This window comes from Nipponia nippon, unplaced genomic scaffold (genome assembly GCF_047370975.1).
Source record: "Nipponia nippon isolate SJK-2023a ecotype South Korea unplaced genomic scaffold, ASM4737097v1 scaffold_9, whole genome shotgun sequence".
NCBI classification, from domain to species: domain Eukaryota; kingdom Metazoa; phylum Chordata; class Aves; order Pelecaniformes; family Threskiornithidae; genus Nipponia; species Nipponia nippon.
In genome coordinates this window covers 12,732,886-13,021,243 of record NW_028262413.1, presented here as the reverse complement: position 1 = coordinate 13,021,243, position 288,358 = coordinate 12,732,886, and the positions used below count along the sequence as shown (strand labels likewise).

The following is a 288,358-nucleotide window of genomic DNA, read 5'->3' as shown; positions in this document are numbered from 1 at the left end:
AGAGGGAAGCAATGAATCCAGGAGCATATTAGGAATCAAAAGTCCTGAGATGTGGTGTGAACAAAATAAGCAGGAATATTAATTGAAAATATTTTTATATCAACATCTTTTAAGGCAGGTATCAAGAAATCACCCTTTTTTCCTGCTGAAGAGTAAGAAATGAGCAGTCAGGTTTATCCCAAAGCGTCAGCGTTTAGTGCAACATTTTTTCAGCTTTACCTCTGGACTAAACAGATGACTAGCACCAAAATACCTGTGCTCCCTTTCTGAGGTAAACACTCCATGTAGCTTTTTATTTTAGTCTTTATCACAGGGATGCATTTCTTCCCGTCAAAGTCATGCGGAAACCTCAGCAGGAGTCCTTATTGGCATCAGTGCTATATAGACTAATACTATATTTCATAACTACTCTTAAGAAGAAATGTATTTTCCCTGGAAAAAGTAGAATATTTGGAAATACCTGGGAAACTTCTAAAACTCAGCTACCATGAGGATAGAATTGGTTACAGACAAGTAAATTGTGCATTTAAAATTTACACACAAGTAAAGTGTGCATCTGTAAATGGCCATTTCCTACAGCACATGGAGGCAGGAACTCACTTCAAAGTCTCAATTTCGCAACACGAAGGCAACCCAAAAATCAGGAGCCTGCAGGGTAATTAGCGCATCAGTGTGATGGGGTTTGTTTGCACTCTTATAATTGTTTTATGAAGCCTGTATGGTAATTTGGAAAGCAGTTTTTAAATGGATGGTTTTAAGAAAATAGCTAAGATATTACAGGATGGGAAAGACTAATTTGCTTCAATTCCTGTAACCCAACATTGCGAAACTTCTTCAACAGGAAAGAACCCTGTTTCTTTACTGACCTCCACTTCATCTAATCAGGACCTGGCATAAAGCAATCTGATGTGAAGGTGTTTATGCTCTGATGTTAATGTCTGGTAAGTCAGACCAGACCTGATTTTCCTTTATTAGTGCTACTTCCGCGTCTGTTACTGATGCTGCGTGTTCAGACCCCCTTTTGCCAGGGGAGGCTTTAGGAGGGCTCTCCGAGGCAGGGCTGTCGATACAGATGTGGTGTGGGCTTTTACTGTTTCACAGCATTTCTGTGGTTAGAAAGTACTTGCACCAAAAAATGCAAAAGCCACAGCAACTGCATGCTCATTATTCAAGTGCTCCTGTGCCTGGGATGACACTGGCTTTCTCTGGAAGTTGTCTGCCATCCTCATTCTCACAGCCTGCTGCAGCTTCTTCAGCAGTCCTCCACCACCGGCACCTTTCCATGCTGTCTGCAGTTTTCCTTTGCTTTAATTTCCTCCTCCACCATCTCCTTTGGCTAGAAACTTGCTCTTTCTAATCTGCTGCTTCTCAGATTGAAGCCTAAGTTCTTTATTTTAGAAGAAAATACGGCCATTGTAAAGAAACTCAGTGACAACAGCTGGCTGATCAAATATACATAAGGAAGAATCTGCTGCCTTGTCTTTTATGGCTCTCTTTTTCCTGTAGTCATCATCCAACTCTCTTTTTCCCTGGTACAACATTATAGCATATTACATGACTTGTCTGTCAAAGGCCTCGCCTGGAACACACTCTCAGCATTAAACTGCTCCTGACTTCCAGATTGCCATTGCTCAGGATCAGGCATTAGCTTAGATGTTTGTTAATCAATAGGTTTCAGATCTGTGACACAAAATAAAAACATAACAAGAGAAATAATAACAAGAACTAAAATTGAGTTTTGCTGCAAGCCAAGGAGCAGCACTCGACTGTCTTGTCCTCAGAGTGAAGCAAGGACTGCATTTTTAGAGACTCTGCTCTGCTGTTTTTCACAAACTTAAGTCTGATTATTTCTTCTAAGAAAAAGCTCTATGGGGCAGGTGAGGAATGAGGCAAAACTTGGCTTACTGCTAGGCTCTTTATCATATCTCTGTGGATGGTTGAGCTGTTATTTGTGATGTAAGTAAATGGTTTAGGACAAAAGTGGATACTCCACATCTTTATCCAGAAGACAATCAAGACAATGTTGAAATACTGCAAACATTCCATAAGTCCACATACAACACTGAAATATTGCATAAAAATTACTATAATGTACTACAACACAATAAAAATAATCTTGCAGAATATTTCTGTGCTAACAAAGATAAACGAGAGACTCAAAGACATCGCTCATTTCAGGTTGACTGAGTTTTGCACCACTTGAATCAATTTACATTATCCCAAATTTAATGTACTGCATTGCATTAATTTAGAAAACTGAACACATCAGTATGATCAGCGATATAGTAACTGACTCTTTATATGGTAACCAAGTTACCTGAAAGCTAGAATTATTTCATATTTCCAAGTAAAAATAATCTGCACATTTATGGCTCTTAATGACTAGATCAAGTGGAAAAAACGAATGCATATCCATCAGGGATTGTATGCATAGTTAATTAAGTATGAAATAATAAATGCCTGATTTCTACAGGATAGGGTAAACATCCAATTAAAATAAGATGCAGTGTACGCTTTTCCTTCTCATTAGTCAAAGCATAAAGCATTTTAACGTTTCCTAAATAATTTACTTGTATTAAAATAAAGTGAAATGCTTAAAACATTAATAGGGTACTTTACAATGCTGTAGTCAATAAGTTGCTATATGAAGGTAATGTAAATAATTTATGGCTCTATTCAGCAGAAACAGTCTGCAGTTCTCAGCAGAGCAGGGTCCCACCAACGCGAGGGAACAGGCACCTGGCCAAGTTACACTAAAATCACAATTAAACCCTATAAACAGTGACAAAACCCATTGGTGACATAAAACTCAGTGACCTGAGCCTGTGGGTGTCGGAAGTACCTGGTGGAGCTTCCAGTGCCCTGGGCTCCCTCCGAAGGAGACAGTGCCCAGGACCAGCTTGGTGGGAGTGGGTTACACCACGCCATGCCCTCAGCTCAGGGTAACATAAAAAATGGAACCAGTGCTTTTTGGCCATGGAGGAAGAAACGGTCTCTTAACCCAAAGATAGTCTAAAATGAAAGAGTCACATGGACTGGGGTGTGGGCTGCTGAGCCACCTTCATAACACCAACGAACGTCTCTCCATAGCACATCTGTAGGTAGCCTGGGCATTGCAGGCAATCCCCAACACTGCCAGCAGCAACACCATCCCTGTACCATGCAGCCCAATTAACTGCATAAATATTTTGTTTCCAAACCCATGGATTTATAATGCATTTGGTCAACTTCTGTAAGCACATGCAGTGTGACATAGCTCACGTGTGATGGACCGTAACCCTTCCTTGGACTGAGGGCAAGGGCAGAATTCTCAATTTTCAAAAGCCAGATGGGCACAAGTGGTTTTAGAGCTGTGAATTTGAATAATCTGGGTTACTGATATGCAAAACACAGCAGGCATTTCAGCTTCAATTTTCTGCTAAGAGTCAAGGTATGGATGTTAAAGCTGGGCTCTCTGATGAGAAAACACATGTACTGACTATCCAAGCAGATTGCTGGATCCAGTGAACTAGGACTGCAGTACATTACCAGTGAGTACGTAATAGGTTTGTGCAGCAAAACTGAATTAACATATTTTTCCCATGGATCATTTTGCAATGTAGAGGAAATCTCCTTGAAATGTTTCATTTTATAGATATGGCAATAATAAATAAGAATTCATTTCATAATAAGAAATTATTAAATACTGTCTTTTATCAAGCAATGTAGGTAATATCCTACTAAAACTTAGATTTACAGCTCAGATAATATATAGAAACATGGCATTTGGCTGGGACAGCTTTTAAGATTTTTCAAATGCTAGAATCACTTTTCATTAAAACTGTGACAGAAACTGAGAAACTGGCACAGTGCCTTTTCTTATATGTACATTAAATCATGCATTTCATGGCAAGATTTTTACATTTTTTCTGTTTATAGAAGTCATGTACGATATCTTCCTTGAGTCACACCAAGATCCATCTGTATAAAGAAAGATATATTTCCCTTGTAAAGAAGAGAGTGTTAAGAATGCACTGCCCCCCAAACCCTTTGTGGTGGCATGCTCCTGCAGGTACGACTCCCCAGTGCTGGCCGCTTTGCGTAATTGATAAATGAAATTATTGATAGGCGATTGTGGACACGGCTATGCCAACTTTAGCTCTGCTGGTGAGCACACGTGAAAATGTCTCTCTTGGTATACAGGTGCGAGAAAGCACTTGGCATTGAGGAGAAGCCTATTTTTTGTAGGTCCCCTGTGCTATTAAAGATTCAATGCTGTACAAAATGGCAGTGACTCTCTTCTTTTTTCTCGGGACTTGCTATGCTGCAGCACCTTTTCTTTACTAGTTACATTTTTATAAGAAGCTGTTCTTATAAAATGCATTTTAAGGACCTTTTGTGGTATCCTTTTGTAAGCTGGGTATCATAAGCCCGGGAAAGAAATTAAAACCAGCTTTAGTCCTGAGAAGACCTTTGCCTCAGGGAATGACTCATTATTTGAAAAGAGAAAAGATGATTAGCACAAAACAAAGCAATTCAAGCTGACAAATTCTGCCTATGGTCTCCAGGGCCTCTGTAAGGTGAGGGAAGAGGCAACGTGAACCTTTCCTACGGCTGCCCCTGCAAGGCTTGCTCTCCTTGGGCCACGCTGCAGGCACGGTCACGTTGTCTCTCAGCCTTCGGTTTATGAGCATCACTGAAACCTCCTGGAAGTGAACAGGCTTTTTTTCTTGTGATCCTTGTAGAAAAGAAATGCAGACACCATCATCTTCAACTTCTCAAACTATTCTGTAGCTACGTATAAGGAAAGGACCCTCTCTCACTGTCTACAACTCACTTCTTTCTACAGGAGCCTCATTCCTATGACAAGGTTGGTGGAAGCCTAAATTAAATTTGGGACCTAATTTTAAACAGAATCTCAACCTCCTGAGTAAACAATAGATGGAACCTGCCTATTAAATCATCATGTTTTAATTAAATTCTTTGCAGCTTGTGAGTTCTTTGAACTGAGCTAGGTGATAAACGCATTGTAATTTTAATAGGGTTATATTTTGTGCTAAACTCACATAGAGCGGTGACACAAGATATATACCGTGTTACCACAAAATACTGCATGGTATTTTGCTGATAATTGCACAGTTGGTATATGACAGGGTAGCTTCATGGAAGAAACAAAGGCAATGTAAAGTGGGTTATTTTCAATTATAGACTTAAAGATTCAGAAGCGCATGAGTATTTCTGGCACTTGCAAAAAAAAAAAAGAAAAAGAAAGCATATATTCTTCATATTAATGATTCAGGCTCCACTGAAACCAGAGGGAAATCCACCTCTTGCTTTGAAAGGCTTTTGGATCAGGTCCTTAGTGTGTTATTGAAATAATAAAGTAGAATAAATAAGAAATCCACAAAAACAAAAGAACCAAGTGTGGCTTCTTTCAGCAGTACATGAAATAGTATTAGATCTGAATGAAAGCGGCCCAAAGAAAAACACCGACAATTCTTTTTTACTTAAACAACACAGTGGGGCTTAGGAAGTTGATGAAAAAACAGAAAAAGTTGTAACTTTAAAATGACCTCCAGCACCACCACTGAATATCTCTGCTTTATCACAGCCTTCGTGAAGCTATCTTCCCACAATGCTACTGGCGTCATAAAGTTTCCCAGTAGGAAATATGACACACTCTTAAAACATATGTCAGAGATTTCCAGAATTGCAAACATGGTATTTTAGATAGCGAGATTCCTTTCCTCATAAAAGCATCTTTAAATTGTCTGACAGAGAAAATTCATATCAGGAATAAAATCCTGGCCCCAACGGAGTCAATGAGAGTTTTATGCCTGATGCAAGTGGAACCAAGATTTCATCTCCGCTTTTTACAGTTATTCCTGTATGTAAGTACATGCTGATCGTGTCAGCATCTGCCTTGTCACCAAGGGAGGACAAATCAAAGGGGCCATGCTCTGCCTTCGAGCTGGAGCCCACCGCGCTTCCCCTGCGGCACACCTCTGCCCACGCCAAGGCTGTGCTTGGCTCCTGGGCTTGCTGATGGGTGCAGCTTTAGCAACCTGAAAATAAATAAATAAGGCACGAACCCCGTACACTGACATGTGTGACTGATGCTTAGAAACCATAATATATAACACTATAGTTGATAGGTTTCTGCTTGTAGAGACCTGATTATTCCACCTGGATAGTGGCTTAAACAAAAGAACAACCAGACAAAAGAAATATATGTGCAAAGTCCAAGAAGCAGGCTATTATTTTCAATAGAGGTGTTGTGTTTTTTTTTTTTTTTTTTCCTCTGGCATTAGCTGCAGTAAAATGAATCATGCAGAGCAACATTTTTCACAAACACCAAACATCCTACATTCACATAAAACTGATGTACACCAGGAATGTTCACTGGGCTGTAGAATAGGAACAAAGAGGGCTGCAGACATGCAATTTGTCATCCTGATTTTATATAATAACAGGATATAAGCATATAAATAGATAGGTTTGGCAGGTGAAAAGGAAAATTATAGGGAGAGAGGAATATTGTAGCTAACTCAACAGTAGCCATATTGCCAATAGATCCTTTTGCCATTTGACAGCTGTCTTATGAAAGGGCTAAAAAATCATGTTTGCTCAGATCAGCCTGATCTCTCTTTCAGTTATTTAGGACTCTGCATATTCCATGAAAAAAACACATTTTCACCTTCTAACTTCAATTGAATTACCATGAAATGCACATATTTGAGTATGTGCTTTCTGAATCTTCAGCAATAGGTCTGAGCGATAAGGTGCTCAGGTTAGCCCATTATCTTGCACATTTGAGTTTGCAATGCCATGTGAGAAAAGTACCTTTTGTTACACAGAAAGAGGAATAAGCAAAATTTAATTGTTGCAGCCTGATATCAGCATTTTTTTGAGAGATCAGTGGGTGGTCAGTATGCAAAGAAAGCCAGTGAGCTTGAGAAAATCTCTTCTTTCTGTAGGACAAATAAGCTCTCATGGGCTGCCCTCTTCATAGGTGTATAATAGAGCCCAAGTCTATGCCTCTGTGGACAGGTGCTGGGGACAGCAATGCGAGAGTGAGTTAAGGAAAGGCTCAGTAAATATCTGACAGATTGCTGCTGCCGCTTCTTTTCTGGAGGGCTTGTTTTGTACTGTACTGAGAAACTTGTAATACTGGACTGAGCTGAAGTGGTGACATTAAACTAGGTCCTTGTGCTTCAGGCTAGGTCTAGTGTTTCATCCAAAATCAGATCATGAATAGTGCTAACTTTGTTGTTGACAAACCTTTCATTCATTGTGAGCAGGTGCTTGGGGCAGTTTTCTTATGTTGACCTGATCATTGGCATTTGGGGTAAGAAACTTGGAGAAGAGAGCATTATTTACTTTCACTCCAATGAGATGGCATTTCTGTGAGCTATCTTCTCCCAGTGAGATAAGATTTGGGGGAATAAAGGATATTATGTGGTGCGATAGTATCTCGTTCTTTGAAATTATTATTTTTTTTTACCTATATTTTCCCAAGTTTTGTTGAACAGTCCTGTGTCAGGGGAATTTTTTTAAAGGGTGTTGGCCAAACTACCAATTTTGCAGTCTTGAGAGTTTGTACATATATGCTATGGATTTTCGACATTCACCTATCTGACAAGCAGATGCAGTCAGGTAGATTTGATGTTTATTTGAATTGAGCCAGCTTTAAATGGAAGAACAAAACTAGTGGCTTAAAAACCTTTCTTCTATATATGATTTATCCATTAGGCTAGCTGAAAGCAGAGATAGCAAGCCAGCCAAATACATACATATATACATATAGACATAAGGTCAGAGAAAGAAAAAATGTGAGGTAGCTATTACAGAGGGAACAACTCATGTTTGTAAAGCACTGAGGATAAGAATAATGGATGAACTCAACAAAAGCCATTAAAGCATCAACAGTAACCTCGTCAATAGTTTAGCTGGCTTATACTAATGAACTCAGAGTGGTTCACCTCGTAATAAATGGATAATGAGCATATAAAAAATTGCACACATTAATATCATTGCAGGTTAAAAAAAAAGGGTAAATGGTTCCTACATGTCTCTCTACTCAGAAGCGGTGGGACAGGGTACATAGATGAGAAAGCATACACTATACCCTTATTGATCCCTGTGGAAGTACAGAAGGAGCCTTCTTGAATTTTTGGGGTGGGTAAATTTACAGAGTAAATTAGTAAATATATTTGCTTGATCCAGGCCCTCTGCAACTCTGAGTGGTGATGCTACTCTATCTTGATGCGGATTTAAGTGTATTTTTGTAGGTTTGTGTGTAGCTTATTCCAGGTCTCTCTCTATCCTCCTGCACACACTTCTCATAACTGCTGGCAGCAGTAGGTCAATGCAACTTCACCTCAGTTCACATCCAGCAAATCCCACATCTAACACGAGAGTAAGGAAAAGTAAGGTCTGCCACGGGAAAACGTGTGACTGAAGAATTGTTTCTTGCATGTGAAATGTAATGCACTGATCAGCCGCGAGTGAAGTGAATCACAGCGTGGTGCAGTGGACTGGGAAGTTCCACAAACAGGGACCACAGGGGCTGGACTTCTCCTTCTCCCTCTTTCAGACAACAGTTAACACCTAAAAAATCTTATTAAAAGGGGACATTTTCCACATTTCCATCTGTTGCAATTCTGGAAGCATATAATGCTCCTGAAATGTTCATTGTGGCCAGTGAAAACTTTCATGCTATGCACTCATTTAAAGAACATTGGAAACTGGAGCCCTCAGTTATCCCTCCCAATCTCATGACAATGAATTACATGAAATTAGTATGTCCCAGTCTAGCAAGGAAAAATAAGGTTCAATACATTTGTAAAGCGTAGGGAAATATGCAAGGCTACAGAGAAACTCTTTGGACCTCTTTGCAAATCCCAGTGCAAGGTGAAATTACCTCTTAATTCTTACAAAAAGACTGTTTTGCCCATTTAGACATATCGGTGTCAGGCACAGAAAGAAAAGAAACCAGTTTTGTGAAAGACGTGTGACTGATAGGAAGTTGTATGAAGGCTTTTGTGAGGTTTTTCTTGAACAGGTATGGGGTGTCATGGAGGCAGTGGAGAATCCAGTGGTAGCTGGATCCTTCTCCAAAGGTGGAACATGAGAAGCCTCAGCTTCAGACTGTGCAAAGCAGATTCCCCTATAATTTAATGCAGCTGCCAGAGAGGGCTGGTGCTAGCATACAAACCTGAGGAGTACCCATGAGCTTTCAGTAGATTTCTGTAATATCTCTGTTTTCAGTCAGACTTTTTTTCTGTGCAAAACTGCCAAAATATGGGTGAGATTTTAAAACACAGAATAAGAAATCTCCCAGGGAGTTATCTGAAATAAATATTACAGAAGAGTTCATTTTAACAGAGTTAATCCACCCAGAAATGGATAGCAGCAAGATATTTAATCATGGCATATCCAGTTTAATCACATTTAGAATCCTCTGGAAATTAAGCTTATACAACTTCCTTAATTTAGAGGACAGTATAATGCTTAAGTATTTAATCTCCTTAGGATTGATATTGGACTCGAGTCTTTTGCAGAGTTTCATGAATAGATGCAACACTCTTCATGTTAGAAAACTTCAGAAGGAGCTCAAATTAATAAATCATCCATTTCTGGTCCAAACAAGATAACATTTTTTTTTGTATTTTTTACCCTCAAATTTATAACGATTTGGTTTTGGCCTTGAATATTGACAATTCTGGCAGTAAGACCACTGTACTTTTGTTGGGTCTTTTTAGGGAATGGATACTCCAACACGGTGGTTCTCTTCATTAATATATGGCTAAATTGATGGTTTTAGACCCTCCCAATGCCCTCTGAAGAACCTTTATATTTTGTAATTTTTAGTCTGTGCCTAGAATTCAGCTGCATTTTAAGCTGTAGGTTTATCTTAGTGAGATATAGGATGGATATGACAGGCCATGAGTTATAAATCATCCACTGCTTTGATTTTGTTTAGCCTACTCTGGATTTCCATCCTGCTGTTCATTTTATCATATAGAGCTTACAAAATTTTATGTAAAATGCCTCGATTCTGGTAATTTATTTCAGAGCAGCTTCAGAACAATATTTACCCCTGTTCTGTCCTTGTTTCCAGGGAAGGCTCTTAAGTCAGCATGATTGTTGTTGATGGTGCGAGTGATGGAGGAATATGGTAGTCATAAATATAGTATGATTTTTCATCCTTTCCATTTTCCTAATGAGAAATCTCACCAGCTCGCAGTGGACTAAGTATGCTTTGTATAATGGGGAACCTGTAGACAGCACACACCCTCAGCCTTCCCCTCCTTGCCAGGAAGGGTAATTCCTGTAACAGCACTGGTCAGTGCTTATTTGCAAAAATATCTTCCTGAAAACAGAGAGGCTGCATAAGGCAGTTACTACTCGTCAGTATGAGTAATCCGTTCAAATCTGGATCCTAATTAAAAATAGCCAGTGCAAAGAGAACAAAAAAATGGAAGCACTGAAAATAATACAAACAGAAGCAAATTAATAGTATTAAAAATATTCACTAGTAATTACTTATTTCCCATACTAGTCTTTCAACCAAAAAAACCCCCACTCCAAGTGTCTTGTATACAAGGCTCTAACACCACTGTAGCATTGAACTACATCTCATAAAACAAGATGATGCCTCATCTCAAAATGTACTTTAATAATATAGTATTTGGGGTTTTATGCCTAACAATAATTTGATTTTTCTGAATTTATTGATGAAGAAAGGGCTGTAAATTCAGTATGAGTTCTTTCACTAAAGAATACAAAATATTTCCTACAAAAAGTGTAGGGATAAAATTGAAATAATAAATTCCAAACTCATCCAGGCAGGCAAGTTCAATGCTAAAGTAAATTCATTGGCAGATTTACAATTAAGTTCCATATGGAATGGAAATAATAATAATTATAAACTCCTAGAAATGCTATAGCAGCTTGTATCTTGGATTCAGCAGGGAGAAGCAACTCATATTTAGTTTCAATAAAGGCATAATTCCTGATACCTTCAAATACCTTCTAAAGGTGGCTTAATTTAGCTTATTCTTTGAGAAATGGAGATCTGTTTAAAATCAAATACTCCTGTAGGCAAAAAGGAAGTATAAACCATTTCATCGCACATGAGGTAAAACTGCAAGCCTCACCTATAAGAGGGGAGCTGTCCTGTGGCATGATGCTGGGACCACAGCCCACACTGGCCATGCTCATGGAGCACTATTTTTGCCATGTATCAGGAAAAACAGTCCCAGGAGGGCAGGTCTGATGATGACGGCTACACGAATTAACCTGTTATTGCTCCTCCCAGCAGGGGTGCAGATTAGTAAAGAACCACCTGCACCACAGCAGTTGCTATTTTACAAGGGGAGAGTCTGTTCTCTGTGTTTTACTGCACTTTGATTCCTCTGAACATGTTTTGAAATGTAAATAATCTGCAAAGGTTATATTTGTTTCCTAATTCTTAGCACGTGAAAGCCCTTTCATGCCATAAACTTCACCTGGATGTTCCCTAGCCTGCAGGGTTTGCTGCTAGCTGAAGTGGTTTATCAGTGCACTGATGAACCACCAATGGAAATTATCCAATTACAGTGTTGGCCTTGGCTCTAATCATTTGGTTCACATTTAGTTTCCTTCTCTATCACAGCATTTTATCAGGATGTTTGCAATGAGTCATTAACTGAGCTGTGTAAATCTATGCCCATATGCTTGGGTTTACAGGAGGTGCAAGACACCGAAATGCATCCTGCAAGGCACCAAAATACAAAACTGCCCATTGATTGTAATGGGAGCTGGAGGTATTTGTGACCTCTTCTACAGCCCAGTAAAAAACAGAGCAGCTGCATTAATTCACAGAATTTTACATGGTCAGGCTGACAGCTTCATCACTCTTCGTTTGCTTTCAGTAAGAACCCAGTACTTCAACTCACACCCATCCGATGACCCATCCAGACACCTAGCACTCTCACAGCAGATTAAAATTTCCAAATTCTGGTATAACCCCCCCACTCCACAACCGTTCTTCAGAGATTTTTATTGTTATGATTTGTTTATAGCTAAGATATTCTTAGCAAGTTGGCTGGATATGGGCCTAAAGGAATGTTTCTTCTAATGTTTTTTTGCTGTATTTTTACTTGGCCTGAAGAATTTGAAGAGAGACTTAAAATCTGCTTTGAAAATACAAGTTCTACTATGAAAACTGAGTGTTGTAAGCATGTATATGCTTTTATTTTTATCAATGAAGGGATAAATTGCTCATAAAGATATTGAATGCAGTTTAAACTCAGATTCAGGAAAATCCTAAGAGGTAAAGAATTTGCCCTTTTTGTGTCAATGAAATTTTTGCCACAGAATAAGAAGGATATGAATTTCACCTTGCATCTCTCTGAATGTCAGATTAGCCTTAAAAGATTTCTTTTTACACATGCATTTTAATGAAGATCTCATTAATAATATAGATTGATCACAAAGTATATTCCTATTTTTTTCAGAATTTTGGGTGAAACATATTCTCATCCAACACTATAGTTTCATGAAAGCTAAAAATTATGTATCATAGAATACCAGGTTGGAAGGGTCCTCAGGGATCATCTGGTCCAACCTTTCTAGCACAATCTAGACAAGATGGCCCAGCACCATGTCCAGCTGAGTCTTAAACATGTTCAGCATAGCGGAGTCAACCACTTCCCTGGGGAGATTATTCCAATGATGGACTGTTCTCATTGTGAAAAATTTACCTCTCGTGTCCAATCGGAATCTCCCTGGGAGTAACTTGTACCCGTTACCCCTTGTCCTCACCATGTGACTCCTTGTAAAAAGAGAGTCTCCATCTTCTTTATAGCTCCCCTTTAAGTACTGGTACATGGTGATGAGATCACCTCTAAGCCTCCTTTTCTCAAGGCTGAACAAACCCAGCTCGCTCAGCCTATTGTCATATGGCAGGCTTCCCAGACCCTTGATCATGCTGGTGGCCCTTCTCTGGATCCCTGCCAGCCTGTCCACATCTTGTTTGTATAATGGGGACCAGAACTGTACACAGTATTCCAGGTGTGGCCTGACAAGCGCCAAGTAGAGAGGGATAATGACTTCTTTATCTCTGCTGGTGATGCCCTTTTTGATGCAACCCAGCATCCTATTGGCCTTCTTGGCCGCAGCAGCACACTGTTCACTCATGTTGAGCTTCCTGTCCACTGGGACCCCCAGGTCCCTCTCCACAGAGCTGCTCTCTAGCCAGGTGGATCCGAGTCTGAGCTGCATTCCTGGATTATGTTTTCCCAGGTGCAAGACCTTACACTTGTCCTTGTTAAACTTCATAAGGTTCTTGTTAGCCCACTCTTCCAGCCTATCCAGATCTTCCTGCAGGGTGGCTCTCCCTTCCGGAGTGTCTACTTCCCCACTCAATTTGGCATCATCAGAAAACTTCATCAGGCTACACTTGATCCCGTTATCCAGATCACTTATGAAGATATTGTATAGCATTGGGCCCAGTATCAATCCCTGGGGGACACCACTTGTGATGGGTTGCCGGTTTGAGAAAGAGCTATTTACTACCACCCTTTGGGTATGGCCCGTCAACCAATTCCTCACCCACTGCACGGACCACTTGTCCAGGCCATAACGCATGAGTTTCTCCAGGAGGAGTCCATGGGGAACCATATCAAAGGCCTTGGAGAAGTCCAAGTAGACAACGCCAACTGCTCGCCCCACATCAACCGAGCAGGTCACTTTATCATAGAAGGCCACCAGATTTTTCAGGCATGATCTGCCCTTGGTGAAGCCGTGTTGGCTTTTCCCAATCACATGCTTCATTTGATGGCCCCCAGGAGGATCCATTCCATTATGTTCCCGGGGATTGAAGTAAGACTGATGGGCCTATAATTACCCAGATCCTCCCTTGAACCCTTCTTGTGGATAGGGGTAACATTTGCCTTCCTCCAGTCCTCTGGGACATCTCCCGATCTTCTCGAAGATTATAGAGAGTGGCCCCGCAATGACATCAGCCAGCTCTCTCAACACCCTCGGGTGGATGGCGTCAGGGGTCAGGCTCCTGTAATAATTCACATACTAACTCACTCCTTCATCACTGATGGTGGGTTTATGTTTAGATCCTCCTGGATTTTTGTTCCCAACACCTGGGATCCAACAGTGTTGGTAAAGACAGAGGTGAAGGTGTTGAGAATCTCTGCCTTTTCAGCATTGTTGGTGACTGATTCACCTCTACTGTTTAACAGTGGGCCTATGTTTTCCTTCTGTTTCTGCTTGCAATTTACATACCAGAAGAACCCTTTCTTGTTATGTTTGATGTCTCTGGCCAGTTCCAATTCAAGTCGAGCTTTTGCCTTTCTAACTGCATCTCTGCACACTCTTGCAATGCCCTTGTAGTTCTCAGTGGACAATCTTCCACTTCATCTCTGGTACACATCTCTTTTGGTTTTAAGCAGACCCAGGAGCTTGTGGTTGAGCCAAGGGGGCCTCTTGCTCCACTTACTTCCCTTTCTTTTATAGGGGATAAACTGGTTTTGTGCTTCCAAGAGAGCATTCTTGAAGAACTCCCAGCACTCACTGGCTCCTTTATCCTCCATGGAAGCTTTCTACAGAATCCATCCCAACTGAGCTCTGAGTGAACTGAAGTTTGCTCTTCTAAAATCTAGAGCCTTTGTCTTGGTGCTAACCTTCAGCATGCTCAGCCGGATCCCGAACTCCACAATATTGTGATCACTGCAGCCAAGGTTGTTATTGTCTGAGATATTACAAAGCAGGTTTTCTTGGTTTGTGAATAGCAGGTCCAGTAGAGCCTCCTTCCTGGTTGGCACATCTAACATTTGTAAGAGGAAACAGTCCTCTACGCATTCCAGGAACTTGATGGATGACATGCAAGCTGCTGTATTGTTTTTCCAGCAAATATCTGGGTAGTTGAAGTCACTCATGAGAGCCAGGTTCTGTTGACCAGAAGCTTGCCTTAGTGTCCCAAATATTGCTTCATCGGCTTTATCATCGTGGTTTGGAGGTCGGTAGCAGATGCCCATTGTAAGGTCCTGCTTGGAGACAACCCCTCTGATTTTAACCCAGAGGCATTCAATAGAGCACTCACAATCACCGTAGTTGACTTCGATATATTCGAGGGTTTCTTTAATATAGAGTGCGACTCCTCCACCTCTGTTTTCCTTGCCTGTCTTTGTGAAACAGCCTATAACCGTCCATCATGATTCTCCAGTCATGTGAGTTGTCCCACCATGTCTCAGTTACCTTCTATAAACCTTCTGATTGGGCACGGAGCTCCAGTTCCTCCTACTTGTTTCCCAGACGGTGTGCATTTGTAAACGTACACTTGTAGAACCATTAATTCTAACAGTTGTTTTACTTGGAAAAATCTCTTAAAACTAAGGTTTCCTCATTTCCTCTGACTGGAAGACATGAATTGGGAACCAGGTCACTTTGACCCAAAGTGGAAGTTTAATTCAACATCACCTTGCAAAAACATTAAAAAGACTATCTTTTCTTTCAAAAGTATAGTAAAAAAAAAGTACTGCTTCTCCAAAGAAGTGGTCATCCTCTATCCAGCTATTTTCATTAAACTGAACCAATCTTTTCCAAATGAAAATAAAGCCTGTAATTAAACTTAATGTTGAATCACTTTGAATAGCTGATAGCTTAGCCTAAAAAAGCGTCAAAGCCATGAACAAACTGACTTTTTCTTCAACAGACTTTTTTTTTTAATGATTTTGGTAAATATCTTTTAATCTTTTTCCAATGCAATGCTGGTGCTTAAAAATTGCAACAGATCTGTACCAGGAATTCATTAATAGCTACTCATCTCTCTTCTATTGGTGAAGATGAATAGCTTCACTGAATTGACATTGTAAAAAGCATATGAATTGCTTGTCTATTGAAAAAAAAAAACCTGTGTTCTCTGTTTCCAATTATTCTGAGTTCATGGAGATACTCTTCATTTGCAGTAGTATCACTAGTGGTCTATTCATTCTTCTCTTTAGCATAGAGATTGTAGGTGTTACACGCACAATCTAAAGTAGCTTTTTTCCAAATGTACTGGAGAGTTACTCCCCGAATATTTAATTTCATTTGAATCATTCATTAGTTGAGTGCTACTCTGTTCTTAACCAGCTGAAGCCAATGGGAACCTTTGATTTCAAAGGGCCAAAATTTCACTTGGTGTTTGTAAAGGCACATGAATGAAGCTGTTGCATGGTTCTGGATCTGCAGTGAAAAAAGACTTGGTTGGGTAGGTCACATTCTAGTACCTGCCCGTAAACCTGATGAAGTAATCAACTGAAAAGGAATCCCTTTGGGTGTGGGACTCCCCACTGAACTCAAATTCTAATTTACTGTGTAAAATACTATTTAAACAGACTGAGGAATCAAAATTTGGTCTAATGGCATGGGAGAGAACTGAAACTTTTTTTTTTTATGTTTAATGACCATTTAAATGCACACAAAAACTTGAACAAACTAATAACAATATTTTGTATCAAGGATAACAAAGCTTTAAGCTAGTTGCAGAGCTATGCTAATTTTTCCTTGTTACAACCCTTAATATAGTATGCATACTCTGTTTTAAAACCTGTCTTTGTTATTCAGGTGTGATAATGAGCTTTACTTTAAAGGTTTTACAACAAAACAAAGACTCTAATGCTGAAAAGACAATTGCAATGTGCAGCAGTAATCAGTAATGATGGGGAATTTTCTTAAGAACAAGGTTGGACTGTATTTGAAATCATATACCCTGAGTTGGACAGCAGACTTGAACACAAAAAACTGCTACAGAGAACAACACAAGATAACTGTAATTTGCAAATAAAGAATGTCTAATTTTGATGCCCATTTTTTCCCTGTTCTAATAAGGAAATTAATTGACTCTAGATGAGTCTTTTAGCACCTTAGTGGGAACAAATCTGCTTTCATTTACATTGGTCCAAATTCACAGGAATTTCTAAGTGGCAGTTCCTTACTTGTGTGAGAAAGGATGAGAGTGGTCTACAAATACAGAACTATACTAAAAGCTGAATAGTCTTTTCTATGTAAAGCTGAATCTTCTCTACATGAGATAGAGATTGCATAGCTATGGAGATCATGGCAGAGGCATTGCATTATAGCTCATGTACTTTCCCTTCTCATCGGTCAGAGGCTGTAGAGGAAGTTGGGCAGATCAGTGCAATTCCATGGACTGCTATTCATGGGTTTTCTTTAGCCAATTTTAATTTGTTTACTTGAAGTAGGGTATTCTGCTGTGCTATCATCTGCAGAATGTTTGTCTGATCTGTGTGCAGATACAGTTGTATATCACATTCCCTAGGAAACCACTAGTAAAATTGTTCCAGGTATTACTTTCTTCAACATGATAGATTATTTGCTGACACTTTATATAAAATACACTTAAATACTGGTGGTTTTTATGCTACTAAATCCTGCACAGAGATTCAAACCCAGTCTTTCTATAAAGAAGTTTTGTTCACTGAAGCTGGTCCCCAAGTTTGGCAGGCCTTCCCTTTCCTTACTTGCAATTAAATAGTCTCTCTACTCCATCATTAGGCTATAGAAGAGTAAGTCTTCTTTCAATTGACATTTCAGTGGCTGTATTAATATTTTCTGTCTTAGCAGCAGTGTCCTAACTTCTGAAAATGTTTCTCTTGCATAGGAACACAACTGGGAAGACCTATGTGCCGTGATGTTTCTGGCTATCTGCTTCCTTACAGCAAAAGCTGCTGATGTTTGCACAGGTGAGGTAACGACACAGCAGTTGGTTAAATATATGGGCAGAACATGAACCATGAGATTTCCAACTTTATGTTAAGTAATTATTACATTTGTTTGCAACATGGATGTCTGTGGGCCTGCCACACAGAGGAGCTATATATTTGGTCAAATCAGTCATCTCATGTTCTTTTGGAGAAAAGGGAAATCCCTAATAGAAAAAGCTTTTTCAATTGCCTTTTAGAAGCTCCCTTTTTCTCTGGCAGATGTATTAGTGGTGGAAAGAGGTTAAGCTATTGTGAAATTTGAGGATGTGAAATTTTAGATGTCATTTTGAACTGCGCCATGACTGCATAAATCGTATTGCAATTGCATAGATCCAGGACTACATAGCCTGCAGACTATGGCTGGAGTAATCCTTTTTAGGGGAAAGCCTGACACTTGTTTTTTTCCTCAAGTCTAATAAGAACTATAAAGTATATTCACCAGGGGAAATTCAAATCAAAGTGAAATACAGAAAAACAAAAGGTACAAGTAACTTGGTTGCCTTGACAGTCTATCAAAATTGCTCTGCTTTGTCTGCCAAAATATGATCGGTTCTTATTGCAGATCCTGTATAATCCCTGATCAGTGTTATCACTTCATCTCTTATTTTGCCCAGTCTTCTGGCAAATTCTACATTCTAGTATTTTAAATCCTTAGTTCTTTTTTCTGGGTCAGCCATGTGTCTGTTATTCTAATAATATTGTATTTGTCCTTGAAAATGTATAGCTCCAATTCAGCACTCTTACTGTGTTCCTAGTGTTTGTTTAAAGAAGATGGAGAGAGCACGTGAGAGACAACACACACAGGCCAAGGACAGATTTTCTCTCCCAGTCATCTTTTGCTATATATCTTATGGTACTTTTCATTGTTAAACAATTGATGAATTACCTTGGGAAGTGTCAAGTTACCTTGGACACTCAGTACTCTTGCTATCAACACAAAACAAAAGCAAAAATGAGATTGGCCTGATAATTTTCCCTGTTCGTAGCATGTCTCTTTCTTTTCCTACACATGAAACATGGAAAGTTCAAGGACAGGGCAAATGACTGCAGAAATCCTATGAGTCATTCAAAGTACAAACTTGTAAAACACAAGAGACAAAATGGGTCATCCCTTTGAGGCAATCCTGATACTTCTATTGATGTTTAATGAAGTCCTATCATCTGTCAACTTCAGTGGATATGAATTCTTATATTCAGTGTAAGAAATAGCCATAATCCTCTACAATTAGGACTTTAAAAGGAAAAGGGCCCTTCAGGAGAGATTTCACTTTACTACAAAGCCCTGGTGCTCTTTGCTCTACTCAGTAGTAATGTTACAGCCAGACCTTGACTGGCATACTGAGCACTGATTGGGGTTTCTGGTAAAGACAGGAGGAATTATTTTCACTTACTGGTTGAATAATGCTATTGTACATGCTTTGGATGGTGGATGGAATTGAACTGTTTCAGGTTAAGCACTTAAATGTTGGATCACATTTTATACATACTACTCAAATCTCACTAGTATAGCAAATCTTCACTCAGAAAATGGTATTATTTTCTTTTTCCAGCAATTTCAGGTCATAGCCTGAAACAAAATAAGGGGTTTTTTGGGGTTTTTTTTGTTTGTTTGTTTTTTTAAAGACTTTTCAGTTCTTGTTTGGCCTAACACGAACAATGAAATGTATTTTAAAGATGTAGAAGAAAAAATAATGAATCCATGGGATTACAAGCAACTGCAAGAGGAAAAAAAAAAATCAGCTTTCTCCTGGAAATTCATATCCTATGCTACAATATTACTGGAGGGGACAAAGATCTTGAGGAAAATCACAGTAGAACAAATCCACATTGAAGGATAAAGATTAATTTCTCAAGAAAAAGAAAAAGCCGCAACAGAACTTAGGACATAATTAGTATTCATATCATAAAAGCAAACAAAACCATTTTTGCTAATGGCTTCAGGCATCCCCTGCGGGCTGAATGCCCAAAAAAGTAAGACTTATACCCCTTTCTACCTCAGAAGTAGTAGGAGAGAACACTACTGTTTAGGGTAGACAGAAAATAAGATGAGCTAAATATTAACATTTAAAGAAAACAAAAACCACAGGAGACCACTGATGGTCTCTTTAGCCTACTGCGTATTTTAATGGAGAGGTTTACATACTCTGAATGAATCACTGTTATTTATTGCCTCAGAGCACGATAATATAATATGATAGGGAAGGGCTGAAGACTTAGTATTTCCATTCTAACATATCTCTTCCTTAACAGCTGTAAAAATTAATACATACTGCATCTTGGCATCAAAGACTCATCAGCAAGCTGGAGCATCTAGAAAAAGGAAAGAAAAATATCACATGCATTTAAAGGTGAAGAATAGTCCATTCGTGCCACTTATAAATGTAAATGTAAATGTCAAAAAAGTCAATGGCAGTTGCTTGTAAAGAATCAGCTTTTCTTAAGAGCTCATTTTTTCCTCAGCACCACAATGCATTAGCCAGACATTCAAAAGTATTAATCTAGCCATTACTTATGAAAATCTGTCAATTTGCACTGAGGCATAAAGGGGGAATTGTTGAATAAGAGGGTGATTTTTTTGTTTAATCACCCTCTTTTTGACCTTGATGGCACCTCCATTTGCTTCAAAATACTTATTACGTATGCTAGTACTATATGTTTGTGTTTAAAATCTATTTTGATCTTTGAACACAGGTATTTTGAAGGTTCCTTTTCTTAAACTGCAGGCATATTGATAGGTATAGGCAGCACAAGACCTGTTCTTTTTAGAAGAGTTTGGTAGCAAGGAGTCCATCCTCTCCAAAAGTGAAGAGTGGCAGTAGCTGGTGTTGCAAGCTCCTGTGGAGAACAACAATACCCTTGGGCAGTGTCTTTACCAATAGCGTTGGCTTTAGCATCCTACTTCTCTTACTGCTTCCACGACCACGCAATGGAAAGTTTGCCTAGGCTTGTTGGTGTAGGCAGAGCAGTGCTGGCTGATCCCCTTGGGTTTACACCTGTGAGATGGCTTCAAGGAGGGTTTGTGGTACCAGAACTAGAGCAAGAGGATGTGGGAGGATGAATAGGAGGCCTTGCTGAGTCCTCCAGGTGTTTGGAGCAGGGTCACCCTTTGTATTACCCCCAATCAGCATTGGGTGATGTGAGCCCCCACTGTGAGTATTGGCAGGACAGTCCAGCAGAGACTCTTTCTCCAGGGCAGTTTCTTGGGACACTCAGCTCAGCAGTACCCTTGGTCCTGTTTAGCAGCATAGCTCATTACAGAGAGCACAGCACTAAGATGATGCTTGTCCCTTTAAATATTTTGATTGCCTATAGCTGCACAGTTAAGATATCAGTCAAGTACACTTTAATTAGCCCAGAGGAAATCACAGTAGGGATGAAATGAGTTGGGTTGTTATTCTTCTGTTTTTACTAACAGCAAATAAAAGCATGTAATTAGCTTTTTTAAGGCATTTTCAGGATCTTAAGGTTATCATAACTGTAAACAATAGTATATTTATCTAATCTGAGAGTGGCACTTGAAGTATATTTTAGTTCTGAATAGGAAACAGTAAAATTACAATTGGTCTACAGGTTTTTGAAGAATTCTGTTTGGGTTGAAATGTGCACCTTCGCAGCAGTTGCAGAGGAGAGTTTTAAAGACTGTTTTCAAGCAAGAAATGCATTATTTCCTGATTTGGTTTAGCAATGTCAAAATATATCTTTAATATAAAATAAAAATCTTTTGTTTTGATTTATTCCAATTCATTTATATTAAAATAGTGGTTTGAATAATGTATTAGTATGTACAATATTACATAATTCATAAACTGTGAAAGACTAAGACTTCTCAAAATAATACTCAAAATAAAATTTTAATCACTTCGAAGTGATGCAATTTTGGTATAATTGAAAATAATTTGCTGAATTCATTTTTTGACAATTTTTCCCACATCATAATCTTCTATGCAAGTTTCCAATCGGGTTATTCCACTTTACTCCTGCTGTCTGCATTTCAGATGAACCTTTCCAGCTTGGTTTTCCTTTCAGTGATAGTGATGTAAGTCAGGAATTGTTTGATGAAGTTACATCAGCATGGTCAAAAGAAGAATTGGATCAAGTGTACTTTACTGAAATATCATTTATTAGTTGTAATAACTTCCTCTTACAAGCTTTATCTGAAAGGAAAATCCCAAAGATGTCATCTTCTGGAGAGAGTCTTGTGGGTAGACTTGAAATTAAGAATTGGGGAAGTGGTTTAAAACAAGAATTAAAGAAATAAAGTCAACAGCTATAGGAAACCACTGCAAATTGTCTTTATAAAAAAAGAATACTGTATGGGAGATATTTGTACCATTATCATTTCATCAACAACTGACTCCAGCCTGCGGCCAGCCAAGGCTGTGGCCAAGGCAGAGGTGCTGGAGAAAGATGCGTCTTCGGGAGCATTAAATAAAACTTCACAAGAAAGTTGGTTTGCTATTTTCTAGAGAAAGCGTGGTGCAAATTAAGTCTCTGAAGGAAAATTATCACCAACAGGTTCCTTAAAAAGGAATATTGTTCCTTTAATGGAAAAACCCTCAGTGCTTAAAGTATCCATATTACAAACCTAATGGGACATGTAGAATGAAGCACTAGTCTCCCGCCGGGTCCGCTATTGGTCTTTGTCTTTGCATTTCTAAATCTAAATCCTACACTGAATTTCACCTGATGCCAGCTTTCTATCTGAGGCACGGCAGGAACCAGAAGCTGTATGTACTGGCACCTTGCTTTTGAAAAAACCCAAATTTTTTATAACATTTAAAGTCTTACTATTAATCACGTGCTGTAAAATAAAAAGTATCCAAAAACCATTCCCTCCTTGGTAAAAGGTTTATATATAAACTATTACTAACTATCTTTCACAACTTACATTAGGAATCACTTTCCTGCTTGCATAGGGATACCCAGACATAAAGGTTGCATGTCTCACCTCAGACAGAAAATTCCTTTTCATTTATTCATGTATTTTGCAAAGTAGAATAGATAGACAGAATTAACTGACAGACAAATGCATTCACTATCAGTACTATAGATACCAGGCCAGGGGGAATTTAGTGCTCGTTCCTGATCAGAGGGATTAACACCGAGTACTCTGGACAGGAATATTGCAATTCATATACAGTACATGTCTAGCTTGTACGCATCAGCATCGTACATATATACTCTTCCTTAGTGACAGTGCAATGATTTTTAATGATTTCACCCCACAGACCAACACATCCATAGGGGAATGAAGTGTTCTTCCTTATTTTGCTGACTATAGGTGAAAAATTTTAATATGGTTTTGGTTACCCAAGATTTTAGGTGCTGAATTCTTACTGAGGCACTATCAAAATTGGTGGGAGTTAGATATCTAAAAAAGGCTTTGGGGATCTAGGATCATTACTGCAGCCTAGCCCAAAATAAGTGGGTGAAAAAAGAATTACCAACACTCCAATCTGTACTGTAGAAAATCCCCCAGCATGAATTATTTTGGTCACCATTAGGATGTGGAAGGATTTAATGAATAGGGGAAACAATCTCTTCAATAACTAAAAGCTGACTTTGCAGATTGAAAGCACTACAAGGCGGTTGCTTCCAGTGGGGCTTGGCTGGGTGACCATTGGTACAGAACCCCACAAAGCCTCCTCTACTGAGACAGGTTTCCCAGTAAGGGATGACTCCTGCCACCAGTGCATCACTCAGGCAAGAGCCCCTTCATTTCTTACATAAGTCCCCAGCAGTAAATTGTACACACTTACTGACTGTTGAGCATCAAATTCTGGATAGAATAACCTAATGAACTTTTCCACATATCACTCTGACCTTTTCTAAATAAATGCAGTAAAGACTGTATTACTTTTTTCCTTCAGATTAAAAATACTTATTCATCTTGCAGTAATTCCATGATAGATGACAGCATAAAAGCTCACAAGATTGAGATATCTGCAATCATTTTCTTGCAAAACATCACTAGATTCCTGACCCATCAGCATATATTGATAACACCATGTCTGATAACATCTGCAACCCTGAAGAGCATATGCTGCTGTACTGCACTCAAATTTCCTTTCTTTGCTATGTAAAAGGCTGCAAATATCAGGTTTTATTTTTTGGTTTAGTATAGAAAGAAGGGAGAGAACAGAGTACCGCTATTATCCAAAATCATGAATGCTCCTCAGAGCTTCTGGAAACTCTCACCCCACCAGAGAGGATGAGATAAAGGCATCAGCGCTGAAGGGTATTTCCAAGTTCAGCAGCTGAGAGGCCAAGTGCTACACAAAGCCAAATTAGATGCTAGCTCCAGTGAGCTTCTGTGTATAGCAGAGATACTGTACAATGCAAACTGATACCAATAGGAAATCTATAGGTTTTGATTTTATCCCTGATGCAGCTTTCCAATGAAACATTTTGGTTTGTGGCATTTGCCTTAGATGCCTGTTCACAGCAGATCCAGACAAAAAACTAAACGGACATCAAATATCAAACTCTCATTGCCAGGAATGTATTGCTAGCCTGAATGTCTGTTTTAAGTCAGAATAACGAGAACATTTAGCCCTTTTAAGTTCTGGTTTTACTTCAACTAAAGCAACTACACATCAACTTAATGTCTTTCTTTATTCAGTGACACAGAGGTCACTGCTGTGAGATTTATTTGATTTCACAGTTTGGCTAATTAATTTGCTCATTCTGAGCATACACCATCAGCATTGCTTTTGGAGTAGTACTACCAAAGCAACAGATTAGTTTACATGGTACAGTGCATCTGGAATAATTATTACCCCACAGAATTGTTATTGCTCAAAATCTGAGGGGAGAGGGAAGTTTCCTACTGTGATAAAAAGGCTCTGTTGTGGTTTTATCAGCTGAAAACAACTACATGGACTAAATTACAAGAGAAGCTTCTTGCAAGTGTTAAGCAGCTCATATTCCAAAAGTCCATAAAGCTGTTACAGTATCAAATTTATTTCTCTGATTTAATTTTTATCAAATTATGTTGACAGGCTAAAAATTCTCAAACCGCTCCCATTCCTCCAGCAATATTAACAGCCACTTCACCTATCAAGACCAATTAATACAGCAACATCTTTCTCATTGCTGAAGTGTTGCTGACCCCCTGGTTTGGAAAAAAAGCCTTTTTATAAAAATGTGCTTGAGAACTGGTGGGAGCACAGGTACAGAAAGCAGATTTTAGGGAGACAGTAAAGTGTGATTTAAAGCATTTTGCATCAAGATAGCTAAATAGTTTGAGTTCTAGACAATTGATTGACCAAGGCAGCAGCAGTTGTTTTTTTTTTTTTTCTGGCCATTAAGGGCTGATCTAAATTCTCTGGTTCCAGTTCTTAGGTCTTTGATTTGCTGGAAGCCCTTTGCTTTGACTGACTTGTTAGTTCTTTTCACTACACTGTGTGAAAAAATTATTCTTGACTTCTCTTTGGACATCTAATTCCTACACATCTTTCTTATTTCTGTAACGTGCTGCTTGTTCAGTGAAAAATCAGAAAGACTGGATGGATCATATGGAATATTTATTTTCCAGTATTCCTCGAAACTTATAATCTGTGTTGTATTGCAGTGATATTAGCTGTGGGTGTTTACTCTTCTACCAGCTGAGAATAACTTTTGGGATTTCTAAGTTAAAGGTCAGAAGAGCATAGCACTACTAATCACCAGCATTTTCGTATTACAGTAGTGATATCTATGGCATACATGGAAACTGTGCAAAGCAAAGTTCAGAGACTGTGGAGGTAGATCCCAAAGGAAAAGAGTTTACAGGTGGGAGATCAGGTGTTAGGCAGATGTCACTAACACAAGAAAAAGTGAGCAAGTTTTGAAAGTCTCAAGTCACCTGATGAAGATGTGAGCAGTTGACAATTGAGATGAAGTAAAAGGTAAGAAGTCAATGATTACACTTTCCTAATTAGCCTTGGAAAGAATTTGAATAGCTGTCATGTAGTCAAGTGAGCTAAGAACAGGTTAAAACCATTAAGTTTTAACAGGTAATTGGCAGACCAGGTAGCATGTAATTTGCAACCAATTTGAAACTGCTCAGATGAGTACAATGCTCCACACTACTTCTGATTTCCCTGGGCAACACAGTAACATCGTATTGACCCAAGCATACCCTATATTTACCCTTTCATCCCATTCCTAGCTTCATGGAAGTGACAATAGGTATATTTATAGTAGAAAATATTAAGTTGATGGACATTTCCAGTCCCACAGGCCTGTAAATGCAGGCAATTTACTAAAATTAGTGTTTCAAGTGCAAGATGTTCAAACCACTAACAACAGGGGAGCTTTCTTTGTGATGTTATTCCAGGATGTTCTTATGACAAAAGACTCCTTCTAGTGTGCTATGGGAGCCCACGATTGCTCCGTCTCACAGAAGGGATATGTCCTGGGCTGTGAAAGCCTGCAACAAGCAAGAAGGAGTAACCAGACAAGCATTTCTGTGTCAATGCTCCTTATCTGCAAGGATTTAAATAAAAGTATTGGATGGCTTTTAGGGATTACAGTAAGTATTGATGTTTTCCTGCAACTTCCATAAAAAAAGTCACTGCTGTGTTGACCATATGTAGTTCAGAGATATGACATGGGTGACAAGAGCCTTTGATAAAACAGGCTGAGAAAGATTTAGTCTCCCTCTCTTCCTCATTTTGGCAAAGTCATTGAATAGCAGTGTAAAATGAACACATAACATCCTGAAAAAAGTATATTTGATATCAGGCTCTTTATTAAATACATTGACCTTCTAGTAATAGCAGTAGAAACAGTCATTTCCTGATCTTAAGAGTTTATGCCTCTGTACCTCAGGCTCAAGGAAGAGGTTATTTGCAAGTGTAATTTGTCCTATTTTGACCCCATTCTTAGGGTCAAAAATAACACTATGCATTTACTTCAGGGGATTTTGAACTCCATTTTACTATGACAACTTGATACTGCCACAGGGAAATCAACCAATCACTACACATTAGAAAAAATGCAGCATTGACCACATTTAAAATTAACTGGTCAATTGAATTGAAGTATTTGAAAATTAAGAATACAGAAATTTATTAACACCACTTAGATGCCATAATGCTGTCTGCATATAATGCAGACCCTGCAAACAGAAAAAAGCATTTACTCTGCATAAAATATGTACTGATTCTTTCAATCAAGTCTTCTCTATAGTTTCCAGGAAACTTGAAAGCTTAGACACAACTGGAAAATCTCTGTTCTTGGTTGCAAACACACAAGAACTTGCAGGATGTCAATAGCATGAAACTGCAGCCCACAGTGAAAGGTAAAATACATGGATTAATCAAGTTTGTGTCTTGGTGGGTTTGCTTTCAGACAGAAAAAAGGAAGAAGGCAGAGCTCTCTTGTGCAGCCTCTTTACCCAAGCTGTTCCATCAGGTTTTCATAACAGCAGCAGAAAATAAGCAAAACACATCATCACCTCTACTACTCCCTCCTCCATATTATACCTGGACCTTAAACATTTTCCTCAACTCTTCAGCAAACCTATATCTGGCACAGACTCCAGTAACTGTGGTACATGAAACAGTCACAAAGCTCTCTACCTACCATGTGTTCCAAACACATCCCAGGTCAGACACTGCCTGCTCCTGCTTCTTTTACACAAGCAGCCAAGAGAGTAAATACACTTGCCTTAAATAGATACCAATGGCTTCAGCCCACAGTTTCAGTGAGATTTGACAAAATTGAGAGGAATCAAAATCACCTGTGTAACTCTGGATTTCTACTAGTGAGATGAAAGTAAAATGTATAATGTGGTAATTGAGAGTATAGATAATTATAGCCACATGAAGGCCAATGGCAGGCCATTGCCTGAAGGACGGAAAATGTTTGAGATACATACATATATACACACAGGTATCTATACACATATATATCTATACTGTATTATATATCTATGCATATAAACATATATATGTATACATGTTTACATAATATGATCTTATATATGTATACATGTTTACATAATATCATCTTTTTCCAGCAGCCTAGCTTTACAGTGGAAGTCAAATGAGCAGTTGTTGCTCCTCCTGATCATTTGATTAACACATTGCTTACAAATACCTCCTATCCACTTTGCTAAGGGCCATCCATTAGAATTAATACTGATTCTAAGGCTTGTCATGTTCTTCATGGTTCTTTGCTTTCAAGTAATGTGTTAACGATAGATATTTAAAATCCCCAACTGTTAGATATAAATACCATATTGTAGCTGCATGAACCTGATTGAAAATGCATTATCTGGTAATGGTACATGGAGCTCATTTCGCATCTCTCACATTCTCAGTCTTTCATTAGAGACCAGATCAGACCAAAAGCTGTGACCGTTGAATGTAGAACTAATAAACTGTGTAGAATGAGCTGTGATATTGATCCACTGCCTGGAGGATAGGTCCCACTACCACAAATGGCATATATAGCACTGTTGCATACAATACCTTGAGAATATAAGCTAGGACCCAGGCTGCACTTACGGTTGGGTTGAATTACTGGGGCAGAATTGCTTAAAGCATGATACGCTGTTTTGCAAAAGTAAGTTTTGTACACAAAGCTGTTGCTTCTGTTTACCTCCTATGTAATCGCCTCCAAGAATTTTTCTTTTGGCCCCCCAAAAAAGCTGTCTTTGGCTGCAGGTGAGGTAATGAAGATTATAATGCCATCACCTAAGCACCTCCATGGGTGTGAGATATGGTGTTGGTGCCACAGAAGCACTGGTCAGTTTGAAGTAGCAGACATCTGGAAAAGCAACTTTTCCACTTTTTTTTCACTTTTAAAAAGAGTCTGCACATGATACTGACCTTTGAACTACGAAGGAGTGGAAAGGCTGTCACTGTTAATGTTCATGATCTGCAGATCGTGACAACATCAAACAAGACTGTCTACTAACAATTCATGGTGTGTAGAGTGTACATGATGTTATGGAAGATCTATCTCTTGCTCTCTCTTGTACAAGTTCCCTGGTTCAGTTATCTACTTAATTCTGACAGATATTTCTATTGAGCAACAAAATTTAAATTTTCTCTTCCAAGTGACAATCATCAATATAAATATACTATGGTTATCAGACTGCTTATATACTTATAATAAAAATACATGGGAATTGAACTGTATACTGAGCCCTGCATGATCTGTATACAAAGCACTATGCCATGTTTTTATTTGCTTGGTCTGTTCAAAGTGTGGAAGAATATGAACTGAGTGCCTAATTAAAATGAAATGTAACTCATAACAGTTTATTTGCACTGCAGTGCATTTGCCATATTATTCATTACATTGCATTCAGTACCTTACCATTTAGTTATAGTACACTAGAACTGCCACTTAAAAAGGAGTGTAACATGTTTCTTTTATTTGTGTCCAGAGTCTTAACCATCTGCTTTATAGGTCTTCATCAGTTTACACATCATGCTACTAACTGCAATGAAGCTCTAATTGAACATGTGATTTAACTAATAAAAAGGATCCATGTTTTTTAGCAGTGGGCAAAACTTAAGTGATTTACTTCTAATAACCTTTCTGTATGTAAAGTTGTGCTAGTCTTACTTTTTAATGAGTCCAAAATCAGGAAATAAAATGGTAGTGTAAACTTTGTTCAGCCTGAAATTGGTCTTGCAGAGCTTTAGACTGCAGTGATTTCAACTGGAGATGGAATTGCAGACTCACGGGATGTTTAAGTGTATACATACCACATTTGCAGTATTCAAACCATCTCCTCACTGTAGAGTATTTGGGTTTAGCTAAGAAAATTCCCATTCATCAAGTTATACACCAATCCAGTAGCACAGAAATGGCGAGAAGGGATATCTAAGTACAGACAAATGATTCTGCTCTCTAGGAGGGCATATTTCCTCTGGTTCCTTTTTGGAGGTGCAGAGTTTGTACCCACAAGATGACCCAAGAAAACAAAGCTAATATACAGTACTTATAAGGCACTTAATTTTTGTCATTATTTGAAGACAGAAGCTAATGCCTCATATCTGAACTCAAATGCTCAGAGAAGTCAGGGAGCAAATGTGCATCAATAAAAGCAAAGTTATCATAAAAAGTAATGTTACCATTGCAAACATTCACATATAATTATATTTATATGTGAATTACTGATTTGATGAAAATCAGTGGGCAACATGGTACAATCTAAACAGATAAAACTTTGCTATGTGCATTCTTAATGTTGCAGGAGGATATAAGACTGGGATAAACTTAATTTTCAGTTGTATTTCAAGGATTATGCACTTATTTATATTATGCACTTGCATAATATAAATAAGCAGTCTATTTAGTGAAATATGGGTGATGTGCTGCTATGTAAATGAAAACTTCCACCCAGGCAGAACTACAGAACATTTTAATTGGCAATGCAGTGTGTACCTACATTTCACGGAGAATGAGCAAACAGATAGAGTACAGGATAACATATGTCTGCTGTTTACAACACTAGCACAAGTCCGGGTTGGTTACACAGCAGTTCAGAGGTTAGCTTAGTCCACCACACTGCCACTAGCACCAATTAAGTGGCAAAGTTTTCACATTATCTATTCCATACTGCAGTAGAGTATAGTTCTGTTTAAAGGTGACCTAATTACATGTTACATGTGTGTGGCAGGTACCATCTTTGTGCCCAGGACATGGAACAACTATTTAACATTGCTCTGTGATTTTAGGTGATGATACTGCTTTCCAGTGCTGCACAACATGGGCAACTGATGTGAAAGGACCAGAAATGCAGAGAGTCCCATAGTTTGCAGGAGCACCCTGTGACCATGTACGGAGAAGGGCTAGAAAGGAGTGACAGGGCAAATGTGTAGGAAAATTCTCCTGAATGGTGTTTGCACATGGGTCAAAGCAAAACTTCTCACCATGACTGCATTCAGCTAAGGGTATGTGTCTTGCGATTTCCTCATCCCTTTGTATTGAGGGATAGCTTCAAGTTATTCCTGGATCTGATAGACGAACTTCCAGAGTTCGTGTGGAAGGAAGATCTTTAAATTGATCCATAGGTTTAAAAACAAAAGAACACCCTCTGCTCCAACAGCTTCTCATGAAATATGAAGCTGGCTAAAATAAAATGACAACTTTCTGGACTTCAATATGCTGCTGCTGCCCCTGTGGCATATTTTAGCCATATAAGTAATACTCTATTTTTCCTTATGGAAGGAGCGGACTGCTTACTTCTTTTAATAAAATTCTGAAATCCCTGCTATGACAAAATATTTTGGAAATCAACGGATGTTTTGCAAGAATAAAACTGGGAGACTCGAACATTTGGATTTCTAATTACAGAAAAATACCAACTATTGTACTTTTTTGTACTTTTTTGTAGATAGATTTGTGAGAAAGAAGATTATCCATTCCACATTCAGTTTGTACTGAGGTTGTCTCTCCATGTGCATATGCAAAACCTTTGGTCTTCGTTCACAACTTCTCTTAGGAACATTTCAAACACAGACAGGCCTTCCCTAGTTGCCAAAGCCCCTTCTATCTATCTTAAAATTAATTATATTTCTAGTCCTTCTTCAATTTGTAGTACAAACCAAAGGCAAATGACACCTCTCCTCTGCAATCCGCTACTTAAAGCCATCATCTTCACCACTGGATAGGCACACAGACAGCTAGCCTTTGTTCAGCCTGAAGGATTTATTTTGCTTCTGATTGCATCTGGTTATGACAAACTACTGAATCCAAAATTTAAAGCAGAAACCAGCACACTCCTAAACTAACGTGAAAAGACGGCAAATCTGCATAGTCTTTGAAGAACTGTCTCAGAGAGAAAAAATGTAATAAGTGCATGTGCAGAGTGTGAAAAGTGCCCATACTGGCATGGTGAAGGTGTTCTAGCAAGGTTGGGGTTTATAGGGGCTGTAATCAGACATTGATTTTTAAAAGTACATTGATTACTAACATAAATACAAGGTGGTATTCAGAATGTCTCTGGCAAGCAATTATATATTGAATTTTTACAGCAGCATAGAAAATAAGAGAATTTTTCTCAAGTTAAATACATCTTGTAAAGGAAATGATGTGCTACCTCATTCACTAAACATCAAACACAAGTAGTTTAGTTCAACATCAGAGGTTGCATAAGCAGTATGCAAAAACTGGGTCAAAATATTTGCTTAAAAATGTTGCATATCTAAATAGGAAGTGGAATTGTTAATCCATGAACAGGGTAGATCATTCTGTTGCAGCCGATTACTTTTTCCTAATTGTTTTCTAATTGTTTCCATTGGTACTAAGCATAAATTTGGGGTTTAAATAATTCTACTTTAACAGATCAGGTTAGTAAACTCAGGATATCTATCTATTTTTTGAAGGGCCTTTTCAAACCATTTGAAAATTAGAATATTTGAAGAAGTGCAGTCGAATTTTGGATATATGTGATTGGGCGCACATGCTTCTCTATTTCTTTAACCAAGCTCAGCCCATGCACTTTGCACCTACTGCAGAAACGTGCTAGGGAATTCTATACTTCTCGGGTTTTTGTATCCTAATCCAGTTTTTCACACACACACACACACACACACACACACACACACACACACAAAATCCTAAAACTCTTAAGTTTACAGAGGGAAAATACCGTTGTAAACATGACCCAGATATCCACTTCAAGTCTGGTAGTGATAAAAATTATCATACAGTTTTTGCAATCTGGTTTCCAAAGTTCTGCTTGTGATAGCTTCCTTTGTATTTGTTTCCTTTAAATATATCTTTTTAGAATATTTATGGATACTGTTCTCTTTTTGCAGAGTCCTTGCCCTTGTAAAGTAAGCAGCTAGTGTAGCTTAGGATATACCTTGGTATAAATTATTTATTGAAAGCATAAAGTATTGAAGAATATTGTCTTAAACTTTATTCTCTGACAATATAAAAGGAAAAAGAAAACATCATCTAATTAAAATGTAGGCTTTATATGAAATGGAAAGAATTTGGTTTCTCTCACTTATGGTATTGCAACCTTTGACAGGATTTTTTTTTTTTTTAATAAGAGAAGTAGTATGTTTTCTATAAAAAAACCCAAGGATGACTTATCCATGAAGTAAATATCCAGCCTGTGAAACATAAATAACAAGACTAATGGACGAGGAATACAGATAAACCAGATTAACAGAAAAGATGAAAGCATAAAAAGCATGAGTGTGCTGTGAAAACTCTCCTGGGCTAACTAGAAAAACTTCTCAGAGTGCGCTCAGGGAGAAAAGAAATAAAACACTAAAGATCAAACAAAAAGATTCTGAAAATTGGGTAATAATTTCAGGTATGTATGTGTACTAACTAGGTAACTACATATGTAAGAAGGACTAGCAGTAAAGGAAAATGCTAAGGATGAGTAAGGCAGAATGATCAAAACCTAGAAATAAAATGCCATTTTGCATGAAAATTTTGGTACCAGGTGCTCCTACAAAATTCAAATACCCTTAGCCAAGTTTTACATTATGTCTTGCTCTACTAATATTTCTATAATCTTGGGCATTGGTTTGATTTCATGTCTGTTGGGTGCCACCAGAGGAACCCTCCCTGCAACTGGGGGGACTTAACTGAGACAGGATTGCTGGGTGGTGTGTACCAGTGGGGATGCTCATGTGCTTCAGCGGAGGTGCATTGCAGGAAAAGATTGTTTCAGTTCTCATTTGTGGGGCCAGTGGGATCTTTGTGCTTGTTTGCGGGGCAATATTACAGCAGCAGCCTCTTAGTGTTTAAAGGTGCTGGGTAGAGTAGCTATATTCTTTCCCTGGTTGGTTGCAAATCCGGTGTATGAACACCTGGATTTGCTCCGGATCAGTTTCCAGCAGGAGATGCACAGGGTGAGCACTGCACTTGGAGAGGCAGATATTTGGACCTGACAGCCACTGGCTGGTACTTTTACTCAATGTGGAGGAAGAGGACTAGGAGGGAAGCCAACAAAAAATTGTTAACTTTGGAAAGCCAAAATGAAGGAAAAACCCCCTGAATTGTGAAAAATTTAGGTCTTAAAAAATCCTCTAAAGCTGTGGAACCAGGTTCTTTCTCTGCAGAGAAGGACATGTTGTATGTACATTTATGGGCAAAACTAAACTTTCTCTTTCTGGTTTCAAACTAGTCCAGTATTCAATGAATAAGTATAAAAACCCAAGAAAGGTTTCTTTTAGCCTGGTCACAGACCAAAGTACCCTTTCCTATCAGCACACAGCTGAATCAATACCAAAGGACACCTTCCTCAGGCTCTTTGGAGCCCTGCCTGCAGCCAACATGACCTGAATCTCTGAAATCCCTGAGCGAACCACCACGCTGCATCCCCGGCTGCCCCAACCAGCGGAAGAGGGAAACTTCACCCACTGCTCAAGCCTGGGAGGTCTCAGCCCACCATTGTGGCCCTGCAGAGATCATAGAATCACAGAACCATAGAATGCTTAGGGATGGAAGGGACATTTAAAGGTCATCTAGTCCATCCCCCCTGCAATTGGCAGGGACATCTACAACTAGATCAGGTTGCTCAGAGCCCCATCCAGCCTGGCCTTGAATGTTTCCAAAGGTGGGGAATCTACCACCTCTCTGGGCAACCTGTTCTAGTGTTTCACTACCCTCATTGTAAAAAAATTCTTCCTTATATCCAGTCTGAATCTACCCTCTTTTAGTTTAAAACCATTACCCCTTGTCTTATCACTACTGGCCCTGCTAAAAAGTCTGTCCCCATCTTTCTTATAAACCCCTTTTAAGTACTGAAAGGATGCAATAAGGTCACCCTGCAGCCTTCTCTTCTCCAGGCTGAACAATCCCAGCTCTTTCAGCCTTTCCTCATAAGAGAGGTGCTCCATTCCTCTGATCATTTTTGTAGCCCTCCTCTGGACCCTCTCCAACAGGTCTATGTCCTTCTTGCACTGAGGACCCCAGAGCTGGACGCAGTACTCCATGTGGGGTCTCACCAGAGCCGAGTAGAGGGGCAGAATCACGTCCCTCGACCTGCTGGCCACGCTTCTTTTGACGCAGCCCAGGATACAGTTGGCCTTCTGGGCTGCGAGAGCACATTGCCGGCTCATGTCCAGCTTTTCATCTATCAGTACCCCTAAGTCCTTCTCAGCAGGGCTGCACACAATCCCTTCATCCCCCAGCCTGTACTGATACTGGGGATTGCCCCAACCCAAGTGCAGGACCCTGCACTTGTCTTTGTTGAACCTCATGAGGTTCACAAAGACCCACCTCCCCAGCCTGTCCAGATCCCTCTGGATGGCATCCCGTCCCTCAGGCGTGTCAACTGCACTGCTCAGCTTGGTGTCATCTGCAAACTTGCTGAGAGTGCACTCAATCCCGCTGTCTATGTCATTGATGAAGATATTGAACAGCACTGGCCCCAGAATGGACCCCTGAGGGACACCACTTGTCACTGTTCTCCATCTGGACATCGAGCCATTGACCATTACCCTCTGGATGCTACCATCCAGCCAATTCCTTATCCACTGAACAGTCCACGCATCAAATCCATATCCTTCCAATTTAGAGAGGAGGATATTGTGGGGGGACCGTGTCAAAGGCCTTACAGAAGTCCAGATAGATGACATCCGTGATGGTGGTGTCCTCCTCACAGCAAGCTGAGATCCTTATCAGCAGCTCCAAAGCAGGTGTCCAGGCTTGACTTTTAAGTTAATTTGATTATAGCATATTTAACTATAGTGTATATTAATAGTATTGATTTCCTTAGACAAAATATACCCACTAGGGCACTTGGGAGCACCAGTAGCACCAACTGCCTCTGACATCTTCCAAAGGCTGCTTGATCTTCCAGCCCGGCTCCCATGAGGTTGCATCAGCTGGAGGCAGGAAAACTTCCACATCTACAGCTCCATCCAGCCCTCTGGTAATAGTAAATGAAGGGCAGAGGTCAGTGGGGCAGCTCCATACCAGATAATTTGTTAAACCAAATACCACCTGGATGCAATTGTAAACCTTTTCAACTTTTGGTAGAGCAAAACAAAGCAGAACTACTTCATATGCAAATATATTTGAAATTATCTCCATTTGTGATTTCTCAGTTTCTGTGCCCGGGATGTGGCTCTGCTTTCTGTGCTGGGCTCTGCAGATAGGACTTGAACTCAGGTGGACTCTGGGCTCACAGAAGCACATTCCTATTTTGCTGATAAAAAAACCTTAGTAAATGTCAATTCAGAATTAAACTGCACTCCAAATCTTTTGTAAAGCTACATTTAAAATTACTTTGTTGTAAGATAAGTATCTGAGATATACCAGACTTTTCTTCAATTATTGGAGTTCAGTAAGTCTGAAAAACCTCAGAATGAGCTGTTTCTGCCTTCTTGGCCAGGTGGCTGAGATCCTTCGATTCCATTATGTTTTGACTTTTTTTCTGTAGTTATGTTTTACTTTCTGTAAAACACTCTTTATTACAGCCCCAGTCATCCTTCTACACAGAACAGAGCTTAAGTGCCTGCTCCTCTTAAATAAATGAAAGTATATCCACTGTGTTTTGATCCAGCCCTTAAAAGAAAAATAGAAAAGGATGACTGGGTCATATTGATTTTGTTTCAGCCTCACCTAGAAAGTCCAAACTCATTAGAACAACTAAAATTGCAAAAAGGGAAATAACTTTCGGTATGGAAATGCTAGGCCATTCACCTGTAGTATGACTTCTAACACCATACACAGCAGGGTTTCCACATGTAATGAACAGTCTCAAAAGTGGTGCTTGAAAGTGTTCATTTTGGTAACCTTGAGACAGATTGGATGAGCCATCTTTGAAATAGGTCAGATTTGAGAGAGCAGAATGGCTGTCACCATCAGTGCAACAAGACGTGGTATACAGAATATACCAGCTTTGGTACGAGGCAGCTATCACCCATATGCAGCTTTTAAAAACTTGCAAATCAAAGATGAGTACTTTGAATGCTCCATAATGGTCTATAGTTTTAAGACAATCCAGCGATTACTACTTGATCTGAAGCTATTAAGAAGTGTTGGGATTTTGAGGTTTCCTTTTTGGCTGTTGTTGTTTGCTTAATTAGCTTATCTGTTACACTTGCATCTGCTGCCTATGAGGGAGTGAGGTGGGCTGTGGGCTTTTACTATTATTAATTATTTTAAGTTCTGCCAAAAAGTGTTTAAAAAAAAAAAAAACAACAAGCAATTCCAGCACTTTGAAGGATGTTAGTCATGACTTACACAGATTTTCTCATGGACAGCTTCTATTGTAGTTTCTGGCTAGTACATATAGCACTGAGCCGCAGCTGGAGAGACCTGCCCTCTGTTTGCAGCTTCACCCCGATGCAGCGGGTAATGTGGAGCAGCTCTGTTTCCCACTAGGGATCTGCATCTGTGATTCTCTTTGAGATCTACTAGTGTGGATCCATTGTTAATAACATGTAACAGCAATAATAATCGTATATTTGTCATTCTTAACATGAAAGGAGCCAAACCTGCCAGCTTACTCATGCTGAAGATGCTTGGTTTTCATTGGGCTAGTGACCAAGACAGGTTCTACTCAGTGTGGATAAAGATGGGCAGAACTGCTGCTTGGCCATTGTTCCTGCACTGTTGCTGTTTTGGCAATTACATTGATCTTTTTATATAATCTCACTTGTCAAAACGATGCTCAAGCTTCTGTGCTCCACCTCTGGTTGTTTTGATACACTGCTGCTTAAGCTCACAAAACTTACTCCATCAGCCTGCCCATCTGAATAAAGACTTTCCACAATGACCTTTAACAAACAGCTTTTCCACAAAAGCCATTAAGATTTATTTAAATGTCTCTTGCTTATTTTGTGGGGAAAAAAAAAGAAAAGTAAAAAAATAAAAAGTCTTAACGCTGTGTCAAACTTCAAATCCAGAAGCATTCCTATTGCCGCAGCACTTTTAGACAGCATTTTGCTTAGCCCACAGATTTCATAGGCTAAAACACTGTTGGAAGCACCACCTCTAAATAGAAAAGCTTTCAGAGCTGGCATTTCTGTGCTGTCTGTCCTTGTTTCCAGAACGATTTTGTCATTCCTTGCTGGCACTGTGTGTTGCCTAGTACAGAGGGGTCCTTTTGTGCTGCCACCCTCCCTGGAAAGGGTCTGCAGAGTGGTCTACTGGCAGGCACGGGCCCTTTCCAAGGGGCTGCTGGCTGGCTCTGACCATCCTCCGTGCTGACCAGGAGCCATATGGCCATGTGGAGTGGTACCCGAGTGAATACACGGTGGCTCTCCACAGGGCTTGCTGCTACGCTAACTGCAGCTACATGGCTTTTGGCTGGCTCCAAGCTCCGGCACAACAGGCTTGCATCTGTCTGCAAACAGCCACCAAGACATACCTTTGGTCTCGTGGGTCCCCTGCAGGTTAGGCAGCTGCCCCTACAACTGGCACCGAATTCTTGTGTACTCTCTAGAGCTATGCTGTTAGAAAGGACAGAGATAAGCCTGCATTATATATGGGGTTTAAAGTATTGCTACTATGGAAAGAAAAAAGGTAGCATCCAGCAAGTACTAATCCAGACCCTATGGTGAAAGAAAATATTTTGGCATTTAATAGTTACAATAAAATGTTATCATAATAATGATAAATAATACAATAAGTAATATGCTGAATAGTTTTTACTTTTTAATTATCCAACTGTATACACATAAATACGTAAAGTAGAAGATGATCATATCCTCTTGTCTTGTGGGTGAGAACATGCAAAAATTCTAAATAAATGAATATGAACATCCAAACCTGGCTGCAAGAATGAAAAGAAATATAGGTTTTATGCATTGGAGTGTTCAACAGAGTTATTTAAAATTCATGCTTAGGTAATAATAAATACATTTCACAATTAATATTGGAGACCAGTTGAAAAACTAAATCTGAGGACAAAACATACTGTGTGAACTCAAATCATCACAAAGGCATGTATCAGATGATGAAGGGAGAACCTGGCAGAAGTCAAAGCCATTGAGCTGCCATGGGATGCTTTGTGCAAAGGAGTAGTAAATGAAACATAGTGAGAGATACCTTTCCTTTAAAGGCTGCTAAAATCCTGATTGCCCTTGAAGGCAATGGAAAAACAATATGCCTCTGGTTTGCTCAGATTTCACCAGATAAGAATAAAAAGGGTCTGATTCTGCTCTCCCTTTGGTCTTCCTGTGGGTTTATTCCTGGTGACATCAGGAGGGCTTTCTCAGATTTATATCAGTACGAAATCAAACTCCATCCTGGGCTAATCAGGGCATTCAATTAGACATTTCAGTATCTTGACTTTTAAATTGTTCAAATGGGAGTGGTGTAAAAATATCCTCCACAATCTAAGAGCACTAAAAATCTCTTCAGTGTCCATAATCCCCACACCAGAGTGTACCACTGTTGCATGAAAATGTCAGCATAAATTATCAAACACAGTAATATTACCCAATTATATCAGAAAACTCTTTTTCTAATATCCGATATTTAACAAAATATTATTATTTTCTCAACACCTTGAAAGATCTGGGTATTAACATGTGAATATAATCATTAAAACAGCTTGTCGAAAACTTAGAATAGATCGTCGGTTATAATTATTACCTCTATTGACCCTAACTGAGAAAGGGGATTTAAACCTTTCTTTTAGAAGGATCTCAGAAAAACAGAAAAAAAAAAAAAAACAAAACAAAACAAAAAAAAGAAAAAGATGGGAAGAAAGCAACTATTCCCTACAACTTTTAGCTTGGAATCAAAAGACAGAGTTTAAGGCCTGGTTCACAAGATAATTAAAAGTACATGTAATCTAAATGTGGAGTAATCCCATCTAGTTTATTTAACCAGGTTTAGCCATTCACCAAACTACAGCTAGACAAAGCTGGAGCTGCATCCAGGTATGCTGGTCTCCACTTTGTGATCCCAGGGACACCAATCCTCTCAGAAGCATTTTGGACCATCTCCGAGCTTGTTCCATGTCAGGAACTCCTGTGTATTGTAATCATCATTGGTAGAGCAATACAGAATAAGTATGAAGCCTAAAGAAATGTTTCTCCTCTCAGATACTCCACCTTTGTCCTTTCTCTCTGAGATTATGTGGAAAAAGAAGTCTTTATGGCTTTGATAGTGCTACTGTTGCTTTAGTAATTGGAACCCAAGGCCATCGGGAAATGATACAGCTAATATAGAATAGGGTTAATGAACCAATCTGTTCTCTGTACTGGGTTTTTGGTTCACAGAGCAGGAGGACTATGAATGTTTATAGTGCATTACTCTCATCTGGTTATCAGTGATAGGTACCAGTCTGCTATCTACTGGCCTTCCTTTCCCTCTATAGGAGAAAATTATCCTCGCTCCAATATTCAAAGGAGGACACTACAGCGCCATGTAAACTGCAACATATGTTTTTATTCGTTTTCAACTCGGTCTCCCAAGAGTAATAAGATAAAAATGAGTCTAGCAAGGGTCAAATACATATGTCAGAATGCAATTCACCTGATTTCCTGCTTTGGCTGTGTTGAGTTTGGAAACGTAATGCTTTTTATTGTGTGACCTTTGGTGCTAGCATATGCAGGGAAAGGAACTGAGAGTGCTTGGGTATACTCTAGGTTGTACTGGGAAAGAAGCTGGTTTTTTGCTTCTTTCAATTTTGTGATTGAAAAATACCCTGTTACGTCTCAGACTGAAATGTTTTTCTATTGCCACAACTGCCCAGACTCTTTATTGGAAATTATATATGGTTCTTTGTATGGAGGGCAGGGAGAGGAAAACTTCATGATGACAGCGATGGCAAGACCCTGCTACCACCCCCTCCTGCCCTTTGGGGACCTGCAGCATTAGCTTCAGATCTTTGGGGTTGGCTGCACAGTGGTAGGAAAGGACCGTGCACATCTCAAAGCTTTTCAGGGGTGACTTCTTGAATTATTTTTTCCCTGTTTGGCTATGCTGTGTGAAAGTACCATTTTTTTTCACTTAGGTAAAGTAGGATGCAACAGCTCTTACCAACACAGTATGTAGCTGGCTGGGTCCCTCGTCTTTGATCCTTGGCTTGCTGTCACCAGTGTTTACACAGGGATGTATATCCATGGCCTTTCCTGATAATGTGGCATATATATTCATGTGCCACTCCGGACTATGTAACACAGCTGATTTTGATGCGTAATTGCTTTGTCTTCAGTGAGTGTGCATGGAGGTATATTGCAAACTGTTCTTGCAAAAAAAGGAAAGTAAAAGGAAAAGGCACCTTGAAATGCTGTGAAAAGAGACCATTTAAGGACCTGAAATTGTGCGAAGTGAATTAGTAAGAGCCTTGGTGAGAAAGCTCATGACAAACTGTTCCCTCAGTTTCAGCTGTACTTCCTCACAGTGCAGTGTGAACCTAGGCAGGAGTGCCAACGATTAGAGCTCACTCTCCTTTTACCTGCTGAAAATCACTGTACCTAACACTCAATTTCTGTGCCAAACTGCCTTGGAAAAAAATTGTCTCAAATACAAAACCACCACAAGGAAATGCTTTTATGTTCTGTACTTCTGCAATTGCTTTTAATCTTCCTTGGTCTGCTCCTGAGTAGAGAGGAGATGTGGATTTCTCCCCTGTTGTTTAGATGCAGAGGAGAGTCTTTCTGAAGTGAACTGCCCACTTTAACTTTCTCTTCTTTAGAGGAAATCCTCTGTGGGTTAGAGACATAAGAAGAAGTGGACATGATGCCAGCAGCCCCAGCAAGGTCAGTCCCGTCCTGTCCCCCAGCTCGCTCCCACAGCAGGAAGGAGGTGCCATTGCTCCTCAGAGGTCTCCAGCAGCACTGGCTGAGCATTTCCTTATAGTCTTATCAAGTATTTTCTTTACTGAAGTCAGTTAGAAATACCTTTTATCTTTCCTTTCACAGATCTCAAGGGTGAGCGATCAGAGGAGCTGCTGATAGAAGTGGAGAAGGAGCAGAGGAGGTTTTGGAGTGATGCTTCCCCCGAGCCCCATGGACCAACTGGAGCAATCTACCTGCCCAGTGCATCCGCCCTGTCTCAGGGGACATTAGTCCTCGCAGCACTGATTGCTTTCAGCCAATTAGAGCCGAAACGACCAGCTCAAAATCTTTAATTTTTACACACAAGTAGATGAGCTAAATTCTACTCCAAGAAATCCCACTTATGATTCTATACTTTTTATCTTAAGCACTGTAGCAAGTGCATTGTTGTCCAGACATGAGGTAAATTTTAATGCCAGAATTAACACCAAATCACTCAATACCTCTTTAAAATTAACTCATTATCATAACGCTGGAAAATAGAACATTGATCCACTCACACAGCAATCCAAAGTGTCCAACTTTATGGTCTTCTTCAGACAATTTGCTGAAAGTTGTCACGATAAATTTATACAAGCACCCCAGAATGCTTGAATGTTCAGAACAGAGGGGATAAAATGAATTACAATAAAAACACACACAGTTTGGGTGTGCAAAATATTATGAAAGGCTTCTTTTCTCAAATATAGAGTTCTACATCTTCCTTCATATTGTATTTGCACATTTTGCATTCTGTAGAGAGAAATGGTTTTGACTGTAAATATGCACCCATTAAAAATCCATATTTAATCTTCTCCCTAGTTTTTGTGGAAGCAGGTTGTGCACTGCAGTATACATATGCACAGTACAGATCGTGAAGCAAATATTATTTTCTCCACCTTTTTGATCATCTTGAAGTGAGTATTATTTTCTCCATTTATTTCATCTCAAGGAGGCTGCACTATTTACACTTGCAGTTTACTAAAAATATCCATCCAGCAACACAATATCAGGTATTCATAAATCATCATATTTCAGATTACTAATTGACAGAAATCAGCCCCCAGAGGAGTCTTCTTGTAGATTCAACAGCTCTTTACACTGAAGGACTCTCTAACTCGAAGCTAAAATCCCCTTGAGCTTTGAACCAAGACCTGAAGGTCAACAAATGTAAGCTTAATCAGACCAACATGGAAACAGATTCCATTGTAAAAGCTTCTTTATTGAATAACGTGCGTCTCAGCTTTGCTTGGCAGGAAAGGCATTACACACGATGAGTGAGGGACCTAAATTACCCAAACCCAAGCAACATCCACTACATCATTCAAACACAGCCAAACTCTGGAAGGAAGAGAGGGTTTGTGTGGTTCAAATGAGAGCCGTAAGTCAATGAGAGCTGAAAGGTACTCCCTCCACTGTCAATAAGCAGCCACAGGCTGCGCTGGCCATAGCTCCCTGTGCTCTCAGCAGAGGTAAAGCCCTGGAGAACACTCCACTGGAAATGCCAGAAAGAGCTGTTTGAGCTAGATGTCTGCTGAAAGAGACACCTGCAGTGCAGATGGTAGGAAAACTGTAAAATATGTTCACTGTTATATTAATTGTTTTTTGCATCCCAAGGTGAGGGTAAAAAAAATTACATTGTTCTGTAATTACATCTAACAGATTCCAATCCACTAATTTGCATTGATAATTCTGACACAGCAGATTTTAAAATTTATTTTCTTTGTTTCCTTCTATACACATCATATTTCAAAATAAAGTAAGACTTTTAGAACGAAGAAGTATTTGTTTATCAAAGGTATTATTGAGATCTGAAATGTCTAAATTTCTAGGGATGGAGAGCCTACCAGAGTCCCTTGAAAACTGTCATACAGATTAACTGCAAATCTTAAAATGTATAGCTTGAACGTCCAGCTATTTTACCTAGTTACACATTGGCTAGGCTGACAGTCCATTATTTAGAAATGCCCTTCTCCAGATAGATGCTTGCAGACTCTTGATCTTTGCTTTACTAAGGAAAAAAACAACAGCTCAATTAGCTCTCTGTCTCTGCACTTGAGGGCATGCTTCCAATCCTTTCATCGTTCAGTGGTACATATCTGATCCCATTCCAATTTGTCAGCATCCTTCTTGGACAGTAGCCAATAGAAGGGACACAGCACTGAAATAGTAGAATAATCTGCTAGTAATTAAAATGCCTCTTTTTGCTTTATCTGAAGAACCCAGTATCTGTTTTGGCTGTAGTATCTTCAAGAGATGTGTTCAGCCATTATCTGTTGTGGTTGCAACATATTTTTGGTGACTGCTCCCAAGACAGACTCTCCAGGTGACTTATACTGAAGTTAAGTAAACTTCAACATTAATTTATGTCCTACTTAATGAGTTAATGAGTTAATATTAATTGGAGGGAGAGGGAGAATGAGCCAGTGAGGAAGGAGCCCAGCACAGCTGTGAGGGTGTAAGCCTCAAACCTGAAAGATATGGATTCAGCTTCCTACTTCCCACATATTCATTTTATGACCTTGAACAAGTCAGATTAGCTTCTTGTTTCTTACTTCTCTATCCGTGTAATGCAGATGATAATATTCCTCGTAGCACTGGGGGAGCTGGGAGGATAAATAGATTAGAAAGATGAGCCAGATCATAGCTTTATTTCCATTTACAATGTATAAATGTATATGAACACACTTTCACTCTTCTGGCCAAGCATAAAATGAAACATTTAGAAGGTAAGATCCAAAGAATTTCATTAAGAATCCATCGCAAATTGCAAATGACACCTCATGTATTGGAATGTGAATTGTGAGCTGGGTGTTGCAGAAGTGTAAAATTATTCCATAAATTATCTATGACAAAGTCAAAAAATGTATCAGTCAAAAAATGTATCAGTAAAGCTATAGTTTATTTTTAGTTCCTCAAACTGTGCACAGCAACATGCATAATACAGAAATAATTATTCCACTGCAACATGGTGAAATAAAACCAGAAAGACAACATTAAAAGTAAAAAATAATATTAATTTCATTTGTGAAATTGTGAAATTTCTGCCTGATGACGTCTTGGAAAGCATATTACTTAGTGTTATATTAATCAGCCTTCTCTATCATGCAAAGAGTTTATGTGATTCTACCTCATATATTTTTACATTTTAACATTCATCTGAAGATTTCCCTCATATTTCAAGGGATAAGACAGATAAATGTATGGTACCTCATATATCCCTCATAAAATTTGGGACAGAGTTGACTCTGCTGAATTTTATGCTCAGCTAAAGTTCCTGGGCTTAAGAGCCCAGGAAGTAGGTTAGAGAGAAAGGTAGATGATTAGAAGGTAGAGTTGTTCTTTCCCTTTTCTCCAGTCCTTTGCTAGCTGTAGGATGAACTTCCCACAGAGGCAACTTGGGCTTCCAGTGCTGATTTGTGTTCATTCAAAGGGTTGCTCTGCTGCATCCCTGTGCACATTCCCTTGCTGGCCCAGGTACACCACCACCAGCTGTCAACAGGCATCTTTGGGTGTCATGATGCATCCACCTTATATGTTGTTGGAAATGGGGCTTGCAACAGGCAAAGGCAACAGCAGAACAAGCAGGAGAAAACTGAGTCCTGAGGAGATGGCACTGGGTGCCTCTATGCCTGTAGACATGTTTCCGTTGTCTTAAATTGTAACAATCCTCTTGTTAAGTAATTAGCCAGCTGAGCATGAAATCCACGGTTTGAAGTCCTTTGAAGGTACATTTGAACAGGAGTATAGTACTATGCCATTATTAGACAAATTAAATGAGACAATTAATGGGTTTAAAATACTAAGTGATTCAATGTATTAATTAATGTGGACCCACTTGCATAGGCTCCCTTGGGATATGAATAAGGAGTGTGATCTTCCAAGAACTATTGTAGTCGAATGGGTCACTCTTATTTATTCAAAATAACCCAAGGTGCCATGACTTCATAACAGATCACAAAGGGTTTGATGAAATTAATATCACATATCACCTAAATACATACATACTTGGAAATCTCCACCAATACATGGGAACATTAACTGAATTAACAGCACAAGGAATAGGCTGAATGTCATCCTACATTTAAAAATTCATGTTCTACTGGTTCTGAATCACTACACTAATGTTAGTCAAAAGTATTTGTGTGTTTGCAGTTATTCATCTTCAATTTTCTTCAATCCTAAGGAATAAGAGTATGACATTTTTCCACATTAAGATAAACTGAGTATGTTAGTCAAGTACTACAATTTTTGCACTTCACTGTTTATAATATTAATAGCTGTGCTTTAAGAAGTGTACTATTGAACTGTCAAGAATGATTTGTTACCAGGTGTTAGCATAATTTGCCAGCTGTCATATTTTAATCATTTTTATTTGCCTAAAATCTGACACTTAACTTTAGTGGTAAATCAAGACATATAGCAGAACTTATTTGATGCTACAGTAGCTAAGGGGAAAAAAGTCTATGCATCCTACAACTGATATTTTTATTTTCAGATAGAGAAGAGATTCTGAAGTCCACTTTCATTTACAATTCACATTGAATTACTACTGTTCTCCACAAAAGCTTTTTTCATTTACGTAGTTCAAGCAGATGCTGCAGGCTCTGATTCAAGTGTATGTTTACACACGTGAGTAGCTCCAGCAAAACTCTTCAGCTGGCTTTGGTGAGTAAAAGGTACTCCTTATATGAATAAGAGCACAGAGAAGACATATAAACTAAGATCTTGTGCACAGTTAACTTTGTTCTTAAATGCAGTGAATTCAAGGCTACTCTACTGTTTTAAGCTCATATCTGAGGGACTAGTATGCTTCAGAGCCTGCAAGATTATAGGATGAAACGGTAACTAACTTATTAGCCATATCTGAACTATGAGTACTAAACAGATGAGCATACGGAAGCTTGTTCGATGAGCTTCATTTTTTTTCATTAGTATTTAGGTTTACTTGCACTTCAGATGAAAGATTAGTGTATGAAAGAGTGCAACAGACATATTTTGATATTAGCAAAACACTTGATTTTTTCCATGAAAAATCATATTTTGAGCATTCACCCTAGTTGTTTTGGATAGAAATATTATCTTCTGTAGTGTGGATTCAAAGGTGACTGATTACATGCAATGATAAAAAACTATTTATTAAGTTGCAAAGAGTTTTATGAGCTTTACCATAAACTCATTGAATCTGATTTTATTACCTAATGTTTTCAACCTAACAAACCTGAGAATCAATAATATGGAAATGCAGATGTGTTTCTGTAGCAAAAAAAGGCTGTAAAATTTAGGGCTGCAAATGCAGAAACATTACAAAAGTGGTAAGAAGAATTTCTTTCTGGCATGATTTCATTTAGAATATAGTAAAAATAAAATCTAGACTCATTAAGATACACTGATTCATGAAAAAATATGAAATTACATGCAGATAAAGACAGGAAAGCATGTGGATAGCTACAGAATAGGGAACAGAAAGGAGACATCATCATTTGAGAGTCATAAATTCAATCAAAAGGGGAAAATTAGAAAGGCACATGATAATATGGGAAAACTTCCTCAGAGTGAGACAGTGGTTGGTAGGACTGCATCTTCTGGGACTTTCAAACCCAGTCACATTGAGTTTGGATCATGGTCTCAGTTTTTCATATTTGTTTGCACATGGGTCAACACAACGAGCCTTTAAATATGACTGGAATCCTTATGGATAACTGTATTAAAGTGATACTACAACTGGAGTAATTAATGTTCATTCATAAAGATTTAGTTCAGAAGGCTTTGGCATCTCTTTTAAACACTATTATTGCACCCAACTTTCCCCTAAAATAATCCCTGTAGTTCATATTGCTGGTCAAAGAGTAATTTCAAAAAGACATCTGAAAGCATCAGCAGATGGTGAAGGACAATCCTCCCAGTTTGTCCCAAAAAAGAAAGAGCTTTCATTCTTAAAAAATATTTGTCTTATTTCTTGTTTGAATATATCTGGCTTCAGCTTCCACTTCTTGGTTATTCTGATGTCATTTCCATTAAGGAACTTTTCAGTATCCAGTACAATTGTCCCTTGTGAGGGCTGCCTGGCAGATGGGGGCTGCTCAGACATCATTTCTGGGAGACGGGATGTCCTCTGCAACGGGGAACAGGTCCTAGTGGGTTCTGCCTGAGCTCCCAGTGAAGGTGCTTCAATGAGATCCCCTTTTAATGGAGTCCCCTTTTAACAGGAAACAAAACAAATCAAACCCTTGATTTCCCATGGGGAGACATTTTCCTCCCCCGAGGAATTTGTGGGGTTTTTCCAAATTCTTTTCACCAGCTCCAGTATATCTCATGAGAGCCTGGCATGGATTTACATCCCCTGTGTAGTCCTATTAGTGTCTGCCAGGAACATGCAACCCTTTTTGCTGGTACGTCCTCTCAGAGCTGTTGTTCCTTTGCTGTGTGGAAAGCTAAATAATTTTTATTGGGATAACTTCCAAGATACCAACCTAAATTTAGCATATATGGCCTCATTCTTGATTTCTAAACATATCTTTGAATCTGACCATATTAAATTTTCTTGTTTTGAAGCAAGAAGGTTACTGAGGGATCCAGAATGCTCTTTATTATTTCCCTGCCTTCATAATTATTTACCTTCACATCCATCTTCATGTCATCTGGAACTTTTACAAGCCAATCATTACTGAAAATGATTAATAGCAGTAAGCAGATACCAGCAGAATACCAGCACTGCACTTAATTATGATTTCCCTCTGATGACTATGTTTCAGATCCATTAGCTTGCCCACTTTTAATAGATTTAACCTATGTTTTATTGCTATTGAATAATTCTCATTTTTAATCAAAATATTCCCAGGGCTGAGTCAAATACCATACAAAAGTCAGAGTATGTAAGAGCTGCACAGCAGTCACGCTTGTAATGTTATCAGTGAAACAAAATCAGGTTTGTTTGCTTGACATGACCTGTTTCATAAAATCTTGTGGAATGACAATCATATTCCCATCTTCAATTCTTCATCACTTGAAGCATTTATCAGCTTTCATTCCATGATTTACCCAGGACTGAGGTCAGGTTAAGTGACTTAGGGGTACCAAAGTCATGTGGATTGCGTATCTGGAGTACTGACATAACATAAATACACTTCTAATCTATTAGAATTTCTGTAGTATTCTATGACGTATTGAAAATAAATGCTCTGCTAAGATAACTTCAACTGGCTACAGAGGTCGCCCTCTGTAGAAGATATCAGGGCTGTCAATTTTAGAATATTTGTATTTATATGTGTTGTTTAACACCCTCATTAGTTACTAGATGACTCCTAAATACTTCATCCTCATATTTCTTTTGAAAGTAGGAGACATGAATGTTTATGGAGCAGTTCTCCTTTCTCTGCATCATTATTAACAACCTTATCACCACTATTGTGAAGTAATAAAACCAGAACACTGCCAGGATTTCTTTTGTACAAAAAAAAATTAAAATTGCATTATATTTTCCTCAACTGTTATGAGTGGACTTACCCTGAGAATTCTAGCTTTTCTTTTCAGCTTCCTATACTTCTAAAGTCCTTCAATTTTCTGATGCTTATATTCTCTATTTTCACATTTAATATCTGATTTCATAGAATCATAGAATCATTTAGGTTGGAAAAGATCTTTAAGATCATCACATCCAACCATTAACCTAGCACTGCCAAGTCCGCCACTAAACCATGTCCCTAAGCACCATGTCTACACATCTTTTAAATACCTCCATGGATGGGGATTCAACCACTTCCCTGGGCAGCCTGTTCCAATGCTTATTATAAAATTTTGTTTTATAACTTCCACAGAGGGTACTTTTTTGCCCCGATTAACAAATCAGCTTACCGACTTCTTAAAAAATGCTACTTCTCACTTGAATTTTTCATCTAGACATTCCAAAATTTTTTTCTTCCCACATCCCTATGCTAGTTTTCCTGGCTCTCTGGGACCTATGACCATCATCTGTTGGCTCACTCAAAAACCAGGTTTGGACCACTTGATATGATCATCATGCACTGTGAAACATCAGGTTTATCGTACAGTAATGGCATTAACCCTATATGGCAGAAAAATAAAATATCAAAGAATATGTCCAAAAGAGGAATTTTGTATTTGTTATAATAAAATATTGCTTTAAGAACGCAGATTTTTGGATTTACACTCATCAGTTAAATATTCTTTAAAAGCAGCAAGCCCTGACTGCAGCTGTGGTCTCTCATCTTCTCAGGGCTGTATGGCTTTTCATGGGCAGCAGCGGCGCTTGCATCCTCAGCAAACTTATTTGTAGGATCCAGCTTTCTTTGACTTAGACATACAATTTGCCTGTTGGAAACCTGAATAATGAGGGCTTGGGAAAAGTGCCTGTAAGTGAGTTAGAAGCCAGGAACTATTAACTGGAAGTTTTCAGTAGATAATGCTAAGTAGAAAATACTGCCAAGAAAACTGTCAGGTTTTTGGGCAGTTCATGTGAAGAATGAAAGATAAGATTTCAACAGCCAAATTGTCTGTTGTGACTGCTTTTCCAGTTCTACATGTAACCGGCAACAGAAAAAATCGATTCCTTTAACATTTTCTCAGGTTGTGACAATGGTTCAGTTAGATATGTTGAAATAATTTCATGGCTTATTATTTCTACTAGCGTAATGATCTTCCATCCTAATGATCTTTCCATTTGAGAATGATTGCATTTTGAAGAAGTTGCAAAATTGGGCATATCTCACCTTGAGAGAGAGAGCTGAAAAACAAAGCAGTCTGTGGAGGCTGGAGAAGACTAAAGGGAGACACGGAAACAGGCTTTGTATTAGGGGAAGGATTGATGTCTTCTTCATGTCTACCACCAATAGCACGTGGAATAATTAGCTTAAACTGAAAGGAAGATTTGGGTAAGACCCAAGGAAAATTTTTTTCAGTGTAAGACTAGTTAACCATGGGAGGAGCGTATGGAGCTTTTGAAACCTTGATAACTGGAGGCTCTTAGAACCGATTCTACAACAAAAGCTATCAGCAGTGGTGAGGCGGGGTAAAGCAGATAGGTGACCTCTGAAGATGAACCCAAAGTCCCTTTCAAACCAATTTGCTGTGATTTCATCTTGCACTTTGAAAAGGTTCTTTTTCTAGATCGAAAGCTCTGGGAAACCAAACAGGGAAAATTATTTGAAGGCTCAGGGACATTTATTGCCAGCTACAAAAAAATGACATGTCATAAAAAGTTAGTGAATATATTAAATATGTCATTATATTTATTATAACAATTAAAATAGCAAAAGCTTAATAACTAATGAACCTGGAGAGAACTTTGCTTTCAAATAAATTTGGCGGTAAAGAATTATTTTTGACAACAGCATTTATCATGGGCTACCTAGTACTGTTGTAGCTATTTGTTGTACTTAATAAACAATGATAAATATAGCTTCTTGCAGGAGAGTAGCGTAAATGTGTGTTGTGCAATCTTCTTGAGAAATTGTAGTCAAGACTAATTAAATGATTCTAATTAAAATTGTGTAGATAGGAAGGAAATTAATGGCTTCATTTGTACTATTTGTTTATTTCATTGTCAAGTGTACTGGATATAATTGCAGTGCAAAGAAGAAATCATCAAAATTATTTTTTACTCTGTTGATTCCCTGTTCCATCAATTTATTGCAGAGGCTTCATTTTCTCTATCTTTAGAGAGAAACAATGCTGGCAAAATGTAAAACCTCAACAAAGTTATTTTCTTGTTTGGAGCTCTTAGATGGAGAATACATTTATTGAACAAAATAAAGGTTAAGCTTCAATTAAGCATTCTAAATATATTTAGTGAGCTATTGAAAAGCCATAATGTCTCAGCCCACATGGTTCACCGAAAGCTATGAACAAAATAAATTATAATAGAAGCAGAAGGAGTACTCAGATGGTATGCCTCTAACATGTGACTTACAAAGGAATGTGGTATTACTCCTACTGTCTATTATGTACAGTTTGTATCATATAATATATCTTTATTAATATATTTTTTTAAACTATGAGCAGACTCTCATATACAAAAACAGAAGAACACTTGATTTTTTTTTACATCTCACTTGTTCCGTTGCAACTCCTCAGATCCAGGGGACAATGAATCAGACTACACATAGTCTCCAGCTCACACTAACTGCTTCACATGTTTTGTGTGCCTGGAAAAATTTTGGCTGAAAGGTGTGCAGGTAACCTGTGGTTCTCCAAGAAGCTTGGAGCTGTTTCGCTTCTCCTTACTCCTTCCCTCCCCACTGCAGTTAACACAGTGAGAGCTGTGGCCAGCCAGGAGCCCCGTGAGAACCCACTGGTGGCTCACCATCAGCATCCTGCACTCCTCTGCATCTGGGAGTGATGGTCTCCACAGGTTTCCTCTCAGGAGATCCAGCACTGCTCAGGAAATTGCGAATTCATTTTAATGAATTCAAAGAGAGGCAGAAATGTTTGAGAATTTCATTTCAACTAAAAGACATGGAAAGGAAAGATCCTGAAATTCATGAGCTTAAAATATGTTTGTGTTTGGCTGGAATGTGCTCATGAAATTTGTTTCTTTGACATGTCAACATTTTCTACAGAAAGCAGATGTTCTTTGTGGAAATTTCTGATTAATCAAAAATACAGTTTCCTTTTTTAAATTAGTTTCAGTTGAACAATTTTGACAACTGAACCATAGCTAAATCCTTTATGCTGAAAATAAAATCTGTCTTTATGTTTTTGTCTAAATGTGCTTCCGCAATACCACACACAAACTAACTTTTATAGCCTTGATAAGTGGAAATACGTGGGAAATGAGAGCATATTTGAAAATTCTTCCATTAGAGACATTTGTTAGAGCTAGCTAGACTAATGGCTTATTTTCTGCCTAAATCAGAGAGATTAATCTATAGCTTTAAAATCAGAACAAAAAGAGCTCTACTGAAATGTAAGGTCTTGAGTAAAACAATTTTCTTCAAGGGTAGGAGACTAATCATCCTTCTCAGTGAGTGCTTTTTCTTTCCCTCTACTTTTCTGCAACTCATAAATGCCAGCGAGCTCAATGAAAACCCCATCGTTCCCTCAGTCCTGATGGTGTGGTGATGTGGTTATCTTCACGAGGTTTCAATCTGTTCCTGGAGGCTGGGATAGCCACCTCAGGCTTGAGAGCTGTTCAGAGACAAGCAAAATGAAAGACTGAAATACCTACTATGGTGATGGCTGCACCCCTCACTCAGGTGTTGTGGGCTTGCTACGCTGAGGTACATGGTCATTTAATACATATAACAGTGGCCCTTGACCATGCCCTGCATGTACTAATCATCTGGTAGTGCTGTTATAGTGGTTTATACTGGACATCCCAGAGCCTCTCCCTGCTACGTGCAGTAGGTTGGGTCCTATGTGGGGCCCACAAGGCTGCAACTATAGAGCAAATTGTCTGGGCGTGAGAACCTGATGTCTGCCCTGCACATGCTTTAGAGGTTTGTCTTCGTACCTACTCTGGTTTGGCCCCAGGGACCGAATGCTCCTTTGTAGCTGGAGTGGGCTGTCATGAGCTGTGCTCCTGGTGTGCATCGTCCCATTTGGCACTGCCCAGAGGGATCCTTCTTGCATGCACAGCAATGCCCAGTGTGAACTCTGTGATAAGCAGGAATGATCATGGGATTTGCCTTGGACACACACTCCTGACCCCAACTGAAATGGTAATGTAGACACATACGAAGCCCTGCATAGTCTCCACTTGCCTCCAGCTGCAGCGTTGGTAAGCTGACTATTTAATCATTAGTGTCATGTTGTATTGGTGCAATCACTGTGCCATCGGTAGCTGTAATGCTCTAAGGATATAAGTAGAGCAAGTTCAGCAAAAACAATATTTTTTATTAGATCAGCTGATATAGCTGAAAGAAAAAGAGACAAGATTTTTATTCCTCATGGGAGACTCTTTTTGGATGTGAAATAGAGGTCTTCTGTTTCCCATCAGGATATTCAATATGCTTCCATAAGTTAGAGGTCCTAGATCTGGGTGGGTTGGCAAAAATATCTAAAAATTAGATAAAATGTGTAACAGATGACTGCAGAGGTGTGGAATAGCTCCTTCATAAAGTCAGAATTACCTTCTCTTTCCCTATGATGTGATGCTCATGTACTAGTACCTCCTACGTGCTGTGCAGGAAACCACCAGGTGCAAAGTGAGCCACACATTTTGTGTTGAGTAATTTGTCAAGGTGTCAATAAAAAAAAATCCTCTGAAAGTCTCAAAAGAAAGGCTGTGGTTTTGTGTTACTAACTCCTGATCACATGGGAAGAAAGGTGAATCTGAGTTATCAAACCTGGTTATGTTCTCCTATTAATTAAAATTACTGTGCTCAATAGCTTTCTACTTGCAAAAGAATGTAAGTCTACACTGTACACAGCCAAGAGCTGCTTTCTACAAGCTGTAAGGAATTATTGCTCACCAACAACGAGAAGATCTTACTCTTTGCTTGTTGGGAGTAGCTGTGATGAGCTGCAGTACTAGAAGCATACAAGTGTTGTAAAGGGTCTTGAGAAGCAGTACAAAGACATTACTACAGGCATTTCCGAGTTCGGCTGAAGAATCTGCAACAACCAATTTGCTTTATGAAATTTTGCCCTCTTAATTGTTTGAAAACCATTCAAAAATAAAACAGAATTTTCTTTTTTTTTGGCTTGGTTTATTAATCCACTTGCTACTCACCATTCTTCAATGAATATTTCATATAAGCCTGCTTCAGCTTGGGTATTGTTTGTAACTATCTGCTGTGAGTATTCCTTTAAGCATTCATTATTCATCATTCAATATTGAAAGTGGTTGATTTGACACCTGAGTCAAATGGAGGCCTTAAAGAAGCCACAGACCACTCTTTTCTTGATGCCAGTCATGAAAAACATCCCCAGTTCTGAGTTGCGTCTACAGGGGTCCAGCAGACACTGTTAGGCTAGTACAGCTAAGAATCCTCTGCGCTTAATATGAACCCAAAGAGCTATTCTGGAGCAAAGAAAGGACCCCATTTGCTATAGATAGATCTGCATGAGAGCATCCTATAAAAGAAGAAATCCCTGGTGCTTAGGAAACAAGTTGTGATGACACAGAATTGAAGGGCCAATACACCTCGCTGTGGGATCACCTCCCTTTGACCTGACTGGGAGCTTCTGCGCTATTCATTGTTGTGTCGGCTTATTTTGAGAAGGGAACAAAGATGATTCAAAAGTAAAACTGGATTTCCTTAAGAGCCAATGTTACTTTTCCTGGCTTCTTTAAAAGCATCAGAGGCAACATTACTGGCTGCATGGCTGTAAAAAGAACAGCAGGGATCAGATAAAATGAGGACACTTGCTTTGAATTGTCTCTTCCCCCGCACCCCCCCCCCCTTATTTCATAGCAATATTGCCCAGCAGAGTGTTTTTTCTTTATATAACTTTTTTCTCTGACACTGGATGACAGAAAATAGTATATTATAAATGCAGTAATCTTTCCATTTTCCTATTGAGCAAGAAAAAATGGAAGGAAGGCAAAATTTGCAGAATTAGTGAGCTTGCTGTTATGACTCAAGTGCAGGTTTGTGTGCCGTTTACCGCATCTCTGCTTATGTGCCTCTGTGGGGAAGGGACAGTGGAATAACTAGGGGATACTGCTGTGTAGAAAAGTAGGAAGCTGCCTGAGTATTAAATAAGAGGAAAATCAATGCAGTCCAAAGGTTGCCTCCAAGGAAACAAAACAACATATATAAATACAGCTGTCTTGCTTCTTTTTGCCTGCAAACACTGCTAGTTTTGCTAAATCATCTACTACAAGACAGCGGATTTAGCCCCTGCAGGCTGCTGTCCTCAGAACCCCTTACTGCTCATCACCACCTTGGCCAGAGGTCATTGCCTCTTCACGTCCCAGCTGAAATACTTGTATGAGCTTTCCAAAATCTATTTTGATCAAGCTGAGCCAACTTGGCTGAAACAGGAGGTAGGAAATGGGTTATTGGACACCAACACTGGTGGATCAGAGGGAGAAGGTGGGGTGGTGGGTCAGGGAAGGGGCTGGGTGGCAGCGCAGGGGTGAGTGGCTGTGGAGAAGAACCCGCAGCCCCATGGACAGTATGTCTTCAGCCATCTCACCCAACACAGGGCTTAATGACAGGATGAATGGGCTCCAGTTTATCAGGGGTAGAGGGGTACCCACATGCCACTCAGTGACTGTACTTATCATCCCTTTTCCCTTTAGATACCTAATCTCCAACACTGGGGCTAACTGGGTGTTGTGAATTTATTTTAGGCTTCCAGGTTGCGAAGTCTGGGCCACAGGGATGGGTGCAAGGACCATCCATCTGCTAAAGTATGCAGTCATGGGTTTGCGTGAGTGCTTTTCTACAGATTTGCCAGGTGGGAATGAAATGTGATGGAAAGAAAGCAACCCAGAATCAATTTCTTTTTATCATTTTATTTTATTTGACTAGAGAACTGTCTAAATACAGATTCAAGGACTCTGAAATCTTTCTTCATGGCTTGGCCTCAGAGCAAATTTACATTTTATTACATAGATCATATTTTTTTCCTTCGTGTTGACGACCATGGACAGTGAAAGTGAGAGAATAAAGAAATACTGACAAAACAAATACATAGATCATTAAAGCAGCCTCAATCCTACAGTTCAAAATGGGCCTCTGTTCATATGCAGCTCACAGGTTACATAAATTTTCATATGCATTTTTAATACAGATGACATATCACCTAATTACATAATTACATGATGCTTTGTAATGGCTCAGTGATTTGGGGGAGATAAAAACTTCTCTGGCAAGCTCTGTGTAATCATAAGATCTAAAACCCTAGAGGGGATTACCAGGTTCTATATATGTTTTTGTCAGTTTTTTAATTTGATGTTTCCCTGAAATCATTAGAGTGTAATGGGCTATAAAGTAGGAAATACACTTTTTTTTTTTTTTTTTTTCAAATGCAGCCATCTAAAATAGGCTGCCAAAATAAAAGTTAGTTAAATTTCATATAAAAGGCCAAATTAATCTTTTTCTCTGGATAAATAGTTCTGGATAGTAAAAGTGTTAGGCCAGAATAAAGAAAATATACTAAATGGAACAAAGTCCATCAGAAGCAGAAATTACAGGATAATGTTACAATAAAATTTGGCATTTAATCATTTCAGCTAAGGATAAATGCAACCTAGAATGAATTAGTTTTGTAAAGATCATGTCGTACCTTGTGGCCTTCTTGCTAAACTATTAACTTGTGTGAATAACTGCTACAGGGACAGGGACATTGGTTGTGTAAGCCCACGAGTGCTAGCAGAAGCAAAATCTGTATAATTCAAGTGTGGCCAAGTCTCTTCTGTAACTTTTAACGGTGTAATAATGTTGCTTTTTCTATGCCACACTGCCATGTAGTATACCTCTGCAAACAGCTGCTGTTTTATAGCCCTAAAGATGCCTTAAGATGAGCTTCCTATACCCTATGAGTCTCCTGAGTAATTAACTGTTAAATGGCACAATGCCTTGAAACCAATACATTTGAACAAATACATATTTGTGTTGCATGAGCCTACAAACACGAATTAGTTTTCTTATTAAAATGAGAGTGCACAGCAACAGGGTGATGAACATCTCAGAAAATGAAGCTCCTTGTTCCTCGTAACAAAGTTCACTGGAGCTCCCTGTCACCCTGGGGTAGGCAGCAGCCAGCATTGCCCATGGTCTGCCCACCACATTTCTTGCAATCCTGAGCAAGCGGTGAGATAAATAGGTAGGTTGATGTTGAACTATCTATGTGGAAGATAGTTGTTGTCTGCTTTAACTGATAGGTTAATTAGCACTGAAATTAGTGGGGTAGTTTGAGGTGGGAGAAGAGGAGGGTTCTGATTAATGGATTAATAGTATTGAGTTATATACTTTGTTAGATACTTGCCTCCATGAAACCCTGAAATGATCCATTAAATCATGCCTGATCCTAAATGATTGAAGGTCCCCTATCTTTTTGAGAGAAGCCAAAAGCAACCTGGCTGCCAGCCTGACAGGCACCATGCAAAGTCCTCAGCCCCTTGTGTCGCCTCTGTGTCAAAGCATGAAGCTGTTTACCGTGCAGGACCTCATGCAGAGTTTCAAGAGTCAGCTTTCTTGCTGCTGTTATGTGTTTACCACTTAAACAGAGGTCTGGTAGAGTTCATATGGGATGTTTAACTGAAAATAGAAAAGAAAGTTGATGTGCTACTGGGAAATAAATTTTCAAATATATCAGTTATTCAGCCATTTCCTCCCTTAGGCTTATTCCCTCGCCTTGTCCTGGAATTTGCCACGAGGAGAGTAAAAGGACTGGCTTTTCAGCAGATACTAAAACTGCTGTTTTCATGACAAATCAGAGAAATACCTGTTCAGTGAAGCAGACACAAGCTTATTAGTCTGTGGGAGCTTAATTTGCTGATGGATGTGCTGCACAGCCTTCGCTAAACTGCACCCGTGCTTTGCTTAGCTCTGCAAGACAGAAGTTGGAGCAAGTGGCTGGATTGTACAATACCCTGAGCATGTGAACTGTTAACCTCAGAGAGACCATAACATCCAGGACACACTTAACCTTGCCTTGAGCCTTGCCAGCACTAGGCCTCTTAGAGAATAAAAGTGAGAGATTGGAAGGAGATAATGTCTTGTAATGCAGATGCATTTCTGTATGTATCTACTAAGCACAAGGCAGCGAACAGGCAGCAGCTAAGATTATTTCTCCAGTTCCTGATATTAAAGTATTTCTGGGTTGATTAAACAGGCAGGCCTGTAAAGGTGTCTGTTAAATTGAGTTGCCTTTTGTACAGCTGCATCGTCTTGATGTCTTCTCGAGAAAGCTGAATTTTACTGACAAGTGCATGTCACACTTCCATATCTCACATTGATTCTCCATTAATCTGCATTTCCTTTAGCACTTTAAAGGGAAGCTACACAGAGCTACATGGTGTCCTGATTAACACCTGAGTGCAGAAGCATTTTTGGCGTGCTTGATTATTAATAGAACAAGTGTAGTTAATTGCATTGGTTGAATTGTCCCTGTCACTGATTAATGACTAAGTGCACTCCTTGTATTTTCAAGTTATTCTTCTCAGACTGAAAAAGAAAAGCACAGAGATTCATGTACTATCTGAAAGGATTTTTTATGATAAAGACAACTGGTTGCAGAGAGAACATTTGATATCTTATTATAGAGTGTAAACATATACCATCGAAAATTAAACAATTTTAATCTTGGCTTTTGTTGCAGTCATAGCAATGTGTGACTGATGCAACCCAGTGTGATACAAAGCGCTTTCTGAAAGATTTAATACAATGCTTCTCCTATGACTGAATTTAATCAAACTGCATTTAAAGCAATGCCATGCCAGTCATGAAAATGACTGTAGAATGTAGGAATGAAAGTATTCTATATGATGAATTTATGCTACAGCAGCCTCCTTATGCAGCCTCTCTCCTCACCAGTTCAGTATATGTTAATACCATCATCTCTCTTTGAATTTTAAATCTAGGGAAAAAAGGTGGGCAAGTTCTACACAGTACTGCTGTTATTTTAAATTGTCTTCATTCACATTTTCAACAATTGCCCTCACTATTCAACGGTCTTTATATAGCCCTGACAGAGTTAAGTACTTGTATTTTTTGATGTGCAAAAAAACCAAAATAGCAATAGCAAAACCCTGAGTAAAGAGCATATAAGCCTGTGATACAGGGCACTGAACCTATGGAAAAAATGCTGTCTGCTGAATAACTTGATACGTAATGGGAAATACACTGAATGAAGGAAAATGCAGGCCAAAGCTAACACAATTGCACCGAAGCCACAGAAACAACAAAAAAGGAAAGATGCCATTGACACAGCTTACAAGATCCACATAATTCAAGAGTCAGTGTGTATTGAGAGAAGAAAATAGAACCTCAGTGGTATTGCTAAATTTGATGGAAACATTTCACCAGATGGACAATGAACTACTCCCATTCAGCAACATGATCTCCTTTTTCAGTGATTACTTATAAGTCTGCTGAGAAGCCATCATTTGAAATGCTTTAGCATTTACCTCGCTTCATCCATTTCAAATGATAGTCTTGCACAGCAATTATCACTGCATCACTATATATCTTGGCTGCTGGATAATGGCTGGGGTAATCATTTCATCGATCAGGTGGCTACTGTCCATGGTCTCCATGTATGCAAGCCTCTTCCAAGAATGTGCCATAGCCTCTTAGAGGAAAGCTCCACCGGGAATGTACCTAATTTTCCACTGTTGAGGAACTGCTCATCCTGTGATGGATCCTCAGCTGCAATTCCTTTGGGAATCCAGTATGACTTTTGGCACAGCTCTCAGCAAGAGGGTAGTGAAGAGGGTCCCATACTTAGGGCATGTAGTGTGACTCGCCTCCCTGATGTGGGACATGGGCTAGCAGAGATTTTGTCCTGTTTTACACTAGCAGCAAATCACATAATTTTTCTCCCTTCTATCCATTATGTTGCCTGGTGAGTTGGGAGGATAAATCTGTTTTTCTGACCAGCTCCTGGCTACCTCTATGCACATGCTGTAAGTGAGAAACACAGATCCAGAGGCTGTTAAGATTCCTATACCAAACCAGCTATCAGGCCCTTTGAGTGGTCCCAAATATGAATGCACAGGATCATCAGTGTGCAGAAATTGTTGTTTTTCAGACTGAAATCTAAGCATACCCTTTCTCCCCAAAGGGATGGCCTTTGTGTATTCCTGTGATGCCTTGATGATTTTCGTCCCTCAGCAGCATGTGGTATTATGGGAGCCATGTGACAGCAAAGAAACTCAAAATAAATGTCAAAAGCTCAGCAGAAAATGACTCAGAGAGTAGAGTTGGAGGAAGTGGGTGGAGAATTACCAAGTTTCCACACATTTATCAGGTTTAGTCGTAATCTAGCTGCTGAGAAGCTAAGCCATGACAAAAACTTGAAAAAAAAAATGTAGGCATGTGAAGTGCCACTTCAGGTGCCTTAGCAAACTGAAAAAAATCAGACTTGGTGGCACCTCTGAAGTGCAGGTGCAGACAGTAGCAGAACAGGGGTTTCTGAATGTCTCTATTAGATTAAGAAGGCTAATCTTGTCATGGATCTGCCCCAGCCTAAATGAAGGGAGGAAAGCTTCATCCACTTTGACTTCACCTGAGGACAGGGAGTAACCAATGGTTTGGCTTGATATGACACAAGGCAATGTTTCATTTTGGTTTTGGCAGCAGCAAACTGATGAATGCTGGCATCCATAAACATCTCTGTGGAAAATTTAATTCATACAGAAATTGCATTTCCCATGGAAGAAAATTTCTTTTCAGCCAGAAAAAGAAAACTTTTGTGACAAATTTCTCAGCATATGGGTTGATCCTCATCACTTTTTTTATACCCCTTGATAATATTTTAACTGGAAAAGAAATCCATCAGTTTCTGAATGTTTTTGGTTGTTAGTTGTAGAAAGACCTTGCAGTGGAGATTCAAGGCAGATTTGTTTACATTTTCATTTATACAGCCCTGTAGCCATAGCTCAGGCCTTCCTGAATAATTTCAATAATTTATCCCATTTTCATGTAACTGATGACAGAATACATTATACAAAGCAAAGGTTTTTTTAAAAATCTAAGAGCCATCAAGATGCCACAAAAAGACAGCAAGCTGCGTTTTGTCTTTTATTGGCCGTCTGCCATCCCTGGGATGGTAGTCAATAATGATCTGTCAAACAATTAACACAGCTAATAAATAGTCACAAAGTAACCTAATTTGCCAACCACTAGTAGCCACCAGTTGGAAATTAATGTACTGCAGCTATTCAGTACCACACCTGACAGCCAACCATATGGAAAGGAAACATGATATAAGAGAGGATGATTAATGAGGAAAACAACATGCAGCGTTAACAAGTATTTAGACATGGAAACCCCCTTTCTGCCAGGTACAGGGATGTGACTAGTATGGGCAACACATTGCCTTACAAAGGAAATAATGCCGCAGAACTGCTAAGATGCCGCATAAACCCACTGCTCTCTATATGTCTCTCCTATCCACGGTGAAGTCTGGAAATATTCTGGGTTTTCTGCTGACACCGAAATTTCCAATTTCATCCTTTCAGCAAGGAGAAGAAGGGTACAGAATACTAATGAAGCATGTGGAGTCTGGGATCAGGGCTTCTCAAATCCTGCAGAATTCTCCTCTGATTGATTTTGAGGTCTGAAGGGGCTGTTTTGGTAACCTAGACTGGCTTTGTGAGAAGTACAAGTTGCAGAACTGCACCCAGTAATTCTTTCATCAAGCCAATAACTTCTATTTGAGCTACAGCATGACGTGACGATTTGGGAAATCAGTCCATGTATCACTTACAAATTCCAGATTGATTTTTGAAATCTGTGCTGCAATGACCTGAATCTTTACATGTTCAATCTCATGCTGCATATTGGAGCCCAGCTGGGGAATGGCACATGCATGCCTATCTGTGAATAAGTCAGTTGTTAAAAACATTGTGTGGAATAGACTTAATTTGGGGAGAACAAAAGAATAACGGAATTGTCGATATTACCACTTTTCTCTAAGCTCTCTGCAGGGTTCTGAGAGCTGAGAGAATGTAATTTCACCATATCCATGCAAAGAGATCAGGGATTAGTGTCATGCCTTAAATTCATGAAGCCTGCAAAATTCAGAAGAGATACTCAGAAAGAAAAGGAAGCTTAAGCAGAAAAGAAAAACAGTGGGTTCTGGTTTTATAAAGAAAACATCTTCCTTAACGTTAGGATCAGACAAAACAGAGAAGTTTTATGTAACACTATGCTGGGAAAAGGAGTGTTTGTCTCTTCTGTTTATGAACCACTTAGGCTTCTCTTCAATTATCCAAATACATTAGTGAACATAGACAAAAAAATCAGTGGCAAATTCAGTCTCCATAAAATGCTTTTTAATTCCTGACTCCCTCTTCCTGAATCCAAACACAGACAGCTGCAACTCAGGGCTGAAAAGATTCAACGCTTTTGAAATTCATGGAAATTGCTGGGAAATTCATGGGGATTGCTCCCTCCTGTGGAGCAGCTGCTGAGCAGAAGTTTGCCCACCATCTGGGATGGTAGACGTGGCTGCAGCCACCACCCTGGGATCAGAGGTCACTTTTGTGACCATCTCTGTGCAATGGCCAAGGGACTGTACTGCCATAGGTGGGTACGAAGCTCCATTGCTGTTCTGGGAAGGGCCATCATGTCCAGGTGGAGAGCTCGTCACTGCAGCACCCAACAGTAGGTAAGTGGTGGAGAAAGGAAAAATGAAAGTGCCAGTCACTATGTTGCAACAAAATGGTTAATTACACTGCAAGAATTATGAAATATCTTTGCTTTCACCAAGCCCAGATGGGAACAGATGAGGAAGTTCATGCCTCTCAGAGCCAGGGCTGTTGCGGTCAGAGCAGCGTGGGGCTGTGTATGCCTTGTACTGAGTTTTAAGGTTGGTTTTGCCTTGTGAAAGGCTGGACACAAATTGCTGCAAAATGAAAATATCAGACTCCACAGCATGTTTTTGTGGCATTATTCTAATCCTGTGGAAGACACGTGGCTGAAACTTCAGGGACAGGCAAATTGCAGTGCATCCAAGGGCACGGTCACACACATCCCCCAGTGGCAGTGCTCTCTTGTCCTCCTGTATCATCCAGCAAGGCCCTGTGCCATTTCTGGTTGTGTTCACGAGAATATATGGTGGTTCAAGGAGCTAATTAAAGATACCATGATTAAGAAAAAAAAATTAAAATCACAAATCCAGAGCATTTCCAAAGCTCACAGACAGTCCCTTAATGAAGGGGTTGCCCGGTACCAGAACAGGCAGAGGAAAGTGAAGCGGGACTGATCTTGCCATGGGAGATGCTGTAGAACAGCATCCTCCACTCATTCAGTTCCAGTTTATTCCTGAACACCCAGTGCACCCACACTGCTGAGTGGTGCTGGGACTGCTGCATCTGCTTGCAGTAACCTAGTTCAGGTACTGGGCATTGCGGCACAGGATTCACTTGTTCATCTCCTCCCCATCTGCAGCTCCTGCTGCTGCGTAGCTGTGTCAGCCTCCCTACAAATACAGTCTCCTGCAGACATTTAACTTCATCTCTCACATCAGTGAACCTCCTCAGAGGAAACTGTGCTGTACTTATGCTTTTATTATTTTGTTTCTGTGCCTAGGGGAACTAGGCACCTGCTACTCGCTGAGCAGTCTGGCAGGGAAAGCCACAGTGAGTAGTTCAGCTAATAAGGAGCCACAAAATACAGGTGTGCAAAAGGTCACCACCTACCTCAACAGCCCATCCTACCTCATCATGTTTCAGACTGTACATGATACCAAATGAGACTGGTTTGTGAGTGTAAATATGTTTCAGGAAGGCTAATAAATGCCACTGAATTGGCATTTATTGAAGTTGTCTAATCACATTAAATATGTCATTATTAGTGTTAACCTAGATTTCACAGGTGCTGCTGAGCCTCATGTAAATAGGTTTTCTCTGCCCTAAATGTTCTCAGTCCTGCACGATGCATGAGCAACAGATCTTTCTTTGGCAGGTTCAAGTATAAACTGGACAAGTCAAAAGGAAGGACAAAGGAAAAGCAAAGGTATTGTGAGTTGAAGCTAAGTACTGTGGGTTTTAATTCATTTTTCAATTATTCTTTCCACTTTCCATCCCCTTTTTCTTTCCTCCCTGAGCAGCAGTTAATCAGCACCTTTGAGCATTCATTTCCTCCATTCCAGAAACTCTATGGAAAAATAAGGTATATAGGGAGAAAAATAATAAAAAGTTAAATATATGATATTGGCATACCTGTGCCCAGCAGCATAATTTATAATATATTCCTGCTCTTGTCAATCAAAAAATGCAAATTTAGAAAGCTGCGCAAGAGGCAGAATAGATGAGAACTTAATAAAAGTATCTTCTCGAAAGCAATGAAGAGACCATCATGTCTATGTCCCATAAGCTAGCAAAATAGTCTCGACAGAGTTAAAAGAAAGCAAAGCAATATTATATGCAGGCTATCGTGGTGTGGGTGGCTTGGTGAAAGAAGAAATGGTGGCAAATGCATATGCATGTAGACACACACACAAGTGATTTGGTAGTGGGAACTTTGACAGACCTTTGGGACAGGCTGTGAATGCAGATGCGGGATTGAAAAAAATCTTGAATGCTGACTGGGGAAGATTTCGATTATTTTGACACTTATGAAATGAAATGGAATGATTTCAGAGAAGATGTTTTTTCCTGGGAAGTCAAGAGCTGTCTCAGTATTCAAGTGTCAGACAAATGCCAGAAACAGGTTTTTTTCAATGCTGAAAGGAACCAAGGTTCAGTTTCTAGACCATCTGAATGAAGAGGTGGGTTACTTCTTGTATCAGCCATGAAGTTTTGGGGTGAGATGGACCAAAAATCAGGTGAATGGGGGGATTTCCATGATTTGAAATGGAATATCTCTTAAAGCACCTTTTCTCCCCACTGCTGGAAGATATATGTTATTGCTACTCGTTTGCCAGAGCTGTAACTAAAGAAACACTTTCTCCCTGTGTTTTTTAAAATGAAGTTACATAAAACCACAAGCAAACTCCAGTGGTGTATTGCATCTGCTATCGTGAATGAAGAACATGGACATTCACCAGAGAACAGTCAATGCAATAAGATACTTCTCACAAGGGTGTGGGAAGCCATTGAAGCTTAGGTTCTGGGTAGGAGCTTCTGTAAAAACGAATAACCTAAAAGGTTATTAAAAACTCAAACATTAAGTAAGAGCAAAATGCAGGTGGTCATATATATAAATTCACTAAAGAAATAACTCCCTGAGGACTGGAAAGTAGCTAGTTGACCCCATTATTTAAGGAAAGTCCTAGGTGCATGCTAAAAAAGAAAGATCAGAAAACTTGGCATCATTTTATAGAGAAAGTCACCAAAAGTTTTCTGAAGATCAAACAGAAAAAAAAAGCAGAGGAAAGTCTACAGAATTAAACACAGTCAACATGATTTCAGAAGAGAAAGGTCAGGCTTCAGTAAGTTTTGCAAATTCTTCAAAAGCATGAATTGCCCTGGGGGTTGCAAGGACCAAATGTTCAGCTTTTCATAAAGACATTACCAAAGGCTTATCCTGGGAGTATGTGTCTAAAGTGTGAAACCATAGAGTCAGAAAAATTTTAAGCAGATGCCATTTTACAGTGCTTTCCTCTAAACTGGGGGAAGAAGCAGTTACTGCCTTCAGCAGAGTGACAAACGGCAAGAGACATGGAAGTAGGAAGCTGAACTACCCAAAATCGAAACAAATACAGTAGCAAACAAATATCTTAGTCATACATGGTGTGTTCTTTTAGACTTTAAAAAATCAGTGAATTCTGTTTTAATTGCATTTGACAGGCTATGGGTTTTGGCATAAATTTTGAATACCTATGGGCTCCTATGAGTCCAGATCAAATGAGCACAGTGATCAATATTTATCATATATGAATTCAGAGCTGGTTGGAAATTACCGTGATTTAATTATGTATTTTTCTGTACTGGATTGTGGCAAAACCAAATTCTGATTAAATAATGGCCTGAAACAAAATTGGATCATGTCAAGCACATGGTCATCTTTAATTTTAAGTTTTCTTTACTCACCTAGTCATTTCAAATTTCAAAAGGAAAGGCGATTTCAAATTTTAAAATGAAACATTTTACTTAGACTCTGGAGTGGGATGTTTCAACAACTTCAAAACCATGTTTCCCAGAACAGGGAGATTTTTCCATGTCTTTTTGTCCCCTATAGAGATATTTGATGAATTAGCACTTCTATTTAAAAAAAAAAAAAGTGTTGGCGAATTCTCAATCTGTTCTACACAAAAAATCACGAAATCCTCACGATATGGCTGGCAGTCATGCCATCCATTATTAGATCCCAGCCTTCAGCAGAAATTTCTAGATATATGTAAAAATATTTAGTTGAGAGAACGTTTGATCAACTGCAGAAAGAATAAACAACAGAAACCAGAACAGTGAATACCCAGGCTTCAAATTGATAACAGGTCCCTCACCAAGCAAGATGCAGAACTTCAGGGAATGGTGATATCTGTCATTTTGCCTGGCACCCAGGTGAGCTGCTGAGGAGTTTAACTGCCCGCTCTGTGGAGACCCACGAGATAAGGGCCCATGAACCAGCACAAAGGTGCCTCAGCTGGTCCTTAAACCTCTAGTTGCTACATGCTTTTACTTGCAGGGTCACTATGCATTTGTTAAAGATTTAGCAGAAGTTGGGGCATGATATTTCTCATGCCACAGGGAGCTACTGTCAGCCATGAGTGCAGTGGGCAGTGGGAGGTAGGTGGGAAAGGTAAGGATTTCCAGAGGAAGATGGTCTTCCACCTGCTAAATCACCACCCAATGGAGGTCAACAGAATGTAAGGAATAAGAACATGCTTTCTGAATGCTAAATAGTGTTTTTAAATGCTGAAATTCACAGATGGTGACACTAAGAGAGAAAATTTCAGATAATGATGTGCTCCTTGAACAAGGACTAAAGAATATTTGTAATAATGCAACAGACCATTGAAAAAAGCAAAAACTTGCCTGGATCTAAAAGAAACTCTTATTTATGTTTCAAGTATTTCCAGTACTAATATTTTTCCTGGTATAAAGAACTGCAGAAAATATTTTGAGAACCATTTTCAAGGCACTTGCAGTTTGGGAAGCATCAGTTCAAAAGATCCCAGTGGGTGACCTCTTAGCCTGGCTTTTTCTTAAGAGAAATAAAATAAAGTAAAGCTTGCAAAATAAAACTTGCCAGAAAGGTCCCTGGGAAGCAAGAACTGGTAAGAAATGTGCATAGATAAATGCAATGGAGTGGTCCAAGAACATTGTTGCCTCTTTATTGACCTGAGCTCCTTTATGCCCGCTCTGGCCAGTGTAGGCTCTGTGCATTTGCCTCTTTGATAGATATACAAGCATGAGCAAGTAAACAAGAACCTATTTTCAGAACTCATATTCAAGCCCTTGCATGTAAATGGGCATGTCATGTCCCATCTACTTCAAAGAGAACTGGAAATCACTGGACAGACGGTGCAGATGAAAAGGAGGCAGCTTTTCCTTACGGATGCTGAGCTCCTTTGTTTCATCCATGGCATGGGTACATGGATGAGGAGGAAATCGAAGTAATAGCAAGCTAGGAAGAACATGAGTGTCCACAGTCCTTGGTTTATGAGTGCCCATAAGCTACTAAATAACCTGCATAGCAAAAGCAGCACTGGCAGATTTATCCCAGACTGCCAAGCTCATATCAGAGCACAGACATGGCAGGATTTCATGGTGACATTGGCCACAGAGCAGCTATTTACATATAGGCCTTTAGGGCTACATCAAGGTCCTTTTTGTTTTTCTGTAGTTCTGGCCCTGGTTCTTGGAGCCCTTTCATTTATGTCTAAAAGCTGCCTTTCTGTAAAAGCTGCTAGAAGTGAAGCCAAACACCCACCTCTGCTTAGTCTAGGGGAACTCAGTGCACAGCATAGCCCCAAGCCCTATGGCTCTTCTCTTCCCCATGCGCATTCGGACCCCACAACTCATCCCTCAGGGCTTTTGACGCCTGTATGGACAGGCAGCTGTTAGCTTTCTCTTGATGGCACACACATTTCTAAGGGATGAGCTAGCAGCGGGGCAGCCACCCTTACCAAGGTCTGCTGTCAGCTCTGTCTCCACACAGGCTGCATGGGACCATCACCTGGGGTTGTGCTCTCCTGATGCTCCATACCTGGCATGAGCTGGAGGCAGCAGTAATCCGTATATCACATTTCTACCTTCAAAACTTCCTGCAGGCACGTAGTTTTGTTCTCTATAAAAGAACCACAGACATCTTTTTACCAATATACGCCTCTCAGATTCAGCCAGCAGCAGGCAGTTTTGCCATGTTGTCCTAGAGATGACTAGAAACAGATGGAGGGGGGCATGAAGTCGCCCTCATTTCCCATCTGGCACCATCTACTTTTAGCTCCACAACTCCTTAGGAGGGTTTTAAGTCTCCTGGCTAGCACTGCCTGCTCCGGAGGAGCCATACCCCCAGACGCTGCCCTCGATGCCGCAGTGCATAATGTACTGCACGCTGCACAACTCAGAAACTTTCCAGACCTTCTATGGATATTTTTATGTTAAAATAAAAGCAGATGATGTATTGAAGACCGCCATACATACTGTATTTATGCATCACATAAAAAAGTTATAGGAATTTTTGGTAGCTTTAATAAAATATATTTGAATACATACGATTGTGGTGCAATATAAGACAATAAACCCTAAAATCTTCTCAAAGGGAGATTCTTGTAGAAACACACTTTTTTGGCTGCCATAAATGCAGACCTACTGTGTTCAAGCACCCCATAAGCAAAGAGCTCAGCCAATACAGACATCTGGATTTCTGGTTAACTATTTACAAATATCCTCATCAAGTAAAAATTTTTTAATAATAGGGTGGGACATACAGCCTGCATTTACTAAACTACAGTGGTTTTGAAATGCCTATTGTAACCCAGTAACGTATTTATTTATGCCAGTGGGAATGCATTCATTTGAGCAGACTGTCAATGAATGCACAAGCAAACTTATTGTTTATTTAGTCCTATATAACTTATTTATCCATTTATAAACTTATTTGGAAAAACATTAATATATTTCTACTGGCTTCTGCTAACTGAAGACACATCCTTATTAAGGGCAAATAGTGATAAACGCATAGAAGCTTATGTATTTTTTCATGGTTGAATGGAAACATAGACCATGAGATTAGAGAACAGAAACATGTCAGCGGAAGAATCATTTCTTCAGGACCAATCCCAGAGATAATTATAAAGTCATTTACAATTCAGGACCTTGTAATTGGGGGAAAAAAGCAGTCTGATAACCATTAAATATGTAAAGACCTTTTCAAGTGACCTCAGTAACAACAAAAAGCCCTGGTTGTAACTGTTGAGTTGTTTATGAACAGGACTGTGTGATATGATTGACTGTTCTAGCAGGCACAGTCCTGCAAAGGGCTTCCCAGCCTTCTGACCTGTGTTACTATCTTCATTGATTATTTGTGGCTAGTGATAGGTTTAAAATCCCGCCTTTTAAATTTTGATTAACATGGTGTTTGACACATGTGGCACTTGTATAGTATTTCTATACAACTAATTAACAGGCACAATTCTTCAAAGAAATGTATCAACAAGACTGAAACCTTATTCTGCTTGCATGAGAGTAGAGAATATTGCACACTACTCTGCATTTTTTCCCAGAGAAAATAGTATAATAATTGTTCCAAACATAGACAATACTTTGTGCCATATAAAAAGCAGAACATTTATGAAGCCTGGATCCAAAGTTTGGTTTGAATTTACACATCCTCCTTAAGACCCAATTTTCTTATGAAATTTGGGTTCAGGATCTATTTTCAGGTGGAGCTTTTATTATTTTATATTAATTTATTTGTGATATTTTCATCTCTGAATATCAAAATAATTTCAGCCTGGTATCATCTCATTGATTTAATAGACTTTGAGGTTGAGTTTAGCTTAGATCCTTTTAAGCATCACTGTAGTCATTATAAAAAAAGAAAAAAAAAAGAAAAAAGTTTACCTTGATCTCTCTTAATGTGAAAGCACATAATGTTACGTGCACAGATTCAAGTGTCCATTTGCAGGCTTTCATTGTAGCACATTTCCCACCATTTAATAAAGACTGTGATTTTTTTCCTGTCCCTGACACACATGTTTGTTTGTTACTCAGTCCTTCCTGCTATGAAACTACAGTGTGGGGAGCTGCATCCTTGAGCTGGGAAGAGGCAGCAAACACACCATGCAGTGTAGGTATCCACAAGCTATGGCCAAGTGAGCACTCCCCCTCCTTTGCCCAGGGTCACCCCTGGCCAGTTTGTCACCTTCATCATATCAGAAATTTCACAGAAGCCCTGCATGGTTTTGAAGAACATTTTGGCATCTCTCTACACATTCTCCAACTCACAGTAACCTTTTGTTAGTATTTCATAAACCTTTTCTTTTCCCAAGCTTGTGTTTAATTTAGAAACAATGTGTTAGGCTTGTCTAAAAGAAGAAGACGAAGAAGACGAAGAAGACGAAGAAGAAGAAGAAGAAGAAGAAGAAGAAGAAGAAGAAGAAGAAGAAGAAGAAGAAGAAGAAGAAGGGAAAACAGGTTTTGACTTAGAGAACTTCGATGTGTGAAATTGTGCTCTTGGCTAAAATAGGACATCAAATTCAAAATTTTCAAAAAGATGCATGGTGTTTTAGTCATGTTAGTCCAAACAGAGCCACCAGAGAGTCAGACAGAAAATGCTGCTCTTTACTGGATAAAGCAGAAAGGATAACATCTTTTTATCCTAAGGGCTCTTTTTCCCCATTAAAAACATTAGTCCATTTTTAATGTCATAAGTTACAAAAATGTGTTTTTTTGGTCCTAATGTACATACTACTGTGAAGACTGCAGATTTCAGTTAAACTTCAAGAGCAATTCAAGTTTTTAATCTATAAAACTGTATGTAGTAATGTTCGATTCTTAGCCTGAGTTCAAGAAGAAAAATGAAAATTTGAAAAACCCAACAAACTGAATATTTAAAACTGATGATGTGAGATCTCATTAACAACACATTTGTTTATGACAAGTCTCAAGAATTATTTTGTCAAAAGGAAAAATATTACTTGAAAATAATTCTTCATCCTTATTTTGAGTTTTAAATCTGAGAATTAATTTCTTACAATTGGGTTTCTTACCCTTAAAAACCCTTTGTGCAGATTAAACATTTCAGGTTTCTTATGACGTGTGGGAACAAAGGTCAAAATTTCATGCTCATAATTATAGGCTACCTGGTTTAAAGACCCATTTACCTATTTCCTTTTCTAAAACTGTGACACCCTGGACCTAATAAAAAACTCAGCATGAAATATTTGAGAAGAATATGCAAATACTTTGGAGTGGAAACAGCTCTTAAACAGCTCTGGGAAGAAACAGCCAGAGACAGACTCATAACACAGTGAAGCCAATAGATAGTTTCCCTACATTTCTGTGAGTTTTTGGCCAAGGTCTGGTGCTTGACTCTGTGGTAGAACTTTTCCTCAGAAGATCTCACAGCACTTTGCAGCCATCTATGACGGAGTTTGGGCAGATCTCTTGAGATCGGGAAGATTTACACCCATTTTCCTTTTCCCTATCAAACTACGTGAGAAATCAAACAAAGATCCAAGGTCTCCACAATATGTCTTATACTTCTATGGCAAACCCCTCAGTTGTTTCATACAGGCATTTGTGAATGATGGTTAACATTTGAAGTCAGCTCGTTTTGTAGGAGCCTGACTCCTTATTCCACATGTAGTATTTTTACAAGGATAACACACATTTCAAAGAGCCTATCTAACAGAATCAGGCCTACAGGTTTCACAGCAGAAAATTCAGGAGAGGTGGAAACCCAAGGTGGCACATCCAGAGCAGGAATGTCCCTGGCATGGCAGGGCAGCCTGAGGCAGGGCTGTACATGATTACGCGCTGAATGGTCCAGGATAAAGACAAATAATCCTGGAGTACTCCTGAAGGGCGAAGCAAATGGTGCCAGATGATGACTGCTGGATGTACTGGGAAGTGAAAAGAAATTGAACTCTGTTAGATGATCGTTTCTAATGTACATAAGCGATGCTACGAGACGGCTGGTTGGGTGGTAGGCAAATGAAGAAGGATGGCTTCAGGCAACTATTGCTGACTGCAAGTGAGGAGATCCAGGCTGAGCAATGTCAGACAACTACTGCTTAGTGAATATTTGGGGAATGAAGATGAACAACGTCAGAGGAAAACTGCAAAGGAAATGTAAGTCAAACAAAGATAAATAATATAAAAGGATTATTACAGAGACTATATAGGGGAATGAAGATAAATAAAGTCAGTCAGTGGCTGAGCAGATATTAGACAAACAAAGCTGAATATAGCAAGATAAGAAAGATATACAGCACAAATAATGCCTATGAAAGATTTCTTTAAATTGGGTAAAGAAAAGAATAACTAGTCTTCTCTCCCTATAAACAGATCTTTCTTTTCTTTCCCTCCTGTTTTCTGCACAGATTTTCACTTTGCTCCTAAATCTGCTAGTTTTTATAATTTTCTCTCTCACTTGCTCCATTGGCCTCAGATATTTACATATTGTCATATTTGGCCAGGAAAAGACCAGTAGTTTGGGACTAGCTCCTTTTCCCTCTACAGTGGCATCGATCTGTTAAAATCATGATGGAACAAAACCACTCTGATGTGATCGAGGATGGAATTTGGCACAATTCACTTTGGACAGAAGTAATAAACAAAAGAAGAGACATGAAGAACAAGAAACGCCAAATAATGATACCTGCTGAGAGGAAAAAGAGAGAAGCTAATTACTATAATTACAGCAGACTCCAAAGCAACATACTGGAATTACATGGCCAATCACTGAGACTGGATTCACCAGTCCCTTCTGATTACTGATTTACTTGTGGGTTTTCAGGGGAAAAAAGAAATCGGACATTCTCAAGAAAAAAGGAATTAGATATTAGTTGATGTGAATTACACAATAAATAGCTAGGTGGGTAATGACAAATAGATTGCCCCTCTGTTCTAAAATGAAGCAAACAGTAAATAAAAGCCTCACTTGTAGAGTTTTCTCAATATAGCACCATCCTTTCTAATGAACTGTATTACCACTGTCTACCTCTTTCCATAATGCACAATTGCCAGGGTAGTGTCATTGATAAACTTGGGATCGTTTACAACTTAATTCATTGCTTAGCATGAGGATTCATGTGTGCTGTGTCTGAGTGATCAGAACACGGTTCAGACTATATTTCTGGACTGTAACCAGAGAACATTAATGTGTTACCATTAGATCTTTATGTGCTACAGAATGTGAGATGATTGAGATAATAAAAACGTTGTATGCAAAAAAAAATTGTACTGCTTTGTGAACTACTCTTCTAAAGTTAGGCAACTTACTGGGACATTTCTGGCAGAAATATGATCTTTCTTACTGTGTACTTGTTAACATAACCAAGGTAAAATGTCCACTTTTGATATGTGTTCAAAGCCTGTTACTTCAAGCATGGAGTTGTTAGCTGTGGACACAAGCTTATAGGGCAGGATAGTTTGTTTGACCAACCTTATATAGTTAGTAGAACGTCAAAAATATTGCTTTCTTTGTAATTTAATGATGCATGTACGTTCACTATATTCTACCAACACTGAAGATGTGACACATAAAGATTCATCTGTAACATTTGACATGTAACAACATGTAACATTTTCTATTGAGTTTACAGTCAATAAGAAATACTAGGTACCAGATTTTAGGCTTTAAAACTTAGTCTGAATGAATCTAGGCTAAACAGCCCAGGTAAATGAAACAGAACAGACAGTTCTACTGTACAGACAGGATTAAAATGAAACCAGAAATAGCTGTATTAATCATGTATGGGCAAGCGGAAATAGCTCCTGTGCCAATGTCAGAATTTGTCAACAATACAAGGTCAGCACAGGAAATAGTTCAATTATAATCATCTGCCATATATTGCACTCTTAAGTGCAACAACCAAAAAGAGGACTACAAATGACATATAAGACAAGTGCGGGTTCTCAGTGGCTGCCTAAATGAGTGACTTTTGGTTCTCCATGGTAATTTATTTCACCTGTTATTTAAGGAAGAGCTCTCAATTACAAGGTCTCGCAGCACAGCATGCTGTTCCAACAGTAAGTATATGGTTTAATTTAGAGAGTTTTGGGACAGAAAAGCTTATTATCATCATCATCTAATCTGACCTTTCTCCTGAAAAAAGAACACGTTTTTTGCTGGTTTAGGTCATCATCATTGTGTTTCATTCCAGTTTTAAGTGATCAGTGTTTGTGATAGGAAAAGAGTTCAAAGAACGGAAGTTGGAAAGTAATGAAGAGTGGCCATAAGGCTTGTATCACGGAGGGAACACTGTGAATGAAGGATAATTGAATATGGCATCCAGGTGAGGTCAAAACTAGATGGAGCCTACTTTTACCTTAACAATACACACTTGTTGAGATAATCAATAGGAGCCCCAGAACTTTTCTTGCAATTAGAGCTCTAAGTTCTTTGGAAAAGACCAAATGCTGCCCCTCATAACAGATGCCCAAATTCAAAGATGACTCCAAACAGAAAGTCAATTACTATGAAAGAATAAAGATTCTGGAGTGTAGGTCAACTGAATGCAAAGTTTTTCTTCTATATCCATTCCAAATGATATTTTCTTAGAAATTATTTTAAGTGTCTATCAGCAATGCAGAATGAAATTTTACATCACAAATTCTGTGACTATTTGGGCTGAAATAAACTTCCCAAATTCTCTTCCCAACAAAACATACAGACTTCAGATCTGTCTCCTCCCTCGTCAGTTTTTTAAGATTACTCAAAAGTCTTGCATATCCATACCTCCAAAGACAAAGAGAAGAAAAGCTTTAATCTTGGCCTAATTAAAAGGAGTCATCTGTTAAACAAGGCTGTCTTTGAGTTTCTCATTGTTATACTATTTATTTCTTGAGGACTTGCCCCTTTCTTCCTCACCACAGGTGAAGTCTATGTAAGACGAACTTCTGAACTTCTGTTTCATAAAAAATAAAGAAGCTTAAGATATTCTCAGCTTCATTACAGGGAAGACAAGATATTTGTCTCAGTACAACATGACCTACCCAGAATAAGACTTAGCAATGTTTCTGTGCCGAACAAAACAGAAAGTAAGAGAAAGCAAGACAGGTTCAGTACTCAGTGTGGTTGAAATAAGATGGATGAAAACCCATTGAAATGAAAATGTCTTTTGGAATTGCTCTCAATTCATACCAATGAAAAAGGGTTTGCAATTGGGCCCACAAAGATTATTCTGTCCACTTTCTTATCCTCCTGTTCTGCAGACTCTTAAAAAACAAAGCTCAACTCCCCAAAACTCAATGGCAGCAAAATTTGATCTTCAGTGTGCTTGGAGATATGGTCAGTATTTTTAGAAAAAAGGTTCACTGTGCACACGTAAGAAATGTTTCATTTTACGTATGTGAACACCAGAACCAAACCTGCAATTGTCAACACCAAGAAAGAAACCAGTGCTGTTAGAAAATGCTTACAGCAACTTCTTTAGCTGCAAGAAGGAAACTGTTACACTCACTTCGTCCAGCTGTTATCACCTATGTACAAGTTTATCATGAGACTAAAATCCACATAATTGTGGTTGTTATTATGGAAAGGAGAAAGGTGTTTATTACACAAAGATGGGAAGAGAATGGATGCATTCAAACAGAATTGAACATCAGTTATAAGCAGACAAGCCTTTATTTTTTGGTCTTAAAGAAAAGTCTCTAGCTAAGTGGTAAATTGTAGTAGTCACGACATCGAGCAACTACAAGGAAACATAATTATATATACTCAGGCAACTATATTGTGCTCACATTACTTTTTCTCTATTGTTGATTCTGAAAAGGTGTCTCAATGAGATGGTGTGAGGACGCAATGGTTACTGAACAGCACTTAAAGACATATTTAATAAAATACATAAAAATAGACGGGAGCACACAACAGCTTTGCAGATTTAGGTCCAGAGATTCTTGTTGAAATACTGTGGCTGCATGCTCTTCAAGGGTGATTTTTATGTGAGATCAGATAAAAACTGTTCTCTATAAATAAAGCTTTTGATACGCACAGTACTGGAGCATGTGGAAATAATGTTTGGGTTTCCAATCTTTAAAAAAATATTGTCCCTACATAAAGAGTTATCTCAGTGATGATTCCCTTACAGATATATTTCTTTTAATTTTTCTAAACTCTCCCCTAACTGCCCATAAAACTCCAGTGCAGTGCTTTGTTCACAGTATTATGTGTGTCATGATTATCGTGTTCAGGATGAGTTTTAATGCACACTCAGCAAAGGAACAAATGATTTGCTAATATTAATTAAAGATGTCTGAGGGTAGAAAAAGTATCCATGTTGTTTGTCATGCTGCCTGGTGAGGTAGACTGCAGGCGTACTCTTTTTCTACCAGTTTGAAGAGAATGTGCTAAGTAACTCATCAATAGATTCTTTTAAAATGACCTTTTAAGACTGAATTTTAGCTAGAAGCCTTCTTCTTTGTATCATGTATACCTCAAAGATCAATGTTAAAAGATTACGGAACTGCTGCACATAGTTCTTTGATATTTGCTCACCTTCCTTACAAATCTTTCTTTACTCGAGGTTTACTTTCAGCCAGGAGTCAGATTAGCCTCAGTGAGTGAACCCACAGAGCAACTCCTCAGATCCATAATATATTTGTCTCAGCAGGATTCTATATTGGTTCTCTGCTGCAGAGGCTAAAAACCATGTTTTCTAGCTTGAGTGTCTAGAGCTATGAACCTGGACCTCTACTTCCATGAATAAATGCCTGGATTAGACTCTTCAGGACTGTTCCTGCATCACAAATATGAAAAACATCTACATCTGATTTCAGTGGGTGCCAAACAAATTGATACTTCCCATAAAGTATCAAAATATGGAGTTAATGTCTTGATTCCATCAATTAAATCAGATAAAAAGGGAATACTATACTACAGAAGTGCAGTTATACAGTTTCACACAAGTTTCTTTTGCAAACAATGTTAATATTCCTTCAAGGCTCTGCTGGTGAAGTTTTCCTGATGATGTGTATTGAGAAAGAAACAAGATAACTGATTACTCCTAACTGAGATTTTATTTTCCCAAGTATAAGTTTACAGACAGGCTTCCAATCAATGCCTCTGGTACCAAATGCTTCTCTCAAGGGCATGCTGGGTCTACAGATGTCTGTTGAGATCCATTTCATTTTCAGCTGGGAATATTCCGGTCCATGTATTAGCAATTGTGAAGAACTGCCTGCTCTGTTACCATGGCCTTTCCTGCACTTGTGGAAGAGGGAGCAGGATTTATTTCTTTCTATCCTATCCATCCTAAAAGGATTATATTAATATGTCTCAAGGGAAATAGGGGATAAAGACTATTTTGTAGCCATTCTTCCTCACCATTTGTTAACTGTGGAACGTGATTAATTGATTATGAGACAGCGTCATTTGAGTATTTTCATTCAAACTAGTTGAATTTGGAATTGATTTATTTGCTTTTGCTATATACAAGGTTTTCTTCCCAACAGACATGTCACTGAAGGATATTTGATAAAAATCACATATTTTCTTGTCAGTGTTCTAATTCCTTTGTTTGCAGGCTATGCTATGACGGCAGTTTCCTCCTTACCCCATTGTTATTTGCCTTATGTTTCATTGTTCACTTTTTGTTTACTTGTGCTTCATATTTCTTACTGAGCACTTTAGAGATTTTCATGAGTTGAGAATAAGACCTTGAGATTTTGCTTTTGTCTGCTTAGACATAATTTTGAATTATTGTTTAACTTCTCTATAGCTTTTATACTTTTATATTGCAGGTATACCAAACATAGCTATCCTTGTCTTCCTCTCTTTATTTGAGATTTAACGGCTGGTAAATCAACTGACATTAAAATGACTCTGTGGAATGTACAGAGGTTTAAGTGAACCAATGAAGGCATAATGCACCTGATAATCTGAAAACAAGTAATGAAATTTGAAATGATTTTATTTGGAAAGACATCTACAGGTCAAGGATATTCTGAGTTCTGAAGGGCTGAGTATGGGTTGTGGTTTTTTTTTTTTCTTTCATGGTGAAATGCAATTAAAAAAATCAGGTCTTTGTCATTTTAACTGTTATGTTTCAATACATTGACTCAGTGCAATATGGAAATTAGAGGAGCAGAGATGCCTGTTCATGTTACATTGTATAGCCCCAGTGGTATGAACAAGCTCAGTTCAACACAATACAAATCTCTTTGAAGAGTGTGCAATCCTTGTGACAGCACTGCTCTTCCCTGCTGAGATGGAAATAAAAAGCTGGTGGCCAAGAAACCTGGGGAGTGGTTCTTACACTATTCCTTACAGTGTCAGGGCAATATTGCGAAGGAAGCATCCTTGGCACATCTTTCTTTGGAGAGCAGAAGGCCAGAGGATGAGAGGAGCTGTTGTCAGTTTTCTGTGCAAAGTGTGTGTGATTCAGACCATGCCACGCTGTGTCAGCTGCACTGTCTGGCAAGGAGGTTACTGGTGTCCTCTCTACAGCACTGCTGAATGCCGTGGAAAAGATGGACATCTTTAGGTACTGTGGTTTACTTAGCGCTTTACTTAACTTTTCTAATATGAAGGGCGACTAAACATTTCTGAAAATAATTTGTGGGTTGTTTTAAATCTGAGTTACTCTGTGCAAGAGCTGGTACAAAAAGCTGGAACAAGAAGCTTGTAGCAATGCTTACGATTTTAGGAAGCAGTTAACAAACCAGACTCTGAAACATGACTTTAGATCCCCCAGTTTGGGTCTTTGTGGTAATTAGGGAGTAGAACTGGAAGAAACCCCTTTTAACCACAGTCATTTTTGATCCTGGAAGGAGATACTGATGATGGTCCACAGGACCAAGCAGTCCATGGACTGCAGGAGCAAGCCACTGTGTTTGTGCTGTAGGTCACTGGGAAACAGAGGCTTTGGACCAAAACTGTACATGTAGCGATCTGTCCTCTGTAGGAGAGATGTGCTGTGTGTGAAGAGTTATGTTGGGCATTCTCAACCAAACTAAAATTAAACTAGAATGCGGACCTTGTTGGGAGATGTTTGCAAGAAGACTTACAGTTCTTTAAGAGGTGAACTTAGATTTGAAAATGCTGGGTTTCTAATGGGTTTGATTTCACACTTGTACAAATATTAATGAAAAACAAATGCCACAGCACTTTTAATTAGGAAATAAAATTTCATTGTGTTAAAAAAATTTTCTTCAAGGGAGTCAGAACAATTTATGAAATTAAGACAGTATAATGAGTAAGTTCAAATGGTGAAACATGAATATTAGGCAAAGAAATATTTGCAGTGAATAGTCTACAATGGACAGACTATGTGAGTATTGTTTTTTTGTTAGACATATTCATTAAACAATTACAATTAATGAAAGAATTGAAAAACCCACTACTTTGATGTACAGGTTGCAAAGCAAAAAGTACTAAATAGCACATTATTCATTGCAAATTGTTCATTTGGGTTAGCTTTTTATACTTCATGGCTTCCTTGGAACCAGCTCCATTTTTAAGCATTTCTTGTTTGCTGTCTTCTCTGAAACAGGCATCATTTATAGTTTAAACCAAAGCTGAGTGTCCATCAGTACTCCATTCGAAGGGAGTAGCTTCAGGCTGCATTATATTTTTGACTGAAGTGTAAAAATATCTATCCATTAATTAATTACATTTACTCATAATTCTTCACTTCTCCTCACCCTACTTGGATATCTGCATGTGGACTCAAAAAGAGGAGTGTTTTAAAGCTTGGAGCTGAAAGGATTTTGGATATGAATTTGGAAGCCTTTAGCCACAGCTGAATGTCATTAACCAAGAAATTTACCATTTAATAAATGCCTAATACAACGAAAACCTTTTATTTTCCCAGGAAAATATTTTCCCTTTTTCCCATTTATTCCACGGAGTCCTAGAACATATTTTTATATAGGTTAATATTCCTTCCATGTTTATTTCATGTCACACCAATGTTTGTTTTCTTTGCTTTACTGAAATACCTTCAGTCCAAGTTGATTAGAATCAATCCAACTTTTGTCTTGCAGTTATACAGACATTTATTAAATGGCAAAAATTAGATGATCAATGAAGAAATGGTAGTGGGAGTCAAAGCAAACCCTCATAACCTTTGCAGCCCTTTACAGCAGGATTTTGAAATGAGTTTCTTAAAAAGACCTTTATAAAATCTTTCATGAACAAACAATTCAGATAATATTTGTTGGCAGAAGAATTCGAGAGAAGCAGAAAACTAAATGAGCTATCTGATTCCTGATCCAGTTTTCATAAAATGGTCAGCTGGCCTAAACTACCAGCAGAAAAATTAACTGTTCTCCAAGACAACTTCTAGATAGCAAATCAAACTGAAAGGTGCATGAAAACTTATAACAACTTTTCATTTTCAGCTCATTCAACAGCAAAAGCTGTGTATCTTCTAAAGAAAAAAATGCTAGCTTTTCTCTTTCCCTTCTTGTATTACAAGCACAAAGCCATCCAGATTTTGACTTCTAGCAGCCAACAGAATGGGAGCCAAAATTTTTTATGCAGATCAGCTTAGTAGCTCAAAAATGGAAATGGAAATCTCAACAAGGGGAAAAAAAAAGTACAGAAGAAAAAATAAAAGGACCAAAGAGCAAAACCAAACCATTGTCTCAGTGTCAGGGTGCTCACACCACAAAATTCAGTTTTACTGGTGCTGAGTAACTGAATCACCATCAGACAAATGACTGTGGAAATTTTGCATGTCTGTATATCAAGTTCATGTAGCTTTAATCAGTGGCCACTTTTGAGTCAAAGCAACAGCTCAGTGAAAGGAGGCAGTCCAAACAAGGGCAGTTTAGATACGTATTAAGCCATTTTGTTAACTGTAGCATAACTAAATTTTGGGATTGGTTTGTAAAGAGGTTGGCCCATAATGAGTTGAGAATCTTGACTATATCAGATAAATATCATCCGTAGGAAGACAAAGAGGTACAAAGTGTTGGAGTGACACCTAAAGACATGCTATTACATAATCTCTGGATTGATATGATGCATTGCAGTGTCTCCCTATCTCCAGGAGACCATGACTTCAGAATACTTGATAGCACCATTAAGCAGCTGTGTAGCACTCAAACCGAAATACAAAAATTCAGGCTGAAAGAGTGGAATTAACTGAAGAGAATACCAATTAGCTAACAGATTTATTTCTCACACTGACACAATAAACAAATATTGATGGTTTCCTGTGCTGTATTACATCCTTATTCACTGCTTCACAACTCACTTGGAGCTTCATCATTTTCTCTTCACTGCTTCTAAATGGGTGATTTATCCCATACTTCTCGAAATATTAGTCTGTTTACAGTCTTCAGATAGCTAACAGATTGTGCATCATTAAAGTAACAATGTGGAGACTTGCAATGGTAGATTGTTGTGCTATTCACCTTTATTTTCTTTTTCATGCATCAGAGTTTTAAAGAAGAGAATGAAGCAAACTGCATCAGCTTTGTAGTTAATGGAAACATTTTGATTGTGGATTGTCGTAATGCCTTTTGAATAACTTCAGCATCTCAGAATGCCTCCTGCTTTTTGAAAATTATGATTTGTTAGGTGCGTAAATCAGAACAAGAGCACAGGTTTGCAAACCACATGAAGAATGATGGGCCCCAAGTCGTAACCTGAAGTGTAAATTCACATAATGTGGCACAGTGTAAAACTAAGTTGCAAGTTTCAAAGGAATGGAACCCAATTCAAATACAATGAAGCCCAAACACTCCTCATGCTTGATGTATTCACAATTCAGATGAGAATAGCGACACTTTCTGCTGTCTTAAGTAGATACCCAAGCCCTACCTCCACACTTCTCAAAGGCAAATACAAAGAGTAATCACCGCAGGAACACTGGCTGAAACAGTTATGTATGATAAACATTATTTCTAGCTCTTTTCTTTACTCTCAGAATGAGAAATACTCTCATGCATTAAGTATGTAATACTTATTTTTCATAATGAAACACCCCAAATATTGAAAAATGTAATAAGTACCTTGGCAGAATTTGTAGATGGAATCTTTGTATATATGAATTGACAGAGCGTCACTATGAACTTTCATAAAGCTAGGATCTTATTCTGGGAATTAAGTGCCAGACTGGTCATAGTCCAGCTCTGGCCTTGCACAATCCCACAGAAATTAAAACGTTCCTAGTTAAGATTTATAACCACTACAAAATGAATTTGAAGATTTTGTACTAATTCTGAGATTTAAAAAAAAACAAAACCAACTTCTCATGTGATATAGTAGTATTAAATTTTAAATAAATCAAATGCTAGAATGCTCTAAGTTCTCTGTGCAGAGAGAATAGTGCTCAGGTAGTACAAGTCTCATGGATTTTGATTAAAATTATTTGACAGACTTTATTCCATTGTCTCCACTTTATTATGTAGAATTGTTTCCAGATTTATGATTTAACTTCTTGACATTAACATAGAATATAAATTAGAAGTTACTTTATAAAGTAAGCTCTACTGAGATTTGAGAGTTTGGAATCAAAATCTACATAGATCGAAATACTCACAATTTGTTCTGTAGCACTTGAATTTTACTAAATGAGTTAAATGCTTAAAAAGTTTCTTCCACCCTTTCAAAACTTAAGACGTGAAACTGTATCTAATTATGCTATTTTGTGCTGTATTCTAATATGTCTGTTAAGTTATTCTATGTAACATGTAAGATGAATCAAAGGCTGACAAATGGGGCAATTTGCTTTTGGGGCATTTTTGGAAGCAATATGCTAGAAAGTGTATTTCATGTTTACTTTAAATGAGGGAAAAAACAGATATATCAATGGAAAGTAAAACCACTTTGCCTAGATTATTGATCTCAGAAAAAGGAGCATTTTAATTAAATCTTCCATTTGCAATTTAATACTCCAATTTTGTGTGAACAATCATTGGTATGAAATGAAATATGTCCGTAAGAGGCACGCAAATCACACTGCTTGAAAGTGTGGTGCACACATTTGCCTTGTTCATTGTTAATGAAGAAAAGGGCCACTCGTGGCAAGGGGTGGAAGAAACTGGTTCCCTAATGCATGCTTGGAGTTTCATCAGGATTTTCTACCTTGCTTCAAGGGCTGAATGATTTGGTCCACTGAGAAAACTGGAATTAGAGGTAGACTCTTTCTACCCATTATCATCCTTCTCTAAGACAGCAAGGACATCCTCACCAGTACCTCTGCCCTGGCAAAGAGCCCAAAACACAATTATTTTTCTTCTTCTCTTACTCCAGGTTGCAATAGCTGGTATTTCTGAATGGGTTTCTTGACAGTCCCAGGACATATGTCTTCTGATCTACCCTAAGGAAAACAGGTCTCCTGGACTGAGTGATGGCAAGGAAACTAAGCTGCAGTGTTCAGTGTTTTCTGGGTCTACAGTGGAGACTTGCTGCCAAAACCATAATACAGTCAAAAGAAAACTGGAGAGCTGCTTTTGTTAATGGTAATAGCCTTAGGGGAAAAAAATATTTCCCTTATTCATCACTGAAGTAGCCACTGGAGATTAAAGAGCCTTCATGCATTCCCTTGCCACGGTGCAATTTTGCTCATCAAACCCCATTCGCCCCTTTTGGCAGCTCCTGCTGGACCCACACGCCTGGCTTCAGTTTCAGCTTCGGCATGAGTTCCTGCTCCAGCAGCTCTGCTTCTCTGGCAGACATCTCCTCAATCACATTGGCAGCTTTCACATCACTTTGGGGCCTGCTGATGGCTTGCTTGGCTGGACAGCATTGTTCTTCTGGATGCCTTTTTTTTATTTTTTATCAAGAGGAATATTCCAATTTTAATCCATCTGTGATGCTGCCCAAAGCCTTGCTAATACCTCTGATCTCTGCGGAGGTTGTGTTATAGTAATCCCACATTTCCATGTTTGGTTCAGGCAGAAATCTGCTCTGACGACTTTGATTCATACACAACATCATGTGCTTCTCCTATAAATCTGTTCAGCGGCTTTTTGGCTGCTCCTTGACCTGAGGTTCCTTCGGAGTGCAGTTTGATTTGATGGACCATTTTTTCCAATTGCCCAGACTCTCACCTCTAGGAAATCAAACACGTTTATATAGCACTGATCTGATCTGTTTCTTGGAGAACCAGGCTCTGGCATGTCTATCTGCAGCAGACAATTTTATCTTCATCAACATTGTACTCAGGTAAATCTGCCTACTGTCAAATACAAAAGCAATCATTTAGGACACAGAAATTGTATTGAAAAGAAGTAAAATAGACCAAGGAGCACATTAACTGATCAACAGGTACATTAGTATTCACATTAGTCATACTCCTAAGTTAACACAGTGTTGTCAGAAAAGGCAGTACTGGAGAGATACTGTTTTAGATTTCCTAAAGCCTGGAGAAACCACACGAGCATCTACCCAGCTGCATTTTTCATTTTCTTTTTAGAATGTGCAGCCAAAGCAGAATTGAATAGAAACTTGCATTTACAGTTTTGTGCTCACATGATTTTGATGCTCACATCATACCAAGACTGCATTAATAAATTTAATGGGATTGCCAGGAGCCCAGATGATGACATCTGTCAGCACATCTTTATGCCTGCTATTTGTAGGAGAACCTGTCCCCCCCAAATATTTTTGTTGAAGGATTTCTTTACAGCCTTGTTAGCTGACACTCCTGTTGCATGATCTGTTGCAGCAGATTTACTTCAACAAGTACCATATGCTGCCTGAGGAGCACAGTCTGTAATCATTGTCTGACCCAGGAATCAATGGACGCTTCGGTGTCTGTTTTCACCCTCATCCAGCAAACCACACAGTACATGAGATGTGGAGGAACATCTCTAAATCATAATAAACAGAAAGCGAACATACAATTCAAGCCTTTCCCTGATATTTTTCATATTCTGCAGGAAAACCAATCAATTCCCAGAACTGATAATATGAAACTCCTGTGTGATCAAGTTCTTCCCTATTTCACTGAATTATTTCAAGTGGCTATTCCTCTGTGTGTTTTTCCATTTCTGCATAGCTGTAGATTTCAAGCTTTCCTGTACAGTACTGCAAAACATAATAATCCTACTTCTCTCCATCCAGCATAATAACATCTTGAGATTGGCTAATAAATCTCATTTTTAAAAAATAATACATTCTTGATTCTTTTGATTTGCTTTCTGGTTTTCTAGATTAGATTTCTCCTGCTTTATGTTGCAATTTTTCTTTTCTATATATGGGGGACAGGAAAATAGCTTTTCTTTTTTTTAATCCAAAACTGAGATTTAGATGAAAAATCAGCCATTCAATCTTTAAAGAAAAAATCACTGGAAATCATTAAAACTATGGTAACATTACAGTAGCGGATACTGTTGTCAGATTCACAGAAATCTTTTGACAAAATGGTACTTGAACCCACTTGCAGGATCCGTTCAAAGCCTAAATCTTTTTTTTATTTCTCTTATCTAAACCATAAATACTTGTGATTAGAAGTCATGGATTGAATCTTTGCAAATAAATTATTTAGGTAACTGAGCTCTTTTTCTGCTCCTGAATTTCTGTGATCTGATCAGGATTGCTACAGATGTATTTATTATTAACAGCCGTTCAATGAAGAGTTGAGGCTAGACCTCTCTCTGCATATGGCTGCATCCCATTCACATCAATTATTGAATATTCACTATTTACAGCGTGGAACTGGTCATCTGAGTTATATGGGTTGCTCTTGTTGTCTGATGACAGACATTACAGAAAAATAACTAAGCAGTAGGAAATACAGTTGTTTACATGGGAATAGAGACATATGAAGGAAGAACACTCGCACCTCAAAAATGTACAAAAAATTATTCACAAAAATGTTTATGAATATTGAATTATTAAAGGACTTCAATATAGTCAAAACCAAATTGGTCTCTGGAATTCAAAGGAACGTACTTAGAACTTGTTTGCAGCAATCGAAGAGCTACATTAAGAAACTATTTGAGGCTTCTTCAGTGTGTAATATCCCTTGTAAAATTAGTTACTGCCTATGTGTGCTCATGTTCATCCAAAGGAAAGACTGAGTCCTCAGTGAATACCTCTAATTCTCTGATTAACTGTTCTGTGACTTTTGTTAAAGTAATGTCACTTTATCAGCAAGCAACATAGCAGTATGAAGAGAGTAGCTCCCAACAGCAATCCAACCGCTTCCCCACTCACCAGCAAGCTCATTCCTGAGCTTTTCACTCATCTGCTAAGCTGGTGTAAATCAGCATCACTGCTATGCAACATGGCATCTGGCCTCTAGATTTTAAGATTCCGTCATATGCCTGTATTTATTTTAAGTTGAACACAGGAATTGCACATCTATTTTTATCTGATACTACAGCACTGAGCTGGAAACGAATAGCCTGGAAAGGAGCAAATCTGACCTCAGCTCTGCTTGTATTTTCTTCTATGATTGTTTTGGGACTTCAATACAGTTACACTGCATTAATACTTGAAAAAACAGATTTGGCTGGGATTTCTTTTCCTCTTTTGGGGGGTGGTAGGGAAGCAAGTGAGTGATTATTAAAGTAATATTTGAAAGTTGCTAGAAATTAAAAATCAAATAACTTCCTTCGAAATTGAGGGTTTGAATTTTTCTGAGGTTTGCTGGAAGTTTTCATTGACAACAGTGGGTCAGAGACTGTTTCTGGAAAATGTGTTTTATACCCCCGATGAATAATTGTGGTATCTGGCTCATACTGGGATAAAACCCTGGCAACTGAAGTTGTCAGATATACCTAATCGAAAAGCAAGAAAAAGAGTAAACAGCATTCAGGACCTCTGGGAACAATTCTTTCCCATGAACAGCAGACAGGGGAAAAATTTTTACCTGAGCTACTTTTCAAAGCAAGTTTTCTATGGAAACCAATAGGTACAGGCAAATACCATGACCACATCTCTCTCAATGGAGCCCAGATCCATGAAACGCCTGGAGCCAGGTACTATCACAGGGACAGACCCAAAAGGGTCTGTCACTGTGGATGTGACATGCACTTCAATAAATCTGAGCACTTGCCTCAACAGTGTTTTTCTATTGATATCTCTTACCAAGACCTTCTATTACCATGCAATTCTCCCTTTATTACATTTTCTACAATACATGTCCTGGGTAGAATGGGAGGGAGACAACATTGGTTGAAATTGTTCTATTTGTAGCAAAGCTGCATGCCCACTGCAGCACTGCCTACTGTCCATACCCTTCTGCTTAAATTGGTTTCAGACTTGTTTGACATCAAAGCAATGCTTAATTTGAAAACTGGTATTTATCTAAACTATCACCTCTGTACAATCCCTAATTGGACTTCAAACTTATCTGATTAGATGTCTATTTTTTTTTTTTAAATACAGGTCTAAGTATTTCTGGGTCATACACTTGTGTTCATCGACAACACTAAATATGACCTCTATTCTTGAATGCATTTGAATGTGCTAAAATCAATATAACTAAAATCAATACTTTTATTCAAATCTGAGCTTAAGAAATGCAGCTCACAGTTGTATTGACCAAAAATTTGTCGGGCTCCATTTTTTTTTTTTTTTAAGTTAGCCCCACTCTGCTGTTCTTGTATTTTGGCTCTGCACAAAACTCAGATGAATGTCCCAGAGCCCACATCTCACCAGCATCCCTCCACAACCATGTGCTCCTATAAAGGATAACAAAATCAGTGGATTTCAGTTTGTAAGAGGTTATATGCAAAAAGCTAAAGGAAACAAATGAATAAGTTTTTTTTTCCCCATTCTGAATTACATACTGCAGAAACAGAAGTGTTCCATTTATTATTTTGTGGATGAAATAGAGCTGCCAGCATTATCGAGGCAATACTTAGATAACCCCCATGAGAGATAAGCAATAAAAAGTGCCCTGCAAGCAATATTACCTACTAAAGCACCATAGCCAGATGGATATACAGCTGAATTTCATAGAGCATTGGTGATAAATTACTTCCAATTTCATATGTGATTTATAAATATTCTTTGGAGACTGAAGAAATATCTTCTTATTTTAATTAACCAATGTTTCTGTCTTCTCAAAATAAGGTGAAAATCTCAGGTGCATCTGATCCAAACCCTTTCACAAAAATTTTAGCTATTAGCTCAGAGAAAGTCACAGTTATGCCTCCTTATCTTTCTCAAACTGGATTTGTTCTGGGCAAACTTTTAACAGATGGTTCCCAGTATCTAATGAATACAGCAGACCATTACAAATGGGACATGAGATACACTTAGATAAAGAAAAAAGAGTTTGAAAGAGTGTTTAAAAATACTTTAGAAGTTCAGGAAAATGTAGCTAAATTAGATTCAGGTACTTTGTAGTAAGCTAATGACTTGAATTAAAACAACAAGACATAAAATGTTTTCAATTATTTGAAATGAAACTCATTTAGCATACCTAATAAGCCTTCCTCTTGTTTAAGAGCTTTGCTAGAACTGGAGTAACTGAACAGGAGCTTGTCCCCTCCCTTTGTTAAATACTTTGTGAAAAAAACAGAAAAAATTTTTTTTTACTAAATCAATAGAAAAGAAAAAAGGAAAATTGAGTAATAACATACTATTCTTTAAGAAATACAGAAATAAAAATTTTGTAAAAAAAAAGGTAGCAGAGATGAGGAGCAGCTCACAGCTGCAGAAAAAAGAGTTTTCTGAGCAGATGTTTATAAAAGGTCTGTACAGGGCTACAGGTGCTGATGGTCAAATGTAATGGAACATAAGAAGCAAAGGGTGTTCTGGGAAATAGGGTGCTACTGACACGTGCATAGTGTGAAGGGTAGCTCTGTGGTGGCTGTTGTTCTGGGAGCCTGATGTTATTACCATACAGGTAGGGTTTTTTTCTAACTTACCCAAATTCTTTCAGTCTTAGTTTAAATATTAGTTGTGAGTACAGCACAAAATGAGAAAAGGCAATAGCAGGTTAAAATTGTGTGTGAAGCAGCTTTTCTTTAGGTATCTTCAGAATATGTAGGTCTTGTTATTGCAAGATGACAACAGGATTGCTGGAAAGCTCTCTCTTTTTTCAGCCTGTGTTAAAAAGACCACCAGAGACTTGATGCTCTCTTACTGTCTTGTGTAAATCAGAAAATGTGAAGGAAGCTGAGTTTTGTATCTGCCATAACTAGCATCCAGCTGTGTCCCCTGCAGCTTCAAGGGAGAAACCATTTCTAAGATAATGACATGTAAACTCCTGAAAGACTTCCCAGCATTTGGAAAGACATCATCAAACTACTGAAATTTACAAACAGGACTACTGGATGTAGCTTGGTCTCTGGAGAATACTATAGCAACCTGTGATCCACAGAAGAAAACCTTAATGTGGTTGGTTGTTCTGGGGGGATTTGTAAAGCTTTCCTGGTACTGCTTCTAGATGCTGTGACTCCTCAAAGACCAGGCAGCCTGGGGTTGGCCAGGTTTGGTTGCTTGCTGGGAGTGTCAGGCTGAAACTTCAGCACTGATGCAACTGTGGTGATATGAGTACTCATCTCAGTGTGAACAAAATCCAAGCAGGCAGGAACCCTACTGCTAGGGACTGAACAGGGCTTTGGGAACTAGTGTTGCCCTATTTAATCATGCTGGCAATTAACATTGCAAACATTGGTTGACACATCAGATCTTGGGGAACCACCTCATTTAGAGGGGTGAGAAGCTGTTGGCAGCTGTTGAGGGATGCTAAAATTAAGAAGGAAGTTGGAGGTAGTGCCATAAACCATGTTTTCCTCCCAGCTGCTTATCATTAGGGCAGTTGTGTAGTGAGGAGCTTACTGGGACTGCTTGCTTCTCCACTGTTGCATGGCCTTAGTGAAATCATCTTGCTTCTGTATGTTTTTTTCCCCTCCTTTCTCCCTCTATTATAACCTTTTTGGTGTAAGACTGTTGGGTAAGTTGAAGTCAGACAGCCCAAGTCCCTGCATGGAGTGTTACTTTGTTGGAGTGCTGCCTCTGAGGTCTCCCAGGCAGCTGGTGGAAAACCCTAAATAAAGGGCTTAAACCATCTGTATATGCCACTAAATGTTTGTGTAATCAGCAAATACTGTAAAAGTGATAATACCTGCTTAGAAAAATTAATATTATGACAGCAGTTATTGTAGGGAGATGTATTGCATTTTTAATGACAACAGCTGTAACTTTCTGAAGAGATGGTTGCAAAATCTGAGAAAGGAAAAAAGCCAATAGTGCACTATTTGTCATTATGCAGTCTAAAATGCCTTCAGATGGAAAAAAAAAAATCCCAGTGTGGTGTGCGGGATTAGAATCTCATATGAAAGCGTATTGACAACAAAACTGTTTTAATCAGTTAAATTATCATTTTGTACAAAAAAGACAGATTTGCTTAATAACCTCGCTACTCCAGGGAAGTAAGACGAAATTGTCAATAAAAGCAATTACAAGTTAAATGAGAGAGGCAAACACAGTACAGGATGGGTCCTACCTCTTTTTTATTTTTGATTTGTAATTGCAAATAATTTTCCTCATACAAAGCAACTTAGCCTGTGTGTCATATAACAGATCAATACCGGTAGATCACCATTAAGATAGATTTTCTTTTCTACCTAGCTATATTTAAATGATGTTTCCTGAACAGGACTCTTCCTGTATGCTAATAGGAAAGCTTTTATTTGGCAGCAATTGCCTGAACTGGGATAAAAAGTGATCTTCACAATCAGAGATTTAAATCGAGGTTTGCTCATCTCCCCCTTGGTATGCATATTCAAAAAAGGCTTTAAAAAAAAAAATTACAGGGTAGGCAGAAGTCTTGCAAGATTTCAGGCACTGCGATTAGCAGAAACACTAAAAGAGCCCACTCTCATGTGGTTCATAACCAGACTTTACCCTGCGAGATGGAGTTGCTTCTTCAGCAGGCTCTGCCCCTCCACTGCCATGTGGGACTTTGCAGGAGGGGCCAAAGGCTTATTTCAGTGATGAATTTGGGCTGGTTTTAAGTGGAAAAGGGACAAGGCCACCTGTAATCTGAGATAGCATGGTAGAGAGCAGGACTACAAGAAATAGTTTAATAAACTATTGTTATTGTGGGATAGTATTCAGTGGGAAAGCAGTACTTCTACAGTCTGTATGGCAGTTGAAATCCATACGTATGGATGAAAACTGGGCTTCAGGATCATGGGAGTCTTTCGCTTTTTCCTGAAGTCTTAAGCTGGAGTTTATTTTACTGATGAAGTAACATGGACTGCTTAGGAATATTATTTTTCATTGATGCATATTTTTTTTTAAATACATAAAAGCTTCCCATGGGGAAAGGGGTACCTGAAATGAGAAACTTTAAGGTAGCTTGCAACTAACAGCTAACTTGCAGAAACATTCAAGACCACAGTAGCAAATGATTTCCGTAGGAGGAGACTAAATCTTCCCCTTGTTAACAAGACACTGGGTTCAGTGTGAGAGACCACTTCAGTTTCAAAAATCTCAAATTTACAAGTGAGCAGTTGACAGAAGTGTCTCAAGTGCTGATGAGTTTATATGCATAATGCACTGAAGTGCAAATAATTAAGAATTGCACTGATCACAGGGTTTTAATGTAACTTCAAAATTCAGGGTGAAGTTGCACAAACAGTTCTCTCCATTAACAAAGCTGCTTTAAGCCTTTCCCATTGGCTCCTTCCCTGCCTACCCTTCTGTTGCAGCTTGCAGTCTCCATGGTGCAGATTGCACTTGCTGTGCTGTAAGCAGGACAGATGTAATTATCTGGATTAAGAAACTCAAAGCACAACAAACCTTCAGGTTATATTTTTTTAACTTGGATCATTTGCTGATCCAATTTACAGCACAGCCCTTGCGTTATGATGAGAGTGAGGAACCAAGTGAATGGGGGGAGGACGAAGGGCCAAGATGCCTGATGCTTCAGCCTGAGAAAATGCAACGCTCTTCTACCTTCAGTGGTTGTGTATTGCCTTGCTAGATGCCACTAGAAACCTTTCTTCAACTATCTCATTGAGATATAGATATTAGAGATAATACTCTTTTGTGTGTGGGTTTAGGCAATCTTGAAAAAGAGTAAAATTCCTCAAATATCCAGGTGCCTTTAGATTGAGTCTGTCTTTCAAATGGAATGTGTTTTTTTTTATTTCTAGCTAAGCCTTTCAACACACCTGTGTGCAATGATTCTTAGAGTCAAACTTCTGCCCCTGTGGAAGTAACAACCTCTGGCAGGATGGAGGGGGGAGTGATGAGTTGGGTGGGGGGGACCTTTCCCACTGCAGCAGCAGCTGAAGGAGTTGCAATGTGCAGCAGCAGCCACCCTCACCAAGCACCACAGCCTGTATTAAACCAGAATTGGTTGTATGAAAATGTCCTTTTTCAGGGTAATCCTCTCATGTGGCTCACAGGAGATGAAAAGCAGCTTTGGATGTCTCAGATTCTTCTGTTTCCAGTTTATTCAAAACCACTGGAGGATTGTTTCAAATAGCTCAGGATGAATAAGTTACCATTCCAGGTGTCCCTTGTTTTCTTGATTACAAATGAGTTTGCAGTCCACCTGAAACAGATCAAACACTACTACTGGGAATTGTCAGTGGGGCTTAGGCACTTCTGGAAATGTTACTGCTGTGTATATTATGAGAGCAAGGTAGCAGAACTGACCTGTGCACTGCAAAACCTGATTGACATTGTTGCACAGAAAAGGGAAAAAATAAATTATTTTTTTAATAAAATTGGAAATGAAAGTTGAAAGAATGCTGTATGTCCCTAGCAAGGAAAAAAGTATGAATAGAATACCCATTATGACAGAAAGTATTGAAAGTCCAGAATATTTGCCCTCAAAAACAGAAATTATGAGCTGGCTCAAAGACCTGCCTGATTTGGGCACCCTGTTGACGTATCTGTCTGCTCTGTTGCTTTGTTTCCTTGTTAACATTTATTATCCCTTGAAATGGGGGGGGGGGGGGGGGATTTTTTTACTTTTTTTTTTTAACTTGAAGCCTCAAAGTAAGAAGAATGCTTGTACAGTTTGGAATCTAGAGCTGTAAAAGACTAAACATGCTTTTTCTCTGCTTTGAAACAACATGAAGATGGAGAAGTTGTGGAAAGAGAAGAGAATCTTCACCACCTCAGTTCTTAACCACAGCGGTGTTCTCTTCCCAGCTCCTGAGGTGCTGGGAGCCTCCCCAGCCCTGGTACTGGGACTGTGTGTTGTGACATCAGCTTAACCGATGAAGAGCTTGCCCTTGCTCCCCATCCTCCTTGGTGTCCGTCACTGCTGCTTCGGCGAAAGTTTCTGCCCCTCCAGATCTTCCACACTGCAGCTGTGGTTGTTACTCAACCCAATTCTGTCAAAAAGATCCACTTAATTTGAGCACTTCTAATAGTAGAGGTTTTTGGTTTCCTTTTTCAACCTGGATGATTTTGACAGACTGTGGAACCGAGTGGGCAGGGGAATGAATTACACTTGGACAGATGGTCCTTTAATTCATGGTGGTATTACTACTTCTATGGTAGTGCTGCGATACTGTAATAAACCCAGTGGCAATCATAGCTCTATTGCAGTAGGTGCTGTACAAACAGATGGAAATAAATCCTGCCCTGGAAAAAACTTACTCCCTATAAAACAAAATACCCAATAGGGGGGAGAAGCTAAGGTTACATAGGTGAAATGATGCATCCCCCTCAGCACCACAAGCAAGAAGGTAGTCCAGATCCTGTAGGAAAACCCCAGTAAGGGCAGGAGCTCACAGTTTCTCAGATGGATTCAAGGGATTTATGACTATACTGGCTGCTCTCAAAAGATAATTATAAATTAGGACTCCAGCCATGCTTCACTCTGAGGAGCAATCAATGCAAACTCACCTTTAGGTGGTAAAACCAGACCAGTCCCTGCCATTGTTCCTCATCCCTTTTCATGTTTTGCCAAAGCCACATCCATTCCTGTTGGGTTGGGGCTTTGGGGCTCAGCCTCACAGCTCTGGTATAAGGGACAGGAGCATAAACATGGGCATCACTCACAAACTGACAGGTGTTTGTGGGGATGCGGTGGTGTTATCCTGCCGATACAGGGTGCAGAGCATCCTTTGGGTGCAGTGGAGGTGACCACCACCACTGCTCCTCCCCCCCCTGCCCCCAGCTTGTTTCCAAGGGAAGAGCTCACCATCACTCACTGTAGGGTCCAGCAGAGACCCAGGCCTTTGCTCTATGTGCTGTACAAGAACACAACAGGACAAAGTACATGGCATGAAGTACATGCAACCCAAGCAAACAATGAAGGGTTAGAAGGAAGCATTGTTTTCCCACTTTTACAAAGAGGACAAAAGCACAGGGCAATAACAAGTTAGATACTCTGAGGCGAGTGCAACAGGTTGCCAGTTTTAGTTATCTAATAATTAGGCCACTGCTCGTCCATGGGAGAATATTTGACAGAATTTTAAATTGACGGAATAAATGCTTTGCAATACAGTACATGTGACATTTCCCTGAAAACTCTTGAGGTCTGGTTAGTTTTTCTAGTATTCTGGAGTATGACAAGGTGCTTTCCCAGGTAATACCAGGAGACAAGCCTTTTGTAGGTTTTCTAGATGATGAACCCAAAAATTGTTCCCTGAAGCTTAGTGGAGATGTGTCTATCAGCATGGGGGTACATTAGAGAAGGAGAAGTGCTAGGCACTAAAAGTAGTACACCACAGTCTCTGAGTTTTGGAGCCTGTCTCACCCACAGGGCTGGATTGCCTAGTGATTTATCAGATTACAGAGACTACATACCCTTGGGATACCTTTGGATTTAAGGATAAAATAATAAGTTTACTTGTAAATAATCCTTACTAATAATATAACATTTGCAAAAAGATAGAAAGCCAGACACAGGATTCAGATAACTTTATGGAAGAGCAACACTAAGCTGTAGCCCCTCTGCTTTTGTCTGCTTTTTGTAGTAGGAACCTGGGGATCAATAGCAGGAAGGCTCTTTTGGATGTTTTCCTGTGCTTCTCCTGATGGCAGCCGGGAGGCAGGCACTGCTGATGGGATCTAGCCTGCAGAGGTTAGTCCAGGCTCACAAAGTGAACCTCTAACAAGACCAAGAACTGAACTCATTTCTACATCTGTTGACTTAATCACAAAGTCATCACTTCCTGCAGCCAGCAGAGCTCTTCAAAACCTGGCTAAATTAATTTGATTGTATTAAAGGGATGCAAAAATGTTAATATAATGGATAATAATCTCATTATCTTCTTTGTACCACGGAGTTTGTTTCTTGGTTTTGTTTTGGGTTTTTTTTTTTCATTTTCCCCTAGGCTATATTACCCACTATATAGAATTACCAGAATGTATAATCCTGTGCTAATTGCTGATTGATCATTTCTTCTTTGTTCACAAATTGTCTGACCCTAGAAAATGGTTCTGTGTTATCAGGGAAGAGGTTAAAACTTTGCTAGATAAGGTCAGGAATTTCTCTGACGAGTATATGTACCTGGAATACCAATCCAGACACATCAATGACTAAAAGGGAAATGGGAATAATCACAACAAATATCTCATCCCAACAGCTTACTCTGTGTGGTTTCAGCTGTTTTTCTACTTGCATTTATGTTTAATTAAACTAATACTGTATGATGCTGTTAGCAGGGTTTCTTATTCTTGCTTTGATAGTCTCAAAGCCAGTAAAATAGGCTGTGGTGGTTGAACAATTATGCAATTAATGGCTCAATGCGGTTGGCAAGTGTGTTGCTAGGGAGATAGTCAAAATGATTTTTTTTATTAGTGCTGTAATTCAAGGTGGGTCCCAAAGAGTATTGTAGTTTCTCCTTGTTTGCTGTCATCTCTGCTCTAGATGTCAAAGCGAGAGAACCTTGTTCGTGTTGCTTTGAGAGCATAAAGGAAGTGGAACAGAGGACAGTTTAGTGTATTGATTTTTCACTTGTTTTTTCCATCTTCCTAAAGCATTTTCTGGCCTTTTAAATTTTCTCTATCAATCATGTTCTTTTTCTTATTGTTGGAATAGTAATAAGATGTTCTATATAAATGTCTTTCCCTTATTATATAATGCCCTTAGTCAGACTGTAGTCTATAATTATCTTCTGCTCCTACTTTTGTCTGTAAACACCAGCATGAGATTTTTCTCTTAACTCCTTCACAGTAGCATGACTGTGATTTTATTTCCAAGGGGTACTGGTTGGGCAGTTTTAAACACTCCTGCCTAGTATAAGATAGCATGTGTCTGTCCATGACTGTTGGAAAGCTTCTCCTTAGGAGTTGCTGACTATAACTATGCCCAGCCTAGGAGAGGTTTAGACACTTGTGGTAGTTCATATACCAGTGCCTGGTAAAACCAGCAATACCCAGGACAGCTTTGCTTGTCATTACCTCTGGGGTTGCAATATCTTTGTGCCAGAAAGGCAGATGGACACGCTGACAGATCTCTGCACCACAGCCATGGCCAAACACCCCTGTTTCAGGCAAAGGCTCCACTGACCTCCTTATGCAGCAGAGTGTAGGGTTTGAACTGAACAAGTTCAGGGTGTGAATGAAATAAGGTAGGCAAAGAGACCTGTAGATCTGTATATGGGAATGTAAGTGATGCCATACTTAAAGGTATCTTAAAACACGTTCCTACAGCACTGTCCAGTCAATTCTCAGTCAAGATGTATATTGAGGAAGCCATATCACGATGCATCTTAAAGCATAACCTTGCAATTTGCATGCCTTTGTCTTCTGACTGCTGGTATAATAAAAATAGTTAACCCATACGGATGTAAGAAAAGGTAACAGATATCCTACAAACAGTGAGTAACGCCTCTTACACACCACCCCATCCCAATTAGCACACCATGCTTCACAGCGTGCAGCCTCATAGAAATAAACCCTCTGCATCATTATTGGCAAGCCATTTTCATCTGTAGTGAGATGATGAAAACAGACCTGTGGTCCCACAAAAATACGGTTATCTGCTTGGGTTTCCAGGAAAGCTCTGAAAACTTTGGAGGAATAGGCTTCCAAGCAAACTCCCTTTCCATTGACCTGCACTATATTTGCAATTCCACTCTCTCAATTAGCAGTGAGCCTCTAGGTGAAGGGCATTTAGCTTACAGGCTTTGAAGGGCTTGTTTGTTAGACTCTGAGGCTCCTGTGCAAGATATGTTGTGATTCTGTGTTTTAATGACATGTAAGAGCAATAGCCTGGGGCAACAGAAATCCATGGACATGGGAATTGTGTGCATTTAAGATTTTCTGCAGGATTTAGGGTATTCACAAAGATTTCCTGAAAAAGGTGTCATACTTTCCAGCATATAAAGTTCTCACATTTGGGAAATGAAATTTCTGTTCTCCCTCTAGTCCTGGGAGACAGACTAGAAAGTGAAAATGGATGTGTTCGGACTGTACAACGTGGCAGAATTGAAAAAACAGATTAATGTCTCAAGAATACAAAAAAAAAAAAATCAAACCAACACACCTGTGGTTTCCCCTCGCTATTCCATATAAAATCGCCAAGAAGACGTGGAAGACAGCTGGGATAGTTTTGCCAAGGTACTTTGTGAAATCTGTGGCTGTGCTGTCATGCATCTCGACAAATGAATTTGTTCTCATTTCAGAGTTTGTACGCCCACCCGACCAGCTTCTTGATCCTGCTCTTGCTCTTTCCCTGCTTCATTAGTATAAGTTTAAACCTCATCCTTCGGCAAAAATCAGTGTGGATGCTGCTGGCTGAAGCACCTTGAGTCCCTGATTTAGAGCACTGCCTGGGAGTCACAGGTTTGATGCTGAGCAGGTCTTGTGTGATTAAATAAATATTCAGATGATGAGCAAAACCCTTGTGTGGATATGCATCTCCATAGGATTGTGTTAATGACGAGTGAGTCATATCATTTAGACTAACTGATCATGCCTTGTGTATCTGTTTATTAAGCTAAACAGCTTGCTTCTGCTCCTGTTCTGTGCTTATAAAGAAATGAAGTTACAGGAGGTAAAGGAACTAGCTCAATCTACAGAAGAGTATGGTGGGATAACACCAAAGGGCTAGTCTGGATCTGAATCAGATGACTGCACTGTGGTTACAGGGGCAGCAAGCTCATCTTTTTTGAAAGAACCCGAAAGATTCAGAAGGAATTTGGCCCACTTTTGCACCTTTGAAAATGGTCACATTGATTTCAGTTTATGAAGCCACTCCTGAAAAGGAACATACATGGTACAGCAAGGCTGAAACAGTCTGGATCTCAGGTTTGTTACTTTAAGACAAACAAACAGCTTGTCTGAGCAATGAAAAAAGCATGGCATTATGGCACCTGCTTTTTTTGCAGGTATTAGGAAGACAACCCAAAGAGACATTTTGCTGATTGACATAAGATTAATTAGACCAAACTGTACTGGATCATAATGTTGAGGATACGGTTAGTTAGACACCTGAATATCCATTGTTGGTCACCCTCCACTTCAGGGTTTTTATTTTCATTTTCATTGCTTTTCTTCTAAAGGTACCAGAGAGATCAGAAAGAGGAGAATCACTGAAGGACAATTTCACTCACAGGGATCTGGACAATGTGAAGATGACTAATGCAGCTATTTCAGAGGTAAGAAAATACATCCAGTAGACAGTGAGCAACCTTACCCTTGATTCTTTCTAACAGGGCTTAGTGAATGCATAGATAGTTGAGTTGTTTGACTTTAAACGTATCTTTTCAAGAGCTGTTAGCAGAACAAGGCCAAATCCTCAGATGATGAACAGAATCCTTGTGTGGATGAGTTTCTCTGCAGTGCTGCGTAAATGACAAATGAGTCACATCGTTTTGATTAATTGATCTTGTCTTGTGTATTTGTTTATTAACATGAAATCACTTACTGCCGTTCCCAGAAATTAAGGTTGCAAGTAGTGACAGATTTCTGTTGAACTATAATGATAGGGAGTAATCACACATTATCAGGTGGTTTTGTGCTCATGCAACAAAACCAGCAAAACTTTTTTTTTTTTTTTTTAAATGGCAAGCTAAACTGTGACTTGATCGTAGCAGTCACTGCCTGGGGTTACCAGAGAAAGTAAAGCTGAGGATACATTAGTGTTTCCGAGATTTTGGACTAGGCTTAATGACACTACTTTCAGGCATCTAATTACAGCACCACACCTAACTTACGAGCTGGTTGTTATGAACTCCTTTCTCCATCTGTATCAGTGTTTTCCTAACTTCTGACACCTAGGAACACTTTTTTCCTGAATTAAAATTGGTGGATCTCCACTGGCCAAATGGATGTCTAACTGTGTCTTCCCTGTCGGCTCCTAGGCCATGCATGCATGCCAGGGTTTCAGGCTGCTCAGGGGTGGCACATGAGGCATAGGCTGTTGTAGCACACTATGTACTGCACCCACTGTGGGAACTATGGGTGCAGAGGGACAGCAGGGTAGTCCTCGGGTGACTCAGCCCACCTGGAGGTTGAGTTGCTTTAGGAGTGCCCAGCTCTCTTCTACGTGACTTAGGAAAGCTTCATCTGCCAGGTAGGTACCCAATGTTAGTGAGGGTGATTATGGTTTTTGTCTCTGTCTGGAGACTGATCTGGACCTGAATAGTGCACAAGGATATATTATCAAGAAAAGTACATGAGAGGAAGGTATGGCAAGCTAGAAAGAATTTGGCACACTCTTTCCTCGCTTGCTGTTTGGCAGGACAGTGTTGTGTTTGACAAGCACTGCAAGGTCTTGCCAAACAGGTTGTTAGAAGAGTAATGAGTATCGAATCATAGTTTTCCAGTTTTGAACCTTTTTCCCCCTGACCTCTTAAAGAGGAAAAATGAAACTAAAGTAGCATAAAGAATTTGTTATCCAATGCTAAAATCAAGACACAAGCAAACAAAAGCCCAGGGAATAAAAAAGCATGAAAATGCCTCTCTATACATTCTTCCTCTTTTGGTTCTTCCCTTCAAATGACTGATGTACTTCAAAGCTTCCAGAACTGTGGGGTTTTTTTGTTTTGTTTTCTGGGTAGTTCCAGACTGGGAGCTAAGGGAACTAAATCCTTCAGAAAAGATAATTGCTTTTAATGATGGGACATCTGTGACCAAAGAGGTTTTAAAACTTCACAACTTGCAGTATCTTTCCCAATGTGTGAAATGGTTAAAAAATGTCCACAAGAGGAAAGTAAAATTAAAACTGAGGTGTTCAGAGATAACTATAATTCTATGTGAGGCTCAAGAAGCAAATTAAGCAATTGTATTTAACTGCAGAAGCAGAATTAATCTCAGTACATTTAAACACATTCACAACTGAATTGGCTATCACAAGCTACTGGAAAAGAAGTTGAGATCACTTTTCTTTCATGAATTTTTGGACTTTTCTCATCAAGTAATAAGTCCAGAGACTTAAAAGCATTACCACAGATTTTGAACCTAACTGAATTAAAGGGACGTGAATAGTTTGCAAAGAACAAGCTGTACATACTAATTTTCAAATTCATATTTCTTCTGTAGATTGTGAATGGAGAAGTAAAATGGACTCTGATGCCAGGTCTATAAAAAGATCAGAGAAGAATGCAATGGGAGGAAAGCATAAAGAACTGTGTCTTGTGCTGATGTGAAATACTGTAGCCCCTGCTCAGTTGGGCTGGTTTGTAACTAGAAAAGGACAGGTTCTTGAAAGCATTCACAGTAGATACATGTTGGCTGCCAAGGCATTGCTGTAGCCATGGGATGAGATTATGCAGCGTAAAACAGTATTCAACAGAAAAGGAAATTGCAGAAAAATCTGAAAGAAAAGTCAGGAAGAGTCAGTTTGAGCCATTTAAAAATTTAAAGAAGGTATGACATTGAAGAGAATTAGCAGGAACAGAATGTGTTGTGTTGCTGATGTAGGATGCAAGAAATGTTTTCCTGTTGCTGGTTCCTACCTGAATGCAGCTGTGCTCATTGCCAAGCCCAAAATCTGTTTAAACACAGGCTCTTTGACACTAACCTTGATTCCTCTATCATGAAAAAGGCTGAAGAAATGATTTAACTGGAAAAGTCCAGAGGAATTATTTTCAACTCAGTACTTGGTATCACACGGAACTTCCAACACATTTAAACAGCCTGAGAGGGCAGAGGAGTACAGGAGGCAACTGTAGTCCATAGCTGACTATGCTTTCCGGGTGACACTCACTGACAACTGAAAGATGTACAAAGCCTTTGGTGGAAAACTTTAGTAACACATAGCATCTTTACAGGGGTACGTTATTCATGCTACCCTTGATGGCCTATAGTATAGCTGGATAGACAGCTTACATTAATTTTTTTCCACCAGTTTTCAATGCTTTCTTTGATGGAGAATCCTGGCAGGTAGTTTACATTTTCCTTCAATATTGGTTTTAGCAACAGGAAGAATTTTACTGTCTAAAATATTAAAGTTTTCAAATATTAAACAGTTAACATTTTTTTTAGTTGTTAAATTTGTATTAGAACCACCTGGAAGCCATGGTGCAGGCTGTGCATGTGGAATGGACATCATCGGAGCTGGCTCTGCTCTGTGGTACCTGCTCAAAAGCCTCTCCACCCCTCGCCTCTTACAGCCTCATGCTCCGCACAAAGGGAAAGGCTTTCTTTTCAGAATATGTGACTTTGCTATTGATCTTGCAGGAAACAAATCCATGCCAATGAGCCTAAAGGACCAGGCTGATCAAAAGAATAATAGACAGGTTGATGTTGAGAGTTTCTTTTTCCCCTTTCTGTTGCAGTTTTAACTAATGTCATTCATTAAAATTGGAAGGTAGATAAATGACAAAATCTAGTTTCGGTGATAACTTCTGGGGGCCAAATGCTATCCCTGTTCATCCCCTGTGCTGAAAACAAAGGAGCAAATAAAAGAGCATTGTGAAGAGAGAGCTAAAAAGAGCAAATGGTGTTTAGAGGTGAGGGATCCTTACCCTCCCTCTGTCCCCTTGACATTGCCCATGCGGGTGTGCAACTGCAATCATTATCACCAGTGAACTGCATGAGCAGCTGGTCACCCTCCCTCCAGGAAGCGATGGGAAAAAAAGTGCAAAGAGTATTTGCAAACCTATCTATAGAAATCATGTTGTTTATCTGCGTCCAGCTGCAGACCCCAGTTTCTCTTTCTGCAGTGCGATGCTGGTATGGTACAGAAATGCCCCAAAGCTTTATTTTCTGACTGCCACCGGGCCACTAAGCTGCAACAGTTCTGCTGTGCTTCGTGTCAAACCCATCCTCTGAAATGGGATAAGAAAGTAAACATGCAGCTCCAAGTGTCTATATTTCTAAGGGGGAAATGACATTTCATAAATACTCAACTATGCTACTCTCAACATCCAATTTTCTATAGCGGATTCATTTCTCAAATCTACTTACTCAGTTCAGAAGACTGAAATGTTAATCTAACAAGTCCTGCAGTTTTATAAGCAGCATGTAGGTTTTCATTTAATCTGACAGTTGCATTTAAATGACCCTACTGCTTTAGGGCATTGAGGCAACCATTATTTCATTATAAATTTTCTATACAATAATAAATAATTCTATGCATGATAACTCTTGAAAGGAAATAACGTGCGTATGGTATGGCTAGTATCAACTATTGAAAGAATGTGTGCTGTTATGAAAATTTGTCTATGAGCACCACAGGAAACCTCTATTCCCAGAGGCCAGATATGAACTGTGCAGTAAAACTGAGCTGTTCCTCATGATAGTTTACTATTTCCCTCATCTGTGGAGAAGCAGGCTTTTTGACCTCTGCATTGGGACTGGCAGAAAAAAATTCTAGTTAATGACAGCTCTGGTAGATTTTAGTATTTGCAATTTTGCAGCCAGCTAAGACTCTGTTCAGTGCACCACTGAGCAGTTGTCAGTTGTTAATCAGCTGAAGTCAATTAGTGTTCTTGCTATGGATTTGTTCAGTGTATGACAGGACTGGATGGCTCTATGGGACTAGAAAGCAGCTGAAAAAATGGGAAAGAAACATTTCTAGAAATTCCTTGGCTCTGTGCTTCAAATTCAGGACACTTTTGTGAATTTTCACCACAGTTTCTAAACTGATAGTTTTAACCAGTTCCAATCAGCCATTTTATTTAGCCTTCCAAAACTACTGGCCAAAAGCACAGGGCAGTTAGTTTATCCTCAGAATGGTCACCTTTAGTTTCTCACTCAGAGGTAACCTGCTGGGTAAGGGATTGCCCAGTAGATGAGCGTGGGACCACCCCACTGCTTGCAAAACATGTTTGCCTCAACACGCTTTTGGTCTGGTTATCTATTGTCACTTGGCATGGAGTAGTCCTGGGTGCTACTGCGGAATGTGAAGGGATTCCTACATACAGGTAATGGGCAATAAGGGTAAAAAATGCCTCCTTTTTGTGAGAACAAAATGCTGGCAGGGAAGTGTGGGGTAACCTCCTCTAAGCTCTTAGCTGACCTTCTTTGAGGCCAAGGTTGGACTAGAGACCTCCTGAGGTCCCATCCAGCCTCAGTTATTCTATGCTCCTAAGAGGGTGGGAGGAGAAGGACACTTCATGACTTTTTGAAACTCTGAGAAGGAACATTGTGTTGAGTATTAAACAAAATGCAAGTTGTTGTGTTTCTTCATCTCAACTCTTCCCTTCCAGAGCAGCACACAACTCAAATCAATTAACTTAATTCCTTCATATTTTTAACAAATGAGCTTTCATGTTTATAAAAGTTGAAATTTTAGTTTAAAAGTTTTAATTTTGTTTTAAAGTTCATCCGTTTCTCTCAGATGTATTCCACAGAGCACTGAATATATGCATGTATACGGACAATGGCGATTCATTAACTGGATGAAGTGTGGGTACTTTCGTCTGTTTTATTGACACTTCCTTTCATATGGAAAATCCAGTGCCAAATTTTCATCTATTCATGTTGTGTCACCTCTTGTAAAAGTCAATATGTCACTATTTTCTGTATGTCAGCTGAGACTGATGGGAGTGCTGACTTTAAAGACAGGTCAGAAAGGTATGGGAAAAAAAAAGCAACAACCTTTGCTAAAGCAGAGTGATGCTAAATGTCACAGAACAAAGATTTAGATGCAATTTGGAGAGCTGACATGCAAAATGTGTACACTGTGGAGTTCAGAGACTTGGTTAAAATGTAACAAAGTCTGCAATATTATACCCAGATACCTTATTACTTCCTCATTCTCCTCCAAAGCTCCAATATATTTTTTAAGGCACTGAGATCTCTTTTAGCAGTATTGCAGGTCTGCATCATCTAGTGCAATACTCAGTGGCATTTTGCAGACCATTGTTCAGCCTTCCCCATCAGTTGGAAGTGTATCTGCTTGTAGCCATTTCAGGATATTCTCTCCTTTTACATTAGCCCGTTATCCCCAAATGGATTCAGACTAAAAGTTTGGCTTAAAGCTGCTTTTGGCTACCCAGACTGTCATTAGAGCAGCCTAAGGAGAGAGCAGAGGCACCGGCTGGAAGTGCTTCAGAGCTGGGAATTCTGCACTGGCATCAGTCCCGTTTCCCTTCCCTGTCCCTTGCTATTTTTTAAAATTCATGCATTACCATAATGGTGCAAAGTACTACAGAAATCTATACTGTGACTTGCCTTTAACATGCAAGAAGTTTAGTCTGAGAGCTGAGCTGAGAGACTCTTATTCATACAGGTAATTGTCATCACAAAGACCTATCCTCCCTGCAGTGAATGGGATGGAGGAATTAGGATGCAGATATCTCTGCCTGTCACTCTCTAGAGGTCACTATTTTGGATTGATGAATTGTGAACCAGAGTATCTGCCTGTGTACAGTTTAAGACCTGATTTTTGTCTGTTCTTTCCTGTGACCTCTATTGTTATGCCCGTATTGTTACTTCAGCGCTGGAAATCAAAGGCAACCACAGACTAAAAATACTGTGAACAAAAAAAAGAGCTTTAATAACTTGGTCTTGCCTTTGCATTTCAAAGGATCTGTCACATCATTCAAAGAGACACATGTTTTTAAAGATAATGCCACCTATACTAGAGACACTTTTATTCATACCAAAAATTATTGATTCTTTAACTGAAGTAGAGTAAAAGTATAAGTGAACTAGATACTCTCCATGTCCAGTTCAGTTTTAGGAAATGACAGGGAAGCATTGTTACCCGGGTGTTCAGTGCCCAGTGTGAAATGAGTTGGCTGCTCTCCTCTGTGTTTGACAGAGACCTGCTCTCATCACAGATCTGTCATCATAAGTGTCATGAACTGACAGCATCTTTGCAGAGAGGCTCGTGGGTTGAGAAGACACGCTGGAGCCTCTTGCATCTCTCAGATGTTCTTCTGGTTTGAATGATTCACATGGAGAATATGAAGCTGGGCTCCCTCCTGGAAACACACAAGTGAAGATCTTTATTGCAGGCCTCGAGGCAGCTGGAGCAGCTTTCTGGTCAGGTATGTCCAGATTTCTCATGATGAGGTATCCGACAGATTTCCTTTGCTAACCACTTTCCAGGGCATCTGTTTCTCTGAGTACTCAGGACTTTTCTCAGATTTACTCACAGGTCTTTGTGCTCATAGAGGAAACGTCATTATTTCACAAAGGTTTCCTGGATATTAATGTACAATTTTATGAGGTCTTATTTATAGGAGGATGAAATGAAATGAAATGAAAGCAATATTCTGTCATTTCTAGTTCCATGCTGCACCTTTTTTGGAAAGTATGAAAATAAAGTAAACCTGTCAAAACCATTTAAAACTAGAAGATTCTACTTTTAACTTTTTCCGACATTCCAAGCTGCTCCTGGGGAACTTCGAGGATCTTATATCCAAGATTTTAAGAACTTTGATCAGCACAACAGTTTGAATAATTGTGAGTGACAGCCATAATTATTTAAAGTATTGCACTGTGTAGCCCCACCTCCCCTTTAATGGTTCAGGGAAGAATATATGTATCATATTAACATAAATTTAATTTACTGTCTCATATAAAATGCAAATCAATAAGGCTAAACTTTAAGTAGCATTCATTTAGTTTGTAATGCAAGGCAAGGATTCTTACCAAGGGTGAGGCATAAACAAATCAACATAAATCTACAAGTAATTTGAATTTTTCTATGAAGATAGAGCACAGTCCTTTGAAGTGTCCCCTTTAGGGGTCCAGCTGATGTTGTTTTAGGAATTCTAAACTGCTTGTTCTCTACCTGCTGGTTTCTCAAATGTGATGTGATGCAGACCCCCTCAAATTCTTTGCTAGAAACCCTTATTTAAACACATTTTGAGGTCAGCTCTTTAGCAATCCCAGTGAACACTAACTGAGGGTTTAAGTTCCCAAAATATTTTCAAGGCCAAGATCTAGCTTCTTCTTTAGGCTGACTGATATCTTAACTCACCAGTGGATGATCCATTTACTTCCTTGGGACAATTACCCAACAGCAGTTATCAGGGCTATGGGTGTCAGCAGCCAACACAATACCAACATCTCAGAAGTTTGTAGCCTTCGACACTCAAACCATCCCTGTAAAATGCTGCTCCCCTGTACACAAAAGCTCCCCTGAGAGCCTTGTTTTCTAGCAAATCTGGAAAATAAACAGGCTTTGAAGTATGCCCTGAAAGTCTTTCCAAACTGTAAGTCAAGTGTGACTTTCCACAAGATGACAAGAGTTTAACATGATTCCCATGTTTATATATATATACATTTTAAGTCAGAGTTCTTATTTATCATAAGATTTGAGAAACAAAAGTCTCCTGCCTTTGATTGCCTGGGAGAAAACATTTTACAGATGCGTCTGTAGAGTTCTAAGCGTTGTTTAAAGTCATCTGCTTTTTTAAAGATGCACTTTCAAGGGAAATAATTTCAAAGAACCTCAGAGGAGGGAAACCGAAGTTGGCATATCTTCTCATTTGTATATTCTTTAGCTCGTATTTGAAAGAAGAAAAAGTCTTGTTGTTTTGTATAGACAGAAGAACTGAGATGGAAATTACCAAAAATTTAAATTAGCTCTGAAGGAATGAAGACTTGTTCTATCACCTGCTGAAATCAACAGGGTATTGCCTTTGCTTCATTTCAGAACTGGATGTGGATGTAGATAACTCAAATGAAATTGTAGGCAGGGGTTAATGGCAGAATATAATGGTTAAACCTCTTAAACCTCATCAACTCTCTATTATAGATGCTATTCAAGGCAAGGCATTTGAATAAAGTCTCTTTAGGATACTTCAGCAAGACTAAAATGTTTATGAAAAATGGTGGAAAAGTGTTCTTTTGTTCATTTTCTTACCATTTTTAACTATACGTTACCATCTGTGTTCTAACTACCATTCTGCCATTATTAGCCTTTTTTTTAAGGTGACGGAAATGCCTAATAAAATCTAGGAGATTTTCTAAAATTGGAGGATAATTTCTAGTTGCAACTTGCTTTCTTAATATACAAATAATGTTTCTGAAACAGAAGAAGTCAGAAAGAGCATTCTGCAATCCCTTTTGCCAGGAATCACTCAGCCTTTGAAACAGACACTTTGCCTGGGAGTCTGCTGCTTCTCTTCAGGGCTCCATTTAGAAACAAATACTGCAAAAAGGCTACACCTTTATTGAAAAATGTGTATTTTATTAATCCACTGAAAAACATAACCTGCAACAACAGCAAAAGACTTTATAAACAGTCTGCAAGAGGTCTCTTTGGTCGTTTCTGCTTAGAATACCATCTTAAATTATTATATTGTATTGAACTCACCAAAATAAGAAAAAGCTTTAATTAATTAAAATAAATAGATTGATAGCCTTTCATTTACCATGGGCATGCTTACCCTTCCCTGATCTGTAGCTCCTCCTGAACTGTTCACAGCAATATGACACAACAATTTCAAACAGGATGAAGGGATTATATTATCTAATTTAGAATACAGTTGCATCATGGGAAAGCAGATTATCAGACAAAATGGTGTGTCAGCTTTATTCAGGAAAAAGAGAATTGTATAGATTATTTTTCCTTCAGATCTAATATCTACTGTTAGCAGTAAGTGACTGTATTTTCTGCTTGGTCATAGTTAATTTTCTTTCTTTTTTTGACATATTTTCCTGATTTTCATAAAAATACCCTGTGTTATTATATTAGCTATAAACTCAAGTTCTGTTTTAAGATAGTCTCTCAATTTCATTTCTTTGTGTCTTCCTCTACCTCCATTTTTTTCCCAACATATTTAGGGCTCAATGACTCAAGAATCTTCTCCAGAATGCTTAAATGAAGGCATTTGACAGCTCATTTTAGTTCTCTCTAATTTAATCATCTCCAGCCTGCACATAAGACCTGTGCTCCTCTGTACCTCTTGTCTAACAGCCTGGATCAAGCCAGACCCTCTCTGGATTTAAGTCATTGAAAGGCAACCAGCGGTATGGCGTGCCTTTGACAAGTGTGCAGTATTTTATTACTATGATCATAATAGCGATTTAAGAATGATAAGTTTCCAAAGATCATCCTTAATTAGTTTGCTGAATTGTATCAGCAGACCAATATCCAAAGAGCATGTTTTTGCTTAGTGTCCTCGCTGCTTCCTGTCTTTCTGACTCTCATACTTACCATCTTGCCCTCTTGCATTTGATGTTTGATCAATATTATGAGAAACCTGACCTAGCTGCCATTGAAATGACTGCAAAACTTTCTTTGTTTTGACTGGAAACATGACCAGGCTCAGATTTTTGTCTTTTAATTAGTAAGAGGTTTTAAAGATGAGTCTCATTATATCTGGCTTCATTTGATCTGCATAGTGACCTTTTCTGGTGCACTCACGGCTGTGTTTCAGAGCCTCACCAGTGCAGAGGAAAGCCCTTTCCATGGGGGCAAAAGGAGCAAAGCAGCAGAAGAGTAAAACAGCCAGCTCTGAAGATGTCTCAAGAAGAACAAAGAATATGACTAATTAGATTACTTTATGTCAGTGTTTAATCTTTTAAAATGAATTGAGATCCGTTTTCTGTCTCCCTTCCCTGGTGGTTTCTCTGAGCTATACAACATCAGTGTATTCTTTGTAGATGTTGTTCTGAAGTCTGAATAAAACCCTTGTGTGAAAACATCTAACCATCAGACTTTGCTAATCCACTTTTGCAGATTAATGTCTAAACTGAACTGTAGTATCTGTCCAGCAAGAGTACCTAGCATTCTCTCTGCTGTTTTCAATACATCTTCATGTAATCACTAGTCCCAAAGAAAGGATTAGTCTGTCATTTCTTAAGATTAATTCATCATCTTTAAATCCCTTTTCAATAAATCTTTGAAATTAAGACAAATGTTATAAATAAGGGACTTAATCAACAATGTAGTTTTAGTGTTCATTTCCTTTTCGGTTGGGTTTGGTCTCTATGCTTTCTAAAGTCTGTGGAGATTATTTAGTTTCTCTTGCAATCTTTTCATCTCATCTATATGAAATATTTAAACTTTCAACATTTAATAATGATGAATAAGATCAAGATTGGAGCTTACAGCAACTTAAGGAAAATTCTTTCATTTCAGCCGGTGACGGCCTGAGTGCATTAAAGTTACAAAATCAACATTCCTCTGTTTCCTTTAAGGTGATATTGTTGCTGCCCCTTTATATTGAAATGTATCTTTTTTTAACGTTCTTACATTTCAGACTTGCTGACTAAAAGATCCGATTTTTGCTTGGTCCATTTGCCTATAAAATATTGTTCTTTTGATTGTTCTTTCTGAGATCTGGTTTTAGGAGTGACCTCAGGTCTTTTGGCTCCTTAGTTGAGCAGAGGACAGAAGCTGTGTCCTGTCTGCAAGACCCACGCAGCCTTCCCCAACAAAATTATTAAAAAGACTACTTACTGAATGTGAGGAAGGGTTGAATGACAGTGATCAGAGGAAGCACTGAATTATCTATCACAAGTGCTTCTCAAATCCTAATCTTTTAAACATATTTTAATGTGCAAAAATCTAAAAGCTTTCTAGTGTTACCTTTTTGGTTTCACCCCTTTCTCTCTGAGACAATTTTGAACTTCCATAAGACAGATATACACATAACTATAAAAAGTGGTAATTCTCTCCTTGTGATTCTTGCATTCAGATGTATTGTAGTGGATGCTAATAATATATATTTTAGTTATGGGATGTTCATTCAGGGTGCACAGTTTTCCAAATGACATATGCAATTCGAGGATTTCATTTGTTTGCTTTCCCCAATACTCCATAATGAGGATAACACACCCAATCACCACCAAATGTTTCTGCCTCTTAGGAAAAAATATTAAGTCATTAAGTTTTAATTTTTGCTGTTTCTTTGACTAAGCACATATTTTTTGTATGGATTTATAAGTTAGAGCATGATTTCTCTTTATTAAAAATTTTGTCCAAGTTATTGATCAAATTCCATTTCTGTCTTGTTTCCATCCATGCTTTCAGTTAGTTTCTCAATTTAATTACCCTTTACATATGTGTTTATTTATTATTTTCAATTTTTTTCATTAATGAGCATATCAACATTAAAACACCTATATAAGCAAAGTTGGAACAGGAGTTCGGTGATTTGAGGAAGAGAGTCTCCTCTTTCCTCATCCTCCACACACTCCCATTCCTAATTCCCATGTTGCCATATTCTTCACTTGTCCTTAGGGCGATGAAGACATTTTGGAGATGGAATCCCAACCCTTTCATACTGCTCATGCAATGAATAGTCAGCCGTTTTTCCTCCTGTCCATTGGGGAGCAAAACCGGTACAGGGGTTGGAAGAAAGTGGTGGAAGAAACTAACATCTCTGATGGTCCCAACAGTACCCTCAGCCTATGGTGCTGATAGTGCCTTGGCCAATGTAGCTGTCAGTATGAAACCTGCATTTCTGAAAACCCAGGTCTAAGTGGATTGTGAAAGAGCACAGCAAATTCTGCTGCAGATCTGAAAATATAACTGAGGTCCTCAAAATCCCAGTGCATCCATCTCTTAAGCCAGTCCATGGACTTGGTAGTGTCAGGTTAACAGTTGCACTTGATGATCTTAAGGATCTTTTCCAACCTAAACGATTCTATGATTCTATGTCCCTAACCTGAAATGGACTAATGGTTGTGCCTGACATGAATGGGTTTCATCTCTTCTCTTTTCTCTCTTCTCTTTCCCCTCTTCCTTTCTCCTCTTGTCCTGTTGTGCTCATTCTAGTTCTTCATGAAATGCCTGAAAATAGATCATTATGCCAACATAAGTCTCCTCTGTTTCTCCCTTTTATCACCTCAAAACTTTTTAAAGGTAAAACATATGTAGGTGCTGAAGGTTGTTCCTTTAGAAGAAGCCTTCATTATTACAGCTCTGAGGCAGAAACACATCATAGAGTTTACATGTAGTTTTAGTTTCTTATTTGTTCTGCTTTACCTTCATTTCAAATTGGGAATGTAAAAATAGCAAATGTCTTCATTTTGTTTATGCTAATTTCATCACTACGTAGGGCAAACTTCTTTCTGGCTTCATGGCTTCATTTTATATCTTATTCAACATTTTACTGTTTGATCTTTTTTGGTCAATAACAAAAGTAATTTTGGTGACAATCTATCTGTTCCTTACTGTATGCTATTTAATAATTGTCATTATGTGCCTTTACTGCAATTGTCTCAGAAAATATGCAATGGCCAACATACATGTCAGACCAACACCACCAAAATGTGGTAATGGGAACATCCTGGAAGGCATTCCCTGTTTTGGTGTGGTCCTTGTCCTCCCTCCGCTCAGAGAAGCACAGGAAAAAAAGAGAAATAAAAAATGTCTAAAAGTTTCCTTTTTTTCTTTTTTTGGTAAACTTTGTTTCTCCCTGCCTGGCAGGAGGGAGAAGCGGCTAATGTCTCCCTGCTGAAAGCATTAACTGATTGCATTGTTGCTTGAGCACAGCAGCTGTCCTTATACATTTAGACTCCCAGTGACAACAAAATTAAGGCAGCCTCCCCTTCTGTCAGGCAATAAAATGATTTTCTCAACTTCTTTATTTCTTCTGAGAACTTCTTAGTGCCTGCCTTTCTAAGACTGCAGTAAGATGCTACATTTGAACGGATCATAATGAAGGGGACCTTTTAATCAGTGTTTTCTGGAAAGGCGAAAAGAAAAACAAAAAATAACCCAGATTCCAGTGTGCCCTGAGGACTGATTTCCTCCACTTTTCCATTTGCTTTAAGTTCGTTGATGTGAGTGGGTGTTTAATCTCATTAACACCACCAGTGCTATGCTTAGTAATTGCCCATTGCTTTCCGGTATCTGATTAAACGGATCTTGCTATGACACCCATGGCAAAGCACATTTCCCTGGCAAGAAGGAAGGAGGGTGCTCCTGCATGGTCTTACCTATTTAATTTTTGAGTCTGGAAGGGTCCTAAAGCTTTCTGCTAGAAACTAAATCAGTAACCATGCATTTCTGGCAAGCTTTCTACATGCTAGTGTCTTCAATGTGCCTTGGCAGGTTAAAGGCTCCCAGTTGAGAGTTGTAGCCAAATGCCATCTGGTCTTGCAGTCCTACAGGGCTGCGTAACATGAAGGGGATAAGCAGGCCTTCAGATGTTCTGCAATGACTGTGCTGGTCTTCTACTGCTGCTCTAGGCTCTGTCAAAATCGATCTAATCAGGCAAGTCAGGATGTTCTGTTCAGGTCTGCAGGAGGCACCTCCCCACCAGTTGCAGTGCCAGTGGTGTGAGGGAGGCAGACCAGAATGCAGAATGTGGGGAGCAGCACTGGATGGGCTTGGAGTCGTAAGGCAGCTCAACCAGCCCCACGGTGTTTTTCAATAATTTTGTACCTATGTTTTTCAAGCCCAAGGGCTCACTTTTCTGACTCACACAAAGACTTGGGCAATTTTTTTCATTTTGCCTTTTGTACCAGACAATAATGTGACAATGAGGCCATCTTCAAAAGACATGTAAAAGTCCCACATAGTTTCTCCTGCCAGGATCTTAGGATGACATGGAAGCATAACTTACTAAGAAAATAATTTTAAACTCAGTCCTTTCCTCTTTCAATGACCTACTTTGGATACCTCTCTTTAAGCAGACATCCTACCTGCAATAAAAGAGCAATAGGAATTGAAGGTGTATCACTGCTGCTGAATAGCTGAAGTGTATTTCTATTGTGAATATATACCTGGATGCTCAGCTTCTGATTTTATATATATTTAAATTTAAACATGTATCATTTTTAATGGGAAAATAACCCTTCAATCTTTTAATACCTTGTTTGTCCAGTTCTGTTGTGTCTTTTTATGTGCAGTTGCTAGTTCCAGCTTGATAGTCTAAGAGCACTGACTCTACTATAACTTATAGATTACAGGGAAAAAAACCCCACAGCACTAGGCTAAATCATCCAAATTTGCCACAGCAGGATCCTTCACCTATTTTCTGAAACATTTAGTTTCATTTTTTCCTCTCAATCTGACCCTTGCAGCTCAGTATTGGTAATTAGCCCCCTGCTTCTTCTGCAGCTACTAAAAACTGGGGAAAAATAAATGTTTCCATTTTAAACCATTATTGCAAAGGCACAGCCGTGGAACACTGGGAACACTGGAGACTCACTCATGATGTAAGGGCAATTTTCATAAAATGACACTCAGGCATTTGGGTTCTAGCCTTCAGAATTAAGAACAGTATGTTTTCTTTTTCTTTTTTTTTTTAAATGAAAACTTGAGGTAGTGCTATTTCTGTGGTTACAGAGTATGATTTTGGCTGTTGAAATCTCCGCTTGAGATGCTATCATCCTAAAATCCCTTATAGAAAACCCTCCAATTTGGGTTAATAGAACTCAGTATTAATGTAAGCAAAATAAAAGTCTTTGGGAAAGTACCCAAAGGAAATGATGTCTATATGGAAGAATGGCCAAGCAATGAACTTTTTTTAAAAAAAAATTGTTATTGCAGGAGACCTGCAAAATTATTTACCATCACACATAGTCCTAACAGTACTTGAGAGCTTTTCGTAGCAGCTCCCTCGACAAAATATCCTTCCAATTACTGCATCTATGCCACTCAAATCAAAATTAAAGTTTAAAGAATCCAGCAATAGGTTAGATCAGCTGCTATGTGGTTGTTCAGTTCTGAACTTTCTGCAGACAACACAATTAAGCAGATATTTCATTAAATCAGTAAATATCAAAACCAGACAAGAATTTACCAAAACCTCTAAGGAAGAGCTTGCTAGCTATGAATCTGCTACTCTGCTTCTCGGTCAATCTATGGATTTAAATTTAAATCCTATTTTCCTCTTTCTACAAGGGACATATTAGGACAGATGTTATAGACTGAGAACCTAATCCTACAATGACACCGTGTCCAACTCACCCAATTTTCTTATGAAATTTGATGGTTTTCTTTAAGCTTCAGCTGCTTGTATCAACCAGTTGTATAAGGAGTTCAGCCTTTCATTCGTTTCAAGAAGCATATTTCTGAAAGGCAGGATTGAGGGCTTGGGTATACACTGAAGGCTGAAAGCCCCACATATATAAAAGTTAAAATTATTGCCTGTTTTGGGTAGCAATTCTGATTTTTTAATGCATTCACCCAGAAATAACTGCATGCATTCAGTGAAGGTGCTGATGCTCATTGCATGGAGCTGCAGAGGAGGGTAGTAGAGATGAGGAAGGGCAGCACACCCCACCCCACTGACAGCCAAAGGTATGGAGTGATTTTCCGAGGAGACTGAAACAACTACCAGAGAATCATGAAGGATCTTAGAGTGTACACTAGCTTAGTTTGAAGGCTCTGGCTCCCTGGCTCCCTACGTCTCTCTCCTGCGCTTCTTATGATTCTCAGAGATTAATACAGAAATAACGTTGCCTTTTCGTGTGCTTTTATTGAGTTCCCCTTTTCCTATAAAGGTTTTATCTACTCCACTGTTGACTTGATGCCATTCTGCTTCAAAAATCCTACTCAACTTCGACTTGTAGCACAAAGGCAACGTGAGTGCCCTTAAAGACATAATTAATTTTTTTATTTCCATGCCTTTCAAAGCCCCTGGAAATACATATTGTATTACATGCCATCGTTGTAAATAGCATTTCTCTTAATGCAATAATCTCACTCTAATCTTCCAGTGGTGTGAATATGCTAAAAGGAAGGTTTAAAGAGATAGATGCTAAATAAATTAAAATGAGCTAAGGGAAGATGCTTTATAACCCTAGAAATATTGCAACCATTATTTAAAGTAGTTAATATTTTTACAGCCTCATGAATGCTAATCTCTGGGAAATCTCAGGTAGCAAATATAGTTTTAATTCTCTGTTTTAGTTATCACAATCTGGAACTGTAAATTAATTTCAACACTATAAAAAGTAATAGAGACGTTTATTTTCTTAAGCAATCTGGCTTATTCAACTGCAAACTAAATCTGAATTAATGGTCCTGGTGTGCTGAATACGAAATTAGTAATAATGTGAAATGCACGTAACGATAATATCTGCTGGAAGAGTTATAATGCTGGAGTCCAACTTTTTCTCATTAATGTACTTCATTACTATTAAAAAAATGATACTGAGCTTTCTATCTGGCACTTGAATGCTTTTCTGGTGACTTCTTTCTAAAAAATGACACCTTTTACAGTATCAGTATAGCCTAAGTGTATTTCATTCTTTTGGGGATGCATTAAACATAGCATTATGATGCCTGTTGTATTTCTATAATCAAGAATCAGACTAAGGTAAAGCCTTAGAAAAGTCACTGGATGTGACATCCAAACTTCTACCTGGACAGATGAAAGAAGTTGCTAAGCCCTTCTTTTATTCATAAAAGATAGAAACAATAGGGATCAACAAAGAAACCCCGATGCTGTTCAATGAAAAAACACTGCTGTTCAAGAGCCGTTGGCACTGCCCTGTCCCAGAGGAGAAATTTCTTCGATTATAGATTGAGGTCTTGTATGGATCTGCATGTATGTTTGCAGAAGTGCCCAGACAAGAAGCAGTCCAGAAGAGTGCATGAGGGGACTGAAACTATGATCAAGAAAGAAAGTGAAGAGAATTAGAGGCTATGGAAGGTATATGTGGAGCTGTGAGAAAAAGTGGCGTCTGGTGTTTGATCCTGTTGTGCATCAGAAATCAGCCATAAACCTTTTTATTTTTTTTTTTCCCCATAAGTGATACGGTAGTGCCAAAGAAATCTATTGCTTGGTTTCTCTCCCTAACAGAAGCATCACACAAGTCTTTCACTGTCCCTTGACTCACTCAAACGAAGTTTAATAATGAAGTTTTCCCACAATAGCTAGACAATAATGGTGTTCATCTAAATGTAGCTCTGACAACTGCATTCAACAGAAGTGTCCAAGCACAGTGGGGTGGTGTTGGCCCTGTGCAAACCTGGTGGAGGAGCTGGGGTTGGAAGCCCAGTTCCTCACACCAAGGTCCCGTGGCGAGCTCAGCCCACCCGTGCCTCCGCTGGGCCCTTTGTGCTCAAACCTTATTTGAAAGCCCTTACAAACCAGAGGTGAATCACTCTGTACTTGTGACATTAAACAAAAGTCAAAGTAAATAGCAAAGCAGAAATGCACTTATTCTCCAGCATTAAAGATTAACATCTTTACCACGAGATCTTGCAGAGAAATCTGTCCCATCCCTGTGGATGCTCAAGGGCTGTCCTCCTCCCCAAACCAGACCCTTAAACAGAGGGCGATGTCAGAGGGCTATTGGTTCTTGGTTTGTATTTTGTAGATATGATGAGAGGGGATGGAAGTGGTGCTGGGCACCAGATGATGCATTTGCTCTGGAAGCAGTTGATGCCCCAGACCAGAGCCAGAGGGCTCTGGGGCAGACTGGGCTGGGCTGGAGGGGAGGGTGGCTGCCTGGGGCAGTGGTGGCAGCTGCTTCTGCTGAGAACATAGCCGTCTCCAAATGTTTTTATACCTCAAGGTGTTTCTGTGGTGAAAGTAAAAGTTTTTGTGTTCACCAGCATTTATTTTTTCTTTACTTTGGGTTAACAAGCCTGAGTCAGGAAACCATGCAGGGAAAATCAGTATGCTTTCCGAACAGTGCAAGATCAATTTAAACCTACAAAGTTGCAGTGGGCTATATAAAGATTTATTAATCAAAACATTTGCAAATTATTGACTGTATGTGTACGCTGTTAGGCCTGAGAGATCATCTGCGAAGTAAAGCTTGAATTAATCACTTCTTCTCATACATTAATCTTTGCAGAATAAAAAATACGTAGGAGATATTTGTGGATATTTTTCTAACTGTGTTTTGGTAATTTCATTCTCTAATTTAAAATTATTTCCACTCAACAGTTGTCATGTAGAGGGTAGAAACAAAAACTCAGGGTAAGCAGCCAAAGTACGGCTCACGGAACAAATGTTGTTTTGGAGTGGGGCTGGCTGCCATCTCCTTCGACCCCTCCAAGGGGACGAGCCCAACATGAAAAGCTCCTGCAGGGGCCAAACATAACTGCAGAATACCGCCGAGAGTGTTTTGCTGTCCGCTTTGGCTGAAATTGCTCCAGTGAACACAGATCTAGGAAAATCTGGTTAGGAGGATTTGGCAGTGCCCGTTGCCTGCAAAAATAGAGATGTATCACAAGAATAAAGAAGAAGAAAATGTGTTAGTGATTGAAAAAAAAACAACCACCTATATTTTAGTATCCAACCAAAGAAATGTTCCCATTTTTCTTTTGAAAATTATATTTTGTTTAAAAAGTCTGTCTTGCATTATCTAAATACAAAATATTATGCTAAAGCCTTAGGTAAATGTTTAAACATGAAAATGCTCTTTGCTAAAAAATTAGAAATTTTTAGATTTTGTTCCCAATCTGAAACGAAGTAAAAAAAAAAAAAAACAAAAAGAAAACTGGAAAGCACTAAAACCCCATTTCTTTACAGCCCCAATGGGGACCTACATTTTTGACAGCTCTTTAAAAACATGAAGGCATCCACATTTCTGTCTGAGAGTCTCTGTAAACTACTTGCAGTTCTTTGGTTACCAGCAAATTGCTTTAATGAAGATTTTGCTTAGAAAATAGGTGGGTGTTTTAGTGTACTCAAACCTCAGAAGAAATCTCATAAAAATCAAATATCTCTGATAAAGCAGTATATGATGTGTTTCCCAAACTGAAATTTCCCATGATCAGAGGGCAGATGTCTTTCTGCCAGTGCCTACTTGTCTGGGAGAGGCTCACGGATAAGCAGACAGCATCTTGGCCACCATCAATGATGATGAAAGCCTTATTAAACACTGGATATTGTACTAATCAAAAACTGATGGCATAATTTGGCCTGGGCTATTTAATCTTATTAAATGCCAAGGTATGTACTGGCATAGCCTGGAGTGCTTATGAATCAATAAGTGCTGGCAGGCTTATTTTACTTAAAGTTGTGAACTCCCACAAAGTGACCATACTGTAGTTGATGTCTTCAATTTTGAAAAAAGAATCAATTTGTAGGGCTGGCGTGATGGTAAGCAATGGCCATGATTTCATTTCGTATGTGCCTTTCAGTGGTTTTATGAAGATGTTTTATAAACAAAGTTTTAAAGTGCAAGGCATGTATTATTTTATTTCCTCAGAACAATGAATAAGTGAGAGAGCCGGCGATGTATTTATAGCAGGATGTATTTATAGAAGAAACCTTCCAGAGACCTGGGGGGTAATGGGAGAGGCACACACATCCCCTAATGCAGAGAAATGATTGGAAGCTTGTACTTATGAAAGTAGTCCCATAGCTAAATTAGAAAAAATTATTATAGGCCCTAGATACCAATGTCTGCCACTATACATTGCCTACTACTGCAGAATCACTCTTTTGATTTTTCTTCTCAAGGAGAGAGGGAAAATAAAATTATATTACTTTTTTCATTACACAGCTCTCTATTTTCTGCTCCTTATATATATATATATTTGTGTGCGCGCGCGTGTGTGTATATACAAAAGCTCACTTAGTTACTAATGTCTATTTTTAATTTTATTTTTGCTAAGTGCACTCAATTCCTCTGTACGTGCCAAGGGTGGGTCCGTGTAGCTGCATGAGATGCTTGTGCCCCACACGCTGCACCCACCACTGGGTACCACTGAGGCAGCCCAGCCCACAGCAATTTTGGAGCTGTCTATTCATTCTTTGGAGTCAGAAATTCATTCTGAGGGGAAGAGTGAAACCTAATGTAAATCCATAAAACCGAACTATTCTCTGCATTAAATCCATTACTTAATGGAATAAACTTCATCTTTTGCCAACCAATACAATAGGCACAGAATACAGTATCTCTTTTCTAACTGATAATTGTGATAGATATGGGAGTGAGGTGTGTGTATATTAAACAGGAGCAAAAGGATTATTTTATGGTTTAGACTTTAGGAGAAATTTGCAAAATCTTTGTGTGACTCAGTAGCCTGGGAGAATTTCTCTGTTAGAGAGTATCTCTGAACTGGAACAGTGTAGGTGCTTATAGACATTCTCTATAGAGGCTGTTTCTTGATCTATAATAATTTTACTTTACATATTTCACTAGATAAGGCATACAGACAAATATATATAAAAATATACATATATAAAAATAAATATAGCAATACTGACTTGTAAACCTCATGCAGAACAGATTACATGAAATAAGAGTAAAAATGTTCCATCCTCTAGACAATTCTGAAATTTTTTACCACTGTAAAAGAGGTTGAAAACTGGAATCGTTCAAAAATTTATTCTGAACTATTCTTTTTGAAAACATTGGAAAGTCCTCTTTACTTGCAATAATGCTGGAGAAATGTTATTATTTTCTAATGTAACGCAAAACAGTGTGTGTCTGTGCTTTTGCACATCTGTACAAGCTGGAGTGGGAGAGGGTGTGGTAAACTAGATACATCACTCATTATAAGCCTAACAAAACTGTGAAGTAAAATGTTTATATGAGGCAAAACAGTGCATGCATCATAAGAAGAAAAAGTCAGAGAATCAGACATTGAAAAAAAATACTCAGTTTAATTCTGAGTCACTGGAAAATATATCTCCTGAAAACATCAAAAATCAGCATGTTCCTGTTAATGTTTTGCTCTGAAGAAACAGTGTTTTCTGATAGGAAACTGTTTCACAAAACGTTTTCCAACCAGCTTTAGCACAAATACTGCCAATTGTCATCGTGTGGGAAAGTGAAGAATATATTTTATTTTAGCTTCAATTCCAGCAGTGTGCGGGAAAGTGGCCTCTTTAATAGAAGTCTTTGAGTCAGTGAAGTGGCGGTGAGGAACATCGCGTTAATGGGACAATAGCCCTGATGTTCCTCTGCCCCTCTCCTGACCTTGAGTAAGCAAAAGTGTTGTTATGAAACCCCACTCAGTAAAATGGTGTTTCTTCAGTCAAGTTCATAAAATCAGATAATGATTGAACTGCCAAATTTCTGGATGCTCAGAGCTGATCATTGCTTTCCCATTTTATTTTATTCTTTTGGTTTTTAAAACAAGCAGGAAAAACTGCCAGCTAGAGCAGAACTTTTCTGCAGCTGCCCACCTTATTTTTTTTCTCTTTTCCTAGGGCTTTAACAATTGATCTGTCCCACTGATGTTTCTGTATGTTTGCTGTCATTTAGCTGTATTGGCATATCATTATTTGAAGTAGCTTTTGCCTTTGAGGACTCATTTAAAATCAAAGGGGAACCAGCTTCGTCATTGTTTCGTGGCTGGTGTGGGGGGAGAGGGGCTGACAAAATTCATGCTGTGTCTTTCACTGTGCAGTATGAGACAAAGTTTTCTCTTTTTCTTTTCTTACTTTTTTCCATATTTCTTCATCTGGTCTTTCATGGGCCTTTTTCCTCCCTGCTCTGTTATGGCTCCTGTGAGCTGTGCAAGATTCTTCAGGAGTGTTAATTCTGTTTGAAATTTGTCGTCATAAAAGAAGCATTGAACCCTCAGTGGGGGGAAAAAATGCAGTATTTGATGCATGGGTTTGCTTTCTTTGTTTGTTTTTAAATTTTTTGGAAATTCTGCAGGATAGATTTGAAGCCTAGGTTGACAGAGAGACTCCAAATAGAGAGAATTTACCCATGAGAATATCTGCCTTTGAAGTTAATTCTGTTTTCCAAACTCCTAATTAAACAGAGAAGTTAAAGGAAGCCATGCTACTTTGCATGGGTGGTGGAGTGGATCTGGTGTTGTGACCCACGTATTCGTTCGAAGGTGGACTTTCCTTAGCCAAGGTGGCCTGAGAGAACAGCTCCACTGGAACAGCTAACAGCTGATGCACTGTAACCAGTCGAATGTTTCAGGGGCACAGGAGCCTTCTTACCTCAATTTGGGAAAACTTCAGAACCGTCATGATAAATGGTGGTTATATCCGCTTTATGGCACTGTAAAGCAACGTCCGTATGCCAGAGCTGGCTGGCAGAGGTGTTAGGAATAGGGCTAACTTTCTTTGCTGCAGATAGTGTATTTCCTAATACAGCAGGAAAAAGAGCAACATTTCACCCTTTCGGGGGGACCGTGGGATGCCTCAAGCCTTTCCACCTTAGGAGCCCGTCTGAAGCTCCCAATGTCTTGCTGGAGGAGGCAGAGATACTAGCATTAGAAATAGCAACGAGCTTTGAAAAATGCCTTCACCAGTTGAAGTTAAGAGAATGAACAGCAGTTTAATCCTCTTCTTCAAAATTCGAATACCTACCTGTCTTTTTACCATCCAAGCCTTCCAGCTTGTTACCTTGCTAAGACTGTGGGCTGGGTTTAACCCAACCAGGGTAATATCGTAGAGGTTAAGCCTTGTAACTTCTTTCCTCTGCTCTGCATCAGCATTTGTCTCCTACTTTTCTCTGCTAGAAGCAGGAATACAGAAAAGTACTTCTAGCTCAGCCAGTGGATGATTTTTATCAGCTCATTTTAGTCAATAAAGAAAGAAGTCAATCACTCGTGGAAAAGAGCCATTTCCAGTACTGTATATACCTGCCAGTACAATCGCAGAATAAATCAATAACCACATTAATCAATACGATGTAAACTGCTGATCTCTGTGGATAAATTGTACCGGTATAAGAAGGCTTTCAAAAAAATTCTAAACCCACTCAAACTGCATAGGCTTTAAATCTACTAAGGGCAGTGGGACATGTGATAGATTTGTGCTGTTTCTCTTTAAAATCTCTGGGATAGCAGAGCTGCAGAATAATGTAATTAAATCAGGCTAGCAGTACTTATACACTCTCACACACAAAGTCTAGTTCAATGAGAGCCCCAGAAAATATCCCTTAACTGAAAACTGCCATCAACAGGGAATTTCTGGCATCATGTGATACCTCAGGAGAAAAGGCCAGGCTGAATAGGAAGGGGTGCACAGAGAAGGCTGAGCTGCAATCTGGTTATTTTACAGCCCCAACAGCTGTAGGAGGGTTTGCTCCTCTAGGCACCTCCATTTTATATAAAACCCTGAACCTAAGCATCTCAGTTTTTATTTTACGTATTGCCATAACAGCAGTCCCATGCAAGACCACTGGCAGAGACTACAGGCACGTTGTTTGTAAGGGAAAAACTTATGGGTTATGCCTAAGGAAACTAGACTTGCAGCAGCAGTGTGGCTTGCACCAGGCTGTCCCTCTGCTCCAGCTGCATTGCCCTGTGTGTGTGGCTGGCAAACAAACAGAAGAAGACAAACAGGAATACAATTTGTGAAAATCTGCGTTGGGCTTTTCACCGTGGGTCTGAATGTGTTGTGGAAAAGGAAATTGTTAGGAGGTGATGAGAGCCATAAAGTTGTACATAACATTAGTAGGAATGCAGAAGGGTGTAGTAAAGATAAGGGCTGGTGACCGGAAGATCACGCGCTGTACGGAAAGAGTTAAGGGTCGACCCTCCCTTGTCTCCGCCCCTTATAACATGACACGCCTACTGCTGGGGGTATAAAGCCTGGGTCGGCTGGAGATCTGGCGGGATAACCTTGATGTGTAGTGTTTGCTACACAGTGGTGACCCCGACGTGATCAGGCAACAGCGATGGAGCTCGCGGAACTCATAAAGGTACTAAAGTCGGTAACGACAAGGGTGCTCAAGAGGGGGTTTGCGGCAAGGCGGCGTCGGCCTGCTGCACGTGGCGTGCTGATGGGGCATGAATCTCCTGGGAACGAAAAGCCAACAAGTTTAGTTTCGGAGGGGACACAGGCTGGCTGGGAAGGAGTGGCCTGTGGGACACAGACGGAACCGTTGTTACTGGGGGCTGAGCCAACTGAGGAAGGGGAGGTGCAGGGAGACTATGGCGCAGCGGGAACAAAGGAGTCGGGAAAGGTGTTCCCAATACAAGTGGGGAGTTTAGAGTGGCCACCCACGGAACCTTCGGCACCTCCTGCACCGGCAGATCTGCCACTTCCTCAATACCCCTGGGGCGAGCTGCAACGATGTGTGGAAAGGGAGCTGACTGATAGGTTGCTGGATTGGGTCCCGGGGGCCGATGTGGGATCCCAGCGGTATCGCGAACTACGTGAAGGAAGATGGCGGGAAGGAGAAAAGGAAGGCAAAACACCTGAGGATGCCCCATTGTATCCCAGTGATCGACGACTGCTGGACACACAGAGAGCGGAGCGCAGGACATCGGGGGGGTGGGGGTGGTAGGGCTCCCCCAGCACTGCCAGTGATACCTGAGCCACCAGAGGGAACCCCTATCCCTGGGGCAATGGGAAATCAAACTGGTATTCCCTCACAGTGGAGGGAGCCTGTACACGATTACCCCATGAGCTCTGATAGCAGTGAGGGCGAAGGGGGTGACGAGGGATCCTCGATTGTTGCTCATCCGCCCCCGCTTCCGAGACGGACTAACGAGGTTTCAAGGGAACTCGAGGCATTGATCAGCCGATTGAGAGGGGTGGTGGCAAATGCGGAAAGTCTTATGCCAGGGGGAATGCCGAAAGAGAGGGCAAACGGGACGGATTGGCGGATGATTGCAAAAAATTGTGTCTTGGAAGGAGTGCGATTCCAGGCCCCTCCGATTCAAGCATTTCCTATCCGAGCAGCCCCAGGTGGAGGATATGAATGGCAACCATTAGATGCGAAGTTGGTGAAAGAATTGGTCACAACGGTGAAAAGTCATGGATTAAATTCCCCAGAAACCCAAGTCCTACTAGACTGTGTTTTTGCAACGCCGCTTGCACCTTTTGATATCATTCAGTTGATGCGGGCCGTATTGACCCCCTCGATGATGGTATTGTTTAGGGAGGAGTGGAGGAATCGGTGCACCCAAGTTGTTATCGAGGTGCAACAGGCCAACCATCCCATGGCAGAAGTGACTTTAGAGCAGTTGATGGGTGAAGGGCAGTTCGCAACTCCTCAGGCACAGGCTCAGCGAATGCGGGGGCGCGATTTTGCTGCATCTTCGAAAGCTGCCCAGGAAGCGATACGCATCATCGCGGCTCTTGATAAAAGGGAACCTCCATGGGTCCAAATACGGCAATCGTTAAGTGAGCCCTTCACAAAGTTTTTAGACCAGCTGCAAGTGGCGCTCCAGGTTGCTTGACTTCCTGAGCAGGCTAAGGAGGCGATATTGCTTGACTGTGCACGTACACAAGCAAACCCACAAACTGCAGTGTTGCTAAGACAGTTACCCATAGGGACCACGCTTTCACAGATGATTCGTTACATGCTGGAACAGGAACAGGTGCAAAGTATGCAACCGGTAGTGGCTGCGGTCCATGCGGCCTGCCGCAGCGCATGACTTACGTGCCATAAGTGTGGGGGGCAAGGACACATGGCGCGACAATGCCCTTCAAAAATAAACACCCCCGGCACAGGGGAAGGAGAGAGAGACCTACAATGCTGGCGCTGCGGGCGACTAGGCCACAGAGCTCGACAGTGCAAAGCGGGGAATCAGCAAAGGAGACCGGGCTGGGGAAACGAGAAGAGGGGATGGCTGAGGGCCGTGCCATCCCCACCTGCCCCAGCGATCAGCTCAACAGGCCCGACGACAGCAGTGCAATGTATGGCACAGGGAGTCTCTCCTTCCCCGGGACCAGCACAGTCGCCTGCAGTTCCAATGATGCAATAACCAACTCAGCTGCCTTGGGGAGATGGGAGCGCACAATAGAGGAGGCTGGGGATAGAGCCTCGCCGTATGTGGCACTCACCCTAAACATGACCACGCGACCAGAAGTAGATATTATAGTTACCCCATGGCTCCCAGAGCTGGGGGGAACACCACGCCTCGTATTAAGAGCCCTTTTGGATACAGGAGCGGACGTTACAGTAATCCCATCACATCTATGGCCAGATGATTGGCCACTCGAACCGAGAGGTTCGCTGCAAGGCGTGGGAGGCATGCAGACCTCGCATCAAAGCAGGAACCCAATGCAAATTATGTTGAAGGATCCGGAATCCGGACAAGCTAGGGTAGCATGGTGTAACTCCGTCATTGCTGAGTTACCCATTGTCATCTTGGGACGATGTTGCTTGCAGAAGATGAATATAGTGCTGCGTACAAATTTATCATAATGGCCACTGCCTGTGTCCGCCCATTAAAACTCACCTGGTTGACAGATAAACCAGTGTGGGTAGAGCAGTGGCCATTGACAGAGGAAAAGAGGGCGGCTGTTCGACAATTGGTACAATGAGAACTTGACGCAGGACACATCGAACCCTCTACAAGTCCCTGGAACACCCCCATTTTTGTGATAAAGAAAAAATCGGGAGCGTGGCGACTGCTACATGATCTACGCGCAGTTAATGCATGTATACTAGACATGGGCCCGCTACAAGTGGGCCTCCCTTCTGCGGCCATGATTCCACCTGACTATCAAATAGTGGTTATAGATATTAGAGATTGCTTTTTTAGTGTTCCCTTGCATGAAGAAGATAGAGTACTCTTTGCCTTTACTGTTCCTGAGCCTAACAATCAACACCCGTGCGCCAGATATCAATGGAAGGTGTTACCCCAGGGCATGAAAAACTCACCAGTCTTGTGTCAAATTGCTGTAGCTGCTGCGATATGCCCTATTCGAGAAAATTTCCCTATGGTCATCATTTTCCATTACATGGATGACGTGTTATTGGCGTCCAACCAAGAGGAGTTACTGGAAAAGGCACGCGTGCAGCTGATAGTCAGTTTGGAGCGACATGGGTTACACATTGAGCCTCGGAAAACACAGGTAGGGCGTGCAGTAAAGTATTTAGGTACTCAACTGAGGCCACGAAGCGTGACAGCACAATCATTTGAAATTCGGACTACAGTGACAACACTCCATGAGGCGCAAAAATTAATTGGACAACTATTGTGGCTTAGAAACTTTATTCCAATATCTGAGGCAGAAATGACTACCTTATATCAACTCCTGAAAGGAGGAGATTCCCCCCCTAGCTGCAAGGACTCTTTCAAGAAACCATCAGGAGATTCTTAGGACAATTATGGAGCGGGCCCAGCATTGGGGTCTTGCTCGATTTACACCTGAACAACCAGTCACTGCCCTGATTTACATGACCGATACCACTGGCCATGGTTTACTAATTCAAAATAATGGTGAAAAAGGCTGGCCTTTTGCTTGGTTGTATCAAGGCAAACCAAAGACGGCTTTAATTTCTTGGCCAACATTATTATCCCAGCTTATTCTCCTCTGTCGGAGGCAAACTCAACACTTAACAGGGAAGGACCCGGAGGTCATCGCATTGCCCTGTTCTTTGGCACAGTGGGAGTTGGTATTTCCACAAGTGGGGCTCCTGCAAGCGGCGATAGCTGAATTTACGGGTCGTATTAAAGGTCTAAGACCACACCCCTGTGGGGAGCTAATCCAGGTACTCCATTTTTTGCCAGCTAGTGCCATAGTTGAACAACCCACCGGAGGCCGCACGGTTTTTACCGACGCGTCATCGATTACTGGGAAAGCTGTCGTTACATGGCAGGAGGATGGTCAGTGGACCCACATTAGTTACCAAGATCAAGAGCAATCCGTGCAGTATCTTGAGGCCAAAGCGGTATGGATGGCTCTCACTCAATGGCCCGAAGAGGCCTTGGATCTAATCACAGACTCTTGCTATGTATATAAGTTACTGAAGAAGTGCCGATGGGCACTTGGAGCAACGTCGGAAATTGCCGGAATGTTGCTCGCCGCACTGCAAATGAGAACCGCTCCTGTCTGTCCTATCCATGTTAATAGTCATAGTTCCATACCGAGTTTTCTTTCTGCTGGGAATGAAGTAGCGGACAGCTTAGCGAAGAGCGTACTGGCGGTTGAAGAAACTTCTAACCTAAGGCGAGCTTTCCACCTGCATGAGCTCCTCCACTGTGGAGCTCGCGGTTTAGCTAGGCTCGCTGGCATTACGTTGCAAGATGCTCGCTCTGTGATTGCTGCTTGTCATGTGTGTTCCAAAGGTCCCCTCTGGGAGGCAGGGGTAAACTCTCGAGGGTTGCAGCCCAACCAAATATGGCAGTCTGATGTTACGATTTATGAACCCTTTAATCCACGTAAGTATCTGCATGTCACAGTTGATACCTGCAGTGGAGTTATTTTAGCGACTATGCATGCTAAACAAAATGCTCTCGCAGTTATTTTACATTGGCAGGACTGTATGGCGCAACTTGGCATCCCACAAAAAATTAAAACAGATAATGGAGCGGCATATGTCAGCAAGAAGACAAAGGACTTTTGCGCACGCTGGGATATTCAGTTGAGTCATGGCATTCCCTATAACAGTACGGGCCAAAGCATTGTAGAACGCGCTCACCGCACATTAAAAGAGTTACTCGACCGACTTAGGGAGGGGGAAAAGATAAGCCCAGGAACAGGGGTTCCCCCTCCCTTTGACCCTCCCTTATTTCGGGCACAGCGTCTGTTGACGACGGCACTAATTACCTTAAATCATACCATTCGAGGGAACATCTATAAAACCCAGACTGCCACCCAGGCACATTTCCGGCTCGATGAGAACGAAGGGCCTTACCCTTTGGTTCAAGTACGGGACCTGCAAACCCGTGAATGGGGGGGGCCTTATTCCCTCCGTTGCCTGGGGCGTGGGTATGCGTGTGTGCAAACCGAGAAAGGGACGCTAGAATGGGTACCAAGTCGAAATATTCGACCGTATAGACATTAATCAATCTATTGAGTCTTATCTTGACAGGTTACCATTTCCCTATGCATCCTGATGGTGTGGGGGAGTAATGAGGGAGCCGCGACGAACTACTGGCTGGACTGGGCAAAATCCATGAACGTAACGGATGCGTGTCTGTATAAGTCTTACCATATATCGATTATTTTACACGCAGCTTCCCCAGCAAGATCCAGAACTACTGGAGCTAAGGGAGGGGGAAATGTAGTAAAGATAAGGGCTGGCGACCGGAAGATCACGTGCTGTACGGAAAGAGTTAAGGGTCGACCCTCCCTTGTCTCCGCCCCTTATAACATGACACGCCTACTGCTGGGGGTATAAAGCCTGGGTCGGCTGGAGATCTGGCGGGATAACCTTGATGTGTAGTGTTTGCTACAGAAGGGATGTGCACAGGTGGTGGGTATGGCCTGAAGGGAGATTTCATGCTTTAACATAATACTTAATAGAGCTACACTGAGCAGGTTAGGGTCATACCAGCCATTTCTGGCAGAGCTGAAGCCAGAGCCATGCATGGCGGTGTCCAAGCCAGTGCCGTAATTAACCTGGCCCATCTCCTACACTGTCTGTAGAAAGCTGTATTTACTCAAGTTCAAAAATTCTAGAGACTTGAACGTATCTTGTGAAAAACCTGCATATTATAAGGGGTCTGCTATTATCTTTTTGTGTTTCAGAATTATTCCAATTCATTCTCTAAGGAGGGGAAATACTTGTAGCCATTTTTCAGTACTGAAATATATTGGCATATATAGAATAGGTTAAGTAAAGAAATGATACATAACAGTATTATTAATATGACATTTTAATTGCTACATCAGACATATTTTCAAGCACTAAGTGCTAGGAACTGATAAAAAGAAGTTCATATTAAAAAAAGCCTGAATGATTGAAGCCATTTAGAGGCCTTCATTGTACCATGCTGTCAAAATGTCTAACTGACCTTTTCTACATGGTAAATTTCTCCAAGAAAGATTTTATACAAGCTATTTTAATAGCACTGATTTTCCTCTGAAGATGACCAGGGGCATTATAGATACACTAAGTCTGTGCAACTTTGTTTAAATTTTTAGATAGACAGTTATTTCTGAATGCATCAGTTGCCATTCTTTTACTCTTTCAGTCCATAACAATCCTGTAACTAAGTGGCAGCCCTCCATTAATTCACACTCTGTATCAGAAGGCAGCATATAGACATTATCTCAGCTCAATAGCTGAGTTAGGCTGGACTGCTCCTTGGCATAAATAGTGCACAGACTGTGAGGTGATGTGCATTCCCACACTACCTGTGCTTTAAAGAGCTCATCATCCTTGTAGCAATAGTTCAATAGTCCAATGCTAGTTTTATCATACCTCGACCCTCATTCACCCAAAGGCCATATTGTGGTTGCACCGATACAGGCACTTTAAACCTAATATTCAGGAGCACTGAGATGCAGCAACTCCCTGGCACTTCGAGGGAAATTGTGGGGGACGGTGCCTTGAAAATATCAGTGCCAGAGGGGATCAAAGGCATTGGTTTATTCACAGTATGTCAAGTTCTTCCCTAGCTTTTGCCCAGGGAAAAACAAAGAGCAGTTGGAAACATGCTCCCTGAAAAGACAAAAATCTGTGGAGGGGTGCAGGGAGGGAGGTAGGATCCCCCGACAATGGCCCACGGCATCCCACAACCTCTCTGAGCAGATTAATTCTCTCTTCCACACAGGCTCTGCAAATCATTGGGGGAAATTCTCTGTGACTGGACTACAGTCAGATATTAATAAAATCTTTTTCCGCTTTTATAACATATTTATATGTAAGTGTGATTTAGAGCTCTGTGTCAAGTCATCACCAGGGCTGCATTCCAGTGACCTGCAGAAAACACAGGGTGTTTCTGCACTTCAGGATAATGTTGATTTAGGGGCTGGTACAATAGCACATGGGCTATTTTATTTAGTTTCTTGGCATTTGTATTCAAAAATTGCTCTATAAAGAAGGGAGAAGGCATTAAAAAAAGTTTAAATGCTCTTAAATCACAAAGAAACATTGTGTTTAGAGTGTACCGAAACATTTGGATAGAGTCAAAATAGCTTTTTTCATGGAGAAAAATTTTGATGATGTGTTAAATTTAAAATGAAAATCTCTGACTTTTTTTCATTTTTTTTGTACTTTGCTTAGGTTATCAAAATAAAATAGGTATTACTCTTCCAGCTATTTGAAAACTTAGGCTGCTCTGTGATTTGATCTGGTGCCTCTAAAATCTGGTAAGACTGAGCCCAAGCTTCCATGCATTGGACACCTTATAAGCAGGGTTTTTAATTCAGCTTCCTAGTTGCTAAAAATCAGGAGCATTGCAGAGTTTTTTGTTTTACTTTTTCCACTGGTTTAATTTCGAATTCTGGTTTTAGGCATTTTATACTGTTCCTATTTTCAAATTTTTTCCTGCAGCCGTGAGTGGCAAAACTATTTTTTGACCCTTTTTTCCTTTTAATGAAAGCTGCCAGTCATCTGAACTCTTTCTATTTCAGCATCAGGTGCTTTAATATTTTCACATCAAAAGGAGAGCTGGACTTTCACTGCTTTGGGCAGCTCAGACAACAGTTCATCCTAGTGAAACACCAAAAAAGAACTGGGGAGCTGAAGAGAAGAAAATGAACCTGCACAAGTTAGAGGGCTACACTGATTTAGGGAGGATGGGGGAGCTATCATTATATCTATATTTAAGGGTATTCTCCTTAAGACAGCTTAGAAGTTCTGCTCCCAAGGCAGAATAGTCACTTGGCAATCCGCTTGTGTTCCAGCTCTAAGGGAGTTCAGTAAGGTAATAGCTTTACTTATGTTGGTGGTCTTCCTAGGTTGTCCCTTACTTTAAAAAGGACTACTGCCATGGGAATGACAAAACAGGACTAATGTGGAAATTATGAGGTTAAACACTGGAGACATAAAAGAGCCTGATTTTGAAAAGTATATTCTACAGTGAGAAAAGTACCTTGCAAAGAACATCAGTAATGCATACAGAAATGAAAACAAATCTGAAGAAATGATTCATTGTTTAGTTTCACTGTAAAGAATAATGTTTTTACTTCATTACGGTATTATCAAGATTTTTAATACCATATCCACTTCTTTCTAAACTGTTCTCTTCTTTTGAAAGCTATGTTAAACCTCTTCCTAATAACTCCTGCGATTAGCATCTTTGTAGAAATCCCAGAGGACAGGCTTCTAAAAGTGGCATTATATTTCTAGAGCCTCCCTGTAATTAAGCATCTCTCAGGCCTCCTATTCAGTTGTATGTAACTGCTTTGCAGAAAATCTCTCTTCACTTGAATAAAAAGAGAGATTTTTTTTTTTTAAACTTAGCAGAAGGATTGCATGTATGTTATGAAATATAAGAATTTTAGATTCTGTTTAACTGAAAAAAAAAACCAACCGTACCCATTGCTTAAGGGACACAAGAACGTCTGCAAGTGAGCTGCCGTGGCATAGGGCAGTTCCTGCTGGAGACCTGCTGGGAAGGGATGATGCAAAAAGACCTGTCAAAGCTCCACCAAGTACTGGTCATCTCTGTGAAACATTTTGTTGAATTTAGTATGGGGATTATTAAACGTCACCAGGTGTAAGTGATATGTGCTTATCCACAGTAAAGAAAAAACCCCAAGTTTCGACAGTCACTTCTTTAGTGAGACTGCAGCTGCACAGCCATGACAACATGAAACACATGCTCTTTTGGCTTTAATAGTGTCAACACAAGTTGCAAATGTTTAACAGTGAGTGCAAATCCAAGCTAAATGCCTTGTCCTAGGGACTTAATATCCTTTTCATCCTCTGGAGGCCTCAGATCAAAATTGGACATCATTCTGTAACACGTGCTTTTGCAATGTTTTTATCATTTATGATTTTATTTTATGTCAGTGTGTATGGAGTTCTCCCTGGAAGTCCAGCACGTGGGCTCTGTGAGTAATCTCAGGTACCAAAGTTTTGGTAACTTCTTATTCACATTTCAGACTCTCTTGCTGTCAGTTTGGCCTCCCATACCCATGGATAAGAAACATGTTTAATATGCTGTTTGGAGGATTATCATGCACAGATGAACTTCTATCCTTTTGCTCATTCTTGTGCTTACACATCACCATCCCCATTTGAACTTTTCCTTTTAAAAAATGTTGGGGGATATTTCATTCACTTGTAGTTATAAATGGTTACAAAGATGACACAACACATATTTGACAGTAGTGAAAAGAAAATATACTTCAGAGTAAAACGGGAAGGAAGAAAACGTCCCCCAATAACAATATGAGACAAAAAACCCTTTTATCGGATGTCGTTAGAGTTGACATGAGTGTGACTTCACATTTTGAGCTGTATCTACTGACTTGAAGGCCATGCTCACTCTGGTGCTTAGTTTGTCATTTTAACAAGTCAATAGATTGAAGGGCTTAATTAGATGCTTTTATTTATATTTCAAGATGATGAAAATCAACGTTCTTCTCATTTACCTTCATACCCAGCCCAAAGATGAATCCACACTTTCAAGCTACAGCAAAGAATAACAATATCAGGTGAGAAAGCAACTGAACCTGCTTGAAGACAGATATATTTCAATCTCCCTTCATAAAAGGCATTCAGCATCTCTGCTAGTTTTGTTGATCAGAATACGCTTTGCACGAAAAAGTCCTTTAAAATGTATTTGAGAATACATAAGGTATTTCATATTATAAAATTCAGATCTGGTTCAAGGCTTGCTGATGCCATTGAAAGTCTTTCTATTGAATTCAATGGGCTTTGAGTTGGTATATATGATTCCTTTTATTTAAGTTTCCCTTTTCTGAAGAAAATAGTACAGTACACTTCATATAATGCATTGTATGACACCCCCTGTAATACAAACATGTGCAAAAAGTAAACAAATAGCTTTTATTTAATTGGAAGTGGGGATTTTTACAGGTTACATTGAAGAACGTGAGATAAATCATAACCACATCACAAGCAATTGCAAGTCTCTTCTTCTCTCAGTTATAACAGCTTTCATGTTTGACATACCATTACACTGGAGTTTCAATAAGAACTACTGCTTGTAAAAAATGTGAGATCACTTTCCTCACAATTTCAAGTTATGTTTCGCACCACTCCATTTAATTAATGCATATACATTTATCCATTAATTTCAAAGCTTATTTTTAAAAATTAATGTAATATTGATACTTAATGTTTTCTTAATAATAATATATCACTTCTATCTCCCTCCCCCATCCCCACTCTTTTCTATTTTTCTTTATCAGGAATGTTGGTCGTGGTGAAGTATTAAGATAAAATCTACATGTGGTTTATTTTTAAAAGTCCATGGCTGAGCATTGCTTTAATCATCAAGGAAAAGGGTGTATAAGAACAGAACTCAATAGCAGGATCCCAGAAGTCAATATATGGTTCGCCCTTTGGGACAATTTTATTCCTCCAGAGCTTAAACCTGTAAAAATATAAGCATACAAAATTCTATGACAAAAGTAAACTTGTGTCAAAAAATATTTTTCTATGCATTCTAGCATAACAGTAATCTTTGCTCTATTTTCAAAATGAAACATTATCGACAAATGTTTTTTTTCTATTTATTTATTTTTTAAGTTGTAGCAGCAGTTCCATGGAGTATGATTTCCACCCTCCCTGTGAATATCTACTTTCACGAGTGTTTTGGCTAGTTTGTTGCAAAACCATGCTCCATTTTGCATGTATAACAAGGTATTCATGAGGGCAGAGACTGGACCCTGGGCAACCCCACCCCAGCTGTGGAGCAGGGCTGAGGTTCCCTGTCTCAGCAGCAGCAGCAGCTCCAGAGAAAATTAAGAGCTGCGTTACATGCGAGAGCTGCAGCTTTGACTTTAATAAGAAAGCACACAGATTTCTTATTATGCAATAACATTCAGAGAAAAAAAATATCTCACGTACTTGATATTTTTGGAATCCTAATTTCCTCACTGCTGCTGCCATCCCCACCGTCACTGACTGTTCTTATTTCTATGAGATAATCTTCTTCAAATGGTACCAGAAGTTCAGCTGAAGTGTTGTTTGTCTCCAGTATATGCGTTTTGCTATGTCTGTTTTGTCTATACAAAATCTAAGTAAAAAGGGATTAGAAAACAAGAGTTATCTAATTTTTTTAAGTTTTAATGGATTTTTTTTTGGCTGAGAATATCTTCTATCATGTACCAAACTTCTCAGAGCACTATCAGCATCCTGCGGAGTATTAAACTTAATTCAAAACATGGAAATATATTCTGCAGAATTTTGTGATGGAGACCACAGCGAGCATTTACTCCACCTGTGTTTTGCAGGACAGCCTTTGTCTGCTAGAACTGAGGCTCATCTTGAAAGTAGCGTTATGAAATCTTATCCAATACACTTACGCTCTTCTGTAAATATGAAAGTTAGACACACCTTTAAACAAGACTTCAGATTTAATACCTTTTATATCCAGAGCTAATGTGATACTTCAGGAACTGAAGTTTTAGGGTTTTTTTTTAAATTTCACCTGTTTGTGGTGAGCATTTGTAGTCAAATAGAAATATTCATGTTGACTTTCATGTAAAATTACCACTTGCTAAAGAAAACATGGAACATTGCATAGCAGTATGTTTTTAAAGACTTCAAGAAAGGACAGAAATTTGGATAGTAGCATCTGGGTTTCCACTTAGGAAGCACATTTCTACAACTAAACATGACAGATCCAATGCTTGCTTGCACTTAAGTCTTTTCACTAATGAACCATTGGGCCAAGGTGCAGAGCAGCTTGGGGAGTCTAGACAGGGATCCTACAGACTATGATCAGCTTTTTTCTTCCAAGAAGCCTTTCTTCCTTGCTAGCACAGCAATGACAGTGTTTGACTCCTTTCTCTTGACAATTTTTTGACATGTTTATGCTAAAAAGAGCAACTGAAGGCAAAGCAGAAGGAGAAAGAAGTATCATACAATAAATACCACAGCAAGTACTTAAAGCACTCTTTCCACATCAAAATGTAATAAGCAAGTGTAGCCTAGAGGTAGGTAGGTTAGATACAAAGGAAAAAAGCTTAATAGTCTAGTTTTAACTTTTTCCCCAGTGTGTGGAGCTACTCAAACACACTCACTAGGGTGGAAAAGAATATGATCTCAAGAAAGATTGCAGGGTGGGGTTTGTTTTGTGTCCTTTTCCTCCCTAGGCATAAATAACTCTGTGTAGACATTAAAATGCCTAGCAACATGCAGATCTGGATCCTGAGAACCTTTCCTCATGTTAGCACTCTCCACCTCCATTTTTATAATCCTTCAGGAGTGAAAGAGTCTTTCCATAAGTCTTTTGGGGTCAGAGCCACTGCAAACCAACTTTAAACTAAATTTTCCTTTCCTTAAAAAATAGATTTATGGAAGAGCTTTTTACTTCACTCACATTGATCTTTATGTGAATATCTTCCTATCTGTTTTCAAAGGTACATTTACGAATTGTCAGAGAGTGAGAACTTTTAAATATGTTTTATACCTATATATTAAAAATGCTTAAGAGACTATTCTCTACTTCTTACATACATGTGAAACTCCTTTCCAAAGAAGATGTGAATGCAAGAATGTTATATGATTACAAGGGAAATGGGACAAGAGATATCCAGCACTGGGGACAGAAAATCCCTGTGTTGGGATAAAGAGGTCCTACTCTGAACAAACACACCTGTTCTTCCATTTGTACAAATGTCAGCCAACCATGCCAATAGCTCCAGAAAACACACTGTTTTCCAGGTAATGAGCAGTCACATTTCAATAAGTCACTGTTTGTACCTCTATTATAAACAACATGTCTGATTAATGAGCTAAAGAAATTACTTACTTTGTAGCCTAGCACCTGTGATTCATTCTCCATTGTTTTTACGTGTTCCCAGTTCAAGCAGATTTTGGAATTTGTCAGCTTCCAGGCGATGTTTGCTGGGGGTTGACTTGGTGCTTTAAAAAAAAGATGATGATAATCACAAGATACAACTGAATATTAATTTGCATAGCATAATTGAATGAGCTGCTGACATGGAAGTAGCAAATGCATGGGTGATTCAAATCTAAAAGAGTAAAACATATTTTCCAGTCCATCATTGCTCTCATATTAGTCAGAATAAAGATCTATTCATAGCACAAAACCACTTACTGTGAGAGTTCATTTTCAAAATTAGGAAAAACCTGACAGTGTCTGACAGTTCAAGTTATATTTGATAGATTTTGTTTAAGTACTATGTTCTTCCTATCTGTATTTTAATGTATTAGAGAATGTTTCGCTGTATGGATTTCAGAAAAAGCTAAAACTAAGAGCAAAATACAAAAGACAAGATTTTCATCAGCCATGAAGACAGGTTACAAAGAGCTAAACATTAAAGTCTCTATGTGATCGATCATGAAACATTGTAAGATTTTATAAATTCTCAGCACAATAGGCTGAGAGTAGCTTTTCAAAGGCTTTTTATCCCTAAGTGCCAGGACTTTGAAAATTTGCCTACGAGTGACTGAAATCGAATCCTGTGTGAACATGTGAAGTTGAAACTGTGCCTTTGAACTGTTATCTCAGATTTAGAACAACACATTATCTCCTTCTCCATGGTGCATCCTCCCGGACCCTTTCTGGGAGGACAGCACTAGGGGTGCTAGAGGAAATAAGGACTTGAACTGAATTAAGAGAAAGGAGGAAAGATTTGGAGAAACATGTTGTGAATATTCCAGACCTGACTTTAAAATGCTTAACTTCTGGGATCCTTCTTTTCTCCCTAATGTTCCTATATATTGATGATTAATGTATGTAACTTGGAAGGTACTCTTGATTTGGTAATACTCCACCATTTATTTCATTTCTCACAGAGACAGAATAAATTGATGGTGCTTAGTCTCTGCAATAATGGCATGCACAGAACGTTGTAGGAACCCTGGACAACGAGTAGGAAGACAGAGCTACTACCTTGAAGCTAAAGCTCCTGCTGTAGATGTACATTGTTTATAGTTGACATATTAGTTCTACTTATATTGAAAGTGCTTGCATCTTTCAGAGACTAGAGCTCAAAATTCTATTATATGTTTTTAAATATTAAAGGGCTATTTTTATTTCAATTTTTAAATGAACCATTAGCACAATCCTGAAGTTGACAGAAGATGAAGTCAATGTAAAACAAAAGCAAATTTATTCCTTATATGTCTTGTCACTTGGCTGCCATGTCTTTAACTTGTCTTTCATACACATGCACATACAAATATAGAGAATTATTTCCAGACATAAGCCTATTTTCCATTAAGAAATTGCCTGTGAGAAGAGTTCTGTTTGAGTCCTTAAAAAATACCTTCTCTGGCTTTATTTTGGTTTATGTTATTTACATTAAATGGTAACTTTTATCATGAACTCATTTTACAAGTTGGTTCCTGTCTTGCACTTAAGTAATTGCATGGAACAACACATAAACAAGAGGAGAACTGGTGAAAGACAGGAGAAATATTTCCCTTTTTGTGCAAAAGGGGTCATCAGTTGTTTACTGTGAAAACATAGTCCCAAAAAAGTATAAAAAAACTGGAACGCTTAAACAGTAATGGCTTTGGGGCACTTGGGTACATAGCAGATTACCAAGATTTCCTTCTTTACAACTATTTTGCTCTTAGTGAACATACTTCACAGGTTCAATCCTGCAGGATGGTGCTCAGTGCTTCCTTATTACCTTGGAGGATGGACCTATGAAAGCATTGGTTTCATGAAGTTGCTTCTCAGAAACAGAATAGTGTAAGTTTTTGCTTCTACAATTGCAGAAAAATTAAAAAATTAATGACTAAATAGTATTTATATGAATGTATCCCATATGCTACCCTCAGTAGTGCACAGTTTAAAGGTCTCAAAAAAGCACTGTATTTGGAGCATTTAACATTTTTCTTTAAAAAAACCAAACCCATATTCCCACACCCAAATCTGTTGTTGGACCTGTGGAACACCTTTCCTTTATTGACTCTGCATCTCTTTTGAAATCTCCTGAAAGCAAGCGGCATGCTGTTGCAAGGCAAAAGGAAATCCTTCCTGACAGTTGCTACTCTGTAGAAACACAAACACTGGTGTTATCCAATTTTGTAGGTATACAGAATTACTTTAGCATAAAAATAGAATAGGGTCCTTCCTAGGTCTGATTTAAGTTGATGAGAATTTTGACTTCCATTGAGACAGAACTGAAGCCCAAACTAAATATTGTATTAATATCTTTAATAGCAGAGTCTGAATAAACTTGACGGTGACCACAAAAATATTGTCAGGGAAGAGACAGAGAAGTTTCCTAGTCACAGATTTTGTTGCTTAATTTTATGAAGAAAATTGGGATCCAGTTTTCTTTGATATTGCAACATTTATCAAACATGGGTCACGGTAAGCTGAAATGTCACTATCACACTTGGGAGTTTGCAACATTTGTTGTACAAAATTGAATACTCACGTGATTTTTTAGTGGTGACATTTACCGGGGTGCTAGATGGCCCCATCCCTGCAGTGTTGTAAGCTCGAACTGTTGCAAAATACACTGTGTTAGCTTTTAGTCCTGTGATATTTTTGGCTGTTACATTCCCATTGACTCTGACTTTACCAGCTGTGCTTTCCTTGGGATCATCAGTCCAATATAAAACCTGAAAACCCAGAACAAAGACCAAGCAATTTGTTTTTTTCCATTAATTACAGATTTGGCTGGGTAGCAGACATGCTGACAATGAAGATTTCAAGGAATACAGGATTTTTTGTATTCAAAACTCAGAGAAAATAAAACAATGCATGAATATTTATAGAGAAGAAATAAAATTTCAGAGACCGAATACCAATCAAGGAAGCAAAAACTTTATAGATGTCCAAAAAGAAACCCTTGATAAGGTGAGAAATTTTAAAAGCTTGTTTGGTTTTATGGCTTGAACACATTTGAAGAAAACTTTAAAAGATACAATGAAACATTTATCTCGGTCATCTACAAGGTTTTTTAATTATTTTGTATCCTGCTTCTAGTTTTGATTCAGTGACAGCTATTTAGACCTGGCGTTTTTTTTCAGTGAGTAATTGATTTAGGAAGGTTTGTGTACTGTATTTGACTTCTATTACCTTTGTTTATACATTTGTAGTGATAGGACAGAATTTAAAGTATTTCTGACTTGTTTTACTCTTGGTTTACCTTATCTACAAAAAAAAAAAAGTTGTTTCACTGTGCAAGTAAAATTCCCAGGAATCATATCTGAGGTTACTTTGAAGTAAGCCAGTCATTAATACAAAAATCTGCTCCCCCCTCTCCTGCCCCACTGGAGGGACCTCTGGTCTGTCCTGTAGATGTCAGATGCAGCTGACACTGGGTTTCTGCTCCCATCAGGTGCTGGAGACCAGAGCGAAGCCAGAAGCAGCACAGTGGCTGAGTGCCACTGGAGTCTGGCAACATTCACGCGTCCTTGCAGCTCTCCCCACTCAGACCTTGAAATGTCTGTCTCTGGATCTAGCCCTGGACTTGATGCTGTGACACCAGCAACGCGCTCCAGTGCACGGGGCAAAAAACCTGTCAGTTATTAGTAAATGAGCAGGTGCTCACTAGGAAGAGGAGTGAGAAGCCAAAGGCCTTTCAAATATGCCACAGCACACGCTTTGGATAGCAATGAAGTGCATTTACCCTGGTTTCGTCTCTAAGCAATGCTATGGGTCATGTGCATGCTCTCAAACTATCAAGTACCCCATCATGCTCAGACAGCATTACAGCTGTGTAAGAAGAGGAGGATCAGCTTTGTTTCGTGGAGTCAAGCACATGTCCTTTTATAGTAGCCACCACAAATGATTAATCTTGAAGTTTTAATTTACATTACAAAAAGTCTGAGACAGAGCTGCATTCCTGGTCTGTAAATGCTTGTGATTATCTCAGGTAAAATGTTGCTAATGAGAGTAGGGTGAAGAGCTCCATTGTCTGTTAACTTGGAAGCAAAGGAGGAGGAACTAGAATACAAATGTGGCTGGGAAAGGGACATCTGTAAGGTGTCAGACACCAGCACCAGCTGCCTCACCTCATAGCCCAGCACCCTGCCTGTGTGCCTGTTCCACGCAATGGGCTGCCAGGAGACCTCCACCTCCGCCGCTGAAACGCTCAGTGCTGAAGCTCCTGCTGGTGCTATCTGCGGCTCTGGGTGATGGGAGAAAACACAGCTGGTGGAACATTTGTGTTACCAAGAGAGTGTTATGTCAAAACTGAGGGAGATTCAAGAAAAGAGGATGAGATTCTAGGGGGAAGCAGCAGGCAGAGGCTCAGGAAACATGGTGTGAATCCCTAGCTTTGCTGCCCATTTATTCTGGAACATCAGCAAAACCATAATTTTTCAAAATTGGTCCCATAAGCTGGGACAGATTTTCAGAGGAGATCAGCTGCACTGAGTGGTCTGAAAAGCTAGACCCTCTGAGAGCTACACTTTTGAATGTCACCTGATTTTCCCAGCCAGTGGGAGCTCCTTGGAGACAAAGAAGTTGAAACCTGTTCTTCTGAAAATCTGCCCCTTGCTTTTGATTTCCCACCTTCTGCCTCCTGTCTCTTGTCAAACTCCAGTGAGCAGCTTTGAGCAGGCTCCTTAATAGCCCTGTGGAGATCTGTCTGATCATATCAGGGACCTATTGTTGCTACACAACCATTACTAATAAGAGTGATACATGTTACCGTCTTCTCCTGAGTAGACAATGGATACGGAGCTCAGGGTCCCTTCTCCTTCGTTGTTGTAAACACCAACTTTCACTTCAAAAGGAGAGAGAGGTGTAATGCTTTCGTTCCTATAAATATATTTGTTTGCTTCTACTGAAGCCACCACTGCTTTTGTCCAGGTTGTTGAGCCAAGGAGACGAAACATAATGATGTAGCCAAAACCTTCCCCATTTTGTAGTTCTTCTGGAACTGGCTGTAGTGACAAGGCAGTCAGTCAATAAGCATTTGCAAGTACACGCTGTTTTAATTGAATCTTCATTCTCTGAGTATATTTTAGTGGTATTGATTTAGTTGACTGTGCCTTAGAGAAGATAATAATGTTTGCTCCATCAGTCAATGTAATATTGAAATAAAAATCAAAATAATAAATCTATTGAGGCAATCAATTTAGAAACAAAAGATCTGATCAGCTCCATTAAAGTTATTCTCTTTCAGGCACGAAGTTTTCAAAATTAAAAGCATTTCACTCAGTACAAGTTGTAGCTGTTTTTTTTTTCCTCAAGGGGCATAGGAATGCTAATTTTAAATAAAAGATTTTTAAAGAAAAAAAGTTAGGAAAAGAGCACATGTATACACAGACATGTGTTTCAGCTGTATAATTGCCTGCATATGAGTACAATACTTAAATATTTTTTTTAGCACAAGTGAAAGTCTCAAGTACATGAACATATTCTTATTTAAGTTTGTTTAGAACAGAAATGTTACTGCAAGTCAACATGGCAAATTAATGTTTCTATTAATAAAATCTCATGTCAAGATAGGTATTAATGACTATTTCTGAACAGGCAATTACATCAACTCTGTATCCAGCATGAACTTTTTTGTTTTATTGGGATAAAAATACTTCTACATCGGCTTTTCAAAACAAGAGAACATTTATGAAACAAGAAAAGATCAGTAGTACATGGAGGAAGGAAGCGTTTCTCAACAAAACTTCCTTTATTTTAGATGCTTGCATTAAAGTAAGGTGCATGGAAAAGCAGCCATGAGAAATGGTGCAAAAAGAGAGAGAAAACATAGGGGCAGAATGGCAGCCCCTGTGATCATTCCAGGCTCCAAGCTCCTCTCCTGTGGAGAAATTACTTGGAGCACTAATGGTGTGAGATGACAGAAGAAAAAAATCAGGAAGTACATCAGAAGACTTCAGGGCGCTTATTTTATTTTTTTCTTCATAAATTCATTCTATTTCTAATAATAACCCTGGCCTGGCATATATTACAAATGTGTCTTTCCTTAAGTCTTTTACAAACATTAATTCCCCAATATGCCTCCTTCTAGCTCTTTTCCAGTCCTGAGGGAGTTAAGTGTGAGTGATGATGGTGCACTGGGGATTTATAAGAGTTCAAGATACTTTCTAGAGCATTTAATTTGTTTTTGAGGCTTCTGTGACCTCAGATTTAATCAAGATGTTTAGTGAGTTCATCACACAAAGCTGGAGAGTCGTGTTCAGTGTTGTTAGCTCAGCATAATTAGTATTTCTTCTGACTATTTTTCAGGACACACTATGCAGTCCAATGGGATAATTTGATTGAGATCTCTCAGGTTGTTTTCAATTTTCATGTTCTTCTGCTCCCAAAGAGTAGATCAGTAGAGGAGAAAATGAAACAAAACAGGGAAAGATGCATATGGAGGAAAATTTAGTTCAGTAAATGTGAAGTTTCACTCTGTTCGGAGCATGGAGAGGGGAAAGCATTGGCAATATTATTTACCTAGTGGGGATTTTTAATTTTGACCTCATTTTTTTCCTATCACTTCCCTTCCTGTTAAATGGCACAGTTTTTTTAGCTTACAGTAGAACACAGATAACTCACTCAGCTGATGAATAACATCACTTTCAGTTTAATTTAATTCCTTTTCCTTTCCTTCAAACTGTATACATGAGCTTGGTTATTTCTTTGGAAAAAGAATGAAGTCAAGGGAGGGAGCAGACTGCTTTCCTTGCTTAAGCTGAACTAGAAGTCTTTTTTTTTTTCCATGAAGAAGTGTTTTCCATGGCTTACAAAGGCAGTACGGTGTTTTTGGAGGCCCCATCCCAAATTAGGAATTAAACAGAGGTCGTCTTGTGCAACCTCTGTGACAGTCACACCTGATAGTAGGATACATGGGAAGGCTGCTTGGCCCCTGCCCTCCAGGCTGGGTGCTGCTTATGGAATGGGGTAGCTCCTACTTCAGTCATATTCCTCAAAGCCAGGGGAGAGATTTAATTAGGTGAGTCACATTAACTTCATACACATTTTTCACTGGCAAAGAAAAACCCAGAGGGTGAGAGCTGTGTTTTGGGGAGTTTTTCCATAGTGGATGGAACCCCAACCAAGCACCTGCCCTATCACTGCACAGGCTTTGCAAGATGCCGCCTGCCTTCATCACGGTGCCCACGGGGAGGCTGCTGGGTGGCTGGAGAAGGAGGGATCCTTCTCATAATCCTTACTTTCCACTCTCTGAAATGACCTGCACTCATCCATTGCAACTTATAGTATGGTATTAACTGTTCTGAAAATGTATATTCTCTCCTCTCATTGGAGTGCTGGAGAATTAAAGGACGCATCTCCTTTAATGCATAATAGGATATGTCTTGTCAGCACAGTGTTCCAGAATGAAAAACATGTAAATAAAAGTATGAAAAATGTTAATGCAGAAAATGGCCAAGCAGATTAGAGTGTTAAGCACCTCCTGTACAATGGAGATAAGAAGGTTATACAGACTTCTAAACATCTTTATAACATGCCTCTTAAACTGTTTATTTTTATAAATTGTTTGCTGTAACACAGAAAACCTGCTATATATCTTACAGGCTGTTTCCTCTCCAGATGCAGGATGAAATCCAGGCTCAGCCAAAGCCAATGACCAAAAGCCTTTGGATTTCAGCAAGGCTGTGATTTCACCCATGGACTATTCCCCATTAGACAGCTTAAGTTAATTGAGCTAGCAATTACCTCCCATGTGATGACCAGCTCAGAACGGCTCCCTCCTCCTCCGCTGACATTCATTGGTGCCACAACAGGAACTGGAGAAGAAAAGACGTTGGTACTTGCAACTACCCACCGCTACTGCTGGCGGTCTTGTCCACTGGATGATTACAGCTTTTTCTAGCTCACATGCAGCTATTCTGCCTTTCAACACGTAGAACAGGGACTATATTATATAACAGTACATTTTAAATGAACTGAAATTATGTTTACACATTTTCAAGTTTATAAGGCTGAAGCCACAGATGTATTTGATACATGAGTACCCTGGTTCAAAAAATTAATTAAAGAAGCTAGTAGCATCAAGTATCTGACATTATTATGCCTCATCAACTAATTGGCAAAATGATGTTCCATTCAGACTGTAGCTGCAACACTACTGATTTACTAATTACGCATTTGTTCAGTAAACATGTTGTTGGAGCAATATATTAATTTTTTTAATTGGCTGTATGCTTTTCTTAGGAAATTCAGAACTCTTAATTTCCTTTTCTCCTTCTCCCAACACTGTAAGTATCCAAAAGTTCATTGATTAGAGCTTGATTTCCCCAGCGTTGCTTCAGGTGTATGGTACCATAGGTGCAGGGTTGAGGTCAAGCAATGTGTTGGTGTTCCAGGCTGAAGGGGCTTCTCATCACTCAAATGGTGCTTGGTGGAGAGGCAAGGAAAATATCAGCATTTCTTGCCTCTTGCACTATATTTTCATAAACATGCCCACCCCATTAGCCTATAAATACTGACAGTTTGGGGGAATTGGTCTGTGATGTAATGAATGGAATTTAGACACACCAGCCTTGTTCTTATTGTATAGTTCGCTACAGATCTACTTGCAAGGATGACATCATGTTCCTTTTCAGTGGCTGGAGAAGTATGAAAAAGAGGAAAACCCTGGAACTGACTGAGACAGAAGCCCCCTATAAGAGGGCATTTGTACTGTTTACCGTCTCCAAAACTTTGGTACTATTTTTAGAAATTTCAAGATTGTTTTGTCATTCCCTTCATTCAGCTCTCACTGTCTGTAAATTGGATGTGTTGGGACAGGGCTGAGGACAGGGTCAGAAGCAGGCAGGACAGTTATATCTCAGAAGCTTTTTCAGAGATTCTGGTAAGTTTTGCCACGTCCGCCTGCACTTCCCCATGTCTTCCACCCAGCGTTAGCCCAGCTCTAGTAGAGACAATAAAGGCAATAGCCCTTTAAGTTCACAGAAATTTATCTGAACCCACTATCACTTCTAGATTCAAGTCCACATATAAATCTTTATCTGATTTCATCCTTTCTAGAAATGTAGAAATTTCATGATAATTTTGTTGTGCAGTCATAAAAGTGAGTGCAAGTGCAAACAGACAGGTTCTTTTGGAGAGTTCAGCATAGGTATTCAGTTTTGTCACTGACAATCTATGAGCACATCAGAGGCAAATAAACTAAAACGGAAAAGAACTACATTAAAGGAAAAAATGACAAAACAGATTTTCAAGCCTAGTGCTTCACTGTTTCATGAACCAGTTGATGCTCAATTAGTTCATATGTTAAATGTGTTCAGTACTTACTACATTTGCATGGGGAAAAAATTTGTACTACTGCTCAGCAGAACCTCAACTGGGTCATAGTTGAGAAACAGATGAAAATTTACAGCTGAGTGCACCAACAGAGGCTCAATTAATTCTCAGATCCATTTTAATGAAATGAACAGCGGCTCATTTGCATCCACAAACCTACTAATGCTCAGATTTCAGCTGGCAAAATAGCTATTATAATAGTGAAGTTCAAATTCACCCTTTCATGGCCAGTCTTTTGCTGTCCACACTGTCATATTGTTTTCAGTTTCCTATTCTGATAAAAAATATAAAGATAAACTGCTACTTCTCCCACTGCACAGCAATGTTTTGAGACAGAATGATTTACAGCAACGAAGAGGTTAAGCAACTAAACCTGAACTGAGTCTTCCTATTTCTTTTGTTAAGCTTCAGATAGGGCCACACTGTAAGGAAATAATGTTGCTTGTGCTATTGCCATGATAAATAATATTAATTTTATTGTTTCTCTCTCTTTCCAGCCCTAGCCTTGTGAATCCCTCTAATAAAAAGAAAGCTTTAAAAGATGAAAGCTGTTACAGACTCTATAGGTGGTTTTGAATATCACACTTTTCAAAGGCCCATGGTGGTAACAGCAAGAAAGACCTTCTCAAGACTAATTTTGACTTCATGATCAGTCATGTAATGGAGAACATATATCTGTGATACTCTGCTGGGAAATTTAGAAAATCTGGCTTCTTCCTGTCTCCAGCTTTTCTTTAGCCTTCCCTTTTCACTTTGCTCCTTACTCCTTGCATGTGAAAGTTTCCTGTGGTTCTCCTGCTGGAAGAAGGGGTCATGTACCACTCGGGCATGCATCCCCCAGCCACCTAAGCCCAGGCAGGATCAGTGCATCTTTCCAGGCTGGAGGCTCTCAGGCTCTTTCCTTTGCTTGGGAGCAGCCTGCAATCTGCTTTACTACCACACTGGCCAGGCAGTCCTGACGGCTGATAAGACTCATTTGACGTCACTCCACACCCGGAAAGCTGACAAAATCTATCAAAATTGGTGTTCTAATGATAAAATATTTTTTTTCTGGCATCAGTACTCAGTATAAGGTTTCGCTTCAACAATAGGAAAAAGAACTTACTAAATTTAAATAAACTGATTTAATACATTTTGAAGTAATTCTGCCTTGGGACAAATATTATAGGTATTGTGAGAAACAAATGGATCCCCCTTTCTAAGGATATATGTATTTTCTGCTGTATAATGTACAATACTGTATTTTGAGTTCTGTCTTGAAATGCAACTTGCCAAACTTCATAGCTTGGCAAATGAGATAAACAGAGAGAGAAAGTGGATTGTAAAAGCTGCTTCCATTTTACTGCCTTCCATCCTATAAATACTGATTTTATAGGTGGGAGAGAGTTGATAAGCAGGGGGTTGGGAGAAACATAAAACAAACCAAAGGTTTGGGCTTCAAATAAATTGTACCAAACTGAGTAGGTCAAAGGACTGACAGTGAGTCTTCTTCCTATGAGGTTCCAAGTCCCAGAAGATAAATGTGTAAAGGTTAGACAGACAGATAGTAAGGATCCCACCCTGGAGTCAGTGAAAGCTATTAGTTTCACTGGGCTTTGGATGCTGTAATTTATTTCCTCCAGTTAAAGCCAATATCCTGTCCCTACTGATGCTCAGATATCAAACACTGTCTGCAGCATTACATGCTTATGCTAGGACATGCCAGAGAGCTGGCTTTATCATTTTCTATGCAAGTCCCTGAGCAGGGTATAAATGCAGTTATAATTGAAAGAAAACAAAAGTTGCTCCCCAATTGCCCGAATTAAAGCTTGTGTTCAGGCATGGGGATTAGAGATATTTTGGAACGTATCAAAGGGAGGAAGCATGGGCCAGCTCCAGCCTTTATTCCTGGCCCAAGTGATCTCCAAACCAGAGAGAAAAGCATGCAGTACCTCAACCATGTCCAAGCATCCCTTGCATTGGTAGTGCAGGTCTGCTGTCATGAAGCCATAGCAGCCACAGACTAAAATGCCAGATGGGTACATAAGTAACCCTGTAAGAGTGGATGGCTCTGCTGCAGTGAAATTCTCACACCCGGGAGCTGGCAATGTGTCTGTGTGAAAAAAGCCGACAGAAACTAGGGACTTACCTGCTGCTTTAGTTTTCAGTAGAGCTGATGGTCTGCTTGGCTCCCCAATTCCAACACTATTACTGGCAACCACACGAAACTCATACTCAACCCAAGGGCTTAAGTCAACCACTGTTGCCTTGTGAGTCTTACTATTAATGACTTCAGGAACTAAAGGTAAAATAAGCATGTCATGACAATTTATTTTTGGAGTAATTAATGGTATATGCAAAAAATACAAGGCAACTCTCAAATTGCTCACCTGTTGCAACTGCCTGCCATCCAACTGAGAAAGGAGTCCTCATCTGAACACTGTAGATCTGGACTGGACTATTATTATCTATTCCAGACTTCCAGGATAACACAGCAGTAGTGCTAGAAATATGTTCAACTTTAACATCTTCTGGTGGACCTGGAGGGCCTAATATGATTAGCATTTTAAGATGAACGTATGTGGAAGAGAAAATTCATTGCTGGGTTGGGTTAGGCAACTCTTACTTTCTCAAGTCAGTGGAATTATTCATGAAGCTGCAGTTTCACAGAAGCAGCCCAATCTCTAAAAGATGGCTTCATGCCTGTATTACATTTTTCTAATTAATGAGCGGGTTTGAGTCAGGAAAATGAATGTCTTCATGTTTCTAATATGAAAACTGCAAACAAGGGAATGATTATTTTTGTCTGACAAAGAAAGTTACATAGTGTGAACCATCCAACATTTTCAGAATTCCTATTGAATTTAATCAAAACTGAGGTTTAGAAAGACTGCAAGATGGTGCACTATACAGATTTCTGATAGGATTTAGAGGATCTGCTCCCATAACAGCATTTCTCTTGCTGCTGGCAGTAAAAAGAATAGTTAGTTGACCATAGAAAATATTTTTTCATATTATCTCCAAATAGAGGAAAGGAACCAGGTCTCTTGTTTTTTTCCCAGTCTGCAAAGTGACCCAGAGATGCCCAGCAAGAAGCAGGTGACAGCAGTCTGCTGAAAGTAGAGGACATCCCTATGCCCTGCCATATTGACCTGTGTGGACAGAAAAGTTTACCTTCCAAAGAGGCCGTGGCAGAATTGCACAGATCTCCCTGGGTTAGCTGCACACTAGGATCATGCTGGCCAGAATCTCAATCCAATTTTGGGGTCAAGGGTACAAGATATATAACGTTTCACTATTGAAATGTTGAATTGATATCCTAGGAACCGTTTAAACAACAGCAGACATTAAGAATTTCTAATTCCTCCAGAAGATATATGTGTCTACATTTAACAGACATACCTCTTACAATTATATCTATTGTTGCAGATTGACTGTCTAAAGTTGTTTGTACCATGCACACATATTTCCCAGAATGATGTAGCTGAATATTTCTTATCATCAAATCCCCAACAGATTCCTGGAGATACAAAGAAAGTAAACTAATCATTCACAACATGCTTTCCATACTGGACATTTTTATAAATTGCTCAATATTAATAAAAAATTCAGCTTTTAAATTAAAATATTTATAGCTATCATCAGTTTCTTTCATGTGGACATTTTTATTATGGTTTCACAAATAACTCAAGCACCTTTATGAAATTTAAGAAAGAAAAATAAATGGCTGCAGCCCTTGTAAAGAAACAGTGATTTGCCATGCATATAAATAATGATGGAAGAATTATGATAAATATTTGTGTCATCTAAAGACTGTGGCAAATACTTTCATTAAGCACTAAGGAGTTTAAAAAACTTACTCTTCCGATTCTTTCAAAATGAGTTATTCCTCTATTAAAATCAATTGTATTGCCATTGAATGACCATGTGAACACCACATGAACGGAGGGGTCATGAGACACCTGGCATGGAAGGACTATGCTTTCTCCAACTGTTACATCCATATCAGAGGGTGGAGTAGTAATTACAGTCCTTTCTGTGGAGACAAAAAAAAAATTCCTTTTTATTAACATGCTTATAAAAATAGTAGACCTTGAATGAGTTTTGTACCATTTGTGAAATGATTTAAAATTGGCCCAAATGTTCCATAATAAAGAAAATTATCTGTAATACGGTGATGGCTTCAGAACGTTCTTACCCGTGTGTAGCCTATTACTTTTGCAGTATCAATACAACAAGCACGCTGTGTGCCTCTCAGAGTGAGCAGATGTCAGGGGCAACATGCTAAATTAGTCATATGTTATTTTGTAAAGCCCATAGTCAATAGATATGATTTCAGCTCAAAAAATGCAGAATTCATTACTAAGACTGTTAAAAATATGCACATGGTTCTTCAAACTTGAAAATCTCTCCTTATAGGAAACTGCACCAAAAGCAAAATTGCTGTTCATCTCCGTTTACTTTATACATTGAGATCCTTAATCCATATTAATGTTAGTGGTAGTTTACTGCACAGTGTTGCTTACCTTACAGCTTCAAAGAAGGTATCTTCACAGACAGAAAAACTATTCATGTAATCTTTTTTAACCCCTTACACTGAGAAACAAACTTGCTGCTCTTATTAAGGAAAGTAGTAGCTTGCTGAAGGGGAAAGAAATAGGTTTATATGGCTTCACTTTTGTTGGTATGACTAGCAGATAGATTAGAGATAACAACCACTTTGTTGTAAGCAATTCCCTTGAATAAAGCTTTTGTGCATGAAAGTGTTATAAAATGGTGAGAATTTAGACGCACATGAATAAAATGAGAGCAGAATCTATTGAACAATATTAATACATTCTGAAAATAATGAGAGAGGAGGAGAAGAAAATTTGCACGAGCTGTATTAGTTCAGCATTCATTCTGGCTTAACCCTATGTTTTAGAAATTTACTTGAAAAGTCAGGATTTTGGTTTTACCAAGGCCTTGGTTCCAAAGGGTTGATGCATGACAGGGCATTCAGCCCCTTACCTTCACACACTTTTTTGTTCAGACTGTCACCGTCATTGCAGTAACTGATTAATATGTGGGTCCAGACTGGCAATATGGGCCAAAACTTGAAGGGCTTCTTCCCAGCATCTGAGCTGCGCTGGGTGAGCGACTGTTATGGCAGTGGTCACACAGGAACAAGGTAGAATGTTGCATTTTCTGCTACCCTTTTAAAATAAAACTGGATCTCACTAGTCTCAGTGATATACCTGCTGCAGGCATCAGGTAAAGTTTTCCAAGGGAAACAAAGAAAGAACTTGTCTGATTTTTATTATTATAGACAAATCAAGTGGTTTTTTTGTGGTATCATTAAGAGAGTGTCAGAGGTTCTCATCATGAGTTAGAGTTCAGACTCGGAGCCCACTTTCTCAGATTTCTCTGCGTACTCTGATAGCTCTTCACAACCATGTAAAACTATCATTGTGGCAGCTCCATCAGTTTGTCTGAAGTCAAGGACTGCAGAAATGTGAAGGCCTCAGATGACTGTCATGAAGATACTTGATCATTAGGTTACAGAAATCTCTTCCTCTCCCTGGAAGCAGTGTGTCAGATGCAATAAATTCCAGATGATTCAAGGGCCATATTCTTTGTTGGCACAACTCCACTGATTTCAGCACATGCTGGCAAAGAACTTGGCCCCATAAATCTCAAATGAAGTAATTCCATTGTGAAGTACAGGTAACTTTTATAGAATAACATTGAAAAGTATCTGGGAACTACAGAGAACCTCCACAAAGTTTTCTTTCTTTGCTTTTTCTCCTGTACGTCTTATTCTCACAGCTGAAACAGAACTGCATGAATAATACTTTGAGGAGAGAAATTCTATTACTTGCAATAATGCTGTATATGTTACAGGAAGAAAAAAGAAATAATAACCTGGTATACGTTAAAAATTGGAAAGTTACTTTCATGATAGCTGGAACTTCTCTTTGCTACTAGCAGGTGGAGAGGTGTGATCTTCTGACCTGATATGGTCCTCTAAACTCCTCATGTCTTCCTGCAAAGCCATCCTGTCAGACTCTCTCCTTCCTTAAACCTATAAACCATGTGCATCTCTACAATGAGCTTTTAAAGCCAATGAAATATGGTATTGAAGAAGCAAAGTCTTCCCCTGAATACCACAATCCACCTCAAAGTGGAAATTCTACATTGCTCTGAATGTTTATGGTATGCTTTCTCCCAGACACCACTTGGGTTTTGTCTGCTCTGTTTTTAGCTGTGCAGGAGAGATGTCTCCACATATATTCTCTCATAAATGATGCAAAAGGTTATGCCTGGTTTACAAGAGGGTGTTGAAGGGTCTGGCAAGTCAGCCTGGGCTGTCCCTCACCTCATGTAGCTCTTGGGTCTGACCTGTGTGGTGGAGCTGGGAGAACCAGGAGGTGGGAACTGGCTCCTCTGAAATCGCTGCAAGGGTCACCTCCACAGCTCCTGTCTCCTGTACAGTGTAACTGCACCTGGGAATGGAGAGGGCTGGCCTTAACAAGGCTCATTTACAATGTCAGTCAATTAGATGGGCAACAGTATGTTTCCTGAGCCTTGCATTGGTAAGCTCAATATCTGGATATGAGTGAACAGTGGGTTCAGCTTCCCAGGCCTCTCGGGTAGTCCCCAAAGCCTAAGATGAGCTCCTTGCTGCCAGGTATAAACTGCTGCTGGTATTTTATCTGTCTTGCTTAAAGGTGACTTGGATGTATCTGTTTTGCACTGCTTTAATGACAGCCTGAAGATACCCTTTGAATTGGGTGTTCTGCTAAAACTCCAAAGCCAGGCACTTATACCAGGGATGAAATTCATCTTTTCTGCTTTAGTTCATTCAGCATTAATAAAACTTTCCACCACTACTGAATTTTCCATGTGTTAAGTACTCCCTGTCCTTCAAATTTCTCTTTAAAATATCTACCCTTCACAAGACCCACATCACCTCTGCTGCCACAAGACTTAATGCCACCTCGTTTTGTAACTCCTGCTTCTCTGGATTGGATTGGTTGGTCACCAGGATCAGTGCATTTTGACCCTTCTACAATGCACTGTGTACAATTACAACATTCTATAAATAAGTAAAATACTATAAATAAAATCAATTTATTTCTATGGAAAGGTCAAAGTAAGGCTAAACAAGAAAAATACAAACAGGATTGCATAGAATTTGTAATCAGATTCAACAGTTATATTCTAAACCCCATAGAATACAAATAGAAAATGATGTCCTGGTTTTTGTAAAATCTTTAAGCCTCCATCAAAGCCAGTTGTCTATTGTACAGGAAGGGGCCAGCTGGTTGTAATGACACTGGCTGGGTATTTTTTGAAACTTTTCTTCATCAGAAGATTCCAATATTATGGTTGCCTCATTAGGTCTGTCATGTAATTTCTTGTGTCATTATTTGATCGCACATTCAAAGAGATCAGAAATAAGACATAGAATCATAGAATGCTTTGGGATGAAAGGGACCTTTAAAGGTCATTTAGTCCATCCCCCCTGCAATTGGCAAGGACATCTACAACTAGATCAGGTTGCTCAGAGCCCCATCCAGTCTGGCCTTGAATGTTTCCAAGGATGGGGCATCTACCACCTATCTGGGCAGCCTGTTCCAGTGTTTCACCACCCTCATTGTAAAAAATTTCTTCCTTATATCTCGTCTGAATCTACCCTATTTTAGTTTAAAACCATTACCCCTTGTCCTGTTGCTATAGGCCCTATTAAAAAGTCTGTCCCCATTTTTCTTATAAGCCCCCTTTAAGTATTGAAAAGCTGCAATAAGGTCACCTCACAGCCTTCTCTTCTCCAGACTGAGCAACCCCAGGTCTTTCAGCCTTTCCTCATAGCAGAGGTGTTCCATCCCTCTGATCATTTTTCTGGCCCTCCTCTGGACCTGCTCCAACAGGTCCATGTCCTTCCTGTGCTGAAGACTCCAGAGCTGGATGCAGTACTCCAGGTGGAGTCTCACCAGAGCAGAGTAGAGCATCCTATTATAGAATGTTATTAGAAGGAATAAAAATTCCAGAGATCATTTATCTGTTAAAACCTATGGAATGCCTCCTTAGGGAAAAGAAAAATATTTTGAAAAAAATGTATTCCATGGAACCCTCTAGTGAACCCTTATTTTGGAATATCAGAACATAAAGGTTTCCTCTTATAACACAACAAATCCCAAGAGCTATATGCTGTTAGTATTACAAGAAGTCTATTTTCTTATTGGCATGAACCTATCTGCCTCCACCAAATAAATACTGAAAACTGTCCTTTTGTGAATTATACTGGGTTTCTGTGTGAGGTGTGGTTCTTTATTAGTGTTAGCAACAAAATCCATTTTATTATGGTATTATCATCCTCTTGTATCTCCTGTTCTAGCCTGCTCATATCCAGTGATACCACTGATGTAAAGTGGTTCACTTGTGTGATATTTTCTGCTTCTTTTATGGGGTTGACTTTAAGACTTCCACCTCAAATACTTTTAAAAGCTTCTTAAAAGCTCTTGGTTCTACATTATCTATCTATCTTGCTTAGCAACTGCAGACATGCATTATATGGCAAATCCCATTTCTGAGGAGAAAATAGATAAGATGTTGTGAGTGCTGGAGGTATAATAAAGACTTCTCACACAAAGAATAAACAACTCAATGAGCAGCAATAAACTTAATTTGCACATTAGATATGCTTTTCCAAGTTCTGACATTTCAGTTGAAAATAATGCTGAAGCAATGAGGCCTATAATTGAACAGCCAAAACTTCTCCAGAGGGGAAACAAAAACAAATGTTCCCTGCAAACAAGATCATTTTTATACCATGTTGTTACTCAGTGTTTTAATAAACTTCATAAATGCCAAACAAAATCTTTTTTTCATGTTTTAATGTGACTTTCCCATATTGCTCCATTAGGATGTATGTATGTGATACGTGAAATAGTATATAACCTTAATGAAGTCAGAGCTGCCTAAACCCTAGACTTCTTGGTTTATTCATTGCTAGCTGTGCTGTAACATCGTCTCAGATTACACATTGCACTGCATCAATGCTAATTACTCTTTCATAATATGAGTATGAAAAGGATTTTTGCCAGCTGCAGTAGGTTGGGGAGGAGGTCATGCCTGCAGGCTACAGTAAGCATTCTGAAGTCACTGAAAACAAGAATATTAAGAAAAAAAGAGAGTTACAAATTATATTTAATAATGTGCTCTTCTTGTAACTACAGACATTATTATTATTAGATGTTTTGCAAAACTGATTAATATGCTTACTATAATCTCAGAAGTTCCACTTTTTAACTTGTTCTCCTCATTTAAAATCAACAAATACGAATACTTTTATAAGGAAACATCTGTATTGAAAAGACCGTGTGGGAGCAAAGAGAAAAAAAAAACATACTAAGTTTGCCTCAGTTTTCCTTCTTTTTTTTTTTTCCGTCAGTGATCAAAGATCAGAGCATAGTCTTTTCATATGCTTCTCATTGGAATATCTATACAAACAGTATCTCTTTTCATGTCCTCCAGCTCTGGACTAGTCCACCTGAGTGATAAGTTTGTACAAATTCTTTTTACTAATGGAGATAGATGATCCATCAGCACAAACTTGAAGCAAAGGGCTGCTTTAGACGTAATGTACTTTAATGTGTTCCACAATGTATTTAACTGTGTTTCAAAGAAGGATGAAAGATACTGCAGGTAAGACACCCCCCTGCAGAACATCACTGGACTGGGAGCAGAGCCAGAGTGTGCAGTTACACCAGCTCAGCCCCAGCGCAGAAAAAGCTGCAGCTTTGAAGGGAAGGAGAATTACAGCAGATGTGACCATTTGATATGATGTGTCTCCTAGCCCATAACGTGATTTTCTGGATGTTTAAACTGATAATCACAGGATGGCTGTTAGGGAAGTTATTTATACACCTTCAACTAAAGCATCACAACATCTACAAATAAAACTCCTGGCCTCGCCAAGGTGGTCTGAAAAGCTGAATTAGGTGTTGAAGTTGCCAGTGTTTTCAGTGGGAGGACTTAGACCCCCATCCAAAAGCAACACAGACCACTCAATAAATTGCCTAGACCAACAGGAGAAACTAGGCAGAGCCATGTGCTTGAGTGCTGGCTGTGCCCGCTGCAGCTTCGGATGACAGCAAATAAGGACTGTCACTCAAGTAGGATCTTGCAGAAAAGGTCCTTTTCTGTGAGTGCACACCTTCCTGGGCAAGTGACACACTGCTCAAAGCAACAGTGACACGCGGGCTGTCCCCTTTTTTGCACTAATGGTTGGAGTTTCATGGTTACAGTGCTCATCCACAGTACAGGAGACCCAGGGCCAAGTCCCTCCCAGTCAAGGGTTGTGAACCCTGTGTCCCCACTTCTCTCAACCATGACTTTGTACAAGTCCACTCCAGCCAGAGAAGAGCTGAGAGCAAAGAAAGCAGAAGCCTGGGGGAAACACAGTCCCCCACAGTGAGGGCATGCAGTGAAGAGAGAGGCGGGGAAAGGACAGAAGAAGGAAACCTGGCTTTCTAGTCCCGAAGGTTATTTCTGTTTTGTACACAAGTGCTACAAAATGTGACTGGTAGGCGACTACCTGCACTTAGTGCCTTAATCAAAACAAGGGGGGAAAAAAAGGAAAAATAGAAGAAGAAAGCATGACTTGAGTTGGAGCTGGAAGTGTTATGCAGTCAGGACAGTCCTTGCTGACATCCATACAAAGTTTGGGAAACATCATGCATAACTAGGTAGTTGCACTATGACACATCTCATCAGATCCCATCAGTCGTTTTGTCTTAGAGGACGTAGGATTTGGCTTCTTGTAATGATCCTGATGGGACAAGTTCATAGTGATGACTCTCGAAGACACAAGTCACTTTCATTTTAAGGAGAGAATTAACATTTTATCTCATATACATAATAGAGAAGAAAATAATGGTAATGTGAGAGGAGGATGTTCCTCATTCTCCCTTCAGAAAAAGATCTGTTTAGTTACATTAGCCTGTAGTTAACGGTTGAAATGGTTTAATTAAACCAAAGTCTAATGTAAGAAAACATAAGTAAAAACCTCAAATGCTTTCAGACAAAGGGATTTCCTGTGAAATAAGGTGTCTTAGTATTAATATCCAGGAAAACAAACTTGTCTGAAAGCATAGAATGTATCCCTTGTTTTGTTATTATTGCAGTAATTAGACTGGGGGAGGGCTGTGGAAGATGACCATTTTAAAATTCAGAATCAAAAGCCCTGTGAAGGGCCAAAGAAGATTTTCTGCTTGGCTCTGACTTGTTTTGGAGTTATTTACCAAAGTAGCGCACAGCAGCTGGGATGAAGAGAAGGAGTGGGTGTCTACAGGATCTGCAGGAATGCAATGTATGTAACGTATATCTGCCCCATGCTGAAGAAAATAAACCCACCTGATTTTCAGCTTACTTCATAACATCTTATTTCTTTTTGGCACCCTGGCTTTAAAGTCTCTTCTGCAGTCTCAGATGTGATATAAATTGTAAATGAGCTGAATAAACTCACCCAAGCACACTGCACAGGGTACACTGAACCTCCACACTGCCTTGGTGCCGTTTTAAACTCTGGCTGTCCAGTGCTTGCAACAGTGCAGCCCATATCTGTGACGTCTAAATGGTACTGCAGTGCAAATATCATTATTAATGTTACTTTCTGTTTCTGTGGATATCTTGGGAGACCTACTGATAAACAAATTGATCATTGGAGTGGTGTGGTCATGAGGTTTTCTATGCTGCAGGCAGTGGGGAGCTCAGTTTCAGCTTTAAACTGCAAGTAAAAACCTGTCAATACTAGCATTGATTGGCACAGACCTGGGCATCCCAATGAAAAAATCACATACTTTCTAATATTCATAAAGCACAAAAGAAAATACTAAACTACCTTTCACAATCAGGTTCCCTGAATTTCTGGCAACTCCAAACTGATTTGTTGCTATACAAGTGTACACCCCGGCATCTGATTTGGTGATGTTATAGAGCCTGAGACTGCCATCCTGTAGTAAGAAGACCCTGCGGAAAAAAAATAAACAAAAAAGAAGAAAAAAAGACTTCTGTTACAAGAACTGTAATAGAAATGCAATTCTACTTTTAATATTGAAATGCTTCCATTATACTTTTCTCTTCTACAGCAAGCTGAATATGTATCAACCAATTTTCACCTCTGCTTATTATTGATTTATATATTAGGAATGTTATATTGACATAATGGAGTTGACCATTAACTTATCTAGCTGACTTTGTTGCAGCAAAATTTGGAGTCTCAAGGGAAAGAAGGAAGACCCAACTTGTTACCTAGTTGTGCTATATTTTACCATGGGGGGCTTTTTTTTTTCAGATCCCTAATGCTCCTATGCTATACTAATGTTGTGTCTGAGCCCAGCTGCCTGTGCAATTTTGTCAGGATTATTAAAAGATATTAGCAGACTAGCTGAGATGCTGAAATGCCATCTCACAAGCCAAGGAGCCAAATCAAATACATTGCTGTCTCATAGGGCCATCAAATCACCTTATTAGTGACTATGCTGTTTACACCAGTTTGCAGAGTACTGGGTAAATTGCATTTAATAGTAATTTCAGGAGCACTGCTGGGTTTTATGGACAAAATTAATTTCTGAGCTTGTTCATATGCTTCTTCATGTCAATGAGATACTTTAGGATGTAAGTCAGTACAGAGTTTGGCACGTTTTCCTTTGGTAAGCTTTCACTGCATGCCTGGCACCTTTCAGATTTTACATACAAGGACAGCACTTCTTCACAAATATACAGAACATATCTATCAAAGGTAGAGAATTTCAAAATGAAAACTGAATTAGGTAAGCAATGAACTTTTGGATAGAAAATAATATTATCCTGTAACATTTTGTTAATTCTGTGTCAGTTCCTCCATCCACCTGTTGCATCTGGTAGATGTTGAAGTTCTTGACCAATTTTTTCTGAGTTTAGAAGAAGGACAGTGGGCTGAATGACATGAAGTTCCTGGAAGCTTCATGAAAATGGGGTCAGCATCTCTATGTACAGCCCCTCTTGCCAGTAAGGCCACTGCATAAGCACACTCCTTAGTAGGCATCAGAGAATCTGCACCCAACTGCGGAAGAGCTGCACTCACATGTCACACTTTCTTACATCTGACAAAATCCAGATCTAAGTCACAAATCCACAGGAAATCAGGCTTCATTCATTCCAGTGGTCTCAGAAGCACTGCATTATTTTTTTATATTCCTCTTTTAATTGACATTTAAATCTAATACAAGAATCCTTTTATAAAAAGAAAATATCTAATTCATGCATCACAGCTTGGGTATTTAATATTTATTACTAACAACATAAGATAGGATGATGTAATGAATTATTAAAGGAAATGAACAATAACAAGAGCAGAAGTTGAAGTTGGCAGTAATATCATAGCAATTAAACACACAAAAAACATCATAGTGTCTTGCTGCATTCCACTCTGGCATTTATACTCTTGTAGCTATATGTGTAACACACATTAGACCTTGTTCTGCTTCCCGTTACATGCTCCCAGCCTCTCAGCTTATGAAGAGAAGTGCTAGACTTGGATTTCTGGTGGTCTTCTTGCTTACATCTCCCCAGTTTCATGTCTCCTTCTCTTGTCTGACCTTACCCTGCCAAAAGATCTGCTCCTGAGCAGGGGTGGATTTAGGAATGAGAAAAAAATGAGATGTCCCTGTGGTGCTGGGCACTCTCTCACTGAGGTTTGGAGCTGAGAGGGGAAGGGATTTAGCAATAATCACCAGGTACTGCAGCAGTTGTTTGCATACAATTCGTAGTACAATGATAAAAATAAGTTTGGGTTTAATAATCCTTTATATATCCATATTAAACTGGAGATAAGCAAAATATGAAGCAACAAAGTACGTTCTTCAACATAATGATGTATCAACTAAATGACATTTTCAGATAAAGAAGGATGAATAAGCAATAAAGAACTGAGCCTTTCTGCTGGCGTCACGACACTGTGCATCAAAACAAGAGACTACGGGTGCTTCTCCCTCTCAGTATGGGGACACACCTGATGACAGTATTTCACAGTCAGGTTTAAATACAAAGAAACATTTGTAACTAGTTAAAACTTCTGCCTCTGCAATTTTCTTTGCATTAATGGTGCATTTCTTCACATCAATTTGCACCGGCCACAAGAAAACACCCTCATTAGAAACTGCTGGTGATAAAACAGTTGATTCAATTGACTGGTTAGCTAACATATGGTGGCTTCATCAAACAGTATCAAAAGATAGTAAAGTGTGAATCAGCAAATGTTCATAAATTGGATACCTGAATAATAAGTTATAACAAGTCACCATAGTGTCTTTCTCACCATCAAAAAATGATGCCCTGTTTTTTTTACTGCAGTTGCACCTAAAAGTTCTAGGTACAAATTGGACTCCAGAAGTGGGCATGAGGCAAAAAAAAAACCAACTATCCCAGTCCCCAAAAGCTTCCAATGTAGGTAAATACACAGGAAAAACAGTCTGTAAAAAAACCCAGAATAATAAAGGGGAGAATCTTTGAACACACAGGCTCTCAATGGATTTCTGGCTAAGGCTTTTTCATGAAGTTTAGTCATGTCTAGCTCAGATTTTTTTCCCAGTATTCTTCATTAGGAATTGAGACCTGAATAATTCCCAGCTTCCTGGTTTATCCACTAAGAGGGTTTTGTACCCACTCAAGAGCTGACAAGGTAAAAACTGATCTGAAGAAATACAGTTCTGAAACATTTCAGCAACTGGGCAGGCTGAGGATGGAATGCCTCTTTCAATGGATCAAAACAGAGCTTAGCAAAAAAAACCCATGAGCTAATAAAAGCTTCAGAGTTGTTTGAAACAGAGGTCATGCTACCTAAAGACAATTAGCTAGCAGTAAATAAGACACTCAGGCAGAATTTATGTAAAAACACAAAGGACTCCAGAGTAATTAGTTAGCAGGGAAGGGAATTAAAGAAAAAAAAAAGTGAGTGATTTCCAGCTGTACTGAGGTCTGTGTCAGGAGAGGGATGAGAAAGCAGAGCACAGCAGAAAATCAGGATGATGCATTTCAAATGCAAGAACAAAAAGCAATGTGAAAAACCAACCCAGTTGCCATGAACAACAAAGTTGCCATAAAACTTCCTCAGAGCCATGACTTTACGCCGTGGGTGGGTTCAGAGGGGCTGCACTTTATCCTCTTCCATTTGTCTTTCAAATAATGGAACTGTGATTCTGAAAGCAATGGAAATATTTCCTTTAATGAGCTTCAGATCAAGCTCTAACAAACGATTTAAAAAGAAGCTGTGAAACATGTCTCACCTGCTGAAACGCTTGCTGAAAACCGTTAGTTTTCACAACATTTTAGACTGTGTGAAGGCTATAGATAATAATTCTTAGCATTTGCATCAGAAGACAAGGTAATTCCAAGTACTGCGACAAGACAGAGAAGTTTAACTTGTCCAAAATAATACAAGTAGAATATTTTGTCTGCCAGGAAAACTGGACTTCTCTCAATAGGTAAATGAGTGCCTGTCGAGGGACAGAAAGCAAAAGATCTGAAGCAGATCCGATAAATGCATCCCTGTGAAAGGAAGAGGAGAATGAAGAATGAAATGAGCTACTCGGGACACAGCTGTTCATAAAGCCCTGTTGCAGCAAGGGATTGCCTAAGCATAAGCCTAACTCTAAACTCACATCTCTGACTTACCAAATGCTTAAATACTTATCAGACTAGTGCTGATGCCTGTGTTCCTGCCTGAATTACACAGGTGCTACCTCTGGGTAAACAGTTCAATTAAGCAAAGTTGCTATGAGGAAAAGAAGAGATGAAAATCCAGTTACATAAACCCATACAAAGTTCCTGCACACAGGGGCTAATTAGAAATACCCAGAAATACCATTCCATATGTAAGAAGCCTGGGAACTTACCCTGCAAAAAAAATATATATGTTGGGTGCAGTTCACTTCACGTGGATCACAGGAACATAAGACAGCTCTTAAAGCCCAGTTCAGAGACATGTCTAGCCAATTTTTGCATCTGCAGGATGCCCATGGCAGAGTGAGAGGGCTGGGTAAGGATGCAGGAGCTGGTACTACAGTCCCTGCCCAGCACTGAGTGACCTGTTACCCAGGCTCTGGATCTAGAGACAGTGCTTTTCTAAATAGGGTGAAATCCGTCTTCAGGAATGAATCCAAAGCCCTTTGAGCCTCTGCAAACCTTTAGTCCCACAACAGTTTGTGAGAAGTTTTTCCCCTGTTTATTTAAGCATAGTGTAAGTGATGTCCTTTTCTTTGTTTTTAATCTACTCATTCCATTGGATTGATCCATGTCCTTGTCCTCTCTGAGTGACTCCATTAGTATACAAGATAAGCATTATACACAGAGAGGGAAAACAAACAGCCTACACAGGATCTGCTGGAGTCAAAACTGCGTAATGTTCAAAAAGAAGTTTGCAATGTTTCTGCAGAAGACACGAGACTGGGAAGAAGTGAGAGCTCATTAGAATTGTCACACATACTTTTTAAGTAAAGAACTTGAGAAATCAAGCAGGGATGATAGGTACAGCTTTTAATTAACCAGGCCAAACAAACCACCTCCGAAAGTGTTGTCTCATGTGAACAAAAGATTGTTGATGGCTATTTGCTTTGATCTTAAGAGCATGAAAGAATAATATGTATTTAACAAGGCTGATGATAGAAAAATAAAATATGAGAAAAGAAAGAGGTGTCAACTCACTAGATTTTAAAGTGCAGCAGAGGTAATTTTTGTGCACTGCTGTATTGTTCACCCAATCTGTTTTAGAGAGAGGTGCGATTTTAATTCATGGATGTGAACTGCATTAATTCAATGCAGCAAATGTCTTTGAAATCCCCATCAGAATTGGTTGAGCTGCAATGGTATAGAACCAGGGGGTAAATCGAGCCTACTTCTGCAGATTTCAGCACTGCCAGTAGGGTAGCTATCTCTTCAATGGCATAAAATAATTCCTTTCAAAATAAAGTAACCCTGATACTTAATGTAAAGATTCACTCTTCTTTTCTTCTGTCTGCCTCTAACATCAAGTGTCTGACACCTCATAATGTTATTGAAGTCATCATCATAGCACTGTGCAGATAAAAAGGGAGTATGCTGGATCTGATGAAATCAGAGGCAAAGTAATTTTTATTATCTGAGAAATCCTATTTGAAACCATGTCTTCTCAGTCTCACTTTACTGCTCAAGAGCAAAACCACTCTTGCTTTCATAGGCTATGAAAAGATATATTGTTTATACATTTCTTCAGATATGCTAGCACACATTGAGACAATAACTGATTTTTCTAATTTTACAAAGATTGAGAAGCATAGGAGAGGCTGAATTAAAAAGGACAAGGGGTAGTAAGTGAGGGGCAGAAACATGAGCAGAGCTCTCAAGTGACTCAGAATTACTAGTGATTTATGCAGATGTAAATGTGAGTAAAGTTTGACTGAGTGAATGAATTGTACCTGCTGATGACAGCTCTGGTATTTTTGAAAAGGTCCTACTGAGTCCCATCTGAGATCTGACTGCCTGTATTATATGTTAATGATCTTTGTACCTGTTTATCCTCTTCTGAGCGTAATTTGTATGCTATAGTATTGCCATTTAATAAACTATGCTTAAAAGAAGATTTTCCTTATCTGCATGCTGATATAAATGAGCTTCAGAGTTGACTGTCAATTAACTGGAAATAAAATAAACACCATTAAACTCTGCGTTAACTATTTAGATCAAAACAAAATTACACAATCTAGCTGAATAGTCTTATTAAAATATTTTACAGAAGAATACTATTAGCAATGATAGAAGGTGACATTATAACACTGTTCCTTGTTATTTCCTAAAATTCCCCTCTGTTCCTAAAAAGAAACTTTATTTTTGCATACAATCTATGCAATTTGGGACCACAAATGTTTATTTTATGTAAATATGTACAGACATCTGAACTGTGTTATACTCCATCATAAAGCTTCCAGACAAAATTTTCAGGAGATGGTACTCCCTTTAACATAAAATAGCTAAAGTTATTTTGCCCTGTCTTTAACATACTCAAGTACTAAATGTGAGGCAGATATTCTTATGCAATAACCAAAGAAAAAAGTGACAAAAATACCATGTCTGTAGACATGTCTAAATCTATTGTAGTAATGTGTCTCAAAACTTGCAGCCGGGGAATACTGGGCAACAGCACCTCTATGTGTATGGGAAAGAAAGACCTGCCAACCAAATAACTAGTTGAGCAATGAAACAAACCAACGAACCAACCCCCAAAAATGTTGCTTGCCATGTTTTAATCCTTTCAGCTTTCTAAATCCCTTTGATAGTTTTAAGGTACTTGTGAGCCTGTTCATTCCCAGTCTGCTGTGCCAAACAAACACGCACATTTCTGGTCTTTTCCCACATAAAGAACTTGGTCTAGTGTCATACTGACAAGATATGGCCCATTTATGGCTCTTCTCTTCCCTGTGTCAGTCTTTGTCCTATTTCAAATATGCATCTAAGCAGTGGATGCCCTGGGAGGAGAGATGTAGTATAATCCTGGACTGAGACAAGAGCCATACCTTAGCATGTCCAGGTAAAAAGAAGAATCTCTTGGTTATTAGTCCACTTTGTGTGCAGGACATAGTGAAACATCGTATTTATGTAACCATACGTTGACTAGCCTGAATGTTCATAGCAGAAAAAAAGTATAGTGATAAAGTAGCACACCGAGAAAGAAAGGATCAGGAACCAGACTGTGAAATTCTGTGGTGAGAACTGAGGTAGGTAATGAACTGAATTGCCAAAGAAAAAGGTTGCCATTTTTCCTATTTGCCAACAAGTTCTGCAGTTTTTATGAAATCTTTACAACTCTGGTACATCAGAGAAAAGTTCTTTCGGCACAGGATGGTATACCCACACTACTACTATGCAATCTAATCCTATCATTAATTATTATTTTTATGGTTCAGACATTATTAGGAGTTCAGACACAGCCACTCATACAACCAAATTCACTCCAGATGTAAACCAAAGCCCTTAATATGGGACTTAAGTAGAATTTAAACCGTACATAAGGCCCTGAATTACCATCTGCGTGGGAGTTTAATTCACTTACAGGAATCTTCTTCCCAATCTGCTTGTCAGAACGTATTTTAAAAATGAAAGTATAATAAAAATTGCTTTTAACTTTAAAGTATTCTGCATATACAACAAGTAACTGACATCAGGTACACAGCATGGTACTGGCTTGCTTTCAGAAACCCTGGACAGCATGTTCATGTGCACACACACACACACAATAGATATACAGTATTGGAGATGCTCTTGCAGTAGGTATTTTCTAATGTTGGACTGATTAATTTTTAACAATAAAATCAGGAAAGGGATTTTTGGAATTAATAGTTCAAAATTCCTAACTCAGGTAAATAATTTCTAGGACAGAAAAAAACAAAGGACCAAAAATCCCTATTTTCTTCCACTGAGGAGCTGGTGGGACTACCTGTTGGCTTAAAGGAAACCCTGGGGCAATCCTCACTGGGCTATAGAATTTATGCTTAATTTGAGCAATAATGGTAGTGCCTGCATGTCGTTCACTGAAGCCTTAGACCCACAAAGTCCTCACTTAAAAAAACACAAAGCATAGAAATTTTATGTCCTTTTAATGTGTGAGTAATATTCTACTACTTGTGTGTGTCCCTTAAGCGGAATCCTCCTTTCACTGAAAGTTTGAAAAGATTTTTAGTTCTCGTAGAACAAAAGTAATGAAATAGCAGTATTTCTTTGTAATAAAGTCCCATGGCTAAACCAGAAGTGTTAATATCCTCCTACAAACCCTTCATGTTGGACAAGCATTAGCCACATTCTTAAAGTGCTGTTCCTATGCTTTCGCTTACATAACCCTTCACACTCTGAATGATCCCAGAAACTCCTCCCTAGAAGACTCTCTGTTCATCATGCCTACAACATGACTGGCAACAGTCCATGTGCCTGTCATATTAATCAATATCTTATTGCTCCTTTTTACATCACATCTCCAACATACCTTGATCTATCTGTTACCTCTTATGTTACTCTTAGGCTAAAAACTTTGGGGATTAGGAACTATCTTTTATTTGGTGTTTGTGCAGCATGTTTTTCATCCAATACTAGTATTTTTGTATGCTATGGCAACACACACCAGCATAGTGCAACGGTAATGATGTGCATGGCAGTACAACTTGGACTAGAAGAGAAGCACAGAAGGTTGCATTCTCTCATTATTTTTTGTGCAAACTCCTAATTAGGAACCTTGATTCAAAGCCTGCTGAAGTCAATGGAAAAACTCCAATGAGATTAGCTGGCTTTGGATCAAACCCTGAACATCAATCAGAGTATATGCATGAAGCAGGGATAGAACATGAACTGAAAGGGAGAGAGGGCACAACACTGAATTTCACTGGGGTTTAGTTTATTGTAACTCCATATGACATGGAAGAGTGACAGATTGCTTGGGACATCTCAGCATGTAGGACAGCCCCTTAGAAAGGCTCACCTTAATAAGGTTCCCAAGAGTTGAGTAGGAACAATTTAAAATTGTATGAGAGGTGTCATACAGAAGGGAAATAGAAGGGAAATTGTAATAAATCCAGCATCACACAGGTTGTCATTCTTTCTTAAACTTGAGAACATATGGTTCATTTGCTTACTTGATGCTCACACTATCTGATGTGCTAAACACTATTGCATTAAGTAGTCACTAATACATGATGAAATTAGGTTTATTGGCTTGTGCTATTATGAAACTCTCTAAGGAGAGAGAAAAGAAAGGAAAAGCCCTTTTCTTATGTCTTCCACTGCACTAATATTCTCTGTCTGTTGCCTGCCAGCATTTCGTTGGGTCAAGTAGCAATGGGGGTCCCTTTCTGCCTTCTCATTACTTTGCAGTGGATTGACTTCAAACGGAAAGATAACAGAGAAAGAAGAAAGGGGAAAAACAAAGCAAAATGAGATTAAGAAGAAAAAGAAAATATTGTCTTTCTCTTCCCCTCATCTGTGCTCATTCTTCCTTCTCCTTATATCTCTCTCTTCATCGTTCACTCATATGCTTTCCACTCCCCGGCTCTCAGCTTGGGAGAGAAGACAGAAATAACTGGAAACATAGAGAACACAAAGAAGGAAAGACTGAAGGTACTTCAGGTCAGTGAGGCATTATCTGGCATCCCTTTGGTTGTAAAACTTTTCTTGTGCCATTATAATTCGTTTTGTTGGATTACCAAATTTTTCTACTTGTGTAGTCACTTTTCAGTGAGTACTGCCACATTTTGTGTTCCTCCTAGATTCAATGACATTATTCAGAAGGAGGCATGGGTAAATGCTTCCACACTTATGCCTACAACCAACATTGAAAACAGAAAAATACCACTGCTGTTAGCAAATAAATATTCAAGAAATATATTATAGCTGCCTACACTAACCTTTTACAGTACTCTCTTCTCTGCTACCTTTCGTATAGAAACTGAGACTGTTGTAATCTGAGCACAAGATATTTTTAGCTAGAACACAGAATACTCCTTGCAGCTCTCAGCATTCCCTCAGGAAAGGTGTAATGATGAGTTTTGTCTGGTTAACACCAAGTGTGTAGTAGTAGTGTGGCCTGAAAGATGAAAAACCAAAGCAATACTATATAGCAGTCTCGGGTTTTGTAGGAGTTTTCATGCCTTAATATGTAAGTTCAGGCCAAGCACTGAAAGCAGGCAGGTAAATCCATGCCTTTGATTTCTGTCAATCTATTTGTTAGCAAGGAATGGAACTGAAGTGATTAATCAAATTTAGCAGTTGTGGAATGAATTCCATTGGTTCCCTAAGCAAAATTAGAATGTCATCAAGAGATAAACTTAATTTGTATTCATGTTGACTTACAATGATGGTGTCTAAGATATCTGGAATTGCTCTGATTGCTGATGCCCACACTTCAAGTGCTCTATTTAAAAACTAAAATAGGAAATTAACTTCTTTACAAGCACACAGACACTGATAAGATGGAAGGGTTAAGGCATATCATCAAAGCTATGCAAACCTTCTTGTGGTAGAAAAGCAAGAAGGATAAAAATGGAGATATATGTAATCCAGGCTTCAAAAACCAGACTTAAAAAATAAAATAATAGTAATATTAATATCCCATTGCTATTCACCTAGCTGCATTGCTGTAGAAAGCTGGGAATAGAATAGTAAATGATGGAATAACATAAGAAAATATGTTCTATATGAAACTTGCTATCAGCATACAAATGTCTATACTACCTTTATCTGCAAACAGTGGGTGCATAAAGCGGGGTGGTTTGTGGCACTAGGCAGCATGACAAGCAAAGCTTCTCTTTGCCTGTGCTGCTCATCAGGTCTGACTTCAGTATAGGCAGGGTTTTTTTCAGACTCTGTGGATAGGTTTTGTTCCCCTAGTTTTGCTCATCTAAAAGTTAGGCATCTCATTTGAGATGGAGGTGCCTGCCAAGTAAAAGTAAATAACTACCTTAGACTGCATATTGACTTCAGCTAAATAAAAGTTAAGTGACATCAATCTCCTCCTTTGTTGGTAGAGTAGTGCAAATTTTGGAATTTTCAATCCCTTTTCTCTTGATTCCTCCCCAAACAGGTTTTTTTTTGTTTTGTTTTTTGGTTTTGGTTTTTTTTTTTTAAGATAATGGATATTCTGGAAGGTTTCAGTACAAGCTAAACAAACAGTGTTGACATTCTGGTAATTGAAATGTTTCATTGAAGTTTGTTGAACTGCCCTGACACATTTCTTCTCAAATTGGTTCAAGCTGAAATGCTATTTCACAGTACAATATATTTTGTATTTGTATTTGATCAGTGGATTGAGGACTTTTACCAATTAATTGCCTTTATTTTTTTTAACTCCCTATTTCTCTAAACCCAACATCAGTCACAAGAAGGCAGAATTATTTTCCCAAATAACAAAAAAGTTTAAAACGTGTTAAATGTCTTAAAACGTTCATGGGTTTGGCATCTGACTTTGAACAGTGGAGCAGCAGAAGAAAGGCAGAAGCAGATGGTGGCCGTGAGTGCTCAGAAGGCTGTAGGGGAATGGTCCTGCCCAGGAGACTGATAGAGCAATTCAGATGCAGCACACAACCGTGAGTGGATCCAACCCTTTAGTTAATGAAACCTGCTGGGTCCTTGTATTTCATATGGGAGCAGGAGAATCCCCTTGAATTTGAGGCTCCAAGGGACAGCTGTAAGACCTCAACAATTACCAGATAATTCCCACCACCCGTAGTGTTAGAAGTCTCCAGTCACAACATCTGCTCAGTTTTCTTTGCATAAGGTTGAAAGACAGCTTTTCATTTCGGTGCGCAATTATTCCCCCATGTTTCCTTCGAGAAATGGCAATAACTTGTGTGCAAAACACCAAAAACAAGTGTGGCATAGGAAAGAGAATTTACCATGTAGAGCAGCTTTATTTATGGCAGAGAAACAATTACCATCCTTCACAGAGATGGGACTCAACTGTGTCTTACAAGCAAGACTAGCAGCCAAGTATCGAGCATATTTTATTGACCCTTAAACATACTGCTTGTTCAGTCCCCAGAAAAGGATTTAAATTATGAATATTTGCTTATTACTGATTATTAATGCATGGAAAGTGCTGTATATGACTAATGCATTCTTTCAGCCTACCTTATTTCTCGGTTTTCCCCCAGCTATCCTCATTTAAATTCTGAGTGGAGTGAATCACATATGTTTATATGCATTCAGTACAGTGTTTGGGGATCCTCAACTTATGGTGAGGGAATAGGACCTCTCCCTGGTAAAGCAAAAGGGGTTCCAATTCCCATTTATTAAAATGGTTCAATCAAAAAGAATTTTTATAAAATTAGTTTTCCATGAGCGTCCTGATCCTGAATCCACGGAAGGCGATAACAAGACATACATTTGTGATGAGGTCAGTGTCTAGACTTGCAAATTTGCTTTATTTAATATATGAATTGTTCCCTTCTACTCTTTCGTTTCCACTTTTTCTAAGTGGACACATGAAATGATAGAAGTGAGAAGTGAAATGAAGAAAACTCCCATTGCACTTACTGAGAATATACGACATACATGTAAATAGCTCATATCTGTGTCAGACTCCACAGGGTGGGAGTCCAGAGCATGAAGCCTGTTATTTTTCTTTGTTGCATTTCATTTCTCCATTGAGCTAAAATCCACAGCACATACCAAGAAAAAGCTGTGCATTCAGCAAAGGGCAAACAAAATCTTTTCCAACAGTTGCCCATTGGACAAGTGGTATTGCTCCTAAAAGCCTATTTCTCAAGACTTTGATCCAAAGAAAGAGGTTAATTGCCCAAAAGAAAACCTGAAGCTGTACTGCTAGATGATCCAGAGAAGCTGATTGGGGAGGGTCATGTGAAGAGAGAGCAGGTAAAAAACAGCTAGCATTAGCCAACTGTGGGATTTCTTTTTGATTCATTCAGCTGATAACCTTGAATTCCCTCTCTAAGGTGGCCCAGCAGCATGAACCAAAGACAAATCCTACTACTCAGGGGGTGAGCCATATGAATGAGGGTGGAATTTAGCTATTTCTGAAAATTTTGAAGTAAAATACTCAATGCAGAAGGGATGTTAACACTGGGAAGAGTAAGCAGACTTGGTTCAGGTATGTTCAGGCTTTGGTTTACCATCTACTGTAAAACTTGATTGATTTGGGAATTTTTTGAAGGACTTACGCATATGCTTCAAATGCAATAAAGTATTCTACAGAAATCAGAGCACACAAGCTGTTGAAGATCTGGGCAACAATGTGTTTGAACTGCAGAGAAGACGGGAGAGACAAGCGAGGCTGGAGGAAACTGTCTGTGCCCTGAAAAGTGGACTGAGGGCTGAGGACCTTCACTGCTGGACCGTGGCAAGATATTCAGACTCAGGAAATGTTAAGATATTTTTCAAATAGCAGGGGCCCAAATGCTGCAGCTTGGTAAACTTAAAAAAGCTTGATAAAAAACCCTCAGAGGAAATCAAACAAAAAAATATTTCATGGTGTTTTTGTTAATATGGATAGTCTATTAATTAGCTCTTCCTAGTTAGCACACTTCTCTTTACATACTTACAAACTAACATTAATATAAAGCAGTGTTATCTTGTCATATTAAGAGCGCAGATGATCAGGGAGAGCAGTGACCATGCATGCATGACTATCAAGAATAAACTATTATCATGAGTGAAAGAAAGAAGGTGAAAAAGAAAGAATATCCTTTCCCCTTATGGCAGAATAGGTCTAGTTGCACTATTTCTGTAACAAAAGATTGAATTTGTCTAAATCATTCTGAAGAACCTATCTGGTTTGACTTATTTAGCAATGTGTCCATCACAGTTTCACTGTCAGAACCATAAGGGATCAGTATTTCCTTTTTTCAGCATTTATAACCCAACCAAGTATTTAAAAACAAACAAACAAACAAAAAAAAAAGGCAAAACCCCCAAAACTAGTAAAGGAGTCCAGAGAGATTATAAATGCTGCATAATAAAATGGGAGCAGAAATAAAGAAAGCTTTAGTTAAAATAGTTAATCCATATGTGACTAGTCAGGGTTTAATCATATATATAGAGAAAGGCAGAGCAGATTCCTTCTCTTTTTTTATGAGCAGAGATACATATGATTTTAGTACTTTAATTAACTGTGTACTTTAATTACAGCCATACAAATCCTTATTTCATTTTCTGTTTTCTGTCACAAATATCTCTGGAAAAATACTGTATAGATGAATTACTTTCTTTACTTTAAAACTGTGGCATTAGCTATTTTGTCATTTAACAATCAAAAAGCCTCATAAATTCTACTTTGCACCAGTGGACACACTGGTAATAAAGTTTTGCACATGGAGAGTTTAAACACTCTCTCCCTTTGCCGCAATGTAAATCCTGCTCCTTTTGTTTACTCCTGCTAAGCAGCAGAAGGCCTTCTGGGATGCTCAAAAATTACAGCATGCTTATAATGATTGTTAGCAAATTAATACAGAAGCACAAGTAAATACTGTATGCAGTATGTAAATACTTTTTATAAGCAAATTAGATAGGGAATATCAGGGTAGTAGAACCTCAAGATCTAGTCTTAATTCAACTATTTAAACTGCAAGTTTTAAACAGTACTCTCTCTTGCTCCTGTCAGAAAATCCAGAGATCACCTGTGGCAAACTGTATACTGAGTACATTTTCTACATACTGTATGGATAGGCTGTGTCTAATAGGAATGAACAGGCATTTTTGTTGAACAGACCGTACAGTCAAAATGCAAATAAAGATTTGACTGAACACTAGTTAGAAAAATATTTTTCATCATTAGCTGAGCAGTTAAACAGAAAATAAAACTGCCATTAGTGAAAGGGGGCAAAAATCATTGGAAAGTTCTCTGTGCCCCATGGCATGGATTGTTTACCCAAATTTTTCTGTTTCCTTATGGGTATCTATGTGAAATATGTCTTCTCAGATTTGTACTTTCTTTCACATATACTTCTCCGATATACTGTTATCTGTATTGTACATTACTGCAGTATGGGATAGGGAAAGATTTCTTTGTGTCACAGTTTCAGATAATGTTGTTTTAATGAATTATAATTATTTTAAGTCTTAAGTGACCCAAACTAACCTCCTTGAGCAACTGGTCCTTCGTGCAAAATCTGGTGTTCAATTTCCAGAGCTTTATGAATTACTGATTCTGTTTTCAGTCTTTGAAAATGATAATGTGATAAAACAGTGTTGCTGTTATTTTTGTGAACTGAAAGAGATGCTGAGAAAGACTACAGTTCTTAGACACTGTTGCCCATGTCATCCGTCTGCCTACATTTGTATATGGAAATATCATCACAGTTGTATATTGTGTAAACTATTCAAAACTTATTCAAGTCAGTAAGTCGCTTTTGATTTTAATGCTTTACCATTTAATTGATGTTAGCATGTAATAATGTAGATGGTTTGTGGCGACTCACAAATAAGCTATTAGCCATCACAGACAAAACATTGGTAAAGCCCTGCTGAAGACCATGCAACCCCATACTGGTTGGTGAGGGAGCGTACCAGTATACTGGTCCAGTGGCTAAATCCTGCCTGAACAGAAGAGACAGAGAATATGGAGGCTGATTTAGCTATGGGCTATTGTACAACCTGTACAGCTACAAAGCAATTATGCCACAGCCTGGGGGTATATTCTGCTTCCCTGAAGCCTCCACTGATGTCTCCTACATGAAGCTGATTCACTCAGGCTTTGTGTGCAGTAAACAGTCAGCTCTGATAGTGTTGCAGTGAATTAACTGCTGATGAACGTAAACATATGTATCATACAATTACCCGTGTGTATTCGGTTTGGCTTTGTTCTCAGTCAGCTTTCTATCAGCAGAACTGTATGGCCACTGCTAAAGACAACTAGGCCTCTGGCATCAAAGTTTTCCGTCAATGAGCTGTCAAAAGCAATGCTAAGTCAGCTGTGTTTCGGTGACATTTAGATGAGATTAAAACAGACAACACCCAACAATCCAACAACTGGTTTATGATGGTACCTTTTGTTCTGGCGCAGAACCTCTGAGCCCTTTCTCCAGTTAATAACTGCTCTGGGAGAAGCACTCGGTTTACAACCAATTGTAACTTCACCTCCAACTTGAACAACAGACCTTTTTTTCACAGGATTTTTGGAAAAATCAGGTGCTGCAGCTAAAAACAGAGAAGTAAGAAGAGCAGAACAGTATGCAGCTGACAAGTTACTAAATGAACTTGCTAAATTCTTCTCTTTGAGTTACGTAGTAGGTGAATCCAATAATTGCTTTGCCTTTGAGGTTTCTGCAAAAGTAGATATATCAAACACGAAAAATGTATTTAAGTACCAAAGAATGGAATTCATTGTATCTTATTTATGCTGTTTCTAAACTATCTACCTAGAAACTGCTCTGACAATCTTTCCTTAGGGTTATCTGCAAACTGGAAGAATAGGTCTCTCTGTGATGAAGAGCGAGGCTCCTGAGCAGAGCGATGTCAGCAGGACAAACATCACACTCCTGATCATAGAATGGTTTGGGTTGGAAAGGACATTAAAGATCATCTAGTACCACCCCCCCTACCATGGGCAGGGACACCTTCTACTAGACCATGTTGCTCAAAGCCCCATCCAACCTGGCCTTGAACATTTCCAGGAATGGGGCATCCACAGCTTCTCTGCACATCCTGTTCCAGTGCCTCACCACGCTCATAATGAAGTATTTCTTCCTTATATCTAATCTAAATCTACCTTCTTTCAGTTTAGGGCCATCACCCCTTGTCCTGTCACTATGCTCCCTTACAAAAAGCCCATCTCCAGCTTTCTTGTAGGCCCCCTTCAGGTACAGGAAGGCTGCTATAAGGTCTCCCCGGAGCCTTCTCTTCTCCTGGCTGAACAACCCCAACTCTCTCAGCCTGTCTTCATAGGAGAGGTGCTCCAGCCCTCTGATCGTCTTCATGGCCCTCCTCTGGACTCACTCCAACAGGTCCATGTCCTTCCGATCTTGGGGGCCCCAGAGCTGAACGCAGTACTCCAGGTGGGGTTTCACAAGAGCAGAATAGAGGGCGAAAATTACCTCCCTTGACCTGCTGGTCACTCTTCTTTTGACGCAGTCCAGGATATGGTTGGCTTTCTGGGCTGCAAGTGCACATTGCCAGCTCATGTTGAGCTTCTCATCAACCAACACCCCCAAGTCCTTCTCCTCAGGGCTGCTCTCAATCCATTCTCTGCCCAGCCTGTATTTGTGCTTGGGACTGCCCCAACCCATGTGCCCAGCCACATGTATTCATCTGGAGATTTTGGAGTATTCAATTACAAATACACTTTTTCAATGGCTTTCTGTTCATAAACTGACACTGTTTTCTGAAACTCTGTTTATTTGTCCAGTATTTTATGTGAAAATTCACTCTTGGAGAAGGAAAAAACACAATACCTGTACAACAGCAAGGTGCTCTTAAAGTCTGTGTTTCACTGGTATTTGGCTGTTGAACAAGCTTTATGTTTGGATATCTATAACAGGATACTTTTTATAATATATGAGCAAATTCAATTTTATGTGCATCTCTAGTAATCACTAATGTGATTATTTGCTATATGTTATTTGGTGTTTTTATACATATTTGCCATATACTCTTTGTTTATAGTTAAAACTATTTTTCCCACTTTCTGAAATTGACTTTTAAAAACTGCAGAGTAGCTATTAATAACTCATAATACTAAGTAAGAAACAGCATTCATTAAAATTGTGTGCATGTGATAAAAAAAGACCACACATGGGACTAGAATTTTCCTCCAAACCAGTCACAAAATAAAAAAAAAAAAAAAACCAAAACCATTCACACATGGGTGACTAAGAGCAAGCAACAAAGAAATATCAACAGACTTGAACTGCCAGGTGGAATTTAATCTACTCATTTCTTGATTTCAAATTTCTTAAATGAGTGTCCTATTATACTCAGTACCTGCTCATTTCAGTGGCAGTTACTCACCTATCACCCGCAACTCAGCATTGGCATAAATAGTATCGTACTTGTTTTCTGCCACACACTGATAGAGGCCAGAGTCTGACATATTCAGCATAGGTATGATAAGAGTTCCATTTTCTATTTGAATTCTTTCCTGATAAAAGAAAAACAAGCAAAAAACATTGACAGAGCCAATGAGGGTACAATCCCAAAGTTTTTTAGTATCACGCTGATGCACCTGATCATAATTCAGAAGCAGAAATGTTATTTTCTTGGAAGCAATGTGAATGAATATATAATACGAAGTATACCTCAGCTATATAATGGTGGTTTTGCTTTCAGACCTCTTAGTTCTTCAAACTTTTCAAGAACTCCAGGCACGTGTTGCAGTCATTGCCTTGGGCAGGTGTGCCCAGATGTTCCAGCTGTGGCATGTGTTTCTCTGCATTGCTGAACTGTGGATCTGTGGGTATGCTTCACCACAAAGCAGATGCAGAAGCTACTGCAGGGCTGGTATGGTTGTTACACGCTGGGAGCCTGGAGCATTTTCCATGCGGCTCCTGAGAAGCAGCACCTGCAGCCCTGTCTGGGGACACAGTGAAGCATGGCCTACCTCCCTCATCTGATTAGATGAATCTGATGATGATAATCTAAGATGATCAGAAAAGCTCCACAGGAGAGAGAGGTGTTCAAATAATGGAAAAATTTCAAATGTCATCAGATCACAAGTCACAGAAAAACGATCCACTGAAAAAGGTCTACTGAAAGCCAACACTTACATTCCTACGGGAAACCCACAGGCAGCTGTTCAGATCAGAGGGAGAGCACGCTCCTCATGGTTTCAATTTCTATACACACTAAGTTTCTTTGGTGCAATTCTACTGAAACAGAGCAAACTGCACAATAGATAAATTTGGACCAAAGCTTGGGTTTTGGTGTATTAAAAGGAGTCTTATTTGCTCTATTTTGTCAAATAGAGAAAAGCCTGATGCATGCTATAAGCACAACTTAAAGCTAAATATTTTGTGGTTTTTACAATTATTAGCCTCTGGAGACAATAGTGGCTCCACTGCAAAGTGTAACACTGATAAGGAGAAGAGAATATCTTCCCCAAAACAGATCAGTGGGGAAGAAACCCACAACAGGGAATATAAATTCCATCACCAAATGCAAGTCTGAAACAACAGCTATTACTATTCTTATTACACTGCTGCTTTAGTCTGGCTCTGCTGCCTCTGAAGCAGTAATGGGAGCATACATTGCCAGGGTATACAGTACAGTCTTTGCTGAACAGCTACAAGCATCTAAAATGTATTTGTGAACTGCTGAACGTATATAAGCTAACTTGCTGAGTTGCCACAGATAAGCCAGTTGCACAGCCTGTTGGGGGGATTTGTATTGTGGTGCTTGCAGCGGGGAGAGTGCCACCCATTGAGCCACGGACCTCTCTTTTTCCAATACTCTGCCTTTTCCTTGGAGGTCTCCCAACCAAGATCTGACCCAGATCAACCTTGTTTAGCTTGGAAATTTGATGAGAGCAGAGCCTACAGTTGTATGGCTGGTGTATTGCAACCTAATTAACAACATTACATTACTTATCCACAGTTAATTTTTTTCTGATGCTCTCACTACAGATATCTTTTGCATACTTAGTTTTACCTTCAGGCTGTTTGCTGTCCTCTCGATGCATTCTATTTCAACAAACAGCCTTTGAATATAAAACCCCCTTCTGAAGCAGCATTCATGTTTTATACACATGCTGAATTCCCCACCATTCTCTGCCGGCTCTTTTGAGCTATGCAGACAAAGAGAAGAATAAAGCACACCGTGTACACAAGCAGGAATAATGCAGGGATGACCAACTAGGTGGCCAGGGAGAAAGGTTTGACAAAGAGTAGACAATATCCTCAGAATCAGCCCCAAGGTGGAAAGCATCTGGAAGGTATTCTTCCTGTGATATTTCCAACAAGCAGGGTGCTGTGACAGACTGAATATTTTATTACTCCTCCCTTGTACTTTCACATCCAAACTATCCATTTCATCCATTGAGCAATATCATTCAGCATTTTGTTGCCTGAAGAATTCCATTTACAATATACTGTAAGTACTGTGAAAATGTTGGTTGAAAATGTGTCTGTAGAGTGTTTTATTCTTTTTTATTCAAACTATGCAATTGAAGAGTGACAGATTCTAAATATCGCTGTCTTCAAAGAGAGAGAAACTAGATAATCTTGCTTAGGAAGAGGTGAGACAATGGGTAGAATGATCAGGTTCAGAAAAATTGCAATCCAAGTAAATTCTGGCTAGCCTTCTCAGATGCTAGTTTGGCTCTGTTTAGGACTAATCCAGCAGAAAATCATATGGAAGATTGGACCCCCCTCCAATTGCTTCAAATAAGTACTACTAAGTCAAACAAGTGCTGGTTCTGCAACCCAGCAGGTGCTAATTTGCCCCATATGTTTTGGAAATGATTCTGTATCTGTTCTTGCTAGACAGAAATTAATCACAGTATTTTTTTCCAACCAAGTAAGAATGCATTACAGATGAGCCATGCCATTTTATGCCCGACAGATGCTGAATAGATGCTTAATAAAAAGGAAAACTTGACCTCAGTAGATTGCAAATGCAGCAAAGAGTCTCTTGCCACAGAAGTCATTCTCCATGAGGTAGCCAACAACTGAAGATTGGAAGACGGATGTGCCAAAGCTTGGCCACCACAGAAGTGTAATTATACTGCCTGGAAAGAGACAAAGCTGGGTGCTCCAAGAGCTGTCTACATAAGTAGCTGATCAGGTTTCTTAAATGTTTGAGCTCCAGTTGATTTCCCCTCTCCACCTGCACTCCTACCACTTCACTACTTTCCTTTCTACTTGGTCTTCCTTTTTTCTTTAAGTGAGGTTTTTCACTTATTCACCTTTTCCTTATAACTTCATATGGTTCTCTTCAGCCTGTTATTCCTCTACGTAGCGCCAGAAAAGTATTAACCTCAATATTAGCTGATTTTCATAGTTGACCGATTAATTCAGTTAAAGGATTAACACAGCATAAGAATGGCCACACTGCATGAGACCAAAAGTCCATCCAGCCTACAGATTAAGAACAGAAACAGAAGAAAAGTGCAAGCTAACAGGCTGATCAGTTTGCAATGCCAGCTCTGAAATGCTTTTCCAGAAACAGTCAATTGGCATCCTACCCATTTCCCAATTTACCGATTATGTCTAGAAATGGGTTCAGTGTTTCTGGACAGACCCTTTTTTTCCTAACTATAATTGTTATTTTTAAATCCATCCATACCTACTGCCATATCTTGTAGCAATTAGATGCTCTGTAAGATAAACCATATGAAGAAATCGGTGTATCTCTATGTATATAAACTGGCAATACCATACATTTTCAATAAAGAACTCCAAGAACTGAGGCTTTGTGTTGCAAAGAGTTTGTGCTGTTATGTTTATTTTGATATGTTAAGCTTTAACAAAATTTCTGAAAAAAGGTAATGCACTATAAAATGAATGTTGTGACTAAATCATGTAAAAACAAAAAAGACGATTAAGAAAGCAAACAAGATGGCAGGAAACTTACCTCTGATGTGAGTGGCTGGCCATTTTTTAACCAGCTGTAGGAAGGGCTTGGTTTTCCTTTTGCCTTACATTCCCAAAATAAACTGTCATAGAGAGACAGAAAGGCATTTTGGATTTTTTTATCCCATTCCGGGAGTGCTGAAAAGAATATGTAAACCATTTTATGCAGGAGAAAAACGATTTCACTGGAAGCATGCTGCCATTAATTAATGAACTGAGCGAGGCTAATTAGTATTTGTCCAACACATTATTATATTGCAAGTAAATTCTGCACAACAATTCCCTGGCATTAAACTTCAGGACTAACTTGGGAAAATGTTAGAGATCAAGTGGCTAGTGGACAGGAATTTCAGTTTAGATATTATTCATTTTTATGGCCAAAATTTGCAGAAGCAGTGATTTTAGATACCTGAAATTCTAGACATACTCTCTGAAAGCACTGAGACACCTACTTTCTAAAAAACAGTCTTCCTCTCACAGTACTTGCAGCTGTGTACCAAAAATAGAAATATTAAAATCATGAGTCAGTAGCTGATAAAAATAATGGATTGTGAATATTACCCCTCTGTTTTACCCACATACCTGAGACCATGGGTTCAGACCACGGGTTATTTGTTTGTAATTTACAATACAAATACTACACAAAGGAATTAGGGCTACTCAGATTACAATAACACCTTCTGAATACTTGTGACACTGACATAAATTCATTGCTGCGTAAAAGCAGAATTTGCAAGAATCGCATACGAGCTCTGTAAACATCCAACTAAGTACTCAAGGACTAAGCTGAGCAGGAATTAGCTTAAGGCAGGCTGACATTTAGAACAGTTGTCAATATACAGGTGAATATGAGACCTAGGGAGAATGACTAACACCCACCTAACTTTGGGATAGACCAAAGCCACATGCAAGTGAGATACTAGGTTGCATCCCTCTGCCTCTAACATAAGTGGCTGGTGTCTTAACATCCCATGAAAGATTTTTGTTTGGGTTATTAAATCATAATGCTGTAGTCTCTATATGTGTATAAATATATATATATATATATATATACACACAAACATACATGTAGTTCTTACACAGAGCAATTTAATTTTAGGAAGAGAATCGTTACCCTTTGAGACTAGCAGAACAAGCTACGAAAAAACCTCCCTCTACAGCATGACCCTGCGGGTAGCTCATGCCTCTGCCCCAACAAAGTACCTGGAGATTGTCCAACACTAGATTAATAGAATGCCAATGAGCTGCTTCCCAGAATGGGAAAGTATCTGGGATACAGCTTACCGTGCTTAAAAGTGATTCTAATTACATGTAATTTTTATTGCTCTCAGAGCCTTAGGCATGGGAGCTAGGTATCACACACAAAGCAGCAGACAGTGTTCAGGAAAGAAACCCTATTTCCTAGAGACAAGCTGCCTACAGAGTAAAAACAGCGCAGCACAGAAATTAAGCAATAGGAATTAAATTACATAGATAATATACCAGCCCACTCCTAATATAATAAAAAAATCTTCTGCAAAAGCTTCATGAGTGCTGTTTATATATTTCACTATGAACAGCTATTAATTAATTTACAAAGCACATTTAATAAGCACATTGTTTTAGATTGTATTAACTGATCATAATTTTGTAATTGCCTATGCTGTTATCAATCATGTCCAGGTAATCTACTGAACTTAATTTTAGTGGAACTGCTTGATTGATGTTCTGCAAAAATTAGTGAGCAATGAGAACAAAAATAACCCCCTAAAAGCAAAGAAATAATTAAATATTCAAAACAGCAGCAGACTGCTCTATTCTTGGCATATATCTTGATACTAGCCACGGCTGCAGGAGACTGGTAGCTTATCAGCAAAGCCTGCACCTCTTCATTAGAAGAGATTTACATAAAAAAATAAAATACTTGCCAAGGTCTTCTCCACAGATGTTAACTATAGGCTCAGTCTAGCTTTCTGTAATTTTTTTTCTCACTGCTACATTTTCCTTTTTTTTCCTTCTCTTTCGAAAGATTTATGAGGCAAAGAAAAGATCTCCCTTCTTATTCATGTCAAAATATGTTGCTTTCCCTGGGTATTAACAATGGGACTAAAGAGCATATAATTCACCTTGGCTATGAGGGACCATCATGTGTGACTCGGATCACAGGAAATTAATGCATGTGGGAAGGGAAAAGGAAAGAGAACAGTTACAGAGAAATATTATTCTCCACTTTTAGACAAGGAGGAAGGAGAGGGAGGCAGTGGAATGAGTTTCCCCTGCTTTGCCCTCGTCCGTTTATGGAGCAATACAGTTCAGCTAGAATAGGACGTGAAATAATCTTACGCTCGCATGAACCAAAACCTCATGAATCCTTCACATGATCTGCATCTGGGGCAGCACAGCTTTATGCTGCTGTGAGCTACTGAGAGTAAATCTTTCTGCCTGCCCTTAATGTTTCATGTAAATGTACCAGGGATTTCTTTCTGCCTCATATTAACCTTTACAACTTCATCATGGCACAGCCCACATTTTCAATCTGAGTTTTAATGCAAAATATCTTTATTTGCTGAGGATGTAATTCAATGAAGGTCACTGCAGACCTCCAATCATTTTTTAATCCGCTTAACCTGAACTACATTTCATATCTCCAGTAAGGGGCTAATAGACTTCATCTACAAAATACATCTGAACATCATCATGCTTTGTAAAAAAAATAAATGAAGAAATTAATTAATCAATCTGCTTACCATAGACAAATAATTGACCTCTTGCAATGTTTCTTCCTCGAATGTTTCCTGCAATGCACTCATAAGTGCCTTCATCTTCTTGCTGAACATCTGGGATTTCAAGAACTCCTTTGGTTTTGTTGTGTTCGATCTTCTTTGTCAATGAGTTTCCATCAGACCTCTTCCAGCTAATACTAGGAACGGGACTAAATAATTGTATTTCATTAGAGAAAAAGAGAGAGCATTTGTTATAGCAGAGAAAAGATAATCTGAAATCCTTTCATAAGAGTAATAATATTAAAAAAAAAAAATTCTGTTACTAAGCATGGCATACAGAGGTTCATAAGACTGAGATTTTATAACCTGTCCAATTTATTTTGGGGCACAAGTCCAACAGTGGGATGAAGTCCTTAGTCAATTCAATGATTGCTTCTTAGGCTGATTTGGATTTTCCCCACTGTAACTCTTTCTTAGCATTCAAACCTGCTCTTAAACACTGTGACACTGAAGGAATGACTTTGGAAGTCCAAATAAACACCATAAAAGCACTGAATTATTGACTGGTTTTCAGAGCAAAGAAATTCCCTGTAGCATTAGAGGTATTTTCACACCTCAAAATAGGAAATATTGGACAAGAATTCAAAGGACCTAAAAATAGCAATAAATCTAGGTATAAAAAATGGGAGCCAGGGTAGAGGAGGGCAGACAGACAGTTGAGCAAGGAAGTGGAAAGCGTGAGACATTGAGGCTGAAAGGAGATAGAGACAAAAGAGAATATTTCTTGTTTCATGTTTTCGTAGCTTTCCATCATTTTCATTTATATTTGGATCAATGTATTCTATACAATAAAAAAATAGTCAAGTGTGAAGGTGGCTATAAATACTTCTTGGATTTCTGGTAATATCACAACCCATACAAGCCTCACTTTTGTGATCTATTATATCACCAAAACACTTTGAAATATTAATAGTCTTGGATTTCACAGTTGCTTTCTGTTTCTGCAAACTAAAGGAAGCTCTTTTTCTAAGTAGACAAGTAGTTACATTTTGAACAGCTTTTTACAGAGGCTTTGGCTAAATACTGACTTTTTTCCACTGGAGGTAGCATCAACAGCAAACACTCAGTACTGAACTTGAAAACATAACTTTCATGGAAATTAGAAGGGTACGCTACCCTTGTCTGCCAGTCCCCAAGGTCTCTGGCCTACAGTGACGTACAAGGTATCTATTCCTTTCTAGCAGAGGCTGTAACTGCTCACACCTTATTATTTATGTCCCTGGTTCAAATCCTTGTTTATTGACCAAAGAAATCAAGTCACAAATACAGAATGGAAAAATTACTTAACACAGGTAAGTTTTTGCCCAGTTTCTGCATTTTGAGTTTGTGTGGCTATGATGTTCACAAGTTCACCCAAAGCCCGAAGAACCAGGACCCGGGAGAAGCGTAAGTACTCAGCAAATAACACAGATTGAACAGCTGGGCAGGTGTTAACAGAGTAACTACAAACATAAAATCAACAGAAACAGGCTATGTACAAGACAATTTACAATTAGATCACTCTAATATACAATGAATAACAATCCCATAAATTTGCTTAGGTCTGCATTTAAGCTTGAAAGATAGGATGGGTGCACTGTAAGTCCCTGTTTTCCTCGTGCTGGTGGGAGTTCAGCTGGGCAAGGGAACCTCCAAGCTGCCCTTTCCCCTGCTCCATAAAACAGAAAATCATACTCCTGAGACCATAAATTTAACTGAGGGATCTCCAAGAGCTATTTAAGCAGCATAATAATTTCTCTAGCTGCCTTACATTTTCCATTGTAACTGAGCTGCCTGTGAAAATGGTTTGGAGCTATACACAATTTGCTCCAGGTTTTGGAATAAACTGTGCACAGGTATGTATATATACGGATAACTCATACACATACACACACAAGTTCTGACTCTTACATGACTCCTTCAATACAGCTGAACAATTACCTATGAATGAGAGAGACCAGGAGGTGTCAAACATCATTAACCAGTAAAAGAGATAGAAAGAACAACTGAGATTTTATTCTTCTACTTCCCATTTCAGTTCAAGACCTATATCGTTGTTTAAATTCCAAATCTTTTCAGACAACAGTAGTTGTCATCACCACCCTTATTAACTGCCCTTTACTATGAGACCAAAACCTATTTCAGATGCAAAATTGTTTAATAGTATTCCTTACTAGGAACTTTAAAAGGGCTTGTTTGTTTTTCTCCAAATGCACTGGTTGATCTGTTAAAAGGTGCTGTCTCTTCCACAAACCTTGCATGACATTATTCATGCAGAATTTCTGTAAACTGAGTTACTTTTTAGTTATTTAAAAGAAATGCAGCTCTTGTGCAGAATAGGTCTGTCCCACAATTGCTGTGCTCTAGTTAGGAAAACAACCAGAGGTATTTTGCAGTCCTGCAGTAGATTGATACAGACTGTTGACGACACGAAGAAGAGCATGGCTGGCTTCTAATATGCTATTACATATTAAACAGTGGGTGAATAGCTACTGTATAACAGAAGCATGCAGTGCACGGAATGCCAGAAGCATTTAACTACTTACTTTAAAAGCATCTCTTCTCGATTTTTTTTTTTTTGTAACAAAGAGATTGAAGGAAACTAACAGCCACATGGGAGAAGAAAAAGAACAATTAGATGCATTCATTCATGCTCTGCTACCTGAAAGTGCTTCATTTAAATATTTCCTAGTCTATTAGCCATTTATTTTCTCTTAGTACTGACTATTCATGAATAAGGGAAGTCTGCACTGACACCAAAGCCAGAGGCAGGGCTCTGTGGAAAAAGGACCCTTCTGTCAACTTGTCAAGTCAAGTCTACCAAGATTTGAGCTGAAGACTCGGTCCCGTTTTCCTTATCCACACCACATACTTATGACAACATGCTTGGGGATGTTTCAAGGCAAACTCTCCTCATTTTTGTCCAAACACAAGAGTGTTTGAAATGCACTCCCTCTGATGTTAACCTTAGCAGGATGACAAAAGCCTCAGAATTTGGTTCATCAACTTTGCTGTGTTTAAATGAAGAATTGCAATAAATACTTAACAGCACTTTGTTCTCCTGCCAGGGAGTCTTGCACTGAGTGGCCTAGTTTTATCAGCAGAGGGAATTCATTTGTCAGGACAGCAGCTCCTCGTCAGCCTGAGCTATAGGTTAAATGAGCAGACTGCAGGAGTATCCATAGCTCAGCCATGTGCCATCATCCATAAGAAGGACCTTTGTTATCACAGCAGTTTGAGACATACATTTCTCCATTACCTTTGCTGACACCTCATTATCATAGGCTTTCCAGCATCTTCAGTCACTGCATTTTGCAGAAGGTGGTTTTTTTTTTTTTCTGTTTTCACCTTCTTCTGATGTTAGTTTACATTTTTATAACCGAATCTCTTAACAGCAAACATTACTACAGGCCATATGAAACCTTTCAAGGCAAAAAAGACCCTGAATTTAAATTTAAAATTTAATGAAATTGCTTTTTGTATCAAATTATCTATTTTACAAGTTGATGATTTAAGAAGTAAAACTGTCCTTTAGGTATAGGTAAGTGTATACAAAACCTAGTTTAATAAATATAGCCTTGTGAATTTTTGTAGGATTTGCATAATCATATTCTATTGAAGGCCAGTATCTGACATTGCTACACAGACTAGTACCTTCCCATGCAGATTTGGGGTGGCCCTGCAACTGGTGGGTCTTTTTTTTCATTTAATAACTACCAATAACCAGATTAAAAGATACTGTTTGGAGCTAAAAAGTTTTTGAATATATAAAGAAACAATGAGTACATTTTTCAAATTTATTACACTTCATAGACAAAGTCTTGCTTTCACTTCAGTAAGAAAACAGGGCATAAATATGAGAGTGTCTTTGTACATAAATCTGTAGTTTATTTGAAACCTTCAGAACATCTAGGAGTACTAATTTAATTTATATTCTACGATACAGGCAGCAGAATCACAAAACCATAAGTTACTAACTCAGAAAGAAAAGGCAATAGAAAATATTTTTTGGTTGGTGACAAGTCTTGTCACACTGAACATGGAATTAATTTGTCTGCAGCATTCCTGCCCCCACCAAGATGAAGACTCCACCTTTTTGTTGCAAAGACTCAGCAGCCAGATGATGCATTGCATCTGTGCCTCATCTTTTGTCCTACACATCTGAGGACACTTCACAATAAAATTAAATCTACAGCTTCAATAATGAAGACCATGCCTAGTTAAACAAACGAGACAAAGCTGAGGTTTGAAAGCTGCTATCATGTCTGCATCAACTGCTGACACAAGGAAGAATTAGGCTCCAAGGGGCACGATAATTAAAGCACTCAGGCTTCTAATCATCCTGATGTATTACTTAGGGAACAGCAAAGCAGCAAAGTTTTCTGAAACCTGATATTGTGTCTCATTCTCCTGTGGTCACAAGCCACTCACCTTAACTATGTAAGAAAGGATCTTCCAGAGCTGATTGCTCATCCCTTAAAGTACAAATCTTAAGGTATTAGCTTTATCAGGAACGTGGGCTGAAAATAGCAAACTTCACTTGAGGCACCAAAAGTCATTTTTTATGTATATGATTTTAGAATTCCATAATTGATCCTTTTATAGTCTCCTACATAAACTCCTTGAGAATATACTAGAATAGCCATCTAATGAAGAAGTGAAGCCTGGTATTTTTATGTAAGTTTAGTAAAGATGGTTATTTGGAACCCTCTTGTAGCTGTGTAGTTATCTGCTTATACTAACAGCCTCTACAAAAACCCTTCCCTGAGTACATTTACAGGACTGTGTGGGGTCTTCCCATGAAAAATGAATATTCTGGGTTGAAAGAAATCCTGTTTTATATTATTCACATGTGCCCTTTGCAACATCAGCTGGCCATGGCCCATCTACAGGGATTCTATAGAGATTATTTTCCTATCTTCAAGAAGAGAATGAAGAAAAACATAAAACATGGTTTAATAAAGTGTGCACCAGATGAGGAAACTGCTTATTTTCATTCCAGAAACTATTCTTAGTTGTGCAATAGAAAACAGTTATTTTCAAAAAAAAAATCTGGAGAAAGAAGCACAGTAACTCAACTGAACAGAACTCTTTCCGTGGTATTCAATCCCCTCAAAGACATAGTGAACAATAATTTAGACATATGACATGATTAATATAGCTTGATCCAAAACATGACTTTTAATACTGGCATAGTATTAAACACTGTCAACATAATGAATATTAGTGCAGAACACAAAGTCTCATCTCTTCTATTAAATTGCCACAGGCTGCAGTATTTGAAATAGTCAAGCTACTGTTTCATATTTCAGTTTTCCCTCTTTTAAAGAATTAAGTATAACGTGGATTTTTTTGCCTGTTTAGATTTCCCCCACCAATCATCAGATAGTTGCATGCTACTTACATTACTTTTTGCCCAACTGTATTTCCATCACATTCAGGACTAATTTGCTTTTCAAAAAGTTCTCTATTCATGGTCTATTCTGTGAAACAGGATTCACAGTCAAGAGCTGGCCCAAGGACTTTTGTCCATTTGGGATCCATCCCTACAAACGCTCTTCCCAGGAATAAACACTGACTCTTTGCCCCTCCCCACCATTTATTTCCCTCAAAAAGAGCAATGTTTTATCACTGGGCTAGAAGACCATTTGTGACAGTCAGTCATGATATTTTCATGTAAAATGCAAAAACAGAGCTTTGCAACAGAGGTATGTGGAATATACCTACCTCTGGGTGTCCCACAGCCTGGCTGAAGGAGTACTTAGGTGGCTTTGAGTTCCCCCAGGTAAAAACGCATCTTAAAACTCAGCCATAAGTCTGGCCTCTTGTATTTGCATTTTAAATGTGGAAGTGTTTTTTGAGTAAGGTCCCATAGGTTTGATTTGCTGTTCCATATAGAAAGAGAGATGCTATTTCTCTAAATATCATGAAAGTACTTTCATTTAATACTTTTGGAGACCAAAACCACAGCAGGTTGCCTATAATCTGCCTTAGATGTGAAAGATTTCTGTTATTCATAGTGCAGAGGTAGTAGCAGCTGACAGCATTGTCTGAACCAGTGGACTAACAGTATGAATATAGAAAATTATGGATAATGGAAAGCAGTTCTGAAATCCAAGAGAGATAATAACCGTTAGTGCTTGTGGCAGATCAGAGGTATAGCTCAACAAATGTCGAGCTGAATTGATTTTAACATAAACAGACAATAGTAGGGGCTAGTGTTTTAGTGGAATTTAGGCATCTAAAGTTGCAGATGGTCACACTGCTGCATTTATATGTGCCTAACTACAATTGTAAACAGCTGGAGGTAGGAAACTTCAAGCTTTTAACAATACCACTAATCACCTTCATACCTTTAGAAATCTGGCCTTATCTAGTAGGTTAAGAGTATTTCACCTGCAATCTGTTTCTCTTGCTTTATTCACATATAAATTCCAGCTCTGAAATAAAGCTTTCTCACTGATTGACATGTTAGTGAAAACGTGGTTCAAGGCTCTGTTCAGAGAGAAAAAAGCAGACTGAAAACAGTACAGTTCTGTACAAGACATCTTACCTATCAAAAAAATCTAGAGAGGATAAATTCTCTAGCCACACCACTAAAGAGCCTTTACTCACAAACAGAACCTCTCAAATACATACATTAAACTAGATGCACATTACAGTATGATAAAAAAGTTGTGACGAAAGGATTTCTGCCATTGGTATTTACTCAGTATAACTCCAGGGAAGTATAACAGCACAGGTTTCAGCTGCAGTGCTATATATGAAGAAAATATTAAAGCTGCATTAACCCCCTCAGCCATTCCACCTTCTAAGCACAGCATAGAAGGTACTGTGCTCACTGAGGGATTTCATTACCCATATGTCCTTTCAGTCCACCTTTTTCTTTCCTCCTTAAGATGTTCTTAAAATGGCAAAGCCTGTGTGCCACGTTAACATGACCCATCTTTACCCCTTCAGTAAGAAGGCGTTGTTTTGTACATATCATTTACTCTGTTTTTGAAATGCTTTTATGCAGTCAATGTATCATTGTTAAATGCTTTCCATGCAACAGATGGAAATACGAAATGACAACTTGAAATGTAAAGCCTGCACTGACTCACACACAATTAAGGAGGTATTTAAAGAGAAGTAGCTTGACAGTATTTGGAAAGGAAAAGCAGCTTTATCAGGAGCATTCCAGTCTGGTACTTGTTTTGGGCCAAAAAAATCCATATGCCTTTGAATATGGCTCTGTAGAAATATTCTTCATCCTTAAACAAAAATTAGCTAAGATTATTTTATATAAAAATCTCATCTGAAAGGGAAGGCCATTTCCCATCCTATTAACTTTTTATTTGCTTTATTTTTCTACTTCTCAGCATAGGTTCCAGAGGAACATTTGATTAATTTGTGCTGTCTGCAAGTCAGGCTTTTAACCTCTGGGAAAGCTCTAAACACTTTAAAAGCTTACAGCCTTAAAACAGATTGTCAAAGTGAACTTAAACTAAATAGAGGTCAACAATTTAAGGTTATTTTAGCTTTTCCAGGGAAAATGGATGCTCATTGGAAAGACTAGTTTTCATAGGCTGGTTACACTTACTCAGTTAACCACTTGCTCTTTGAATACAGAGCACCCCTTGCTGTTTCAATGCACTACTACCTCTGTAAATGAATATAACAGTGTAAGCAACCTAGGAAAAATACAGGCTACCACAAGCCTAATCGATTTGTAAATTTTAGCAGGAAGGGTTACTGCTAGGGCTTCCCAGGGCTCATCAGCATCACTTTAGATAAGAGAGCCATGTGAATCTGTTAGATCCATTCTAGACAGTCTATTTGTTCTTGAAACACAGCCTGTTTCCCCAAGTTTAATTCTTAACAACAATGCCACATAAAAATATTCCTGTTTTGATGTATATTTGGATGTGAATACGCAGTTACACCACTGAATGCTGTAAGCTGAAGTAAGGTCTCACCCCAGAGTAAAACTCTCGGGGAATGCAGTCTTTGTTCTGGTTCCCCGCCTTCAAGCTACAACCAAGTGAGCTTCAGTTATGGTATTATTTTCTTATTTCCTTGTGAACACATTGCACAGAAATGATCAAACCAAGATAAGGTTAAAGAAGTAAGTTTTAAAATTCACACTCTGTCCAAAAAAACCTGTTGTGCAAATTAGAAAGAACCATTGTTTCTCACTGTAGAACAGTGTTAGAACCCACATTTTAATAAAAACCAAAAACCTTACTTTCCAAGGGCAAAGCATTCCAGTTTAACAGATGAGCCCTTCGCTGCATATGTTGTTTCTGGAAAATGTACTTCAATCTTTGGTTCATACTCCCCCATCACACCTGTTGAACATCAAAACAGCTAGCACTCCAGTTGAGCCTCAGACCTGTCTAGTACAACAGAATTTCAGTGTAAAAGAAAGGATGGCATTAATAATGTTAGAGCCTTATGTTCCACCCATGGCAATCAACATGTAATGTCTATGGAGCAGGCTTAGCCTGCTGGTGAAATTCAACCCTATGCTGAAAGCTTATGTGAAATTTGTAAGTTCTATGCATTTGAGAGCTGAGGAGCATGACTTTATACAACCTCTACATGTGCACATTATACTTGCACATTAAGGTTTTAGAGATAATTTAGTGTTCACACCTCTTGTTAAGAGGTGTTAACAAGCAATGCCTTTAACATTGGTCACTTCTCAGGACATTGGATAGGTGCTGGGTGCAAGAGAGAATTATGGAATTGTGTCCAAAATACTTGTAAAACATTTAACTTCTTTAAAGCATCTAAATGTGAGCTCCAGACTTGAAAAAGGCTGATGTAATTAGATTAATTATCACATTTGAAAATCTGGCAGAACATGTGATAAACCACAGATAATCCAGTATCATTTTAGGGCATTTAATTTTGCAGCAGGTTTGGGATTGCTTTAGCAAACTAAATTTTTAGCTGAACTTCTTAAATATGCATGCATCTTTCAGTGTAACTCATTGTAAGAGCAATGACAAATATGACTAATTTTCCTGCACATAGTGTCTTTTCCCAGATCCCACACTGAAAACGAACCAGTTCTTATTTTATATTTAACAGGGATCTGGCTAATATTACACTTAAAAGTTGCACCATTGCCTTAGGGGCTGCCTGTTTAGGACCCAATCCAGAAGCCACCAAAGTGAATGGGAGAAGATAAAAAGAGACTGATAGAACATGTCTGAGAAAATGAGTGGTGAAAAGGAAGAAAATAGTTAGAAAATATCTAAAGCACTTACAATTAAATTTTATACCAAATTATTAACTTTTTTGCTGTGGAAAAAACTTTGGTTTGGGTGATCTGATTATATTATAAAGCAGCACACTCCCATGGGGAAGTATTATTCTATACTGCACAGCTGAGTTTTATTTATCCTAGAAACCTAACTCTATACAGATTTTTTTAACGGATTGTCACCACTGCTTTGCAAACAGTACAAGTATATTGAAATTTAAGTGAGCAAACTTACAAAACAAACTTTGCCTAAAGATATCCCAGGTATATATTTCTCACTGTGAACATTTAATTAGAAGTACTGCCAGAAAGGTATTTGTATATGTGCAGGTGAGTTTCTCACCTCAATGACTCATTTTGAAACAGCTTTTTAGATTTGATATTTGAGCTATACCTAGATTATAGATTTAGAAAGCTTTGCCAGATTTAAACTTCAACACAGGCATCCATAAAATGAAAAATATTAACATACCATTTGACATTCTCTTGCTATTTTTCAATGATATTGAGCACTGCTTTCTTTGCATATGTTCTCTCATCATCTGTGTCCTGACAGTTCAAATCTCATTTCAATCCAGCAGAGACTGTGGGATCATGTCCCACTGCACAACTTTTTTTCTGGGAGCCTTTTACCTCCATGAGGATGTATAGCAGTATCAGTTTCCAATAACTGGAGATGGACCAGTTAGCATTGTGCTGCATGTTTTCAGCCAAGCATGCCTAGATAACTTACCATCGCTGCGGAGAGTGAGAGGAGTGGGTGGCCCCTGCACACTTTGCTCTGCTTTAGAGTTAGTTACAACACAGGTGTAATTGCCCACATCTGATGGCTCTACTTTGGCAATGTACAGATTTCCCGTTTCTTGTGAAACAAAGCGACGACTATCTTCCTGAACATGTAAGGTATTATTGTTGAAGATCCATGTATAGGACAAGCCTAGAAAACACCAGATACATGTCATGCATCCTTTCCAGTATAATCTGCTTCCCATTAGTGCTTAAGTGCAACATTGCCAGTTGAAAGAACAAGTCAGTTACAGGGCAAACCACCGGGGATGCACAAATTAGCAAAGGCAAGGTAAGCATTGCTTTAGTTTTAAACTCATTTCAAGCCACTTCAGAAGTTCACAAAAGTTTTTGTCCCCTGCTACTTTTCATTTTCCTGCTCAGCCTATTTTTAAGTAGGAATGGCAGTGCTGCAATGGCATGAGAAAGCTGTTTTAGTAAATTTCTAACACTTTCCCTCTGAACATCCAGAGAGCAAATTGCTGGTCAGTGTTACAGCTCCTTTCTTCACTCTGAATATGGAAAAATGAAACTGGTAATATGGAGCTTTTCCACGAGATTCTCACGAAGGGTGGAAGCTCAGCTGCACACAAATATTTTGGAGATTATTTGATATTTGATCTTATTGCACATTTGTCCCTTCTCCTTATCTTCCATACTTACATCTGCTCTGTGCTTCTTGTTCTATACTGACTTCCTAACCCTTTTCTGCCATCTGTTTCCATACAGTGTTTCACAATGCATACCTTAATAATGTATGTCTATAGTCTAGGAAACTTAAAACTGATTTATTTGACTAGCCCACCCTGGAAGGGCAGATCTCCATGTGAGCTCACTATCTAAGGACCCTGCTTTTTGGAAGGGCTTTTTGGCCAAGCCTTGTTACTCTGCCATCAGTACCATAGTGAGCAGGTTCAATGCTTATAACAGTGTGCTGCAGTGCAGGTACACCCGAGGTGTCCTGCAAGCCCCATGCTCTGACTGCTCCATGTCACTGCTGGCACCCAACAGCAGGAGTAGGACTGAAATTCTGTCTTTAATAAGACACAGTAAATCAGAAGTTGTAAAATCTACCAGTTTAGCTTTCCTTAATTAAATGTATAATTCATAAGCTAACAGTGTTCTGCCAACAACTTCATTTTTACACATTTCCCCCATCAACATTCCCATTTGAAAAAGATTGTTTATATTTCTTTCCCCCCCTCTCAGTTACAACATGGGTACAGTATGGTAATAAGTCTGCAAACTCCAGTAGTTTGTGGAGTTTTATGTTATCATCTTCTAACATTTTAGGACTCTCATTAGAAATTATGCATCTCCAGGGAGCAGTCAATGACACTTTCTATACTTGGCTAAATCCTGCAGTAAGCTCTGTTTGACTACAGCTTAATGCTAAACTTTTTTCTGATGTACAGTGTGTACAGTAAACCTAGAAGATGCAACAATTCCTAAAATAGTGCGATACACCACTTGTGTGTACATATACATGTGCATAAACACAAGATAAAGGCACCATGTTTTCACATTTGCATGCCCATGTACTTTTACGTACCTGGTTAAAACAATTACTTACAGAAAGATATCTGGAGATGGGTGGGCTTTTCCACAGGGAGGATCAGCCTATAGCTAGATATAAGTGATATAGCCATGACCTGATATATCTTCCAGAGACATACTATATACAGACTATGTTCCTCTCTCAGGCACAAAGTTTGATGACTATAGCCTTATGTGCAACAAAACTGCTCTGAGAGGTTGAACCACTATAGCTGGATGCACAGACTTTCATGAAAGGTTAGTGTATCTAATGATAAGCTGGAGGTAGTTTAAAAAGCAAGATGAATAGGAAAAACAAGTTTGGAGGTTTCCTTCCCAAAGTCCAGTTCTGGTGCTGGCAATTACAGGGCTGAAGAAAGCACTGAGGCACTCTAACAGGGCACCACTGTACCTGCTAAGACACCAAATGGATGGCCGTGAAGGACCTTCAAACCATCTTATGGCATGCAATCAAAAAACAGATTCCTGCTGTAGGACCGGGCAATGCAACAAAATTTTCTGTTTAGGATAGAGTATATGAATCCTAATAAAACTCTATTAAAACCAACTTTATGCTACACAGACATTCTTTGTGAGGTCAATCCATGAATTAATTAATCAGTAAAAGAGAGCCGTTCTTGTCTGTCCTGATTTCAGTTCTCAGAGGGTTCCAGTTGACTTAATCTTCTGAAGTTTCTGTTACTCTCTCCCTGTCTGTACTCCACCATTCCCTTAGGGCCTATTGATGAATTTTCCCATTAACTGGGAACAAGCGCAGGCCCCTCCTTTTCATATTTAAATCCTTTCTCCCCCCAGTATGAGGGATATAAACACTACTGCTCTTCTAACTGCAGGTTCATCATCACCAATCCTCAGACCCTAGTTGCCTAGAGCCTAATTCAGCTCCACTAAACTCTGTAGAAACCCTAATTTTAATTAACTTCGGTGGGAGCTGGATGAAATCTCAAGAGAAAGGAACCAAACTTTGGAGATCAAACTTTTTTCTCTAAGGCATAATACCAGCAGTCTACTCCCTTACAAAATATCTTTTCTTAGAAAGTTAAATGACAACATCAACAGATGTAATAGGCTAGAAAATCTAACATCGCATTATAAAAGAAGCTGCTATTACTTAAACATTTCCATTTTGGGTCACTTTGAATCAATCAGATGTGGAGCAGACCCATTGAATGAGCAAAAGAAAGTAGCAAAAGGCCCATGCCATCACTTTTAGGGTTACATTCATTTGCATGAATAAATCAGCAGCTGGGAAGAGTCTGGTGAAGGTAATGCTGAACAGAAGGTAGTAGAGGCATAGAAGGGAAATTATAAAGAGATAGTAACCTGCTAATGAAGTCTAGCTAAAATTAACTTGAAAATCGCTGCTGCCAGCTATTTTATGGAAGAACTAATGAAGTTACAATTATTTTTTAGTTTACTTTTGTTTTCTATTTAACCACAGGATTTCTGAAACAGATAGCCCTTGGGATCACACTTCAACATACCCATGACAGTCTCAGAATTACTGAATTTCAGAGACCACTATGAAAGGGCTTCAGCATAAAAGGTCTTACACAAGTCTTAGCCATTATCAGCACCAAAGATTTTTGTGGGCTTTTTTTCTCTATTTCATTTTTTCCTTTGTGCATAGACCTGTTTGGCTGTAACTTTCCCTCTGGAGTAACCACTTTTCACATGATGTTGGAGATGAATCAACATGCCTGAAGTAAGGGAATAGAGGTTTTTCTATACCAGACAAATTAGTCCAATTTTCCTATTTCTCTTTTCATTATAGTTAATGCATGATGTTTTAGAAAAATTAGCATGTGAGGTAAAACTGTGTAGTGGGGCAGAAGGGACAGAACAGGTTGGGGAAGGGAGCCCTTCCAGAGAAATCTTCACTGATCATAGGGTGCTGCCATGTGTGGTAAGAAGCAAGTTGGAATAATTTTAGGTGAGTCCTTACTCAGTGGTGCTTTAGATATAGATCGAAGAAGCAAAATTTGATCCCAGATTGTTGTGGGGTTTTTCCCCATAAACTTTTGAAGGAAATTGCTTACAGTAAAAGTTGAGCTTGTTCCAAACACAGATAGAGAGAAACTATGATTTACCCCTAGGTTACAAAAAATTTCTGCTAACCTTATGGAGTTTTAAACCTAGAGAGAACCCCTCTGATATGTGGACCTATAAATAGCAACAATATAAAATACAGAGCAGTATGAGTTTCAGGATTTAGTTCACTGAAACAAATAATATTATTCATATGATTTCTACCCTCAATTTTTTAATTTAACACCCATGTGTCAAGGTATTTTCTAAGGCAAGCTTCAAAAACACTAATCACCTTCAGGTAATTATTTTTTTTTTTTTAATTCTGTCTAGCTATGGCATAACAAATATCATAGCGCAGCTCCTTTTCACATATACAGCTGATTGGTCTCAGCCCAAATTAACATATTTGAGCACTGAACACTGGAAATTATATTTGCTCTCAAAAGACGGCAATCTCAGTGCTGTTGTGGACTCTGTGAGAAGATGCCTTCGAGAGCACAGAACTGCCTTTACTTCAAAGGAGCTACATGTCAGTGGAGGGATAATTACAGAAATGTAGACTTCATTATGCATATGCCAGAGCATGAGCTATTTTATTAGTGCTGCAATCCTAGGGTGTGTTTATGTGTTGGTTTGATTTTTTTTTTTAATCCAAAGCAAGTGACTATGTGGTGTCAGTCTCGCTTCTCATCCCAGAGGTCCCCAAAAGTAGGTTAACTCCACCTCACCTTCCAGCCAAGCACTGCCTGGTGGGCAAGTCCTGAGCTTGGCCAGGCAGGAGAGAATTGCCTATGCCTGTCAGCTGTGAGCACTTTCTTTCAGAGCACAGCTGGGAAAGAAGAAGAGCAGCTGCTAATCACTCCTGATATACTAGTCTAGGGAATACAACATTTCAGTGCTTTCCTCAGCCCAAGCAAATTCAAATCAATACTGCTCATTCTGCAGGAGAACAGCTACAGGCTTGTCTCAGGAAAGAGACTCTCCCCCTCCTGCCAGCCCTGGCAGGAAAGGATTAAAGATTCATAGCAGCATTAAGAAATAGGAGCAGAGAGAAAGGGACTCTATACCCGTGACTAAGGCACTCAGCTTTATAAAGGGAGATACACTTCAAACCTTTACTTTAAGATTATGCATTTTATCAAGAAGATTGTTTAATATAAAATGCAGAAACAAACTGAGGCAGAAGTCAAAGCCCCTTTTACATAAGGCAGCACTGCTCGTCTCATCCCATCCTCTCCATATACCCAGTTTCCCATCTCCTATTTTCATGTGTACCTCCTTCCCTACCCTTCTACTGACTGAGGATTTAGCACATTCCCCCACTAAGCAGATCCACAAGGCTGCTACTTCCTTAAGAGTGTTTTGGGGGTTTGTTTTGGCTTTTCTGTTATGCAGCCTTAGTATAGTAATATCAGTATAGAGAAAAGGCTACAGACCTAGCATGCCAGCTTCAAACCCTGGCAGCTCTTATGCACAAGTAAATGCAAACACATGAGTGATCCTGCTGCTCCTAACAAGATTAGCAACTTCCTTAAAGCTCTGCAGGGAGCCAGCTTGAAGGAAACAGGCCTTACATCAGACTTCACTTCTATGAAAATAAATGAATAATGGTCCACTCCACAGACTTGTGTCAAGTATTACCATTTAGGTAGCAGCTTCTTAATTATAGTTAGGTTAAGCTTGTATATAGCTATAGAAGTGAAGGCTTCTTCAAGCTTCCTTTATTCTCGCTACATGTTGTTCTCTGCCTCCTAGCTCTATGTAAAGCACTATTTTTTGATAATAAAATAGTAGTGTACATTGATTATATAAGGAAAAAACAGCTGACCTAAAGAACTGAAGATACAGAAGAGACATTTCTTAGAGAAAGAAATACAGCTTACTTTCCCACCCCTGCACTCTAGAGCCTCACTAACAAGCATAGGAAAGCCACGTGCTGAACTTTATAAGGTGTGTTAATGAGCCTCATAAATAACAACAGCTGAGGCTGGAGAGCAGACAGTGCATAAATAGGCAAGGAGGGGCTGGATAAGGAAATGGAGGGTTTAGGCTGAGTTGGGTAATATGGGGTAGCTTTGCTCTTCCTTTCATAAGGTAATTATAGTCTATAGTTTTTTGTTCATTAGCTGTAACAAATGTTTAATGTCTTGCTTGGTCTAAGATAAACTATGCCTTTAAAAGGTGGGTCTGTCTTTCTTTCTTGTGGTTGATTTTTACTAAAAGTGCTAATGTTTGTTCATAGTAACATAGAGTAGGTTTGCTTTTAGTGATAAAGGTTTCAGTATAGCTTTAATAGCATCTCTGTAAGGCTTTTGTGCTCTGAGGGTTAGTTTAAGATCTAAAGCTGATATGGAAGCTGTTGGAGCAACCCTTCTGAACTTTTTTTCTTGTTTCTTATCAGTTAGCTGTCTAATATGTTCTCTATCCCCTATTAGAGTGAAATAACTTATTTTTCTTATATAAACAAAAATAGGTTATCATATGCTCAGTTAAGAAGTATGTATACAAAGCAAGCAGTAGCATAGCTGTTCTTGTCAGAATTCTAAGTTTTCTTTAACTTAAGCTTTAAATGTTTTAAATACTTTGAATGTAGAAAAATCTTTACAGCATATGACAAACAGCTGAATGATCAAATGATAACTGTAGAGCTTGCTTTCCTGTGAACCTAGCAGAAAACTTAACTTCAGACTGTTTGTGGTATAGAGCTAGATAAGCTTGACAATGTGTTGGTCTCTGTAGCGTGAGGTAGAAAGAGAAGCGAGCTATTTCTTTAGATAACATAGGTAGAAAAAATATCTCTTGAGCTTTCATTCTATTTGCCTATTCCTACTTCTCAATCTTATATGGGAAGAAATTTCAAATAATAAAAATGTCTTGCTTTTTTAAGTTCTTGTCTTTCTGTTTCTTCTATTGCTAGAAGAAGCAGATACAGAGTTTCTAGGTCAGCAGGAAGGCAGGAGGCTTTAACTAGTCCATCCTATTCCAAAATAACTATATTAATGATAGCTGCTTCAAATAACTTCTGTACAGAGGTTTTTGGTCTTCCTTCAAGTCAAAGGAAAACAAACCAGTAACCATCAGGACCATGTTTCTCTTCCCTCTATGTAATGTATGGGCAGGGCCAGGTCTGTTAAGTGACTTGCCCTGGAGAAAGAAGCAGCTGGTCTGTAGGAAGGAGTGCCTGAAGAGCTGTGTCCATTTGCTTTGGCGCCCTTGGGTGTCTTTTCAATGGCACAGAATAACTTCTTTCAAAGAGCATAGTCAATGTTTTCTACCCAAACAGTTAACCTCAGTTTCCCTGTAAATGCTCATACTAGCAAAAGGTCTGTATTGGTTATAGGCTATATCTACTAAGTTGCATAGGAAACTCTAAGAGCAATTTTGTTTCCTGGTGCATAGGACATGTTATACAACTTGTATTGTCTTTCTTATGTTAATATTATAGGAAAGGCAACTCTCTTTATGCTGGTATGGTATGTCTTCCAAATTCCTTGATATCTAATTAATTCCTGTCATGCTTAAAGCACTATACGGAACACCTGCAATGGAAGCTGTATGCAAGGCTAGTAATCCTTTCTCCTGTAGGTATTGCGAGTCAGAGGCAGAGGTTTCAATTAAAAAAAGAACTAAATATACAATCCTTTTCAATAAAAATGACTTCCTAAGCATCCTGAGATAGTACCCAGCTTATCATAGTTCACACCATGTACTTCATCCCCATGGCATATAATTTTGGATCACAAACAGTGTTTATGGATGACAAAAGAACTCAGTTTCTGGTCTCTAGAGACTTGTTATTTCAGATAATGTATTTTTCAGGCCTATTGGTCAACAGCTCACATCTCCAGCTTAAGAAACACTGTTGCAAAGGTTTTGTTCATGGCTATGATTTTGTCAGTTCAATTAATCTGGGGTGAATTCACTTGTTAACTATTTATTTGTTCTGAATGCTTTCTTCTACTCATTCCTATTTGTCAAATCATAATTTTACCCTACAGCAAGAGGAAAATGTATAGCTTACTGGCTCAAGGATGGATGTTTTGTCTTTCTATCTGTCCTATTGATACATTTCAGCAACTCTTTCAAGCCTTTTTTTGCCCTTAAGGACCAGGTTTCACTTCATTTCCTTGATTATATACTTCTTTCATATGGCTGTAAACACTAAGTGAACAGATATTTCCTCTCTGTTCAAGACTTGCAGGCTTTAAATTGATTGATGGGTTTCTCTACATCTCTGATATAGTGCATCCTCTTTATAGATCACTATTTACCTCCTCCTGGGAATTTGTCTTATAACTCTGTTTCTTTAAGAATTGAGGAAACATTGCTGAGACCAGGATGTTGGTGCTAGCACACAGAAAACTGCAGCGCCTGTGGATGTGTGGTCACTCCTGGTGAAAGCAGGACATGAGTCATCTGAAAAATACTGATTCTTTCAGTCCAGAACAAGACAATTTGGTAACTATGCTGTTGATATTTCCCATTTTTAATACATATTTGCTTTTCCAGGGTAAAATTTCCAGTCATCTTCAGCTAGTTATGTTAGGAAACCATAGTTTGTAGTCTAGACTTAAAAAGATATGACACAGTTTTGATCATATATTTGTGAATGTATATGGCTCAAAACTTGCTAGAGTCAATCTTGGGGAGAAAACATAAATATCAAAAGATCACTCAAGAACTCCTCACTTCTGGTAGGTACAAAAAGTGTTAAGAAAAAATGACAGCAGCAGTGTACATGCATGTTCAAGCCTTTGTATTGTTCTGTAAATGCCAATGTTGGAGGTGGTAATACACATATAAAAAGGAGGAAAAGGAAAATTGTGTCCCATGCTTAGGGATGTAAAGTCTGAAACATGCTAAATGCATTACTCGTTCATTGTTTGTCACCTGGACTTTACCTCATCTAGAAAGGAAGACCTCAAAAACAGCCTTATGGTTAAGAAACAGTAGTAGGCAATGGCAACAGATGCAAGGCATCCCCAAATCAATTCCCCAGAAAAATCCATTTCATTCTTTACCTGAAGCACTGAAAATTATCAAGCAACCTGATCTAATCAGACCTCCTTTGATTGGAGAGTTTACTTCTCCAGAAGTCCTTTCCAATCTGAATTCTATGATTATCAGGAAGGAGAGAATCAGGTGTTCAAGAACAGAAGACAAATTTTCATGATAAATCTAATGTGTAAAATGCAGGATTCAAATTATAGCATTGAAGTAGCAAGCACTCAAAGGCAAAATAATAATTCTGCTCAGACCTGAAGTGGTCTTAATGTAGAAAGAATTGCTGTTGGTTGTTCTTCTGTCATTCCATATGAGTGAAGGACCTGAGATAACCAGTCATGTTGGGAGATAGTCTTTTAGACTTTCATGCTTTCCTTGCTTGTGTCACACCCAAAGAGTGATGATGTATTCTAGTCCCTCAAGTAACCACAGAATAGTAAAAAAGGGCCCCTTAAGAAGTGCAAAACCCAGTGTCCTTTAAAGAAATGAAATCCAAACTTGTAAACCCATATGCTTCATGCACAAATAAATTCCAGTAGTAATCAGGCAGGGAACTGCGTAGACTACTTCTGAGCTATAGCAGTTGATGTTCAGGCTGCACATAATGTAGGGCTATTCATCATACCTCCGTAATGTGGTGGAGGACCACAGAGCAGAACCACTCCTTGTCCTTCTCTGACTGACACTGTGCTTCTTGTTTTCGTTTCAAAATTTTCAAGATCTTGAGAGAGAAGGAGAAAACAAGACCTAGTTATTTATTATCTGTCAGATTTATATCCAACTGTACCCCAAGCTATGCAATGCTTGTGTAACTCAAGAACATATTCATGTATTCAATAGCATAATATAATCTCAGTATGTGAATTGCCACACTGTACGGAAAAATAGCTCATCCAACCTAGTATCTAGTCCTTTGGCAATCATGAAATACCTATTCATAAAGCAGTTATACTCTATTGCTGTGAGTTTGTATTTACAATTCCTAATTGCAAAGCTAGTGTATTATTCCATGACTCTTTTTAGCATCATTTTCTGGAACTTACACTCTTAATCTACAGGAGTAGGAAAAAAGCATTTTGTGTTGTTTCTTTTTCTATAGAAATAAAAAACAGGTGTGCTCTTCTATATATACAAATAATAATTAAACATCATCAGGACTCCCACAGAGTGTGTGTTTAAATGATGATAAAAGTATGCTGTAGTCTTAATGAGTCTGTTCTGTCCCAGAGCTGGCTGCAGTAAGTGGATATATTTTGACTTGAACAAATTTTAGCACTTTTAAAGGGAAGAAAGAGGATACTTTCAGTGGCAGATCATGTGATGGTTTGGGGAAAACGCCTGTATAAACATGACCATGCCTATCTCCCATAGGTGATGTTTATGGCTATTAATTTTTTTTACCCGAGCCTAACATCGCACTCAATCTCTTCTGCTTTCTTGCATTTCACTAAGATGTGGAAGTATTTTTATCAATCTCATTCCCTTTAAATAATAATTTGGTTATAAAACCTGACACAATAGATGTACTTTAAAAACTGATTATTTACTTTTTCATTCAGTTCTCATCCTAATGAGAAGACTTACTACTTTTGTCTGAGTACTTTGGGAAATGATTGCTTGAAATACATTTGAAATATGTTTTAATATAATAAATAAAATCAGCTTCCCCTTAAAAATCTTTATTCCATAGTGTTGTATATTGCTTGCCTTAAGCTTATTTTATTTACCTTACTGCAGATTCTTGTTTCAAATAATTGTTCCATTTTTCATCAGCTGAACAGCTACCTGATCCAGAGTTCAATAGAGAGAAACAGTTCTTGTTGCTCAAAGCAATAATGATTACTACCTGTACAGGCTCAGCTATTTATGTCAATATATCAATTTTCTCCCCCTTAGTTGAACTTTACACAGTTAATTTTTCTTTTCCTCCTCTTCATCTCCTGTATATTGGTCTCCTATGAAGACATTGTCTACTCAGAGGTGACTGAATTGAATTAGGCAGCTCTAGCACCTCCTTGTGCTGTCATAGCCATAATAGATGGTACCTGTCAATACACTAGGAAAGTGTTTTAAACTCTGATGTTCTTTTAATTGCCTGCTGGCTAGATCTGTCTTGCAGTCTGAGTAGTCCAGAGGGACAAAAAAAGACAAGGAAGGCAAAAAAAAAGTATTTACTTAGTTTTGTTCCATCCTGTAATACTAATTGGAAAAGAAAACAGTGGATGGATGCAATGTGACTAACCGGAGTCTGGATTCATATTTAGAAAGTACTTACTGGTCCAATCTCTGAATGTGTGGGTTTACTTATTTACCTGTTCTGAAAATTTAGTCTGAGAAAACTTACCAGCTTTCTGCTTTTTCTTTTCTTTCCTGTGGGTTAAGTGTTTTCTGAGATATATTTGTGTGGAAAAGTGGCCCCTGGGCCAACTGTCAAGACATTAGATGGGGATTTGCTTGGGTTGGATGCCCTGAGGCTTGTGTGCTCTGGGAGAAGGGACCAGCTTTGTATGGGAAAGACACTTGAATTTTCCTATTTATTATGTTAAATAGAAAAAAGATTGGAAAGGTGCAAAACATTCAGGTCTCTTAGGATTTAGGCAAATGTGACCTTTTTGTTGCTAGTGCCTTTCCTATCACTTTCCTTGAGCTGGTAATACAATGCAGACTGTGCAGTTTCTACATAAAAATGGAGTTTAAAAAAAAACTTAACTCTTGGGCTGTATGGAAAATATATGTAGTATAACTAGGGTTTCCAATGCTTTCTGCTGTGGTAAATCAGGTCTACTTTTTTGCTAAGAACAGAATTTCACTTGTTATGAGACACCCAAGAAAGGAGGAGGGGGGAAAAAAAAGGAAGCACAGTGCAGCAGCAGCAAAAGGTTTTCATGACAATTCAGAATTAACTATGTAATACTTCACTCTGAAATTGGAATAGATTTTGGAAAGTAATAAGTTGTTAGTAGCAATTCTTAGTTTAATGACATGATATGTCATGGTATCATTCTTACTCTAATTTTAGAAACTGTCACCTGTCTGTTTCTCCATTAAAATCATGACAAGTATCCCTGATTTAAATATCAAAAAAGCAGTAGTACTAGATCTCTTATGGGATCCACTCTTTTATAATTAGCAGGACTACTTTTGATTGTATGAAGGGAGAAAGTTGACTTTGCCTTTTTAATCTACATTTTTCAACCTTAAATTGAGTATCAAAATCTATATGCAAGAGTCTGAGCCCTTTCATAGCAGGTTTATAGTTCAGTTATACAAAGCAGCTCAGCTTTTCCTAGTGCTGGAGAGATTTTCATCCCATTATGTTTACTAGTGAATCATAGGTATTAAAAATGTATATATGGAGGCACATAAATGGTCATTTAATGTATTCTTCTGGCCCATGACAGGTACAAATATGCTATGCCCTTCCTAACAGATACTTATTTAACCTGTTTTTAAAGACCTCTAGGATAGACATTTTCTTTAGACAATCCAATCCAGTGCTTGACTCTGAGGTCATCACATTGCATCTTTTAGAAACCTCCACACCCAAAAATCTAGTAGGCCTAAACAGGAATGGTCTTTTTCCTCTATCTGAAGTTGATTTTGATAGATAATTGTACAAAATAAATTTATTCAGTGTGTCTCTGTAATAAAGAATCATTGCATATTAAACTGCTGAAAGAGCAAAACAACGCAAAATGAGTAAAAATAACTCATTAGGCGAGTCAGTCTTACTTCTGTTGTCATCTTTATTGGACCCTTTCTCCAGGTGGGCAGCATCTCCTATGAAGTATTATGACACCTCATTCAGATGGGATTCAATAATGAGTTATAAAATTATCTTTGTTATGTAGCCCAGGGTGATGAACAGAAGAATGAGGTGGACCATCAGAAATAATGTTTCTTTTTGCTGGAAGCAATCTTTTTGTCCAAAAGATTTTTGCATCCATTTTCCCCCCATGGTGTTGTGTGCATTTGCAATGATTAATTGCAATCTAAAATGTGTTAAATAGATTAAAAAAAAAACCCTGAAGATGAGTATAAATGTAGATATTCTACTTTGTTCTTGTTATTCTGAAAATCTGGCTGCTTCTCAAAACCACTTCTCTTTGCCCTGAGCAGACATTTACACCAACAGAACACAACCACTGCATTCTCCCAGTTACTGTTACCTAGCATAGCTTTATAATGTGACATAATCTAATAAAGCATACTGTTACTTGTAATAAAGAATATCAAATAAGATCGCTAAGATCAGGTGTTTGGCACACATTTAGATTGCTAATATGCACTTAGGAATAGTATGACTGTTTAACAGATGGTATATTTGCTAACTTCAGTGTTTCTGCAGAGATCTATAAATAAATTATCACCTAGTTCCTACATAATTCCTTCCATTCTTTGTATTTATCTCACTTTATGAACAATGAGTTCCCTCACACTGCATTGCTCTCTCAGCTGTGAGTTTTAACAAAAACCCAACTTTTCTTCCAGCACTCTGCATGGTGGCAGATTACTACTGGAATAGCACAATCAGTTGGATGTGATAATGAGGTCATGTAGGCTAAGCAAAATGCTCAGGTGAACAAGTGATTCTTCAGAGTGAAGAGTGGAAATATATGGACTCAGCTGTGTGTGGCAAGTAGTTATCTTTGGCTGGGAACATTTGCAGAACTAAGCAGGAAAGGTATGTGCTCAGAACAAGCAAAACCTATGGCATTTTGTGGAAAGTGAATTAGAGAATGACAGGGCTTTCTCTGATGTAAGTGGGAATACTTGAGGTGAAGATGACTTTCAGCTCCTTACCAGGTATGAAGGGAGGAATGGGGAGAAGGAATGGGCCAGAGCTTTTCTCAGCTGGTGTAAGTCAATAGTATGCCACTGGGGTCAAGGAAATTATGCTGACTTATGGCAGCAAAGGATATGGCCTGCAAGTCTTCAATGTAGATATTCAATTACAAGAAAAAGAGAAGGTGGGAAGAATAGCATTTTTGGATGAAGATGGCCATTGGCATAGCTTTATTGAGTACAGAGCTGCCATTGAGAGAAGGCAAACCCACAATGCTGGGTGAGGTGTTTACTTGATTATCTATGGAGAGAGAAAAAAATGTAATTGATATACACAGATATTTCCTGCTTAAGTACTTCTGTTAATAGACTAATTAATAGGTTCAGCCACACAATATTTTCTTTAGTGTTTTAAAGCTCAGCACTGACATAATTGTTGATTGTATCATGTTTATATATGTATCTAACTTCACCACCACCACTATTAGCTACACATCTGTTGTGTTTTTTAATATAAAACTGCCTTAAAAGTGTTAGAATGGTAGGTTTAACTTGCACAACAGAATGTGTGAAGACATGGTCAGATTTCCTGGGATTAGGAACTACTTCTTAAATATGTCTGATAGCAACAAAAACCTAATCACAAGTAGCAGCTCATTCATTTCTATCTCCCAATCAGGTGTTTGAAATTCCTTAAACTGCTCAGGGGTAGGTGTACCACTTCCAAGCCAGTCCATTTTAAGAACAAGCAAAAGACATCTCTGTTACTGAATAGCGAACAAGAAAACTGGGGCATTTTAATATATGAAATTGTTACAGACAATTAGAGAAACTCCAATTTATCACCTTGCATAATTACTAACAGTTCATCTGAATTAATGTAATTTCATGCTTTCTTGAACTTTTGATTTTTTTATAAATGTTTTGTCATCACATAATCCCAAATATTATAGTTGTAATTACTTGTTATTGAAATGTGCAATGAATGTTAAGGCAGTAGTAGTAAGAGCACTTTACAGATTAGCTATGCTCCTGAGGACAAATCAATAAAATTTTTCACATTTCCGTGTGGCTGTGTCAAATTGTGATATATCACATCTGTTCCAGTTTCTTCTGCTTCTCTTACTAGCTATGATATATTGCAATATGATCAGTGTTACTGGATGTGATGTATCACAATAGAAATTCTCTTGCAGGAAAATGGGATAAAAATTACCACCTCAGCAGTTTTTAAAAGAAGCTCATTGTTATGATTTGCTATAAGCATTTCTAACACCTGTGTTATGAACTGACAATTAGTTACCTTCACTTGCCTGTGCCTGTAATGAATTAGGGGGACCATTGGTAAGTGTGGGTCTGAACTGAATGCCTGATTCAGAGGAATCAGGTCTGTTATAGCTGCAAATAGAGAAACTGGAACTTATTAATCTTTTTAAATTTTATCAAATTCTGGGAGGTCCTATACTGGACCAGATTTTGGGTTTGGTTTTTCCTTCTTTCACGTACAGGAAGTCCTAAACTTTTGTTGGGCTAAAACACTTTTAGATACATACTGTGCCTGTTGCCAAAAGGTTGTGATCATCTGTTCAGACCACTCCAGAAGACCTTCTGTGCATCTAGCCATGTCTCTTGCTTCTCCTCAGTATTGTTGTACTAAATTGCCTTGTAGGAGATTAGTACTAACCTCTTGCAGCTTGGTTACCAATAGGGTGTGTTATGGAAATATCTTTCTTTTGCCAAGTATCTCTCAAAGGAATGGCTAATCTAATTTCCTACAGCTTTCACTGGAAAGTAAACTTTTTTCAACTTTCAGAACTGTAGTGAACTTGCTAAACAAACCCTCTGTCAGTTCCTTTGTCTTGATAAGTGTCAATACATTAATCTTTTCCCTTTACCATCTAATCTCAATTTTTCTAAATGTTCTAATTGATTTTCTATGAATTCAATTCTGAGATTAAGAGTGGTGTTACCTCTAATTAAGGTGTCTGAAAGCTGCTTAGCATTTCCCATTTCCTGGTTTTTAAATACTTGCATTTTCCACTGAGCACCTACTGAGGAGTTCTGCTCCTTCCCTGTCTGAAGTGCATGAGCCTCCACTTTGTCAGTGTTGTAACATCACAGGGTTTGTAGGACTTGAAACTGCTTCAATCAGGATGAGCCTGGGCAATACCTGAGTGTCTCCTTTTACCAAGACAGGTTAAAAATCAACTGTAATTCCCACTTTTGTTCTAGTTTTCCACTGAGGTGAACACTGCATCCCACCCTGGTTAAAAGAGAAAGTTGCCCTCTTCTTTCCCCCTGAAGGCCACCAGAAGAGCCCTGCTGCTGCTCTCACCCCAAAGCCCTGCTCCTCTCTGCCCCAACAGAGCAGTCTGCTAAACCAAGAGGGAAAAGTACAATTGCTGGGTCTTGTCCTTCTCCAAAGCTGCATAATCAACCAAGGACCTTCATCAGTGCTCCTTTATTTAGTTAAATTGCTTTGGAGCTTCTAAGGAGAGAGGGCCTGTAATTTACACATTAGGATGCACACAGGTCCCAGGTCTTCAATTCAGCTTAAATGGTATGAATAGCCAATCCAGGCACTAATTTTCAAGGTGGGGAACAATAATTTCTGCCACAGCCTGATTGTCTTTTTCAATTAAAGAGTGAAAATGCCCTTTACAAAGTAATATCAAGCTTCTCTAGAGGAAAAAATGGAAGGTCACAATTAAATTAAACAGGGAGAATGAGGGGCGGAAAAAAAAAATCCTTAGCTGACTTGATTTTTGTTCGTGCACCAAGAAACTCAGTGCAAAGAAACACATGCCATGAAGCTGAGTGCTGGTCTACATCTGTTTTTTGTTGTTTTTTCCACTCTTATAGAGTTAGCAGCATAAAATATTAAAGCTCTCTTCTGAACTGAACGCAGGACTTGCACTGAGTAAGTGTTGATGCAGCCTTAGGGCTCTTACTCTAAACCCCATCTTCAGGCCAGAGGCATACCTGAGGATCTGACCCTCTCAAAGGGAGGGGGACGTAAGAAATATATTTTTAATATTTTATATTCCTGAACAGTTTTCTCACTTGTCACAGCAGAGTTCATTTGTCACCTGTCATCACAGAGTCACTTCGCCTTCTGCATGAGTTTTCTCCAGATTGGAGTGATCTTAAAAACAGATTTCTCTCCCCAGTCTAGATCTCACAGGCCAGATTTATCCCTGCCAGAACTACACCAATTTGACTGACTTATACTGGAGGTGGCCCTGGCCCCTATGTCAAACTACCTCTTGGCAGGGTAGCAACTCTTATCCAAAACTGTCTTCTTCCATTTATATTTCCCCCTGCTTCTGCAGAGACCTGGTTTCCTGGGGTGTGTGGAGATGGTTCATGAACTTGCCCCTTCCCTTGGACCTTGACCTTCTTGTTGGCAGTGAGCAGCCATGCCCCTGGTCCTGCAGAGAGCCCCTTTTGCTGCCATGTCCAGGGTCCTGCTGGGTACCTCCTGTTAAACACCCCACAGTCCTACTTCAGGCTATTAATTTCTTTTTATAATGCTTCTACCAACAAGATGTGATAGGTTAACAGTTGGACTCAATCTTAAGGGTCTTTTCCAACCTTAATGATTCTATGATAAGATAATAATCTACGCTCAATTCATACAATTAAAAAAAAGGCAAGGAAGAGAGGGCTCTCATGCACTGCTGAAAATGTGTAACAAGCATGTCCATGCATATTTCAGCCCTTCCCAAATTCCGCCCAGCCCTTTGGAGAGCTCAGTCCAGCACAGAATTACTTCTTGCAGAATTACCTTGGCTTATCCCAGACACCACTGCTTTATCTTGTTCATTCCAGCTGTGAAGCCATCAAAGACTTCCTTCCAATGGGAATTTCCAGATTTACCCGAGTGATTCATGTAAAGGATTTTTGAATGTGAATCTTGTAAGTGGGGATTTCAAGTGTAGTATATGTTATTAGTTGCTCTTTCAGTAGCTTTTAGAAATGAATATTTACAGCTCAGTGCATTCTCTGTACCAGATATGGTTTACCTATTGAGAAAAGCTATGCCTGTGGTCTTATTCCTTTGCACTGTGAAAAGTACCAATAACGCACACTGTTCCTCCTTCTTCAACATTAGCTATGGAGTAGAGAAGTTTATCTTGTGCTTTAAAACCTTTGTATTAGACAAGATCAACCTTCAGTGCAAAAATAACTAATCAATTAATTTCACTATTTTTATTCAAAAAAGTCAGTCATTTATTCCAAAGAATCTAATTCGGTATCTTTTTTTTTCTCTTGCAAGACTCCACCTGTAACTTTTTTTTTTGTCACACCAAAGAACGAAGAAGCTCATGTGGACATTATGGATATTTCTTTCAATAATTTATTGGAATCTAAGTCATATTGCCTGCAATGAAAGTAGAGCTGATAAAAAGAGAATCACCCAGACTGCAAATATAGACTGGTTTTATCCTTCAAAAATATTAAATTTTATCAATCAGAATCTAGCAGCTCTGGGACCTGTAGATGCTTTGTTATCTACCGTATCTCAATCACATATATTGCTTTTCCAATACAACTTGCAATGGGTTGATTTAGGATAAACGCTTTTATAGGAACTACAGAATAGTAAGTAATATATAGCTAAAAGATAATCTCCAAATACTTATACATTCCCTATTACTATTTTATCTGACTAGCTCACTGCCTGTAATGCTCCTTACAACATCTCTGTAATGTATGTCTCCATTTCATAGATAAAGGATTCCTGCCCAAGAGGAGTGAGAGCCTCTTTTTAAAATAAAAGTTTAAGCAACTAACCTAATGGAATAAAACAGCTTTAACAAAGTGTCCTGATACAACATAGCCTTGAACATGGCGGTGAAGCATTCTGAGAGAGATGTTTAAAACCATTTGAGAGAGAGGAAAAAAAGCAGCTTGGGGTTCTGACACTGCTTGGTCTGTTATGACATTAAATAAAAGAGGAATGTTGCTACCATTAACTCTAGCTCATGTGTTTGACAAGAGAGGGGAGGTCATGACTGCATTTGGTGTTGATGAACATTAGATGGGCTCTGAGAACATGGAGTGGACTCAAACCTTTAGAGAGTGATGGAGAAAGCAAACCCTCAAACCTTTAGGGAATGATGGAGGAAGCAAACCTCCTTCATTATGTAGACATACCCAGATCTTCTGGTTTTAAGATTCCAGGCTGTTCTGTCAGTCTTCAGGAATGTCTGGATATTTGCATGATCCTATTCTTGTAGTATCTGAGCTCTAAAATAGAAATGCTATTATCACCCTGCCTTGTCCTGTCAGTAAGCAGGTGAAACCCTTCCAGGCTTCCTGCTTCATCACTGTTGAATGGTGGTTGATAGCTTCTGCTTTTCCTTAAGCCTGTGAGAGCCTGTGTACGCACAGACTTCTGCAGAGAAATAAATACTGGAAAGCACAACAGAGAGACAGAAAGATGAGCTGAATGTAGTGAGGTCTTGCAGCATTTTTGGTCTTTGAGTGAATAAGCTGCATCGCTTATAGTCAGTCCTCTGCAAATATTCTACTCAAAGTAGCCTTGAAGGAAACAGTGCCCTGCTTCAGAGTCTCTAGAGCAGTGTACAGAGCCCTTACAGCAATGCATATCAGGTTCTCACCATGTTTTTCCTAATTTTGTGGGGAAACATTATGAAGAGGAAATAAAATATGTCTGAGGCTTCTAGGTCTGTTCCATGGAGAGCATCCATTAAGCAAAGACCTTGATGTAGACTCCCACCATGGGGAACTGCTGCAGAGAGTGCTGGAGCTTTGGCACAAGGTGTCCATAGCAATCAGAACTGATAAGTGAAAGTTCTGTTTCTTTTTACTCCAGGCAGAATTTTGACAAAATGTGGGTTTTATTTCCAAGTAATAAACTGAATTCTTGGTATATTTACTGTAACTCATTCTATTCAGAAGCTTGCACTCCACCCACACAGGGAGAGACAGGTACTGCTGCTGTAGTTATATGGGATTCTTTAACTGTGGTTAAAAGTCCAAAAGGCAATTTTGAGCTGTAAACCTATTTAGTGACACAAGGAGAGATGACAGCATTATTTCCATCCTCCAGACAGGATTGGTCTGCAGGGAGTGTTGCTACTGCAGGTTGCATTTTTTTCTCACCTGCTCATGGGAAGATGCAGATTGTGAGGTGTTGCCAGGATCACCAGGAGGTGGAAAGGACACCATTTTATATCTGATTCTGCACATATCTGCAAGTTGAGATACATTTCTGCGTTATATATAAGGAAGCCCTTCCAAAATGGAGAAGTAGGCTTAATGTATTACTTAGCATCTGTAGGTTATAGAATGATGTGAATAGAAGCAAGTCTATGACTTTACCTGAAGTGTCCCTATAGAGGATAAGGGAACATAATAAATGAAATAAAACTTTGGGGGATGTATCTTTGATGGTGACCTGCTTCTGCCACTAGAAAGCTGAGCTCTTCCTCCTGTTTGCTCTTCAGTTATCAGTTGGCCATCCCTGAGTGCCTACTGAACACTAAATTGAGAAGCATATAGCTCATTTTGAAAAAGAAAGAAGTTGCAGTCTTCATTCTTGCAATATAAGCTGCTAGACAGCCTGTTCGGTATGCCAGCCCTTGCATGCAGTGATGAATTAATAATCAGTTTAAAGACCCAGAGCGCTTTACTCAAGGTGGTAGTTACAACATTTAGTACACCTTTTAATCAAATACAATTGTTACAAAGGGATTTCTGGACACACAGAGTACCACAATACAACCAATCCAGAAGTGTATGTGCCATTTAGACTAAAATTCATGCATGTCCAGACTTTTTAAATGCAGACTATCTGATCTAAGTGTATTGATTTTTCTATCTTCTCTTTCAAAGCATATACTACAAGTAAAAAGGGTTATGACATCTTGAGGCATGCTGTATTGCTTTGTGATGTTTCTGTAATTTGTGTGCAGTCAAAGGTAAATAACATGATGAAGTAATCAGATGAAAAGTGGGCTTTCATGCTAGCTGAGCATCTCACAGACAGTCACTGTAACAGGGCTTTGCTAATGCTCAGACTGTCACGATCTAGTAAAGTCTAAATGGACTTGATTGCTTTTAATATATTTTCCCTGAAACAGTTAAATGCTAATGATGGACTATTATTTTATGTTTCAGAATGGAAAAACTCTGTCCAGGAGGAATTATTGCCCCTCTAATTTGTTATTTCAGCAAAATTCTGTCGTCTTCTCTCTGTCTGACAAAAAAGCACATGAGAGCACTTGGGAGCTGCAGATTTTATTCCAAGTGCTCCAGCACTATCATTCTCATCCATGCTACTATAAGCACATTGCCACTGGCCAAGAGGAGGGAGGATGTGTGTATTTAGAAAAATGCTATTGAGAATAAGCACCAAGCAAAACCCCTGAGCACCCCTTTGAATAATGTGAGAATATGATTGCAGCCGAAAAATGCCAAGGAAAATGTCCTTCCTTGGTCTGTAGCACTGAGGGAAACTTTTAAATACGTGGTTTAATGTCTCCACTGTGTGCCCTCCTGTGTGGTTCAGGGCAAAATGACTAATCCTATTCATGAATTTAAATTGTTGTCGTTGTTTCTGAGAATTCATGATTTATAATGGGGGCCTGAGGTGTGAGAAAGCCGCAATCATCACGACTGTCTATCAATGATAGTAGAACAATTTGACTCAGAATCTAATTTAAGATCCCTAGGCAACTAGATATTTTCAATTAATACTGAATTTTCTGGGTTTATGCCCTGAATAGTTATGTATTAGTTTCACATGTGATTCTTTTTCATGTTGGAGTACTTTTTTTCTAGTTTGTTTAATTGCCCTTCTTGTTTCTCCTATGTATTTGTTAATGTGTCTGTTATAAACATGTATGAGAACTACAAGAATTAGTAACAAGCCTGGACAGACTGTTTTACTGCAGCTAGTTATGGGGATTTCCCTCAAGACCAGTTGTTTGGACGCAGTTACTTTTACTTAAAACTGATGAAATAATTAAAACAAATCCCCTGTGTGCCTTGGGATAGAGTTCTGGTTGAAGCCATATTTAAGCAGTTCTCTATAACAGGTTTTTTGTGTGTCTTTTTTAAGGCATGAAATGCAATTTAGATGCTCTTCATTAATAAAAATACATTTTTGCAAAACACCTCATTGATATGCATATAAATGCATCTTGGCACCACAGAATAGGAGAAACTCCAGTTTTACTGATCAAAATACTTCTTTAAACCTGGATTTTTTTTTTTCTTTTGTGAGTTTTGAACATGACTGTGATCCTGCTATCTGTGGCTCTGGCTCAGAAGTGACAGCTGCTATGTTTGTGCCTGGTCAGGCTCTGCGGTGGCTTCAGGAGGTGGCGGTGCTGGGGCTCAGGGCAGCTGCTTCATCAGAGGTGTCCGCTCCAATGTGCGTGCAGAAGCAAAACCTGTGACATATGGGAAGCTTGTGCACAAGAATCTTCATTTCTGTTTGGAAACTATGTTGTGTAAAGCCTGAAGGAAAAACTTCCATGTCCCCATCTCTTTCTTCAAGCTGACTCTTGCATAGTTCAAAAAGATGAATTCCTCATGGAGTTGTCTTTGACCTTCCCTTTACGTAGAGCTTAAGAGTTACTGATGACCTTGTGTTGGATGTCAGTACCAAAATTGGAGGGAGGAAAGTACTATGTGGGTGGCAGGTTTGTGACTCAGGAGCAAAGCTCAAAACTCAGATCTCCACGAGGACCCCTGCATCTGTGATAGGCTCTGGCTACACAAGCTGGGATCTGACACCAATGCTTTTTAACCAGACTGAACATCCAGATCAACAGCTCCAGCTCTTGTAAAACACGCGTTCACTTTTCAAAATGTACTGCTCGCTGGGTAGCGAGAGATGCACAGGATTTATAGGGAGCTTTCAACTTTATTTATGACAAAACAACCCTTTTCCAGGAAGTACGAATTACATAGGACTGCCATCCTATGTAACCCACTAACGCATTTCTTGCTCTGCTCTCTCTCACTGATACTGTCTCTCATTTTCATGCTTGTAGCTTTAATAATCTATGCCACTTCCTTCTGTACAATATTCACTCTGCAGCTTTCATTTGACAGCTCTGTTTTTAATAGAGGATAAGCATGAAACTCCAGCTGAATCTAAAGACATATTTCTAATCTCATATCGCATTTATTTTGCTACTCGGAGCGCTCACTATCTTGAACAGAGAAAAAAGTATTTTTCACATATTGAGATGTACAATAGGTTTCCAGAGGTATTGTTAATTCAAACTTGAACTCAGAGTTAGTTACCTTGTATTAAAAAGACAAATATGCATAAACCCTGTTACTTGGATAATAGGGTTGATTCAATTATTTATCATGGTGATTGCAATAATATGCCAGGCAGCCTGATTCAGGGAAGAGTCCCATTTTGTTAGGTATTGAATGGAAGTGTCATAATATCAACATGCCTGCCTGCCTGCCTGGATTTTAAGATATAGCCTGAAGTACTGGTTGAAACAAAGCAGTAAATTGGATGGCAACATGAAAATAAGAAATAAGAAAATGTTAACTGTGAAATAACTGTTTCAAGGTAATTTGTTCCACTATTCTCATCAGGTCATTATAACATTTTCCATGTACTGTGTTCTTTTTCTGTTGTAAGACAAGTTAAAACTCCATTTCACAGTGATGCCGCTAAATTGAAGCATTTTCCTGTATGTTTGTGTTTGCCAATGTAAATGACAACCTTCAATTTGTCTGTCCTCTCTCTTTTATGTGGGAAAGGATGTAAACATCTGTCACTGCTAATGAAAAAGTAGTGCACTTCTTGAATATGGGATATATTTACCATTATATGGTTGCTGTTAAGAACTGGAGGATTAAAGCAGGATGGTAGCTGTGGGTTTGTTGCTGCTGTGGGCAAATGAGACCCAACTTTGTTGAGACCTGCTCCCTGCAGTAACTTTGGGAAGTGTCTTGGTAGGGGTATGGAGCCTAAGTAAAGGAACTGCTTGATATTTAGGCCATTTTGATTGTCATATATTGGCATGAAACTTCCAGCTATTAGTGAGTTAAGTGCTTCAGAGGGAATGCTTCACCAGCATGGAGTATTAAAGAACTGGTGTTTAATGGCTGAAAATACTTAATGCCATTGACAAAATCCATTTTCTGGCAAACGGGTCCTCTATCTGCTAAGAGGCATCAGCTGCATCGCACTGAGATGCACTTTGCCTCAGAGCGGCCCGAAATCACACGTGATTTCTTTCAGGTTTGCATGTCTGAGTGAAGATCTCTGGGCCACCGCCACCCCGGGAGTGGGGGAATTGCAAGAGGCCTCTGCAGGGCCACCTTGCTCTCCGTGGAAAGGTGCATACCTGTGTTTAGATCCTTAGTAAACTCAGGCTCCTAAAGAAAACTGTGCATTGGGGTATACAGTTTCTCTTTTCTACTAGGGAAAACTTCCAAGGGATCACATTTCCAACAAGAGCTTGAGATGAAGCACTTCTGTGCCAACCAGCATCTTTCATTCCCTTGAGGACTATCAGGGATGCATTTGTGAATGTAGGGACAAACATGGACCAGCATCCTGAGAAAGAACCTTTCTCCTCTCTCTTCCTTACCAGTCAGACTTTCCCCATAAGCTTTCTTTCCCTTCTTTCAGCTTTCTCCAAACCCTCCTCCTTGCAAAGAGTTAAAACAAGACAATTTTCCAGAGCTAGCTTTGGTCCCACACATGGTTGTGAAATGCTGGTAGGTAAAAGTAAACATAGAAAACCATAGGAAGGAAGTGCAATTAAATATTATGCAAAGGAGCACTGGCTATAAGAGCTGTTTATATATCCCAAGAGCTGGTGCACCAAGCCAGTGTGATTCCCTATGGGCTGGGAAAGCAGTGAATGGGAAACCAAACTGCTTCCAGGAATTTGAATCGGGTATAGAATTTTCTAGAAAAAGATTAAATCATTGAGTAATATGATATGCAGAACAATCACCAGAGCCTTCTTTCCTTCACAGATATTCCTGGTTTTCCCTTTTCTCCCCCCTTTTTTATTTTTTATACCTCCTTTGTGCCTCCATTTGAGGGTATTCCTTTTCTTTAGATCTTTTTCCAGCTCTGTTCCTGGCCTATCTTGGTTCCTTGGGGATTACAGATTCCATAGACAATTTTGAGGTAGCCATCTATTCTTGCTTCTTTCTAAAATGGGATTTGTTCTGTCACTAAACAATTTTCACCTCCAGATCTTGAAATAATTTCCCATACAGGAAGACTGGCTTGCAAAGATGTTTCAGAAAAAGTGGGAAAATAATGAAACAAAATTTTTGTTTCCGTTTGACCAGCTCTTGGGAATCAAAAGCTCTTTGAAAAATTCAGGGTAAAACATTATTAAATGAGATACTAGCGATATACTGTTTGATCAGCTCTACTAAAAGAGAGTCTGTGAACCACCCTGACCTCTAATGTCTCCTTTGTATAACCCCTGTGACATGAGATTTGCTATGAGAAGTGGAACAAGATTAATAATTAATACATTTGCTGGTGTCTGAAATAGCGACACAAGGCTGGCTTTAGACACATGTTTTATTAATGACGTTTGAAAACAATTGCTTTCTCCCAGCAACAGACAGCTCAGACCTTTATATTGAAGAAAAAGGAATGGAGGTAATATCTGGGTTTTTTTTGTTGTTGCTGTTGTTCCTCCCCCAGGGCATTAGCAGAACTCAGTCACCACATATAAACGTTGTGAAAAAGATTGTGAAGTTGTGAGGAAGTGAAATGGGGAGCAAGCCTAAAATAAATTTTAAATCGTCTCAAGACAGCATACGTGCTCTACGCAATCGAACTGAAATATGAAGCATTACAGAGCATAGCTCACCATTTTGCACACTGTGTAAGGAAAAAGTGTTTCTTATTCTGTTAATGTAACAGAATATCAGTGTGGCAATTAGGGGTACAATGTTTTTGTGGCTCAGTTAGACCTCATTACGCTATAGAAAATAGAAAGCCTAACTTTTTGCATTTCTCCCCCCCCCCCCCCCAATTGTAACTACCTGCAATATAGCAAAGAAAGCACTGTCTTAGAAGGTGGAAACACCTTTATTAAGTGAAAATAATTGCACTCATCTTCCTTGACCTTTCAATTTTCTGAAAGTTATTCTTGTTCCTGAGGGCTAGCAGCCATCAGATGTCTGTTTTTGTTATTAATCTTTACTAGGAATGATTTTTTTTTTTAAGAATAAGCACTGAAGTAAGCCAAACCTATTGAACAGAATCACCGATGATTCTTTAATTATCCAATAAATTACAGTTCATGTGCAGAATTAATCGGAAAATAATGCTCTAATAAATATGATCTTCCCAACTTACATGCAAATTGAAGCTTTGCCTTCCTGCTCAGAATTGTTCCAAATGAATTTGTGGCCAAACACTGGTATGTTCCAATATCCTGTTTTTTATGTGGATTATTGATTGCCAAGCTGCCTCCAACCAACCTGTAGTGATAACTCATGGTAAGATCAATATCTGTGCCATTTTGCTTCCACCTTTGAGGGGAAAAAAATCAAATTATGCTTATAATTTACAGAGCCTATTCATATTTATCTTAAATAGTGTGCTGTAGCATACCTGTAATGATAAAAATGTAGTTAAATATCACAAAATTATATCATTTTTCACACAAGACTGCTTCTTACATCAATCATAATGACATCATTAATTCTGTTCTTTGAAAAATCTTTACTGTTTTTATTCTAGTCACCAGTGTTCATCCAAATGTCTACAAAAAGTAATTATAACTTATTCATACAAACTAAGTTATCCATCCAGTTGGGAGTATGGTATATGCCTCGACTACGGTTACCTGATTTTTTATAATCTAAATGGTACCTGAATGTGCTTTACAGTCCTTGCAAATGATGTCATAAATTTGGTTAAAAAAATTATTTGGAGATATAGATCAGGAAGGATTACACTTCAGAGGACAGATGAAAGCAGAGAGAGAAGTTTTTATACAGCGAGTTTGAGACTGATAATTTAATGATGAGAATACTGCTATTTTAAAACATGATTTGTCCCTGTTAGTCCACTAAGTAGAAAATGGATTGTGTCTGCAACATTACACAGCTATTTACAAATGTCAAAATAAAATTTATATTTCAAAGAAAACAAATATTGTATGTTTTAAGAAGGGAAATTTTGTGGCTTTACGATTAGTTACATAAGGGTTGAATTTTCATTGTCTACATGAGGTCCAAAGGAAGAATAAAGGACTTCAGTCACTGACATCTGCAAGCTTTGGGCTTGTTAATGCCACACTTTAGGTTGTCAGCAATCCTAAAACTACATAACCACATATTTTCTTCACCTAATTTTATACCACAACCATCTCTTCAGCCTGTATCATTTCTGTTGACCTACGTGGGCATGATGCCTACCTCTCCATAGGATGCAAAGACCACGCAAGAGTTGCTAATGGCTCACTGTGGGTTTGCAGAAGGCTTTATGGCAGTCCTCAAAACAAGGGCAATTGTCTCCTTGTTAATTATCTGAAGGATCACAGCATAAAAAAACTCTATTTCTTGTTATTTGCAGAGATGAACTTACTGACAGCGATGATAGTTTCCGCAGTTAACAAATTGAAGCAAACTTGCACCATAACTATATCCCTGGAAGATCTGACCTGGTTATACAGCATGATACTTTACTTCTATCACCCACAGACCTTTCTCTACACGATCAGACTGCACAGGTAGTTGTTCTTTTGGAGGAAGATTTTCAAACTGTGGTGTGAAATGCAATTCTGTGTTCCCAGGGAAATCTTGACAAATATGTACAGAGGAAGCGAGGATCCTGACCTTTCAAGTGGGCACTTGTTGTTTTTAAAGATGAGTAATGACTGATTAAAATATGAAATCAATTGAATTCTCTGAACAAATTCTAGTAACATTAAATAATTTATCTGGGTCTGCCAATCAATGTCTTTTCTTTCATGAATGCATCAACATTAAGAAATTTAGACACAACTGTGGACAAGAAGTAATTCTTCCTACAAATTGCAGCTGATTTTTGACCTTTCTGTACCTCTGCTCTATTCCTTTTTTATGTTTTGCTTTAGCTGGTCTAGTTTTTGCTGCTGTTTTGGGGTATTTTGGCTTTTTTTTTTAATTTTTTCAAAGATGAGCAAAATCTTAGCTGGTGCCCATCCATGAGCCTGTTCTATGAAGCAGTAGTCTGTATCAGTGTTAGGATTTTGCCATATTTCAGGATTTGCATACGGTACATGCTGCCTAAACCTTTCAATTTTCTAATATAGGATATTCTGGTATTTAGTTTGCCAGTTCTCTTTAATTTCAGAATCAATCACTGAAATAACTGCTGTCATCATTACATGGCTCCCAATTAAGCTCTATAATTGTTTTTCAAAACAAATGCAAAGTTGTTGGCTTAGTTGCTGCAAATGAATTCTTCACAGTATCCCCATAATCATTCTAATCATCGTGGTGCAATGATTATTAAACTTTGCATATAGATCAGGGGTTCATCTCCTGGTGTGGGCTTTTTCCTAATTAATATGTTTACCTCACTGAAGGAAGTGAATTAATGAATTCATGTGATAGACAATCATTTAATGACTTTGTGTGTTCTGCAGTATACTGTCTCATACACAGTAGTCTGAAGAATTATTTTAAGAAAATTCTAACATGAACCTGTTAAGGCTGGGATCACCTACGTGTTTTCGTGAATGTCTTCATGCAACCATCGGAAAATACTTTTCATCAATTATAGGAAATATATCCTGTACCAATTGTTTCAGAACCTAAGCTTTAAAAAAATATGCTGAATTCATCAGATCCCTAGGAATGTAAGACTTCTCAAATCATATTGATATGTCCAAACTTAAAAAAAAAAACCAACTGTGTGTTTCATGAATTCAAATAACAAATAAGCATATTCTATTTGCTTCAAAATCTAACTTTTTATAGAGCATCAGTTATAAAATGTTCCCAATAAATTCTTCATTAAGTTAAAGACTTTCAGAACATATATATGTGGGACCTCCCCTGCTTCCCATCTTGATTTAAAGATCTCAAGCAAGAGGTAGTCTATTCTCTGTTGTTCTCTTTACTTAAACTGTTACCAATTTATCCTAACGTTCAAATATACCAATATACCAGTATTCTTCCAAGCCACTGGGTTATGTTAAATCTTTGATGCTGGACTTATTGGGAACTTCCTTCTACCGTACACTGCAGCCGAATCACTGATATAAGGATAAACTTGTTATATATGATTATTTCCTCTTATATATACTACTTAATCAATACTTGTTATTTGCTATTCAAATAGTCTCCATCTCCAAGGAAATAAAAATGAGGAGGAGTAGAATTTATTAATGAACAAGAATATGTGAATAATGTGTATTTACAATGCAACTGCAAATTATGCAATTTGTCTTCATGGTAATATCTTATAAAAGAATTATAGAAAAAATAATATAATGAATTTCTATCATGTTTTCACAGTGAAAAAATATTGATCTAGATAAAAATGTTCAAAGAACACGGAAGCACATAAAACTTATAAAAACGGTGAAATATTAGAGTTCTTTGCAGAATACAAATATTCTTAGGAATTGTTTGAGAAATGTCGATACATTTCAACATGTTGACTCTTAAGCTGCATACCCACAGGTTTTCTGGTGTTTAGACTTGCCTTAGCCTCTCTGAGTAGAATTTCTTCTGGGCAATGTATCTACTGACACCACAATCCCAACAGCTCTCCCTACACCCCGACCCATGTTCAAGTCAATCCAGCAGAGCTGAGGAGACAGAGTCCTCGGCCTGGAGCCACCACTTTATAGAAAAAATACAGGCATGAGGCATCTGGCTTGCAATCCAACACTTACAGAGGCTGATAATGAGCTTCAGAGCAAAAAGCTTGTTTCAGGGAGATAAAACTGCTGTTCGGTCACCTACGATTTTGATATTTTGGTAGGGAATATTTCAACTTCTGACATAAGATTATGATTTCTTATAAGTGGATAATTAACCAGGAAATTTCTGATCACATCTGTAACAATACTATACAGTGCTATGTAATATCTAAGTAGCTATAATTAAATGAGTCCTATTTCTATGATTAATGAATCTGGAAAAGGGTATTGTTCCATAGAAACTATTTAGAAAAAGGAAACATTTTCTTTCAGAGGATGTGACTTCTTTTTGGAAATGAGATGTGAAGGTGTATCAATTTCAGTGAAACTATCAATGTATGAATGTTGAAGCAATTTAGGAATTAGTAAAAGATTTCACTTAGGCAATGTGCAAATATTTTGGATACACTCAAATGCAATATTTCATTAATTTGTTTTACTTGTCTTTAAAAAAAGATACACTTAGGAATATTAGAATTTCCTGCTGAAAGAGCTTTCTCCAGCTCTTCAAGTAAAATCCTGGAAGTTTTACAAAGCATGCATGGCTGTGTCATGATTTTGTACCAAAGTTATCATAACTAGAAGCTCTTACTTGTATATATCTTTCCCTAATTTGAACTACTTTCTGTGTTGATATATGCATACATGATTTAATGATTTATCTTTTCAGTGTACTGTTATAATAAAAATATGTAATTTTTAAGTCTTCATTGTATTGTATGTTTCTTAGATTATTTGCATTCAAATGGAAATGTCCTGCCAAGTCACCTGAGACTTTCTTGTAGTTGGGAAAAAAAACTTGCAAAAACCCCTAGTATACAGTATTTCCACAGAGGAAGAAAATAGAAAGTTTAAAAACTATTGACTGTATACAAGACAACAGTGGTTGAAAGCATTTTTAATTCTACTCTACTTTTGAAGCAGAATCTGCAGTAAGTCAAGGGACAGCATTTTAGTGAACAAGTACACTATAGCAGGGTTGTCATTTGTTTTTCAAGGTTATGAATAAGATAAATATATTTTGGGGGTTACTGGGAATCATTCTACAATTTTATGCAATGATTATAAACATATTTTACATCATTTGCAATCATTGTATACTTTGTGCTTCTGTTCTCACTTTTAGTTGTCTGTTACAGTTATCTTCTGTGGTACTTTGGTTTGGATTGAATTTGAATCTCTTTATCTTATTTTACGGCATCATTCTAAGTTATGCTGAAATATTAAAATATTGTTATAATGAATAATGCTTATGCTGTCCTTGGATTTCTTATTTATTTGTTCAATTGACTGCTCTCTGTGAAGATTATTGAGGGGAAAAAAATCCTCAACTTCAAATTTACATGAAAATGCTAGATTACATGATTATTCTGGATACTGAATGTAAGTTCAGAAAAAGAGTTAGAACTAAGCACCTGAGACTAAACAGAAAATGTCAAAATACTGCAGAAAACACTTGCTTGGCAGGCTTTAGGTGACTTCTTTCTGGTTGGTTTTTTGTTTGTTTGTTTTGTTTGTTTTTGTTTTCAGTGTGGAGGAAGGCTAGCTGTACTGAACCGAATGACTTAATGGAAGAAAACTGTGGAACTGTGATATGTTCATGGATAGGCTGTAAGCAGAAAAATAAGTAAAATTCGTTACTTTAGTTAATGGTAATCCCTCAATCAACCGTAACAGAAAAGCTTAAGTGCAAAAAATTATAAATCTGTTTTGAAAAGTTATGTTTATTTACCACCAACATTACGTAGGGAAACAGTTGATGTACCTAATGTTATAAACAATTTTGACTTTATAGAAAAAGGCATAATAGATAAAATGGTATTTATCAGGATATTTATATAGATTTCCTAACACGTGCTGGTTTTAGAGATACTTCTATCCATATTTTTGTTTCCATTGTAGTGAGATTTATGTTCTCTGTTACTTCCAGCAGCGTCCAACAGGAAATCAGTGTCTCATTTTTTTATTACTTAGCCCTTATGCCTTCTTCAGTTCTGCACAGTTCTTGCATTGTGGTTGTTAGACACAGGATTTTGAAATGAAGTTGCAAAAAGTTACTACTTTATTTGATGAGTCTATAACATATGACATAATAAAAGAAAACTTTTAGGAAATGCTAAGTATTTTTTTCTTTAAAGAAAAGGTGTTAATCAGCATATTTATTTATGTAAAAGGTGCTAAATAGCAAATTAGCTTGTATATAACTTTATTCCTGTTGTAGTGGTTTCTGAATCATTTCTGAATCAAAGAAAAACCTTGCAGTAGTCCTTGCTGTTCTTTTCCATCACTCAACAGAGGATATAATTAAAATTTCATACTGTGCTTGATTTATCTAAAATTGTTGGAACTTGAAATATATAGGCTCAATCCTTATCTGACAAAACTGGCATTAGCTCTAGTGAAATCAAAGAAAAGTGCTGAAGACTCCCCATTCCTTTCAAGTCGTGGTGAAAAGCTCCCAGGTCGTAATAGCAGCAGTGATAGTCTGATAATTTCTAATTGACCTAGATAGTTCAGGATGCATCCGCAGATGTTGATCTCATCTTACTGGAGTAACTGAAGCTTTGCAAAACATCCTTTTGGTGCAAAGAAAATGAATCTAATTAATTAATGGGTAGGAAAAAGTGAAAGAAAAAATATGAATATTAGATATCTTATGGGAGGAGACTTCATAGCTCTCCTGCCTAATGAAACCTGTTGTCTCTACTATTTGTGCATGTGAGGAGTCCGTGGTTGGAATACAAGAGTCAGTAATTTTTATAGGTCTCTGGGGAAGCTGCCTGTATAGATGGATATGAAACAGATGGATGGATGCACTGGAAAGACTTGAAATCCATTACGTGAACCAGTAGATGTTCATGTTGAAAACAGGAAGAACAAATGGGATGGGAAATGGGTGAGGATTTCTACTCATGGGAAGAGAAGTTACACTGTGAAAAGGAGATAAAGTATTCCTTTACTAGCACAATATTTGGAAACAAATTAATACATGAAGTGTAAAAGCCAAGTTGATAACTAGTAGTGGTACCTTACAGAGGAAACTGTTGTGTGAGCAGTTAAAAGCTATTGAATAAATACTGTCTAAGTATTTGGTAGGACACAATTTTCTTTCATGTCTTGCATGAATAATTTCTTTTTTTTTTTTTAATTTTCCTTTTCCCAAACCATTATTTTCCCCTTTTCTTTTCTGAAGAAAGCACACTGTCATTTTTTTCCGGATTTCCAGCTTTTCCTGTTATTAGACTCAGATTTCCAGATCCTTGGTGCAGCAAGCTACGTTTTAAATGATGAGCCCACAGTTATTGAATAAACAAACAATCCTATGTACCAAGGTTTTATTAAGTGAGTCTGCAGAGTATTGTAAGTTAGATATCAGAGCTGTGCCTTGCTGTTTCTCTAAATAAACACTATAAATATTTACATGAAATGTTAGAAGTTGCTATTTTGCTTTCCAAGCATTTATTGATGTACGGAAATTTTTATCAAATACAGATGTGCAGCACTTCCATTTTTCACAGCTATTCTGTGGATTTAGAAGTAGTTTTGTATGTTTTAAAATACTTTGGGGACAATTTTCAATGATGTGCTTTCTTTTCCTGTGTTAATTTTCTTAACAGTAGACTAGCAAAAAAATTTTTCCTTCATTCTTCAAATTTACTATACCTATGTATACTCTCACTATGATGCTTGACACATTTTGAAGTATGTATAATGATGTACTACTGATTAAAACACAGTTAAAAGATTTACGGTGAGACAATACTTTTCCAAAGTTGACTTCACCTGTAGTATGGGAGCGGATATCCTTTAGCTGTACAGTTCAGTAGGATTTCTGGATTTGCTGAGCCCATGGAATAAGTGATATCATATGGCTCTTGGATAAAAATAGGACCATGAAGGGTTTCTTCCTCTGTGAAAGAAAAACAATAATTTAAGATTAGACATCTTTAGCGTGTCCTTACACATAAAAGTGTCCTTTCGTGTCCTTTGCTTTTGGTCAAAAGTTAAGGTCTGCTATCATATTCAGCAGAGAACCTACCTCCAGACATTTGGCTATTAAGGAGGAAATATTTCAAGCCTGATTGATAATAAAATCGCATATCCCAGGTGTTGGTGATTTATTTTGCAAGTGACATTGAAGACTAGCTTCTTTGCATATTTCCTACGGAAGCTATATGGCCATTTATTAAATCTCCCCCGTCTACCTCATACTTGTGCTTTAGATCGAAAGGATGAAGTTGTGGCTTTCTGTGTTTGGTGCTTCTACCTCCCTGCTTGCCTGGTGAAGTGGATGTGTCAGCCTCATGTCACCCTTTGAAAGACGGGCAGCTCATTGACTGCGGCCAAACTCTGGCAACACAGACATTTTGCTACGGTACGTGAGAGTGCTTACCATGGGAGAGGCAGAGTGAGGACCTCTAGCAGACCAGCAAATAGCTTCTAGATCAGGAGGTACATTGTGGTGGGGTAGTGGTCCTGGGCTTTCCTTTCCTCTGCCATTTGGCCTCTCTTTCTGGTGATGGGGTCCAGAAGGTCACATCACAGTCTAAGGGAATCAGTCATTTCCTTCTCTTCTAACCCTTCACATCCTTTGATATATTACTTTTGTATACTTTAGCTGGCCTGGTTTCAGAGTTTGGTTTGGGTTTGTTTGGTTTGGTTTGGTTTTTTTCCCCTCATTTGGGCCCTTTTAAAACAGAAGTAGCATTAAATAAGGGTTGATTATTCATCATTTTCGCTAGAACCTGTATTCTTCCAGTGACCCACAGACTCTAATTACAGCTTGTAAACACAATGGGACAACAGACATGTGGGATGTAGTGAGACCCATTTGCTTCCTCAAAATCGTAGAGGTTCCTGCAAGGAAAACGTTCATGGAGATTAAGTGATGTTTTCACAGCTATAACCAAATATTAGTGACAGAACAAATAAATGATCCCAGATCCTTGAATAAAGCTTAGCAACTGGACCATCCTCCAGTTCTCAGATGTCTTACCTGAGTCCAAGAAACCCAGAAAGTTTGCAGTGCAGTTACACAGCTGGGAAGAAGAGGTGCTAACCCAAAAAACTAGTTGCTTTACAGTTGTGTTCAGGAAGCAACGTAAATGTTGGCAGTAATCATGTCTGACTTTATTCACCTATGTTATCTGCTTGGTGGTAATGAGAGAGGGAAGGTACAACCTACTTCCCAAATGCCACTGCTTCACTGCACCTTGTGTCATCACTTCAGTCCCCAGGTTGCCAAGTGCAATCCTCTTGCTCTATAGCTCTGTAACTCCTAGAGGATTTTCTCAGCTGCTACAAATAGGTCTTGCTCTACTGACACCAGCAGAGTCTCCTCCTGCATCCCCAAAGATGACCAGCTGTCCTGATGCATTAACTCAGCATGCACCCCCAGGCAGTTCCCTAAGCTTCACCCCAGCCAGGTCAGCTCCGGCCTCTGGCACCTTGTCAACCCAAGTGCCTTCTGCAGGGCTATAAGCAACTGCACAGAATGCACGTCAAAAATCAGATCATCTGTGTCTGCTACTAGCTGTATACATATTCATCTCCCTTTGTACTTTTCAACCACTTCAATCTATTTCCTCTAAATTTTAAAAAAGCCAGATCAGCACTGTTGTCAGCTTTCATCTTTTTGTGACACTTGCTGTTTTTCTGAGAGTCCTAATGCTGGAATTGTATTCATAATTTTTATCTGAAGTAATGAGAATATAATTTTTTTTTAAATACCATTGATTTTTAATCTTTATTTCATATCTGAAATATTTTTAACTAAATCAGAAAAGTTAACAATCCCATCTTTCTAGGAGTAAAATTGTTTTTTACTGATTAACGTAGTCCGATTTTTCTACTTCAGTGGATCTAAAGCAAAGAACATCTGGCAAAACTCTAGAGAGTGATGAACAAATGAAAATGTTTTATACTTAAGCTCTTTTGACCAGAAGCCTTTTTAAGGATGGCATCTGATAATCACAATGTTTTCCACATATCTTAATCAAGATGCCCACTCCTACATGTCTGTTAGCCTGATTTACACTGGATATCCTTCAGAAACTCAGCAAGTCAGCCCAGTTGTGAGTGTGTTTTCATGAGCAGTACCTGTGAGAAATAGCTTTCAAGAGAATTGGAGTAAAATTCAAAGTAGCAGTGAAAAAAGATTGATTTGTTTTATATTACAATAGCTGTTTGGGTATACACATCTCATTTAAAGAATATCTCATGTTATAAAGGAGATAGAGTGGCCATAGTAGAAAGAAAAAATACATCCTCTCAGTTTAGGGTATAACGTAAGCCAGGCTAGTAAAACAGCTAACATGAGCTAGTGGTTTGAAGACAAAATATTAAACTTGGCTGAACTTTATATATGATGTTATAAGTGACATAACAGACCATAAAATGCAGTAAATCACGTAAAAAGTATCAATTTCCATAACTTTTTCATTCTGTTATACTTTGCAGACTATATATGAGCTTAGAGTAGACTCCAAATATTTCATGACTTATCCATAACTAGTGGACACAGGTGAAAATCTCAGAAAATATGAAGCAAACCCAATGAAAGCAGCTGTCGCTCAACTACTTTCAAGATTTGATAGGACCTTGCTGTTTGCTTTTGGTGGGGTTACTCAAATACCTAAAGATAAGTGTGCATTTCAGCCCTTACCTCTGTCTAGAGCTTAAATTCATAATTTTTTTATTCTTTATACTGTGGTTCTTCCAGGGGTCTTTAGTCATAGAGCAAGATGCTGTAGGAAAAACAAATAACGTACCTTACAGTTCCAACTTTCTGATCAGAAAGGTTACACATCTCCCAATATTGACCTAAGACCCCAAATTATTTTTCCTTTATTTCATACTTTCAGAATCAAATGTTTGTAAATTAAACCAGAACTATTTCTATTTCTAATGGTAGTCTTTCTTGTTGTGGGGAGTAGGGGAGAAGACAATTTGTTCAGCAAACCCTGCAGGGCAAGGCAGAGTGACTCTCAGAGATGGTGGCTGGATATAGTTAAATAATCTTTGTTTCTTTTCCTGTTACTCTTCAATTTTTAATCCCTTGACAAATTTTAAGACTTCTTTTTTCACTGTTTCTACAATTGATCCTTTGACTTGTCTTTTCTTTGGTAGGAATTTTCTTCCCTTCTGGGTTAATTTACTTAGCCTGTTAGTCAATCTCATTACCTTCCCAGAACTGCCAGTGAAAAGCACCAAAATGACCTAAGGATCATTGTTCCATTTTTTAAATCAATGTAGCTGGGTGGGCCTGAAATTAACAGTAGTGAGCTACCTGATGTACAGAGAAATACCTGGTCTAGCTGATAAAAATGTAAATGTTTTGGTAAATCTGGAATTAAATTCCCATGATGAGTTCTAAATGGAATTACTGCAAACTTAGTCATTTGCAGATTTTTGAACACCTTAGTTCTTGTATCCCCTTTGAGTGTCCTTAACACAGCAGACCCTTATTGTGTCGAATAAGGACACAATAGTTTATATGTACCCTAACAGTTCCTTTACAGTAGATATGTCGCAGTCCCTATCACAAAAATATTGCCCATGAATTTTAGTAAAGGTGGCTTCATGCTATCATTTTGTTTTCTCTTTAATATCCTTTTCTTGCTGCCTGATCTGCAACAGAGAATAGCACCAAATTTGTGAGAAATGATGTGTCGTTTCAGAGTCAATGGTGTACTATAAGCCCATCTCTTATTTATAGAAAAGGTCAGTCTGGTCATTTCTAATTTCCTGATGCATCCTTTTGCGTTTGGTATAGAGAATGGCCATATATTTCTCCCCCATTCTCCAGATTCAATACCAGTCACCATGATTTCTCCAGAGATACATATGACAAATGAATCTTTGTAGGACTGTTTACTTTTGTTAAGATTTAAATAATTCAGATTTTTTTTTAATCTATTGGAATATGAATATTTGATTAAATGTATCATTTTTATCCATAAAATTTGTGTGTGAATCCTCAGCATGGTGCTTGAAAGCAAATATAAACTCTCATTATGAAATGTTTTATAAGAAGTTGAAATGTATTTCTTTATTTTACCAAATCAGTTTGATCTCCATAAAGACCATAATTATGCTAGTCTGAATTCAAATCTAAAGTATGAAAATGAATCCACATTCCTTTATTCATTAGATGACATTGTCTTCAGCCAATATAGAGATTAACACAGTGCCAATGGAAGAGGAGGAAGCCTATTTTTTTCATAATTATGTATCAGCAGAGGATATCACAGTGCTTTCCTCTCACTGCTTTATGGGCAACAGTTAGTTATATTGGGCTATGATATTCATGTCAAATGTAGTCAAAGAGTTTTTGGTTAGTCACAATAAATATTTAAATACTTATGCACTGTCTCATCCAGACAAGGAGAATGAAACACAAATCTGGAGGCCACACTTAATCAACTTAATTTCCAGCAGGATTCTGCTCCCTGTTCTTTCCTGTTGTCTGACTCTGGCTGGCTTCATATTATAGCTCCTTATGAGGTATCTGCTCAACTGGAAATGCTAGGCAACACAGCCTGAGAGCAATTTAGGCTGGCCAAGCCATACAGCCTGACAGCAATTTAGGCTGGCCAAGACCAAGTCTGTAGCATACATATAGAAAACTTAGTAGACCAATATTGCAAACTAGCTGAATTTTTTATCCCTTTCCTACCACAGATTTTCCTTTTTATTATGACTTTTGCAAAGTGGAGTTGTAATTACTATTACTCAAAATTGATGAGTAATATCAGATAAAATCTGATTGGTGAAACTGAAAGTGTCCCGGAAACATCATGCTCCATTTGCAGAGAAAGACCACATAAGGCTTTAGGTTTGCCTGTATGAATCAGCTCCAAGCAGACAAACTCAAGAGGATTCACTGCTCAAGGACCAGAAATGTACAGTTCTGTTGCTCTGAGTGCTCCAAAGTCTGCAGTATGTGCAGCTTCTGTGATTATTTCTGTTGCCACGATGTTTTGTGGAGCTGCTCAGAGATTATGTGTCCTTTGTGCTGTGTGCTGTAGAAGTAGCTAGACGTCTTGCATTGAAGAATCCCAAATAAGTGATGGACTAGGGCTGTTCTTTCCTCACTTGGATTCATGCAGTAGGCATGGAGGGGTTGTGCTGCTGCCTAGGCAGGTATATGTGTAGCGTATCAGTGTATCCTTACCGAAGATTGTAAGAATAAAGAGGCCAGAATAATGGTAAAACCTGTGCTCTAAAAAGCTTCTAAATGCAAAACTGCTATAATTCACAAAAGCAAACCAGATAAGGAGGAATTTATCCAGGCTATTAAGTTCCAGGAAGGCTGTAAATTCCAGGGGTACTGAGTTTCTAATGAATCTTTCTTAATGTGCCTTAGATAGAGCCTCATATCTGACTCAAAAAATTAATATGACTTTACAGGTCAAAGCTGACACCTGATTAAGAGGCCTCTTTTAAATCAGCTTGATAGTAAAACACCTGACAGTTCTAGCAAAAAGGATGGGACAGGTGAGTTAAAGACTTCCTCCTTGTAATGACAGCATGGGTAGAAAAAATCCGAATGACTTAGAAATCTGTTTAATTTTCTTCAGAGCTGAAGTCATTGGCAAGTTTTAATTGGAAGAGGGGGAATTTATAAGGCCTACAGATTTTTAAATGTGATTGAATCCTGCAAATAACATGGGGGTTTTGATTGAGTCTTGTCAGAAGCAGAACAGAATGATTATTTTCCTCATCAAAAACCTAGACCAAGTAGCTCAAGGGCTTTAAAAGGAGTATGCCAGATGCAAAACGAGAGGTAAAGGATGAGACACTGTTTGCTAACAGGAAAGTGTAAAGTAACACAGATCAGTTCAAGGAATCAGATATTAATGCTGAAAGAGAAGATGGGAAAAGAAGAAGCAGAAAAGGGCCATGAAAGCACTGTGTAAAAAGAAAAACAACTTGTCAGTACTACAGGCAATGGGAGGCAGGCTTCTCTCCTCTCCCTCTGAATGACATTTGGTTCTCATCGAGTGAAGCAGGATACATATACAGAGAAAGGGAGATTAGAAGAGATGTTATAGGTTTGAGCAGGCAGAAGCAACCTAAAACTGGTAGGATTTTCCCAAAGGGCCTTCAACTTTGATGTGTTTTCTCCCTTCAGACACTGATGTACAGACCTCCAGAAACACGGGGCTCCTTTCAAGTTTCAGCTTCTATTGAAAAAGTCAAATTGGGATTAGTGGTGAAATTCCACATTGTCTCTGTTATCAGACACCAAAACCAGAAAGACACTTAGCTAACTCTGATGTAGGGAGAAAGGCAGGCATCGAGGAGGCATGCAGGGTGAAGTCTTGGCCCTACTGAAGTCAGAGAAAGTCTCAGTAATGAATTGAAGCCTGGCGCTCGAGCCCAGGTTTTATATGTGAAGCTGTCTATAAAATGACAGTCAACAGTGCAAGGTATCCCTTTCATCTGGGACACAGTAGGCTTGCGATACCCCTTCCTCACAGATTTGATAAATAGTGAGGGTAAGCAGATGAAAGGAGGCATAGCTGTGAACCTTTGATTTCCCAGCAGCAGGGCTGGAGCTGTCACCCTAAGCATCTGCCTTGCTTTGTCTCCTCTTCCTGCGCGAGGTACATGGAGGTTGCCTGCAGCTCACCCAGAGAACCACAGTCTGGATTTGAGTTTGGAGATGCAACTTTCAAGACCGGAATAGTTAGGGCTCCTCTAGCCCTGACAAATGGCACAGAAATCTTAAATGGTTTCAATAACAATTCTGTATCCCCTAAATTTGATTCCTTGAAAGTCATTCAAATACTCCAATATTTTTTCCTAATACTTAAACATAACATGTATGGTGATGTAGGTAGGGTGATCAGAAGCTAATGTGGTAAGAAACGCACTCAGGTTATATACTAACTGCACATTTTCCTGAAGTACTTGGGTGTGAAAACAAACAATAAAAGTATGAAATATTACTTTAATTACTAATATCACCAGCTGTCAGGATTGCCAGAATCTAGCATATAAAATTAGGGTGTAATATATCACAGGTAATAATTAAGGAAGTATTATGCAAAACTGACCATATTCTTGAATTATGAGCCTTATGCAATTAAATATACATATTGACAAAAGATTTTGTCAAAATCTGATACTTCAAACATTTTTTAACATTTCTATTATGATAACCAGTATTGCTTCAACACTTTGAGCTAACTTTATGTGAATATAATTGGGTATCAGTGAATTTATTACCCATCTGCATTTTGGTCTAACAGATACACACGTTCTAATTCCAAATAATTAATGATAAATCTCTAAATGCCAAAATGTGATGTTTCTCATAATATCATACTGAGTATACCAATCAAACTCTTACTTCAGATTTACATGATACTAACTGCATTCAATAAAAAACCAAAATATTCCCTAAAGATTCCAGTCCAGAAGTTCAAGCTACAGTGAAGGAAAATTGCTCATAATTGATGCATTCTGGATAGCATTCAATGAAGCTTCACTAATTTACACTTTTGGCTACAGATGAACACAGATTTATGAACAATTCATTGTAGAGGTATGTGTAAAGGTACGATAGCCTGAATAGGTATAGGGGCTATAAATACACTAATGTGTGAACTGTATTAATAATGTAATATTTTATTAAGAAATAAAAAAAGTCTGAGTAACAATGGTAGAATTACTAACTGCGTGTGACTTCATTGGGTTTATGAGATTTTCTGAAGACTTTTGTGTTATTGTGCAAGATGTAGACAAGATAAAGGAAGCCTTTTCATTTGTGCAGGTGATTTGTTTTATGTGAGGAACTTGGTTGTGTCCTTCAGATACAGAACTATTGTGGAACAGACATCTAATTACGGGGACAAATATCCACAGTGAAGTTAGAGGGATGTGTCTTTATGATGTATGGTAATCCTGACGTGCACCCTTCTCAATGAAATTTCATTAGTTTTTGTGTTACTAGGCAAGATGAATAAATAATAATGAACCTTTTCCAATCTACTGCACAAGCATTTTGTTCACTGTAATTTCAGTTATAAGTGAGACCTAGATTTGATGACAGATACTGTTTGCTGCATTGTACTGTTGTAATATTCATTTGGCACTGTTGCCAAACTGACTGAAGGCTTAATTCAATAATTTACAATACAGGAAAAGATAACAGCTATATCGTTTAATATCCTGCCAGTTAAATAAATCCAGCATTTTGTTTCTCTGTAACTTTTTTTTGTGCAAAATATAACTGTGCTTTACTGTCTTAGGAAGATGGTGATTAATTAAGCTCAGATAATTTTTGCCCCTGCTACTGTTGATCAGCTCTGGGTTTTTGCATGATGACTCCAAAATGCCATTACAGCTATTGATAAATGCTCTGTAGAGAGCAGGACAGAGTGAAACACTAACTTGAATAAGCATATAACAATATGGCAAGCTAGAGTTCTGCCTTTTCTCAAAATGGGGGGGGGGGGGGGGGGAAGATTTGTAGAAATTTCTTCCAGCCTTTAAGATTCATTTCAGACCCACTTCAGTCTTTTCATTAAGCATCTTGCTTTGCAGCCCTACACTCCCATCCAGTGACTCTGGAAACAGAGGGAGGCAAAAGGGAATTGCTCCATTGCCTTCTCCCTCTAGATCCTGAGCAAGCCTAGGGGGAGGAATAGCTCTGTCTCTCTTTTGTCCCTTTTTTCTGTGTTAGGATAAACCATCTGAGTGGTTTCAAGGAGTTAGACTGAAATGCCTTATTCCTCCACCCCCCTGTTCTTGGCTAACCTGAGGTATCTGGGACAACCAAGCCTTTTAATCTTCAAGTTCATTTACACAAATCTTTACCATCTTTCATGGCACCCTTCTTCCTGCTCCATGGCAGAAAGACTTGGGGCATCTGTTGGAAAAATACTGATCAAATGCAAATGAATTTACTAGGGCACTTTTTTTTTTTATTTCCCCAGTGTGACTATAATTTCAGTATAGAAAATATGCAGCAGCCTGATGAATGCCAAGTTTGGCTAACATTTTTATAGCTGGTAGTAGATACAGTTTCATGCTCCGTCAATTTTTTTCTTTTTTTATGTAGAGACTATGAGCCAAAGTGCTTTCAAGTCAGTGAAAGCCTTTCATAAACGTCAATGGGCAATGGATCAATCCCTTTGACTGAACAAAATATAAGCAACTGATACCCCATTTTTTCTTAGTCTTCTCTGTGTGTGAAACACTGTACTATGTAACAAGTATTTATCCTATACTTATGTGTGTATATAAATGTATAGTGCATATACATCCTTACAAGCAATTACACACACATGCACACACACCCACTCTGTAGGGAAAGAGGGAAGAGCTCTGCTAAGAATGTCTCTTTGCTTTACTATTTATATTGACTACATACTATGTAATAAATTGTAATTGGTGTATTAAATACTTTGTTGTTTGAAAACTGTACCTATTCAGTGTGCAATAGCTGCTGGATATTGATGACAGCTGCACTGTTGTCAGGAAGATACTTAGTAGCAAAGATCCAGCCACATTGGAACAAAAAAGAAGTGATGAAAAACGCTAGTTTGCAAATAGTTTGAATATACTAAAGCAAACAATGATTCCTTTTTTGTTTCCAGAGGGCACACTTCGTAATAGGAAACATATTGTAATGTGAAGTAGTATTTTGGTTTTTGCAGTATTATGAGTCCCAGACCTTGTAGAAAGCTTGATACAATCACCATTATAGGGGACTTAAATTGCAGGTGGATGTTTAAGCTCTGTGTACATGTTATTTAAATTTTGCTTATTTACTTTGAATAACTGGAACGAAATGGCTGCTTCATAGATGCTTGCTTTTCCCACTAGGGCTTGAATAACAGGCATGAATAAAGCTAGTCAGGAACTAGCTGTAAGAACGTGACATCAGAAATTATTTTGTATGTAGATAGAAAGTCTTATCTTCTGGAATAACACTTAGAAATAATAGAGATCATGAAGATAATAGAAAAACATGTGGAGAGAATTTATTTTTGTAGTCCAAATTACTACCACAGCAAAAATCCTTAGGACACAGGATTATCTGATATAGAAATTGCAGGCTGCCACCTACTTCTTGCTTTCAGATGATTGATAACTTGGGAATAAAATCTTTGAAAATAAATCATCTTAAGCAATTAAGGTAATGTCAAACCAGGCAAGATTAAAAAGGTCTTTATTTTCTTACATATAATTGAAGAGGAATGCAAGAGATATTTATAACATTTTAAACCTAAGGCAGATCCATTTTAAATTAGATTAACCAGGCAGGATATTATCGAAATATTTATCGTATTGACTGACTGATTTACATATGCTTGTCATCACAGTATTGACATCCATTTAGTAGATTGAAACTAAATTTGGAACTTAAACAAAATGGTAGTCTTTCTTGACCAAAAAACAGGTACAGTCTATTGCAAAATTGACTATCGGCCAGTGAAGAAACAAGGAAGGGTCAAGCAGAAATGTCTCTTCGCTTTCCCTCTTAGCCCTTTGTATTGCCATACAAATAGAGAACTGCTGCCTGATGTGTAGTGTACGGCACATTTCTCTGCTCCCAGGGGATTTTGCTTGATTGTGTCCACTATCCTGACCAGAAAAATTATCCTAGTTCAGTTCTGCTTTGGGCATTGCATGTAGTGTAAAGGTAGAGGAATATGCAATATAGTATTCAAGCTATATGCCATCTCTGCTCATATGGTCTTCTTTAGGTGTCTACTTTTGGCTGACTGTCATGTAATCAGTTGGGTGCACCTTTAATCTGAGCCAGTATGGCTGTTTTCATGAGATGTACTTTCTTGTGCAGCATCACCTGCAGATCTGCCTCACTCTTAGAATATTTATGTTTAATTACTATTTTGGCATCTGGCAAAAAAAATCATTACTATCATAAGCAGCAGAAGGGAAATAGTGATTTAAACAGTCTGTATCTCAGAAAAATCTGGTGGGGATTTCATGGAACATAGCTTTACCATTAGACACCTACTGTATTTCAGAAAGCTGCTGAAAACAGTGAGGTGCAATAGCTCCCCATGAAAGGGCATCATAATCCTCTATTGTGGAAAATATTAGGCAACCAAAATATAATTAGCATTGTATATTTTGTTATTGTGTCAAGCACTGAAAGCTCCCAGGCACTTTTTAAATAAATAGAATAAACAGAGATAAATGAAAATGAACTCTGTTAAATATCATCAACTAAGATCTGCTTTATTACTGGCAATTAAACAGTGAAAGTCAAAACACAAGCTATCATTATCACTCATTGATTAAAAACCAGTTAGAACATTGCATTTCGAACTAACCTACCGCTTTGCTCATTATGCATTTCAGCATGAGCAACAGCACAATATTTCAGAAATAATTAGGAACACAGCATAAGCGATCAGTGCTAATGTTCTGGAATAAAATTGCCAAAGCAAATGATTATAGATCAGCCAAAAGACACTATTTGAAGCCATCATCTTTTGTGACTGTTTAATATCTTCATGATGATCTTTTTCTGAGCAAACACAAATGAAGTTAAGTCTTTTCAGTAATGGCATCCTAAAATTTAGCAGAAGCCACAAACATAACTTTGTAAATGCTCATTTTTTGGAAAATAACTGATAACAATTGAGTTGCTTGGGCAATTTTTGTCTCTAGTTTCTCTTTTAGAGGAACTAATACCAACATTTTTGAGGTACAGCAAGCTGGGAACATCTCACTCTCAAACTACTGTTCTTTTCCATTCAAGTAAAAATTGACCTTTATCTGATCCATTCTCAAAGAAATGACAGCATAAATAGCAAAACAAAACCCAACAGAAAGGAGAAAAAAAAATGCAGGCTGATAGGGCTGCACTGAAATTCTGCTTTGGAGCAGAGACAGAAAGGGAAGGGTTTAGCAGCAGGGCTAACCTGACCATGGCAGGGCTTGGAGCCAGGTGTACGTGAAGTGGAAATGTTGCTGGCATTGTCAGTAGGCTGGAAAACCTGGGGAAAACTGGAAAAGTGGAGAGACCTACCATTATACCTTTAAGGCAGTCCCTTTCCCCTTCTGATGTCGATGTTTGACATCATTTTAATGCTACACGCTTATAAACAGCAGTAGTCCAAAATAGAGTTTTCTTCAGGTGTCCCTGTTAATTCTTCCTGAGGCACTCACTCCAGAGAAGAGCCTGTAGAGCATGGGATGATATTCCGTACCCTTGCCCATTATGTCATTTAAATTCCCTGTTTCTTAAGAAGCTCACAAAAACTATACCTTCTCCCCACCTGGAAACCTTACAGAGAAGACAGTATGAGTGCAGGCAGAAGAACTGAGCCCAGGCTTAGGACTTCCTTACACTTGTCTCAGTCCATTGAGTTCTCTGCAATTCTGTACAATTCCACTGCTTGGGCTGGAAACAGAAATACAGATCAGGCAATCTCATTCTGAATAGCCTGATGGGAGCTTTAGTGCCAGGACAATAATGAAATGCAGGGAAAACATTTTGTATGTATTACTTTTCTGTAATTTTTCTCTAATCCAAAAATCACAAAAATGCTGTAATTCTGCAGAAATCTTGCATACTTGGATTGCATATTTTTCCTAGCTACAGTAGGAACTGATAACAGACTGCTAAATTACTGCTTAATAAACCACTAAATGAGTGCCATCTAAGATAACAGGGCATTAGATGACGACTATTCAGGGAAAAAGTAGAAGTGCAGAAAGAACTGCAAGAGGACTCTCTGCATAGAGGGAAATTGGATTAGTCATCTCATCTGTGCCAGTGGTGAAATTCAAACTGAAGCAGATTTGAAAAAAAAGAAAGTGTTTTAATGCCATAGTGTGCCAAAGGAAGAAGTACGCTCAATGTGGGAGCTACTTCTCATCACAGCAAACCTGAGCTGGGGCAGACAGTATTTCAATTACGGGGATAATGTAAGCAGTAAAATGTAATAAATGCAACGATAAAATAAAATAAACTGCAAAGGCAAAATCTGAAAAACATTAAATAATGTAAAGATGATATTATATAAAAAAAAAAATAAATCAAAAGACATGGAGGTGGTGGAGAATTTCAGGCTGTAAGGACAAAAGGCCAGGTGTTACTCAAATTCAGGCTCTTGATCCCCTCATTTCAAAGGGGTTCAGGTATTTAAGTACCTGTCCTTCCCATAAGGGTTAAGGCCCTGATCAAAACCAGGGGAAAGGCACGATAAAGGTCTATGAGGAACTGCTTTGTTTCAGTCCATACATCACAGTCTGGTGTCATCCATCTACAGGAAAGGTTGTCCCAGAAGGCTGAGAACATATTTGCTTGACTTGTAGTAGTTGGAAAATTGTATCATCTTGACTGATACTTAATGTGTCTGCTGTGTAGTATCACCAGTAGAGTTACGACAAACCGTCTGAAGGCCATATTTCTGGGGAATGATATAATCAATGATAGATACTGCTCTAATTTAGGTAGGTTTAGACTGCAGAGTTTTAAAGGAAAGAAAGTAGGGTATTACATGTTTCCTATCCTCAATAATTGTATCCGACTGACTTTAAAACACGTCTTGTTTTAACATATTTATTTTCTGCATGCTAGTATTTTCACATCTCTATTATCTTGAAAACTATATAGACATCTTAGTAAAATGTCATTTCAATATAACATATTGTTGTTTTGTTATTTTGACTTGTAGTGAACGTCCAACTTTGGGCTGACAAAAGTGCTCTTTTCTCAACTTCTCCCTATAAATTAGTTAGGTATATGCACAGTGTAGTATTTCACACATACCAAATTGTGACATAAAATCTGGAATCAGGTTAGGTTTCATTAAAATATATATGAATTTCAGTTGATTTTTCAAATCATGTGGTTTAGATTTTTAGCCAAAACTCTAAAACTAATTTATATTAAGGTGTAAAATGTGAATCAGGCTGGATTCTCTTCACAGGATTTCATTCTTTTCTATATAAATGTTAGATGCCTACCTTTCAGGTCAGTCTTGATCTGTAAAACATGGTAACATTTAAATAAATTTAAGGACCTGGGCATTTAACTTGTGAAGGAATTAAATTCAAATCTTCAAAACTTTCCATCTGCAGCTATCTGTCCCTGGAGATGTTCAAAAATTGTAGACATGCAGGTTACTTATATGAAAGCTTACCCAACTCCTAAAGTTGTACTTCCATACATCTCCAGAAATTATCAATTTAAACATTATGTCATAGAAAATCTTGAAAATAGATATGAAAACAAAAATGAACCTGGAATCCAGATAAACTTCATGCAGCTTCAGATTTTATAAGGGGTGCTTATTTATCATTTGTTATAAAAGGAAACTTCCAAGAGGAATACTAAAACTGGGTTTGTTGTTTGCTTTCTGTACTTTGAAACGTGTTTTAATAATACGGATGTATTCCTGGTCCCTAGATCTCACTGTGCGCTTTTAGTGTTCTGTGATTATTCTTAGACTCTTTAAAGAGAAGATGTTGTTAGCAGCCAGTAAGCCTTGCAAGCCAGTGGCATCATTGGGAATAAAAACTATTTCAATTTGTAATCAGGTTGATATGATATTAAGGAGATGTACCTTTCTTTAAGGCAAATTTGTGGAGTACATATGCACCACCATTTTAATCGCAACACCACACACAATTTGATATACTGTCAACTTATCTTCAGGAGAGGCTGGGGGTTAATTTAGTGAAAAAAATAAATGTAGACTAATTAGAAGATGACAAGTTATAGCTGATAAGGTCACTTGTCAGGCAAATATTAATTCAATATCTATTGCATAAATGACTACATTTTCTCTGGCCTAGAGCAAACTATTTGTGTTTTGCAAAACCACAAATATTTACAAGAAAGATGCAGAGAAAACTCCTTTATTTTGGCTACACTCATTGTAAATCAGAATAAATCTAATTAGAAACAGTAGTGGGAGGTATAATGTTATATTCTGATCTAAGTTGCATCATATCATCAGTGATTTCGATAGCTTTAGACTAATATCACTGAAATATGAATCTGATTAATGCTCAACAAGATGTTACTAGAGATTAACCCCTGCAGGTTTTTTTTCACATTGCCTGTACTGGTATACATTTTTTATAAGCTGTAGGAAAAGTAATCAATGGTCAAAAACTATTTGGCATAAGTATATGAAGTGAGACAATATTAGAGGATGAAGAAATTGCATTCCATAAATCACTTTGGTGTTGGTGGGAAGACCATCTAAGCATGTGAGTCAAAGTTTGGATAGATTTTACTCTAAACTGCAAAGCCATTTTACAGTCTATGAGCTGGGGACTATGCTGTGGTTTGGGAGGAATGGCAGCCTGGATGTCTGTTGGGGCAATGAAACAATGTAAACAAAAATCTGTCCAAGAGCACACAGCAATTCAGCAAAGGGGAAGCCAGTTCCAAAGGACAGTTTCTTCTCTGATTTTATAACATGCTTCTATTTTCCAAGACGATTCCCCCAAATGATAATAAGTTTTGCTTCTGCTTTTAAGGAAATCCAGTGGCAAACAATATACCCATACATGAGATCCATGCATACAAATAACCTACCGTGCAATAAAGCTTTGTAATGATGCTGAAGTGCCAGAGCCCCTGCCTGTCTCAGAGAGCCTTCCTCCGTAAGATACACAGCTGCTGATTGAGCTGGGAGAGGATAGGAAAGAGAACATCTCCCACATGGATTGGATAAAAGAAAGGTGAAGCTGCTAACAGAGAGTGCCACCCTTTGCTTTTGAACCCTCCTTTCCCTCTCCTGCTGCTAGCCTGCCTCTGAGCAGCCCTCTTGATGGGCAGGCACTGGCAGCAAAACAAAGGGCTCAAGGTGACATTTCCAGCAGGTGAGATGTGACTTCAGTCCAGCCTGCATATGCTTTTACCAACACCGGTAACTGCAGCTTTCTCGGTATTGTCTGTTTAAATCAGAAATACAAATGAACTAGTGAAGAAATCAAATTTTATGTAACTATGGCACTGGTGTGCACATGTAAACCGTGTGCACTTGTGTGTGCAGAACAGCTCCAGCATAACGATATCAGTACAAATATCTGCTACTTTTTTACACCTTTTTACACTCCAGTAAAATAACTACAGAATGAATTGCACAGAAATAAACAGTGTTTCTGATTTTCCTGGATCTGTGTAAAATGTTTGCAATATACAGAATATGTCAGATGTCCTATCACTAAAAGAGAATCATAGTTACTCCAGACACACATAAATAAACCCCCTAATGTGAGTTTTCACTAATGACTCAAGAATGACCTTTTTGTATCTTCTTTGGGAGAAAACGTGAATAATGTTCCCAGACAAATAATGAAGTGATGTTGCTAATTCAGAGAAAATAGTATCCCAAGAAACAGCATGATAGATCTGATCTTATAGGCAAGTGTTTTGTGAGAGGACATTTTAAAGCTATGGTAACTTTCCTTGCTGATATCTTAAATAGTTGGATTACTTCAGTAATCTTTCACTTTTCCCTCAAAACCTTGCTTCTTTTGTGCCCACTTTGGAACCATCAAGTACAATTATTCTATTTCTAAGGACTTCCAGGGCTTCTGTGAAAGGTGCATTTGTTATTACAAAAATATCTTTGACCATGAGAACTTGTCATTCCTACCAACAGCAGCTCACACTGTGGCAAAGCTCACAGGAGTCTTGATTAAGAGACCTGACTTACATAAGTAGAAATGAATGACTTACAGGTAATTATAGCAGGCTGAAAAGCAGGAGCATGATGTTTGGAGCTAAACAATGTCACAGATAGTGCCTTAATTAGCAGCAAAAGTGATTTAGCGGAGTAATATTCTAATACCAATTCAATTGCTACAAATTATTAATAACAATAAGCACAGAATAACCAAGATCCACTAACAATGAGATACAATATCTATCAGAGGAAAACATATTGCCCCTTTAATAATGAGATTGCAATTAGAATAGAACAATAAAGCATATATTAATATTGAACAAAGGACAAAATACCATGGTATTATGCTATACAGGAGGAAAAAAAAATCCTTTTGCCAAAATTCTAAAAGGGTCTAAAAATCAAACATATAAAAGGCATAGAGATTAGGATTAAAATCTACAAATTCACCTCTTGCTGCAAGGCTGGTAGGACTTTAGACATCTTCCTCCTTAGGCTGCCCTTTTAGGACAAGGATTGTAACCTCCAGATGGACCTTGCACAGATAGAGGCAAGCAGAGAGACCCAGAGAAGTGGGGGCTGTAGGTCTCCTGTGTGTCTGAAGTCTGCCTCCACATTCAAAAGTTGTCCTCTGACTTGCTCCCCTTTAACTCCTGCAGAAGAAGCTGTAGAGAACTCTATCTCTGTCTGGATGCTACTTGTGATAACTATGCCATCAACTAGAGCAATTACTAACATAAATCCCGAAATGTTAGGTGTGAGTTTTTTCTCCAGTTCCTGAAACCATGTAATTCCATGAGAATTAAACATTGCTTTTAATTTTGATTTTTTTTTTTTTAGAGTCTAACCCTAATGTCTAATGAAAGAATATACAAAAGGGCGTTCTGGAGGATGAAAAACAAATACAAAGCAAATAAAAAGAATCTATTTGCATTATTATTTGATGGTTCAGGACTATAATCTAGTCTTATGGAAAATACATACTTGGCCTGTCATTTTGATTGTATTTGGAGCTGGTAGAGCCAAAACTAGAAAAACTATAGGATCTGCATGTGATAAGACCAATGAGAGCACTGTTTTACAGATGGTACAGATGTAATAGCTTCAGTCAAACAATGGTTCATCTCTATCTCAGATATTTTCATTCATCCAGCCCCAATATATGGCCCCACTAGGCTAATCCATCCATATTTTTCTCAAATTACCCATCAGCATGTGTCTCAGATCTGGCTTCCCATACACACACCAGCAAGCAATTTTAGTGGTAATCACAAGAGTTTCTCTTCCAGATAGTAATGAAAAAATGCCTCACATCCCTAAGAGGTTTAGTTTTGTAATGTAGGCACGATAACCACAGCCTAAATAATACTGTGTGGTTTGAAATAACTCTGTGAGCTCAAACTCTGTGACAACCACGTTTTCTGTCCCAGGCAAGTGCCAACGATAATAATAATAATAATAAAAAGATTTTGTATATAAATCTTTTTTTGCTGCCAACAGATTGGAGGAGAAAAGAAAACAGATTTTTTAAAACCCCAGTTACAGTGATTGTGGTAGCAAGCTTCACCAGGAATGTCAAGTAGGTATGAATGCTGTGAATTCCAAGAAGTTTTCAATGTTAATTTCTGCTCAACAAGAAACACACACATAAACAGCGATCAATAGTTGCTAAATGAAAAAGAAGTAGCAAATCGATAACTAGAGACATTTTATTTTCAAGCTTCTGCAAACAATGGAAGGAATGATCAGTCTGTGATTACGTGGAAGTAGGAGATATTGTTTCAGCTCCTAAAAGTTAGTGGGTGAGGTCTTCACCTGTGTTAGTGGATGGGAATATTAAACAGCATGGAAATTTGATATGGGTTTCCATTTCTAAGTAAAGCAGATTTAATAATTTTTTGCATTTACGAAGTCTGTTTTCTGGAAACAAATTAAATCCTTCTCATGCTTACTATCCGCTTACATCACTTTTCCACTAGTGGAAAGTTACAGACTACAGCTGGGTTTCTCTCTGTTTCATGTAGGACATGTCCATCATTCTCACCATAATAAAATCTAAGGTTTCACATGTCAGTGCTTTAATTGAGCCATTGGTTGTGCAGATAAAAAGAGAATGGATTTGACTATGAAACTCCAAGGGAATCCATGTTGGTAACTATTTGATTATCGTAACAGTATGTTGGATCAAGATGCAGCAGCCTCAACTCTGAAATGGGGGATCTCAAAATCCAGCCCTGTGGTTTTAGTTTAACATTCATAAACAAAGTATTCTGCTCTAATAGTGACCTCTGCAAAACAATGTCTTAAAAGTTAGCTTAAAGGGTAGCTTGCTATAGAAGTGAGAGATCAAACATAGGCTGTGGGCTTTCTGAAGGTCTCTAGCTGTGAACAAAATCAGTGAATGACACTAGGGTCAGGGAAAAGTCCTGTGCAATGTGGAAGACTACAGCAGATGTACAGTTTCAGTTTGTTTTGTGTTCATATGTAACTGATCCTGAGTATTGGAAGCAGGCTACCCACCAAAGATTTATATGAAATGGAAGAATTATATTCAATTACATTTTACTTAAAAACAGTGTACATCAGTTAACTATTTCAGTGATATATTATTGTGCCATCTTAAGTTTAATTTTTTTATACTTAAATTTTCTATTGCTGGCAATAGAAAATGCTCAAAATATTTTAAGTGCTTCATCACCTGCTAATTTCAATTTCTTGGCAGTGATAATAAAGTGCAGTTGAATTTTCTTTGAAACTGTTGCAAACAAAAAATGAAAAAAAAAATTTGAATGACTTCTAAAGTACCAGGATGTTATTTTACAAAGTTAACAAGCCTTTCATATAGAGAGATGAAATGACTTGATATGAAACAGAAAGAAATCATGCAAAATTCACAGTATAGAAAAAAAAAACAACTTTTTTTTAATGTAAAGTAACTAATTGAAGAGATTAGGAAGTAGTAATTATTTAAACCACTATAAAAATGGGTTAGGCCTTTCAGACTATAGAAGAGACTTATACACTAGAGCCATACAGAAAACATAAAACTCTAGTAATGACTTCCATGAATTCTAGCATGCTCCACTTAACTTCAGGAACTGTAAATAACATCTTTCTGACAGCTAAATCAATGCCTCCTAAAATTTGAAAACATCTGAGCTCTAACCTCTTTTTCAACATACGTCTGTGCACTCAAGGGAATTCAGAAAAGACATTTTTCTAATTAATGAAGTATAATAAAGAAGACTCTTCTATAACGTGAATCTAGATCATGGTATATAATATGAAATTATTATCATTCCCTGTATCCAGCAGATCAGTCTGCTGTGGTATGGTATACTTGGGAAACATTGCAGTGATTGATACACTCTATTGCCCACTCAGAATAGACTGCTTGGGAGGTGGGTTTATGTCTGTTTAGTGAAAAGCTGCAAAACCCCTTAAATTCACTAAATATAACATGTGAGGCTTTCAGAAATGCTGAACTTTGCCCTAAATCTTCCCTTTTCAAAGCAAGCGATAAGACTGCCATTGCAATCTGTGGAGTCGTAAAAATACCAATGCTGAGTCCTTCTCACCATCACGAGCTAATTGCTACTAATGTAGGTTGTCACTTTATTGAAGTTATTATCATTACTGCATTGTCATTTCTTTCTTCATGTGCTTCATTGCAGCTTAAACCACAAACTGGTGTGAATATATCCCTCTTTGAACTGAGTAGTGAAGGAAATAATAGTTATCTTAAACTCCATGGTGCTTTGTAACATCCTCCTGTTCAAGGGGCCAGCAAGTGGTAGAGCCAGAAATTGCTTACAGGCTTCCTGAGCACTGGTCCTCTTTGTGACAAGAGGATTCATCCTTTACATTGCCTTCCACTGAGGACAGAGATTCACATTTCTCACATAATGGCTTATTTTGTCTGTTTTTTGCCCTTGAGTCAGAAACAGTTTGTGGTTCTGATAAGACACAGGAAATGGAAGTAGTGAAATTGCTCATTCTCATTCTTAAAATTAAATACTGAGGGACCAGTTCTGTGTAAGCCCTTCCAGAAATGAACAGGGGCAAGCAGCTCACTCTCTGCGACTCACCCACTCTCCAGCTTAAGGCAATATTTGGGATAATATTTTCCAAATGTGATGTCTGCAAAACTGGGTGATGGATTAGACAAATTCCTTATTTTCTCTTCCTATCTATGATGTCTTTTTCCTCCATCTTGCATATGTTCTCACGTCTTTTTTGGTAATAGTATTTTTCCTGCTAATACAAAAAGTATGATGTCCTTGTTTTGTATCTGAGCATATGTGTGGCAGTTCCCGGAGTACTAGTTTTTAGCTGGGATGTCGCAGGCTGATGTCAGACCCAGACAATTCATCCATTGCATGTAAGGGGAAAGCAAATGAGGTACCAGAGGAAGATGAGACCGAAGGTCACACCTGAGAGATCTTCTGTCCCATGTCTCATTGCCCACATTAGCCTGTGCCGGGGCCTCCAGGTGCTGGAGAAGCAGCTTACTCCATTAGGCAAGTATCTCCCTGAGACAGTGTCTTCCTTCAGCATCAGAGGCAGTCAAAGCAGTATCCCCTAGAGCATCCCGACCAAGTATGAAGGAGAGTGAAGCTGTGGTGCAATTAACAAAATCTTTACGAAGTCTTTCTAAGAACAGAAATGAGGTAATCCTGTTAGCATCACATCAAAGTAACTAAATAATTTCATAATCCATCCTCTCTAGATACAGTCCCTCTTCCTGCATCTTTCCAATAGCCAAAAAATTTATTGTCTTTGAAATGTGAGGGGAAGGGCTGCCGGCTTTTCTGTGGCTTGCCACCACCCTTTTGCCCACCCCCAGCACTGCATCTTAAGGAGCTTTAGATGCTCTCTTTTGCTGGCTTTGTTGTACCAGAATATGTTTGCTCTTCACTGATGTCAGGAAATGAGCTAAACCATTTCTTTAAATATCACTCTTCACTCTCCTGAGAAGGTCGTTGCATTACCAGTCATCCTCCCCTGACAGATGCTTGGAAGTGATTTCCAGAAATACAGTTTTTAGGGCCACTGTTTGCCAAAGTGATGAAAACTTCCATGTTGTCCAAGGGAGACCTAATTATTATTATTCTCTGACTCATCGGTGGGTCTCCAAATGCCTCTGGTTAGGTTCAGAGATGCCTTAACATTTCCAGGCTGGACTAGTTCATCTCCACTGGTCGCTGTTAGAAATAGCAAAGTTGTCACTTGTCTTAAAATATATGGTCTGCTGTTCCATTCCTAAAGGTGCTGTTATGCTAACAATAAATCTGCAAGAGACTGCAGGCAGAGTGTGGGATGTGATGTATTCAATATTCATCATGCTGTGACCCAAAGGAGTATCAGGACACTTTACATCATGAAATTTCTCTCTCTAATTTAGCAGTTTCAAAATGATGGGCCAAAATACAGCCTGGGAGGTTGCAGTTGCATCTTCAATTGAATTTAAGGCAATCAGCCAAAGGACTGTATAAAAATACAGCTACTGCCTCATTTCCAAAATGAAGGTTCAGACTGGCTGTTTTAACTTTTAATATTTATATTGTCTATAGCTAGTTTTAAGTGCCTGATAGCTTTTACTGTCGTTTTCCTTTTTCCTCATCTTTAACCCTGGAAAACCCATTTGCTTCCTTGATGGGGTCAAGACCATCAGCAGAGCAAAGGACAGTTGCAAAGGCCATTTCTATATGGAAGACTGCAGGTATTTATTTGAAGGGCAGAAGCCACAGGAATCAGATAAGAGAGGGGTCATGACAGCCTTTACGAAAGGGAGGGACACAGAAAATTTGGATAAGCTGTCCAGGAGGAAGACAGACACTGCAGAAATAATGAGAAGGTAACTCTCTCCCTCTTCCTGAACAGTAAAGAGTCTCAGAGAATTCAAAGAAGGAAGCAGGGAAGCTCAGATATTTGCAGTGAAACTGGTGACAAAGTGGGACTGTACATAAGCTGCTGTGTAGGGAGCTACGAACAGACTTGTTTGCTTGTTTGTTCCCCTAGTATCATATACTGAGGTCAGCTATTGGAAAAATCAAGCCGTGCCTGTTTCTCTTCTCACTTAAAATCTGCAACCTGAATTAATCCATATTCCTAAACTAGGTAATAGAAATGGGTGGGAGAATGGCTTTTGCAACATATTTATGATCAAATTGTTATTTGCATTACAGCATTGGACAAAATCCATAAATCCTTATTGACAGAGGAGAGAATGGAGGGAGCAGAGAGACAGATAGATGAGGCACCTGTTGCATGGGCAACCTGCTGCAGAACCAGGCCTGGCACCCATTTCCAAATAGCAGTCTAATGTGCATCTGATGGATACTTAAGACAGCTTCCTCTCTCAATATGATATTGCTGGCAACCAGCCTTGCACAATAGCTCCAAAGGAAGGAGTGTGCACAAGGAGCAGCCACAGGAGGAAAACTTGAGACAGTTTTGGTGTGAAGAAAGGATTCGTTTATTTCTTGAGGACTCTGGACACCTTACTGTTCATACCAGCTTCTCAAAATTCTGTCTAGATCTTTAATCCATAAAGCGAGTGTTCTTTCTTAACATAGTAATATCAAGCAATGTTTAAATTTCAACAATAGTGTAAGGAGATGGTTGTCATGCATCCTTGTAACAAGTACATGGAATTTAAAGTAATGATCTCTGAGTTTATCTTCATCACCCTTCTTGCTTCTGGTGCTCTGCTTAGATCAGATTATCTCATTTAAATAGGAATGGGTTATGAAAAAAAAGTCTAATCTGTTCCCTCATGGTGTCACTGTGCGTGCATACATTGCTTTATTTTATTTTATCTCCTAAGACACTTGCAAGAAAACCCCAACGACCCTTGTTGAGTCACATAAAAAAAGCTCTTCTGGAAAATAAGAGTTGGAGGCAATATTACTCTTTCCACGATCTTTCCATATAGAGATAGCATAAAGGGTAGTTTGATTGTGGGGGGGTAATAATATCTAGCTCTGCTGTACAGCACACTTAATCCTTAGATTTAAAATTCATTTATAGGTCAATATCATTTTCATTCTACATGTCTGGTAGAACTGAGTGAGAAGCAAGGAAGAAATGACTGACGAATGTCATCTAACAACTTGAATTATCTTTCAAGCCCCAGCCCACAAGACTGTTCTGCACAGCATCGTGACTAGTTCCTAATTTTCTCACTCAGTTCTATTACTCCTAAACTGATGCGAAACATCCATATAATAAATCAAAGAAGTTTTGCCCGTAACTGCATGTTTGACTATTACCATCAAGCATATTTCTGAATGCCATGTAGTGAAAATCAGCATAGCTTCACTGAAATCAATGGAGTTAATTCATACCTAGGTATAAATTAACTTATCTCAGTGAAGTCAGTGGGAGCTTTTGCTGGTCCTTTAATTGATGGCAGGATCAGGACAAAGGTGCCGTTGTGATCTACTCTTGGTGCCTAGGAATATGGAACGTTCAAATTTTTATCTGTTGTTAAGTCTTCAAAAAACTGAACATGTTAACGTAAAAGTGAGCTCCTAGCATTTTAACTCAGTTGGCCCAGAATACTGGTCTCATTAAAAGATGATACTCTAGCAAGAAAGATGAAGATGACAAAAAGTTTGAGAAATGAAAGCTTTATGGAAAGACGTGAAGGAAAAGGTTATATTTGGAAATACCAAACATGGGTGTAAAAATCTCTTGTCCGTCACCAAGATGTACTGCTCCTCCAGTGATTTATATTCCAGGATCACCATCTATTTCACAACAGCTAAAAGCAATCAAGAAATTATAGGGGAATCCTGTACTCTAAAAGATCGGCACAAGTCCTTTACTTAGACTAGTAAAGGAAATGATCTGTGAGAAGTACCCAGGAGGGCTGACAGATGCTGTGGCAGTGCAATTAAAGAGAAGATTGTGTTCCTAAACAGGTTGTTGTGTTTAGTTCAGCATATCTGGACCTAAACAAATGACTGCTTGCTTGAAATCTCTACAAATATTTTAATGTGAAGTCGTTAACATGTTGGATGTTCATTACTGAAACAGGCACTTAGTATTGATTTAACAGAAAGTCTGATCCTGAGATTTACACTTTTACCTCAAATCTATCAGATAAAATATTATCTAGTTTAATTTAAATCATATTTAAATATACTACTGAAGTCTGCACTCTGCTTCTGTTTCTTCATTTCAAACAGCTGCTGACTCATGCACTACATAATTAATTTAAGTATCATTTGAGGTTACTATAATACAATTTCCTCATAAGAACGTGAGTAACATACCAGCTATTTAGAGTTCAATATATTAATTGTAGACAAAAGCCAGTTGTCATGGTTTCTATCACAGACAAGTGTGAAGGGTCAGTTCATCCCCAAATTCATTATAACCTCAAAGAGTTCAGTTACCATTTTGTGTCTGTTTTTAGATGAGTCTGTAATGAGTCACATGAGTTAATCCCATTTATATGGTTTTATGAAGTAGGATTGTCAAGTTTTACAGTTTGAATTAGAAGAAAGGTTCAAAAAAGGAATGAACTCAGAATACCAAACCCTCACTGTGAACAATGCCCAGCCAGGCAGAAAAGAACATTTTACCTTACAATATGTTAGCAACCTGGTGATATTTCAGTTAAGCACAAGGGATATTCAAGAAGGACAATGGGGGAAAGCAGTCCTGCTTCCTCCAACCACGTTTTCTCCTCTGAATACAACCTGAGGACTGACAGGATGCCCAGCACGTGGTTCAGTGACAGGGTGGGTTGTATGAGAGTCTGTCACCATGCCAACTGAAGGCAAAGAAGGAACGTTTGTATTTGCTTTGGGTGTTAAGCAAGATTTTCTTTCATTTTTGGTATTCATGTTTGATAGTCCTTATGAGTCTTCCCAATTTGGGACCTCGTAAATGAATGCTTTTATTTGTCTTTAAATTAAATATGATTTAAAGACATTTTACTAGTGTGGAGGCATTCGACGGCTATGCTATTAAGTGCGGAAACTAAACCATCCATGCACCTCACTAAGCTATTCTGGTTTTCAATCCAGTTCCATTTGCTGGCTTGGGAGTTAGTTATGCTGTGGCTAAGAAATGTCTTTCATGTGCATGTTGTTAGCCAAGTAACAATTGTACTTTCTTCTCAATGTTACAATTTAGAATATTTTTAAGCCTATTACTTGGAGTACAGCTTTTCTTATGATGTTGAAACATGTTTTCCTGGTTCAAAGGCAGCACCTTGTGTTGCTTAAAATTAAAGCATGTCCTAATGAAAAGCTCCTTAGTCACTTGTTCATGTGAATAAGTACTGTTAGTTTTGGTAATTGCTTCTCCTTTCTAGAAGAATTATGATACTGATATAGATTTATTAATCACAAACACTAATAGTGGAACATTTTACCTGTGCTGCAGCTCATGAATGGCAGCAGAATTATTAGTTTCCATAGCAACACCATCTCCACTTTCCAAGGTCAAAAATTCCTCCCATCCAATCAGTGGAAAGTAAAGTGTGTCTTCCTGTGACTACCTTGATATTCTGTAAAAACAGGAAGAGATATTGGGTAATTAAAGTACAGATTCAAAACAAATACCCCAATTTTCAATGTGTAAAGTCATGTTCTACTGTACCATTGAAGACTCGGACACTAAAGATGCAATAAATAGTCTAGGCAGGATCATCCCAGCGTAAAAATAATTCCCAAATGACACAAAGCTGGAAACAAGATCAATGAAAACCATACGTAATGTTTGAGATCCATCCATCCACTCCACGTGGCACAGAGATCACTTGCACAGGTGTGAGTTTCTCTAAGTAAGAAAGCAAAATCTGTCTGTGGTCCATTTGCCAAATATTGCTGGGTTAGGAGAAAAGGTGTTTGCAAAAATGTGCTCTTCTTGAATCCTAAATGTTTGTCACACTTTATGATGTTTCTTGCCCTATAGGGGCCTGGCTTTGATCGCAGAAAGGATCCTTTGGTGAATGCATTGTAGTGAAAGCAGTTACTGATGCAAAATGGTAGATTTCATAGGGGCGGAGAGAGCCATACAATGTCATACATGCACCATGTAAAAAAAAAACCCAAACCAATATTTTTGTGTTACGCTTTATTCTTCAGAAATGAAACATTCACCTGTAAGGATTTACATAACAATTTGCTTTAATTTCCTTTGACATTTCAGTCAACATATGATGAATTAAACCAGGAAAGAAGTATCTGTTTGGCCTTTACTCCCAAAGAGCAAACTAGTAATTTACTGTTGGGAATCAGTTCATAAAACAGCTGAAACCAGAAATCACTTGATAAAATGGTTTTACAAAATCATAAAATCATTCTAAACCTTTTAAGCACTGAAGATTTTCCACTGAGAAATTACACTTATGATTCACATTTATGGATCCGTATTCTCTTCTCACTTGTCTCATTTTTCATAGCAGTGTGAAAAAATATCATACAGGGTTGCCCTGAAACTTATTGTTGATATGAGTGAGAGAGATGTTTTTTAGAAAATTAAGAAATTCAACTGCTTTGGAAGCCATCCCATTTCTATAAGGGATCTAATTCTGTTCATAAGTTTTTATAAATTGTACCTAAAAATTGCAGGTAGTCTCAGGGGAGACACATGTAAACCTGGTGCACCATTGCTAGTTGCCATTTCAGGCAGGGAATTTTCAAACCTTGACAAGCTTCTAAGTTTTTGAAAAAAAAAGGATGGAAAAAGCAGAGTTTCTTTTAATCTTTTGTGAGGTCCTACTTCACACACATCTGGGGTCTGCTGAAGCACTTCTGCATCATTTAAAAGTATAAATGGCTTGAGCTGTTTAAAAAAAGGAAATCAAAGTGTGGACAATTCTGTCAAAGTAGAAACAGAAAAAGGAGCTGGATGGCACCTTTATACATCAATCCTGCCCCAAGCAACAGTAACTGCACCTAAAATATCCTCAACAAATATTTGCCTATCATGCATCAAAGACGTACGGTGAGACAAGTCTTTCCATAACTTCCTCAGCAAACCTTGACACATTGTTGGTTTAAAAGTTATTCCTAACATTGGCTAAAAAATTCCTTTATTTGTATACTCTCAATGGACATGCACATTTCTCTCTATACCTTTTGCATGTTTGAAGAATATTATTATATTTTATATTAGAGGATACTTATTTTGTTTATCCTAAGTCATTGTTTTATCATCTCTTCTAATTTTTGTCTCTTCTGGATTATTTCAGCATAGCTGACATTTTTTTACAAGCACACTGCCCAGAGCTGGGCACAGTCCTCCAGCTGAGGCAGAACAATGACAAACAGCCATATGATATTTACACATTCCCACATGAGGGTGACTATTTTTTTTTTTATACTTGCATTCAGTTCAGGTTCCACTCTAACCCCTTCTTTAAACTGCCTGCCTATACTGAAGGTATGCATTGATTATTTCCACTTAAGTGTGAAACCATGTGCTTTTCCTTATTGAATTGCATCATATTTATTTCACACCCTTTCTCTTGTTTGTCAATATTTGTCTTGAAGCTGGTGTACACATCTCTGATATTTAAGATAAAAAAAAAGCCCTTACATTTTTGCTTGTCCTTCCTAAACAGAATGTATCCTTTCAGATCAAAAAGTAAGTTAGAATTTTAATTATTTACTAAAATTATTTACTAAAATTCATGTTAATTCCTCCTATATTAATGTTGTGACTTTGACTCGCTGCCTTCCCCTGTGTCTCAGTTTTACCTTTTTTTCTAACTCTAGGTTAGCAGGAGGGACCTGTTGTCTGCAGAAAGATTCCCCAAATGACCATGACCTGTGCGTTCAGCAACACCACTGGGTGAGGAGGCTCAAACTGCCCATTTACTGATAAAGGAGCTTGCTGGGTGCTAATGTTCTCTGTTAGTATCAGTAGATAACAAACAGTATTTGTCTACGGTTTATCCTCTTTTGGTGAAGTTACTGCAATGAATTTTGCACATTCCCACGTGTTTCCTTGGCATTTCTATTTGCATTCACCTCCTGTGCTGGCTATTTTTCTGTGGTTGTTTTTCTTGACATGGACAGAGAGCATTTCCCAGCACCAGAGTGCTGCCTACTCTGGTCCCACCCAACTCCCTTTCCTGAAGATCTCTCAAACATGTCCTGTTTCTAGTCATCACACATTTGATGTGTGAGTTATTTTGCACAGATCACCTGAAATCTCTTTTAAAGGTGCAAGAGTTGCCAAAGGCAATTATGGCTCAAAAGAAAAAGGATTTAAACCCTTCAGTATTACTCACATGCTTCCCAGGAGGAATATTCTGAATAACAAAAAATCACCAATAAAAGCCAATTAACTGACCAGATCCATCCTTTTCCAAGATATTTGCCCTTTCTTGCAAGGATAAATCCTTCCAAAAAAATCCCTGCTTTCTATTCTCCTCTCGCTGGGTTATACATGAGTCTTTTGAAACCAAGAAGCAAGTACCTGCTGCTGCCGATATCCAGAATATATACCCAAAACTCTTTGCATTCATATAAGGTATTGATCAATCCTCAGAACTGTAATTCTCCTGCTTCTAAGATTGCAAATTATGGGGCATTACTGTGAATATATATATACACATACACACACATTTCCTTTAAGTAACCCAACTGTTTTACTTATTTCACTCTGACAAACACAAGGACCTAACTGGCAAGCAGGCACTTAATAATTTTTACAATGTCTTTCCAACAGCAGCTTCCATGGGATTATTTACTGTCAAACTAAATCAAGAATAAATGAAAAAACTGAAATATTTATAGCATAAGAAAAATCTGGTTCAGACTAGAAATCCCAGACTGGCATTAAATCAAGAAATGTAACAAGATAAATTGTGCCATCATACTCTTTGTTTTCTGGATGTAACACGATCACTTATTCTAATTGTTATGCCACAGTTTGAACAGTCGGTCTCGATAGATAGATGGAAAACGAAGTATGTTAAATATGATCATGGGGGAAACATTACATTTTCCCCTAAAACTGCTGATTGCATGTCTATTTGTCAACAGTATGTAATTTATATAAATATGTTTCAGAAGTAGGCAGCATTGTTTTTTGTTGTTTCCCCATTAGAGAAAACAATTCCATAGGAAAGGACTCAATCCTCAGATATTTTTTAGCTGTCACTTTTTCTTCTTATCTGTGGGGCAAGGAAAGATATCTGTTCCTGAGACATCCAAATGCGACATGTGAGACATACAAGGGTACAAATGAGAAGAATAGATGGAAATACTGTGCCAGAAAAAAGGTGCCTGAAATGAGTCGGAGGGAAATACACTGTACAGCTATGGCTCTGCGTGCAGCACAGCACCAACCTGCTACCTGGATGGGTTGTGCAGCATCCGCTTCTCATTGCAAATACTCTGGGTAATATTAGAAAGAAAGTGCACAAAAGTATTGCTTTCATTAAACGTTTCTTTCTGGATATCTGGAATATTGAAAATTTCAGTCTAAACATGGGATATGAATAGATGCATTGACTTAGTGGCATTGCACTTAGCACGTAGAGTGAAAGGTTTTTTTGTCATGTGTTTGAAGCTTGCAGTTGTATTGCTGTTTTCCCTTGGCAATGGAATTTAGAAGGAGATATGTTATAGATTCTTTTATTAATTGAAATGGTATGACATATATTTAGTGCATTAACATCAGCATCAATATTTTGTCCATTATTTCATGGCTCGGCTTTAGGTTTCAAGACCTGTACTTTCTTCAACTGCTTATTTTTTGAGTAAGAAAACACTTACAAGATAAGTCTGTGACAAAGGAGAAAATGCACTTTTGGTGTCATCTGAGTTTTCATGAAAACATGCAACATTTCACATTTCTGCCACAATTGTCTCTTAGTTTTGTAAAAGCAAGAAAGAGTCGGTTCAGGTGGCAAACGGACATCTTTCTGAGGTAAAAGTTGTCAGGCAGTGGGAATGATGAGATTTTGCTCTTAGCTAAATTCAAGCAAATTGACATTTTTACCCTTGGCAAAATGTAGCTATGTTTGCAGAAATAGCAACTTTTTGACCTGGTGAAAGAAACAGCATTTAACAACACGGATTTGGGACCAAATTCCCCAGTGGTGCTGGCAGAGGAACTTCACTCCAGGGCTGGTATATTGGTGTAACTGCCTACAGAAAGAGATCTGTTAAATGCATATAGGAGAAAGGAATAAAAATGTGAAGAGGCTATAATCCAGGGAGTACATGCATAGCCTTTTTATTCTGCAGCCTCAGCTTTCCCTCCCACCAGCTTCCACACATCTATATTATCTTTTGAATTTGGCCTTACGTACTTTTGTATTCTTCATCTGCCAGGAAATAAGCTGAGTCTGTCCCAGCTAGACTTGCATTCTTGGCACACCATTGCTCCTGATCTCTATATTGTCTCCTGAGCACCTGATTTGAAGGCATCTAATGTGAATTTTCTCATGAATGCCAATGATATACAACTACATTTTTCTTTTCAAACTTTTTATCCCTGAGGCACTTTCTGCACTCAAACTATTTTCCAGATATCCATAACAGACTGAATAACAAATACTTGTAACTACCAGAGCAGAAGCAGAAGCGACAAGTTTTACAGTCTCCAGCAAGATTTACCTATGCTGTTTTAGTACTTACTGCTTATTTAAAATTATTGAACCATATTTTGAAGGAGGAAAGTACCCCGTGTTATTTAACTAAGGTTTCCGATACTGATCACTCCTATTTTTCCTTTTGCACAAAAGGACTTGGATATTCATTTGTTTTTCACTCCTGACTGCTATTGCTTACTTTTCCTAGGGAAACAGAAAATATTGTAGCTTATTTGCAATTCAAATGTAGTACATAAAGCCTTTGGGGAGGGTTTAAACCTTGTGTTTTCAAAACATTTTCCTAAATCCTAACAGCTCATTGTGTTTCAGGTGACGCTGGGACTCATATACGGTGTGACACTATAGATGCTTTTGTTTCTTAAACTGCCTGCATTAAGGCAGCTTACTGGCATACGAGGAGTAATGGGCTGGACTCTACTTTGGTGTCTATGATGAGGCTTCACTCAGCTCCCCAAATGGATTCACCAGTACTGAAATAAGCAGATATGAAGGCCATAGCTGGCTTACTAAAGAATAATGGCACATTGGTGGTCCTGTGACACCTAGGGACAAGGCAAAAGGCCTGGGTTGAGCAAGCTGCCAAACAAACAGGATCCACCATCCCTGCATGAGATGAACTTACTCATCTTCCCATGATGAAGGATCCTTCTGAGTATTCACGCGTTCTTCTAACAGTCAAGTACAAGACACAACAGGATTTCCATACCTTAAAAATAATTTTATTTTTCACATGGTTTTATTTTCATAGACAGCAACAATTAGAGAGCTTAAACTGGAAAGCTGAAACAGAAACACTCCTCTCCCATCAATGCATTGCAGAACATACTCAGGTGCTTTGTGTGCAGTTAGCATCCTGCTAGCATTGCTGTTGCAATGCCCTGGGAAGGTATTAGCGAGTGACACACTTTCACCAGAACGTTATGAATACATGCACTGGTTTAATGCAATAGCACAAACATTTGTGTGGGCATTCACAACTGTAAGTAACCGAGTCACAATGGGAAAGAGGCAATGAGCAAATTTGCTGTATTTAACCCCAACATAAAGACTGAAAGATACAAACGCCAGTGTGTTGCGTTGTTGACAAATCAGCATAAAAAGGTCTTTCAATGGTAAACGGCTTAAGTCTTAATGAATATAACTGTTGTAATACAATCACAGCCCTTGTGCTTAACCAAGCCTTAGGAAAGCACAGTAAAGGTGCAGTTATCTCATATGAACCATGTTGTTTGGAGCTTATTTACTAGTACTCTGAAATTCTGTTTTTCAGTTTATACACAGTATGCAATGCCAGTAATCATTCTGAAAGAGCTGTCTCATGGGCAATATAAAATTTTGCTTCACATACTCACATTGCTCACATACCAACATTGCTGGTAGTGTTTCCTTGTAACTTAGGAGATGTAGACATATTACCCTTTTATATATGCACGTGTCTATATGTATATATGTATGTGAGTCTGTGTATATATACATAGTACAAACAAAGGTATAATTTGATTCAATCATCTCAACTGTTATCTTTTTTTTTTGACATATACAGACACGATGCTATTTCTGCTCTTTGCAGTGATGTGTATGATAAATAAAGACAGAAATATCTCATTGTGGTGTAGTGGGATAAAACTGGCACAGAAGATGGTTTAGTTTGAAGAGTGCTGAAGTCTTTTCATTAAAAACCCTGGCTGGTCTATTGGTCTCTTACTCTGGGACATGTGGAGCAAGGATATTAGTCTGTGTGGGAAATGTGAGAGTGCCTTTGCACAGCCTATATACTGTGCTTCAGGGTATGTCTTCACACCTGCAGCTTTTCAAGAACAGCGTTGGGCTGTGCCAAGGATTGGCTTCAGTCCAGACCCATCGACAAATCCCTTTCAGGGAAATGATAAAACTAAAATATGCTACCAATTCAGGTTGACACTGCCCAGAACGGTAAATGGCATTCAAGTAAACTGCTTATCCCATTACCAGAACCATGGGCCCTGAATTAATTATAAATAAAATCCCAATAATTGCATTCTTCTTTATAACACCTTTTCCATGGTTTTCATGGCCACTTATCAGGCCAGCTTTGTATATAAACATGTTGTGACTCAAGTCAAATAGTCATATAGTTACAAAGTCAATATATTCGTTCGTAGTAATTTCTATTCTGTAGTCCTATAGTCTCTATCATGTAAAGGATTATGTTTTGGAATATCGTTTATATGTAAGGCTGTCCAAATTCAGGCTAGTATAAAATGTTTGCCACTTAATTAATTGAGGCACACCATTGCATGTGTCTCTCTAAAATATTCAGTGAATGATTGGTTTTTGTTAGTTAGTCACCCCATTTTAGCCTATGTAATGCAAAAAGCAATTGTATCAGTTTAAGTAGTTTAGAAATATGTCATGAACTTTAGTATTCATTAGTGATATTCCTGGAGGCAGTGGTGAAGATCAGCATCCATTTACAGCGAGTAAGCTCCTCATATTTAAGATCCTGAGATGTGATACCAAGAAACACAAGGTCTCATACTCAACTACAATTCTGCTTCAGTTTCAGCTATATGTGTCTCAGTGCTATGTTCTCTGTTTCTAGCAGAAATTATTGCTTCTGATTTTAGGAAAATGTGTTTTCTACATTAAATTTCTAGCTGGAATAAGCATAGGTGCCTTTGACAGCGGATTTCTAGCCTGCAACTCTTTTCATAAACTAAACAGAAGCAAGGCAGAAGTACAGTGAGGCAAAGAAGAGTAATTATTTATCTTATGTTGTTTGATAGAAAGAAAAATGTGAGCCACAAAAGCTTCCTAGGGCAAAATGGATAACCTTAAACAAAAATTTGCAGCAGTGATAGTAGCATTTAGCAATGACTGCCATGTTTCCAGCAACTGAGGGAAGGCAAAACTAATTCAAGCTTAGAAGTTTCTGTAGGCTATATGTACAGTGGTTCACCAAAAGATTATGTGCTATTGACCTGCCATCTCTTTGCATTTACATATACACAGGTCCTGGAGGCATGCTGGAAGAATTAACCTCATATACAATTTTCCGTTTCACTTCCCTTTTTGTTTGCAGCTTAAGTCTTTCATTGTATAATATGCGGTATGTATGAAGACAGAAAAAGCAAAATTTACTACGTATGTTACTACACTTGAGAATATGTTGAGTCCTTGGCCCAGCTGTGTAACCCAGTCACAGCCTAACTCCAGATGGAGTCAAGATCCAGGTATTCCCCAAACTTTCACAGAAGGTTTTCACTGAAGGGAGAGCTGGGAGCTTGGACTGACCAACACATGCTCCAGCCTTTGTCCCTTCTGGACGTGACCTTCCTCACGATGGCAGGAGCAAGATCTTATGCTACCTTAGATCCAATACAATGCTTAGGTTATCTAAGCCTTTCCCCTCTTATCAGGACACAGGTGACAGACCTCTCGCTCTTTAGTTTCATCCCTTTCCATGCCTCTGTACCAGCGCTAGGAGTATCACCTGCCATCAAAATATTCATAGAGGAAAACTAGAAACACTCATAGTTATAAAACATTTAAATAATGTTCTATATGTCAAAGCAGTATTCTTTATCAGAACTGTCTGAAGTAGAAATTGCCATCTAGAATCTACTAATCAGAATACTTATTTAAAGACATGGCAGAAAGGTGTTAACATCTGCTACAACATGACAGCAACTTCACCCATACATTAGCTAAAATAGTGCCGGTCTCATTTAATCTGCACATATGTGGGAACAGACATCCAAACATCTGTATGAAATCTGTCCTGTAAGTTTTGATGAGATGGAAACTTCAGCCTAGTCTTCAGACATCTCAGACACTGAGATCGAAAAAGTCTGATAAAAAGTCTTGAAAGATTTGGCTAAGTGTAAGTGTGGATCAATTTTCAATTCAATACATTATGAAATACATTTTCTGAAGAGATCTGAAAGTGATAAATTTACCAAACCTGGCAATATCACCTGTAAACTAGTTATCACATTTCTTTTAACGTGCTCACAAACACTAAAGCTAAATGTCTAGATGGTACCGAAATACCAAGACTGGAGAGCATACATATTCTTCACAGATTAAAATTTTAATTCTACTTCATATCTATGAGTAAAAGCTTAAGAACTCTAGAAAACAGCCTTCCAAATATTATCAGTGAAATAATGATAAAAAAATTCATTCTATTCCAACTGAAGTTAGTGGCAAAATTCCCATTTCTTCAGTAAAATAGGATGAAAATTAGATTGTCATCAAAAGATACTGTGCAGGTTTCTTCAAGGATAGGAATGTTAATAAAGGAACTGCTGATAAACCTTTACAATAGTATCTTGAAGACTTCACCTCTTTCAAGATCTCATGCAGCAGTTGTTTCAATGAGCCTTATATCACAGTACTGCTTTAATTTGTGCCACTGTAAAGTCCGCTATTCAGTGTTTTCATTTTAATCTTTTGCTTGCTTCATATTTAATATCCCAGATATTTTTATTAAAATCCATATTAAAGGTATTGTGATATCTTTATGGTGCTCTCCTTTCAAACAAAATAATATCCTTAGTAACAAAGCTCTTACTGCTGCATTTCTTATACATCTATACCTCCAGCTGGTGGCCATGGAGGAAATCACGGTGCACGGAGGGACTGATGCAATCTCAGGCCACCTCACTTGGTACCTTCCACTCCACCCAGGGTCGAACTGCTGTGTTTCTCAGAAGCCTAATAACAAGCCTCTGTCCTCAGCAAGAGACACCCAACCGATGCTTTTACTTGGCACTCATTCATTGAGCTAATGGCGGAGGAGATTTCCCTGCAATGGCTCACAAACCTCATTTGGTCAGCATGCAGCAGGAATTTACCATTTACTGAGAGAGACCCTCTTTTTATTGTTCTTGGCTCGTTGATGTATTATATATTTACCGGCATAGAATCTCATTTGCGGTTTATTGCTCTAACATCTGAAATGATCTCTCTCATTTTACTGTTGCTCATCGTTTGTTATTCCTCCCAGTTACAGGCAGCCAGTTTCAAATGCTGGGCTCCCAAACCCAGCTTGGGCGCCAGTCGCTTGTCATCACAACACCTGGCTAGCAGCTTCTCCTACTTAAAAAAAATACTGTTATGGTCAGTTTATTAAGAAACTATTCATTTTCACATCCTCTCTTCTGGAGGCGAAAGGGGAGGAATGATGTGCTTTGCACACAAAGGATGTCAGGCACAAGGTATGAAAGAAAGTAGGACATAACATGTGCTGTGAGGGGTATTGAGTGGGTATTAAACACGCTACTTGAATTATGTGGTGCATCAGAAGTTCCCTGTCTGCTTCTTGAACTCCCTTACAGGACAACAAGTCATCTTGGGACTTGCTTTCAAGAAAAAAAAAGTGTGAGGTTTTCTCAGCTGAACAACAAGGTACTGCAGTGAAGCTGTAGGGAAAGGAAAGACTTCCTAGACTTTGGGCAAGTGTGTTCAAGTCCTTTTTTCTCTTTAGTTGAAAATGTGCTAATGAATTGCTTCTAACCTTCTGCTGACTTGGGCAAGTGGTACACTCTCCTTCTCGCAGGAAGGGTAAGCTTAAAGATACTCCAGTATGGGGGCAGGGAGTGTATAAGAGCTTTCAACAGGCTTTTCTGAAGAACTGCAGTGGGACAAGATGTCCATACTGACTCCTTTTGGATTGCAAATGACATCTAAACTCACCTGAAATAGTTTCAGCCAGTTGCAGAGGCAGCAAGACACTCACTAGCACCAGTTTTGGTCCTTTGAGCTACCTCTTCTCTTTTTTTTATATGCCTGAAAGAAACCTCCCCTGGAAAAAGAAATGTTTGGTTTACTGACATTGCAGTTCCTAGTTGCTCTTAAGAATGATGGGCATCTTGTGTCCATTAGGATCTTAAGCAGGATACAACATGGTAACTATCCTGTAAAAATCAAGCCCCAAAGCAAAGAGGACCTCCCTCCTCCTATCAGACTGTAACTGTACCTTGGCAGCAGATAACCCACCCAGGAGCTGCGGCAGCTGTGTGGCATGAGAAAAGTAGGTGTGAACCAAAGACCTAATGTGGACTGGGTTTTGTGGATCCCAGTCTTAGGACAAACATCCCTGGGGGTTCCCAGTGGCCAATCCAATGTGGTTGCACACTGGCCACAGAGACACCCACTAATCCACCAAACTTTCTTCCCAAAGTGAATATGCAGTTGAGCAAAACATCAGTGGATTTCAGTTTTGAAGAGTTAGAGAAATGCTCTTTTGAACCAAGGGCTTGGAGAAATGCTTTCAGAAGGGGACCAAGAGTTCGCCTGCGACTCCTGCCTCGGGAATTCATGGATCAGAGTCAATATTTATAAACAAAACAAAAAGTGAAACCAAAGCTAATTTTAGACAAGAAGCTGGAAATCCGCCGAGTTATTAACAACTGGTCTTCAGCCTGACAGAAAGTATTAACAGTACTATGAATGTAAATTATTAACTTTAGATTTCTCCAGAGAGCTGTCAGGAAATACTTAGGTTTATATATAATAACTATATATAGTTATTATATGTAACTATAATATATAATAATAAATATATAGTAATATATAGCTATATATTGCTGTGCAGCAATCAATAAAAGAGGTTAGGACTAGTTCTGTGCTGACCTAGGCGGACACAAATGCTTATAGGTTAGATGAATTTAAACCATCTGGCAATGAGACTAAGTTGAATACTAAATAATACTAAATAGGAACAAGGCAGGACTGTAATGCCAGGGTGACTTTAAGATTAGCTGAACCATACATGGTCATTATTTTTGCCTAAGATTAAGTCTCTAATCATTTTATTTGCATGCATATGTGCATGCATGTGTGTCAGGAGGGAAAGTTAATTTCAGGGTTTATTGTTTAACAAGTAAATGATTCAGCGTGAAATGATGATCCTTACCATTCCCTTCCTCCTTGGTGATGCTATTTCTGTTTATTACTATCATTTAGAATCTCTTTGATAATGAGGAAAAGAAGAAAATAATCAGTTGGTTTCTAGATGAAATTGGACTTAATTCAGCATAATCTATGTATTTTAACATAGGGGATATAACCAAGTAGAATAATCAGCGCAGCAAACATTATATTAATGTCTAGACAGGGTTCAAGATGATCTGGAGATGGGAACAAGCATACAAATTATTTCTCTCTTCTGCTTGAACAACAGATCTGGATGGTGGTGGAATCCAGAATAAAAAAAGGAGAAAGTCCTTTAAACAAAAGCGAAGGAGAAAAGTCCTGGAGCTTCTAATAGCTTCACCATATCGAGTCCCTTTTCTTCAGAAGGGTTCTGGGTGCTACAACAAGAGAGAGGAGCAGAGGGCTCTTGAACTGACTCAACAATAATGAAATTAATAACCAAGGCAAAGCCAGGCCATATGAAGGTCTGTCATTAAAGCATCAGTTTGTCCCCTATCAGTCCACTGATATTGGCCATCTCCCTGTGCTATTCCCTTGTATTTATATATCCCTAATATTTTGGTCTCTCTTTACACATTCAGTAGCATAGCAAATACATTTCTTGGCAGCTTCTGGGCTTTGACACTTTGGCATTTCTGCTATGAACAGAAAAGCTAGAGATGGATGCAGGCTCCACCATCAACAGGAGTGACATTGGATGTCTAGTGGCATGACCAAAGTGTCACACAAACTGTCTCACCGCATGCCAGAAGACTTAAACCCTGGGTAAACTGCAAACAGTACAGTGTCAAGAAGAGTTGAGAGTCCTAAACCTTTGCTTAGTGAAATGATGGCAAAGGTCTTGTATTTCAGCTATGCTTATGATTTGAATATCAAAAATCAGACTGATTTGTCCTTGTCTGTATGTTCAGTCCTGAAAAAATTATCTATGCCAGCTCTTCACATGCAAACCATACATAGTCTTTGCAAAGGCTGATCAGGAAAGCTGTCGGGAAAAAAACCACTGAGTATTTTCTCCTTCCAGGGCAAGGCAGACAGGAAAGGAGGCTTGCAGCCCTGTCCTTGCCCGCAGCAGCCACACATGGCCCAGCCTGAGCAGCAGTGCCAGAGAGAGCTGCTTGAAACTACTTCGTCTTCACACCTGTGAGACAAAGATGAGCACATCAAGGGTGATGCCTTCCCAAGGGTTGTAGTCTACACACCAGCTAAGCCAGAGAGGAGGAAGGGCAAGGGGCTGGAAATTGGGTGATGTTTCCCTGTCCAAGAGAGTCTGAACTGGGTGAACAGAAGGTCCGCTATTCTCAATTAAGGCTCTGAAGATAAAGGATTTATTAGTGTTTAATACATGTAAATAGCCATGTTTGTCTTTAACAACTCACCACACATCAGACATTAAACACTGTTTTGATTTTTAGAAGATGATCATGTTTCAAAGCATAGTACAACTTATAGACTTCTTTTTTCTATTTAAATTGGTAATTTGAAAAGCAAACTTGATTACGAGCTGTGTTTTTGAATACATATGGAGAAGTACAAGTTAACATGATCTAAATATGAGCACAAGGTTAGAGGTTCCTTTTATTTCAGAGAACCATTTGGTACATTTATAACAAGACTAATCTATTTTCCTTTTTCCTACAATTAAAAGTGTGTCTTTCTTTTTGCTAAGAATTCCGTAGAGACATCTAAGTTCCTTCAAAGTCATTTCAAAGTCAGTTCACACCACATATAGCAATTGTATCATGTTGCTTGAAAATTATGATGTAATTCTAGGCCTAAGATTAATTGATTTTTGTTTGTTTATTAATGAATTTCTTCTGCAATCCATCCTGTTTCCTAGGACTCATGTGTGAGCTGTTTGCTCATTCAGAAGGCAGACCTTATCAAGTGTCACCAAGCGGGTAAAATAAAGAGATAAACATTAATACATTTTATTACATTAATTACTACTGGGCTCCTGCTTTGCACATGACAGATGATTTGTTAGAAATTGATTCTATATCTTGATAATTATACTGCACTCCAAACAAGTCATGCATGCAAGTATCAATACATTTGCATCTGCTGGATATGCAGCAGACAATTTATATAGATTCAGAATATGTTAGAAAAGAAAAATGTTAGCTTGAATGGTAATCAGTATTTATTAATGTTTTCTCTTCCTGGATACACTAAAGAGATTTGAACTTGAACTTACTATTCTGGAGGTGTTCTTGGTTTTTGACAGGTAAACAGAGTTGGATACTTCAGTGGTGTAAGTAGGAATAGCTTTGAGCTTTATGGAGAAACGTTAATTTACACCAGCTAGGAATCAGAAACAAAGATATTTGGAAGAAAAATCCTTTAAGTTTATCTGTTGTAAGATAAGAATAATGATTTTACTTAGGTTTCCTAATACAGAGACAGATAATATTTTGGATGCACTTATTTATGTATTCACTTATTTAAAATATATCAATTCTAAAATTCTAAAATGTGAAGGTCCATGAAAACTACTTGCCTGAAACCTGGCCATGACTGGATATTAATATTTGGTAAGAGATTTTTACTGGTATTGCATTTTTTTTCCAAAGACAGAACTTCCTTTTCATTTCTGCTTTGTTTCCTCATCTATTAGACTGTACATTGAAAGCTAATAGGACTTTAACCTTTTTTCTTGTAGCATCAATGCTTTAAGAAGCCTCTTTTATGCCCGTCTATTCAGCACTTTCATTTAGACTCTCTTTATGCACCGAAATATGTTGTTGGAATCACAGAGAATAATCAGGAGAAAATTGCACAATGCCAAATGATCTGTTATAATACAAAAAAGAAATAGTAGTGAATTAAACACACTGCTGTTTTACTCAAGGCCATTTTGAGGAGCACTTGTTTTGCAAAGCACTTATGTAAATGATTCTGCTGATTAAGTACCCCAAAATATAACTAGGTGCTGGGGACCTATGCACATCCCCCAACATAACATAGTTCCGACCACCTAGGTAAGCTGCACTGCACTCACAAATTAACAAGAGAAATTACCGTGAAAAATCCTGAAGTTTTGAATATTACCGTAGTGTCAGTTAAAGGAAGATGGTGAAAATTCACCTGTATGATTAGTTGTTATTCATGCCCTTTTCATTCTTCTGTTCTGTATTTTCTATTCTAAGCATTTCTGTGTACTTCTTAAACAGTTGCTGCATATACATGGCTGTATTTTTGTAGTGGTAGAATAAGTGAAATGTTCAAGGCCAAATTTTCTTCCAACATTTACATGGCCGACCTCAGTTGTACAGCTTTGTTTTTAGAGAGGAATAGGTATTGCTGCTAATGTGACTCATGAAATTCAGTTGATAATGCTGGGATTGTGTGTGTTTATTTCTCAGAAGGATTATACTCATGCAAGGAGAATGGAGTACTGCAGTGAAAATCCTCCATGTGGATCTAAGACCAGACTTATTTTTTTAACTGCTGAAGAACAGAGTAAAAATGTAGTCTATTATGAATTAATTCATAAGGATCTAAAGAAACAGTTTCTCATGTTTATCTTGTTTGCTGTTCTGCTCTTAGGTGACTGCATGACCCCTCTCTCTTTGTCTTGGTCCAATTTCACAATCGTAGATTGCAAGGCCACTGCTTAGTTCCTCTTACAGCTCCTCCTCACCGGCTGCTCTCAGACTACATGCCCAATAGTTGCCAAATATACCTATATCTGTACAATAGAGACTTGTAGCATCTCAGTAACATTCACAACCTGGTCAAGAACACATCACTTGCCAAGCAAAACCCTAAGTACTGATGCCTGCACATACATGCTAATCGTGTTTCAATCCTCAACTATATGGAAAAGCGTTTTCTGTAGCATAAACTAACCTATAGTAGTACAGTAGTAGGAGCAACTGAAAATGCCCCAAAATCCTCTCCTGAATGTCTGAATGATCCAACCTGCATATAATAATCTTCATGCAGTTCTTATGTAAAGAAGCAATCTTTGCCTTTTGAAAATGATATAAAGGGGACCTACTTTCTCTAGTTTCATACTTGCATCAAACTGTCTGTTGTACATTCTTCCAAGTGTTGTTTTAGCAGACTTTAAGAATATAAAAATAAATCTTTCAATAATAAAGGGGACATTTCCTTATCCCCTTATCATTTCCTTATCCCTTATCAAAAGCAAGTTTTGCCTTTTGGAGTTACTATTAAAGCATGTGATTTCCCCAAACCTGTTAGAAAGGTTGTCCTTTGTTTTAAGCCACAACAACAGCAAATACATTTAGAACATGAAAAAACATTCTGTCACAATAAATCCTTGAATGTATTTCTTAGTAAGGAATCACATTTACATTTTCCACATCAATAAAAAGAATACAAGTCAACAACCAAAGTTTTCCCTACATTTTATAAAGGTGCCTAAGGCAAGTTATCTTCAAAAGTGGAGGCTGGCTATTTAACACTGCTAATATTTCTAGCCGGAAGACATCGGGAGGAACATAAGGACTTGTTCTGAATTTAAAGGGTCTTTAGATTGTAAGGTCTCTGCTTCCAGGTCTGTCTAATGCCAAGTTTGTAGAACAGTTGGACCTTAGCAGTAGAGGTTACTAATTAGCATATTTTCAGGTGCTCCTGTGCATTCTTTGCTGTAGTTGTAGGATCACTCTCATATTAAATGCAAAATACATATTTAGGTGTTTTGCTGAATTGGGACTATATATTAGAAGATTCTTTCCTTTGAAAGAGTGATTTGATTGGCAAACCTGAACAGTCAAAAGCCCTTGTTTATAGACCTCCTTCTCATTTGGTAAGTGTTTCCATGGAATGGGGATCCAAAATATACAAATAACAATGTCTCCATTTGAAGTCTTTCTGTATCCTTTTCCTAAGGCTCAAGAGACTGTACTGTTCATGCAACATTTAAGAAAGCTTCTGACCAGTTCGGCTTGCATACTAACGTTGATACCAGTAACAGCCTACCTTTGCAGCTAGTTGTATCTTTGCCATTTGAAGCTATGGATGAATGTATAGAACTGTGTACTATAAATGAACCACAAAAGTCCCAATCTGATGCTTTCCAGGACCGTCAAACCCATCCCAATGATTGCAGAAGAATTATTGTATGAGTATAATTTTCAGTTTCACATACCTGCAAAGCTTCTCTGTCAATAAGTTTCTACACATTCCCTTGGAATTGCATTTGTAAAACCTCAAAATAGAGTTCAGTCTCTAATGGGCTTAAATGCGCTTCCTGTTTTGAAGAAGAGACATTGAGGAGGATCTTGAAGTGAAGTGTCTGCAGTTTTGTATGCTAATCATACTTTCACCGGAGTTATGTTCTTAATAATGCAGATTGTTTCCTGGGATACTGCAGCTCTTCCCCAACTTCTTGTCATCCTCATGTTTGATTGCACTCATAAATTGCATGTGGGCACTAATAACTTCTGCTGATGTTACACTGCATGTCACTCTGATCGTTGACTCAGCCTCTCTCGCAGTCCGGGATTTTCTCTAGCAGTGTATGTTATAGGTTCAGCAAGAGTTTAGGAGATTGAATAGAGATGATAAGAAGAAGATGATGGACCTGCATTTCATTCTTGAAAACATCCATTTACTGGTGATGATCTAAATAATGCACTATTTATTTTTTTCTTGACATATAAAACAATGTTGTTACCACATAGTCACACAAATCAAATTTTTCACCAGTTCTAGGCTAAGAGCAACAAATAGATTGATTATATTCCTCTCTTGGTCTGCTCCTCTTAGAAAAATCTGTCATCTGTTAGGGGAAATAACAAGCACTAGGTCTGAAGGGATCCACTATCTTTAGCTTTTATTTCCTTAATAAGCAAATCAGTCCTCATCAATGTGCAAGATCATCAACATGTATTTCAATTTCTGTACACATCAGAATATATCAACCACAATTACATTATGTGGAGGGTAAATCACACAGTAATTAATGTAGCTAATAAGCAGCATACAAGGTCTGATTCAGCCTTATGAAAGTCAGGGGAACATATCCCACTGACTTCAGTAAGATTTGGATCAGCTTTCTAAAGATTTGGATCTTCACTTAGTTTATGATACAACCACATGTTGCAGTAAATAGGCTTATACTCTCTGTGTGTATCTGTGGGTCAGCACACTCATACTTCAAGCAGGACCTACTGAGTAAAAGCTTCATTTATGCATGAGTGTCTGGCTCAAAAAAAAAAAAAAAAAAAAAAAAAGTTGCATTTGCTACAAAGCATTGCTGCTTTTCTTTGAAACTACACTGGCAAAAATAATGTTGCATACAGGCCAATGTATATTGCAAAGAGAAATGTTATATTAGAAAAAGAACATCTTAGTAGTAAGCACAATACTTTACAGTGTATTTCACAAGTACGGTAGGTATCATTCTTTCTGAAAGGTTTTCCAGCCCTCTTGATCCAAATCACAAAAGCCATCATGATCTGTATTTGAGTACCCCTCAGGCTGCTGTTCAGATGTGCTGGAGAAATTAAGGCTTCCTTCCCTTCCTTGTATCAGTCACATCCAGCAGAAAGTTACTACCAGAAAATAAACATAAAGTATGCAACTATCCTATAATGTCTCTTCTACACTCACATCCTTTGATATGTGATTCAAGGGTGAAAAAGTCCCTTTCACAAGGTTTATAGGCTCATAAGTTTTGTTCAGTTATTGCTCAGAGCATCTGATGTTATCCACTGTAAAATCCATGCAGTCAACCTGTGAAGCTACAAGAAAAAGACTGTGCTGGTATAAATAAAAGTTGTCCCTTCAAGAAAATTTCAGGCAGTTTGTTACTGTTTATTTTGGTCTCATCAGGCTGCCACTACATGATAAATGATTTAGGTTAAGGGTAATTTAGTTTATGGCACAATAGGTATGAAAGGTTATCCCTTCTTATGCCCTTCTCACATAAAATCTACTTTAAAAAAAGTAAAGTCTTTATGTCTCAATAAACAGAAGCCACATAGACATTGTGTAACAAATTACATATTGGATAACAATCTATAATATTTTATTGGCTTATGAGGTTTGCATTGATTTGAATTTAACCCAAAAGCAAAGCATTACTGTTTCTCCAAAACACTGAAATAAAAGGGAAACAGAAATCTCCATTACAGTTTTTTTTAAAAGTGTAGCCACCTGAAACATCTCTGAACAATGCAATTAAACTCCTGGATATAGCCTAGAGTTCACCTTGTCTCTTCCCTTTGCATGACTGAGAAAACCTTGCAAATCAGCCTCAGCGAGGAGCTTAGCACTGAGGTTCACCACAAAGCCAAGAAACAGCTGCTGACACTGGGCTGTAATTGCAGGAATATTCTGTAAAGCTCCTCTGTTGCCACATTCCCACTGTGAGCTGTTAGCGGTTTACTTTCTGGATGACTGATAGCACTGCCTGGAACTGTGGGTGAAAAATCAAGAGTTTGCGCTGTTCATTTTGCACAATCATCTGCTTTCTGAAATGCAGAGTTTTGTAGGAGACAAAGTCAATGCGAATCATGGTTAGGCTGCAAAGCCATCTTCACTTGATCATTTACACTCCAGGGTCCACTAACATGCATATCAAAGAGATGGCACTTGAAACCAAATAACTTTCAGTGCTCGATGGGAACAAAGAAGGAACAAGGAGGCTACGATTTTTACCTCATGGACTTGTGGGAACACAGATATTTTTCTTATGGATGCAGACTGTGTTTCACCAAGGCCAATATGCTATTTCCAGTGGTGGTCAACAACTGGTACTCTAGACTTGGACAGCAATTAGACATACATGTGCAATTAGAAAGTGAAAGTTACAGACAAAAAATGCAAGGTATATCACTGCAACATCAGAAATAAAACTGGCAGGGATGCTGAGATGTTACCTGGTGACTTTTCCTGCCGCTGTATAAAACCTCATGTTATAGGAATTATATCAATATCTCAGAAGTTATACTAGTTTCATGACATATCTTCCAAAATTACCTACTCAAGGACTGGCCTTTTTCTGTGCTTCCCCCGATCTATAGAGGTATTTACAAGCCTAGGTAGTGGTATCGTGTTTTTTGGGGGTTTGTTTGGTTTTTTTTTTAATCAGGAGAATATGGGTGAAGGACTACATGGCAGGAAGGCTTCATCCAGAGAAAGCCCATTAATTAGATTCATAGTAATGTTTTGTATTTGGCTGAATTTTGAGAGTTATATGTATCTTGAAAGTAGAAGGACTTTATATACATAAAGTAGAAGGACTTCAGATATACATATTCTTTTCAGAAACATGCAATAAAAACTACCGATCCTTAAAGCAGGGAGGTGAGGCACAAACAAGTCTGTTATTCCTAGCATTGATTAGTATTATTCTATCCAGAAGAGGGCAATAGTGGCTGTGCATTTGGACCAGTATTATTTTACACACCCGTTGGCAGCTGAGACTAAGGCACCAATATTTTATAAGCCATATTCCAGTGATTTATGTTGCGTGGCAGAATGCAACCTATCAATGGCAAACATCTTCACTGCAATCACATTTATTGTATTTGATCCTGTCTGTTGGACTATGCCTTGGCCACTGTTGATCACCAGGCCACAGCCTGTGCAATTACCCACTTCAATAATCAGTGTCTGATTCTGATGAATTATAGCATGGGCTGCCGTATTGTTGAGAATAAATGAGATGGTATAAATGGTATGACAGGTAACAATGCATTTGTAGTAGTGTACACAGCCATTAAACTTAATGCAAAAAAGGGGCCACTAAAATATGTATAAAAATAATCAGAAATAAGATTAAAAATATATTTAAGGCTATGGTTGTTGACCAGGCATGAGAGACTGAAAAATACCCTTGTTCTGCATAAATGTGTGAGGATTTCAGGCAGGACACCATGTGGCGTTGCTCACGTCAGCTCTCATTGCTTGTAGTCCAGCACATTCAAGTTTCTGGGCCAACTGAAGTGAGTAACGTGGCTGTTTCTCCCGTGGTGGTGTAAATTTTGGCTACTCCCTTGACTGCTGTACCCAGCGCTGCTAACACTGCCTATGCTGGCAACGGACAGTCAACAAAAGGTTGCAAGAGATGGCCCCAGGATGGTCTCACACAATGCTACTGCCCTAATCAGCCCACAGGGATTGGGTTAAAATCCTGCTGTTCTCTGAATGCCTTTCATAACTCTGTCCTTAACACCCCATCCCACATTCAGTTGAAATACTGGCTTTAACTACTTGGTTAAGAAAGAAATCCCATATGCTGCTGCTGAGGGGGTCAGTTCTAGGAAGGAAACTGGCCACTTCTTACAGTGAAAATAAGGCATATATTTACAGTGCACACAGAGGAGCTTTCGCTCCCCCCCCCCAGGGAGAGGAGAGGTGCGTGGGAAGGGCGCAGCCTCAAACACGCCCTTCCTGCACCCTGGCCCCAGAATGCAGGTCATTTTCTAGGGCATCCCCACAGACAGGAAAAAAAAAATCTGGAATTGATACTATTCACAGGGTTTCAGGGGTTTATTTAAATCGTGCTTATTCTGATGCATTTTCTTAATAAATTTTCTATTTTCAACCTCCTGGTTTGTCCATATGGTTTTGAAATGTGAGCTCCCATAAGGAAAGCTAGTAAAAAGGATCTCACCTGGTTTTATTTCAGGGGCACTTGTGCTTACATTTCTTCACTACTTTTAACTCATTCAAAGGTCACAGACATCATCTAAGCATTCATGGTATATATCACATGTTTGATTTTGCTCTGTTTACAAACAAAAATCTTTTCAATACTTTATGATATAACCTTCTGCAGCAGAGTTTAGAAAACCACCAATGACTGATACCTTTGTGATTCAGCTTTGGAGTGTCTCACGATCAATTTCTAACTTGTTTTTTTTTTCTCTCAAAATACTTTTTTTGCATCTGTGGGTATGAGTGAGAGGTTTGTATGACTTATACTTCACTGCACTTAACAGGGCTCCCTAGTTAGTCAGGGCTTGGGCTTTATTTTTGGGTATTGCTGGTGGTTGCTCTGGCTGCTCGCATGACCCCCTCAGCATTGTCAAACAAAGTGGTTTCCTGCTAATTCCTTTCAGGGCTTAGATGGATTTTGAATCAATCTTCATGAGAAAGTCAGCCAGACAAAGAGCTAAAATTGTGATGTGGTTAGTCATTTATATTTTACCTGAATCAGTGAGTAAGGTACTTTTTGTCAGTTCTTACACTTCATACCTAACTTTTATTCTACTATTTTTTGACAGAAGTTTGATTTTGGGTATCTCTTGCCTATGTCTTCCAAAGCAATCCTCTGAATCCCTAACCCAAAGTTTAATATCATCCATTATTCAACACCTTCAATAAGACTAACTTTAAAACTAGTAATCTCCCAGTAAAGCCGTGCAATTAATGCTGAAATACCTCAAGTACAGAATAATACCAAATAGCACTCCCCATAGCCTTCCTCGGAGCATCCCAAAATACCAATAGCCTTCCCTGAAGTCTCTAGTTATCAAATATTCCTTAAGATTTAGTGGTAGATCCTGGCTCACCTAAGTGAGCATTTTGCATTAAAATACAAAATATTTTTCCTGCAAATTTAACAGTGAACTCTACATCAGCTCTCAGTGCACCCATTTTATGCCAGATTTGAATGATCAAAATGTACCCCCAATGCTGCTTATTGCACTAATGAGCTTCGCCCCCTTTACTTCGTTTTATCATTTTTATCACTCTTTAATTTGTTATATAAATTATTCAGTGTTTTCTGTAGGTGCTGCTGCCCTGTAGCACCTAATCTGACCTGGCAGGAAGGGTGATGGGGAGCACCCACCACGGTGGCCTCAGCACCAACCACTGCCCCCACCCTCACCCTGCTCACCCCTGCTATGGAAAGGGGCTGTAACATGCTGGAGTTTTCCTTTTCCTTGAGGTATTAGGCTATGGCTTGCCTTTGGACAAAGCTTTTGCTTTGGATGCCTTTACAGTCTTCATAGCTGCAGTAGTATATGCTTTATCTGAAAACATTGCATTTACTATAATATAAAGAGGCCATTACTGTTTAGCTGTGTTCACCGCTGTTCTTCCTTCCCTCCCTGCTCTTTTCAGCTGTGTTCCCAATGTCTTCCTAGAGTTATCCAGTATATACTAGGCTCAGTTATTCCTGTTTGCACTAGATACAGCACAGTTATGTTTCTTCCCTCAAGCTCAGTGTCCTCAGAGGAGTATTTAGGTTAAGAGCAGTTTATTCCTGGCTGGAACTGCAGCAATTGTGCATGGGTTCATAAGCCAGGATTCCCCTTTGCTTCAGGCGGCTACTAAAAGCCAAGGTGATGTCTCAGATGGAGATGAAAACAGAGAGGTGCAGCAATGGGGCATGAAGCATTCCTGCCGCTGCGGCAAGGAGGATCCCTGCAACACAGACTGGTGTTTGGGGCATGGCGGCAGCACAGGGGGTGAACGATCCTATTAACAGACAGAAACATGTATGGAGAAGTGGCTAAATGGTGCAATAGACTTATAGCCCTCTGCCTCAGCTGCCCCCCCAGCAAACACGGAAAAGAAAGGTTTATGTGACAGCTGAGGCTGCCGGAGGTGGGAGCCTTCACTGAGCAGTGGAAAACAAGGATACACTGAGGCTATGCTATGAACTCAGTCACAGCTCTGTTATCTGCTTTTCAGGCAGCCACACCTGAGCAAAGTGCATTTCTCACCACACCTCCGTTTCTCACCATACCTCAGTTTCTCACCATAGCATATCTCCTGCCTGGGAAGGGGGTGTTTCTTGGGGAACGTTTGCACAGGTACCAGCCTGACCTTATTCTGGTCAGAGCTGCTTGGTACTTAAGCAGCAATGCCAACAAATATTTATAGTACATTTATTCCTACGCGAATCCTCTCCTTGAAGAATGAGTCTTTTCTTTTTGTTTTGTTTCCTTTTTATGCAAGCTTTTTGCAAAGAAATGCATGAATAACTGTTCCTATTTCAACTGTGTAGGAAATGAAGATTTTCCTTGTAAGTAGAAGAGGATCCCTCTGACAAGTCTTTCCTCTCTGGCTATGCCCTCACCAAACAGATGGCTATACAGCTGGCCAGGCATTACAGTTATATAGTTAGTAAATATTGTTATTTAGTACAGATCTTTGGGCGGGAAAAGTGAGCCAGGACTGAAAATACAGACCTAACTCATGGATATGGCGGAATCGAGGGACCAGAGGCAGTTTAGAGCAGTGAAATTAGACCTGGACTTCCAGTGGCTTCAGAGCAAGTAACACTGGAAAGGAGAGGGTTAAAAATATATATGGCTTTTAGTTTTGTATGATAGCTCCAGAAAAGACTGGGTCACCTCTGTGGAGAGGATTCAGCAATATGTCATATCTAATGATGTCAGTGCTGAGAAAAAGGTGGCAGTTTAAGTGAGTATAATAGGGGTAAAACCTCTAACCTGCTGTGCAGCCTAAGTGCTCTTGTTAAAGCAGCAGACAAAACAATTTCTGGGAGAGAAATGTCCTCACTCCCAGATCTGCTGGTGATTGCAGAGCTTCCCTGCTATTATCAACCTAAGAAAAATGAAACCATTTTGGGCTAAGTGCCTGAATTAAGGAAATTAACAGAACATCATCAGTTTGAGGAGAGCTTAAATGTTGCAGTACCAGGGACCAGCTACAATACGATATGCAAAACAACACAGTACACAACAGTCACCATCCAGGGCTTATCAGACTCTAAAGCATACATCAGAAATAGTTGTTGTAATAGTGGCTGCTACCAGACATGCCAAAGAAGTGCAACTGAGACACAAAGGAGGATCAGCAACTGCACTGGAGATCAGCCTGGATGCACAGCGTGGCTCTCCAAAGTTTGCATGTGCTTTCTCTGCGGAGAACAGTCCCACAGTGCAAATAAGATGCTTGCTTTTCTTTACTTGGCTGAAGGACAGACTCCTTGGAAGCTGTAAGACACTAGGAAAGGCAGGAACAGAGCATAGGTCACTGCAGACAAGCCCAAATTCTGTCTACCAAGATGACTGAGAGTTTTCAGCTGAGGGGTGGGAAACAGAGTCCATCCAGGATGCTGCATAGTCCATGTGGCACAGCTGTCTAATTTAGGTGATAAAAATCTACATTTTATCTGGATTCCTTTACAAATGGAGGAAGGACAATTTATAGTGAGGTTTGCTCTGGTCCCGCTGTTTTTGTAATTTCATGGTAGAATTATCTGAAAGTGCTCGAAGAGATGAAGTTGCAGAAATTTCAGTGCTTTTAATCCCCATGTCTCTCACCAAAGGTACCACATATATGCTGTATATGCCAAACTCAGTGTATGCACTACTTGAGAGGGAATGTCTGGGAGAAATGGATTCAAACTGGTAAAGTATACGGTGCACCAAGGTTTCAGAAACAGTGAAAAATATTTTGTGGTCCAGCCAGACCTATTTTTTGGTTGACTGACCTCACAACAAACAAGGCAGTGGGACAGAAAGAAGCCTAAAATGCACAAAAGCAAAAGATGTGTTTGAAGGGGAGATATCACTAAACATCTGGAAATTCATTCATTTGACTGTAGGAAATTTGGTGCAGAGCTTCAGCCCAAACAGCTTCTCTAGTCCCAATGTTAATCATGGGAATGTGAAGAAAGGGTGCTGGTGAAAGGTAGCTGTTTTCTCACACTTGCTGACAACCCAGTCTAGCATGTCCTTTGCCCAGAATAGAGAGGATTTTCTTCATTAATCTTCTAAAATCCTCTAAAATCTCCCTCTCCCCAAGTCTATTAGCAGTGAGGTTTGAGCACTGTGGAAAGATGAACTCACGCGGTCCATAGTGCAGTGTGATAGCAACAGCTCACACGCTCAGTACTCAGCAAGATGCCATTTTATCAAAGCCCAACCTCTTCAGAAGTACACCAGCTCTGACAAAATTTTCTGTGGGAAGATTTCTCAAATATATGGGAAAACTGCTGGACCGAGGTTGCAGAATAGCCAGCAGTTTAGGCACAAGGTCATCAGCAGTGATGAAATTTCCACTCTACCTAAATAGTGATCTCCTGTACCCCTGGAGAGTGTCATAATCCCAGACTGCTGGCTGCTGCAGGCAGACCTACCCCAGGTTTTGATCATCTTGACCCTGGAAAAACCCTCATGAGAAAGGTTCAGCCAAAACAGCAGTGAGCAATCTACTCAATCCAGAGCAGCAAATTAACCACTGATCTTTTTTTTTTGCACATCAAAAGAGTGCAGAGGTGAGATGATAGCCCTGACTCCCAGACCACCAGCTCCTCTGAGACAGGCTGCTTCAGCCCCTTCCACATCAGAATAGAAATGAATATAATTGCACCACTTTTGATAGCAAAGGATACTTGTTTTCCAGCCAGTCTTCCCCCATGGCACAAGATTAATAAAAGATTCCTTGCAGGCATTGCCATAGATAGGGCCTTGGGATCCTCATGCTTTTGTTACGGTCATGGGAGAGCTGAATGCATTATCAAATATGGAACAGTTCTATGTTTTCTGAGGAATCTTATATATAAAATGGATTCTATTGGTAATCGCATCAGGGTGTCCTGAAGAAAAGTGAGTACTTAGTTCAGAAAAATAAGGTAGCATCTTTTTTGTTTGTTTGAGAGGCCTCTGGTGGGAGCTGCGATCAGCGCCTGGAGAGGGTTATTGCATACCTGGGCGGCTGTGTCACTCATGTTTGTATATGGATAATAAAAACAGTTATCTGGAAGCCAATTATATTAATGCCTATATTATTATGTTGTGTAAAGAGCAAGGACATAACACTGTTTCTCTCATCTTTCTGCTGTTTTCCATCTCTTTTAACAAGAGCATTACAGCAGATGCTGTCAAGAATTTTAATAAAACAAACTGCCTTTCTGACCGTCTATCCGTTTCTTCTTGTCTTTATAGGCTAGAAACGTATTAGAGGGTCTAAGTGAGGGAAATTACTCTTCTCTCCCACTCCCTCCTCCCCATGTCTCTCTCTCAGTCGCTCTCCTGAGCACTATATGCTGTGGAGTTTTTCCTCTTGCAGGAAACCCAAAATACAAAGACCCCCCCTGAAAAAGCCCTACACGGCTATTCTATGATTATTCTATGATTCTATGTCTACCTGGATACTTACTCACACTGACAGTCAGTCAATCCCCATTGCTCCCTCCTGCACTAAGCTCCAAAAGGCTCTGAAATTATGGCAGAGCCCATCCCCAGACCCTGATGTGATGTGCTGATGAGAGGGTGAACACAAGCAGTGGCAGCCGTACCTCAGGGCTCCTGCCCACAGCTCGCAGAGCTCAGCTGCAGTAAGCAAGGTGGTATGGCTAGAGAACATCCTTAGTGTGGATAAAGCCATGCTCCACCACTGTCCTGAAAACAAGTCGACCAAATCACACCATCATCCCAAGGGATAATAATATAGGAGGTTTGTAATAGTGAGTCACTTAGGACCAAAAAAATTATTAAATGCTGCACAGCTGCTGCTAGCAATACAGAAGAGACATCATCTGTCTCCTGTCCTCAAACAGAGCATGAAGACTACTGTACTCACAAAAATCCAATCATGTACAAGCAGGAGAGTTATTCCTTTCTGTGTGTGCCAGTGATCCACTGTTTTGTTCTTTTCTCGCTTTGGGTGACTCAAGGCTGGTCCTACCCCATTATCTTTTGGACCTTGCACACATACAAACCTCTGTCTGGCTTTAGAGGTGTTGCGAGTGAAGGCCTCTGAATCTTGGTGAGGAAGGAGGAAAGTGTGGAGCAAGTCAGGCTGGAAGCTGCCCGCTCAATGAGGACAGCTCAAATGAGATCATTTTAAGACAGGTATTTCTCCTGCTGTGCCCTTCCCACACTTTCTGATGCTGATCAAATTGCCTGGGAATGAATCCTAGAACATTTCAGCATCCATGTGGGCAAGTGTCAGTACACAGAGGCAACAGTAACTACAGGCAAGAGTCTGGTGAAGGCTTAGGCAGAGGTGAGTTACCGGAGTTAACTCAGCAGTGAAATCACAGAGCTAGTGAGACCTTAGTAAGCATTTCCTAATAAAAAAAAAAAAAAAACTAAAATCAAAAAAGCAGTTTTGTAAGGCAAATTACTAAAAATGGAGTGAGCTGTTAAGAGTCTTTAATTATCTCTTTCCCTAAGATGGGACAATTAACTTTACAGTCCCTGAACAAATAAGTGGAAACACCTTTTGTTCTGAAGAGTAAAAGCAGAAAGTGCTGATCAGCTGCACCTGACCCACCAGGCGGAGCCATGGCTGGAGGTGCTGCAGCTGAGCAGGGAGTCCACCAGGAGCTTCTTGGGGGAGAGGAGATGGAACTGAGAGCAGAAAGGTATGGCAAAACTCAAGCTTTTCCTCTCTACCTCAGTCCAGAGATCCTAAAACTGATGTGTGCAAGTCCTCATGTTTGTTTTTGTGCAAAAACATCTTGCTAGCGCTTTACTTTATGCTGACCTGGCCTGTTTAGCAGCCTCCTAGCAGGGTCTTCCATATCTCTGGTGCTTTGTCTCACACTAGTTGTGTGTGATTGTTTTCTCAGGAAGATGGAGAACTGTAAGTACCACGTCCTGATTTATTTTGCTAGGGGTTATTTTTATCTTCTATGATTAAGCTACTCAAAGATACTTGGTTCTCTTTTTAATCGTGTGGTGTTTTTTTCTTGCATATTCTGCACTTGTAGAAAGACTTTGTGTAAATAAGAGAGATTTGAAGAAGTCTGCTAGTTCATGAATGAAAATAAGGTCACCTAATCATCTAAATACTGGTGTGTTCCTACAAAGTAGGTTTTTTGGTATCCCAGAAATGATAATTGCCAGTACAGTTAGTTGTAGTTGCAGAACTGTGCCTAAAGTTCTTTGTGTCGTCGTTTCTCAAAAAGACATTGCCTCTTACCTAGAAGACTAGGCTATAAATTTGCCCATGTACCTAGTTATAACTGACTCTGAGTGCAGCATTTGGTAAGAAGGAACAAAGGACTTTTTGAGTTAGACTTTCTGGTGTTGATCCTCTGTAAGAGCATTCCCTGTAAATCTGCTCCTCCACAGCAGGTCAGAAGGGCAGGGCGGAAGGCTGAGGGGAAGCAGGGCGGAATTAAGATGGTTTTTGTGTCTTGGTCTCCCTGAGCAAGCCCCGCACCAGGAAGGTGAGCAGCATCTAGCTGACCTCTGGGCAGGGGTTAGAAGAAGGCAATCTGTGGCAATCCTCTGGAATAAACTCGGTCACAATTTTAAACAAAAGGAATATTGCCTTGTAGTAGCATGCAGCTAATACAGTTTCTGGGGGAAAAGAAAAATTTGAATGCCATTTTGAAGAGCTGATATATTTTCATATACTCACAAGACAGAGACAAACATCCTTCTAATGAAAATTTTCTGTTCAAATACAAATACTGCTTCATGCCCACATAATGGAAACACAAAACTTTGTGTTTCAAGTCCCCTTGGGGATGCTGGCACCTTGTTCTGTGATGGAAATATTTGCTTCAGCTGAAAGAAATTAATTTTAGGGTAGTTTATTATGCATCAAAAACCTTTTTAATACTGATTGTAAAGCTGGAAGAAAAGGGAGAGAGACATGTCTCCTACTTGATTTAAAGCACTTAAGTTGTTATATGTTATTTATAATTTTATCCTCAGCATGGAAGGTAACACTTCTAATACATGGCAATCAGTACCTCACTAGTATTTGAAAACTACAGCTGCATATATTGGTGTGTTTTATTTTTCTTTTTTACACAATAAAATGTGATATATGGTAGTTGCTAACTTCATATAGGTACTGATTTGGGACTTCTTAGTGTCATAAAACCTCTGAAGCAGAGACTCATGGAATGTGAAACACTGACATAGTGCCTCTGGAGCACCAAAGCAAAAGCTGGCTGATGAAGATGGGTTATTTGTGGTGATGTGGTGGAATTACAAACACTGCAGGGTTTAGTTGTGCACACACAAAAACTCCCTGAACTTGCAGAACTTCCCAAATGCTGGATGTGGAAGGAGTAGTCTGACAATTCCCCTCTCTTGGGGAAAGGGGGTGTGTGGAATAAAAGGAGGGAAGGAGGAAATGTTACTTCAGAGAAGCAAATAGTCTGATTTATAACTTGTAATATTTATCTGAAAATGGTTGCAGTGTTGACAAAAGGACAACTGTTATTTAAATAGGCTGCAGAGTGTTTGCATCTTGTTTAATCATTCAGATACATAAGTGCTGCAGGAAATTGTTAGCATTGAGCCTGATTGTGTAAAAGCTGTTGGAGGAGACCCTTTAACGTGCAACAACTGTCCGAATCAAAGTATTCACCCAAAAAGGAATATACAGTTTAACATAAAGCACTAGTCAAGCAGTTGCTTGCTTCTGGAACCACAGACTTCCAAAACTTTTTATAAAGTATTACATTTCTTTTAAAGCTATGTCATACAGTCTAAATAAATGACAACCTCAAAACTAAAACTCTTGCAAATCTTTGGATACAAAAAACAAAGTTCAATATATGTTGTGATCTTGGGTTTGTTTGGTTTTCTTTTTAATTGTTAAAATGAGCAACAGGGAAAACTTTTTTTTTTTTTAGGACTTAAATTTTCCTGAAGATTTATATTTATTGCTTTTATACCTTCAGCTGGTAGAAATTAGATTAGGTTCTCATTAACCACTTCATCTTTTAATATGCTGTAGAAAGTCATATGAAAGTGCCAAAATTAGCACTGTCATCCTCTGTGTTGTCTGTTTTACTGCAGCACAGAGCTGTGATATACTCAAATAATATACCTGTGGTGTCTGTTACTAGCACAGTCTCCTGTTCTGTTTGACTCAGACCTCACATGCATACAAATTCATTATATACATTTTTCTCTTCCAAGAATGTATACATTTGGAGCATCAGCCATTTACAGACACATAGCATAAATAAAGCAGTGAATTTTCTTCATTCTCTACCCCTTATCCTAATGAAAATTACTGAGGAAGAAAAAAAAAAAAACCAAAAACAAACCCACACAGAAAATGCAGTTCCCCCAGCATTATTCACATTGCAGTAGACAGCACAATTCTGTACTTACAGATCTTAACAGTGAAATGTCTCAGGATCTTTACAATTTTCTGCAGAACTGTTTCAAGCTCTCAGCAAGCCACAGTGTTCATCGAGGCAGAACGGAGCCGTATGGAAGGTCTATGCAGCTGGGAGATAATGGAACTATTTTCCCAGCTGGGACTACAAGCCTTTTATCCACTAAGCATTGCGTGTCTCTTCACTGGTATTAACCGTGAAATACACTGCTTTCCCGTTGTACTCATGCTAGGACCCACACAATTAGTGCTTGAATCAGATAAACAGCTACTACAGTTTATGCATATTCCTATCTGGAAATCTTGAACTATAAAAATTAGCTCTGTGTCGATCATCCTTCAAGCAAGGTGAGAGAGAGAACATGCAGCTGTCATACTAGTAGCATAAAAGATTAAATGTGCTATTGCTATTCTTTTCGTACAAATATGAGCTCCTGTCAGGTAATCAGAAACCTCTCTTCTTGCAAACTGGGTCAGTACTCGGTATTAGATTTAGAACAGGAATGGAAATAATTTTGTTTAGTCCTGGGTCCCACAATTGCTTCCTGAGCTCCATAAGGTTAAGCTCATAGGACGCAAGTCGGCACTCAGATTACATTCCAGCACTGGCTGTCCTCTTGAAACATTTAACTACCCCTCCATATTTCACATGTTAAAAAAAAAAATAAAAGGAAACTTGCTTGTCTAAAGTAGCACAGACATAAATTTTGATTACACATAAACTTCAAATCTTCTTAGATTTCCATTTTTTCCTCCTGGGACTGCTTCAGCAGAGATCAAATGCGAAGCTCAGGCAGGGGAATGTGGTTCCATTAGTAAGCAAAAGTTATTTGTATTCACAGGGGATAGAAGTGGAAACAGCAGTTTTCAGAATGTTTCTGCCGAGAAAAGTGCAGTTGTGTCATAGGCATTGCTTTACAACATTTTAATGTAATCTCAGTGTAAATCCATTAGTTTGTAATGGGATTAATTGCATGCCTGTCTGAGCAATGGCAAGTGGAGAGGATGTGGAAGTCAGGTGGCAAAAACATCGCGGCATGCAGATGCCTTGAGTAGACCAAAACAATAATTCAATCAACAAAAGAGGAGGAGTGTGCGTCTTTTTTAGTTTGAATTTTCCCCACCTATAAACTGGGATTGCATTTGTGCATCCTCTTAGTTTCCAGCACAACTGCTGACTGCAGAGAACTTGAACCAGGAGTTTGGTGGCATCTCCTCAATGGCTCTGTCATGGTACCAGTCATTTGGGGTTGCTTCCTCCTGCCCCCTGCAATGCAGTTTGGATGCGTTGAGGTGCAGTGACTCATTGCTGTGTGACTGAGCCTCTGTGCTCATTGTCAGCCCACGCAAAGGCATTGATGAGTGGCAATGATGAGGTTGCTCTGACTTGAGGTGGCTGTTGGGTTAAGACACCTTTGAAGAAAGGTGAAGTAACAGTAGCAGCAGATAAGGTGAAGATGTCCCTCCTAAAAGTAGAGGAGAGGAGGAGGAGGTTGCTATCATTCATCTGCAGAGGAGGATGGTTCACTAGACCTGACTTAAGTGATCTGGGCTCAACCCAACCTCCTTGGAAGACTTCTCTTATGACCTTGGAAGCACCTTAGCTGTCCTGGTCTGCTCTTTCTTTGTAAAATGGGAGTAGGACTATGGGAACTCATGGGATGTGCATGGAAGTGCCAGGCATCCTATGGAAGCCCCACAGGGCTGGTATGGTGAGTGCTCCCCTCCCATTTCAGAGCTCTCATAGCCATCCTCCTGATTAACATAAACAATTTTACACTTCCATCATGTGAGCATCTCAAATGAGCTTTACTGACAATTAATTAAGCCTTGCAGCACCTTATAAAGTAGACAAGCATTATCATTAGCAGTTCTATTTTTAATTAGGAATAAAATTTGAAATGAAATTTTAGGTATTTCCTCATTGAAACTTTCTTTTGAATAATGTCAGTGCCTTTTCTAAGTTGCACCATGAGTAAATAGTCAGAGAGTTGCTAACCCAAGCTTCTCATTGCCAATTTTAAAAGTTTATTAAAAAAATCTAATCTTGTCTATGTTGAAACAAATTATTTTGCTTATGCATTGGTTGTCTAAGAAGACTGAGTGGGAACAAAATTTCTTCATCCCTGAGGAAACTTATGCTGTTAAAACTTTCCCATTTCCAACTGGGAATGGAAAAAAACATTTTAGAAACGTCCTTTCTAAAGGTAGGTTATTATCTTTAAGATCTAATGTTTTCATTCAAGAATGACTGTAACACTTAAATGTCTGAATTTTGAACTTCGGAACCTCTGAATTGTTTTTATTAAAACTTGTGAAGTTCTGATTTATATTTTCAGAACTATACTGCAATCTATTAAAGATTGTGCCTGCATCTTTTAGAAATTACATAGAAAGTGATGATAAAATTGATTATCGAAAGAGTCTGTTCATAAAGGTCAAGATAGAACATTTAAATGTTACCAAAATGTTGCGGGTTTGCCCAATTTTCTTTCAAAACAAAATTTCATTGACATTCATATTTCTTTGTCAAATGTTTTGCTTTTGAAGAATTGCCTTATTCTGGCAGAAAAAGCTGTCTAACCGTTGTTTAAAAAACCACAGGTCAAAACCATCCTACTTAACATGTAACCTTATTGTGTTCCCAGCAGTCAGAAGCCCCTTAAACAAACCTTTTCAACCATTAAGCCTTCTTGCTACTCCTGTTTGTGTTTTGACAGTGTCAGAGCATGGGCAATTACCTCTGTGTTGTAAAGCAATTTGGGGTGAGACTTGAGCAACCTCAGAAGTCTAGGATGGGGCTCCAGTCACCCCAAAAGTTGGCCTTGGCTGACAAAGTGGAAAAAGTTTCCATAGCTCAGAATGAACTGCACAAAGTCCTTGTGTATCTTTCAGGACACTATTGTAGGTTAAAAATAACTCAGAGATAGGATCTGGTCTATAAAGTAGACGGCAGATAGAATCTGGAGCATAAGCTGGAAGACAGAAGTGAATTAGCAGGAGTTGGGCCAAGGTGTTTCTTGCAAAAACTCTGCTGAGGATAGGTCTGGAAGACGTTTTCTCCTCTGTTTCCTCTGTAAAAATTGGAGATGCCTTCAAATGATACATGCAGTTTTTTGTAAGAGCTGTCACTATGCCTTCAAAAGGAGATAGAGTTTTCCAGCTTACTGCTGACTTCTTGTGGCTGTGTCAGTTTTTCTATCTCTCCTTTAGGCAGGGTACATAAATCCAAAATGTCTTTAGCAACATTTTAAAGTGAATTAGATCAAGGACTAATATGATCTAGGCTCTTTCTGCTGTGCTCAAATGGCAACTTGTCCTTGAGCTAGTCCCTACAATCACAAAGGCAAAATTTAAGGCCTAAGATGAAACTCCTTTGAACAAAGGAATGTGGTCACGTCTTATGAGGTGCTTTATTCAGGTAGTGCCACCTACTGCTTCTAAACTCATCTATTAAGCAACCTAAATTGCTCTTTCGCATTTACGCTGTGCATAGGATTTTGGTTACCCTAAAATCTTTATTCATCTTTGAATCCACAGGCACTGCTCAAGTAAGATTGAAAGTGAACTTTGCAGGGCTTATCAAGTAATCATTTCAGAGGCAAAACTCCTGGGCCTAAGTTACTAACAAATAGGTTTGGAATCAAAAAGTGGCTCTACTACAGGCATCGTGTGTGATGTTGGAGAAAGTCCCTACCTAAAGCTACTGCTCACTGCTTTTACAAAAAGTTCACAGCATTTCTGTGTACTGCTGGGAGGTAATTACTTTTCAAATTATTGGCTCTATCTTGTTAGACATGTTCTAAAATAAATTGCAACACATAGTAATTGCAAAATAAATGCTAGATGAATGTACCTTTGCAATTTTTTTAAGTACAGAATTAAGCTATTTAATTTCAAATTCATGCAGTTATACGACCTGGTGGTATTCCTGAAAGTCTTGTTGGAGACAGACATTGGAAAATATGGACAATGGAAACCTGAGAGCAAAAATTCATAGTAATTCATTTGCATTATAGTAAAAATCAAAATGTACTATGAAGTTAATTGAGCTGCTGGACAGTTGAACAGTGCACAGTGCAGGTATTGGTGAGTGATCCCATCTTGCATAAAAGAGGCCTTGAAATCACACAGAAAAATGGATTATTGTACCCTGAGTTCCCCAAAAATTCTGCTGCTGGAGCTGTGCTGTTTCTCTCCAGCAGAGTAACAGCTAAGAAAACCTAAACAAAATGAAACCACCCAAATTTTTGATGACTTATGGGCAAGAGACTACCATTAGGAAGAGAGGTGATACAATCACTCCAGCAAAGAAGTATACAAGTTACTGGAGAGCAATAATTAAAGTCAATGCTTTACTATTCTTTCCATACATCGTGACTTGATTTAGCCACTCACTGAGATTAGTAATTTTTACAGTGTGTTGTTATTTATTCAATGGGAAACACCTTTAGATGGCTGATCAGCTCATCGACCTGGACCGAAAAGAAGCCCCACATCTCAAACAAATACTAATGTACATGTGGCCTTATGGAGTTATTTCTGCAGTCTTCCAGGAAGAGGAAAGGAATTTGCTCTGCAAGAAATGTTCACTCTTTTTTTTTTCTTTTTTGTTTAAAGAGTATTTTTTATTATTTTTAAATCTTTATTATGCTCTTACGATGTAACTGGAGAGAGCACAAAATCTCAATAGCATGTCTTCTCTGCATGTTTTAGCACTGTGAGTCACATGGAAGAACATAGAAAAACTAATGTAATCTATAGGAAATGCACTTTAATATAGAATAGCTGTTTCTTCTGTAGTTTTTGTAGATTCTGTTTTACTTGGAGGGGGACAAAAAGAAAAGGGATCTGCACGTTTAACATAATCTGTTTGAACAGTGTGTACATTTAGCTGTCTTTCTGCTGAGTGTAAAAAGACACAATTACAAATATAGAGCTTTTGAAGAATCAAAATTAACTACTTCAGCCCTTGTTTGTATTCCACAAGACTCTTTCCTCTGTCTGAACTTCATTTAGTCTTTGTCTCCTGCATCTAGTTCATTTAGGTCTCCATTTTATAGTGACTGAATAGAGTTATGGGCAACCCCATTCATAGACTCTGCACTTGGTAATACTTTGATAACACAGGCAGTAATCAGTTTCCAGCTACACATACACACAAGCACTCATGTGCGCACACATATAAACTAGAAAACAAGCCCTCTGAACTCTTGAGACTCTACCCCCACAAAGAGATGAGAGAGGGAAAGAAACCATTCAGCGATGTCATTAGCCCTCATGTTAAAGCACCACATTGATCTCCATCTCTAGAATAAATGCAAAGGTTTAGTGGGTGTTAATCCTTGCAAAATGTGCTGCTTATTAGTGATCGCTCCAGCAAGGTTGACCTCTGGAGCCATGAATAATGCTCTGAGTAGGGCCTAAACGGTTCCTGTGCTTTCATTTGATCTGCATTATTTTCTGATGCCATTTCACTTTTGCTACATGGCAATGGATTTGAAAACTTTCTGTCCTCTGCAGACACCTGGTTCTGACTTGGGGTGGGAAATGCTCAAATCAATACCTGTAAGCTTATCTATAATGGAACTGGAAGCTCTTTAACCCCAGGACTTAAATGTCAGGCCCGACTGGAGATAATTGGACAAGGAAACTTTAAAAGTATAAACAAAAATAAATACGAAGGCTTTTATTAAATTTATTTTTGATACAGCTGGTAGTGTTATTGAATGTGGTTTCTGTTTTGAAAGCATAGCCAAATGCAACCACTGTTGAACAGCCTTAGCTATCAAGACAATTACAGTATTCTTAGTGATACTTTTTAATGCCCTCAGAATGGATTTGTGGCTAAATCTAGCATGATTTCTATTCATAGCAATTTAGGGGGCTTATTTATCTTTTTTTTTTTTCTTCAGGGTTTTGTGTGGAGTTGTGTTTTTGTTTTGGGTTTTTTTTTGTGTGTGTGTTTTGTTTTGTGTTTTTTCAGCCATCTGAGGAAACACCAGTTGTGTGTTTCCAGATTTTTACAGTTGTATTTGTGGTTGTAGCTTCCTGGATGTGAAGTATCAGATAAGTGGGTCACTTTTCACATTGATTTTCCTTAAGGGAGAGAAAACTAGAAGAATGGAGTCTGGGAATTACAAGGAGCTTTCATTACTGCACCTCACAATTCCGCTAAATGGTCAGTGGATCAATGTCCACTGTCTGTGCTATGTGGAGAAGACGACAAAGACATCACTGGCTATAAGTATAGGGTACTAGATGTCACATAATGGGTATTGGCTGGAAGCAGTCATTCAGCTGTGAGAGAGAGGAGAGCTCAGAAAACTAGACTGAAATAGAATAATTCACAAAACCTCTCAATTTACAGAACTTAGTGTAGCTACAAACTAAGTTGCTCCTTTCAAGCATGGCTTTCTTTTATCTAATACTTGGCATGCTGTTCAGAGGTCATGTTTTGCAAAAGTGTTTGCAGACGTAACCTATTCCCTCTGCAGATGTGTCTCTTTGGACAGACATTCTGGTGCAAGCAGAAGGTCATCTCCTGGTGGCACTGCCACTCTTTGTGACCCATGTTTCCCATAATTTTCATGAAGTTGCTGCTGCTTCTATAACACCAGCTAATATCAGTTGTTTTCAATGCATTTATTTTCCCTTGTATGTTCATGCTTCTACAAGTCCCCAGTGACTCTGGCATCATTACTTTATTTTTGTAGTAAATGCATAGTTTTTCCCAGATCCCCGGGAAAACAAAATGTCAGTAAGTAACACTCTATGCTATTCAATGGAGTCTTATAAAAATCACTTCTGGTACTTCTAGTAGACCTTCTTAACTTTTCTTCATCATACATTTTGCATTTCCTATATTACGTGTCATTATCACAATACTTGTAAGAAATTTCTGTTCTAATATTGAGCACTATGCCTTGAATGAATAAAGCGGGAGGAAGGATGTACAATTCCTGCTAACCTGCATTAGGACACGCTGCTCT

The 288,358-nt window shown here is 38.8% G+C and overlaps 1 protein-coding gene across 2 annotated transcripts; it reads right to left on the bottom strand.

Moving 5' to 3' along the window:
- Positions 1-132,765: 132,765 nt before the first annotated feature.
- On the bottom strand, positions 132,766-281,521 carry CNTN6 (contactin 6). Of its 2 annotated transcripts, none has more exons than XM_087743379.1 (23): positions 281,360-281,521; positions 250,239-250,373; positions 223,989-224,115; positions 216,641-216,816; positions 200,135-200,230; positions 190,865-191,068; positions 189,106-189,208; positions 180,864-181,048; positions 178,139-178,275; positions 174,581-174,710; positions 172,621-172,771; positions 156,969-157,096; positions 148,942-149,117; positions 148,484-148,601; positions 147,472-147,630; positions 147,231-147,380; positions 143,513-143,583; positions 140,538-140,772; positions 139,897-140,012; positions 138,312-138,498; positions 135,704-135,816; positions 133,795-133,963; positions 132,766-133,318 (listed from the first exon to the last, which is right to left on the bottom strand). In XM_087743379.1, the coding sequence occupies exons 2-23, from the start codon at positions 250,291-250,293 to the stop codon at positions 133,218-133,220; spliced, it is 3,087 nt and encodes a 1,028-aa protein (XP_087599505.1). In that variant the 5' UTR covers positions 250,294-250,373; positions 281,360-281,521; the 3' UTR covers positions 132,766-133,217. The 2 variants fall into 2 exon arrangements, with proteins under 2 accessions (XP_087599505.1, XP_087599506.1); XM_087743380.1 differs by having other exon boundaries at positions 216,641-216,765.
- Between the last annotated feature and the right edge of the window lie 6,837 nt (positions 281,522-288,358).

Bases quoted from the DNA above. Each gene is read 5' to 3' on its own strand.
- CNTN6 (XM_087743379.1), bottom strand. From the start codon at position 250,293: ATGGTGTTGCTATGGAAACTAATAATTCTGCTGCCATTCATGAGCTGC. The intron at 178,276-180,863 runs GTAAGCAGATTG...TATTCTTTTCAG, and splicing joins AGGTCAATTATTTGTCTATG to CACTCCCGGAATGGGATAAA. The intron at 143,584-147,230 runs GTAAGTCCCTAG...TTTCTTCTCCAG, and splicing joins ACTGAAAACTAAAGCAGCAG to TTCCTGTTGTGGCACCAATG.